This window comes from Scyliorhinus torazame, chromosome 10, assembly GCF_047496885.1.
Source record: "Scyliorhinus torazame isolate Kashiwa2021f chromosome 10, sScyTor2.1, whole genome shotgun sequence".
NCBI lineage: Eukaryota > Metazoa > Chordata > Chondrichthyes > Carcharhiniformes > Scyliorhinidae > Scyliorhinus > Scyliorhinus torazame.
In genome coordinates, this window is record NC_092716.1 from 143,111,912 (window position 1) to 143,400,269 (window position 288,358).

The window sequence follows — 288,358 nt, forward strand, 5'->3', positions numbered from 1 at the left end:
ACTGTTTCTCTCTCTGACCGTTTCTCTCTCTGACCGTTTCTCTCTGACCGTTTCTCTCTCTGACCATTGCTCTCTTTGACTATTTCTCTCTGACCGTTTCTCTGTCTGACCGTTTCTCTGTCTGACCGTTTCTCTGTCTGACCGTTCCTCTCTCTGACCGTTTCTCTCTCTGACCGTTTCTCTCTGACCGTTTCTCTCTCTGACCGTTTCTCTCTCTGACCGTTTCTCTGTCTGACTGTTTCTCTCTGACCATTACTCTCTCTGACCATTGCTCTCTTTGACTATTTCTCTCTGACCGTTTCTCTGTCTGACCGTTTCTCTCTGACCGTTTCTCTGTCTGACCGTTCCTCTCTCTGACCGTTTCTCTCTCTGACCGTTTCTCTCTGACCGTTTCTCTCTCTGACCGTTTCTCTCTCTGACCGTTTCTCTCTCTGACCGTTTCTCTGTCTGACCGTTTCTCTCTCTGACCGTTTCTCTCTCTGACCGTTTCTCTGTCTGACCGTTTCTCTCTCTGACCGTTTCTCTCTCTGACCGTTTCTCTCTGACCGTTTCTCTCTCTGACCGTTTCTTTCTCTGACCGTTTCTCTCTGACCGTTTCTCTCTCTGACCGTTTCTCTCTCTGACCGTTTCTCTCTGACCGTTTCTCTCTCTGACCGTTTCTCTCTCTGACCGCTTCTCTGTCTGACTGTTTCTCTATCTGACCGTTTCCCTCTCTGACCGTTTCTCTCTCTGACCGTTTCTCTCTCTGACCGTTTCTCTCTCTGACCGTTTCTCTCTGACCGTTTCTCTCTGACCGTTTCTCTCTCTGACCGTTTCTCTCTGACCGTTTCTCTCTGACCGTTTCTCTCTCTGACCGTTTCTCTCTCTGACCGTTTCTCTCTGACCGTTTCTCTCTGACCGTTTCTCTCTCTGACCGTTTCTCTCTCTGACCGTTTCTCTATCTGACCGTTTCTCTCTCTGACCGTTTCTTTCTCTGACCGTTTCTCTCTCTGACCGTTTCTCTCTCTGACCGTTTCTCTCTCTGACTGTTTCTCTCTGACCGTTTCTCTCTCTGACCGTTTCTCTCTGACCGTTTCTCTCTCTGACCGTTTCTCTCTCTGACCGTTTCTCTCTCTGACCGTTTCTCTCTCTGACCGTTTCTCTCTCTGACTGTTTCTCTCTGACCGTTTCTGTCTCTGACCGTTTCTCTCTGACCGTTTCTCTCTCTGACCGTTTCTCTCTCTGACCGTTTCTCTCTCTGACCGTTTCTCTCTCTGACCGTTTCTCTCTGACCGTTTCTCTCTCTCTGACCGTTTCTCTCTCTGACCGTTTCTCTCTCTGACCGTTTCTCTCTCTGACCGTTTCTCTCTGACCGTTTCTCTCTCTCTGACCGTTTCTCTCTCTGACCGTTTCTCTCTCTGACCGTTTCTCTCTCTGACCGTTTCTTTCTCTGACCGTTTCTCTCTCTGACCGTTTCTCTCTCTGACCGTTTCTCTCTCTGACCGTTTCTCTCTGACCGTTTCTCTCTGACCGTTTCTCTCTCTGACCGTTTCTCTCTCTGACCGTTTCTCTCTCTGACCGTTTCTCTCTCTGACCGTTTCTCTATCTGACCGTTTCTCTCTCTGACCGTTTCTCTCTCTGACCGTTTCTCTCTCTGACCGTTTCTCTCTCTGACCGTTTCTCTCTCTGACTGTTTCTCTCTGACCGTTTCTCTCTCTGACCGTTTCTCTCTCTGACCGTTTCTCTCTCTGACCGTTTCTCTCTCTGACCGTTTCTCTCTCTGACCGTTTCTCTCTCTGACCGTTTCTCTCTCTGACCGTTTCTCTCTCTGACCGTTTTAATCTGGTGAAAGACCTGGCCTGGGAGCCGGAACTCATCTGTTGCATTGGAAAGATGGCGGAGGCGGATGGGCCGATGGAGGTTGGAAAGCCCCAGATGGAGAAGTTGATGGCTTTCGTAGAGAAGAGTTTTGTCATCAAAGAAAGGAGATGCAGGAGGACCGATCGAAAACCAGCGAAGCGGCGGTTGCACCCCTGAGGGGCTCGATGGAAAGTGCTTGGAGGCTTTTGGGTCGCAGATCCGGGAGATGGAGAGGATGGTGTTGGACCACGGAGATCGGGTAGCTGTATTGAAAATGGTGGTGGGGCTCCTGGGGGACCTTTGGAAGATGTTTATTGTGAAGGTAGAGGAGCAGGAGAACAGATCTAGAAGGTAGAACCTGCTTATTTTTGACTTGCCTGTACGTGTTGAAGGCACGATTGCCACGAGGTACGTTTCGAGGATGCTGGCGGGGCTGGCAGCGAAGGGGCTGTTGGACAAGGCCCCAGAGGTGGATAGAGCGCACCGGTCTCTGAGGCAGAAGCCAAGATCTGGAGAGCCACTGCGGGCGGTGATCGCAAGACTCCACAAGTTTGTGGAAAAAGAGAAGATCCTGCAGTGGGCCAGGGAGAAGCGGAACTGTGAATGGGAGGGGAACAGGGTCCGAATATACCAGGATATTGGAGCTGAACTGGCAAAACGGCATGCTGGATTCAACCGGGCCAAGGCGGTACTGCATCAACAGAAAATCAGGTTTGGGGTGCTCTACCCGGCAAAACTGTGGGTGATTTTCAAATGCCGGGAGTATTATTTTGATTCCCCAGCGGTGACCAATGACTTTATTAAAGAGCACAAACTGGGGGAGAACTGAACTTTACTGGGAGACGGAGGAGCTGACACAATGGAGTTCGGTGGATGGGGAAGTGTGTGGGTTGGAGAGTGGGGGGGCGGGGGAGGGTTTTTGTTGAGTCGACTATTTGTTGCAGGGGTAATAAATTTGTAAGGGGGTAACTGTCCACCCCTCCTGCGGCTTGTGGAGGAGGTGACCTGTGATTTTGGATATGTCTTTGTTTGGGTGGGTGGGTGGGGGTGGGGGTGTTTGTTCGTGGGGAGCCTCTTACACAGGTCAAAGAGGAGAGAGTGGGGCAGGGGGAGTAATAAGAGGAGCCTTCGGGCAGGAGCTGCCACGCTGGCAGGTAATGCTGGTGAACGGAAGTGAGGTGGGGGAGATGGCCGCGAGGGATGGCCGAGGGCAGGGGGGAAATGGGGGAGGAGGAATGGAGATGTGATGTGGCAAGGTTTGAGAAGATGCATGGTCAGGAGTAGAGAAGGGGGCCATCTTGGATGGCCTGGTGCAGGGAGAAATTAGAGGGGATAGAGCCGATAGAGGAGGATGGTGGACGGTAGAGGGGATTGGAGGCATAGGCCTCCGATAACCTGAAACATGGAATGTGCGGGAGCTCAATGGGCCGGTGAAGAGATCTTGGATCTTTGCGCACCTAAGGAGTTTGAAGGCGAGAGTTGTCTTTCTGCAGGAGACGCACCTCCATGTGAGGGACCAGGTCAGGCTAAGAAAGGGATGGGTGGGTCAGGTAGCTTGACCACCACGATTGAGTTCACCACCCTTGATACCGTACCCTTCCGTTCCTGTCACATGCTTACGATATCACACTGGGCAGCACGGTGGCATTGTGGTTAGCACTGTTACCTCACAGCGCCAGGGACCCGGGTTCGATTCCCGGCTTGGGTCACTGTCTGTGTGGAGTCTGCACATTCTCCCCGTGTCCGCGTGGGTTTCCTCCGGGTGCTCTGATTTCCTCTCACAAGTCCCGAAAGACATGCTGTTAGGTAATTTGGACATTCTGAATTCTCCCTCAGTGTACCCAAACAGGCACCGGAGTGTGGCGACTGGGGGATTTTCACAGTAACTTCATTTGTTGCTAACTTTTCGGTTGGTTCAATTGCTATGTTTTATTACCTTTGCTCTCGAGTCGCCAGATATCTTTATAATACCGCCACGAGGTTCAAGTCCAAGTCATGATCAATAACTTAATACACCGATTAGTAAGATTCAAATCAAAGCACATTTATTATATCCAGTAATCGCTACTCATGCACAAATTCTACGTCTAAGCTACTTCTACAACTAACAGGCCTAGACTTAGCTTCGGACTGGCCCACCATGGCAGGGGAACAAATGGCCTTTCGTTCAGGGTTCTGAGCCTGCGGGATTCGAAGTTGGTATGGATTGGTAGCTAGGAGCGCCTATCTCGTAGCGAGCGTTGAATTAAGACTTACGGTCTTTCAGCGGTCACTGCATCGGTCACGGTCAAGGTTGGTTCACGTTGCTGGGTGACCCGGGCAGGAAGAAGAGAGCGAGTTGAACTTGGGGGCTTAACTTTATAGTCCCCAGGGGCTTCCCGCCTTTCGGGGCGGATCCTGTACCTGGTTCTAGGTGATTGGACTTCGTTCCAATCGCTTGGTTCGATTTCTCCAATACTGGAGCAGTTCCCTGATCAATGGGCGGTCTTGAGGTGTTCGTTAACCTCTTTTGTGTTGGCTCCTGCTGGCGCCGGGGAGTCTGGCTTTGCTTTGTGTGTCCCAAATGTTGCTATTGTTCCTGGGGATTGCTCATTAGTATGTAGATGGCTGATACATTATTATGCTGATAGTCGCTGGTATCGATGCTGTCTGGGCTTTGCAGAGTTAAATACACAGCAAACCTGCACCTGCTGGTTTCTGCCTGTGTTGGCTGAATTTCCCTGCAGCCTTTGCCGTTCACAATTTTAAATTGGGAGTTGGCCAATTTAGGTGCTACACATTGCAATGTTAATGTAAGCCTACTTGTGACACTAATAAAGATTATTAGATATTTCACTCGGGGGTTGACTCGAAGTTGGGGGGTGGCCATCCTGTTGAGTAAAACGATGGGTTTGTGAGTGTGTAGGAGGTGAGGGAACTGGTTGGGAGATATGTGATGGTGAGCGGGGTATTGAAGGAGACACAGGAGGTGTTGGTCAATGTGTATACACTGAATTGGGACGATGTGAGGTTTATGAGGGGGTTGTTGGAAGCAATTCTGGATTTGCCCACACATCAGTTGATTATGGGAGGGTACTTTAATTGTGTGTTGGAGCTGGGGGTAGACAGGTCGTACCTCAGGTCAATGGGACGGCTGCGGATGGCGAAGGAGCTGGGAGTTTATGGAAAGGATGGGTATGGTGGACCTTTGGCAATTTAAGAACCTGGCGGGGTGGGGAGTACTCTTTCTTCTCGCACGTGTACAAAGTGTACTCCAGAATTGATCATTTTGTGGTGAGCCGTGAGGTGTTGGTGGGGGTGGAGAGGGCACAGTACACGGGGATAGCAATCTCGGTCCATGCACCCCACTGGCTGGAGATTCGATTTAGGTTGGGATGAGAGCAGAGGCCGGGATGGACGTTGGTTTCGGGACTGTTAGCAGACAGAAGGTTTTGTGATAAGGTGCGATCAGGACTATGTGGAGTTGAACCGAAATGGAGAAGTATCAGCGGCGACATTCTGGGAGGCATTGAAGGTGGTGGGTTGGGGGAGATTATCTCGCTCAAGGCGCACGAAGATAGGAAAAGGAGAGAGGAGTATGGATGATTATTGGGCGAGATAGTCGAGGTGGACAGGGAGCATTTGAGGGCCCCCATCGCGGATGGATTGGCAAAAAGGTAAAGGTTACAGGGACAGTTCGACATGTTGACAACAGGAAGGGCAGTTGGGCAGCTACGGAGGGCAAGGGGGATGCAGTATGAGTATGGAGAGAAGGCAAGCCACATGTTGGCACATCAGTTATGGAGGCAGACCGCGTCCAGGCACATTTTGAGGGTATAGACAGGGATGGGGGAGGTGGTGTCAGAACCGGGGAAGATAAACAAGGCGTTTACGGGATATTATGAGGAACAGTATAGGGCGGACTCGGGGGGGTGAAGAGGGGGATATGGGACGGTTCTTAGACGGGCTGGAATTTCCGTGGCTGGATGAGGAGAGGAGGCAGGAGCTAGAGGAGCCGGGGCCGGATGGTTATCCCGCGGAATTTTACAAGGAGTTTGAGGCGGAGCTAGCACCACACGTACTGGGGGCATTTAGTGAGGCGTTGGAGAAGGGGGAATTGCCGGAGACAATAGCACAGGCAATGATTATGCTAATACCAAAGGAAGGGAAGGACCCGTTAGAATGTGGGTCATACAGGCCCATATCACTGTTAAACACAGACGCAGAAGTACTGGCTAAGTTGGTGGATGGAAGGATGTGTCTCGGGGGTGATTTCAGAGGATCAAACGGACTTCGCAAAGGGCAGGCAATTCTTGAGTAATATAAGGCGCATGTTGAATGTGATTATGACCCCGTCGAGAGGACAGGTACCGGAGGTGGTGGTGTCTATGGGAGCGGAGAAGGCATTTGATCGGGTGGGTGGAGGTACCTATTTGAGGTACTGGGAAGGTTTGGGTTTGGGCCAAAGTTTGTGACCTGGATGCGTCTGCTGTACGTGGCCCTGGTGGCGAGCATGCGGACAATGAGATGAATTCATGGAGTTTCGGGTTGCATAGGGTGTCATAGGAGTGTCCCTTTAAGAAATGTTTTGTATGATCAAATGGCTTCAGTGATGTCATTGTGTGGGTGGAACTGGGCTGTGGCTCTGAGTTTTACTTTTGTTTATACATTTTGGAAGCTGGATAAAGACAGAGAATTCTGGTGACTGGAGAATTGCTACCAGTGCCACGAGCTAGTCAGAGTAGGAATGTCAGGATAGAGAGGATGAATACGTGGCTCGAGAGATGGTGCAAGAGGGAGGGATTCAAATTCCTGGGATATTGGAACCGGTTCTGGGGGAGGTGGGACCAGTACAAACCGGACGGTCTGCACCTGGGCAGGACTGGAATCGATGTCTAAGGGGGGGGGTGTTTGTTAGAGCTGTTGGGGAGAGTTTAAACTAATGTGGCAGTGGGATGGGAACCGATGCAGGAAGTTGGAAGGTAGTAAAACAGGGACAGAAATAAAAGGCAGTAAGGGGGAAAGTGTAAGGCAGAGCAGCCATAGTCAAAAATCAAAAAGGGTGACAGTACAAGGTACAGTGACTGAGGGAAGTTCAGTGAATAGGACCAGGAATACTAAAAGAAATAAAACGGGAAGTAAAAACATTAATGGTAAGCGACGCGGCAGGTTGTTACATGAAGATATGGGTTCGACGACAAGGAAAATTAGGAGAAAGGTTAAGAGGAAATATAACTTAGGAGAGGTTACTGATCGAGGTGTTAAGATTCAGAACAGAGGTAAAAAAAGCCAACATAAGTGTACTTTACCTGAATGATCGTAGTATTCGGAATAAGGTAAATGAGTTGATGGCGCAAATCATCGTGAATGACTATGATTTAGTGGCCATTACTGAAACATGGTAAAAGGATAGTCACGACTGGGAGTTAAATATCCGAGGGTATCAAACTTTTCGGAAGGACAGAGTGGATGGTAAGGGAGGTGGTGTAGCTCTGTTATTTAAGGATGACATCCGGGCAACAGTAAGGGATGACATCGGTGCTATGGAGGATAAGGTTGAATCCATTTGGGTGGAAATCAGGAATAGTAAGGCGAAAAAAATCACTGATAGGAGTAATCTATAGGCCACCAAATAGTACATTATGGTGGGGCAGGCAATAAACAAAGAAATAACTGATGCATGTAGAAATGGTACAGCAGTTATCATGGGGGATTTTAATCTACATGTTGATTGGTTTAACCGGGTCGGTCAAGGAAGCCTTGAGGAGGAGTTTATAGAATGTATCCGCGATAGTTTCCTAGAACAGTATGTAATGGAACCTACGAGGGAACAAGCGGTCCTAGATCTGGTCCTGTGTAATGAGACAGGATTGATTCAGGATCTCATAGTTTGGGATCCTCTCGGAAGGAGCGATCACAATATGGTGGAATTTAAAATACAGATGGAGGGTGAGAAGGTAAAATCAAGCACTAGTGTTTGGTGCTTAAACAAAGGAGATTACAATGGGATGAGAGAAGAACTAGCTAAGGTAGACTGGGAGCAAAGACTTTATAGTGAAACAGTTGAGGAACAGTGGAGAACCTTCCAAGTGATTTTTCACAGTGCTCAGCAAAGGTTTATACCAACAAAAAGGAAGGACGGTAAAAAGAGGGAAAATCGACCGTGGATATCTAAGGAAATAAGGGAGCGTATCAAATTGAAGGAAAAAACATACAAAGTAGCAAAGATCAGTGGGAAACTAGAGGACTGGGAAATCTTTCGGGGGCAACAGAAAGCTACTAAAAAAGTTATAAAGAAGAGTAAGATAGATTATGAGAGTAAACTTGCTCAGAATATAAAAACAGATAGTAAAAGTTTCTACACAGACATAAAACAAAAAAAGAGTGGCTAAGGTAAATATTGGTCCTGTAGAGGATGAGAAGGGAGATTTAATAATGTGAGATGAGGAAATGGCTGAGGAACTGAACAGGTTTTTTGGGTCGGTCTTCACAGTGGAAGACACAAATAACATGCCAGTGACTGATGGAAATGAGGCTATGACAGGTGAGGACCTTGAGAGGATTGTTATCACCAAGGAGATAGTGATGGGCAAGGTAATGGGGCTAAAGGTAGACAAGTCTCCTGGCCCCGATGGAATGCATCCCAGAGTGCTAAAAGAGATGGCTAGGGAAATTTCAAATGCACTAGTGATAATTTACCAAAATTCACTAGACTTTGGGGTGGTCCCGGCGGATTGGAAATTAGCAAACGTGACACCACTGTTTAAAAAAGGAGGGAGGCAGAAAGCGGGTAATTATAGGCCAGTGAGCTTAACTTCGGTAGCAGGGAAGATGCTGGAATCTATCATCAAGGAAGAAATAGCGAGGCATCTGGATGGAAATTGTCCCATTGGGCAGACGCAGCATGGGTTCATAAAGGGCAGGTCGTGCCTAACTAATTTAGTGGAATTTTTTGAGGACATTAACAGTGCGGTAGATAACGGGGAGCCAATGGATGTGGTATATCTGGATTTCCAGAAAGCCTTTGACAAGGTGCCACACAAAAGGTTGTTGCATAAGATAAAGATGCATGGCATTAAGGGGAAAGTAGCAGCATGGATAGAGGATTGGTTAATTAATAGAAAGCAAAGAGTGGGGATTAATGGGTGTTTCTCTGGTTGGCAATCAGTAGCTAGTGGTGTCCCTCAGGGATCAGTGTTGGGCCCACAACTGTTCACAATTTACATAGATGATTTGGAGTTGGGGACCAAGGGCAATGTGTCCAGGTTTGCAGACGACACTAAGATAAGTGGTAAAGCAAAAAGTGCAGAGGGTACTGGAAGTCTGCAGAGGGATTTGGATAGGCTAAGTGAATGGGCTAGGGTCTGGCAGATGGAATACAATGTTGACAAATGTGAGGTTATCCATTTTGGTAGGAATAACAGCAAAAGGGATTATTATTTAAATGATAAAATATTAAAACATGCTGCTGTGCAGAGAGACCTGGGTGTGCTAGTGCATGAGTTGCACAAAATTGGTTTTCAGATGCAACAGGTGATTAAGAAGGCAAATGGAATTTTGTCCTTCATTGCTAGGGGGATGGAGTTTAAGACTAGGGAGGTTCTGCTGCAATTGTATAAGGTGTTAGTGAGGCCACACCTGGAGTATTGTGTTCAGTTTTGGTCTCCTTACTTGAGAAAGGACGTACTGGCACTGGAGGGTGTGCAGAGGAGATACACTAGGTTAATCCCAGAGCTGAAGGGGTTGGATTACGAGGAGAGGTTGAGTAGACTGGGACTGTACTCGTTGGAATTTAGAAGGATGAGGGGGGATCTTATAGAAACATATAAGATTATGAAGGGAATAGATGGGATAGATGCAGGGAGGTTGTTTCCACTGGTGGGTGAAAGCAGAACTAGGGGGCATTGCCTCAAAATAAGGGGAAGTAGATTTAGGACTGAGTTTAGGAGGAACTTCTTCACCCAAAGGGTTGTGAATCTATGGAATTCCTTGCCCAGTGAAGCAGTAGAGGCTCCTTCATTAAATGTTTTTAAGATAAAGATAGATAGTTTTTTGAAGAATAAAGGGATTAAGGGTTATGGTGTTCGGGCCGGAAAGTGGAGCTGAGTCCACAAAAGATCAGCCATGATCTCATTGAATGGTGGAGCAGGCTCGAGGGGCCAGATGGCCTACTCCTGCTCTTAGTTCTTATGTTCTTATGTTCTTATGTCTCTCTCTCTCTGCATGTTAAAAGGTGTCTCCAGATCACTTGATAATTTAACAGTGATAACTGTTTTCTGGAAGGACTTCAAACCTACTGTTTTGGTAAAAGGCTTTTCTGGTTTATGGATATTGTTTCTTAATTGAAAACAGTTAAGGGAAGTTATTAAGGGTTATATAGAGAGTACTGTAGCTGTGTGGTGTATTTATGTTTGTAGTTGATAAAAATGCTGTCTGTTGATAAAATGTTAACTGAATTCGCAGAATAAACTTTGTTTTTGATTAAAAGTGCTTAAGGCCTCTGTTGAATAACACCTGAAAGGTAGGCCCTTATGCTCCTCGTAACCAAAATTGATAAACAGTTGTAGGTCAGGTGAACTCCATGATATACTTTGGAGTTTTCTAAACCCTGGCCCATAACAAGGGGCACGAGGCAGGTGCCTGCTGTCACCGCTATTGTTTGCGCTAGCGATAGAGCCTTTGGCAATGGCCCTTAGGGGGTCAGTAGAGTAGCAGGGATTAGAAGGGGGAGCAGGAAGCACCGGGTGTCGCTGTACGCAGACAACCTGCTACTATATGTGTCAGAACCGCTGAAGAGTATGGGAAGGATTATGTGCCAATTAAAGAGGTTTCAGGCCTTCTCAGGTTATAAGTTGAATGTGGGGAAAAGTGAGGTGTTCCCAGTGAACGATTTGGGTTGGAGTAGGGGGGCTACCATTCAGGGTAGCCAGGGATAGTTTTAGGTTATTGGGGATCCAGGTCACCGGAGAGTGGGCGACGCTACATAAGTGGAACCAAGAAATGTTGGTGGAGGAGAAATGGGGGGACTTTTAGAGGTGGGATACGCTGCATCTGACGCTAGCAGGGAGGGTTCAAGTGGTGAAAACGAATGTCCAGCCAAGGTTCTTATTTAGATTTCAGACACTTCCGATTTTTATCCCGATGGCCTTTTGTCAGAAGTTGGATACAGTCATTTCAGAGTTTGTCTGGGCGGGGAAGGTGCCAAGGGTAAAGAGGGCCTTGCAGCAGAGTCAGAGTCAGAAAGAGAGGAATGGCGCTAACAATCTTACTGCATTACTATTGGACAGTGAATGTGGAGAAGGTGAGGCGGTGGTGGGAGGGAGAGGGGGTAGAATGGTTTAGGATGGAGGAAAAGTCCTGTCCGGAGTCCAGCCTGAGGGCCATGGTGATGGCGATGCTACCACTGGCACCAAGGAGACATATGGAGAGCCCGGTTGTACAGTCCACTATTAAGATGTGGAACCAGCTGAGGAGACATTTTGGGACAGAAGGGATGTTGGTGATTTTTTCGAAGGAATGTGCAGTGGGGGATTCTGAGAGGGGGAGAGGGGGTTCGTTGTTAATAATGGAAAGGGACAGGTCAGGCTCATGGGGCAGGGCCCGGTGGTATGGTGATGGTGGATAAGAAGGGGGGGGGGGTGAGAGACCCCCCCAGTTAGGATAGTCACGTGGAATATGAGGGGGTTGGGAGGTCCAGTCAAGAGGTCAAGGGTGCTTGCACATCTTAAAAGTTTGAAAGCCGATGTAGCAATGCTACAGGGACTCACTTGAGGGTGAAGGATCAGGTGAGACTTAAAAAGGGCTGGTTAGTCAGGTGTTTCACTCTGGATTTGATGTAAGGGCTCGAGGGGTAGTGGTAATGGTCAGCAAAAAGGCACAGTTCCAGTTGGAGAAGGTGGTTGCAGATCAGGGGGGTAGGTATATGATTGTGACAGGGGAGGGGAGGCTAGTGGCGCTGGTAAGTGTATACGGTCCCAATTGGGACGATGTGGGATTCGCGAAGAAGGTGTGTGGGGCCATCCCCGACTTGGACACACATGAACTGATAGTGGGGGGGGACTGGAACTTGGTGCAGGAGCCAAGGTTTGACAGGTCACGGCTGCCCTCGCTGGTCCCGTCAGGGCGGGCCGAAGGCACTGGCTGGGCTAATGGTAGAAATGGGAGGGCTGGACCCTTGGAGGTTTCTGCACCCGAGGGAGCGGGAGTACCCATTTTTCTTAGCGGTCCATAAGGTATATTCGCGGATCGACTTTTTTGTGGTGGGGAAGGCTTTGCTGTCTAGGGTTAAGGGGTCGGAGTACTTGGCAATTTCAATAGCAGATCATGCTAAGCTTAGGTGGATATGGTACTGGAGAAGGGGGTAGTACAGAGGCTGGGGTGGAAATTAGATGTGGGACTGTTGAGGGACCGAGGGTTCGGTGACAAAATTGAAAAAGTAACTGAGGAATGTGCAGGTTTCAACTGCACGGGTGAGGTGTTGAAGACGGTTGTCTGGGAGGCTTTAAAGGAGGTGGTAAGGGGTGAGATGATCTTGTTCAAGGCTAGGCTAGACAAAGAGAAGAGGTTGGAACATCAGAGGGTAATAGATGAGATGCTGGAGGTAGACAGGAGGTATGCAGGAAATAGGGACCCAGCGAAGTTGGAAAAGAGGAAGGAACTCCAGGCGAGCTTTGACCGACTATCTACCAGCAAGGCGGAATGCCAATTGAGGCGAGCAAGGGGGGCAGTTTGCGAGCATGGAGAGAAGGCGGGGCATATGTTGGCGGGTGAGCTCCGGAGGGAGGCGGCGGCATGGGAAATTGCCCAGGTCCGGGACAGGGCAGGGAAGTTGGTGACTCCAGATCAGATTAACAAGGTCTTTAAGCAATTCTATGAGAGGTTGTACAGGTCAGAGCCACCTGGGGAGATCGGGAGATGGAGGAATGGCTAGATGGGCTGGAGTGCCCAAGGTTAGGGGAGGGGGACAGGGCTACGTTAGAAGGGGCGATAGTGGAGCAGGAGATAAAAGATGCGATTGGGGGGATGCAGTCGGGGAAGGTGGCAGGGCCGGATGGGTTTCCAGTGGAATATTATAAAAAATTCAAAGATAAGCTGGAACCACTGATGGTGGGGATGTTTGAGGAGGCGATAGGGAAGGGGGTGTTACCACAAACTTTGGGACAGGCATCGATTTCCCTGTTGCTTAAAAGAGATAAGTGTGGGTCGTATAGGCCCATATGACATTTATACGTGGACGCAAAAGTATTGGCGAAGGCACTGGCAGGTAGGCTGGAGAAGTGCCTCCCGAAGGTGATCGGTGAAGATCAGACGGGGTTCGTGAGAGGGAGGTAGCTCTTTTCAAACATTAGAAGGGTATTGAACGTTGTTATGGCACCGGCAGAGGGGAAGGAAACAAGAGGCGGTTGTGGCATTGGACGCTGAGAAGGTGTTTGACCGGGTAGAATGGGGGTACTTGATGGCAGTTCTGGAGCAGTTTGGAATTGGACCCAGATTTGTGGACTGTGTAAAGTTACTATATAAGGAGCCGAGGGAGAGTGTCCGCACAAATAACATCAGCTCGGAATACCTTTCTCTCCACCGTGGGACTAGGCAGCGATGACCTATGTCCCCCCCTGCTGTTTGCACTCGCAATTGAGCCATTGGCCATCGCGTTAAGAAGTTCGGGGGTATGGAAAGGGGTAGTGTGGGGGGGGGGGGGGATAGAGCATGGGGTGTCCTTGTATGCCGGTGACTTGCTGTTATACGTGTCGGAACCGAGTGTGTAGATAGGGGGAATATTGGAGCTGCTTCAGGTGTTTGGGTCTTGCTCAGGGTACAAATTAAATCTAGACAAGAGTGAATATTTTGTGGTGTCTCGGCTGGGGGTGGGAGCAGGGGTGGGGGGGCTGCCATTCCGTAGGGCAGGGACTCACTTTAGATACCTGGGGGTGCAGGTTGCTCGAGATTGGGGAGGGCTCCGTAGGTATTTCTAGTTTGGTGGGGAGGGTGAAAGCTGATCTGGCAAGGTGGGACCGTCTCCCTCTGTCACTGGCGGGTCGGGTACAGGCGGTTAAAATGAACGTGTTGCAGAGATTTCTGTTTATTTTCCAATGCCTGTTGTTTTTTTCCTGCCAAAGGCATTTTTTAGAGAGATTGAAGGGATGATTACCTCGTTCATCTGGGGAGGGAAGGTGGCCAGAATTAGAAAGGTGCTACTACAGAGAGGAAGGCAGGCAGGGGGTTTGGGTTTTCCGAACCTGATGTATTACTACTGGGCGGCGAATGTGGAGAAGGTGTGGAGCTGGGTCAGAGGGGTTGATTCCCAGTGGGTCAGAATGGAGGAGAGTTTATGCAGAGGGTCGGGATTGAAAGCACTAGCGACAGCGCCGCTCCCGATGGCCTGGGGAAATACTCAGGGAGTCTGGTAGTAATAGCTTTGTTGAGAATTTGGAGGCAGTTTCGCCAACGCTTTGGGATGGGGGCAGGGTCAAGGGAAATGCCGATTCGGGGGAACCATAGATTTGAGCCAGGGAAGTGGAGTGGAAATTTTTGGAGATGGGTGGAGAAAGGAATTAGGACACTAAAAGATTTGTTTCTTGGGGGTCGGTTTGCAGGATTGAAGGAACTGGGAGTGAAGTGTGGGCTGGAACAGGGGGAAATATTTAGATACATGCAGGTTTGAGACTTTGCCAGAAAGGAGATGCAGAGTTTCCTGGCAGAGCCGGCCTCCACATTGCTGGAGGAGGTGCTGACAACAGGGGGACTGGAGAAGGGGGTAGTGTCAACGGTTTACGGGGCTATTTTGGAAGAGGAAACTACACTGTTGGAAGGGGTCGAGGCAAAGTAGGAGAAAGAGTTGGGAGAGGGTATGGAAGAGGGGTTTTGGTGTGAGGTGCTTCAGAGGGTGAACGCCTTCACCTCATGCGCGAGGTTGGGGCTGATACAGCTGAAGGTCGTATATAGAGCACACACCTCACAAGGGCGAGGATGAGCCGGCTCCTTGAGGGGGTAGAAGATGTGTGTGAAAGTTGCCGGGGGCCCCCGCAAACCACGTTCATATGTTTTGGTCCTGTCCAAAGCTGGGGGATTACTGAAAGGAGGTTTTTAGGGTAATCTCTAAAGTGGTGCACGTGAAACTGGACCTGGGCACTCGGAAGACCATATTCGGCGGGGCGGGCAGTGGACACGGTATGTATAGAAAGTGGAAAGAGGTGGGGGCTGGTGAGAGCGAGGGATTTGTATCTGAAAGATAGGTTAGCAAGGATAGAGTAGCTGAGGGAGAGGGTAGAGCTCCCGAGGGGAAGCAAATTGAGGTATTTACAGGTAAGAGACTTTGCACGGAAGGTGTGGAAAGGGTTTCAAGGCTACCGAAGTACGCCCTATTGGAATGGTTGTTTCTTCCGGAAGTGGAAACGGAGGGTAGGATCGGGGACATATATGGGTGGCTGGGAGAACAGGCGGGTACGCAAGTGGTGAGGATCAAGGAGAAATGGGAGGAGGAGTTGGTGGGGACAGGTTGGGGAGTGCGGAGTGAGGCACTGCGTAGGGTGAATTTGGCCTCCTCGTGTGCGAGGATGAACTTGATACAGTTCAAGGTCATTCACAGGGTGCATATTACTCAGGCGAGTATGAGTGGGTTCTTCCAGGGACTGGCAGACGCCTTTGAGAAGTGTGGTGTAGCCATCTGGGATGGCCACTTACGACAAGAAACATGGACGTTCGCAAGGCCTAAAGGGAAAAATGGACAATGTAAGATTCAGGCAGGCTCAGAGCCTGAATGTATATTTGTGAGCAAAGAATCCAGACAGCACCGAAACCCCCAACCGATTAGCATTTTGATGGCCCATCTCCGTAAGACAAAAGACTGATACTTGAGTAACCGATACAATCCCAAACACTTCGGCGCCACTCCCTGTACTCAGGAAGCGTAAACAAGAGGGTCAATGACCGCTTAGGACACACCCAGCCATCAAGGCACCCGCCCCTTTATTGGCTCAGATCGAATACAGTGACCGGGAACTACCCAATTAATGAGGGCCAAACCGAAGGATCGCCCAAAAGAGCGCAAAACTCCCCAAGGATAAAGAGAGACACTGCCATGCGTTCGATCTCTCTTGGACCTGGCGTTCCGGCAACGTCCATCTCCAATTGCAGCACCACCAGAAGCAAGTCCAAGTTCAACGCCCGCTACCAGACGGATGAGCCCAGCTGAGCAGCAGTTACTTCTCCAGACCCAGTAGATCCAGATTCGAACAAAGGCGACTGTTCCTCTGACCTAAGCCGGGTGCCTGAAGTTAAGTATAGGTTGTCATGGTTGTTAGGTGTAGATTAATTAGTAGTGTTTATGTTGCATGATTAATCTTGTGTGTTAATAAGGTACCCTTGATCTTGAACTAACTAACTGGTGTTTGGCTCTTTGATCGATATCTGGTTGAACCTTGTGTGGGATCATTTGATACCTGGCGACTCTGAGCAATATAATATCGATATATCATAGAATTTACCATAGAATTTACAGTGCAGAAAGAGGCCATTCGGCCCATCGAGTCTGCACCAGCTCTTGGAAAGAGCACCCTACCCAAGGTCAACACCTCCACCCTATCCCCATAACCCAACCCAACACTCAGGGCAAATTTGGACACTAAGGGCAATTTAGCATGGCCAATCCACCTAACCTGCACATCTTTGGACTGTGGGAGGAAACCGGAGCACCCGGAGGAAACCCATGCAGACACGGGGAGGATGTGCAGACTCCGCACAGACAGTGACCCAGCCGGGAATCGAACCTAGGACCCTGGTGCTGTGAAGCAATTGTGCTAACCACTCCATCTCCAAGGTATCTAAAGAAAGAAGGGCAGCCTTATTGATTGCCATATTTATAGCAGGTAAAAAAAGGCAACAGTTATTGGCGACTCTGGTGGGATAACCTGACCGAGATCCACAAGAAGAATCTAAGTAGAGTTCATAAGCCGATGGCAATCGTGTCCTGCTTGGCACAATTGCGAGGCACAGAGGAGGTCGTGAGGACGCTCCGTAGACAGCTTGACGAGAAGAGAGGAGTTGAGAGGGAAATGTTAGCGAGTGTGAGAGAGTAAATGAGCAACTCCGAGAGCAGCTAGCGGCAAAGGACAAGGAGATGGCTGATGTCAAACAGGCACACCAATCTTGTCTTGCTCACCTAAGTAGCTTTCAGATCCAATATGATAAGGCCTATCAGGACACGCAACGTGCGGTTTTGGTAAGAGAGGAAACAGAACACCAAGTAGAACAATTGAAAAAACAATGAGAGGACTTAAAGGCAGCCCTACGAGCACTCCACAGTTCCACCATGGAACAGAGGCAGAGTTCGGTGGATCATGCCAAGTGCAGGCAGCAAATTGCAAGATTGCAATCACTGCTATCAGTTCAGAACCGGTTCAGAGATACCTTTGGCCCACAGTTAGATCAGGAAGATGGCTCCGATTGGCAGGAACTTAATGAAACAGCCCATCGATATGTGAAGGAGACAGAAAATCAGAATAGAGCCCCCAGGCCCCGAAAAGGAAAGCACCCACACCACCGACTGCACAGGCGGCACCCAACCCAATGAATCCCATCACCACGCAGAGTAGAGTAACAACAGAAGACCAACCCGATTTTGTGCACACCACCCCATTAACCATCACCCAGTTAAGAGATTCCCGCGACAAAATAGAAAGTTTTCACCCCACGTCAGACCCACACCACTTTTTTGACCGAGTTAGGCAAGAGGCCGTCATGTACGGTCTGGACGAGCAGGAAGAAGTAAAACTCATTGTAATGAGCCTTGACCCGTCTGTTAGTTCAGCCTTTCCCGACACACAAAATGTAGGAGGAGGTAGACTCCAAGGTATGAAAACAGCCTTTCTAGATGCAATTCGCTACAATAGAGGAGATCCAGTAGAAGGACTCAACCGGTGTAGACAGAAAAAAGGAGAGCATCCAACAGCATTTGCTGGACACCTCGGGATCCACTTCGCCACAGTATTCGCTGATTTAACACACGCCCATTTATCTGCAGACAATACGGCCAAATGGACCTGTATTTTAGTCTCCCACGCCACGGAGGCAGGACAAAAGGCATGTACGAATTATGACCCCTCAGACCCGGCACACAATGACATGTGGGTACTGAAGCGACTATCTAGAGTTTAGGAACAATCCCTACAGAAAAAGACAGAGCAGGAGAAAGTAGACACGAACATGAACCCCGTAAGGGCATACCAAGACACCGCATTTGTAAATGAAGGAAGAAGTAACACTCAGCACCCTAAAGTGCAAGAATGCTACAATTGTGGACAGAAGGGACATTACGCCTGAGAATGCCAAGCCCCACCCGAAACAGCAACGGAATCAGCCCACAAATGCCCCACCTAGGAACAATGCCAGAGCTATTCACAGCGTTGGCGCCTGTGCAGATAATTTGGCCATAAATGGCACCAATTAACGGTGTTCGGACTCCCCAACTTGGGTCTGCGACACACTTTGGGACAAGTCTGGAAGACCGGTAGTTGCAGACACAGTCCGGGGACACCCAGTAGAGTTCCTTTGGGACACAGGAGGGTCCTGAACCACGTTAAACTCCTCCACAATGTACTAGCGATATATATGGCCCACTACAGACACCATCACTCTTAGTGGCTTTACAGGGCATGTCCAGCAGGGACACATTACAGCCCCTTGGATATCCAGATCGGTAACATTAAAACTAAGCACTCAGTCATTTTGGTAGATTTTCCCCAGACAGCAGAACTCATCTTGGGGATAGATTTTATGAGCTCACACAACCTTTCTTTCGACCCCGTAAATAAATGTGTGTGGAAAATGGCTAGAACAGCACGAGTCCCCGCCACGCTCACAGTAGGAGACTACGCACACAAGATTAGCTCAGTGGGAGAGTACTGGTTTGATCCACAAACCATTACCATGGACAAAACAGTTAGAGAAGTCTTGAAGAGACATAAAGCATCGTTTGCCCAGTACAAGCACGATTGCGGTAAAATTCCAGGAATGGTCAACATTACAGGTCCCGATCCGAAGCCCCAGAAACAATATGGTTTTCCACAGCAAGCTGAGGGAGAGACAGCTAAAGTAATCCAGAGTTTATTGGATCAAGGAGTAATTCGGCCCGTAGCCTCAACGAACCATGCCCCGATTTGGCCCGTAAGAAAACCAGATGGTTCATGGCGACTGACCATTGATTATAGAGAATTAGTAGGAAGTCTTACAACACCAGGTTAAAGTCCAACAGGTTTGTTTCGATGTCACTAGCTTTTGGAGCGCTGCTCCTTCCTCCTTCCTGAGAATTAAACAAAGTAACTCCGTTAGCCCCGAGATCATGTCAAACCTGGGAGTTCAGTCAAAATATTTCACGGTTTTGGACATTAGCAATGGCTTTTGGTCAAAACATTGGACAAAACGTGCCAGTACAAATTTGAGTTCACTTCCCAGGGACAGCAATACACGTGGACATGCCTTCCACAAGGCTTCCACAACTCCCCCTCCATTTTTCACAGACAATTGGCGAACGGATTAACAAAATTTTCCTGACCTGAATGCCTCATTCAGTATGTGGACGACTTGCTCCTACAGACTGACACCAAGGAAGAGTACATTTCGCTTCTTTCGGAACTATTAGGACTCCTAAAAGAAATTGGATACAAAATCAACCCCCAAAAAGCCCAAATTCTCCAAGAGAAGGTCCACATACGGTGATGATTCTAAACGGGAAATTGACGATAAGGAGAAACAGACAGACAAACGAGATATTAAGCAACAAGATAATAACAGATATTATGCTTGTACCCCCAGGAAGGTACGAATATACCAGGAGACAGAGGAAGACACACACAAGATGAAGACGGACCTGATGACCTGCATCATGATCGTCGTTGGATCAATAAAGTTGTGCGCGTTATCCGCCCCTACACCCCTCCCCACACAGGCCCTAAACATGACCACCCAACACGATACCCCTAGCCCGGACACTACACCACACATAGACACAGCCACTGATACCCCCACATGGTGTGATAATATCATAAAGTGGTATTCCCTTCGTACACAGTAGAAGCCCTATTGATTATAGTTATAATTTGCAGTGTCATCCAGATGATCAGACTTCGGAAATGGCGAAGGAGAGTCTCCCGCCCTCCAGTATACACACTCAGAGCCCCTTTTCTTGGACTTCAGCAGACCCCACACTCCTTTTGAACCTTTTTTTCCCAAATAAATTCCGCCGTTTTTAAAAATAAAATTACTTTCTCTGTAAATTGACATAAGTGTTAAGTAGGAATGTGATGCTGCTATTGTTTATTTTGTACTGTAATATAAGTTCTTTGGTTATTAGAAAGCAGCATGAGTGTAGTTTAGTTAAGGACAGTTAGAGGTGCCCCTTTTTGTGTAAAGAAATTTAAATGTCTGATTGAATGTCATTGTGCCCCCTTAGAGTTTTTAAAGATGTGTGTTATATTAGGGAAAACATAGGTAAATATATCGACCCATGGGACAGAGTAGGATAGAACCTGTCCTTGATTGAGAGTACCTGGCATTCCAGAGAACAGGAGAAGATTCAGTGGTGTGATCCTTCACGCTTCGCGTTGAGGATCAAGAGAACGGACTGTAGCCATCTTAGATGGCCACTTACGACAAGAAACATGGACGTTCGCAAAGCCTTAAGGGAAAAGTGGACAATGTAAGATTCAGGCAGGCTCAGAGCCTGAATGTATATTTGTGAGCAAAGAATCCAGACAGCATCGAAACCCCCAACCGATTAGCATTTTCATGGCCCATCTCCGTAAGACAAAGGACTGATACTTGAGCAACCAATACAATCCCAGACATTTCGGCGCCACTCCCTGTACCCAGGAAGCATCAACAACAGGGTCAATGACCGCTTAGGACACGCCCAGCCATCAAGGCACCCGCCCTTTATTGGCTCAGATCGAATACAGTGACCGGGAACTACCCAATTAATGAGGGCCAAACCGAAGGACCGCCCAAAAGAGCGCAAAACTCCCCAAGGATGTAGAGAGACACGGCCATGTGTTCGGCCTCTCTTGGACCTGGCGCTCCAGCAACGTCTACCTCCAATTGCAGCATCACCAGAAGCAAGTTCAAGTTCAACGCCCACTACCAGACGGATGAGCCCAGCTGAGCAGCAATTACTTCTCCAGACCCAGTAGATCCAGATTCGAACAAAGGCGACTGTTCCTCTGACCTAAGCCGGGTACCTGAAGTTAAGTACAGGTTGTCCTGGTTGTTAGGTGTAGTTTAACTAGTAGTGTTTATGTTGGATGATTAATCTTGTGTGTAAATAAAGTACCCTTGATGTTGAACTAACTAACTGGTGTTTGGCTTTTTGATCGATATCCGGTTGAACCTTGTGTCGTATCATTTGATACCTGGCGACTCTGAGCAATATAATATTGATATCTAAAGAAAGAAGGGCAACCTTATTGATTGCCATATTTATAGCAGGTAAAAAAAGGCAACAGTGGGCGACTCTGGTGGGAAAACCAAATACATATGTTCTGGGGCTGTGAGAAGATAGAGAGACTCTGGGCCGGAGTGTTTGGGTCATTAGCAAAGATTGTGTGGGTGGAGGTCGGGCCGGACCCCATGGTGGCGATATTTGAGATATCGGAGAAGCCGGAGCTGATGGAGGGGAGGAAGGCCGATGTCATGGCCTTCGCCTCTCTGATTGCCCGGCGGAGAATGTTACTGGAATGGCGGTTGGCAACACTGCCAGGGATGGCAGCCTGGCTTGGGGATCTATACGATTTCCTCCGATTGGAGAAAATCAAGTATGAACTGAGGGGTTCAGCGGAGGGCTTTGGGGCACAATGGGGACTGTTGATGGACATGTTTGAGGAGTTGTTACATTTTAGTAAAACCGACGATTAATAGATCCCATATTCTCCCTTTAAACAAAACAGTTGTTTTGCCTTTACCATATATAAATAATTACAAAGCATCAATTTTCCATATCTTCATTATAACACAAGGCGTCCCTCTTCCAGTGTATTTAAGAATTCCTTGGAGCAATAATCAAACAGTTTGACAGTTGGTGACTTACATCCACCCATTTTATTTTGGTGACTCTCTCTTCTTTCCAGCATTTCCTTTATGCCAACAAGGTCAATCCTCAACCTTTTTCAGTGGCACCTTTTGTTGAATGAATATTGTCCCAAAGGGAGCAGATTTCCACATAGCCTTATATGGGCAAACCTTTCTTATATTTCCCCTTGTATAGGAAATATTCCTTCAGCATATTTGAAAAACACACCTCCATATCTATTGCTTCTGCTATTGTTTCTGCGCAAAGGTGCATTCAGCTACCACTTTTTATTTTCTTTGCTTCCCAGGCCAATGGACAACATGTTTTCGGCTTTCCCAGCAGGAATAAAAAAACAGGTTGGCTGTTTCTTGTCTGGTATTAAAACGTATATATAAATTCTTTCCAAAATTCCAACTCTTTTTGCATTGTCAGCTTACCTTCTAATTTGTTATAGCCACTAATATCTCTCAACCATAAGTGCTTCTACGCCTATTGGCATCCCTAACTTATTAAATGGTCCTTGCTCTTGACAAACTATGACCTCGACTCAACCCCCTGTGCCTTTCTGTACTACTGCGACACAATCTCGTCCTCCTACAACCAGAGTCCTTTTCCCAAGTCCGTGATCTTTTCCTAGGGCCATGAGCTCTTCCTGGTCCACTTTCAGAACTCACACTGCATTTTCTGGTCTTCCATACCTCTAACTATTTGCCAATCCACGAGTCTTCATTGTGGGGGAGGGTGGGAGGGGCGAGAGGGGCGGGGGTGAGAAAGGGGAAAAATTTGTATAGACTGTAAAACTGAGAATTGGGGAATGTTTTCCCCGGATTATTTATGTTTTGCAACTGTTTGTAAGGTAAGGTAAGGCAGCTCCTTTTAAATTTCAGGAGTTTAAATTAATTTAAATTAATCTAGAATTGTGCAGTGTAGGTTAACAAGGGCTGCCCTACCCACTCACATAACTGGTTGGTAGTTAAGTGTCAGTCACTTTAATCTACTTTGATCTAAAAGCAGGTGGGGGAGGGGAGTCAACTCAGGCCAATTTAAAAAGAGCAACTTGTTACTCACTCCCAGTGAGTCCTCCCAGTGAGCCAGAGAAGACACAGCCAGAGTGAGACAGCAAAGAGTGAGTTTGGGAAGTTGAATCTAGGTGGGAATTCAAAGCTGGGTGAGGAGGAGGTGCTTTTTATCCCTGGTAAGTGACTGGTAAGTAGATTTTCTTTTCATTGTCTAATTTATTTATTTTTTCTTTCGTTTTTTAGAATTGTAGTTGTATAAGTTCACCTAAGGTTTAAGACATGGCAGGAGATCTCAGACCCGTGTCATGCTTCTCATGTGTGATGTGGGAGCTCAGGGACATGTCCACTGTCCCTGGCTCCTTCACGTGCAAGACGTGTGTCCAGTCGCAGCTCCTGTTAGACCGCTTGACAGCTCTGGAGCTGCGGATAGACTCACTTTGGAGCATCCGCGATGCTGAGGACGTCATGGATAGCATGTTTAGCGAGTTGGTCACACCGCAGGTGAAAGGTAATGAGGGAGATAGAAAATGTGTGACCAAAAGACAGAGCAAGAGTAGGAAGGCAGGGCAGGTGTCCCCTGCGGTCATCTCCCTCCAAAACAGATTTACCATTTTGGATACTGTTTAGGGAGATGGCTCACCAGGGGAAGGCAGCAGCAGCCAGGTTCATGACACCGTGGCTGGCTCTGTTGCGCAGCTGGGCAGGAAGAAGAATGGCAGGGCGAGAGTGATAGGGGACTCAATCATAAGGGGAATAGACAGGTGGTTCTGCGGACGCAATCGAGACTCCAGGATAGTATGTTGCCTCCCTGGTGCAAGGGTCAAGGATGTCTCGGAGTGGCTGCAGGACATTCTGGGGGGGGGGGGGGGGGGAGGGTGAACAGCCAGCTGTCATGGTGCACATAGGCACCAACGATATAGGTAAAAAACGGGACGAGGTCCTACAAGCTGAATTCAGGGAGTTAGGAGTTTAACTAAAAAGTAGGACCTCGAAGGTAGTAATCTCAGGATTGCAACCAGTGCCACAAGCTAGTCAGAGTAGGAATGTCAGGATAGATAGGATGAATGTGTGGCTTGCGAGATGGTGCAAGAGTGAGGGATTCAAATTCCTGGTGCATTGGAGCCGGTTCTGGGGGAGGTGGGACCAGTACAAACTGGACGGTCTGCGCCTGGGCAGGGCTGGAACTGATGTCCTAGAGGGGATTGTTTGCTAGAGCTGTTGGGGAGGGTTTAAACTAATGTGGCAGGAGGATGGGAACCGATGCAGGAAGTTGGAAGGTAGTAAAACAGGGACAGAAACAAAAGGCAGTAAGGGGGAAAGTGTAAGGCAGAGAAGCCATAGTCAAAAATCAAAAAGGGCGACAGTACAAGGTACAGTGACCGAGGGGAGCTCAGTGAATAGGACCAGTAATACTAAAAGGAATAAAACGGTAAGTAAAAACATTAATGGTAAGCGACGCGGCAGGTAAGGAAAATTAGGAGAAAAGTTAAGAGGAAATATAACTTAGGAGAGGTTACTGATCGAGGTGTTAAGATTCAAAACAGAGGTAAAAAAGCGAACAAGTGTACTTTACCTGAATGCCCGTAGTATTCGGAATAAGCTAAATGAGTTGATGGCCATTACTGAAACATGGTTAAAGGATGGTCACGACTGGGAGTTAAATATCCGAGGGTATCAAACTATTCGGAAGGACAGAGTGGATGGTAAGGGAGGTGGTGTAGCTCTGTTATTTAATGATGACTTCTGGGCAATAGTAAGGGATGACATTGGTGCTATGGAGGATAAGGTTGAATCCATTTGGGTGGAAATTAGGAATAGTAAGGCGAAAAAGTCACTGATAGGAGTAGTCTATAGGCCACCAAATAGTAACATTATGGTGGGGCAGGCAATAAACAAAGAAAAAATGGATGCATGTAGAAATGGTACAGCAGTTATCATGGGGGATTTTAATCTACATGTCAATTGGTTTAACCATGTCGGTCAAGGCAGCCTTGAGGAGGAGTTTATAGAATGTATCCGCGATAGTTTCCAAGAACAGTATGTAATGGAACCTACGAGGGAACAAGCGGTCCTAGATCTGGTCCTGTGTAATGAGACAGGATTGATTCATGATCTCATAGTTAGGGATCCTCTCGGAAGGAGCGATCACAATATGGTGGAATTTAAAATACAGACGGAGGGTGAGAAGGGAAAATCAAACACTAGTGTTTTGTGCTTAAACAAAGGAGATTACAATGGGATGAGAGAAGAACTAGCTAAGGTAGACTGGGAGCAAAGACTTTATGGTGAAACAGTTGAGGAACAGTGGAGAACCTTCCAAGTGATTTTTCACAGTGCTCAGCAAAGGTTTATATCAACAAAAAGGAAGGAAGGGAAAATCGACCGTAGATATCTAAGGAAATAAGGGAGAGTATCAAATTGAAGGAAAACGCATAAAAAGTGGCAAAGATTAGTGGGAGACTAGAGGATTGGGAAATCTTTAGGGGGTAACAGAAAGCTACTAAAAAATCTATAAAGACGTGTAAGGTAGATTATGAGAGTAAACTTGCTCAGAATATAAAAACAGATAGTGAAAGTTTCTACAAATATGTAAAACAAAAAAGAATGGCTGAGGTAAATATTGGTCCTTTAGAGGATGAGAAGTGAGATTTAATAATGAGAGATGAGGAAATGGCTGAGGAACTGAACAGGTTTTTTGGGTCGGTCTTCACAGTGGAAGACACAAATAACATGCCAGTGACTGATAGAAATGAGGCTATGACAGGTGAGGACCTTGAGAGGATTGTTATCACTAAGGAGGTAGTGATGGGCAAGCTAATGGGGCTAAAGGTAGACAAGTCTCCTGGCCCTGATGGAATGCATCCCAGAGCGCTAAAAGAGATGGCTAGGGAAATTGCAAATGCACAAGTGATAATTTATCAAAATTCACTAGACTCTGGGATGGTCCCGGCGGATTGGAAATTAGCAAATGTGACACCACTGTTTAAAAAAGGAGGTAGGCAGAAAGCGGATAATTATAGGCCAGTGAGCTTAACTTTGGTAGTAGGGAAGATGCTGGAATCTATCATCAAGGAAGAAATAGGGAGGCATCTGGATGGAAATTGTCCCATTGGGCAGCCGCAGCATGGGTTCATTCATAGAATGCATAAAATTAATACTGCAGAAGGAGGCCATTCGGCCCATCGAGTCTGCACCGGCTCTTTGAAAGAGCACCCTACCCAAGCCCACACCTCCACCCTATCCCCATAACCCAGTAACCTCACCCAACACTAAAGGGCAATTTCGCATGGCCAATCCACCTAACCTGCACATCTTTGGACTGTGGGAGGAAACCGGAGCACCCGGAGGAAACACACGCACACACGGGGAGAACGTGCAGACTCCGCACAGACAGTGACCCAAGCCAGGAATCGAACCTGGGACCCTGGAGCTGTGAAGCAATTGTGCAAACCACCATGCTACCGCGCTGCCCTAACATACGGTAACGGACAGGTTGTGCCTAACTAGTTCAGTGGAATTATTTGAGGACATTACCAGTGATGTAGATAACGGCGAGCCAATGGATGTGGTATATCTGAATTTCCAGAAAGCCTTTGACAAGGTGCCACACAAAAGGCTGCTGTATAAGATAAAGATGCATGGCATTAAGGGGAAAGTAGTATCATGGACAGAGGATTGGTTAATTAATAGAAAGCAAAGAGTGGGGATTAATGGGTGTTTCTCTGGTTGGCAATCAGTGTTGGGCCCACAATTGTTCACAATTTACATCGATGATCTGGAGTTGGGGACCAAGGGCAATGTGTCCAAGTTTGCAGACGACACTAAGATGAGTGGTAAAGCAAAATGTGCAGAGGATACTGGAAGTCTGCAGAGGGATTTGGATAGGCTGAGTGAATGGGCTAGGGTCTGGCAGATGGAATACAATGTTGACAAATGTGAGGTTATCCATTTTGGTAGGAATAACAGCAAAAGGGATTATTATTTAAATGATAAAATATTAAAACATGCCTCTGTGCAGAGAGACCTGGGTGTGCTAATGCATGAGTCGCAAAAAGTTGGTTTCCAGGTGCAACAGGTGATTAAGAAGGTAAATGGAGTTTTGTCCTTCATTGCTAGGGGGATGGAGTTTAAGACTAGGGAGGTTATGCTGCAATTGTATAAGGTGTTAGTGAGGCCACACCTGGAGTATTGTGTTCAGTTTTGGTCTCCTAACATGAGAAAGGACGTACTGGCACTGGAGGGTGTGTAGAGGAGATTCACTAGGTTAATCCAGACCTGAAGGGGTTGGATTATGAGGAGAGGTTGAGTAGACTGGGACTGTACTCGTTGGAATTTAGAAGAATGAGGGGGGATCTTATAGAAACATATGAAATTATGAAGGGAATAGATAGGATAGATGCGGGCAGGTTGTTTCCACTGGCGGGTGAAAGCAGAACTAGGGGGCATAGCCTCAAAATAAGGGGAAGTAGATTTAGGACTGAGTTTAGGAGGAACTTCTTCACCCAAAGGGTTGTGAATCTATGGAATTCCTTGCCCAGTGAAGCAGTAGAGGCTCCTTCATTAAATGTTTTAAGATAAAGATAGACAGTTTTTTGAAGAATAAAGGCATTAAGGGTTATGGTGTTCGGGCCGGAAAGTGGAGCTGAGTCCACAAAAGATCAGCCATGATCTCATTGAATGGTGGATCAGGCTCGAGGGGCCAGATGTTAGTTCTTATGTTCTTGTTCTTATGAATAATAATATGTTTGGAATAAAATACATTAAAAAAAAATAATTAAAGCTGAATGAGAAATAGGTTATGACAATCTCTCAGTTCCTTCTTCATCACAGGATTGTTTCAGTAATGAAATTGACTTCATAATCCAAAAATAGAGATCCTTGAGATGGTCTTTGGAGAGTCTATGCTTCTTTTATTCATACACAGCCAAATTAGCAGGAACACTAATCCTACACAGCAGCAATAAAGGGATCATATTACTGACACCGAGTTTATCAGTCCAGCCTGGCAGAGCTAAGCTTTTCAATACAATGTTAAATTGTGCTTGAAAATAATAAGGCGCAGAGCGACTGAGAATAATCTTACTAATACGTTGCACTCTGAATGAAAGATGTCAAAACCTCTTTTAGTCCAAGACATTATTAAATATACTGGAACAGGGACGCCTTGTGTTATAATGAAGATATGGAAACTGATGCTTTGTAATTATTTAAAGTATGGTAAGGGCAAAACAACTGTTTTGCTTAAAGAAGGGGGAATATGGGATCTATTAATCTTGGTTTTACTAAAATGTGAGACATAGAATATAAAAAATATATAATTTTGTTTCTTTTTAATTTGTTTGAAAGATTGTCCTTTGTTGTTTTTAAAGTTTTAATTTAAAAGAGTGAGGAATTTGTCAATATCACATCAATTACATTGTTGCCATTTTTTAATGTCAATTACATTTTTAAGGGGAACAGGTGATGGGTATGTGAACACATATAAATAGAGGATGGCTGGGACACTGGGTGTAGGTGATGTGTGTTGATACTGAAAAAATCAATAAACTCCCTCAGCAAAGACAGACTCTGTGGGTGCGATCTACCGGCTGCGTTCCACCGGAATTGGAGCGGGACATGGCCGGTAGATCCCGGGAGAAATCTCCCCCAAGATTCCTGACAGCCATTATGCCCCCCAAGATCTAACCAGATCTACCGGCCTCATTGAGGAGACTCGAGCCAGGCGCCGTTCAGTACTACAAATGGGGGCCAGGCGGAACGGTACCAGGGTTGTCTCCCAGGAGATCGGAGGGCCCCTGGTGGTCGGCCTCCAGGCAGGGTGGTACCTTGGCACTGCCAGCCTGGCACCCTGGCAGTGCCACCTGGGTGTCAGCCTGGCACTGCCAGGGTGCCAGATGGCATTTTTCCCACACCAGGATCGGGTCCGGGAGTACCCTGCATATGTGAGGTCGGTGCGGGGCTCAATAAGTCCATTATAGGTGAGTTGGGGGATCTGGGGTTGAATTGGGGACTCGAGAGATCGGGGTGCCATTTAAAAATAGTATCCCCATCTCGTTCTGCACTGAGAAACTCTGCTTGCCTGATCTCCTCAGTGCATTAAATGACGCTGAGTGTGAGCAGGGGGGCATTCCCTGCCAGGGCAATAACAAAAAACAAGAGTGCTGTTAGATAGCGGGGTCATTCCTGGCACTTCCCGTTAGTTGCACTAATGCTGTGGCTAGGTGCCCAGCCTTTGGAGCTTCTCAATAGTTTGCAGGCAAATGTTTTATCCTCACCACCAACTTTATCCCATCTCCCTGGCTACAGTCTGAGCTGGTTGCGATTTTGTTGTCATATTTGACCATGGGATGAGTTTCCAATGGCATATTGGAGCCATTACTAGCACAATCTTTTTCCTGATATTAGACTGTCTCATCTCATCAGCTGCTGAAACCCTCATTCATGTCAATTAGGGGCTGGTTTAGCACAGTGGGCTGAACAGCTGGCTTGTAATGCAGAACAAGGCAGCAGCATGGGTTCAATTCCCGTACCAGCCTCCCCAAACAGGCGCTGGAATGTGGCGATTAGGGGCTTTTCACAGTAACTTCATTGAAGCCTACTTGTGACAATAAACTATTATTATTATTCCAGACTTGACTAGTCCAACATCCTCCTGTCTGATTTCCCACTTTCCACTGTCCCTAAACTTGTAGTCATCCAAAACTCTGTGGCCTGTGTCCTTACTCGTACCAGACCGTGTTCCCCGATCACCCTGTGTTCGCTGGCCTACGCTAGCTCCAAGGTAATTAATACCTCAATTTTAAAATTCTCTCCTTGTTTTCAAATCCTTCTGTGCCCTCATCTAAACTATCTCTCTATTCTTCTCCAGGCCCACAGCGATCCAGGATATGTGTGCTCCTCTAATTCCAGCTTCATGAACATCCGGTTGGCTAGTTGGTCTTGGGGTGTGATTCTCAGTTCAGGGTTCTCATTGCATGTGGGCGGCACAGTGGCACAGTGGTTAGCACTGCTGCCTCACAGCGCCAGGGTCCCAGGTTCGATTCCCGGCTTGCATCACTGTCTGTGTAGAGTTTGCACTTTCTCCCCGTGTCTGCGTGGGTTTCCTCCGGGTGCTCCGGTTTCCTCCCACAATCCAAAGATGTGGAGGTTAGGTGGTTTGGCCATGATAAATTGCCCCTTGGGTGTTCAAAGATATGCAGGTTAGGTGGGGTTATGGCGATAAGGTGGTGGATTGGACCTAGGTGGGGTGCTCTTTCAGAAAGTTGGTGCAGAATGGTCTCCTATTGCACTGTAGGGATTCAAAGGATCCTGAATGTATTGTTCCACAATTAGCAGCTATGCTTGCAGCCTCCAAGCTCTGGAATCCTCTCCATCCCTTTTCCTCCATTAAAACACTCCTTAAAAGCTACTTCTTTGACCAAGTGTTTTGTATCTGTTATTGATATTACTGCTGCAATACAGCCACTACACTAAAGACAGCATCGAAATACCGTTATGCTGTTGTTTTAATCAGAGACACGTTGTCTGTAAAATCAGATCGGTTCAGCTCAGTCGGCTGGACAGCTGGTTCGTGATGTAGAGTGAGGCCAACAGCGTGGGTTCAATTCCCCTACCGGCTGAGGTTATTCATGACCCTATTCAACCTTGTCCCTGGCCTGAGGTGCGGTGATCCTCAGGTTAATTCACCACGTCAGCTCTCCCCTCAAAGGGGAAAGCAGCTGATGGCCATCTGGGACTATGGCAGCTTTCCTTTATTTTAAAACCATCAGTCTCTCTGACACATTATAAAGTCTGCATTCCAGATTAATGCAGATTAAATTGAAGTCGATCGCACCTTCTCACTGTCCGCTGCATTATGTGAAAGGGGAACGAGCAGCCTGATTAAGAGGCAATGGAGATGGTGTGCAGCGTTGTCACTGATTGTGACTCGACTGTTGTCCTTCACAGTTCCCCTTCTTTGATGCCAGCGCCCCCTCTGCCTCTGTACTACCTCCACACACAGAGCAGTCACAGTACAACTCTGCATGGTGTACAGGAGCATCCCTCTTCTCACACAACAGGGATCTTAGGAGAGATTTAACACCAACCTCAAGGTGATTCCGAAACGCCATTGACGCACACTCTCTGAGGTAAGAGAGCAGAAACAACTACTGGTTGAGTAAAGCACTTAGAGCATCTTCTGGGGATCTTGATAGTCTTCAGGTAATAATTCCTGCCCACAGCAGTTAGATCTCTCTTTATATTTATATTTCTATCAAAGTGAATCCAAGGTTTGGCTTTCAGGTGAGGACACAATAGTAGCGAGTTTAGAGAGTAGCCAGCTGTCTTTTCATCAATTTAATTAAATAAGATTTCTCCGCATCCCCCCTCAGAGTGTGTGTAAGGAAGGGCAGTGCAGCGATACAGTCATCAGAGAGGCTGATACTGACTGTGATCATCTCGAGTGTGGAGAGGGGATCAGTGGAGTCTGATCTGGCATTCCCTAATCCCTGTAGCTAGGGATGAGAAGGCGCCAGTGTTGCTTATCAAGGACTCCAGTGTGCTACACAGAGCGCGAAATGATTGTGAGTTCATATTACTGTCAATTTATAAAATGGTTCTATTAATACATACAAAAGTGAAAGGAGCGTTTCCTCTCTCTGGCCCTTTCTCATCTCCATCATTTGCTTCAGCCTCTCACATTGTCTCATTCTTTCTCTCCGCACATCTGCCTATTCATGTTCTTTGTTTCTCTGAACCTCAATCCATCTCTTCAAACAACAGCATGGATTTATCGACTGCTTTTAATGCAGGGAAACATCCAAAGGTACTTCACAGGGAGAGCTGGGGACTGCTAAATGGAGAAGAGGCACATCTCTTTCTTTTCATCTCTGTCCCCTTCAGTCTCTCTTTCCCTCTTGTCCTCGTCTCACTGCATCTTTCACTCCTTTAACTCTTTCTCTTCCTATAGCTCCTTCCTTTCTCCCTCTGCTTCCTAAGCACTCTCTTCCTCCATTCCCCATCCCATCCTTTCTCTCTACTCCAACTCTTTCCCTCTGATGTTTCCCTCTCATTCACTTCTACCTTGCATCTCTTTTGACTTTCTATCGGACAGCCCTTCCTCTTTTTAACTGTTGAAATTACTGATGACCTTTGATCAATGCTGAGTTTTTGCGAGTCACAGCGTCTATTTCTCTGGGCTTTGGATCAGAGTCAGCTATTTCTGTGGAAAATGCTGAACAATCAGATGAAAGCGAACGTGATGAAGATGCCCTTTAATCTCAGCAGCCCCCAGCTCTGCAGATATGCAGGATGTTATTCAGATGAAGATTTATGTGTGTGGGTGGAATAATTCTCTATTGATTGATACAGATTGCGACTGTGTAAATGGAAATGAAAATCTGGAGCCTGTCATCTGTGCAGACAACATGTACCTGTAGTGAGATATCTGGTTCTGTGTCTCTCATTCACCTCTACCCCATTCTCTGACAATTGATTTCTCTCCATCTCTGTCTGATTTATTTTTCTCCGTGTTAAAGTTTTCTCATTTTTCTATGCGAACGGCACTCATCCATCAACCTGTCAACATCATTGTGATTCACCCGATTGCTAATCCTGTTTGCGAAATCTGCCAATCTCACCTAACTGAAAGCCACCAATCATTTTATTTTTTAATATAAATTTAGAGTACCCAATTATTTTTTTCCAATTAAGGGGCAATTTTAGCGTGGCCAATCCACCGAACCTGCACATCTTTGGGTTGTGGGGATGTGACCCACACAGACATGGGGAGAATGTGCAAACTCCACACAGACAGTGACCCAGGATCGAACCCGGATCCTCAGCGCCGTAGGCGACAGCGCTAACCACTGCGCCACCGTGCCGCCCTAAAGCAGCCAATCATGTAACTGTGCCGACACTCATTCTCACCTTACTCAGACAGTTTATGGGCTCTCAGTCACAAATATTTTATAACACATCCTAAATATAGCCGCACAGTGAGTGCGAAGCAGAAAGCAGAGAGAGTGGCTGCTCAGTGCTCCCAAAGGCCTTCAGTAATCACCCTTCTGACACACGCAGTTTCAGAACCAGGCGAGTGCCCACTCTCCAGCTTCGGGTGCAGTCTGTCTACACAGACAGCATTGAGCTGTCAATCCCATCTCAGCAATCCAAACAATAGGAGGAGGGAACAGGATTGACGGTGAGAATGGAAATGCAGCCTGGCTCCATCACAACAGCATCGACCTGGAAGTGGGAGGTGGGAGATGGACAAACACCAGCACCTCCAAATTCACATTATCATCTGTTTTGAGGGGCAGCTAATGAAAGAAGATCAACACTGCCAACAGGGAGGAAAGGTTTGTTCATAAATAAAACATGATGGATGATAAATTGGCGAAGTGATGGACAGATCTTGAATATGAACATATCGTAGCATTCAGACAAGGTGGGAGAGGCAGAGCAGCTCAGTACACCAGTCCAGCATATCCCAGCTCAGCCCAGCTCCACCGGCCCAGTCCAGCATAGTTCCATCAGCTGCACACTTCCACCAGCCCATCCCAGTTCAGCTCCACCAGGCCAATCCCACCATCCAAGTTCCACCAATTCAGCCCAGCCCCACCAGCCAAGTTCTGCCAGCCCAGCTTCAGCAGCCATGTTCCACCAGCCCAGCCCATTTCCACCAGCCCAGCTCCACTAACCCAGCTTCAGCAGCCGAGTTCCACCAGCCCAGCCCAGCTCCACCAGCCCGCCCAGTTCCACCAGCCCAGCTCCACCAGCCCAGCTCCACCAGCCCGCCCAATTCCACCAGCCCAGCTCCACCAGCCCAGCTCCACCAGCCCGCCCAGCACCAGCTCCATCAGCCCAGCCAACCCAGCTCCACGAGCCCACCTCAGATCCACCCGCACAGCTCCAGCAGCTCAGATCTAGCCGCCCAGTCCAGCTCCAGCAGCCCAGCCCAGATCCACCAGTCCAGCTCAGATCAGTTCCAGCAGCCAAGCCCAGATCCACCCGCCCATCTCCAGCAGCTCAGATCCAGCCGCCCAGTCCAGCTCCACCAGCCCAGCCCAGATCCACCCGCCCAGCTCCAGCAGCTCAGATCCAGCCGCCCAGTCCAGCTGCAGCAACCCAGCCCAGATCCACCCGCCCAGCTCCAGCAGCTCAGATCCAGCCGCCCAGTACAGCTCCACCAGCCCAGCTCAGATCCACCCGCCCATCTCCAGCAGCTCAGATCCAGCCGCCCAGTCCAGCTCCACCAGCCCAGCCCAGATCCACCCGCCCAGCTCCAGCAGCTCAGATCCAGCCGCCCAGTCCAGCTGCAGCAGCCCAGCCCAGATCCACCCGCCCAGCTCCAGCAGCTCAGATCCAGCCGCCCAGTACAGCTCCACCAGCCCAGCTCAGATCCACCCGCCCATCTCCAGCAGCTCAGATCCAGCCGCCCAGTCCAGCTCCACCAGCCCAGCCCAGATCCACCCGCACCGCTCCAGCAGCTCAGATCCAGCAGCCCAGCCCAGCTCCACCAGCCCAGCCCAACTCCAGCATCCCAGCCCAGCTCCACCAGCATAGCCCAGCTCACTAAGGCCCCTATGCTGAATATAAATTGTAGATATTGTGTTTTTTATGATGATATCAATGCACCAATTAGGGTTAGGGTTAGGCTTATAAGATTGTGTGAACACATCTGGCCTGATTTTTGAACCCGCATTTGCCGTGAGCGCAAATGGTAACACGAGTCATCATTCTCCAGCCAATGGAAGGGACCTGCTGATACTGCAAACCTGGGGCCTGCACCCTGTAGTTCGTCAGGTAGGAAGCATGTACTCAGGGAGGTGGGTGCAGGGAGGTGCACAGGGGAGGCAGTGATTGGACGGGAGTGCAGAAAATGAAATGAAATGAAATGAAAATCGCTTATTGTCACAAGTAGGCTTCAAATGAAGTTACTGTGAAAAGCCCCTAGTCGCCACATTCCAGCGCCTGTTCGGGGAGGCTGTTACGGGAATTGAACTGTGCTGCTGGCCTGCCTTGGTCTGCTTTCAAAGCCAGCGATTTAGCCCTGTGCAGATGGGTGTGTGGGGGTGGGATGGAACGGTTGAGTCGCTGGTGACCAGGCCCCCTAGTCGGTGAACCTGGAGGTGACGAGAGCGTCCTGTGCACTTGGCCCAGGTGCATGCGTTGTGCTGCCTCCAGTGGGTGCCAGGGCCCCATGTCTTGCCCTTCCGAGTCCTCCTCCTCATCCTTCCCATCGGACGAGGCCTGGCGTTCATAAAAACATAAGAACTAGGAGCAGGAGTAGGTCACCTGGCCCCTCGAGCCTGCTCCACCATTCAATAAAATCATGGCGTATCTTTTTGTGGACTCAGCTCCATTTACCCGCCTGCTCATCATAAACCTTAATTCCTTTACTGCTCAAAAATGTATCTTTCTTTGCTTTCACAACATTCAACAAGGTAGCCTGACAAGGAGTCATCGGACTTGAAACGTTAGCTCTTTCCTCTCCCTACAGATGCTGCCAGACTTGCTGAAATTTTCCAGCATTTTCTCTTTTGTTTCAGATTCCAGCATCCACAGTAATTTGCTTTTATATAAGGTAGCCTCAACTGCTTCACTGGGCTGGGAATTCCACACATTCACAACGCTGTGGGTGAAGAAGTTCCTCCTCAACTCAATCCAAAATCATCTCCCCCTTATTTTGAGGCTATGCACCCTAGTTCTTGTTTCACCCGCCAGTGGAAACTACCTCCCTACTTCTTTCTTATCTATTCCCTTCATAATTTTATATGTTTCCATAAGATCCCCCCTCAGTCTTCTAAATTCCAATGAGTACAGTCCCAGTCTACTCAGTCTCTCCTCATAAGCCAATCCTCTCAACTCAGGAATCAACCTTGTGAATCTCCTCCGCACCCGCTCCAGGGCCAATACATCCTTTCTCAAGTAAGGAGACCACAACTGTATACAGTACTCCAGATGTGGCCTCACCAGAACCCTATACAGGTGCAACATAACTGCCCTGCTTTGAAACTCCATCCCTCTAGCAATGGAGGACAAAATTCCATTTGCCTTCTTAATTACCTGCTGCACCTGCAAACCAACTTTTTGCGATTCATGCACAAGGACGCCCAGGTCCCTCTGCACAGCAGATGTTGCAATTTTTTACCATTTAAATAATCGTCCATTTTGCTGATAATAATAGGCCTCCTCCAGCATGTCGCCACACTGTGGGAGACCCGCCTAGTGCTATACTGGAGGGCCCCTCCAGGGCAGTGCAGGCACCTGAACTGCATCTTCATGATGCCAAAGCGCCGCTCAATCATGCCCCTGGTCAGTGCATGGCACGGTAGCACAATGGTTAGCACTTTCGCTTCACAGCTTCAGGGTCCCAGGTTTGATTCCCGGCTTGGGTCACTGTCTATTCGGAGTCTGCACGTTCTCCCTGTGTCTGCGTGGGATTCCTCCGAGTGCTCCAGTTTCCTCCCACAAGTCCCGAAAGATGTCCTGTTAGGTAATTTGGACATTCTGATTTCCCCCTGTGTTTGCCCGAACTGGCGCCGAAATGTGGCGGTCCTGCAGGTCCTCGAATGACAGGCACCGGTGGTATACATTAGGCCTGATGCAGCGCCACCTTCCTATCTCCTCACTGAGTGATCCCTGCTCCTCTGAGGCAGACTCATGTTCTGCAGGGTCCTCCCTGAGCAGCTCCAGCACGTGCAGCCTCATGACGTCTGCCAGGGCTGCGGCGGCTAGGCAGATTCCAACCATTCTTGGTTGGATTCCAAAATCCATTGTCTACGGTCGGTTAAAGGCCGACATGTTAGCATGGCGGTTACCCTCAGCCAGGTCAAAGGGGCTACGCAGTGGCTCTGTCCTGCACTACAGCCCCTGACCCGCATGCCCCCCCCCCCCCCGCCCACCCACCCACTGGACAGGCCGTCCTCCGCACTGCACCTCTGGTCCCGTTGTTGCCTGGCACCAGGGGTCCTCTGACCCCGGCACCCATTCCTGCCAGCAGGAGTGCCAGTGGCTGGCGCTACCTATGCCAACAGTAGGCTCTCCAACCCCTGTCCTGTGCCCTCCCTTGGGATCTACTGTGGACGTCTCCCTTAGGTGGGCTGCATGGTGCCCCGCCAGGAGGGTGGCACCTGGGTGTAGGGGGCGGGGTGTGGGTCCTGTGGACTCCTCTGGGGGAAATCTTGGAATGGGCACCCAAACAGCCGGTGGCGCTCAGTGCAACTACGGGCCACAGTGGGTAGTCAGTGGAGTGCGCTGCAAGATGGCTGCCTTGCAGGCCTCAGAAATGGTGGTACATGCCTAGCCATCCCGGTAACAGGGGTCACCTTGGCCCACGAACCATCCCCTGGTCGCTCCACATCACTCTCCATGGCAGTCAACCCCCCCTCCCCCCCTGCCAGCAGCAGGACTGGTGGCCCACAGCTGCACATTTGGGAACATGTCTTACCTCCTCTCCCTCCCTCAGCAGCCATGGTGCCTGTTTCCCTATTCTAAATCCACAAGTATTATATAAGATTGCAACAGGATCTTGACCAATTGGGCAGATGGAGTTTAATTTGGAAAATGTGAGGTGATACATTTTGGTAGATCAAATCAGGGCAGGACTTCCTCAGTTAATGGTAGGGAGTTGGGGAGAGCTACAGAAGAAAGAGATCTAGGGGTACAGGTTCATAGCTCCTTGAAGGTGGAGTCATAGGTGGACAGGGTGGTGAAGAAGGCATTCAGCCTGTTCGGTTTTATTGGGCAGAATATTGAATACAGGAGTTGGGACGTCTTGCTGAAGTTGAACAAGACATTGGTAAGACCACACATGGAATACTGTGTTCAGTTCTGGTCACCCTATTATAGGAAGGATATTGGTAAACTAGAAAGAGTGCAGAAAATATTTACGAGAATGCTACCAGGACTTGATGGTCTCAGCTATAAGGAGAGGCTGGGGGTTATTCCCTAGATAGTAGGAGGCTTGGGGGTGATCTTATAGAGGTTTATAAAATAATGAGGGGCATAGATAAGGTAGATAGTCAACATCTTTTCCCAAAGGTAGAGGAGTCTAGAACTAGACCGCATAGGTTTAAGGTGAGAGGGTAGAGATACAAAAGAGACCAGAGAGGAAATGTTTTCACACAGAGGGTGGTGAGCATCTGGAATGAGCTGCCAGAGACAGTGGTAGAGGAGGGTACAATTTTTTCCTTTAAAAAACAGTTAGACAGTTACACGGGCAGGGTGGGTATAGAGGGATATGGGCAAAATGCAGGCAAGTGGGACTAGCTTGGTGATAGAAACTGGGCGGCATGGACAAGCTGGGCCAAAGTGCCTGTTTCCATGCTGCTAAAATCTATGACTCTATGACTCTTAAGTGGACCTTGCCATCGGTAGTTCCTCCTGGCAGGGGTGGAGCATTGCTGGAGGCCCTGAGAATGCCAGGGCCCATTAACGATATGCCAACAATACTTGCTGTATGATTTGCATACCCATTGTGGTGTGCGGCGTAGAACGCATTCTGTGTGCCGCCTGGCGCCGGCTGACGCGCTATTCTCCATCCGATTGTGTTTTGTGATTCCGGTGTCGCTGGAGGGAGAATCCCGCCCAAAGTCTTACTCTGGCATTTCATAAGTTCCAATCGAATTGCATCCACCTCTGTTTCTAATGGGCCCATGTGTACTTTCACTAATTCTGTATACATCTTTTTTGGAAATATTGTACATTGGTTTTTGTCTGTCTTGCATTCACATTTATCTTTCCTGGTCAATTTTTGGCCCTCTATTGCTGAATTCCAAAGGCCTCCCCATCCTCTTGCTTATCAATCAATTGGCAACATTATAAACCACTTCCAATGTCTTCCTCTTGCTTAAATTGCTCTCGTTAGCCATTGAGGGCAGCGGGGGCACGTGTGGGGTTGTTGCGACTTAAAGGAATATACATTTGCGCAGGATTATTTCTATTTTGTGTTTTTACATAATAATAATAAGCCTTTATTGTCACAAGTATGAAATTACTGTGAAAAGCCCCTAGTCGCCACATTCCGGCACCTGTTCAGGTACACAGAGGGAGAATTCAGAATTCTCAGCTGGTACGGGAATTGAACCCACGCTGCTGGCCTTGTTCTGCATCACAAACCAGCTGTCTAGCCTACTGAGCTAAACCAGCCCTTATTATTTCTTTTTAGATTTATGTTGTCTCTGACCTGTTTAGATGTCCCTCAATGTCTTTATTGATAAGTACAGCTTTTGTCCCTTAGGAATATAAACTTATTTCACATTAAATTGTTATACCTTGAACATGTCTTTAAATGCTGGCCATGACTTCTTCAGTCCTGACTGGGAATGAATTAGACATTTAAGCCATTAACAGAGGTTCTCTGTCACAACACATTAATGCTAATAAAGCTAGCTCTTTCTCTGTCTGAAATTCTGTCAGCTGATTTGCGGGTCTCACGTTCAAACATGATACTGAACTCAACTGTAACATAATCACCATGAGATCAAAGTCTATTCAGCAGTCTGAACATAAACCTCCAAAATTACCTCCCCAAACCTCTGCATTATTTCATCATTTAAAACACTTGTCAAAACTGACATCTTTGAAAATATTTTGGTCATCTGAATAATATTTTCATATGAAGATTAGCACCATATTGTGCTCCATGGCATCACAGCGGAATAGCTTAGGATCATCTAGGAGGGCACAAAACAGTATGAATGTGTTTATTGGCTGGGTCAAATATAATTATCACTTGATGATCACTGACTGAGTCACAATTATCACTTGGTGATTACTGACTGAGACACAACTTTCACTTGATGATCACTGACTGACACACAATTATCACCTGATCACTGACTGAGACACAATTATCACTTGATGATCACAGACTGAGACACAATTATCACCTGATCACTGACTGAGACACAATTATCACTTGATGATCACAGACTGAGACACAATTATCACCTGATCACTGACTGAGACACAATTATCACTTGATGATCACTGACTGAGACACAATTATCACTTGATGATCACTGACTGAGACACAATTATCACTTGATGATCACTGATTGAGACAAAATTATCACTTGATGATCATTTACTGAGTCACAATTATCACTTGATGATCCCTGACTGAGACACAATTATCACTTGATGAGCATTGACTGAGGCACAATTATCACCTGATCACTGACTGAGATACAACTATCACTTGATGATTACTGACTGAGACACAAATATCACTTGATGATTAATATAACCTAAAGTCTATTTGCCACTTCCTAGCAGTTTGACCAGTAGCTTTCACTTACCGAGCCGTCTACTAGTGTTATAACAATTCATGCTGAACTAGCTGACATTTACGATCTCATTACCCTGTAATCTACTCACATACATTATTGGTTTATGTTTTGCACTGCTGTCGAATAACCATGCAATGATGATTTTGTTCTTATGTTGTTAATGTGTTTTATCACCTGAATTCTCGCTGTGTGCTGTCTAGTTTATGCTCTATGGTCAGTGCCTGTTCACAGTCCAATTGGCTGTTTATTATTCCCTCAGTGAATGTTTCCTGTTTCTTCACTTGTTTCTCTGAGTTATCTTTCCGTCACTGCTGATCACTCTATAACTCATGTCCTTATTGTCCACTGTTTGGAACATCACCACTATCCAGTTGCTAATTTTCCCCAAATATTCAATTGATTACTCAGTGGAGTACAGCTACTGTAATTATTTCAGGTGATCATTATTTGACTGAAATGATGATTCCCAATCCCTGTCTAATTCTCTTTTGAACATAGAACATAACAGCACTGACTGCTTTCTGTCCAATTGTGACCAAATTTCACTTGAGTAGCAATAGTTATCCTTTAATGAGGTGTTAAAAATATTTGAATGTGATCCCAGACTAGTTTATATGCTAGAGGGGCAAGAGTTCTACTTGCCAAAGAAGTCCGCCATGGATGAATAGTGGGCTAAGAGTTTTCATTAAATATGCTTAGAATGTCCTATCTCTGCACCCAGCCTGCTAAATCTCCTCTTTACCTTCTCAAAGGAACTGCAGTACGTGGTGATCTGAATTGCTGTTGTCCAAGCTGATCTTCCTCCAGGTTTAGGGTAACCTCCCTGCTTTTGTACTCACCATTTCTATTTATGAAGCCCAAGACCCCTTCTATGTTAACTTCTATGGAAACTGATGACTGGATATCAAATGTATACAATTCATATTGTGGGGATGTGAGTTAACAGGTATTATCATAGAATCCATACAGTGCAGAAGTAGGCCATTCAGCCCATCATATCTTTACCAACCCTTCAAATGAGCAATCTATCCATGTCCACTCCCCCGTCCACCCCACCCTATCCCTGTAAACCCTTAACCTAACCTGCACATCCCTGGATAAATTTTATCATGGCCAATCCACCTAACCTGCACATCTTCGAAATGTAGGAGGAAACCGAAGCACCCAGAGGAAACCCACACAGACACGGGGAGATCATGCAAACTCCACACAGACAGTCACCCAAGGTCGGAATTGAACCTGGATCCCTGATGCTGTGAGGCAGCAGTGCTAACCCCTGTGCCACTGTGCTGCCCTTGGTGAGAGATACTCACATATCTCAGTTTATTTTTATGTCTGTCTTAAATATCATCTTTCGCTCTTCCATCCATTCACTGAAATTACACACTGTTTCTTTCTTTCTTAACACATTTCAAATGTGATAGGAACTGCTAACACCAACCCTGAGAATGGCCCCCCTCCCCACCACCCCATGCTGTACACACATCCTCTCCCCACAGCTCCCCTAACATCTACCCGCTGTCAATGTGCAGTTGCCTGTTCCAACAAGCTACAATTGCTGCTTTTGACAATGGAATCTTTCAAAGTAGGCCACTGTCAACCCAGAGTGTCCCTTTACCATGAGACTAGGATGACATTCATTCTCAGTCCTTGTGAAGGCTCTTCAGCCCAACAGTAACACGTTATAGACGCTAATCAGCTTGCTGTGTGTTTCTATTCTTATTGCTTTATCGACATTGTTTCTGTTTACCAGATTTTTATCGAACTGTGTAAGGATGCACTTTCACAGACTTGATTAGTGAACACAAAAGGTATTTATTCATAACAATGCTACAGCAACCTCATGGTTGTAGCTCCCTCCCAAAATGTCTCTGCCCTGAACCCTCTCTCACCATTCCACGCTCTTGAGTCCAAATGGTCACACAGGCCATGTGACCCTTACCTTTAAAGGGACAAACACCACAAATCCTTACTCCTGCCCCAGATTTCAGTCGTTGCTCCCTTTTTGAGCATGGACATGACGTTATTTTGTCAACCTAGCAACCTGGAATTGTGGTTGATTATAGTGGCAATGTCATTCAATTAGTAATCCAGAGGCCCAAGGCTACTTACTGCTTTGGGGACCTGGGTTCAAATCCCACCATGTCAGCTGGTGGAATTTAATTTTATTTTATAAATCAGCAATCATCTCAGTGCTGAAAACTATTGATTGTTGCAAAAATCCACCATTTACACAAATGTCTTTAGGGAAGGAAATCTGCCATCCTTACCTGATCTGGCCTACATGTGATTCCAGGCCCACATCAATGTGGTTGACTCCGAACTGGCTGAGCAAGCCACTCAGTTCAATTAAGGACAGGAAACAAATGCTGGTCTAGCCAGTGACTCGATAAAATAATAAAGTACAGAACTTGTTGCCCAATTTGGGGTTTGATTGCAGTGATGAGGTTGCAATGTGCTCCTAAACACCTAGTCTCGAATCCTGATGTGTGGGAATGAGGCTTGGGCTGCCAGCAGAGCACATGGAGGTCAGGGGGTCCATCGGGGCTGACAGTTGTAGTTAGGATCTTTATTTATTCTTTCATGGGAAGCTGGTGTTGGTTACAAGGTATTTTTGCCCATCCCCAATTGCTGTTTAGAAGGTGGTGGTGAGCTGCCTTCTCGAACCGCTGCAGTCCGGACAATGCAGCCTGCTTGATTGCTCCTCTTTCCACAAACATTCACTCCCTCCATCACCGACGAACAATGACAGCCATGTGTACCATTTACAAGATGCACTGCAGTAACTTACCAAGGTTCCTTCGACAATATCTTCCAAACCCAGGAGCACTACCATCTAGAAGGACAAGAGCAACAGATACCTGGGAACAGCACCACTTGGAAATTCCTCTCCAAGTCACTCGCTATACTGACTAGGAAATATATCGCTGTTCCTTCACCGTCGCTGGGTGTAAATCCTGGAATTTCCTCCCTGTCAGTACTGTGGATATCTTCAGTGTTGTTGGAGCTGCACTCATCCAGGCAAGTGGAGAGTATTCCATTCCACACCTGACTTGTGTCTTCAAGATGGTGGACAGGCTTTGGGGAGTCAGGAGGTGAATTACTCTCTGCAGAATTCTCAGCTTCTGACCTGCTCTTGTAAACAAAGTATTGATATGGCAAGCCCAGTTTAGTTTCTGCTATTTGATTAGGGGAAATTTAGCAGTGGTAATACCAATGAATGTTAAGGATGATGCTAATGGGCAGCATGGTGGTGCAGTGGTTAGCATTGCTGCCTCACGATGCCGAGGACCAGGGTTCAATCCCAGCCCCGGGTCACTGTCCGTTTGGAGTTTGCACACTCTCCCCGTGTCTGCGTGGGTCTCATTGCCCCAACCGAAAGATGCGCAGGGTAGATGGTTTGGCCATGTTAAATTGCCCCTTAATTGGAAAAAAAGAATTGGTACTCTAAATTTTTTTTTTTTTTAAATGACGATGGTTGTGGGCAGCACGGTAGCATAGTGGTTAGCACTGTGGCTTCACAGCACCAGGGTCCCTGTTTGTGTGGAGTCTGCACGTTCTCCCCGTGTCTGTGTGGGTTGCCTCCGGGTGCTCCGGTTTCCTCCCACAGTCCAAAGACGTGTACGTTAGGTGGATTGGCCACGCTAAATTGCCCTCAGTGTCCAAAAAGGTTAGGAGGGTTTATTGGGTTCGGAGGATAGGGTGGAAGTGAGGACTTAAGTGGATCGGTGCAGATTCGATGGGCCGAATGGCCTCCTTCTGCACTGTATGTTGTATGTTCTATGTTAGATTCTCTCTTGGCACTTGTGTGGCACGAATGTAACTTCCCACTTGTCAGCCCAAGCTGGATATTGTCCAGGTCTTGCTGCATTTGGACATGGACTGCTTTAGTATCTCAGGACCCTGTGCAGATCGCTCAGAATCCAGAACAAATTCTTCAGAACCCCGTACCGATCAACAGAACCCAGTACAGATCCCCCAGAACCCCATACAGATCCCTCAGAACCCAGTACAGATCGCTCAGAACCCCGTAAAGATCCCTCAGAACCCAGTACAGATCCCTCAGAACCCAGTACAGATCCATCAGAACCCCATATAGATCCCTCAGAATCCAGTACAGATCCCTCAGAACCCTGAACAGATCCCTCATAACCCAGTACAGATCCCTCAGAACCCAGTACAGATCCCTCTGAACGCCGTACAGATCCCTCAGAACCCCGTACAGATCCCTCAGAACCCAGTACAGAACCCCCAGAATCCCGTACAGATCCCTCAGAACCCCGTACTGATCCCTCAGATGCCCGTACAGATCCCTCAGAACCCAGTACCGATCCCTCAGAACCCCGTACTGATACCTCAGAACCCCGTACAGATCCCTCAGAACCCCGTAAAGAGCCCTCAGAACCCAGCACAGATCCCTCAGAACCCAAGACCGCTCACTCAGAATCCCGTACAGATCCCTCATAACCCAGTACAGATCCCTCAGAATCCCGTACAGATCCCTCAGAAAACAGTACAGATCCCTCAGAACCCTGTACAGGGCAGCACGGTAGCATTGTGGATAGCACAATTGCTTCACAGCTCCAGGGTCCCAGGTTCGATTCCTGCTTGGGTCACTGTCTGTGCGGAGTCTGCACATCCTCCCCGTGTGTGCGTGGGTTTCCTCCGGGTGCTCCGGTTTCCTCCCACAGTCCAAAGATGTGCAGGTTAGGTGGATTGACCATGCTAAATTGCCCTTAGTGTCCAAAATTGCCCATAGTGTTGGGTGGGGTTGCTGGGTTATGAGGATAGGGTGGAGGAGCGGACCTTGGGTAGGGTGCTCTTTCCAAGAGCCGGTGCAGACTCGATGGGCCGAATGGCCTTCTTCTGTACTGTAAATTCTATGAATCTATGAATCCCTCAGGGCACCATACAGATCCCTCAGAACCCAGTACAGATCCCTCAGAACCCTGTACAGATCCCTTAGAACCCCGTACAGATCCCTCAGACTCCAGTACAGATCCCTCAGGATGCAGTACAGATCCCTCAGAACCCAGTACAGAACCCTCAGAACCCAGTACAGATCCCTCAGAACCCAGTACAGGTCCCTCAGAACCCTGTACAAATCCCTCAGAACCCCACACAGATCCCCCAAACCCCATACAGATCCCTCAGAACTCCGTACAGATCCCTCAGAACCCCAGACAGATTCGTCAGAACCCCGTACAGATCCCTCAGAACTCACTGTGGTGGTATGTATTAGGGGTAATACGGTACACCACGTGTCGACAGGCTATTGGTGGAGGGATGCCAGGTCCTGATAGGATCTGCCACCTACTGGACTCCACCCAGAAATGCCGGTGTAAGAACCCAGCTTTTCCCTCCATTTTCCTCAGCAGCTGCATTCTGTAACCACGCTGCTGGGGATAAAGTTCTGCTTAATAGAGCCTTCAATTGACATTACCTCAACCTGCCTCGCATCATATTGACGGTGCTACAATTTATTAAGCAGAATTTAAATTGAAGAAAACGACGTGGGAACATGGAGCTCCGAATCACCCCGGAGTGCCTGCGCATCGCACCCCAAGCAGCTAACTCGACATCTATTTTCAAGCACTGGCTGGCATGCTTTGAGGGCTACCTCCGAACGGCCCCCGGCACACCGACAGACGAACAAAAGATGCAGGTCCTCTATTCCAGGGTGAGTCCTGACGTCTACTCCCTGCTCGAGGACGAGGACGGTTTCACCGGTGCCATCGCCGCGCTGAAGGATATCTACATCCGGCCCGCCAACCAGGTTTTTGCTCGCTACCAGCTCGCCACACTACGGCAATTTCCGGGGGAATCGCTGGACGAGTTTTATAACGCCCTGCAGATCCTGGGTCGAAACTGCAACTGCCAGGCGGTAACAGCGAGTGAACACACAGAGCTCCTGGTCCGCGATGCATATGTGGCAGGTTTGGCCTCTTCCCAGATCCGCCAGAGGCCTCTGGAGAAAGAATCTCTGGGACTTACAGAAGCTCGGGCACTGGCGGCATCCCTCGATGTGGCCTCGCGTAACGCCCGCGCCTACGCCCCCGACCGCACTACAGCCATGGACCCCCGCTGCGGTCGACTCTCCGACACCCCCGCCACCCCCACAAACCTGCACGGCCAAAACACCCGACCAAACGGGGGGACCCCGCTGCTATTTTTGCGGCGAGCCGAAACACCCTCGGCAGCGCTGCCCGGCCCGCGCGGCTACCTGCAAAGGTTGCGGGAAGAAGGGCCACTACGCGATGGTGTGCAAGTCCCGCGGGGTCGCTGCTATCTCCGGGGAAGAAACTGGACCACAGACCCAGCCCCCCCAGCGATCCATGTGTGACCAATGGACGCCGCCATTTTGGACCCCGGACACCACGAGGGAGAGATGGGCGTCGCCATTTTGTCCACCCCCGACCGCGCTCGATCCGTGGACGCCGCCATCTTGGCTGAAGGACCCCGACATAGCCGGCCACATACTGCCTGATTACGATGCTCAACTTCAACAACCACATCTGGCTTCGACGACCCTCGACCAGTCGCGACCCCGGACGCTCCAGACTGCAACCACTACAGTCCTAGTGAATGGCTACGAGACGCCGTGTCTTATCGACTCTGGGAGCACAGAGAGCTTCATTCATCCGGACACGGTAAGGCGCTGTTCCCTCGTAATTCGTCCAAGCACCCAGATAATTTTCCTGGCGGCGGGATCCCACTCCGTTCAGATCACGGGGTTCTGCATCGCTAACCTAACGGTGCAGGGGAGGGAGTTCCGAAATTACCGGCTGTATGTCCTCCCCCATCTCTGTGCGCCCACACTCCTCGGGTTGGACGTCCAACGCAACCTCCAGAGTTTAACATTTAAATTTGGCGGCCCTATATCCCCACTGACTGTCTGCGGCCTCGCGACCCTCAAGGTTGAACCACCTTCCTTGTTTGCGAACCTCACCCCGGATTGCAAACCCGTCGCCACAAGGAGCAGACGGTACAGCGCCCAGGACCGAGCATTTATCCGGCCCGAAGTCCAGAGGCTGCTGAAGGAAGGCATCATCCAGGCTAGCAACAGTCCCTGGAGAGCCCAGGTGGTAGTCGTTAAGGCCGGGGAGAAACAGAGGATGGTCATCGACTATAGTCAGACCATCAACAGGTACACTCAGCTAGATGCGTACCCTCTCCCCCGCATATCCGACATGGTCAATCGGATTGCACAGTACAAGGTCTTTTCCACCGTGGACCTCAAGTCCGCCTACCACCAGCTCCCCATCCGTCCCGGTGACCGCAACTCTACTGCCTTCGAAGCAGACGGGCGGTTATACCACTTTTTAAGGGTTCCATTCGGCGTCACGAACGGAGCCTCGGTCTTCCAACAAGGGATGGACCGAATGGTTGACCAGCACGGTTTAAGGGCCACGTTCCCGTATCTCGACAACGTCACCATCTGCGGCCACGACCAGCAGGACCACGACGCCAACCTCCAAAAATTCTTCCAGACCGCTCACGCCCTGAACCTCACTTACAACAAAGAAAAATGCGTGTTCTGCACCGATCGTCTAGTCATCCTGGGCTACGTAGTGCGTAATGGAGTGATAGGCCCCGACCCTGAACGCATGCGCCCCCTCATGGAGTTCCCTCTCCCCCACTGTGCCAAAGCCCTGAAACCTTGCCTGGGCTTCTTTTCTTATTACGCCCAGTGGGTTCCACAATACACCGACAAGGCCCGTGTGCTAATCCAGTCCACTACTTTTCCCCTGTCGACAGAGGCATGCCAGGCCTTTAGCCGCATCAAAGCGGATATCGCAAAGGCCACGATGCGCGCCATCGACGAGTCCCTCCCCTTCCAGGTCGAGAGCGACGCATCGGATGTAGCTCTGGCGGCCACCCTCAACCAAGCAGGCAGACCCGTGGCCTTCTTCTCCCGAACCCTCCACGCTTCAGAAATCCGCCACTCCTCAGTGGAAAAGGAGGCACAAGCAATAGTGGAAGCTGTGCGACACTGGAGGCATTACCTGGCCGGTAGGAGATTCACTCTCCTCACTGGCCAACGGTCGGTTGCCTTCATGTTCGATAATGCACAGCGAGGCAAGATCAAGAACGACAAGATCTTGCGGTGGAGGATCGAACTCTCCACCTTCAGTTATGAGATCTTGTACCATCCCGGAAAGCTGAACGAGCCATCCGCTGCCCTATCTCGCGGCACATATGCCAACGTACAAGTGGACCGTCTACAAGCCCTCCACGAGACCCTCTGCCACCCGGGGGTCACTCGTTTCTACCACTTCCTTAAGGCCCGCAACCTCCCTTACTCCGTCGAGGACGTCCGAACAGTCACCAGAAACTGCCAGATCTGCGCTGAGTGGAAACCGCACTTTTTCAGGCCAGATAGAGCGTACCTGGTTAAGGCCTCTCGACCCTTTGAACGCCTCAGTTTGGATTTCAAAGGCCGCCTCCCCTCCACCGATCGCAACGCGTACTTCCTGAAGGTCGTTGACGAATACTCCCGTTTCCCTTTCGCCATCCCCTGCCCCGACATGACAGCGTCCACGGTCATTAAAGCCCTCGGTACCATTTTTACACTGTTCGGTTTCCCTGACTATATCCATAGCGACAGGGGGTCCACCTTTATGAGTGACGAACTGCGTCAATTCCTGCTCAGCAGGGGCATAGCCTTGAGCAGGACGACCAGTTACAACCCCCGGGGGAACGGGCAGGTAGAAAGGGAGAATGGAACGGTCTGGAAGGCCGTCCTGCTGGCCCTCCGGTCTAGGTGTCTCCCAATTTCCCGCTGGCAGGAAGTCCTCCCGGATGCCCTTCACTCTATCCGGTCCCTGCTGTGCACCACCACGAATCAAACGCCTCACGAGCGCCTCCTCCTCTTTCCTAGGAAGTCCTCCTCTGGAACGCCACTTCCGACCTGGCTAGCAGCTCCGGGACCCATTCTGCTCCGGAAACATGTGCGGGCGCACAAGTCAGATCCGTTGGTGGAACGGGTGCATCTCCTTCACGCCAACCCGCAATACGCCTATGTGGAGTACCCCGATGGCCGACAGGACACGGTCTTCCTGCGAGATCTGGCGCCAGCCGGAGCTACCCACACCCCCCCAACGCCAATCACCACCTCCTCACTCCCGCCGGTTCATCCAGCAGCCACCCCCTTCCCGGGGGGTTCGGTTCTCCTCCCAGACCCGCCCAGGAGTAAGGACACAGGGGACAGCGCTACGCTCCCAGTGTCGACGGGACTCGAGCCAGCGCCATCACCACCACGCCCGAGACGATCGGAAAGGACGACCAGGGCGCCCATCCGGCTCATCGAATCACTCTAACTCTCAACGTTTTCAGTTGGTCTTGTTATATTTATGGCATCATGCCGACCCAGTTTGGCCCGTTGGCCCAGTTTTCAGTTATTGTGTCTTGTTATAGTTATGGCATCATGCCGACCCTGTTTGGCCCGTTGGCCCAGTTTTCAGTTATTGTGTCTTGTTATAGTTATGGCATCATGCCGGCCCTGTTTGGCCCGTTGGCCCAGTTGAAGCGATAATTTTGTGTTTTGTTCAAAGTTACGGCACAGTACCGACTCTGTAAACCCCTACCACCATGCGAACCACCATCCCGCCGGGTTCTTTTTCAACAAGGGGTGAATGTGGCGGTATGTATTAGGGGTAATACGGTACACCACGTGTCGACAGGCTATTGGTGGAGGGATGCCAGGTCCTGATAGGATCTGCCACCTTCTGGACTCCACCCAGAAATGCCGGTATAAGAACCCAGCTTTTCCCTCCATTTCCCTCAGCAGCTGCATTCTGTAACCACGCTGCTGGGGATACAGTTCTGCTTAATAAAGCCTTCAATTGACATTACCTCAGCCTGCCTCGTATCATATTGACGGTGCTACACTCAGTACAGATCCCTCAGAACCCCGTACAGATCCCTCAGAACCCAGTACAGATCCCTCAGAACCCCATATAGATCCCTCAGAATCCAGTACAGATCCCTCAGAACCCCGTACAGATCCCTCAGAACCCAGTACAGAACCCTCAGAACCCAGTACAGATTCCTCAGAATCCCGTACCGATACCTCAGAACCCCGTGCCGATCCCTCAGAACCCCGTACAGATCCCTCAGAACCCTGTACAGATCCCTCAGAACCCAGTACAGATCCCTCAGATGCCAGTACAGATCCCTCAGAACCCAGTACAGATCCCTCAGAATCCCGTACCGATCCCTCAGAACTCCGTACAGATACCTCAGAACCCAGTCCAGATCCCTCAGAGCCCCGTACAGATCCCTCATGTGAGATGTGGATGTGCTCACAATCACTGACACCAAGGACAAAGTCGTAGAAGCAAGTTCCTTTATTAGTTTCGAGTCTGCAGAGTCGGGTGCCTCCACTAGAGAAGCACACTCTACGGCAATTGTTCTATCCCTTTTATCCTAATCCCATCGCCCCAGTTCCCTCCCCTCTTGCCTGATTGGTTCAGGTTGTCGAGGTTCACATTCTTTCCGGTACGCCTACCATATGTTACATTGCATGTTCACGTTAACGTCAGTTGCTCGCCTTAGGGGCGTATTTTACAATGTGCATTAGGTTATTACGCAGTCGCAGTAGCGCAATTGTCCATGGTAGTTGACCCACTTCCTTACTCACTTACCACATCCTGTTCTCCCCACATCCTGTGGCCCATTCTAATGATTTATTCAAACCGTATCTCTCACAATGTTATCTCCACCTCCTGTGGCCCATTCTAATGATTTAATCAAACCTTATCCCTCACAATGGCCCATTCTAATGATTTAATCAAACCGTATCCCTCACAATCCACCCTTTTTCTTTCTATAAGTATTTGAATAAATCACTTGGTGTACTTAGTCTCCAGTTTACTCAGCATCAACTTAATTTCCTCCCGTTGCGCCTGCTGGACCTCACCTGGTTTGAGTATCATAATTTTCTGTAAGCCGGGTGTGCCTTCCGTTTGGCCAGTTCGTCCAACAGGGACCGTCACCACCTGCATCCGTCCCACCACACTCATAATGAGTCTCTGGAAGCATGGTATGAGACAGGGCAGGAATAGTAAGCCAGCTAAGGCACATCGGAGTATGAACCCCATTGTCTTCCACCAGGTTCCATCAAAGACACTAGGCCACCACCCTCCAACCCCAAATGACTTCCATTTTTGGACAGGGACATGTGCAATCTTTCGGAGCCCCTCTGATATCTCCATAACGGCTTCCCCATTGTTATCGATATTGAGGCAGCAATTTGATAAATTAAACTTCCCACATACTCCCCCCTCCTCAGCTAAAAGGTAGTCCAATGCCAATCCGTTTTGGTAAATTGCTGCCCTCATCTGAGTCTGCTGCTTAGCCAATAGCCCCAAGGCCTCGGCTGTCCTGTTCGTTATGATCTTCAGGACAGCCTGCAACCTGATAACGCGGTTCAGCATATAAATTGGTGTGCGGTAACCCCATGAGCCATCCTCCGCCCAAGTCGCCGGCCCATAATAGGAGATTACTCTCTCAGGGGGCCATTCCTCGTCCTTCCATGTACCGATTTCCACACTCCTCTTGGGACGTCTTAGGTCGTCAAAGACCCTCACTCCCAGGGCGTTACCTCTGCGTTTGGGAAGCAGGAAGAAACCGGGTTGTATCAACCCTAGGGAACAAGTCCCTTTCCAATTCGGGGATAAAATCGAGTACCCTCTTTTTCCGCAAATCCTTCCATAATCCTTCCAGGGCCGGGCCCCCTTTGTTTGTATCATGACCCCATGTTTTCATGCCGGGAATCCCTAAATAGGGAGTATCAGTTTCGGCTTTGCATTTCCACAGACCTTCAGTGTTGTTGTCACATGTCCCTTGGATGGGAGCATCGGTAGCCCGCCAGTACCATGTAGGCCTTTCGGGCCACCAGGAGGTGCTACCATTTTTGTGGAATGTCTTGATCCGTTTACACGGACTCACTCCCACGTGTTTCGCAGGCGACCCTGATGGGTCATTAGCAACACACTTGGTTGCCAGGGGAGTATTGGTTCGTACCCACTCCTGGGGTCTACGGTGGGTGCTGGTAGTTATGTTCCACTTAAATAGGTCTGTTGCTTCCACGGTAGAACCTCTCCAGGGCCATCTTTCACTTATAAGGGGCCCCCCACAGACCCAACAGTTAGTAACCTTCAGTGTCTGAGTAATCCTCAGGGCCAGGTCGACAAATAAATTTCCCCCAGCCTTGGGTAGCTGGATCTCATGTTGGATCTCCTCATAAAGGGAGGGGTATACCTGGGGAGCAGTTGGTTTAGGGGTAGCCTTGGCCTTCTTCTTTTCCTTCACCATTATTTCCCTTTCTCTATCCTGTAATACTCGTTCACCCGTCCCCCATTGCCCCCTTGGCCATAAACATAGCCATTGTCCTCGGGGCCCTTGGGGGCATTGGTAACCAACTGAATTCTGTAGCATATAATATCGCTTCCCCCCTTCCTCGCATTCTATAAGCGTCTTATAACAGGATGAGGAGATGGAGGTGTGATATGTAAATGCCGTATGTGTCCCAGTTCTGGTCCTTACCTTAGTATAACATTTATCACATTTCTGTAAGCCTTCAATTAAAACGACTAGACATGTCACTATGACAATTTTAAACAGCATTCTTATCTGAGTCCTTTGAGAATATTAAAGTCAATGGTTGTTCGCCCTCTTTCACCGTCCACTGATCAGTGTTGTCTTCCAGAGGCGCAATTGGCCCTTTTGTTCTAGCGGCGTGTGTCCACCCTTTTTCTTTTGTTCGGACTGAAGTTTCAGTGGTGAGGAGGATCTGGAAAGGTCCTTCCCAAACGGGCCGTAGTTTTTCTTCTCTCCACGATTTTATCAACACCCACTCGCCTGGGTGTAACTTATGTATATAAAAGTCCAATGGGGGTGTTTGAGACAGGCGTCCCTTTGCTTTCAGTTCTGTAAGCGAACGAGATACTGCCAGTAAATAGTTCCTCATAAACACATCGTTACTTTCTACCATTGGGACTCCCTCACTCCTTCCCAAGTAAGGTAGTCCGAACAACATTTCATAGGGTGATACCCCTATATCTTTTTGGGGCGCGGTTCGAATTCTTAATAGTGCCAGAGGTAGGCATTTGATCCATGGGAGGTGTGTTTCCAACATTAACTTGGTTAGCTGCGTCTTTAGGGTGCTATTCATTCTTTCCACCATCCCTGAGCTCTGGGGGTGCCACGGTGTATGGAGATCCAATTGTATTCCCAAGGTTTCACAAATTAATTGATGCACCTTGGATGTAAAATGAGTCCCTCTGTCGGAGTCAATGGACTCAATAACCCCATATTGTGGGATAATTTGTTCTAGCAGTATCTTTCCCACTGCCTGGGCCGTGGCCGTGGCGGTGGGGAAGGCCTCCACCCATCGGGTGTAGTAGTCCACTATTACCAAGTCGTATCTCCATTTCTGGACCAAAGGAAGTTCTCTAAAATCTATCTGTATTCTTTGGAAGGGGCGGATGGCCAATTTCCGACCCCCTTTTACGGTCTTTCGCATATTCTTTTTGTTTATCTTCTGGCATATTATGCATCGATCGCCTACCTGCTCAGCTAGTGTGTGGATTCCAGTACAAGCATATACCCGCAGAAAGGCATCACAGAGAGCCTGGGTGCCCCAATGTGACTGGGAGTGTATCTGTCCCAAGAGTTCCCTGGATATTTCCTTGTTTAATACTTGTCGCCCGTCTGTTAGTCTCCACTCCCCTTTTTCATTTGTAGTTGCTCCTAACTCCTTCATTTGTTGTTGCTCCACAAGTGTGAAAACAGATTCTTTGGTAATCTCTAATGACGTGGGGATGAGACTCATTATTTTAATGGTGTCTCCCATGGCAGCCTGCCTGGCCTCTTCATTAGCCAGTCTATTTCCTCGGGCCTCCAGGGAGTTCCCTCCCTGGTGTCCGGGAACATGGACCACTGCTATTTCCTCCGGTAACTGGAGTGCACTTAACGTTTGCTCTATCAATTTTTCGTGGGCCAATCCTTTTCCTCTGGTGGTTATTATTCCCCTTTCCTTCCATATTTTACAAACGTATGTACTATCCCAAAGGCATATTTGGAGTCGGTATATACCGTTCCATGCTCTCCCTTCAGTAACTCCAAAGCCCTTAATAATGCATATAACTCACAAGTCTGTGCTGACCAATCGTTAGGCAATCTCCCTGTCTCAACTCTGTTCAGTGCTTTCCCATCCACTATTGCATAGCCACTGTGTCTCTTCCCGTTTATGCATCGGGATGATCCGTCAATAAACCATCTATTCCCCTCGGGCAGTGGTTCCTCTCCCAAGTCCTCCCTACTTTTTGTTTGGTATTCAATTAAATCTAGGCAGTTATGTTCTGGGTCTCCTTCCTCCTGCGGCCCACTAAATAGGAATTGTGAGGGGTTTACACTCCTATCTGTTATCTTTTTAAATCATCCCTTTCCATTAAGATTGCCTTGTATTTTAGAATTCGGGAGTCGGTGAGCCATCTGTGGGATCTCTGTGTCAGGATTGTATGTACCGTATGCGGGGTTGCTATGATTAATTCGCCGCCGAAAGTGAGTTTACGGCTTTCTTCCACAAGAGCCGCTGTAGCGGTCACTGCTTGGACGCACAGTGGCCATCCGCGGGACACAGGATCCAATACTTTTGACAAGAATGCTACTGGCCTTTTGTCCCCTCCCCACTTTTGGGTCAGAACCCCCATTGCCGTTCCACCTTCCACATTAACGTAGAGGTAAAAGGGCTTCTCCAAACATGGGAGAGAGAGCACTGGTGCCCTTATCAGGCTTTGTTTTAGTTCATCATATCTCTCTTTTTCTTCCTGTTTCCATTTCAATTCCTTTACTTTCTCTGCCATTTTGTCATATAGGAACTTAGTTTTTGATGCAAAATTCTCGATCCAAATTCTGCAGTATCCTATTAATCCTAAAAATTTCCTAATTTCCTTGATAGTGCGTGGTAAAGGGAGGGAGGTTATTCCTTCTATGCGTTCAGGGTTTATCCTTCTTTTTCCTTCACTTACTAAATGGCCCAAATACTTGACTTCTTTTGCAACAAACTGGAGCTTGTTTTTGGGCACCCTTAAACCTTTTTCTCCTAGGAAATTTAGCAACTCTATAGTCCCCTTTGTGACCGCTGTTTTGTCCAAGCCGGACAGTAGCAGGTCATCCACATATTGCAATAATTGGGTCCCCTGCTTGTTACTATATTCCTCTAGTACATCTTCTAGCGCTTGCCCGAACAAGTTAGGTGACTCGGTGAATCCCTGGGGTAGAACTTTCCACCTATATTGTTGCTTTCATCGGGTGTATGGATTCTCCCGTTCAAAGGCAAAAATATCTCAGCTTTTCTCATCAAGTGGGCAGCTCCAGAATGCATCTTTTAGATCCACCACACTGAACCATTTATGGGCATGGGGAATTTGTCCCATAATGGTATATGGGTTTGGCACCACAGGATGGCGCTTTTCCACTATTTTGTTCAGCTCTCTCAGATCTTGCACCATCCGATACATTCCGTCAGACTTCTTGACTGGTAATATGGGGGTATTATATGGGGACATGCAGGGCTCCACCACTCCTTCTACCTCCATATTTCTATCACTGGTTGGAGTCCCTTCCGCCCTTCCATTGAGATGGGGTACTGTCTTACACGGACTGGTTCACATCCGGCTTTCAGGCTGATCTTTAGTGGGGGTATATGTAATCCTCCCCGATTGCCCTCCCCGGCCCAGACCATGGGGTTTATTTCCTCTTTGTCTTGGTCCGTCAGAACGTACATTTTCACTACTACGTTTCCATTTTCCGGGGCCGTCCCTAGTTTTAATTGCACTTGCAGATCTCGTCCCATTAAATTCATCCCTGCTTGTGGAATTAATATTAAGGTTTCAATTGCTTCTCTCGTTTGGTATTTAACGAGTACGTCCTCTATTTCTGGGGCTATTAATGCTTTTCCCCCTACTCCCGCAATTTTAATTTTTGCCTTTCCTGTGTTCATTCCTTTTGGTATATGCATAATACTTGATCTTTCTGCCCCTGAATCTACCATAAATACCACTTCCTTTCCCCGGGGTCCCACTTTCAAATTAACCAAGTGCTCCCTTCTGTATCCTTCAAACCCCAGGGAGTGGAGCCCCTGACCCCCCTATTCATCCTCTTCCATCATGGCGTATACTTTCGCCTCCTTCTTTCTCTTTGGGCAATCTCTTTTAAAGTGTCCTTCCTCATCACAATAATAACATTTCATGGGTCCTGTCTCCCAATTTCCTGGCCCTTGTCCTCCTCTTCCTCTACCTCTGCCTCTTCCCCTCCCCCGTTGTCCTTGTTGACCCCCCCCTGCCTCTACCTGGGGTCTCCCTCGTCCACTTCTTTTCCACAACCTGCTCTACCGCCTGCATCATCATCTTCGCCTTACCCTTCGCCTTCTCGTCTTCCCTTCTCACATATACTTTTTGTGCTTCCTTTAGTAACTCGTTCATTGATTTGTCATTCCAGTCTTCCAACTTTTCTAATTTCTTTTTAACATCTGGCCACGATTTAGTGACAAAGTTAGCTCGCAAGACCTGCTGCCCAGCGTCTGATTTTGGGTCAATGCCTGAGTATTGTTGTATATTCCGCCTTAATCTTTGGAGGAATATTGCCGGGGCCTCATCTTTTTCCTGTCTATTCTCAAATGCTTTCTCGAAATTCTGTCCCTTTGGGACCGATTCTCTTATCCCTTTTACAATTAACTTTCTGTAATCTATCAGATCTTGTCTCCCCGCTTGTGTTTGTTGGTCCCATGCGGGTCGGGCAATTGGAAATTTTGTGTCCCCTGGTATTGCCGGGACGTTCCCTACAGCGGGGTTTTCTCTTTCCCAAATCCTCATTTGCCTCTCGTCTGGGGTTAAGAGATTCCCCAGAATGGCCTGCATTTCGTCCCAGGAATATATATTGGGTCCAAGGAATTGATCTAATTGTTCAGCCACTGTCAGACGGTCCTCCAGCAGGTTTTTCATTTCTTTCTTGAAACTTCTTACTTCAGTACTTGTTAGGGGCACGTTCACAAATCCCAAGTTACCGTCACCCATGAGTCCCTCCCTCAAGGGGAACAGCGCCGTTGGACGGGTGCTTGGTAGAGGGAAATTTTTGACATCGTCCTTTAACTGCTGGACTTCTGTTTTTCTTGACCTCGGGATCGTCCCCATTCCCCCTGGTTGATCATTATGGGCCCCTGTTTCTGTTTAAGGAGTGTGGGGCCCCTGTATTATGTCCGGAGGAGGATTTACAGGCTGAGGATGGTTTATGGGCACCGGTTGGTCTTCCCGTTGCGGTGGGGGAAGCGGAGGAGGATTTATGGGCTGAGGATGGTTTATGGGCCCCGGTTAGTCTTCCCGTTGCGGTGGGGGAAGCGGAGGAGGATTTATGGGCACCTGTTGGTCTGCCAGTTGTGGCTGATTATTCTGAAGGGGTGCATTGGGCTGCAGATAGGGCAGTGGCAGCCTGTCTAAACAGACCCACTGAGGGGGAGGGGGAGGGAGAGGTTCTTGGTCTTTCTTCCCTTTAACTTTCAAGTTAAACATATTGGTGACCACCATCCAACAAGCGGCATAACTACTTTCTTCGGGTTTAACGGGTGACTTACTGTTAACGTAAATGTTTAACTGTTGGCACGCCCAATCCTCGTCTGCTCCATATTTTGGCCATAAAATTGAGGGTGGTGCTATTGGTTCTTCTGGCCATCTGTAGTAACAATACTGGATCATCTTTTCCTTTGGCTTTCCCTTAGTACAAGAGGTGTCACCCCAGGTTTGTAACATTCGCCCCAACGGACTATCGGGCGGGATTTCTGGATTAGTTTTTCCATCCTTTTCCTTTTTACTGGGTTTACTACCCATGTCTAATCCTTAATCCTACGTTACTTAATTAACCTGGACCTTGTTTCCTTAAGACAACAAATTCTGTCGTCCTCCCACCGTCGCCAGAGTAATACTTAATAGTCAATTTTCTTACCCGGGTCTTGTGCACAAGAATTGCTCGACAGTCTACTTTTTCCTGGTTCGTCTCCCTCTTGCTTCTAGAGTCCTCTGGTCCGGGCCGCGTCACTTCGTCAGCCCGAGAGCGGTGATTTCAGAGACTACCGAAATCGGTAGGACGCGTCGTCTCGTCACTCCTTGCTCCCGGCTACTGGCAGAGCGCCGTTGGGATCCCGGACGAGCCCCCAAGTTTGTGAGATGTGGATGTGCTCACAATCACTGACACCGAGGACAAAGGCTTAGAAGCAAGTTCCTTTATTAGTTTCGAGTCTGCAGAGTCGGGTGCCTCCACTAGAGAAGCACACTCTACGGCAATTGTTCTATCCCTTTAATCCTAATCCCGTCGCCCCAGTTCCCTCCCCTCTTGCCTGATTGGTTCAGGTTGTCAAGGTTCACATTCTTTCCGGTACGCCTACCATATGTTACATTGCATGTTCACGTTAACGTCAGTTGCTCGCCTTAGCGGCGTATTTTACAATATGCATTAGTTTATTACGCAGTCGCAGTAGCGCAATTGTTCGTGGTAGTTGACCCACTTCCTTACTCACTTACCACATCCTGTTCTCCCCACATCCTGTGGCCCATTCTAATGATTTAATCAAACCGTATCTCTCACAATGTTATCTCGACCTCCTGTGGCCCATTCTAATGATTTAACCAAACCGTATCACTCACACTCATAACCCAGTACCGATCCCTCAGAACTCAGTACAGATCCCTCAGAACTCCGTACAGATCCCTCAGAACCCTGTACAGATCCCTCAGAACCCAGTACAGATCCCACAGACCCCAGTACAAATCCCTCAGAACCCCGTACAGATCCCTCAGAACCCAGTACAGAACCCTCAGAACCCAGTACAGAATCCTCAAAATCCCGTACCGATCCCACAGAACCCCATACAGATCCCTCAGAACCCCGTACAGATCCCTCAGATCCCAGTACAAAACCCTCAGAACCCAGTACAGATCCCTCAGAACCCAGTACAGATCCCTCAGAACCCCGTACAGATCCCTCAGAACCCCGTACAGATCCCTCAGAACCCAGCACAGATCCCTCAGAACCCCGTACAGATCCCTCAGAACCCCAGACAGATTCGTCAGAACCCCGTACAGATTCCTCAGAACCCAGTACAGATCCCCCAGAACTCCATACAGATACTTAGAACCCAGTAGAGATCCCTCAGAACCCCGTACAGATCCCTCAGAACCCCGTACAGATCCCTCAGAACCCAGTACAGATTCCTCAGAATCCCGTATAGGTCCCTCAGAACCCCGTACGAACCCCACAGAATCCAGTACAGATCACTCAGAACCCAGTACAGATCCCTCAGAACCCTGTACAGATCCCTCAGAACCCCACATAGATCCCTCAGAATCCGGTACAGATCCCTCAGCACTCTGAACAGATCCTTCATGATGTGGAGATGCCGGCGTTGGACTGGGGTGAGAACAGTAATAAGTTTTACAACACCAGGTTAAAGTCCAACAGGTTTGTTTCGATGTCACTAGCTTTCGGAGCGCTGATCCTTCCTCAGGTGAATGAAGAGGTATGTTCCAGAAACACAGATAGACAGATTCAAAGATGCCAGACAATGCTTGGAATGCGAGCATTAGCAGGTGATTAAATCTTTACAGGTCCAGAGATGGGGTAACCCCAGGTTAAAGAGGTGTGAATTGTGTCAAGCCTGGACAGTTGGTAGGATTTTGCAGGCCAGATGGTGGGGGATGAATGTAATGCGACATGAATCCCAGGTCCCGGTTGAGGCCCCACTCATGTGTGAGGAACTTGGCTACAAGCTTCTGCTCGGCGATTCTGCGTTGTCGCGCGTCCTGAAGGCCGCCTTGGAGAACGCTTACTCGGAGATCAGAGGCTGAATGCCCTTGACTGCTGAAGTGTTCCCCGACTGGAAGGGAACATTCCTGCCTGGTGATTGTCGCACGATGTCCGTTCATTTGTTGTCGCAGCGTCTGCATGGTCTCGCCAATGTACCACGCTTCGGGACATCTTTTCCTGCAGCGTATCCTTCAAAACCCAGTACAGATCCCTCCGAACCCCGTACAGATCCCTCAGAAACCCGTACAGATCCCTCAGAACTCTGTACAGATCCCTCAGAACCCCATACAGATCCCTCAGAACCCCAAACAGATCCCTTAGAACCCAGTAAGATCCTTCAGAACCCAGTACAGATCCCTCAGAACCAGTACAGATCCCTCAGAACCCAGTACAGATCGTTCAGGAACCAGTACAGATCCCTCAGAACCCTGTACAGATCCCTCAGAACCAGGTACAAAACCCTCAGAACCCAATACAGATCCCTCAGACCCCAGTACAGATCCCTCAGAACACCGGACAGATCCCTCAGAACCATGTACAGATCCCTCAGAACGCCGTACAGATCCCTCAGAACCCAGGACAGATCCCTCAGCACCAAGTGCAGATCCCTCAGAAACCAGTACAGATCCCTCAGAACCCTGTACTGATCCCTCAGAACCCAGTACAGATCCCTCAGAACCCAGTACAGATCCTTCAGAACCCAGTACATATCCCTCAAAACCCAGTACAGATCCCTCAGAACCCCATACAGATCCCTCAGAACCCCATACAGATCCCCCAAAACCCCACACAGATCTCTCAGAACCCAGTACAGATCCGACGGGACCCGTACAGATCTTTCAGAACCCCATACAGATCCCTGAGAACACAGTACAGATCCCTCAGAGCCCCATACAGATCCCTCAGAACCCAGTACAGATCCCTCAGAGCCCCATACAGATCCCTCAGAACCCAGCACAGATCCCTCAGAACCCCGTACAGATCCCTCAGAACCCCGAACCGATCCCTCAGAACCCTGTACAGATCCCTCAGAACCCCGTACAGATACCTCAGAAACACAGTAGAGATCCCTCAGAACCCCATACAGATCACTCAGAACCCTGTACAGATCCCTCAGAACCCCGTACAGATCCCTCAGAACCCAGTACAGATCCCTCAGAACCCAGTACAGATCCCTCAGAACCCAGTACAGATCCCTCAGAGCCCCGTACAGATCCCTCAGAACCCAGCACAGATCCCTCAGAACCCCGTACAGATCCCTCAGAACCCCGAACCGATCCCTCAGAACCCTGTACAGATCCCTCAGAACCCAGTCCAGAGCCCTCAGAACCCCGTACAGATCCATCAGAACCCAGTACGATCCCTCAGAACCCAGGACAGATCCCTCAGAACCCAGTACAGATCCCTCAGAACCCCGTACAGATCCCTCAGAACCCAGTACAGATCCCACAGAACACCGTACAGATCCCTCAGAACCCAGTACAGATCCCACAGAACACAGTACAGATCCCTCAGAGCCCAGTACAGATGCCTCAGAACCCAGTACGGAACCCTCAGAACCCAGTACAGATCCCTCAGAACCCAGTACAGATCCCTCAGAACCCAGTACAGATCCCTCAGAACCCAGGACAGATCGCTGAGAACCCGTACTCACCCGAGAGTGAGTTACAGACTGGAGTCTATTCAAGGGGTTTGGGTGGTTTATATATAGAATAACAGATCCCTTAGAACCCAGTAAGATCCTTCAGAACCCAGTACAGATCCCTCAGAACCTGTACAGATCTATCAGAACCGAGTACAGATCCTTCAGAAACCAGTACAGATCCCTCAGAACCCTGTACAGATCCCTCAGAACCCCGTACAGATCCCTCAGAACCAGGTATAAATCCCTCAGAACCCAGTACAGATCCTTCATGATGTGGAGATGCCGCCGTTGGACTGGGGTGAGCACAGTAAGAAGTCTCACAACACCAGGTTAAAGTCCAACAGGTTTGTTTCGATGTCACTAGCTATCGGAGCGCTGCTCCTTCCTCAGGTGAATGAAGAGGTATGTTCCAGAAACACATATAGACAGATTCAAAGATGCCAAACAATGCTTGGAATGCGATCATTAGCAGGTGATTAAATCTTTACAGATCCAGAGATGGGGTTACCCCAGGTTAAAGAGGTGTGAATTGTATCAAGCCAGGACAGTTGGTAGGATTTTGCAGGCCATTTGGTGGGGGATGAATGTAATGCGACATGAATCCCAGGTCCCGGTTGAGGCCCCACTCATGTGTGAGGAACTTGGCTATAAGCTTCTCTCGGCGATTCTGCGTTGTCGCGCTTCCTGAAGGCTGCCTTGGAGAACGCTTACCCGGAGATCAGAGGCTGAATGCCCTTGACTGCTGAAGTGTTCCCCGACTGGAAGGGAACATTCCTGCCTGGTGATTGTCGCACGATGTCCGTTCATTTGTTGTCGCAGCGTCTGCATGGTCTCGCCAATGTACCACGCTTCGGGACATCTTTTCCTGCAGCGTATCCTTCATAACCCAGTACAGATCCCTCAGAACCCAGTACAGATCCCTCAGAAACCCGTACAGATCCCTCAGAAACCCATAAAGATCCCTCAGAACCCAGTACAGATCCCTCAGAACACCGTACAGATCCCTCAGAACCCAGTACAGAAGCCCCAGAACATCGTACAGATTCCTCAGAACCCCGTACAGATTCCTCAGAACCCCATACAGATCCCTCAGAACCCCATACAGATCCCTCAGAACCCCGTAAAGATCCCTCAGAACCCAGTACAGTTCCCTCAGAACCAAAATCGATCACTCAGAACCCTGTACAGATCCCTCAGAACCCAGTACAGATCCCTCAGAATCCAGTACAGATCCCTCCGAACCCCGTACAGATCCCTCAGAACCCCGTACAGATCCCTCAGAACCCCAAACAGATCCCTTAGAACACAGTAAGATCCTTCAGAACCCAGTACAGATTCCTCAGAACCAGTACAGATCCCTCAGAACCCAGTACAGATCCCTCAGAACCCCGTACAGATCCCTCAGAACCCCAAACAGATCCCTTAGAACACAGTAAGATCCTTCAGAACCCAGTACAGATTCCTCAGAACCAGTACAGATCCCTCAGAACCCAGTACAGATCCTTCAGAAACCAGTACAGATCCCTCGGAACCCTGTACAGATCCCTTAGAACCCAGTACAGATCCCTCAGAACCCAGTACAGATCCCCCAGAACTTCATACAGATCCCTCAGAACACTGTACAGATCCCTCAGAACCAGGTACAAATCCCTCAGAACCCAGTACAGATCCCTCAGAACCCAGTACAGATCCCACAGACCCCAGTACAAATCCCTCAGAACCCCGTACAGATCCCTCAGAACCCAGTACAGAACCCTCAGAACCCAGTACAGAATCCTCAAAATCCCGTACCGATCCCACAGAACCCCATACAGATCCCTCAGAACCCCGTACAGATCCCTCAGATCCCAGTACAGAACCCTCAGAACCCAGTACAGATCCCTCAGAACCCAGTACAGATCCCTCAGAACCCCGTACAGATCCCTCAGAACCCCGTACAGATCCCTCAGAACCCAGCACAGATCCCTCAGAACCCCGTACAGATCCCTCAGAACCCCAGACAGATTCGTCAGAACCCCGTACAGATTCCTCAGAACCCAGTACAGATCCCCCAGAACTCCATACAGATACTTAGAACCCAGTAGAGATCCCTCAGAACCCCGTACAGATCCCTCAGAACCCCGTACAGATCCCTCAGAACCAAGTACAGATTCCTCAGAATCCCGTATAGGTCCCTCAGAACCCCGTACGAACCCCACAGAATCCAGTACAGATCACTCAGAACCCAGTACAGATCCCTCAGAACCCTGTACAGATCCCTCAGAACCCCACATAGATCCCTCAGAATCCGGTACAGATCCCTCAGCACTCTGAACAGATCCTTCATGATGTGGAGATGCCGGCGTTGGACTGGGGTGAGAACAGTAATAAGTTTTACAACACCAGGTTAAAGTCCAACAGGTTTGTTTCGATGTCACTAGCTTTCGGAGCGCTGATCCTTCCTCAGGTGAATGAAGAGGTATGTTCCAGAAACACAGATAGACAGATTCAAAGATGCCAGACAATGCTTGGAATGCGAGCATTAGCAGGTGATTAAATCTTTACAGGTCCAGAGATGGAGTAACCCCAGGTTAAAGAGGTGTGAATTGTATCAAGCCAGGACAGTTGGTAGGATTTTGCAGGCCAGATGGTGGGGGATGAATGTAATGCGACATGAATCCCAGGTCCCGGTTGAGGCCCCACTCATGTGTGAGGAACTTGGCTACAAGCTTCTGCTCGGCGATTCTGCGTTGTCGCGCGTCCTGAAGGCCGCCTTGGAGAACGCTTACTCGGAGATCAGAGGCTGAATGCCCTTGACTGCTGAAGTGTTCCCCGACTGGAAGGGAACATTCCTGCCTGGTGATTGTCGCACGATGTCCGTTCATTTGTTGTCGCAGCGTCTGCATGGTCTCGCCAATGTACCACGCTTCGGGACATCTTTTCCTGCAGCGTATCCTTCAAAACCCAGTACAGATCCCTCCGAACCCCGTACAGATCCCTCAGAAACCCGTACAGATCCCTCAGAACTCTGTACAGATCCCTCAGAACCCCATACAGATCCCTCAGAACCCCAAACAGATCCCTTAGAACCCAGTAAGATCCTTCAGAACCCAGTACAGATCCCTCAGAACCAGTACAGATCCCTCAGAACCCAGTACAGATCGTTCAGGAACCAGTACAGATCCCTCAGAACCCTGTACAGATCCCTCAGAACCAGGTACAAAACCCTCAGAACCCAATACAGATCCCTCAGACCCCAGTACAGATCCCTCAGAACACCGGACAGATCCCTCAGAACCATGTACAGATCCCTCAGAACGCCGTACAGATCCCTCAGAACCCAGGACAGATCCCTCAGCACCAAGTGCAGATCCCTCAGAAACCAGTACAGATCCCTCAGAACCCTGTACTGATCCCTCAGAACCCAGTACAGATCCCTCAGAACCCAGTACAGATCCTTCAGAACCCAGTACATATCCCTCAAAACCCAGTACAGATCCCTCAGAACCCCATACAGATCCCTCAGAACCCCATACAGATCCCCCAAAACCCCACACAGATCTCTCAGAACCCAGTACAGATCCGACGGGACCCCGTACAGATCCCTCAGAACCCAGTACAGATCCCTCAGAACCAAGTACAGATCCCTCAGAATCCCATACAGATCCCTCAGAATCCCGTACAGATCTTTCAGAACCCCATACAGATCCCTGAGAACACAGTACAGATCCCTCAGAGCCCCATACAGATCCCTCAGAACCCAGTACAGATCCCTCAGAGCCCCATACAGATCCCTCAGAACCCAGCACAGATCCCTCAGAACCCCGTACAGATCCCTCAGAACCCCGAACCGATCCCTCAGAACCCTGTACAGATCCCTCAGAACCCCGTACAGATACCTCAGAAACACAGTAGAGATCCCTCAGAACCCCATACAGATCACTCAGAACCCTGTACAGATCCCTCAGAACCCCGTACAGATCCCTCAGAACCCAGTACAGATCCCTCAGAACCCAGTACAGATCCCTCAGAACCCAGTACAGATCCCTCAGAGCCCCGTACAGATCCCTCAGAACCCAGCACAGATCCCTCAGAACCCCGTACAGATCCCTCAGAACCCCGAACCGATCCCTCAGAACCCTGTACAGATCCCTCAGAACCCAGTACAGAGCCCTCAGAACCCCGTACAGATCCATCAGAACCCAGTACGATCCCTCAGAACCCAGGACAGATCCTTCAGAACCCAGTACAGATCCCTCAGAACCCCGTACAGATCCCTCAGAACCCAGTACAGATCCCACAGTACACCGTACAGATCCCTCAGAACCCAGTACAGATCCCACAGAACGCAGTACAGATCCCTCAGAGCCCAGTACAGATGCCTCAGAACCCAGTACGGAACCCTCAGAACCCAGTACAGATGCCTCAGAACCCAATACAGATCCCTCAGAACCCAGTACAGAACCCTCACAACCCAGTACAGATCCCTCAGAATCCCGTACAGATCCCTCAGAACCCAGGACAGATCGCTGAGAACCCGTACTCACCCGAGAGTGAGTTACAGACTGGAGTCTATTCAAGGGGTTTGGGTGGTTTATATATAGAATAACAGATCCCTTAGAACCCAGTAAGATCCTTCAGAACCCAGTACAGATCCCTCAGAACCTGTACAGATCTATCAGAACCGAGTACAGATCCTTCAGAAACCAGTACAGATCCCTCAGAACCCTGTACAGATCCCTCAGAACCCCGTACAGATCCCTCAGAACCAGGTATAAATCCCTCAGAACCCAGTACAGATCCTTCATGATGTGGAGATGCCGCCGTTGGACTGGGGTGAGCACAGTAAGAAGTCTCACAACACCAGGTTAAAGTCCAACAGGTTTGTTTCGATGTCACTAGCTATCGGAGCGCTGCTCCTTCCTCAGGTGAATGAAGAGGTATGTTCCAGAAACACATATAGACAGATTCAAAGATGCCAAACAATGCTTGGAATGCGATCATTAGCAGGTGATTAAATCTTTACAGATCCAGAGATGGGGTTACCCCAGGTTAAAGAGGTGTGAATTGTATCAAGCCAGGACAGTTGGTAGGATTTTGCAGGCCATTTGGTGGGGGATGAATGTAATGCGACATGAATCCCAGGTCCCGGTTGAGGCCCCACTCATGTGTGAGGAACTTGGCTATAAGCTTCTCTCGGCGATTCTGCGTTGTCGCGCTTCCTGAAGGCTGCCTTGGAGAACGCTTACCCGGAGATCAGAGGCTGAATGCCCTTGACTGCTGAAGTGTTCCCCGACTGGAAGGGAACATTCCTGCCTGGTGATTGTCGCACGATGTCCGTTCATTTGTTGTCGCAGCGTCTGCATGGTCTCGCCAATGTACCACGCTTCGGGACATCTTTTCCTGCAGCGTATCCTTCATAACCCAGTACAGATCCCTCAGAACCCAGTACAGATCCCTCAGAAACCCGTACAGATCCCTCAGAAACCCATAAAGATCCCTCAGAACCCAGTACAGATCCCTCAGAACACCGTACAGATCCCTCAGAACCCAGTACAGAAGCCCCAGAACATCGTACAGATTCCTCAGAACCCCGTACAGATTCCTCAGAACCCCATACAGATCCCTCAGCACCCCATACAGATCCCTCAGAACCCCGTAAAGATCCCTCAGAACCCAGTACAGTTCCCTCAGAACCAAAATCGATCACTCAGAACCCTGTACAGATCCCTCAGAACCCAGTACAGATCCCTCAGAATCCAGTACAGATCCCTCCGAACCCCGTACAGATCCCTCAGAACCCCGTACAGATCCCTCAGAACCCCAAACAGATCCCTTAGAACACAGTAAGATCCTTCAGAACCCAGTACAGATTCCTCAGAACCAGTACAGATCCCTCAGAACCCAGTACAGATCCTTCAGAAACCAGTACAGATCCCTCGGAACCCTGTACAGATCCCTTAGAACCCAGTACAGATCCCTCAGAACCCAGTACAGATCCCCAGAACTTCATACAGATCCCTCAGAACACTGTACAGATCCCTCAGAACCAGGTACAAATCCCTCAGAACCCAGTACAGATCCCTCAGAACCCAGTACAGATCCCACAGACCCCAGTACAAATCCCTCAGAACCCCGTACAGATCCCTCAGAACCCAGTACAGAACCCTCAGAACCCAGTACAGAATCCTCAAAATCCCGTACCGATCCCACAGAACCCCATACAGATCCCTCAGAACCCCGTACAGATCCCTCAGATCCCAGTACAAAACCCTCAGAACCCAGTACAGATCCCTCAGAACCCAGTACAGATCCCTCAGAACCCCGTACAGATCCCTCAGAACCCCGTACAGATCCCTCAGAACCCAGCACAGATCCCTCAGAACCCCGTACAGATCCCTCAGAACCCCAGACAGATTCGTCAGAACCCCGTACAGATTCCTCAGAACCCAGTACAGATCCCCCAGAACTCCATACAGATACTTAGAACCCAGTAGAGATCCCTCAGAACCCCGTACAGATCCCTCAGAACCCCGTACAGATCCCTCAGAACCCAGTACAGATTCCTCAGAATCCCGTATAGGTCCCTCAGAACCCCGTACGAACCCCACAGAATCCAGTACAGATCACTCAGAACCCAGTACAGATCCCTCAGAACCCTGTACAGATCCCTCAGAACCCCGTACAGATCCCTCAGAACCAGGTATAAATCCCTCAGAACCCAGTACAGATCCTTCATGATGTGGAGATGCCGCCGTTGGACTGGGGTGAGCACAGTAAGAAGTCTCACAACACCAGGTTAAAGTCCAACAGGTTTGTTTCGATGTCACTAGCTATCGGAGCGCTGCTCCTTCCTCAGGTGAATGAAGAGGTATGTTCCAGAAACACATATAGACAGATTCAAAGATGCCAAACAATGCTTGGAATGCGATCATTAGCAGGTGATTAAATCTTTACAGATCCAGAGATGGGGTTACCCCAGGTTAAAGAGGTGTGAATTGTATCAAGCCAGGACAGTTGGTAGGATTTTGCAGGCCATTTGGTGGGGGATGAATGTAATGCGACATGAATCCCAGGTCCCGGTTGAGGCCCCACTCATGTGTGAGGAACTTGGCTATAAGCTTCTCTCGGCGATTCTGCGTTGTCGCGCTTCCTGAAGGCTGCCTTGGAGAACGCTTACCCGGAGATCAGAGGCTGAATGCCCTTGACTGCTGAAGTGTTCCCCGACTGGAAGGGAACATTCCTGCCTGGTGATTGTCGCACGATGTCCGTTCATTTGTTGTCGCAGCGTCTGCATGGTCTCGCCAATGTACCACGCTTCGGGACATCTTTTCCTGCAGCGTATCCTTCATAACCCAGTACAGATCCCTCAGAACCCAGTACAGATCCCTCAGAAACCCGTACAGATCCCTCAGAAACCCATAAAGATCCCTCAGAACCCAGTACAGATCCCTCAGAACACCGTACAGATCCCTCAGAACCCAGTACAGAAGCCCCAGAACATCGTACAGATTCCTCAGAACCCCGTACAGATTCCTCAGAACCCCATACAGATCCCTCAGCACCCCATACAGATCCCTCAGAACCCCGTAAAGATCCCTCAGAACCCAGTACAGTTCCCTCAGAACCAAAATCGATCACTCAGAACCCTGTACAGATCCCTCAGAACCCAGTACAGATCCCTCAGAATCCAGTACAGATCCCTCCGAACCCCGTACAGATCCCTCAGAACCCCGTACAGATCCCTCAGAACCCCAAACAGATCCCTTAGAACACAGTAAGATCCTTCAGAACCCAGTACAGATTCCTCAGAACCAGTACAGATCCCTCAGAACCCAGTACAGATCCTTCAGAAACCAGTACAGATCCCTCGGAACCCTGTACAGATCCCTTAGAACCCAGTACAGATCCCTCAGAACCCAGTACAGATCCCCAGAACTTCATACAGATCCCTCAGAACACTGTACAGATCCCTCAGAACCAGGTACAAATCCCTCAGAACCCAGTACAGATCCCTCAGAACCCAGTACAGATCCCACAGACCCCAGTACAAATCCCTCAGAACCCCGTACAGATCCCTCAGAACCCAGTACAGAACCCTCAGAACCCAGTACAGAATCCTCAAAATCCCGTACCGATCCCACAGAACCCCATACAGATCCCTCAGAACCCCGTACAGATCCCTCAGATCCCAGTACAAAACCCTCAGAACCCAGTACAGATCCCTCAGAACCCAGTACAGATCCCTCAGAACCCCGTACAGATCCCTCAGAACCCCGTACAGATCCCTCAGAACCCAGCACAGATCCCTCAGAACCCCGTACAGATCCCTCAGAACCCCAGACAGATTCGTCAGAACCCCGTACAGATTCCTCAGAACCCAGTACAGATCCCCCAGAACTCCATACAGATACTTAGAACCCAGTAGAGATCCCTCAGAACCCCGTACAGATCCCTCAGAACCCCGTACAGATCCCTCAGAACCCAGTACAGATTCCTCAGAATCCCGTATAGGTCCCTCAGAACCCCGTACGAACCCCACAGAATCCAGTACAGATCACTCAGAACCCAGTACAGATCCCTCAGAACCCTGTACAGATCCCTCAGAACCCCACATAGATCCCTCAGAATCCGGTACAGATCCCTCAGCACTCTGAACAGATCCTTCATGATGTGGAGATGCCGGCGTTGGACTGGGGTGAGAACAGTAATAAGTTTTACAACACCAGGTTAAAGTCCAACAGGTTTGTTTCGATGTCACTAGCTTTCGGAGCGCTGATCCTTCCTCAGGTGAATGAAGAGGTATGTTCCAGAAACACAGATAGACAGATTCAAAGATGCCAGACAATGCTTGGAATGCGAGCATTAGCAGGTGATTAAATCTTTACAGGTCCAGAGATGGAGTAACCCCAGGTTAAAGAGGTGTGAATTGTATCAAGCCAGGACAGTTGGTAGGATTTTGCAGGCCAGATGGTGGGGGATGAATGTAATGCGACATGAATCCCAGGTCCCGGTTGAGGCCCCACTCATGTGTGAGGAACTTGGCTACAAGCTTCTGCTCGGCGATTCTGCGTTGTCGCGCGTCCTGAAGGCCGCCTTGGAGAACGCTTACTCGGAGATCAGAGGCTGAATGCCCTTGACTGCTGAAGTGTTCCCCGACTGGAAGGGAACATTCCTGCCTGGTGATTGTCGCACGATGTCCGTTCATTTGTTGTCGCAGCGTCTGCATGGTCTCGCCAATGTACCACGCTTCGGGACATCTTTTCCTGCAGCGTATCCTTCAAAACCCAGTACAGATCCCTCCGAACCCCGTACAGATCCCTCAGAAACCCGTACAGATCCCTCAGAACTCTGTACAGATCCCTCAGAACCCCATACAGATCCCTCAGAACCCCAAACAGATCCCTTAGAACCCAGTAAGATCCTTCAGAACCCAGTACAGATCCCTCAGAACCAGTACAGATCCCTCAGAACCCAGTACAGATCGTTCAGGAATCAGTACAGATCCCTCAGAATCCTGTACAGATCCCTCAGAACCAGGTACAAAACCCTCAGAACCCAATACAGATCCCTCAGACCCCAGTACAGATCCCTCAGAACACCGGACAGATCCCTCAGAACCATGTACAGATCCCTCAGAACGCCGTACAGATCCCTCAGAACCCAGGACAGATCCCTCAGCACCAAGTGCAGATCCCTCAGAAACCAGTACAGATCCCTCAGAACCCTGTACTGATCCCTCAGAACCCAGTACAGATCCCTCAGAACCCCATACAGATCCCTCAGAACCCCATACAGATCCCCCAAAACCCCACACAGATCTCTCAGAACCCAGTACAGATCCGACGGGACCCCGTACAGATCCCTCAGAACCCAGTACAGATCCCTCAGAACCAAGTACAGATCCCTCAGAATCCCATACAGATCCCTCAGAATCCCGTACAGATCTTTCAGAACCCCATACAGATCCCTGAGAACACAGTACAGATCCCTCAGAGCCCCATACAGATCCCTCAGAACCCAGTACAGATCCCTCAGAGCCCCATACAGATCCCTCAGAACCCAGCACAGATCCCTCAGAACCCCGTACAGATCCCTCAGAACCCCGAACCGATCCCTCAGAACCCTGTACAGATCCCTCAGAACCCCGTACAGATACCTCAGAAACACAGTAGAGATCCCTCAGAACCCCATACAGATCACTCAGAACCCTGTACAGATCCCTCAGAACCCCGTACAGATCCCTCAGAACCCAGTACAGATCCCTCAGAACCCAGTACAGATCCCTCAGAACCCAGTACAGATCCCTCAGAACCCAGTACAGATCCCTCAGAACCCAGCACAGATCCCTCAGAACCCCGTACAGATCCCTCAGAACCCCGAACCGATCCCTCAGAACCCTGTACAGATCCCTCAGAACCCAGTACAGAGCCCTCAGAACCCCGTACAGATCCATCAGAACCCAGTACGATCCCTCAGAACCCAGGACAGATCCCTCAGAACCCAGTACAGATCCCTCAGAACCCCGTACAGATCCCTCAGAACCCAGTACAGATCCCACAGAACACCGTACAGATCCCTCAGAACCCAGTACAGATCCCACAGAACACAGTACAGATCCCTCAGAGCCCAGTACAGATGCCTCAGAACCCAGTACGGAACCCTCAGAACCCAGTACAGATCCCTCAGAACCCAAGACAGATCCCTCAGAACCCAGTACAGAACCCTCACAACCCAGTACAGATCCCTCAGAATCCCGTACAGATCCCTCAGAACCCAGGACAGATCGCTGAGAACCCGTACTCACCCGAGAGTGAGTTACAGACTGGAGTCTATTCAAGGGGTTTGGGTGGTTTATATATAGAATAACAGATCCCTTAGAACCCAGTAAGATCCTTCAGAACCCAGTACAGATCCCTCAGAACCTGTACAGATCTATCAGAACCGAGTACAGATCCTTCAGAAACCAGTACAGATCCCTCAGAACCCTGTACAGATCCCTCAGAACCCCGTACAGATCCCTCAGAACCAGGTATAAATCCCTCAGAACCCAGTACAGATCCTTCATGATGTGGAGATGCCGCCGTTGGACTGGGGTGAGCACAGTAAGAAGTCTCACAACACCAGGTTAAAGTCCAACAGGTTTGTTTCGATGTCACTAGCTATCGGAGCGCTGCTCCTTCCTCAGGTGAATGAAGAGGTATGTTCCAGAAACACATATAGACAGATTCAAAGATGCCAAACAATGCTTGGAATGCGATCATTAGCAGGTGATTAAATCTTTACAGATCCAGAGATGGGGTTACCCCAGGTTAAAGAGGTGTGAATTGTATCAAGCCAGGACAGTTGGTAGGATTTTGCAGGCCATTTGGTGGGGGATGAATGTAATGCGACATGAATCCCAGGTCCCGGTTGAGGCCCCACTCATGTGTGAGGAACTTGGCTATAAGCTTCTCTCGGCGATTCTGCGTTGTCGCGCTTCCTGAAGGCTGCCTTGGAGAACGCTTACCCGGAGATCAGAGGCTGAATGCCCTTGACTGCTGAAGTGTTCCCCGACTGGAAGGGAACATTCCTGCCTGGTGATTGTCGCACGATGTCCGTTCATTTGTTGTCGCAGCGTCTGCATGGTCTCGCCAATGTACCACGCTTCGGGACATCTTTTCCTGCAGCGTATCCTTCATAACCCAGTACAGATCCCTCAGAACCCAGTACAGATCCCTCAGAAACCCGTACAGATCCCTCAGAAACCCATAAAGATCCCTCAGAACCCAGTACAGATCCCTCAGAACACCGTATAGATCCCTCAGAACCCAGTACAGAAGCCCCAGAACATCGTACAGATTCCTCAGAACCCCGTACAGATTCCTCAGAACCCCATACAGATCCCTCAGAACCCCATACAGATCCCTCAGAACCCCGTAAAGATCCCTCAGAACCCAGTACAGTTCCCTCAGAACCAAAATCGATCACTCAGAACCCTGTACAGATCCCTCAGAACCCAGTACAGATCCCTCAGAATCCAGTACAGATCCCTCCGAACCCCGTACAGATCCCTCAGAACCCCGTACAGATCCCTCAGAACCCCAAACAGATCCCTTAGAACACAGTAAGATCCTTCAGAACCCAGTACAGATTCCTCAGAACCAGTACAGATCCCTCAGAACCCAGTACAGATCCTTCAGAAACCAGTACAGATCCCTCGGAACCCTGTACAGATCCCTTAGAACCCAGTACAGATCCCTCAGAACCCAGTACAGATCCCCCAGAACTTCATACAGATCCCTCAGAACACTGTACAGATCCCTCAGAACCAGGTACAAATCCCTCAGAACCCAGTACAGATCCCTCAGAACCCAGTACAGATCCCTCAGAACCCCGGACAGATCCCTCAGAACCCTGTACAGATCCCTCAGAACCCCGTACAGATCCCTCAGAACCCAGGACAGATCCCTCAGAACCTGTACTGATTTCTCAGCACCAAGTGCAGATCCATCAGAAACCAGTACAGATCCTTCAGAACCCTGTACTGATCCCTCAGAACCCAGTACAGATCCCTCAGAACCCAGTACAGATCCTTCAGAACCCAGTACAGATCCCTCAGAACCCAGTACAGATCCCTCAGAACCCCATACAGATCCCTCAGAACCCAATACAGATCCCTCAGAACCCCATACAGATCCCCCAAAACCCCACACAGATCCCTCAGAACCCAGTACAGATCCGACGGAACCCCGTACAGATCCCTCAGAACCCAGTACAGATCCGTCAGAACCCAGTACAGATCCCTCAGAACCCATCAGATCCCCCAGAATCCCATACAGATCCCTCAGAACCCAGTACAGATCCCTCAGAATCCCGTACAGATCCTTCAGAACCCCATACAGATCCCTGAGAACACAGTACAGATCCCTCAGAGCCCCATACAGATCCCTCAGAACCCAGTGCAGATCCCTCAGAGCCCCGTACAGATCCCTCAGAACACAGCACAGATCCCTCAGAACCCCGTACAGATCCCTCAGAACCCCGAACCGATCCCTCAGAACCCTGTACAGATCCCTCAGAACCCCGTACAGATCCCTCAGAAACCCAGCAGAGATCCCTCAGAACCCCTACAGATCCCTCAGTACCCTGTACAGATCCCTCAGAACACAGCACAGATCCCTCAGAACCCCGTACAGATCCCTCAGAACCCCGAACCGATCCCTCAGAACCCTGTACAGATCCCTCAGAACCCCGTACAGATCCCTCAGAAACCCAGCAGAGATCCCTCAGAACCCCTACAGATCCCTCAGAACCCTGTACAGATCCCTCAGAACCCTGTACAGATCCCTCAGAACCCAGTACAGATCCCTCAGAACCCAGTACATATCCCTCAGAACCCCGTACAGATCCCTCAGAACCCAGTACTGATCCCTCAGAACCCAATACAGATCCCTCAGAACCCCGTACAGATCCCTCAGAACCCAGTACAGATCCCTCAGAGCCCCGTACAGATCCCTCAGAACCCAGCACAGATCCCTCAGAACCCAGTACTGGTCCCTCAGAACCCAATACAGATCCCTCAGAACCCCGTACAGATCCCTCAGAACCCAGTACAGATCCCTCAGAGCCCCGTACAGATCCCTCAGAACCCAGCACAGATCCCTCAGAACCCCGTACAGATCCCTCAGAACCCTGAACCGATCCCTCAGAACCCTGTACAGATCCCTCAAAACCCCGTACAGATCCCTCAGAACCCAGTACAGATCCCTCAGAACCCAGTACAGATCCCTCAGAACCCCGTACAGATCCATCAGAACCCAGTACAGATCCCTCAGAACTCAGTACAGATCCCTCAGAACCTTGTACAGGTCCCTCAGAACCCAGTACAGACCTCTCAGAATCCCGTACAGATCCCACAGAACACAGTACAGATCCCTTAGAACCCAGTACAGATGCCTCAGAACCCAGTACGGAACCCTCAGAACCCAGTACAGATCCCTCAGAACCCAGTACAGATCCCTCAGAACCCAGTACAGAACCCTCAGAACCCAGTACAGATCCCTCAGAATCCCGTACAGATCCCTCAGAACCAGGTACAAATCCCTCAGAACCCAGTACAGATCCCTCAGAACCCCGTACAGATCCCTCAGAACCAGGTACAAATCCCTCAGAACCCAGTACAGATCCCTCAGAACCCCGTACAGATCCCTCAGAACCAGGTACAAATCCCTCAGAACCCTGAACAGATCCCTCAGAACCCCGGACAGATCCCTCAGAACTCTGTACAGATCCCTCAGAGCCCCGTACAGATCCCTCAGAACCCAGGACAGACCCCTCAGAACCTGTACAGATCCCTCAGCACCAAGTGCAGGTCCCTCAGAAACCAGTACAGATCCCTCAGAACCCAGGACAGATCGCTGAGAACCCCGTACAGATCCCTCAGAACCCCATACAGATCCCTCAGAACCCAGTACAGATCCCTCAGAACCCAGGACAGATCGCTGAGAACCCCGTACTCACCCGGGAGTGAGTTACAGACTGGAGTCTATTCAAGGGGTTTGGGTGGTTTATATATAGAATAACAGATACCCGGGAGTGAGTTTCAGACTGGAATCTAATCGAGGGGTTCAGGTGGTTTATATATAGAATAACAGATTCCCGGGAGTGAGTTACAGACTGGAATCTAATCGAGGGGTTCGGGTGGTTTATATATAGAACAACAGATACCCGGGAGTGAGTTACAGACTGGAATCTAATCGAGGGGTTCGGGTGGTTTATATATAGAATAACAGATTCCCGGAAGTGAGTTACAGACTGGAATCTAATCGAGGGGTTTCGGTGGTTTATATATAGAATAACAGATACCCGGGAGTGAGTTTCAGACTGGAATCTAATCGAGGGGTTCAGGTGGTTTATATATAGAATAACAGATTCCCGGGAGTGAGTTACAGACTGGAATCTAATCGAGGGGTTCGGGTGGTTTATATATAGAATAACAGATACCCGGGAGTGAGTTACAGACTGGGATCTAATCGAGGGGTTCGGGTAGTTTATATATAGAATAACAGATACCCGGGAGTGAGTTACAGACTGGAATCTAATCGAGGGGTTCAGGGTGGTTTATATATAGAATAACAGATACCCGGGAGTGAGTTACAGACTGGAATCTAATTGAGGGGTTTGGGTAGTTTATATATAGAATAACAGATACCCAGGAGTGAGTTACAGACTGGAATCTAATTGAGGGGTTCAGGGTGGTTTATATATAGAATAACAGATACCCAGGAGTGAGTTACAGACTGGGATCTAATTGAGGGGTTCGGGTGGTTTATATATAGAATAACAGATACCCGGGAGTGATTTACAGACTGGAATCTAATCGAGGGGTCCGGGTGGTTTATATATAGAATAACAGATACCCGGGAGTGAGTTACAGACTGGGATCTAATCGAGGGGTTCGGGTAGTTTATATATAGAATAACAGATACCCGGGAGTGAGTTACAGACTGGGATCTAATCGAGGGGTCCGGGTAGTTTATATATAGAATAACAGATACCCGGGAGTGAGTTACAGACTGGAATCTAATCGAGGAGTTCGGGTGGTTTATATATAGAATAACAGATACCCGGGAGTGAGTTACAGACTGGGATCTAATCGAGGGGTTCGGGTAGTTTATATATAGAATAACAGATACCCGGGAGTGAGTTACAGACTGGAACCTAATCGAGGGGTTTGGGTGGTTTATATATAGAATAACAGATACCCGGGAGTGAGTTACAGACTGGAATCTAATCGAGGGGTTCGGGTGGTTTATATACAGAATAACAGATGCCCGTGAGTGAGTTACAGACTGGAATCTAATCGAGGGGATTAGGTGGCTTATATATAGAATAACAGATACCCGGGAGTGAGTTACAGACTGGAATCTAATCGATGGGTTTGGGTGGTTTCTATATCGAATAACAGATACCCGGGAGTGATTTACAGACTGGAATCTAATAGAGGGGTTCGGGTGGTTTATATATAGAATAACAGATACCCGGGAGTGAGTTACAGACTGGAATCTAATCGAGGCATTTGGGTGGTTTATATATAGAATAACAGATACCCGGGATTGAGTTACAGGTTGGAATCTAATCGAGGGGTTTCGGTGGTTTATATATAGAATAACAGATACCCGGGAGTGAGTTACAGACTGGAACCTAATCGAGGGGTTTGGGTGGTTTATATATAGAATAACAGATTCCCGGGAGTGAGTTACAGACTGGAATCTAATTGAGGGGTTTCGGTGGTTTATATATAGAATAACAGATACCCGGGAGTGAGTTACAGACTGGAACCTAATCGAGGGGTTTGGGTGGTTTATATATAGAATAACAGATTCCCGGGAGTGAGGTACATACTGGAATCTAATTGAGGTGTTTGGGTGGTTTATATATAGAATAACAGATACCTGTGTTGCTCTTCTTAGCCTTAGTTTTATTAGCTCTAATTCTGTCACCTTTGCTCACGAGTCGCCAGGTATCTTTCTGATACCGTCACGTGGTTGAAGCTCAAGTAATGATTAATAATGCAGCATACCGCTTAGTAAAAGTTAAATCAACGATCATTTATTATATACAGCAATAAATACTTATACAATAATCCTACTTCTAGACTACTACCTACCACTAAAGGCCAATACGTAACTTTGGAAATGACCCACCAGGTCAGCGAAACAAATGGTCTTTCGAATTGTGTCTGAGCCTGCGGGATTCAAAGCTGGTACAAGTCGATAGTCAGGAGCACCTATCTGGTAGCGATCGCTGGAGTAAGACTTACTGTTTTCTTTGTCGAAGGGTCTCGAAGGTTGCGAGCAGGAAGAGAAGGGTCGAGTTGAGCTTGGCCCCTATTCTTATAGTCCCCAGGGGCTTCCCGCCTCTCGGGGCGGACCCTGACCCTGGTTCCAAGTGATTGGTCTTGGTCCCAATCACTTGGTTCGATATGCTCCAATAATGGGGCGATTCCTTGATCGGGGGGTGGTCGTTTACCTTTCTTTGTCTCAGCCCCTGCAGGCGCCGAAAGGTCTGGATCGGCTTTGTGTTGCTAATGTGTAGCAATTGTTCCCGGGGATGGCTGCTTAATATGCAGATGGCTGGGTTGTTGTGATGTTGATGGCTGCAGGTATCGGTCTGGGCCGACTTCCCCAGAGGCGAATACACTGTTTTACCTGCAGCTGTCCGTTTGAGTCCTGTTGGCTGATTTTCCCATCAGCCTCTTCCGTTCGCCATTTTAGATCGGGGTTTGACCATTCTAATTGGGAATCAGCCATTTTAGGTGGCTACACCTGGGAGTGAGTTACAGACTGGAATCTAATCGAGGGGATTGGGTAGTTTTTATATTGAACAACAGATACCGGGAGTGATTTACATACTGGAATCTAATCGAGGGGTTTGGGTGGTTTATATATAGAATAACAGATACTGGGGAGTGAGTTACAGACTGGAATCCAATCGAGGGGTTTTGTGGTTTATATATAGAATAACAGATACCCGGGAGTGAGTTACAGACTGGAATCTAATCAAGGGTTTCGGGTAGTTTATATATAGATATAGAATAACATACCTGAGAGTGAGTTACAGACTGGAATCTAATCGAGGGGTTTGGATAGTTTATATATAGAATCACAGATACCCGGGGGTGAGTTACAGACTGGAATCTAATCGAGGGGTTTGGGTAGTTTATATATAGAATCACAGATACCCGGGAGTGAGTTACAGACTGGAATCTAATCGAGGGGTTTGAGTAGTTTATATATAGAATAACAGATACCCGGGAGTGAGTTACAGACTGGGATCTAATCGAGGGGTTCGCGTAGTTTATATATAGATATAGAATAACAGATACCCGGGAGTGAGTTACAGACTGGAATCTAATCGAGAGTTTCGGGATGGTTTATATATAGAATAACAGATACCCGTGAGTGAGTTACAGACTGGAATCTAATCGAGGGGTTTAGGTGGTTTATATATAGAATAACAGATACCTGGGAGTGATATTTACACTGCATTACATTCTGAGGCTGCTACATGTGACTATCAGTCAGTTGAAATTTCTCACTATCTAACAGGGATAATGCCCTGACCACTCCTGTCCTTGGTGTTTGATTCACTTCACGGCTTTGGCTAATAACAGAGCTCAGCGGATAGAGGACCTATCAGATTAGTGCTGGTGTCGGTTATGTGCCCACAGGGAGAATCTTGATAAGGTGGTTTGGAAAGTTATTTTCTGCAGTAAACGCTGCTGCAATTTTTTCCTCCTCCTGATGTCCCCTTTTATTCACTGTCATCAGGAGCGATCAGCCAGATTCTGAGTTGTTGCCACCTCATGGACATTAAAAGCAGTGCAATAATTTTGGACAAGATATTCATGTGGTTGTGAGTATGTGGGTGTGTTTACGTGGATGTGGATATGTTTTTGTCTGTGTTTGTGTGTGGGCATATATTTGTATGTGTGTGTGTCTGTGTATCTATGTGTATGTGTGTGTGTTTGAGTAGAAATTTTCTTTGTCTTTATGTGTCTGTCTGAATCTGTATGTATGTGGGTATGTGTATATCTGTGTGTGGGTTGTGTGTCAGTGTGGGTGAGTGTCTCTATCTGTGTATGTGGGTTTAAGAATAAAGACTGTAAAGGCCCTTCCTGTTGATGTGTGTGTGTTGGTGTGTGTCTGTATCTGTGTGTGTGGGTTTGTGTGTAGATGCGTGTGTCTGTATCTGTATGGGGGGGGTGTGGCGCACAAAGACTCCGAGAGACGAATAGAGTGAAGTCGATGAGGCTTTATTAAGCGTGTCTGTTCCCCCGCAGCTCGATAGTAGACTGGCCTGCGGGGGAGGACTCCGGCTTCTTATACTCCGCCTTCAGGGCGGAGCTAGAGGTCAACGGCCAACCAGGACCCGGGATCTGTCAGCCAATGACATTAGGGCTTCCAGTCCCACATGACCCCTAATACATACTACCACATTCACCCCTTGTCAAAAATGAACCCGGCGGGGTGATGCTTCGCATGGTGGTAAGGGTTTACAGGGCTGGTCCTGGGAGGAAAACATTCATATGGCAATACAGTATGTACAATTTTGTCCTGTTTCAACTATTTACAGAAGGTGTCGGGAGAAAAAGCAAAATGTTCTTGTGAAAAGTCCATATATTGATTTAGATCGACGCCACGAGTCGGTCGGGCGGTCTGGTCGTCCGTGTCGATCGCCTCGGCCCCGGTGGTGGTGGTGGTGCTTGTTCCGGTGTTGTCGTCTCCGGGAGCCTTACGGTTTCAGCTTGGGCTTTATTCTTGGTCGGGCCTGAGGGGAGGGGAACCGATCCTCCTGGGAAGGGGGCGGTCGCGGGGTGCGGCGGTGGCAGGAAGGGGGGGGGGGGGGGTTGGGTGAATGGTGTCGGGGGGGGTGTGTGTGTTGCCGGCGGGCGCCAGATCTCGCAGGGAGACCGTGTCCTGTCGGCCGTCGGGGTACTCCACGTAAGCGTACTGCGGGTTCGCGTGGAGGAGGTGAACCCTTTCGACCAACGGGTCCGCCTTTTGTGCCTGCACATGCTTTCGGAGCAAGATGGGTCCTGGGGCCGCCAGCCAGGTCGGCAACGACGTTCCAGAGGAGGACTTCTTGGGAAGACAAGGAGACGCTCATGAGGCGTTTGATTAGTGCTCGTACACAATAGCGACCGGATGGAGTGGAGAGCGTCCGGGAGGACCTCCTGCCACCGTGAAACTGGGAGGTCCCTGGACCGTAGGGCCAGTAGGACGGTCTTCCAGACCGTGCCGTTCTCCCTCTCTACTTGCCCGTTCCTCCGGGGGTTGTAGCTGGTCGTCCTGCTTGAGGCTATGCCCTTGCTGAGCAGGAACTGGTGCATCTCGTCACTTATGAAAGAGGACCCCCTGTCGTGTGGACGTATGCGGGGCAACCGAACAGTGTGAAGATGGTGTTCAGGGCTTTAATGACTGTGGCCGCGGTCATGTCAGAGCAGGGGATGGCGAATGGGAAGCGAGAGTACTCGTCCACCACATTAAGGAAGTATGTGTTGCGGTCGGTGGAGGGGAGGGGCCCTTTGAAATCCAGACTAAGGCGTTCAAAGGGCGGGAAGCCTTAATCAGGTGCGCACTACCTGGCCTGAAAAAATGCGGTTTGCATTCTGCGCAGATGTGGCAGTTCCTTGTGACTGTACGGACCTCCTCTAAAGAGTATGGGAGGTTGCGGGACTTGATAAAGTGGAAAAACCGAGTGACCCCCGGGTGGCAGAGGTGCTCGTGGAGGGATTGGAGGCGGTTAATTTGTGCGTTGGCACATGTGCCGCGGGATAGGGCATCGGACGGCTTGTTCAGCTTTCCGGGACGATACAAGATCTCGTAGTTGAAGGTGGAGAGCTCGATCCTCCACCTTAAGATCTTGTCGTTTTTGATTTTGCCCCGCAGTGCATTATCGAACATGAAGGCTACCGACCGTTGGTCGGTGAGGAGAGTGAATCTCCTGCCGGCCAGGTAATGCCTCCAATGTCGCACAGCTTCCACTATGGCTTGGGCTTCCTTTTCCACTGAGGAGTGGCGGATTTCTGAAGCGTGGAGAGTCCGGGAGAAAAAAGCCACGGGTCTGCCCGCTTGGTTAAGGGTGGCCGCTAGAGCTACGTCGGAGGCGTCACTCTCGACCTGGAAGGGGAGGGACTCGTAGATGGCGCGCATCGTGGCCTTTGCGATATCCGCTTTGATGCAGCTGAAGGCCTGGCAAGCCTCTGTCGACAGAGGGAAGGTCGTGGTCTGTATTAGGGGGCAGGCCTTGTCTGCGTACTGGGGGACCCACTGGGCGTAGTATGAAAAAAACCCCAGGCAGCGTTTCAGGGCTTTTGAGCAGTGCGGGAGGGGAAATTCCATGAGGGCGCGCATACGTTCGGGGTCGGGGCCTATTATCCCATTGCGCACTACGTAGCCCAGGATGGCTAGCCGGTTGGTGCTAAAAACGCATTTGTCCTCGTTGTACGTGAGGTTCAAGGCTTTGGCGGTCTGGAGGAATTTTTGGAGGTTGGCGTCGTGGTCCTGCTGGTCGTGGCCGCAGATGGTTACATTGTCGAGATACAGGAACGTGGCCCACAACCCATGTTGATCAACCATTCGGTCCACCTCCCGTTGGAAGACCGAGACCCCGTTTGTGACGCCAAATGGGACCCTTAGGAAATGGTATAATCGCCCGTCTGCCTCGAAGGCTGTGTACTTGCGGTCACTTGGGCGGATAGGGAGCTGATGGTAGGCGGACTTGAGGTCCACGGTGGAGAAGACTTTATATTGGGCAATCCGATTGACCATGTCGGATATGCGGGGAGGGTACGCGTCTAGTTGTGTGTACCTGTTGATGGTCTGGCTATAGTCTATGACCATCCTTTGTTTCTCCCCTGTCTTCACTACTACCACCTGTGCTCTCCAGGGACTATTGCTGGCCTGGATTATGCCTTCCTTTAGTAGCCGCTGGACTTCGGACCGAATGAAGGTCCGGTCCTGGGCGCTGTACCGTCTGCTCCTAGTGGCGACGGGTTTGCAATCCGGGGTGAGGTTCGCAAACAAGGACGGGGGTTGCACCTTGAGGGTTGCGAGGCCGCAGATAGTGAGTGGGGGTATTGGGCCGCCGAATTTGAAGGTAAGGCTCTGTAGATTGCACTGGAAATCTAATCCCAGTAATGTGGGGGCGCAGAGTTGGGGAAGGACGTGTAGTTTGTAGTTTTTGAACTCCCTCCCCTGCACCGTTAGGGTAACTATGCAGAAACCTTTGATCTGTACGGAGTGGGATCCTGCAGCTAGGGAAATCTTTTGTGCGCTGGGATAGGTGGTCAAGGAACAGCGTCTTACCGTGTCGGGGTGGATAAAGCTCTCCGTGCTCCCGGAGTCGACTAGGCATGGTGTCTCGTGGCCGTTTATTAGCACCGTTGTCGTCGTCGTCTGGAGTGTCCGGGGCCGAGCTTGATCGAGCGTTATTGAGGCGAGACGTGGTTGTAGTAGTGGAGCGTCTTCCTCGAACCCCGTGGAGCCGTCGACACTGGGGTCCGTTGTTGCCGTCCAAGATGGCGTCGGGGATGAACAAAATGGCTGCCCCCATACATCGCACATGGCTGGGGGGTCACAAGATGGCGGCGGGGGTGGACAAAATGGCCGCCCCCATGCGTCGTACAGGTCTGGGGTGGTCCAAGATGGCGGCGCCCTTCCTCCCCTCGTGGTGGCCGGGACCCAAAATGGTGGCGTCTGCGGGTCGCACATGGGGCGCTGGGGGGGTTGGGGAGCGTTAGGAACGCGCGGGGCTCCCTCATCTCTGGGGACAGCGGTGGTCGGGACCCAAATTGGTAGTGCCGGCGGGTCATACGTGGGGCGCAGGGGGGGGGTTTGGGGGGCGTTAGAGCCGCGCAGAACACCCTCTTCTCCGGGGAGAGCGGTGGTCGGGACCCAAAGTGGTAGTGCCGGCGGGTCATACATGGGGGGGGGGGGTTGGGGAGCGTAAGCGGCGTGCAGGGCTCCCTGTTCTCCCGGGACCGCAGTGGTCGGGACGCAAAGTGGCTGCGCCTGCGGGTCGTACATGGGGCGCTGGGGGGGTTGGGGAGCGTAAGCTGCGTGCAGGGCTCCCTGTTCTCCCGGGACAGCGGCGACCTCGCGGGACCGGCACACAACCGCGAAATGGCCCTTTTTCCCGCAGCTCTTGCAGATTGCTGCGCGGGCCGGGCAGCGCTGCCGGAGGTGTTTCGCCTGGCCGCAGAAATAGCAGCGGGCGCCCCCGGTGCGACTTGGCGTTTGGACCGTGCAAGCCTGTGGGGTGTCCAGGGGGGGGGGGTTTGTCGCGACGGGTACGTACGGAGCCCAATGGGCTGCCGCGCGGTCGGGGCCGTAGGCGCGGGTATTACGCGCGGCCACGTCTAGGGAGGCTGCTAGGGCCCGTGCCTCTGAGAGTCCTAGCGACTCTTTTTCTAGAAGTCTTTGGCGGATTTGGGAGGAGTTCATACCTGCCACAAAAGCATCGCGCATTAACATGTCCGTGTGTTCATTTGCGTTCACCGAAGGGCAGCTGCAGGATCGTCCCAAAATCAGCAGCGCGGCGTAGAATTCGTCAATCGATTCTCCGGGACTTTGCCGTCTCGTCGCGAGCTGGTAGCGAGCGTAGATTTGGTTAACTGGGCGGACATAGAGACTTTTCAGTGCTGCGAACGCCGTCTGGAAATCCTCCGCGTCTTCGATGAGGGAGAAAATCTCCGTGCTTAACCTCGAGTGCAGGACCTGTAGTTTTTGGTCTTCTGTGACCCGGCCGGTGGCCGTTCTGAGGTAAGCCTCGAAACAAGTCTGCCAGTGCTTGAAGGCAGCTGCCGCGTTCACTGCGTGGGGGCTGATCCTCAGGCATTCCGGGATGATCCTGAGCTCCATAGTCCTTTTTAGGCACGCTTAATAAATTGTGGCGCACAAAGACTCCGAGAGACGAATAGAGTGAAGTCGATGAGGCTTTATTAAGCGTGTCTGTTCCCCCGCAGCTCGATAGTAGACTGGCCTGCGGGGGAGGACTCCGGCTTCTTATACTCTGCCTTCAGGGCGGAGCTAGAGGTCAACGGCCAACCAGGACCCGGGATCTGTCAGCCAATGACATTAGGGCTTCCAGTCCCACATGACCCCTAATACATACTACCACAGGGGGTTTGTGTGTAGGTGTGTGTGTTTCTGTATCTGTGTGTGTGGGTTTGTGTGTAAATGTGTTTGCGTGTGTTGTGTACCTATATCTGTGTTTGTGGGTTTGTGTGTAAATGTGTTTGCGTGTGTTGTGTACCTGTATCTGTGTTTGTGGGTTTGTGTGTAAATGTGTTTGCGTGTGTTGTGTGCCTGTATCTGTGTTTGTGGGTCGGTGTGTGTGTGTGGACATGTGTCTGTATCTGTATCTGTGTGTGTGGGTTTGTGTGTAGGTGTGTGTGTGTCTGTATCTGTGTGTGTGGGTTTGCATGTAAATGTGTTTGCGTGTGTTGTGTACCTGTATCTGTGTTTGTGTGTTGGTGGGTTTATGTGGACGTGTGTCAGTATCTGTGTGTGTGGGTTTGTGTGTAGGTGTGTGGGAAATAAAGAAATGGGAAATAAAGGAATCAACAGGAAGGGCCTTTACAGTCTGTATTCTTAAACCCGTAACAAAGCACCTGCGGCCACATTATTCTTTCCGGGATGTGGACAATTTTAACATTGAACTGTCATAATTATAAACATAATTATAAGTAATCTTGCATTCTGAGTTTTAAATGTTTCTGTAAGGTCAGCACGGTGGCGCAGTGGTTAGCACTGCTGCCTCACAGCGCTGAGGACCCGGGTCCGATCCCGGACTGGGTCACTCTGTGTGGAGTTTGCACATTCTCCCCGTGTCTGCATGGGTCTCACCCCCACAACCCAAAGATGTGCAGGTTAGATGGATTGGCCATGCTAAATTGTCCCTTAATTGGAAAAGGAAATTGGGTACGATAAATTTATTTTTTTAAAAACGTTCTGTAAAGCATATTATGGTCCATATAAACTAAGCTTTGCTTGCTAACATGCCGGACATATACTTCAAAGTGTTGAAAGGCTAAGGCTTCCTTTTCAATGGCGGAATACTTTCTTTGGCATGGACTTAGATTTTTGGAAAAATATCCCACTCGCCATCTATTTCTGCATCATCATCTTGTGGTAGCACTGCCCTATCCCCAGGTCATTGACATCCTTGGCCATTTTAAATAGTCTGGAAACGTCCTAGGTGACTAGCACCGGGTCGCTTATTAATATGGTCCTCAACTTCTCAAAAGCCGCTCAGCAGTCTGCGAACTACTTCATTTTCACTCCTTCCCCAGCACATTTATTAAAAGGACCGCTGTGGTACAGAAGTTCAGTACGAATTCCTTAGAGAAGCCGCACTCAGCAACCTCATAATTTCCCATTTCATTTTCGGAATGGGAATGTCCATCAATGCCCTTACTTTGGCCGTTCTGGGTGGCACTTGCCCCTATCCCACTACATGGCCTAAATAGGTGCCTTTTGTTTTGGCAAGCTCACTTTTGGCTAAATTGAATAATAATAATAATTTTTATTAGTGTCACAAGTAGGCTTATATTAAATGCAATGGAGTTACTGTGAAAATCCCCCAGTGGCATCTGTACGGGTACACAGAGGGAGAATTCAGAACGCCGAATTCACCTAAAAGCATGTCTTTTGGGACTTATCCTGGCCAACTCCAGTTGTTTGAATAATTCCTCCAATTGCTCCATATGTTCTTTCCATGTGTCACTATCCACAACCACATCGTCCAAGTTGATCACACAGTTGGGCACTCCTGCCACCACTTGGGAATGTTGCTGGTGTACTTTTGAGTCAGAACGGCATTACCTTGCATTGAAACAATCCTCGGTACATTACAAAGTCAGATATCTCCTTAGTCCAAGGTGTTAACGGAACCTGCCAATATCTTTCTAACAGATCAATCTTTGAGAAGAAGAAGTCACTATCTATTCTATCAATACAGTCCTCCACCCTTGGAATTGGATATGAATCGGTTTTGGTGATGGCATTTATTTTCTGGTAATCTATGCAGAAGCACATTGTTCCATTCGGCTTAGGCACTAACACCATCAGTGAACTCCAATTACTCCCACTGGGCTCAATTAAGTCATTTTCCAACATATTTTGGATCTCTATCTCTAACTGAGCCAGATTTCATGGATTCAGCTGATACAGGTGTTGCTTTATTGGTTCAGAATTTCCTATATAGACATCATATTAGGTCTTTCCGCTCTTATTCTTCTGAATCGGCAAACCGGGCCCCTAATTGCCCTAAGATGTCTGTATTGGTTAGTCGTACTACCCGAGGATCATTCTGTGTATTGTCTACACCTTCCCCGACCTCACTCTTCCCATCACTGTCTTCTTCCGCTACTTGTACCACCTGATAGACTTGTCCCTTTCCATTGATACAAAATGGAAGATGAATGTCCTTGCTTCGGATGTTGAAGCCTTTGCAGCAGCAGGCTCTCCTCCCAGGACGCACGGTGATTGAAACCGCTGGTTGGATTGCTAACAATGATTTACTGGCGGAAAATTCAGTCAGAACTCCACAGGCTGCAGGATTCACTCTGGGAGTCACTTTAACTTGTATTAATCAGGGTCTTCATTCGGAAGATCCGCCTCAGGCCTATTTAATTCTTACTTGTTTCCAATTCCACCAGAATGATCAACAGCCTTTCTGGGATAAGAACCGAGATCCCTAAATTAGATTTTTAAAAGGCTTTTTAAACAACTGACCCTGCCTTCAGCTGCTGCTGGACTGGATTTTCCTGCAGTTCAATCTGATTGTGCAGAGAGAAAGGTCTTTACTTTGGATCTTTAGACAGAGTCCATCAGGTGAGAGACAGGATTCTGAGCTGTGATCCTCCAGTTTCTGATCAAAATGAAACTAAAATCAAGATGAAACCCTCCTTGCCCTGCAGAACATTCCAGAACAGTCAGCACTAATCACTGCCTGTCCTCGAGAAGGACAGCTCATTGGCCACCAGCCAGATCCATCAAGATGTGTCAACACTGATCTCAGACAAAACAGCACATCCTGTTGGAGTTTTTCCTGTTTTATAATTCAAGGTGCAGTTCCTCTTAAAGGCATACATCCCATTAATTAGCAGAATAACATAAATTAAAAGGTAAAAAAAAGCAAGGGACAGACAGGGATTGACAGGAGGATCCTTACAATCCACAGTTGCTTTCTTGCTCCAGAAACGTTTAAATGCTCTTGGGCTGCCTGACAGTCTCCTGTGAGTCTTTCCAGAAATATGGACATGTAATCCAATGTCCTCTTGTGCTTTTATTTGAGAAATGTCTCCTTCATCGATTTTAACAGACCCCATATTTCATGGCCACAAACCAACTTAAAAGGAATCTCTGATGGCAAATAATAATAAATCTAATTCCTTGTCCCAATCTTTTGGATATTCAGGGCAATTGGTCCTATTCATGGTTTTGAGAGTCTAATGATATCTCTCCAAAGCTCCCTGAGTTTGTGGATGATAAACGGTTGATTTTAACCGTTTGATACCCAAACTACAAATTTTGTCCTGGAAAATTGTAGACATGAAGTTAGAACCTGGTCAGATTTTACTTCTCAGGATAAGCCATTGTGTGTGAAAAACTGCCAACCTTTTCACTACTATCTTATCTGTAATTCTTCTCAAAGGGATAGTTTCTGGAAATTAAATAGTCATATCCATGACTATAAGAATGTATTCATGCCTTAGTCTTCATTTTTGGCAATCGTCCTATGCAATCTTCCAATACCCAACTAAATGGTTCTTTAAACATTAGTATGGGTATTAAAGTTGCAGGTTTAATACATATTGTGCTTTACCTATTACCTGATAGGTATGACAGGTTCTACAGAATCGCACTACATCCTTATTCAGTCCTGGGCTGAGGAAATGCCTATTGACTGTTGCCTGAGGTTTCCGAATTTCCACATGTCCTGCCATTAATATCTTATGCGCTATTCGCAGTATTTCCTACGATATTTGGGCAGTACCACTATCTGATGAACAATCGTTCATATATCTATGAGGATGTCTCCACTTCCTCATCAGAACTCTGTTCTTAATGTAATCACACTCTGGGACCCCCTCAGCCATAACGTCTGTGAGAGCTGACTGTGCTAATCTATGTAACTCTGGGTCTGCCTCCTAGGCCTCAATTAATGAAGTCCTACCAAACACTTCTCTAGTTATGGGTTTGGCAACATCAGTTGATAAAAATGGGGAGATCTTCCCCTTCGACAAAACCCTGTATACCCCTCATCCACCTCATCCATCAGACCTGCTCCCGCAACAGTTAGAGCTATAGTCTGCCCTGTAGTATTCTCCACTTTTGTTCCCTTTTCAAAATCCTCCTTATAAACTCTCATAAGTCCCATGGGTTTTCCTTGCAACTGTCATGTGAGAGTATCTTTAAGAAATGGGTGTTTATCAATGATGTCAGAGTGTGGGTGGAGCTGGGCTGTCTGTCAGCGTTTTACTTTTGTTTTAGGCTGTTTGCTGCAGGGTGTGTTTTAGTTTCGTTTTCAGAGCTGGATAGCTGCAGTCACAGCCAGAAGGGGCATTAGTCTCTCTCCCTCTGTAATCTAAAGACTGTAAATCGATCCTTTGTTGATTTAAAACTAATAAATGTTCTCAGTGGTGACTTTAACGTGATGTACTTCTGTTTAAAGGTTTTTTTAAGTCTTATGGATGTTAAACAGACAGCTTAAGGATTACTTAGTGTTGTATTCTTTGGGGGTTGTATTTGAATTAATGGTTGCTAAGATGGTCACTGTATGTTTTAAAAAGGTTAACTTGAGTTCATAGAATAAACATTGTTTTGCTTTAAAAAGTACTTTTTCATTTCTGCTGTACCACACCTGTAGAGTGGGCTGTGTGCTCCGCATACCACAATCTATTAAACGTTGTGGATCAGGTGAACTCCATGATACACTTTGGGGTTCTCTAAACCCTGGCCCATAACACAACTACCAACATGCTGAACGAACGTGACCCACTTTGTTACAATGCTAACACCTAGGCCCTCAAGTCCCACCTTCACCCTCTGTACCTTCCTTCCTGGTCTGAGGAGGGAATCTCAGAGCATTCCCAGCTATCCACTCCTTACCTAGGCTACCTGCCTTTCTTTCACTCTCCACTTCCTACCCTTTTCAAAATTATGGGGGTGACGGAACAAAGGTTTAAATTTGTTGATCAGCTCATAATCATCAGCCATTATTGCTGCTTGTCTAGCCTTCTTCGCCCAAGATCTTCAACATGGGTTCTAATCACAGAAGGTAGGAAATTCTTAAATTATTCTCAGAGAATGAACTCTCCCAGAGACTCAAAGATAGTTTCAACTCCAAATGGGTGTACCCATCTATTAAAATTGTTCTGCTTAACTCCTTCAAATTCGGCAAATGTCTGCCCCAGCTGTCTCCTTAAATTCCAAAATTTGTGCCTAAATGCCTCGGGAACTAATTCATATGCACCCAGAATAGCCTTTTTTACCTCATTATAATCCTTATACACCCACTCTGACAGGGAAGCATTAACCTCCTGAACCCACCCCAATGTACTCTGCATGGGTAAGTTTGCATTTCTTTCGGCCACTCCATTTGGGTTGCTATTTTCTCAAATGCCCGAAAAAATGTTTCTAATTCCTTTTCTTCAAATTTTGGGAAGGCCTGTATAAACTTAAACACATCGCCACTGGGTTCCATTCTTGGATTAGGCTCCCCTCTAGCTCCTGGCAGCTCCCTTTTAATTTCCAGCCTTAAGCTGGAACTCTCTCTCTAACTGCAACCTCCTCATTTCAATTTCCATTTGAAAAGGTCTGGGCTGGATTCTCTGTTTCTGCGGCTAAGTGCTGGCGCCAACGGAGATTCCATGGTGCTCCACGACAGGAAAATTGGTGCGAGCCCCTCACCGATTCCAGTACTGGTGAGGGGCTAGCACCGGCGCCGCGTGGAACACCCACAGATCGCATGGAGAACGGTTGGAGAATCGCCGGGTCCCGGGTCGCGCATGCGCAGGGCTGACAAGCTGCAGCCGCGGACGCCTACTTGTCGCGCCCACTGGTCGCGCCGGGAAACATGGCGCAGGCCGTTCTGGAACACCCCAACCCCACAGCCCACCCCCTAGCCACCCCCCACCACTTTCCCCATCCCTAGTAGAAGCCCCTTTGCCAGCGGCACAGATTCCGGTCAAGTATAGTGGCACTATCCGCAGCCCGCATGCAAGGTTCCCGACTGCTGGGACCACACGTGGCCCGCGCCATCGAGAATTCGGCACATCGGGGGCAGAGCATCGCGAGTGGGCCAGCTGATGACGCACCAACAGCGATGCGACTGTGTGCAGCACGCGTCCCGATGACGCTGATTTGGAGGGGGAAGAGCATCGCCAATCGGCATCAAACCGGCGCCTGCCCTGATTCCGGCGTCGGAAGTCATTCTCTGCCCAGTCGCCGGTCCCGATTTCGGCGTCGGGCTACGGAGAATCCCACCATCTATCTTTTTCTTGTTGCCCCATTTCCAATTGTTTCATTTGTAGCTCTGGATTGTAGCTAATTCTACTGATTGTTGTCATGACCGAGGCTGTTTCTGGTATTTCTTTCAAATTTAAATTCTGAACTATCGCTTCAGTTATTTCTACCTTCTAAACACAAGTTAATTTTATTAATAACAATAACTATAATTAAATATGCAGCAAATATAACTGGTTAACTGTTACCTAATTCCTAACCCCCCTCCCGCTCTACGCACACACAAGACAGAAAAACACAGAGGAGAAAAGAGAGGTGTAAAAATAATGATGAAAGTGAAAAGGATAAGAGTATTTTTGGGCTGTCTTCGAGCACAGCTTCCTTTAGTTACAGCTTTCAGCTCGAGGTTTCTGCTTTCAGTCTGTAATGGTTTCATTGTAGATTCATCCAGGTTCTCTGTAGGTTCAGGAATACAACAGCTGTGCAGCTTTTCTGGAGAAAGAGAGAGACTCGCAGCTTCTTATCTCTGAGCATCCAGAACCCGACTGTCCTTTCCTTAGTTCTCTGAAGATCATCCCACTCGGATAGGAATCAATCACTGCCTATAGCCAGGCAAAAACTTCCTTTTTCCAATTTATTGGCCACCAGCCAACCAATCGAACCGCATCCCTCCGATCTCTCGGGCGCCAAAAGTCTGGGTTTTGTTGTTTGAAAGACAGCACAGTGTACTATGTTGTAACTTTTGAGTTCCTCATTTCCTCAGCTTGAAAGATACATGTCCGTTAAACAGCCATGGATCAAAGATGATAATGGCAGAATAAGAGGAATGGGAAATAAGGGAATCAACAAGAAGGGCCTGTAACATTCTGGTGCTTAGCTGGACCGAATTAGTGCACTGGAGGATGTCTAGTTTGTGACGAGTTGAATGTTTATTGATCAACAATAACGTGAGTCAGATAACAATATGAAACCACTAACTATTAAATCACTATTATAAAATATGTGAAAGCTATTACAAAAGTGACTATCCACTGTGACGACTATCTCCAGACTCCTTGAGGTTAGAGTGTTACGTGGTTGTTCTTTACTTCCACCTGCTGGTTGGAGGCCGTATCAGTTAATATTTACATAACTGCTTATGCATATCATCACATCCCCTTTCCTTTGGAAATGAACAATATTTACATGCATTATTTAAATTCAGTACACAATACATATGATATGCATATTTCAATTATTTACATATTCAATGTCCATCACAAATTCAATCTGTCTGGCTTTCCTCTATGTCTTGTCGACCTTCTAAGCACTGGTTGAACTTATGAGTTTGACTGGCATTCAGATGTTTCTGAAGATGGTTCTTGCTGTGTTTCTGTGCTTTGCACATCTTCAGCTTGTTCTGTCTCTGTGTGCTGAGTTAGCGTTTGTTCCATTGTCCTGAGATTGCTTTCTACATCATCCTGGGGTTCTGAAACAGAGGGTTGATGAACCTTCAGCAAGGCTCTCCTGTTTCTTCATAGAACCTGCCCTTCATCCATAACATTAATGTATGACTGCGGACCTGATGGTTGTATTACCTTTGCACACCTCAACCATCCACATCCATCAGGATCTTCTATCCTGGCTGTGTCAATCTTTGCTAACAGTTGCAGACATCTTGTGGTTTTATCATAATATTTCTTCTGCCTCCTTTTTTGAAATTTGAGCTTCTTCACGAGTTTCAGATTGGTTGGCTCCTGTGAAATATATGGTAAGGTAGTTCTGAGTTATCGATTCATTAACAACTGTGAAGGTGATAACCCATGAATCAATGTTGCTGCTCAATAGCTAAGTAACGCGAGATATGGATCTTCCCGACTGTCCATTGCTTTTTTGAGTAGCTGCTTTACAATGTGAACACCTTTTTCAGCCTTCCCATTGGATTGCGGATCAAAAGGACTAGATGTGATGTGGCGAAAATCATAGCTCTGTGTGAACTTTGTCCATTCATGGCTGCTAAAACATGGACCATTGTCGCTCATGACAACTTGTATGCCATGATGAGAAAAAATGTCCTTGGTATGTTTGATGACTAGCATTGGCTAGTTGTGCCACTTTAAATTAGAGAAATAGTCGATCACTAACAGGTATTCTTTTCCTGCTCGATAGAAAAGACCCATTTCCTTCTGTCATGGAATCATTATTATTTCTCCCAGTTGCATTGCTTCTTTTTGTTGTTTGTACTGGAATTTCTGACAACTTGCAGTTTTATATCATGATCTGAATGTCTTGATTGATGCCTGGCCAGTACACCGTGTCTCTAGCTCTTCGTTTGGATTTTTCTATGCCTAAGTGCCCCTCATGAATCTTCTGTAAAATCATTGATCTTAGAGATTGTGGTATGACAATCCTGTTTTGCCTGAGCAAAAAAACATTGGCTGCACTTCAATCTGCTCGAACGTTGTAATATTTGGAACAGGATCCTTTTGGCCATCCCTCACTGAGATATTTTATGATTCTTTAGAGCATTTCATCTTTCCTGGTTTCTTCTTTGATCAATTTTGATTTTGCATTTGACACTGAAAGTGTTTCTGTCACAAGATTTACGTGTACTTGCACATCCTCATCCATGAGTTGTTCTTCCACCATATCCATAGCTCAAGAGAGTGCATCAGCCACTACGATATGTTTTCCTGGAGAATGAATAAGATTGAAGTCGTACCTCTGGAGTTTCATCATCATTCTCTGAATTCAAGATGACATCTCATTCAAGTTTTTCCTTGTAATTGCTACTAGCGGTCTATGATCAGTTTCAACCAAGAATGTTGGTAGGCCATATGCATAATTGCAAAATTTTTCGAAGCCATTGATCAGATCTAAACATTCTGTCTCTATCTGAGCATATCTGTGCTCTGTGTCAGTAACTGACCTAGAAGCATAGGCAATTGGAAGCCAATTTTCATCATTGTCTTGCTGCAACAACACTACCCCCAACCCATCTTTCGATGCATCTGTCAATATTTTTGTAGGGTCAAAAAATGTCAGCACTGGAATTGTTAATGCATCCTGTAGCATTCACCACTCTTGCTCATGTCTTTCAGACCATTGGAAAATAGTATCCTTTTTGATTATTTCCCTCAAGCATTTCTTTTTGCTGATAAATTAGGAATGAATTTCCCTACGAAATTTATCATACCTAGCATCCTGAGGACGCCTTTTCCGTCTGTTGGACGTGGCATGTTTAATATTGCCTTTATCTTCTCCTGGTCTGGTTGTGTACCTCGAGCAGACAGCTTGTCTCCCAAAACTGTAATTTCTTCAACACCAAATTGGCATTTGGTTTTATTTAACCTGAAAACATACTTTTTTATGCTTCTTAACACTTGAGCCTATCATTTTGCTCTTCTTTTATTGAACCCCAAATGATGATATCTGGAATTCCTTCTATAACATGTTCCATTGCCCTATGGAAACTTTCAGATGCTGAAATAACCAAATGGCCTCTGAGAAAACAGTATCGCCCGAATGGAGTGTTAAAAGTGCACAGCTTTGTGCTTTCCTCATCCAACTTGAGTTGCCAAAACCCTGCGATGCATCTAGTTTGCTAAAGCATGTCGCTCCTGATGTCTCACACGTAATCTTTTCTCGTTTTGGGATTGGACAATATTCTCTGTTTATATTTAAATTGAGGTCTTTAGGATCCATGCAGATTCTCAAGTCATTGTTTCCTTTCTTCACGCAAACCATGGAGTTCACCCAATCTGTTGGCTCTTCAATTTTTTTTATCACCCCCAGATTTGTCATCCTCTCCAGTTCATCTTTCAGCCGATCCTTTAATGGTGCTGGAACTTGCCTTGGAGCACGTATGACGGGTTGCGCAACCTCTTTCAATTGGATCCGATAAATGAATGATAAAACTCTGAATCCTTGAAATATTTCTGGAAACGCTTTAAGGATTGAATCCACTGATGTACCGTGCGTGGTTACAGCACAGTCAGCACTGTACACCCTTTTTACGAATTTCAGTGCTTCACAGCTTCCACACCCAGTCGTGATTCACGATCTGTTTCCACAATCGAAAATTTTACTTTGTGAATCCTATCCTTTACTTTAACATTTAGTTCACGTGCATCTAGAGTGTTCATTCGTTTACCATTATAATCTTTCAAAAATACCGATTTGTTCAAGATGTTCGGTTTAACTTTCATTTCTTGAATGCCTGAGACATATAAAATTAGCTCTCGCTCACGTGTCGAGTTTAACATTCACTCATGCTTGATTAATCATTAGAAAAACCGCCGGTTTATCTACATGAACAATCGCAATTTCATTACTATTACTGCAGATTTGGCTGAAGTCTTTTCAGTTTGCTTCGGTTTATGAAACTTGTTGTCGCTAGATACAACACTGATCGGAAATGTGTCTTCCAGATTTATCTCATCAACAACATTTATCGACTTCTGCACTTCTACTTTTTTATTCGAAAATCACTGTTTTGCAAAGTGATTCTTGCCTTTACATTTAGCACACATTTAGCATTACATTTTACATTTCAGAAAGCTGGACATTGCCTTTGTAAATGCCTGCTGCCGCATAGTTTACTCAAAATGGTGGCATTGGGAAATCATTTAAAATGGCCGTTGCTGTTGAGACCATGTTTTGCTTTTGGGTGTGTCACACCATTGATGGTGATGACTGCATCTCCGATTCTCGCGCCCAAATCTCTTAAATTTAAGGTACTAATCTGCTGTGAAATTAGCTCGATGGCATGGCAAATCTTAATAGCATCATCGAACTGGAGTTCATTCGCCCTCAACAATTTTTCACGAGCTTTGTCATTGCTTATACTGAACACAATCTGATCTCGGATCATGGACGCTTGCACAGTTGCAAAGTTATATGTTTGATCCTTTAACCTTAAATCTGTTAGGAAGCTGTTGAACGATTCGCCTGCCTGTTGTGTGCGCATTCGAAAAATGTACTGTTCCAACATTTCCTTCTTTTTAGGTGCACAGTGTCGACCAAATTTTTATGACTTTGTCAAAATTATTCTTATCAGCTTCGATATCAAAGGTGAAGGCATTAAAGATTTCTAACACCTGTGGGCCTGCTACGGTGAGCAGCAACGCTATTCTCCATTCATAAGGCTGTGCCTGAAGACCTAGAGCTGCTACTTAAAATGTGAATTGCTGTTTAAAAGTGTGCCAATTTGCATCTACATTACCAGTAACTTGAAGCTGGTCTGGTGTCTTCAAACCTTCCATCGTTGACTTTGATGACTAGTAGTGCATTGAGCTATATTATGTCAATGCTCTTCGTGGTTAGTAGAATTTTTTTTTTTCTCTTCTTTGTTACCTTGGTCTTTTAGGTCTTCAGATCGCCAATATTGGTACCATGTTACGTTCTGGTGCTTGGCCAAACGGAATTAGTGCACTAGAGAACGTCTAGTTTGTGACTAGTTGAATGTTTATTGATTAATAATAATGTGGGTCGGGCAGCGCGATGGTGCAGTGGTTAGCACTGCTGCCTCACGGCGCTGAGGTCCCAGGTTCGATCCCGGCCCTGGTTCACTGTCCATGTGGAGTTTGCATATTCTTCCTGTGTTTGCATGAGTTTCACCCCCACAACCCAAAGATGTGCATGGTAGATGGATTGGCCATGCTAAATTGCCCCTTAATTGGAAAAAATGAATCGGGTACTCAAAATTTATTTAAAAAAAACAAAAAACAAAACAATAATATGGGTCAGATAACACAATGAAAACTACAAAAACCACTAAATATTAAATCACTATTATAAAATTATCTTAAGAGCTATTACTATCCACTATGATGACTATCTCCAGGCTCCCCAAGGTAACAGTATCAAGTGGTTCTTCTTTACTGCCACCTGCTGGTTGGAGATCGTATCTGTTAATATTTACATAACTGCTTTGCATATCATCTCAGAGCCCTTACTGTCTGTATCTGTGTGTGTGTGGGAATGTGTCTGTATCTGTGTATATGGGTATGTGTATCTGTTGTATGGGTGTGTGTGTGGGTGTGCATGTAATCCAGATCGACACATGAAGGGGGGGGGAGCTATTTGTTTATTTGAGTTGCAGTTATTTTAATTGAAATTTGTTGAAATGCAAAGGCCTGGTGGTTTACAGGATATCACCTGATGGAGAGCTTTAAGTTTTGAACCTCCTGTTTGAACTCCATTTTGGGGAATGGTCCGAGATGGAAGGCTGCTCTCTCTCTGCCTTGCCTGAGATTTTTTGTGTGTGGTTATCAACCTGCAGCCAGAGATTCCTCATCTGAGTGTAACTTTCTTCATTTGAACACCTGCAAAGCTGGGCCTGTAGCAGGGGCGGGGCCAGTAGTGGGCAAGGCATAGAGGGGCAGAGCCGTCAGGGGCGGGACTGGAAGGGGTGGAGTCAGGATGGGGTCAGGGCGGGGTCAGGTGCCATGTGGAAGGGGGAGCGGGGAGCAGTGAGGAGCTCATCGCTTCTTGGCCTTTTGGCTAAGGTGAGCGTGTGGTCAGGTGTAATGCCTGGATCTGGTATGTCTCTTTTGTGGGAGCCATGCATTCACTTTGAATTGGTTTTTGGAGCAGGCAAGAAGGTGGATTAGGGGTTTGCCCCTGTCCACACTCTGAGCTCTGGCTTTGTAACTCTGATAAAGTAATTTAAAAAAGCAGTGAGCTGGCTCTGGGATCCCAGGTGGTGAGTCACTGCGCTGAGCAGTGAAGGTTGCACATTGGGTAGACCCCCGGTGGGTGGAGAGATGATAAATGGCAGTGGAGTCCATTATCTCTGCATTAAGGTAATCTGTGAATGTTTAAAAAGTTAAGATAGCAGTGGAATAAAGAATGCCTGTTGAATAATCCTCTTACAGTTTGTGCTTGAATCTGAGGTTACAGTTCACTAACAGCATTGTGATTTCCCACACATAGTATAGGAGCTTCTGATGGATTCTGTCATGATATGCAGACATGCAGATAATGATATACAGACAGGCACAGACAGGCAGCTAATGAACACAGAGAACAGGACATGACCAATGAGCAGGCAGGACACTCAGGGGTGGTATCTCACTATAAAAGGCATGAAGCGCTCACATTCCGCCTCTTTCCACTGATGAACATCTACAGAGTGAGTCAGGGTCTATTTACAGTATCACACCTCCAGCACGTGGCTAAGAGCTGGTCTGGTTCAGTCAGACAGAGTAACCACACTTAGGTTAGCAGAGAGTCGAACTCATAGAGAACTGTGCTAACTGTGCTACTGGTTCAATAAATCAGATTGAACTAACTTCAAGGTCTGGAGTATCTTTTGGTTAAAGCTGCATCCAGTTGCAGCCTGTGTTATCCCAGAGTACATAACACGACAGATTCCAGCCTGCAGTTTATTCCAGCATTGATGTGCTCTCATCCTGTGACAGGTTCCAGTCAATCCCATTCTTGGTGCATGTTGAGGGATGTCAGGCTGGTGTTTGTCCAGTTAAAAGAGCATTGCAGCAATTACAGTCAATGGGGCCTGTGTTCACTCCAGTGCTGAGAGTCCCTCCACAAGCCTTTGTGCCCAGTATCTGTGCTCTCTGCAAATCCCTTACAGCTAATGTCAGCAGGATTTCAAATCAAACATTCAGAGCCCCAACCGTGAGGAATAATGGATGACAACTTCAAACAGAGCCAGACAGGAGAGAACAGAACTGGGAACAGCAGCATCCCGACAGAATACATTTTTGAAAAGTTCAACTAGGGAGAGAAATAAAAACCTCATTCTGGATCTCTCGCTTTGGGTTGTAATTTGTGTCGAGGAGACAATAAAGATAGGTTCTTAAAAATAAGATGAACATACCTGGAGACTACTATTAAAAGATACAATTGAGAAATCATTACCCAATATTATTGTTAAATGCTATGATCTCTGAGTGGAAGCAGTTGGGGGTGAATATTGGATGTCTCCCGGGCGAGATTGTGTTACATTTATTGTGTTCATTGTTTGAATGTCAGGGTTCAGTGTTAATGTTCCCCAGGGAATGGGAACTGTGACTAACTAATTTCAAAACCGGGTTAGGACAGATATTATGTTATCTCCATGGTCACAAAAACTGCCTCTTTTTCAGCACCAAGTTTGATACCGGGGTGAGTTTAGAAAATCTACTCCCTTGTGTTTGAAAGACTAAAAAGCAGAAAATGTTTCAGATAGAATGTAAGTGAGTTTGGGGATGAGAGGGTTTGGGGATGGGCGTTTGTCAAGTTGGGGGGCTTAAGGTTGAGGGATTTTGAGATTGAGTGGTTTTCAGGTTGAGGGGCTTGAGTTGAGGGATTTGGGGTCAAGGGATTTTGAGGATGGGGGTTTGAAGTTGAGGGTGTTTGAGGTTAAAGGTGTTTAAAGTTGAGGGGGTTTAGAGACAAGAGTGTTTGATGATGAGGGGATTTGAAGCTGAGGGGTTTTGGGATGAGGGCTTTGAGGTTGAAGGGGTTTGAAGTTAAGAGTGTGGGAATGAGGGGTTTGGGATTGAGTGGGTTTGAGGTTGGAGGGATTTTAGGTTAAGAGGATTTGAGGATGGGGGTTTGAGGTTGAGGGGATTTGAAGTTGAGGAGTTGAAGACGAGTGGGTTTGAATTGAGGGGGTTTGAAGTTGAGGGGGTTTGAAGTTGAGGGGCTTTGAAGTTGAGGGGGTTTGAGGATGTGGGGGTTTGAGGTTGTGGGGGTTTGAAGTTGAGGAGTTGAAGTCAAGAGGGTTTGAATTGAGGGGGTTTGAACTTGAGAGGGTTTGAAGTTGAGGGGGTTCGAAGTTGAGGGGGTTTGATGATGAGGGGGTTTGAAGTTGTGGGGGTATGAAGTTGTGGGGATTTGAAGTTGAGGAGTTGAAGTCGAGAGGGTTCGAAGTTGAGGGGGTTCGAAGTTGAGAGGGTTTGAGGATGAGGGGGTTTGAGTTTAAAAAAAATAAAAAATAATGTTTGTTTTCCAATTAAGTTGCAATTTAGCATGGCGGAAAAACCTACCGTGCACATCTTTGGGGTGTGGGGGTGTGACCCACGCAGACAGGGGAGAATGTGAGGGGGTTTGAGTTTGAGTGGGTAGAGGTTGAGGGTGTTTTAGGATGAGGGGTGTTTGAGGGTGGGGGTGTTTCAGGATGAGAGGCTTTGAGGCATGCTGGCACAGTGGTCAGCGCTGCTGCTTCACAACGCCAGGGAACTGGGATCAGTTCCGGCCAGCGTGACTGCCTATGTGGAGTTTGCACGTCCCCTTGTCTGCATGGGTTTCCTCCGGGTGCTCCGGTGTCTGGACACAGTCCAAAGATGTGCAGGTTAGGTGGCGTTCTGGGGATAGGGAGGGGAGTGGGCCAAGCTGGCGTGCTCCTTCAGAGGATCGGTGCAGACCCGATGGGCCGAATGGCCTCATTTGCACTAGGGATTTGGTGGAGGTTGAAGGGTTTTGAGGTGAAGGGGATTTGGAGATGAGAGGGTTTGAGGTTGAGGGGGTTTGACGATGAGGGAGTTTGAGGTTGAGGGAGTTTGGGAATGAGGGGATTTGAGCATGAGGGAATTTTGGGATGATAAGCTTTGGTGATGAGGGGGTTTGAGGGTAATGGAGTTTAATGTTGAGGGGGTTTAAGGATGAGGGAACTTTCAGGTGATGGGTTTTGGGGATGGGTGGTTTGAGGTCAAAGGGGTTTGAGGTTAAGAGGGTTTGAGAGTGAAGCAATTTGAGGTTAAGGGGGTTTGAGGGTGAAGGGATTTGAGGTTAAGGGGGTTTGAGGGTGAAGGGATTTGAGGTTAAGGGGTTTGAGGGTGAAGGGATTTGAGGTTAAGGGGATTTGGGGATGAGGCAGTTTGAGGTTGAAGGGATTTGAGGTTCGGAAGTTTGAGGGTGAAGTGGTTTGAAGCTGAAGGGGTTTGAGGTTGAAGGAATTTGAGGTTAAGGGAGTTTGAGGGTGAAGGGGTTTGAGGTTAAAGTGGTTTGAGGAGGTTTGAGGATGAATGGGTTTTAGGTTAAGGGCATTGAGGTTAAGGGGGTTTGGAATAAGGAGGTTTGAGGGTGAAGAGGTTGAGGTTAAAAGAGTTTGAGGTTGAAGAGGTTTGAGGGTGAAGGGGTTTGAGGTTAAGGAGGTTTGAGGTTAAGGGGGTTTGAGGGTGAAGGGGTTTGAAGTTAAGGGGGTTTGAGGTTAAGGGGGTTTAAGGGTGAAGGGGTTTGAGGTTAAAGAGGTTTAAGGTTGAGGAGGTTTGAGGATGAAGGGGGTCTGAGGTTAAGGGGCATTGAGGTTAAGGGGGTTTGAGGTTAAGTGGGTTTGAGGGTGAAGGGGTTTGAGATTAAGAGGGTTTGAGGTTAAGGGGGTTTAAGGGTGAAGGGATTTGAGGTTAAAGAGGTTTGAGATTGAGGAGGTTTGAGGATGAAGGGGTTTGAGGTTAAGGGACATTGAGATTAAGGGGGGTTCTGGTTAAGTGAATTTGAGGGTGAAGGGGTTTGAGGTTAAGGGGATTTAGGGATGAGGGGGTTTGAGGGTGAAGGGGTTTGAGGTTAAGGGACATTGAGGTTAAGGCTATTTGGGGATGAGGGTGTCTGGGAATGAGGGGGTTTGAGGTTAAGGGGCATTGGGGTCAAGGAGGTTTGGGGATGTGGGAATTTGAGGTTGAGGGGATTTCAGGCTAAGGAGATCTTTCAAAAAATGTATTCATGGGATGTGGGAGTCACTGGATAGACCGGCATTTGTTGACTATCTTTAACTGCCCTTGAGAAGGTGGTGGTGAGGAGCCTTCTTGAACTTCCAGTAGTCCATGTGATGTAGATACACCCATACACCCACTGTGCTGTTAGGGAGGGAATTCCAGGATTTGACCCAGTGACTGTGAGGGAACAACAATATATTTCCAAGTGAGGATGGTGAGTGACTTGGAGGGGAACTTCCAGGTGTGGTGTTCCCAGTTTTCTGCTGCTCTTGTCCTTCTAGATGGTAGTGGGTTTGGAAGGTGCTGCCTAAGGAACTTTGGTGAGTTACTGCAGAGCATCTTGTAAATGGTGCACACGGCTGCTACTGGGCACTGGTGGTGGAAGGTTTGGATGTTTGTGGAAGGAGGAGCAATCAAGCGGATGCTTTGTCCTGGATGGTGCTGAGCTTCTTGAGTGTTAGAGCTGCACTCAACCAGGCAAGTGGAGTGTTCCATCACACTCCTGTCTTAACATGGAAACATAGAAAATAGGAGCAGGAATAGATCATTTGCCCCTTTGAGCCAGCTCCGTCATTCAATATGATCATGTCTGAACCAACATCATCTCAACACCATACTCCCCTGCTCTCCTCATACACTTTGACACCTTCAGTCTAGACTTATGTCTTGTAGATGGTAGACAGGCTTTGGGGAGCCAGGAATTAATTTACTCACCGCAGGATTCCTAGCCTCTCACCTGCTCCTGCAACCACAGATTTACATGGACAGTCCAGTTCAGTTTCTGGTCAGTGGTATCCCCAGGATGATAGATCCTCTCTTGTAGGAGATGGTCACTGCCTGGCACCTGTGTGGCATGGATGTAACTTGCCACTTGTCAGCCCAAGCCTGGATATAGTTCAGGTCTTGTTGAATTTGGACACAAACTGCTTCAGTGTCTGAGGAGTCGCTGAACATTGTGCAGTCATCAGTGAACATCCCCACTTCTGACCTTATGATGGAAGGGAGGTCATTGATGAAGCAGGATGGTTGGGCCTAGGACACCTGAGAAACTCATACACTGATATTCTGGAGCTGAGGTCATTGACCACCAACCACCACAAACCTTTGTGCTAGGTTTGACTCTGAGCAGCAGAGAGTTCCCCCCCTGATTCCCATTGACTCCAGTTTAGCTAGGGCTTCTTGATGTCATACTCGATCAAATGGCGCCTTAATATCAAGGGCAGTCACTCTCACTTCACCTCTGGCATTCAGCTCTTTTCTCCATGTTTGTACCAAGGCTGTAATGAGGTCAGGAGCTGAGTGACCCTGGCGAGGCCCAAACTGAGCACCAGTCAGCAGGTTATTGCTGAGTAAGTGCCACCTAATAGCACTGTTCTGGAGCACAAGTCTTCAGTACTATTGCTGGAATACTGTCAGGGCCCATCGCCTTTGCATATCCAGTGCCTTCAGTCATTTCTTGATATCACGTGGAGTGAATCGTCTTGGCTGAACACTGACATCTGTGATGCTGTGGAACTCCGGAGGAGACTGAGATGGATCATCCACTCAGCACTTCTGGCTGAAGATTGTTACGAATGTCTCAGCCTTGTCTTTTGCACTGATGTGCTGGGACCTCCATCATTGAGGATGGGGATATTTGTGGAGCTCCTCCTCCAGTGAGTTGTTTAATTGTCCACCACCATTCACGGCTGGATGTGGCAGATTACAGAGCCCAGATCTGATGCGTTTGTTGTGGAGTCGCTTAGCTCTGTCTATTACTTGCTGTTTATGCTGTTTGGTACACACGTAGTCCTGTGTTGTAGCTTCACCAGGTTGACACCTCATTTTTCGATATGCCTGATGTTGCTCCTGGCATGCTCTCCTGCACTCTTCAGGGTTGATCCCCTGGTTCGGTTGTAATGTTAGAGTGGGGGATATGCTGGGCCATGCGGTTGCAGATTGTGGTTGAATACAATTCTGCTGACTGCCTCATGGATGCCCAGCCTTGAGTTGCTAGATCTTTTCTGAATGTATCCCATTTAGAACAGTCATGGTGCCAGACAACACAATGGCGGGTATCCTCAATGTGAAGACAGGAATGTTCACCACAAGAACTATGCGATGGTCAATCCTGCTGATACTGTCATGGGCAGTTGCATCTGCAGCAGGCAGTTTGTGAGGATGAGGTCAAGTATCATTTTACCCTCTTGTTGGTTCCCTCACCACCTGCTGCAGTCCCAGTCTAGCAGCTATGTCCTTTAGGACCAGGCCAGCTCAGCCTGTGGTGGTACTACTGAGTCACTCTTCGTGATGGACACTAAAGTTAGGCCACATTTGGAATATTGCGTGCAATTCTGGTTGCCAAACTACAGGAAGGATGTGGATGCTTTGGAGACAGCGCAAAGAAGGTTCGCCAGGATGTTGCCTGGTCTGGAGGGTGTTAGCTATGAGAAGAGGTTGAATAAACTCTGATTGTTTTCATTGGAAAGATGGAGGCTGAGGGGAGACTTGATTGAGGTCTACACAATTACAAGAAGTATAGGCAGGGTGAATAGTCAGAAGCTTTTTCCCAGGGTGGAAGACTCAATGACAAGGAGCACAGGTTCAAGGTGAGAGGGGGAATGATTAGGGGAGAAAGTTGAGGGGAAAGTTTTTCATGCACAGAGTGCTGGGTGCCCGGAACACGTTGCCAGTGGAGGTGGTGGAGGCAGGCACGATAGCAACGTTTAAGATGTGTCTTGATAGACACATGAACGGGGAAGGGGAATGGAGGGATACAGATCATTTGGGCAATAAGTAGTAGGCCCACATAAGAAATCTGGATCGGTGCATGCTTGGTGGGCCGAAGGGCCTGTTCCTGTGCTGTAATGTTCATTGTTCTTTGTTCCCCCACCCAGGTTATATTCTGTGCCCTTGTCACTCTTAGTGCTTCCTCCAAGTGCCGTTCAACATGGAGGGGCACTGATTCATCAGCTGATGGTGTATAGTACGTGGTAATCAGCAGGAGGTTTCCTTGCCCATGTTTAACCTGAAGCCATGATAATTCATGGGGTCCGGAATCGATGTTAAGGATTCCCAGGGTAACTCCCATCCGACTGTCTACCACTGTGCCACCACCTCTGCTGGATCTGTCCTGCCGGTGAGACAGGACATACGCAGGAATGGTGACAGTGGTGTCTGGGACATTATCTGTAAGGTATGATACTGTGAGTGTGACTAAGTCAGGCTGTTGCTTGACTCGTTTGTAAGATAGCTCTCCCAACTTTGGAACAAGCCCCCAGATGTTAGTAAGGGGGACTTTGCAGGGTCAATAGGGCTGGGTTTGTTGTCATTTCCGGTGCCCGGGTTGATGCCGGGTGGCTAGTCCAGTTTCATTCCTTTTTATTGACTTTGCAGTGGGTTGATACAGCTGAGTGGCTTGCTGGGCCACTTCAGAGGGTTTTCAAGAGTCAACCACATTGGTGTGGGTCTGGAGTCACAGATCGGTCAGACCAGGTGAGGATGGCAGATTTCCTTCATTAAGTAAGTGAACCAGGTGGTTATTTATGACATTTGAGACTCATTTCATGGTAATAATGGTGGTGTCTCTAGAGCTCGAAAAGCAGTTTGTGAAGCATATGGAGGTGATGAGAAAGGAGATGGCAGTGGCACTGAAGGCGTTGGTACAGGAGGCAATCGCCCCGGTGAAGGTAGCTGTTGCAAATACGTCGCCCGATGTGAGGGAACAGAGTGAGAAGATGAAGGGAGTGGAGGAGGCCATGTTGCGGCACAGTGATCAGCTCACCTCGATGGGAGATGAGCTGCAGAGGGTGGTTGTGGCCAATAAGGGGGTGCTAGCAAAGCTGGAGGATATGGAGAACCGCTTGAGACAACAAATTTTATGGATTATGGGCCTGCCCGAGGGGGTGGAGGGCCCGAGGCCGACAGAGAACTTTGCCAAGATGAACTGATGGGGGAGCGAGAAGAACCCTCTCGGTATGAATTGGATCGAGCTCATCAGTCGCTGAGGCCTAAGCCCAAGTTAAACGAGCCGCCAAGGGCAGCGATTATCTGTTTTCATGGCTATCACATGAAGGAGAAGGTATTGAACTGGGCAACGAAGGAGCGGGTGGTGCAATGGGCTGGTGCCAAAGTTCATATCTATCAGGACTTGACGGTGGAACTGGCAAAGCGGCTTTTGGCCGAGTGAAGGTGACATTGTACGACAGTGGAGTGCAATTTGGAGTGGTGTTTCCAGCAAAGCTAAGGGTCACCCACAACTCCAGAGACTTATTTTGAGGCGGTGGAGGCGGCAGAGGCATTTATGAAGGCAGAAGGTTTGGGCCAGAAGTAAAGAGTGGGAGAATGTATATATGTAGCTTTGAATAATGTTCCTACTTCATACTTTATGGAGCTGGTTTAGCACAGTGGGCTAAACAGCTGGCTTGTAATGCAGAACAAGGTAGCAGCGTGGGTTCAATTCCCGTACCGGCCTCCCCGAACAGGCACCGAAATGTGGCGACTAGGGGCTTTTCACAGTAACTTCATGGAAGCCTACTTGTGACAATAAGCGATTATTATTATTAGGTTAAAAGTTTTTTGTTGTTGTTCTTTGTAGCTTTGAATAATGTTCTTACTTCATGCTGTTATGGAGGTTAAAGATTTTTGTTGCTGTTCTTTGTAGCGACGTATTTTTATGAAAAGTAGAGATCTGTTTTTTTTTCCTGGGACTGGGCGGGAGGGGAGGAAAGGCCCCTGCACTACTTAAATCGGCTAGTGAACGGAGGTGTTGTGGGGGGAGGGGCATCAGACATTGGAGCCTGGTGAGCAGGTTTCAATGGGCCTAAGAGGTGAGAAAAGGGAGGGAGAACATCGACACGGGGTGGAGTTTCTTCGAGAGGGACTTTAGGGGGGAATTCTGGGAGGGGGGATGGGGTTCGATGTCAACAATGGATAGGGGTGGGTCAGGCTCAGTGGGTAGCGCCAAAAATTATGATGACGGTGGATAAGCAGGGAGGGGGGTGGGGGGGGGGGAGAGAGACCCCGGTTAGGATAGTTACGTGGAACGTGAGGGGATTGGGAGGCCCAGTGAAGAAGTCGTGGGTACTTCGCATTTGAAAGATTTGAAAGCAGATGAGGCGATTCTGCAGGAGACTCACTTGAGGGTGAATGATCAGAGGGGGCTTAGAATGGGCTGAGTTAGCCAGGTGTTTCATCGGGTTTTGATAGTAGGATGCGGGGGGGGGTTGCGGTTCTGGTGAACAAAAGAGTGAGGTTCCAAGTGGAGAAAATTGTGGCAGATCATGGAGGAAGGCACGTAATAGTGACAGGGGCATTGGAAGGCAAGCCGGTGGCGTTGGTAAGCATGTATGGTCCCAACTGGGATGATGCAGGGTTTGTAAAGAAGGTGTGTGGGGCCATCCCCGACGTGGATTCACATGACTTGATAGTGGGTGGAGACTGGAATATGGTGCAGGTTCCAAAATTGGACAGGTCACGACCGCGATCGCTTACCCAGTCAGGGGGAGCGAAGGCATTGGCTGGGCTAATGGTCGAAATGGGAGGAGTGGACCCTTGGAGGGAATGAGAGTATTCTTTCTTCTCTTCAGCTCATAAGGCCTATTCGCGGATAGATTTCTTTGTGGTGGGGAAGTCGCTGTTGGCGGGGGTCGGAATATTTGGTAATTGTGATATCGGAGCATGCGCCACACTGGGTTTATATGGTGTTGGAGAAGGGAATTGTGCAGAGGCCGGGGTGGAGATTGGATGTGGGGTGTTGGGAAACCAAGGGTTTTGTGATAAGATTGGAAAAATGATTGAGGAATATGTGGGGTTTAATTGTACGGGTGAGGTCTCGCAGGTGGTGCATGGGAAGCTTTGAAAGCAGTGGTGAGGGGGGAGGTGATATTGTTTAAGGCAAAGGTGGATAAGGAGGAGAGGGTGGAGCAGCAAAAGTTAATAGATGAGATGTTGGAGGTAGACAGGAGATATGCAGATGATGTGGACCCAGCACTGTTGGAAAAGAGGAAGGAGTTGCAGGCGGGTTGACCAGCTGTCCATAAGGAAGGTGGTGCGCCAATTGAGGCTGGCAAGGGGAGCGGTCTACGAGTATGGAGAGAAGGCTTCGGAGGGAGGCAGCGGTGAGGGAAATTGTTCAGGTGCGGGATAGGGCAGGGAATTTGATGGTGGCTCCGGTTCAGATTAATAGGGAGTTTGAGGAGTTCTACGAGAAATTGTATAGGTTGGAGCCACCTGGGGAGGATCAGGAGATGCCCGAATTCCTGGATGGTTTGGAATACCCGAGGTTGGGGGAGGGGGACAGGGCCATATTGGAGGGGGCGATAGCGGAGCAGGAGATAAAAGATGCGATTGGGAGGATGCAGTTGGGGAAGGTAGCAGGGCCAGATGGGTTCTCGTTGGAGTATTACAAGAAATTTAAAGATATGTTGGCGCTGTTAATGGGGATGTTTGAGGAGGCGATGGGGAAGGGGGTGTTACCACAGACTTTGGAGCAGGCATCGATCTATCTTTTGCTCAAGAAGGATAAGGGGCGCGATTCTCCGACCCCCACCGGGTCAGAGAATCGCCGGGGGCTGGCGTGAATCCCGCCCCTGCCGTGTCCCGAATTCTCCGCCACCAGAGATTCGGCGGGGGCAGGAATCGCGCCGCACCAGTCGGCGGGAATCGCGCCGGTCGACGGGCCCACCCCCGGCGATTCTCCGGCCCACGATGCGCCGAAGTCCCGCCGCTGTCAATCCTCTCCAGCCGGCGTGGATTAAACCACCTTGTGAATGGTGGGAGAAGGCGGCGCGGGCGGGCACCGGGGTCTTGGGGGGATGCGGGGCGATCTGGCCCCTGGGGGGTGCCCCTACGGTGGCCTGGCCCACGATCAGGGCCCACCGATCGGCGGGCGGGCCTGTGCCGTGGGGGCACTCTTTTTCTTCCGCCTTCGCCATGGTCTTCACTATGGTGGAGATGGAAGAGACCCCCTCCCCTGGGCATGCGTGGGGATGACGTCAGCAGCCGCTGACGCTCCCGCGCATGCGTCGCCCGGCAAAGTCCTTTCGCCGCCGGCTGGCGTGGCGCCAAAGGCCTTTCCCGCCAGCCGGCGGAGCGGAAACCACTCCAGCGCCGGCCTAGCCCCTCAAGGTGCGGAGACGTTCGCACCTTTGGGGCGGCCTGACACCGGAGTGATCCACGTCGCTTTTGGCACCGGGTAGCGGACGTCGCGCCAGTTTGCGGAGAATCCCACCCAAGGATCCGACAGAATACAGCCCATATCACTTTTGAATGTGGACGCAAAGATGTTGGCGAAGGTATTGGCGGGTAGGTTGGAGGAATGCCTCCCGAAGATGATAGGGGAAGATCAGACAGGGTTTGTGAAGGGGAGGCAGCACTTTTCAAACACCGACGGAGGTGAGGGAGACAGAGGTGGTTGTGGCATTGGACGCCGAGAAGGCATTTGACCAAGTAGAATGGGAGTATTTGATGGTGGTTCTGGAGCAGTTTGGGATTGGGTCCTGATTTGTCAATTGGGTAAGGCTGCTGTATAGGGAGCCGATGGCGAGTGTCTGCATGAATAACATAAATTTGGGATATTGTGCTCTGCATCGTGGGACCAGGCGGGGATGCCCTATGTCCACCCTGTTTTCCACCCCCCCCCCCCCACCCCCCCCCCCCCCCCCCCCCCCCCGTGTTAAATAGTCACCCACACAGTCATCAGACGAGTAAATTCAAGTTCGTGTTAGTATCGGGTGAATTCTTTCAGTCAAAACGAGTAGGCAGATTCTTACACTTCCTTCCATTCAGCGGCACTAAATTGAAAGAAATAATTAATGAGAAGATATACAAGGTGGGAACATAGAGAAAGAATTTTATACATGAATATCACTCAGCTCAATCAGTGGTGGAGCATAGTGTATCTTGTATGCAGATGTCTTGCTGTTATATGTATCGGAACCGAGTGTGTCGATCGGGGGCATATTGGAGCTGCTTCGAGTCTTTTTCGAGATACAAACTAAATTGAGATAAAAGTGAATATTTTGTGGTGTCTCGGCCAAGGGTTGGGGCAGGGGTGGGGGGGTGCAGGTGGCATGGGATTGGGGGAGGCTCTGTAGGTACAACATTACTAGTTTGGTGGGGAGGGTGATAGCAGATCTGACAAGGTGGGATGGTCTCCCTCTGTCGCTGGCAGGTCGGGTGCAGGCGATTAAAATGAACGTGTTGCCTCGATTCGTATTTATTTTTCAGTGCCTGCCGATCTTCCTCCCAAAGGCATTTTTCAAGGTGGTTGAAAAGATGATTACCTCGTTTATATGGTGGGGGGGTGAGGTGGTTGTGATTAGGAAGGTGCTGTTGCAGAGAGGACAGCAGTCGGGGGTGTTGGGTCTTCCGAATTTACTATATTATTACTGGCGGCGAATGCTGAGAAGCTGAGGAGCTGGGCTGGAGGGGGGGACTCCCAGTGGGTTAGAATGGAGGAGAGTCTGTGTAGGGGATCGGGGCTGAGGGTGTTGGTAACAGCGCCGCTCACGATGGCCTCAGGGAAACTCAAGGAGTCTGGTAGTAGTAGCGAAGTTGAAAATCTGGAGGCAGTTGCGCCATAACTTTAGGTTGGGGAACGGGGTCAAGGGAAATGCCGATTTGGGGGAATCACAGATTATGAGCCAGGGAACTGGGATGGGAGTTTTTGGAGATGGGAGGAGAAGGGAGTCAGGGCATTAAAGGATTAGTTTCTACGGGGTTGGTTTGCGGGATTGAAAGAGCTGGGGGCGAAATATGGGTTGGGGAAGGGGGAGATATTTAGGTATATGCAGGTCAGAGATTTTGCTAGGAAGTAGATACAGAGCTTTCCGGTGGCGTCGGCCTCCACACTGTTGAAGGAGGTGCTGACGACAGGGAGAATGGAGAAGGGGGTGGTGCCGGCGATTTATGGGGCGATTCTGGGTGAAGAGAAGGCGCCGCTGGAGGGGATTAAGACAAAGTGGGAGGAAGAGTTGGGAGAGGACATGGAGGAGGGGTTGTGATGTGCGGTGCTCCGGAGGGTGAATGCCTCAACTTCGTGCACGAGGTTGGGGCTGATATAGGGTACACCTCACAAAGGCGAGGATGAGCCGACTCTTTGAGGGGGTAGAGGGTGCTTGTGAGCGTTGCGGGGGAGGGGCGCAAATCACGTTCATATGTTTTGGTCCTGTCCAAAGTTGGAGGGGTATTGAAGGGAGGTGTTCAGGATGTTTGTATTTAAAATGATGAGGGTTGTTTGGGGGTTGGTGGGAGGAAGGAATTGTTGGCCAGGGGATTGACATTGGATTTGTTATTTTTGATTGTTTGTTGGTGGGTGTAGATTTGGATGCAAATCCGAAAAAGGGGAATAAAAATATATTTTTTAAAGTCTCTATACACCAACCTCCCCCCACCCCCATGTTAAATAGTCACCCACACAGTCATCAGATGAGTAAATTCAAGTTCGTGTTAGTATCGGGTGAATTCTTTCAGTCAAAACGAGTAGGCAGATTCTTACACTTCCTTCCATTCAGCGGCACTAAATTGAAAGAAATAATTAATGAGGAGATATACAAGGTGGGAACATAGAGAAAGAATTTTATACATGAATATCACTCAGCTCAATCAGAGACACCTCTGTAACAAGCATGTCCCCTGCTTTACACACAGCGAGTTACAGTGAACCAGATTCCAGTGCGAAGTGGACAATTCCAAAACACCCTGATTCCGAGTGCACAGTTCCACGTTTCAGCATTCACAGACTTCCCCGAAAATCAAACACAATTAGAATATAATGGAAGAGCTATCTTTTACAACACGCTTTCCACATCCTCGACGTATCCTAAAATACTGCAGAGTCAACAAATTATATTGCAGTGAATTGACTGCTGTTCGCTGAGCAGTCAGAATGCACAAAGCAGGACATCGTGAACAGATGGACAAGCAGTTCATGCATTTATTGTGGGCAGGGTAATGTCACGTTTCTTTAAAATGTATGCAGCCTCAGAGAGATTAACCACTCATTTTAAATATGCAACTTCTGACAGTGCAGCACTCCCGCATTACTGAACCTCTGTCAGTGAAGCACTCTCTCAGTGCTGACCCTCTGACAGTGCAGCACTCCCTCAGTACTGACCCTCTGACAGTGCAGCACTCCCTCAGTACTGACCCTCTGACAGTGTAGCACTCCCTCAGTACTGACCCTCTAACAGAGCAGTACTCACTCAGTACTGACCCCCTGACAGTGCAGCACTCCATTAGTGCTGACCCTCTGACAAAGCAGCACTCCCTCAGTACTGACCCTCTGAAGAGCAGCACTCACTCAGTACTGACCCTCTGATAGTGCAGCACTCCATCAGTACTGACCCTCTGACAGAAATGCACTCCCTCAGTATTAACCCTCGACAGTGCAGCAATCCCTGTATATTGACCCTCTGACAATGCAGCACTCCCTCTCTCTTGACCCTATGACAGTGCAGCACTCCCTCAGTACTGATCCTCCGACAGTGCAGCAATCCCTCAGTACTGATGCTCTGACACTGCAGCGTTCCCTCAGTGCCGACCTCCGACAGTGCAGCACTCCCTCAGTACTGACCCTCTGACAGTGCAGCACTCCCTATTACTGATCCTCTGACAGTGCAGCACTCCCTCAGCACTGACCCTCTGACAGTGCAGCACTCCCTCAGTACTGACGCCCTGACAGTGCAGCACTCCCTCAGTACTGACGCCCTGACAGTGCAGCACTCCCCTCATTACTGATCCTCTGACAGTGCAACACTCCCTCATTACTGATACTCTGACAGTGCAGCACACCTTCAGTACTGATCCTCTGACAGTGCAGCGCTCCTTGAGTACTGATGCTCTGACAATGCAGCGTTCCCTCAGTACTGATCCTCCGACAGTGCAGCACGCTCTCAGTATTGATTCTCTGACAGTGCAGCACTCCCTCAGTACTTACCCTTCGACAGTGCAGCACTCCCTCAGTACTGACCCTCTGACAGTGCCGTGCTCCCTCAGTACCGACCCCTGACAGTGCAGCACTCCCTCAGTACTGACGCCCTGACAGTGCAGCACTCCCCTCATTACTGATCCTCTGACAGTGCAACACTCCCTCATTACTGATACTCTGACAGTGCAGCACACCTTCAGTACTGATCCTCTGACAGTGCAGTGCTCCTTGAGTACTGATGCTCTGACAATGCAGCGTTCCCTCAGTACTGATCCTCCGACAGTGCAGCACGCCCTCAGTATTGATTCTCTGACAGTGCAGCACTCCCTCAGTACTGACCCTCTGACAGTGCAGCACTCCCTCAGTACTGACCCTCTGACAGTGCAGCATTCCCTCAGTATTGACGCTCTGATGGTGCAGCACTCCCTCAGTATTGACGCTCGAACAGTGCAGCGCTCCCTCAGTACTGACCCTCTGACAGTGCAGCACTCCCTCAGTATTGACCCTCTGACAGTGCAGCATTCACTCATTACTGGCCCTCTGACGGTGCCGCGCTCCCTCAGTGCTGACCCTCTGACAGTGCAGCACTCCCTCAGTACTGACCCTCTGACAGTGCAGCACTCCCTCAGTACTGGCCCTCTGACAATGCAGCACTACCTCAATATTGACCCTCTGACAGTGCAGCATTCACTCATTACTGGCCCTCTGACGGTGCCGCGCTCCCTCAGTACTGACCCTCTGACAGTGCAGCACTCCCTCAGTACTGACCCTCTGACAGTGCAGCACTCCCTCAGTACTGACCCTCTGACAGTGCAGCACTCCCTCAGTACTGACCCTCTGACAGTGCAGCACTCCCTCAGTACTGACCCTCTGACAGTGCAGCATTCCCTCAGTATTGACGCTCTGATGGTGCAGCACTCCCTCAGTATTGACGCTCGAACAGTGCAGCGCTCCCTCAGTACTGACCCTCTGGCAGTGCAGCACTCCCTCAGTATTGACCCTCTGACAGTGCAGCATTCACTCATTACTGGCCCTCTGACGGTGCCGCGCTCCCTCAGTACTGACCCTCTGACAGTGCAGCACTCCCTCAGTACTGACCCTCTGACAGTGCAGCACTCCCTCAGTACTGACCCTCTGACAGAGCAGCGCTCCCTCAGTACTGACCCTCTGACAATGCAGCACTCCCTCAGTACTGACCCTCTGACAATGCAGCACTCCCTCAGTACTGACCCTCTGACAGTGCAGCACTCCCTCAGTACTGACCCTCTGACAGTGCAGCACTCCCTCAGTACTGACCCTCTGACAGTGCAGCACTCCCTCAGTACTGACCCTCTGACAGTGCAGCATTCCCTCAGTATTGACGCTCTGATGGTGCAGCACTCCCTCAGTATTGACGCTCGAACAGTGCAGCGCTCCCTCAGTACTGACCCTCTGGCAGTGCAGCACTCCCTCAGTATTGACCCTCTGACAGTGCAGCATTCACTCATTACTGGCCCTCTGACGGTGCCGCGCTCCCTCAGTACTGACCCTCTGACAGTGCAGCACTCCCTCAGTACTGACCCTCTGACAGTGCAGCACTCCCTCAGTACTGGCCCTCTGACAATGCAGCACTACCTCAATATTGACCCTCTGACAGTGCAGCATTCACTCATTACTGGCCCTCTGACGGTGCCGCGCTCCCTCAGTACTGACCCTCTGACAGTGCAGCACTCCCTCAGTACTGACCCTCTGACAGTGCAGCACTCCCTCAGTACTGACCCTCTGACAGTGCAGCACTCCCTCAGTACTGACCCTCTGACAGTGCAGCGCTCCCTCAGTACTGACCCTCTGACAATGCAGCACTCCCTCAGTACTGACCCTCTGACAATGCAGCACTCCCTCAGTACTGACCCTCTGACAGTGCAGCGCTCCCTCAGTACTGACCCTCTGACAATGCAGCGTTCCCTCAGTGCCGACCTCCGACAGTGCAGCACTCCCTCAGTACAGACCCTCTGACAGTGCAGCACTCCATATTACTGACCCTCTGACAGTGCAGCACTCCCTCAGTACTGACCGTCTGACAGAGCAGCACTCCCTCAGTATTGACCCTCTGAAAGTGCAGCACTCCCTCAGTACTGACCCTCTGACAGTGCAGCACTCCCTCAGTACTGACCGTCTGACAGAGCAGCACTCCCTCAGTACTGATACTCTGACAGTGCAGCACTCCCCTCATTACTGATCCTCTGACAGTGCAACACTCCCTCATTACTGATACTCTGACAGTGCAGCACACCTTCAGTACTGATCCTCTGACAGTGCAGCGTTCCTTGAGTATTGATGCTCTGACAATGCAGCATTCCCTCAGTACTGATCCTCCGACAGTGCAGCACTCCCTCAGTATTGATTCTCTGACAGTGCAGCACTCCCTCAGTACTTAACCTTCGACAGTGCAGCACTCCCTCAGTACTGACCCTCTGACAGTGCAGCACTCCCTCAGTACTGACCCTCTGACAGTGCAGCGCTCCCTCAGTACTGACCCTTCGACAGTGCAGCATCCCTCAGTACTGACCCTCTGACAGTGCCGTGCTCCATCAGTACCGACCTCTGACAGTGCAGCACTCCCTCAGTACTGACCCTCTGACAGTGCAGCACTCCCCTCATTACTGATCCTCTGACAGTGCAACACTCCCTCATTATTGATACTCTGAAAGTGCAGCACACCTTCAGTACTGATCCTCTGACAGTGCAGCGCTCCTTGAGTATTGATGCTCTGACAATGCAGTGTTCCCTCAGTACTGATCCTCCGACAGTGCAGCACTCCCTCAGTATTGATTCTCTGACAGTGCAGCACTCCCTCAGTACTTACCCTTCGACAGTGCAGCACTCCCTCAGTACTGACCCTCTGACAGTGCAGCACTCCCACAGTACTGACCCTCTGACAGTGCAGCGCTCCCTCAGTACTGACCCTTCGACAGTGCAGCACTCCCACAGTACTGACCCTCTGACAGTGCCGTGCTCCCTCAGTACCGACCTCTGACAGTGCAGCACTCCCTCAGTACTGACCCTCTGACAGTGCAGCACTCCCCTCATTACTGATCCGCTGACAGTGCAGCACTCCCTCATTACTGACGCTCTGACAGTGCAGCACTCCCTCATTACTGATCCGCTGACAGTGCAGCACTCCCTCATTACTGACGCTCTGACAGTGCAGCACTCCCTCATTACTGATCCGCTGACAGTGCGGCACTCACTCAGTACTGACCCTCTGACAGTGCAGCACTCCCTTGATACTGACCCTCTGACAGTGCAGCAGTCCACTCATTACTGATCCTCTGACAGTGCAGCAGTCCCTCAGTACTTACCCTTCGACAGTGCAGCAGTCCCTCAGTACTGACGCCCTAACAGTGCAGCACTCCCCTCATTACTGATCCTCTGACAGTGCAACACTCCCTCATTACTGATACTCTGAAAGTGCAGCACACCTTCAGTACTGATCCTCTGACAGTGCAGCGCTCCTTGAGTATTGATGCTCTGACAATGCAGCGTTCCGTCAGTACTGATCCTCCGACAGTGCAGCACTCCCTCAGTATTGATTCTCTGACAGTGCAGCACTCCCACAGTACTGACCCTCTGACAGTGCAGCGCTCCCTCAGTACTGACCCATCGACAGTGCAGCACTCCCTCAGTACTGACCCTCTGACAGTGCCGTGCTCTCTCAGTACCGACCTCTGACAGTGCAGCACTCCCTCAGCACTGACCCTCTGACAGTGCAGCACTCCCCTTATTACTGATCCGCTGACAGTGCAGCACTCCATCATTACTGACGCTCTGACAGTGCAGCACTCCCTCATTACTGATCCGCTGACAGTGCAGCACTCCCTCAGTACTGACCCTGTGACAGTGCAGCACTCCCTATTACTGATCCTCTGACAGTGCAGCACTCCCTCAGTACTGACTCTCTGACAGTGCAGCACTCCCTCAGTACTGACCCTCTGACAGTGCAGCACTCCATATTACTGACCCTCTGACAGTGAAGCACTCCCTCATTTCTGATCCTCTGACAGTGCAGCAGTCCCTCAGTATTGACCCTCTGACAGTGCAGCACTCCCTCAGTACTGACCCTCTGACAGTGCAGCACTCCCTCAGTACTGACCGTCTGACAGAGCAGCACTCCCTCAGTACTGATACTCTGACAGTGCAGCACGCCCCTCATTACTGATCCTCTGACAGTGCAATACTCCCTCATTACTGATACTCTGACAGTGCAGCACACCTTCAGTACTGATCCTCTGACAGTGCAGCGCTCCTTGAGTATTGATGTTCTGAAAATGCAGCGTTCCCTCAGTACTGATCCTCCGACAGTGCAGCACTCCCTCAGTATTGATTCTCTGACAGTGCAGCACTCCCTCAGTACTTACCTTTCGACAGTGCAGCACTCCCTCAGTACTGACCCTCTGACAGTGCAGCACTCCCACAGTACTGACCCTCTGACAGTGCAGCGCTCCCTCAGTACTGACCCTTCGACAGTGCAGCACTCCCTCAGTAGTGACCTCTGACAGTGCCGTGCTCCCTCAGTACCGACCTCTGACAGTTCAGCACTCCCTCAGTACTGACCCTCTGACAGTGCAGCACTCCCCTCATTACTGATCCGCTGACAGTGCAGCACTCCCTCCTTACTGACGCTCTGACAGTGCAGCACTCCCTCATTACTGATCCGCTGACAGTGCAGCACTCCCTCAGCACTGACCCTCTGACAGTGCAGCACTCCCTCATTACTGTCCGCTGACAGTGCGGCACTCCCTCAGTACTTACCCTCTGACGGCGCCGTGCTTCCTCAGTACTGACCCTGTGACAGTGCAGCACTCCCTATTACTGATCCTCTGACAGTGAAGCACTCGCTCATTACTGATCCTCTGACAGTGCAGCACTCCCTCAGCGCTGACCCTCTGACAGTGCAGCACTCCCTCAGTACTGACGCTCTGAGAGTGCAGCACTCCCTATTACTGATCCTCTGACAGTGAAGCACTCGCTCATTACTGATCCTCTGACAGTGCAGCACTCCCTCAGCACTGATCCTCCGACAGTGCAGCACTCCCTCAGTATTGATTCTCTGACAGTGCAGCACTCCCTCAGTACTTACCCTTCGACAGTGCAGCACTCCCTCAGTACTGACCCTCTGACAGTGCCGTGCTCCCTCAGCACTGATCCTCTGACAGTGCAGCACTCCCTCGGTACTGACCCTCTGACAGTGCAGCACGCCCTTGATACTGACCCTCTGACAGTGCAGCAGTCCACTCATTACTGATCCTCTGACAGTGCAGCAGTCCCTCAGTACTTACCTGCGACAGTGCAGCACTCTCTCGGTACTGACCCTCTGACAGTGATGTGCTCCCTCAGTACTGACCCTCTGATAGTGAAGCACTCCCTCAGATTGGATCCTCTGATAGTGCAGTGCTCCCTCATTACTGACCCTCTGACAGTGCAGTGCTCCCACATTACTGATGCCCTGACAGTGCAGGACTCCCACATTACTGATGCGCTGACAATGCAGCGTTCCCTCAGTGCCGACCTCCGACAGTGCAGAACTCCCTCAGTACTGACCCTCTGACAGTGCAGCACTCCCTCGGTACTGACCCTCTGACAGTGCAGCACGCCCTTGATACTGACCCTCTGACAGTGCAGCAGTCCACTCATTACTGATCCTCTGACAGTGCAGCAGTCCCTCAGTACTTACCCTGCGACAGTGCAGCACTCTCTCGGTACTGACCCTCTGACAGTGATGTGCTCCCTCAGTACTGACCCTCTGATAGTGAAGCACTCCCTCAGATTGGATCCTCTGACAGTGCAGTGCTCCCTCATTACTGACCCTCTGACAGTGCAGTGCTCCCTCATTACTGACCCTCTGACAGTGCAGTACTCCCACATTACTGATGCCCTGACAGTGCAGGACTCCCTCATTACTGATCCTCTGACAGTACAGCAGTCCCTCAGTATTGACCCTCTGACAGTGCAGCACTCCCTCAGTACTGACCCTCTGACAGTGCAGCACTCCATATTACTGACCCTCTGACAGTGAAGCACTCCCTCATTACTGATCCTCTGACAGTACAGCAGTCCCTCAGTATTGACCCTCTGACAGTGCAGCACTCCCTCAGTACTGACCCTCTGACAGTGCAGCACTCCCTCAGTACTGACCGTCTGACAGAGCAGCACTCCCTCAGTACTGATACTCTGACAGTGCAGCACTCCCCTCATTACTGATCCTCTGACAGTGCAACACTCCCTCATTACTGATACTCTGACAGTGCAGCACACCTTCAGTACTGATCCTCTGACAGTGCAGCGCTCCTTGAGTATTGATGCTCTGACAATGCAGCATTCCCTCAGTACTGATCCTCCGACAGTGCAGCACTCCCTCAGTATTGATTCTCTGACAGTGCAGCACTCCCTCAGTACTTAACATTCGACAGTGCAGCACTCCCTCAGTACTGACCCTCTGACAGTGCAGCACTCCCTCAGTACTGACCCTCTGACAGTGCAGCGCTCCCTCAGTACTGACCCTTCGACAGTGCAGCACCCCCTCAGTACTGACCCTCTGACAGTGCCGTGCTCCCTCAGTACCGACCTCTGACAGTTCAGCACTCCCTCAGTACTGACCCTCTGACAGTGCAGCACTCCCCTCATTACTGATCCTCTGACAGTGCAACACTCCCTCATTATTGATACTCTGAAAGTGCAGCACACCTTCAGTACTGATCCTCTGACAGTGCAGCGCTCCTTGAGTATTGATGCTCTGACAATGCAGTGTTCCCTCAGTACTGATCCTCCGACAGTGCAGCACTCCCTCAGTATTGATTCTCTGACAGTGCAGCACTCCCTCAGTACTTACCCTTCGACAGTGCAGCACTCCCTCAGTACTGACCCTCTGACAGTGCAGCACTCCCACAGTACTGACCCTCTGACAGTGCAGCGCTCCCTCAGTACTGACCCTTCGACAGTGCAGCACTCCCTCAGTACTGACCCTCTGACAGTGCCGTGCTCCCTCAGTACCGACCTCTGACAGTGCAGCACTCCCTCAGTACTGAACCTCTGACAGTGCAGCACTCCCCTCATTACTGATCCGCTGACAGTGCAGCACTCCCTCATTACTGACGCTCTGACAGTGCAGCACTCCCTCATTACTGATCCGCTGACAGTGCGGCACTCACTCAGTACTTACCCTCTGACGGCGCCGTGCTTCCTCAGTACTGACCCTGTGACAGTGCAGCACTCCCTATTACTGATCCTCTGACAGTGAAGCACTCGATCATTACTGATCCTCTGACAGTGCAGCACTTCCTCAGCACTGACCCTCTGACAGTGAAGCACTCCCTCAGTACTGACGCTCTGACAGTACAGCACTCCCTATTACTGATCCTCTGACAGTGAAGCACCTGCTCATTACTGATCCTCTGACAGTGCAGCACTCCCTCAGTACTGATCCTTCAACAGTGCAGCACTCCCTCAGTATTGATTCTCTGACAGTGCAGCACTCCCTCAGTACTTACCCTTCGACAGAGCAGCACTCCCTCAGTACTGACCCTCTGACAGTGCCGTGCTCCCTCAGCACTGATCCTCTGACAGTGCAGCACTCCCTCGGTACTGACCCTCTGACAGTGCAGCACTCCCTTGATACTGACCCTCTGACAGTGCAGCAGTCCACTCATTACTGATCCTCTGACAGTGCAGCAGTCCCTCAGTACTTACCCTTCGACAGTGCAGCAGTCCCTCAGTACTGACGCCCTGACAGTGCAGCACTCCCCTCATTACTGATCCTCTGACAGTGCAACACTCCCTCATTACTGATACTCTGAAAGTGCAGCACACCTTCAGTACTGATCCTCTGACAGTGCAGCGCTCCTTGAGTATTGATTATCTGACAATGCAGCGTTCCGTCAGTACTGATCCTCCGACAGTGCAGCACTCCCTCAGTATTGATTCTCTGACAGTGCAGCACTCCCTCAGTACTGACCCTCTGACAGTGCAGCACTCCCTATTACTGATCCTCTGACAGTGAAGCACTCCCTCAGTACTGACCCTCTGACAGTGCAGCACTCCCTATTACTGATCCTCTGACAGTGCAGCACTCCCTCAGCACTGACCCTCTGACAGTGCAGCACTCCCTCAGTACTGACGCCCTGACAGTGCAGCACTCCCTCAGTACTGACGCCCTGACAGTGCAGCACTCCCCTCATTACTGATCCTCTGACAGTGCAACACTCCCTCATTACTGATACTCTGACAGTGCAGCACACCTTCAGTACTGATCCTCTGACAGTGCAGCGCTCCTTGAGTACTGATGCTCTGACAATGCAGCGTTCCCACAGTACTGATCCTCCGACAGTGCAGCACGCTCTCAGTATTGATTCTCTGACAGTGCAGCACTCCCTCAGTACTTACCCTTCGACAGTGCAGCACTCCCTCAGTACTGACCCTCTGACAGTGCCGTGCTCCCTCAGTACCGACCCCTGACAGTGCAGCACTCCCTCAGTACTGACGCCCTGACAGTGCAGCACTCCCCTCATTACTGATCCTCTGACAGTGCAACACTCCCTCATTACTGATACTCTGACAGTGCAGCACACCTTCAGTACTGATCCTCTGACAGTGCAGCGCTCCTTGAGTACTGATGCTCTGACAATGCAGCGTTCCCTCAGTACTGATCCTCCGACAGTGCAGCACGCCCTCAGGATTGATTCTCTGACAGTGCAGCACTCCCTCAGTACTGACCCTCTGACAGTGCAGCACTCCCTCAGTACTGACCCTCTGACAGTGCAGCATTCCCTCAGTATTGACGCTCTGATGGTGCAGCACTCCCTCAGTATTGACGCTCGAACAGTGCAGCGCTCCCTCAGTACTGACCCTCTGACAGTGCAGCACTCCCTCAGTATTGACCCTCTGACAGTGCAGCATTCACTCATTACTGGCCCTCTGACGGTGCCGCGCTCCCTCAGTGCTGACCCTCTGACAGTGCAGCACTCCCTCAGTACTGAACCTCTGACAGTGCAGCACTCCCTCAGTACTGGCCCTCTGACAATGCAGCACTACCTCAATATTGACCCTCTGACAGTGCAGCATTCACTCATTACTGGCCCTCTGACGGTGCCGCGCTCCCTCAGTACTGACCCTCTGACAGTGCAGCACTCCCTCAGTACTGACCCTCTGACAGTGCAGCACTCCCTCAGTACTGACCCTCTGACAGTGCAGCACTCCCTCAGTACTGACCCTCTGACAGTGCAGCACTCCCTCAGTACTGACCCTCTGACAGTGCAGCATTCCCTCAGTATTGACGCTCTGATGGTGCAGCACTCCCTCAGTATTGACGCTCGAACAGTGCAGCGCTCCCTCAGTACTGACCCTCTGGCAGTGCAGCACTCCCTCAGTATTGACCCTCTGACAGTGCAGCATTCACTCATTACTGGCCCTCTGACGGTGCCGCGCTCCCTCAGTACTGACCCTCTGACAGTGCAGCACTCCCTCAGTACTGACCCTCTGACAGTGCAGCACTCCCTCAGTACTGACCCTCTGACAGAGCAGCGCTCCCTCAGTACTGACCCTCTGACAATGCAGCACTCCCTCAGTACTGACCCTCTGACAATGCAGCACTCCCTCAGTACTGACCCTCTGACAGTGCAGCACTCCCTCAGTACTGACCCTCTGACAGTGCAGCACTCCCTCAGTACTGACCCTCTGACAGTGCAGCACTCCCTCAGTACTGACCCTCTGACAGTGCAGCATTCCCTCAGTATTGACGCTCTGATGGTGCAGCACTCCCTCAGTATTGACGCTCGAACAGTGCAGCGCTCCCTCAGTACTGACCCTCTGGCAGTGCAGCACTCCCTCAGTATTGACCCTCTGACAGTGCAGCATTCACTCAATACTGGCCCTCTGACGGTGCCGCGCTCCCTCAGTACTGACCCTCTGACAGTGCAGCACTCCCTCAGTACTGACCCTCTGACAGTGCAGCACTCCCTCAGTACTGGCCCTCTGACAATGCAGCACTACCTCAATATTGACCCTCTGACAGTGCAGCATTCACTCATTACTGGCCCTCTGACGGTGCCGCGCTCCCTCAGTACTGACCCTCTGACAGTGCAGCACTCCCTCAGTACTGACCCTCTGACAGTGCAGCACTCCCTCAGTACTGACCCTCTGACAGTGCAGCACTCCCTCAGTACTGACCCTCTGACAGTGCAGCGCTCCCTCAGTACTGACCCTCTGACAATGCAGCACTCCCTCAGTACTGACCCTCTGACAATGCAGCACTCCCTCAGTACTGACCCTCTGACAGTGCAGCGCTCCCTCAGTACTGACCCTCTGACAATGCAGCGTTCCCTCAGTGCCGACCTCCGACAGTGCAGCACTCCCTCAGTACAGACCCTCTGACAGTGCAGCACTCCATATTACTGACCCTCTGACAGTGCAGCACTCCCTCAGTACTGACCGTCTGACAGAGCAGCACTCCCTCAGTATTGACCCTCTGAAAGTGCAGCACTCCCTCAGTACTGACCCTCTGACAGTGCAGCACTCCCTCAGTACTGACCGTCTGACAGAGCAGCACTCCCTCAGTACTGATACTCTGACAGTGCAGCACTCCCCTCATTACTGATCCTCTGACAGTGCAACACTCCCTCATTACTGATACTCTGACAGTGCAGCACACCTTCAGTACTGATCCTCTGACAGTGCAGCGTTCCTTGAGTATTGATGCTCTGACAATGCAGCATTCCCTCAGTACTGATCCTCCGACAGTGCAGCACTCCCTCAGTATTGATTCTCTGACAGTGCAGCACTCCCTCAGTACTTAACCTTCGACAGTGCAGCACTCCCTCAGTACTGACCCTCTGACAGTGCAGCACTCCCTCAGTACTGACCCTCTGACAGTGCAGCGCTCCCTCAGTACTGACCCTTCGACAGTGCAGCATCCCTCAGTACTGACCCTCTGACAGTGCCGTGCTCCATCAGTACCGACCTCTGACAGTGCAGCACTCCCTCAGTACTGACCCTCTGACAGTGCAGCACTCCCCTCATTACTGATCCTCTGACAGTGCAACACTCCCTCATTATTGATACTCTGAAAGTGCAGCACACCTTCAGTACTGATCCTCTGACAGTGCAGCGCTCCTTGAGTATTGATGCTCTGACAATGCAGTGTTCCCTCAGTACTGATCCTCCGACAGTGCAGCACTCCCTCAGTATTGATTCTCTGACAGTGCAGCACTCCCTCAGTACTTACCCTTCGACAGTGCAGCACTCCCTCAGTACTGACCCTCTGACAGTGCAGCACTCCCACAGTACTGACCCTCTGACAGTGCAGCGCTCCCTCAGTACTGACCCTTCGACAGTGCAGCACTCCCTCAGTACTGACCCTCTGACAGTGCCGTGCTCCCTCAGTACCGACCTCTGACAGTGCAGCACTCCCTCAGTACTGACCCTCTGACAGTGCAGCACTCCCCTCATTACTGATCCGCTGACAGTGCAGCACTCCCTCATTACTGACGCTCTGACAGTGCAGCACTCCCTCATTACTGATCCGCTGACAGTGCAGCACTCCCTCATTACTGACGCTCTGACAGTGCAGCACTCCCTCATTACTGATCCGCTGACAGTGCGGCACTCACTCAGTACTGACCCTCTGACAGTGCAGCATTCCCTTGATACTGACCCTCTGACAGTGCAGCAGTCCACTCATTACTGATCCTCTGACAGTGCAGCAGTCCCTCAGTACTTACCCTTCGACAGTGCAGCAGTCCCTCAGTACTGACGCCCTGACAGTGCAGCACTCCCCTCATTACTGATCCTCTGACAGTGCAACACTCCCTCATTACTGATACTCTGAAAGTGCAGCACACCTTCAGTACTGATCCTCTGACAGTGCAGCGCTCCTTGAGTATTGATGCTCTGACAATGCAGCGTTCCGTCAGTACTGATCCTCCGACAGTGCAGCACTCCCTCAGTATTGATTCTCTGACAGTGCAGCACTCCCACAGTACTGACCCTCTGACAGTGCAGCGCTCCCTCAGTACTGACCCATCGACAGTGCAGCACTCCCTCAGTACTGACCCTCTGACAGTGCCGTGCTCTCTCAGTACCGACCTCTGACAGTGCAGCACTCCCTCAGCACTGACCCTCTGACAGTGCAGCACTCCCCTTATTACTGATCCGCTGACAGTGCAGCACTCCATCATTACTGACGCTCTGACAGTGCAGCACTCCCTCAGTACTGACCCTCTGACAATGCAGCACTCCCTCAGTACTGACCCTCTGACAATGCAGCACTCCCTCAGTACTGACCCTCTGACAGTGCAGCGCTCCCTCAGTACTGACCCTCTGACAATGCAGCGTTCCCTCAGTGCCGACCTCCGACAGTGCAGCACTCCCTCAGTACAGACCCTCTGACAGTGCAGCACTCCATATTACTGACCCTCTGACAGTGCAGCACTCCCTCAGTACTGACCGTCTGACAGAGCAGCACTCCCTCAGTATTGACCCTCTGAAAGTGCAGCACTCCCTCAGTACTGACCCTCTTACAGTGCAGCACTCCCTCAGTACTGACCGTCTGACAGAGCAGCACTCCCTCAGTACTGATACTCTGACAGTGCAGCACTCCCCTCATTACTGATCCTCTGACAGTGCAACACTCCCTCATTACTGATACTCTGACAGTGCAGCACACCTTCAGTACTGATCCTCTGACAGTGCAGCGTTCCTTGAGTATTGATGCTCTGACAATGCAGCATTCCCTCAGTACTGATCCTCCGACAGTGCAGCACTCCCTCAGTATTGATTCTCTGACAGTGCAGCACTCCCTCAGTACTTAACCTTCGACAGTGCAGCACTCCCTCAGTACTGACCCTCTGACAGTGCAGCACTCCCTCAGTACTGACCCTCTGACAGTGCAGCGCTCCCTCAGTACTGACCCTTCGACAGTGCAGCATCCCTCAGTACTGACCCTCTGACAGTGCCGTGCTCCATCAGTACCGACCTCTGACAGTGCAGCACTCCCTCAGTACTGACCCTCTGACAGTGCAGCACTCCCCTCATTACTGATCCTCTGACAGTGCAACACTCCCTCATTATTGATACTCTGAAAGTGCAGCACACCTTCAGTACTGATCCTCTGACAGTGCAGCGCTCCTTGAGTATTGATGCTCTGACAATGCAGTGTTCCCTCAGTACTGATCCTCCGACAGTGCAGCACTCCCTCAGTATTGATTCTCTGACAGTGCAGCACTCCCTCAGTACTTACCCTTCGACAGTGCAGCACTCCCTCAGTACTGACCCTCTGACAGTGCAGCACTCCCACAGTACTGACCCTCTGACAGTGCAGCGCTCCCTCAGTACTGACCCTTCGACAGTGCAGCACTCCCTCAGTACTGACCCTCTGACAGTGCCGTGCTCCCTCAGTACCGACCTCTGACAGTGCAGCACTCCCTCAGTACTGACCCTCTGACAGTGCAGCACTCCCCTCATTACTGATCCGCTGACAGTGCAGCACTCCCTCATTACTGACGCTCTGACAGTGCAGCACTCCCTCATTACTGATCCGCTGACAGTGCAGCACTCCCTCATTACTGACGCTCTGACAGTGCAGCACTCCCTCATTACTGATCCGCTGACAGTGCGGCACTCACTCAGTACTGACCCTCTGACAGTGCAGCATTCCCTTGATACTGACCCTCTGACAGTGCAGCAGTCCACTCATTACTGATCCTCTGACAGTGCAGCAGTCCCTCAGTACTTACCCTTCGACAGTGCAGCAGTCCCTCAGTACTGACGCCCTGACAGTGCAGCACTCCCCTCATTACTGATCCTCTGACAGTGCAACACTCCCTCATTACTGATACTCTGAAAGTGCAGCACACCTTCAGTACTGATTCTCTGACAGTGCAGCGCTCCTTGAGTATTGATGCTCTGACAATGCAGCGTTCCGTCAGTACTGATCCTCCGACAGTGCAGCACTCCCTCAGTATTGATTCTCTGACAGTGCAGCACTCCCACAGTACTGACCCTCTGACAGTGCAGCGCTCCCTCAGTACTGACCCATCGACAGTGCAGCACTCCCTCAGTACTGACCCTCTGACAGTGCCGTGCTCTCTCAGTACCGACCTCTGACAGTGCAGCACTCCCTCAGCACTGACCCTCTGACAGTGCAGCACTCCCCTTATTACTGATCCGCTGACAGTGCAGCACTCCATCATTACTGACGCTCTGACAGTGCAGCACTCCCTCATTACTGATCCGCTGACAGTGCAGCACTCCCTCAGTACTGACCCTGTGACAGTGCAGCACTCCCTATTACTGATCCTCTGACAGTGCAGCACTCCCTCAGTACTGACTCTCTGACAGTGCAGCACTCCCTCAGTACTGACCCTCTGACAGTGCAGCACTCCATATTACTGACCCTCTGACAGTGAAGCACTCCCTCATTTCTGATCCTCTGACAGTGCAGCAGTCCCTCAGTATTGACCCTCTGACAGTGCAGCACTCCCTCAGTACTGACCCTCTGACAGTGCAGCACTCCCTCAGTACTGACCGTCTGACAGAGCAGCACTCCCTCAGTACTGATACTCTGACAGTGCAGCACGCCCCTCATTACTGATCCTCTGACAGTGCAATACTCCCTCATTACTGATACTCTGACAGTGCAGCACACCTTCAGTACTGATCCTCTGACAGTGCAGCGCTCCTTGAGTATTGATGTTCTGAAAATGCAGGGTTCCCTCAGTACTGATCCTCCGACAGTGCAGCACTCCCTCAGTATTGATTCTCTGACAGTGCAGCACTCCCTCAGTACTTACCTTTCGACAGTGCAGCACTCCCTCAGTACTGACCCTCTGACAGTGCAGCACTCCCACAGTACTGACCCTCTGACAGTGCAGCGCTCCCTCAGTACTGACCCTTCGACAGTGCAGCACTCCCTCAGTAGTGACCTCTGACAGTGCCGTGCTCCCTCAGTACCGACCTCTGACAGTTCAGCACTCCCTCAGTACTGACCCTCTGACAGTGCAGCACTCCCCTCATTACTGATCCGCTGACAGTGCAGCACTCCCTCATTACTGACGCTCTGACAGTGCAGCACTCCCTCATTACTGATCCGCTGACAGTGCAGCACTCCCTCAGCACTGACCCTCTGACAGTGCAGCACTCCCTCATTACTGTCCGCTGACAGTGCGGCACTCCCTCAGTACTTACCCTCTGACGGCGCCGTGCTTCCTCAGTACTGACCCTGTGACAGTGCAGCACTCCCTATTACTGATCCTCTGACAGTGAAGCACTCGCTCATTACTGATCCTCTGACAGTGCAGCACTCCCTCAGCACTGACCCTCTGACAGTGCAGCACTCCCTCAGTACTGACGCTCTGAGAGTGCAGCACTCCCTATTACTGATCCTCTGACAGTGAAGCACTCGCTCATTACTGATCCTCTGACAGTACAGCAGTCCCTCAGTATTGACCCTCTGACAGTGCAGCACTCCCTCAGTACTGACCCTCTGACAGTGCAGCACTCCCTCAGTACTGACCGTCTGACAGAGCAGCACTCCCTCAGTACTGATACTCTGACAGTGCAGCACTCCCCTCATTACTGATCCTCTGACAGTGCAACACTCCCTCATTACTGATACTCTGACAGTGCAGCACACCTTCAGTACTGATCCTCTGACAGTGCAGCGTTCCTTGAGTATTGATGCTCTGACAATGCAGCATTCCCTCAGTACTGATCCTCCGACAGTGCAGCACTCCCTCAGTATTGATTCTCTGACAGTGCAGCACTCCCTCAGTACTTAACCTTCGACAGTGCAGCACTCCCTCAGTACTGACCCTCTGACAGTGCAGCACTCCCTCAGTACTGACCCTCTGACAGTGCAGCGCTCCCTCAGTACTGACCCTTCGACAGTGCAGCATCCCTCAGTACTGACCCTCTGACAGTGCCGTGCTCCATCAGTACCGACCTCTGACAGTGCAGCACTCCCTCAGTACTGACCCTCTGACAGTGCAGCACTCCCCTCATTACTGATCCTCTGACAGTGCAACACTCCCTCATTATTGATACTCTGAAAGTGCAGCACACCTTCAGTACTGATCCTCTGACAGTGCAGCGCTCCTTGAGTATTGATGCTCTGACAATGCAGTGTTCCCTCAGTACTGATCCTCCGACAGTGCAGCACTCCCTCAGTATTGATTCTCTGACAGTGCAGCACTCCCTCAGTACTTACCCTTCGACAGTGCAGCACTCCCTCAGTACTGACCCTCTGACAGTGCAGCACTCCCACAGTACTGACCCTCTGACAGTGCAGCGCTCCCTCAGTACTGACCCTTCGACAGTGCAGCACTCCCTCAGTACTGACCCTCTGACAGTGCCGTGCTCCCTCAGTACCGACCTCTGACAGTGCAGCACTCCCTCAGTACTGACCCTCTGACAGTGCAGCACTCCCCTCATTACTGATCCGCTGACAGTGCAGCACTCCCTCATTACTGACGCTCTGACAGTGCAGCACTCCCTCATTACTGATCCGCTGACAGTGCAGCACTCCCTCATTACTGACGCTCTGACAGTGCAGCACTCCCTCATTACTGATCCGCTGACAGTGCGGCACTCACTCAGTACTGACCCTCTGACAGTGCAGCATTCCCTTGATACTGACCCTCTGACAGTGCAGCAGTCCACTCATTACTGATCCTCTGACAGTGCAGCAGTCCCTCAGTACTTACCCTTCGACAGTGCAGCAGTCCCTCAGTACTGACGCCCTGACAGTGCAGCACTCCCCTCATTACTGATCCTCTGACAGTGCAACACTCCCTCATTACTGATACTCTGAAAGTGCAGCACACCTTCAGTACTGATCCTCTGACAGTGCAGCGCTCCTTGAGTATTGATGCTCTGACAATGCAGCGTTCCGTCAGTACTGATCCTCCGACAGTGCAGCACTCCCTCAGTATTGATTCTCTGACAGTGCAGCACTCCCACAGTACTGACCCTCTGACAGTGCAGCGCTCCCTCAGTACTGACCCATCGACAGTGCAGCACTCCCTCAGTACTGACCCTCTGACAGTGCCGTGCTCTCTCAGTACCGACCTCTGACAGTGCAGCACTCCCTCAGCACTGACCCTCTGACAGTGCAGCACTCCCCTTATTACTGATCCGCTGACAGTGCAGCACTCCATCATTACTGACGCTCTGACAGTGCAGCACTCCCTCAGTACTGACCCTCTGACAATGCAGCACTCCCTCAGTACTGACCCTCTGACAATGCAGCACTCCCTCAGTACTGACCCTCTGACAGTGCAGCGCTCCCTCAGTACTGACCCTCTGACAATGCAGCGTTCCCTCAGTGCCGACCTCCGACAGTGCAGCACTCCCTCAGTACAGACCCTCTGACAGTGCAGCACTCCATATTACTGACCCTCTGACAGTGCAGCACTCCCTCAGTCCTGACCGTCTGACAGAGCAGCACTCCCTCAGTATTGACCCTCTGAAAGTGCAGCACTCCCTCAGTACTGACCCTCTGACAGTGCAGCACTCCCTCAGTACTGACCGTCTGACAGAGCAGCACTCCCTCAGTACTGATACTCTGACAGTGCAGCACTCCCCTCATTACTGATCCTCTGACAGTGCAACACTCCCTCATTACTGATACTCTGACAGTGCAGCACACCTTCAGTACTGATCCTCTGACAGTGCAGCGTTCCTTGAGTATTGATGCTCTGACAATGCAGCATTCCCTCAGTACTGATCCTCCGACAGTGCAGCACTCCCTCAGTATTGATTCTCTGACAGTGCAGCACTCCCTCAGTACTTAACCTTCGACAGTGCAGCACTCCCTCAGTACTGACCCTCTGACAGTTCAGCACTCCCTCAGTACTGACCCTTCGACAGTGCAGCATCCCTCAGTACTGACCCTCTGACAGTGCCGTGCTCCATCAGTACCGACCTCTGACAGTGCAGCACTCCCTCAGTACTGACCCTCTGACAGTGCAGCACTCCCCTCATTACTGATCCTCTGACAGTGCAACACTCCCTCATTATTGATACTCTGAAAGTGCAGCACACCTTCAGTACTGATCCTCTGACAGTGCAGCGCTCCTTGAGTATTGATGCTCTGACAATGCAGTGTTCCCTCAGTACTGATCCTCCGACAGTGCAGCACTCCCTCAGTATTGATTCTCTGACAGTGCAGCACTCCCTCAGTACTTACCCTTCGACAGTGCAGCACTCCCTCAGTACTGACCCTCTGACAGTGCAGCACTCCCACAGTACTGACCCTCTGACAGTGCAGCGCTCCCTCAGTACTGACCCTTCGACAGTGCAGCACTCCCTCAGTACTGACCCTCTGACAGTGCCGTGCTCCCTCAGTACCGACCTCTGACAGTGCAGCACTCCCTCAGTACTGACCCTCTGACAGTGCAGCACTCCCCTCATTACTGATCCGCTGACAGTGCAGCACTCCCTCATTACTGACGCTCTGACAGTGCAGCACTCCCTCATTACTGATCCGCTGACAGTGCAGCACTCCCTCATTACTGACGCTCTGACAGTGCAGCACTCCCTCATTACTGATCCGCTGACAGTGCGGCACTCACTCAGTACTGACCCTCTGACAGTGCAGCATTCCCTTGATACTGACCCTCTGACAGTGCAGCAGTCCACTCATTACTGATCCTCTGACAGTGCAGCAGTCCCTCAGTACTTACCCTTCGACAGTGCAGCAGTCCCTCAGTACTGACGCCCTGACAGTGCAGCACTCCCCTCATTACTGATCCTCTGACAGTGCAACACTCCCTCATTACTGATACTCTGAAAGTGCAGCACACCTTCAGTACTGATCCTCTGACAGTGCAGCGCTCCTTGAGTATTGATGCTCTGACAATGCAGCGTTCCGTCAGTACTGATCCTCCGACAGTGCAGCACTCCCTCAGTATTGATTCTCTGACAGTGCAGCACTCCCACAGTACTGACCCTCTGACAGTGCAGCGCTCCCTCAGTACTGACCCATCGACAGTGCAGCACTCCCTCAGTACTGACCCTCTGACAGTGCCGTGCTCTCTCAGTACCGACCTCTGACAGTGCAGCACTCCCTCAGCACTGACCCTCTGACAGTGCAGCACTCCCCTTATTACTGATCCGCTGACAGTGCAGCACTCCATCATTACTGACGCTCTGACAGTGCAGCACTCCCTCATTACTGATCCGCTGACAGTGCAGCACTCCCTCAGTACTGACCCTGTGACAGTGCAGCACTCCCTATTACTGATCCTCTGACAGTGCAGCACTCCCTAAGTACTGACTCTCTAACAGTGCAGCACTCCCTCAGTACTGACCCTCTGACAGTGCAGCACTCCATATTACTGACCCTTTGACAGTGAAGCACTCCCTCATTTCTGATCCTCTGACAGTGCAGCAGTCCCTCAGTATTGACCCTCTGACAGTGCAGCACTCCCTCAGTACTGACCCTCTGACAGTGCAGCACTCCCTCAGTACTGACCGTCTGACAGAGCAGCACTCCCTCAGTACTGATACTCTGACAGTGCAGCACGCCCCTCATTACTGATCCTCTGACAGTGCAATACTCCCTCATTACTGATACTCTGACAGTGCAGCACACCTTCAGTACTGATCCTCTGACAGTGCAGCGCTCCTTGAGTATTGATGTTCTGAAAATGCAGCGTTCCCTCAGTACTGATCCTCCGACAGTGCAGCACTCCCTCAGTATTGATTCTCTGACAGTGCAGCACTCCCTCAGTACTTACCTTTCGACAGTGCAGCACTCCCTCAGTACTGACCCTCTGACAGTGCAGCACTCCCACAGTACTGACCCTCTGACAGTGCAGCGCTCCCTCAGTACTGACCCTTCGACAGTGCAGCACTCCCTCAGTAGTGACCTCTGACAGTGCCGTGCTCCCTCAGTACCGACCTCTGACAGTTCAGCACTCCCTCAGTACTGACCCTCTGACAGTGCAGCACTCCCCTCATTACTGATCCGCTGACAGTGCAGCACTCCCTCATTACTGACGCTCTGACAGTGCAGCACTCCCTCATTACTGATCCGCTGACAGTGCAGCACTCCCTCAGCACTGACCCTCTGACAGTGCAGCACTCCCTCATTACTGTCCGCTGACAGTGCGGCACTCCCTCAGTACTTACCCTCTGACGGCGCCGTGCTTCCTCAGTACTGACCCTGTGACAGTGCAGCACTCCCTATTACTGATCCTCTGACAGTGAAGCACTCGCTCATTACTGATCCTCTGACAGTGCAGCACTCCCTCAGCACTGACCCTCTGACAGTGCAGCACTCCCTCAGTACTGACGCTCTGAGAGTGCAGCACTCCCTATTACTGATCCTCTGACAGTGAAGCACTCGCTCATTACTGATCCTCTGACAGTGCAGCACTCCCTCAGCACTGATCCTCCGACAGTGCAGCACTCCCTCAGTATTGATTCTCTGACAGTGCAGCACTCCCTCAGTACTTACCCTTCGACAGTGCAGCACTCCCTCAGTACTGACCCTCTGACAGTGCCGTGCTCCCTCAGCACTGATCCTCTGACAGTGCAGCACTCCCTCGGTACTGACCCTCTGACAGTGCAGCACGCCCTTGATACTGACCCTCTGACAGTGCAGCAGTCCACTCATTACTGATCCTCTGACAGTGCAGCAGTCCCTCAGTACTTACCTGCGACAGTGCAGCACTCTCTCGGTACTGACCCTCTGACAGTGATGTGCTCCCTCAGTACTGACCCTCTGATAGTGAAGCACTCCCTCAGATTGGATCCTCTGACAGTGCAGTGCTCCCTCATTACTGACCCTCTGACAGTGCAGCACTCCCACATTACTGATGCCCTGACAGTGCAGCACTCCCACATTACTGATGCCCTGACAGTGCAGGACTCCCTCATTACTGATGCGCTGACAATGCAGCGTTCCCTCAGTGCCGACCTCCGACAGTGCAGAACTCCCTCAGTACTGACCCTCTGACAGTGCAGCACTCCCTCGGTACTGACCCTCTGACAGTGCAGCACGCCCTTGATACTGACCCTCTGACAGTGCAGCAGTCCACTCATTACTGATCCTCTGACAGTGCAGCAGTCCCTCAGTACTTACCCTGCGACAGTGCAGCACTCTCTCGGTACTGACCCTCTGACAGTGATGTGCTCCCTCAGTACTGACCCTCTGATAGTGAAGCACTCCCTCAGATTGGATCCTCTGACAGTGCAGTGCTCCCTCATTACTGACCCTCTGACAGTGCAGTGCTCCCACATTACTGATGCCCTGACAGTGCAGGACTCCCTCATTACTGATCCTCTGACAGTACAGCAGTCCCTCAGTATTGACCCTCTGACAGTGCAGCACTCCCTCAGTACTGACCCTCTGACAGTGCAGCACTCCCTCAGTACTGACCGTCTGACAGAGCAGCACTCCCTCAGTACTGATACTCTGACAGTGCAGCACTCCCTCAGTACTTACCCTTCGACAGTGCAGCACTCCCTCAGTACTGACCCTCTGACAGTGCAGCACTCCCACAGTACTGACCCTCTGACAGTGCAGCACTCCCTCAGTACTGACCCTCTGACAGTGCAGCACTCCCCTCATTACTGATCCGCTGACAGTGCAGCACTCCCTCATTACTGACGCTCTGACAGTGCAGCACTCCCTCATTACTGATCCGCTGACAGTGCAGCACTCCCTCATTACTGACGCTCTGACAGTGCAGCACTCCCTCATTACTGATCCGCTGACAGTGCGGCACTCACTCAGTACTGACCCTCTGACAGTGCAGCACTCCCTTGATACTGACCCTCTGACAGTGCAGCAGTCCACTCATTACTGATCCTCTGACAGTGCAGCAGTCCCTCAGTACTTACCGTTCGACAGTGCAGCAGTCCCTCAGTACTGACGCCCTGACAGTGCAGCACTCCCCTCATTACTGATCCTCTGACAGTGCAACACTCCCTCATTACTGATACTCTGAAAGTGCAGCACACCTTCAGTACTGATCCTCTGACAGTTCAGCGCTCCTTGAGTATTGATGCTCTGACAATGCAGCGTTCTGTCAGTACTGATCCTCCGACAGTGCAGCACTCCCTCAGTATTGATTCTCTGACAGTGCAGCACTCCCACAGTACTGACCCTCTGACAGTGCAGCGCTCCCTCAGTACTGACCCATCGACAGTGCAGCACTCCCCCAGTACTGACCCTCTGACAGTGCCGTGCTCTCTCAGTACCGACCTCTGACAGTGCAGCACTCCCTCAGCACTGACCCTCTGACAGTGCAGCACTCCCCTTATTACTGATCCGCTGACAGTGCAGCACTCCATCATGACTGACGCTCTGACAGTGCAGCACTCCCTCATTACTGATCCGCTGACAGTGCAGCACTCCCTCAGTACTGACCCTGTGACAGTGCAGCACTCCCTATTACTGATCCTCTGACAGTGCAGCACTCCCTCAGTACTGACTCTCTGACAGTGCAGCACTCCCTCAGTACTGACCCTCTGACAGTGCAGCACTCCATATTACTGACCCTCTGACAGTGAAGCACACCCTCATTTCTGATCCTCTGACAGTGCAGCAGTCCCTCAGTATTGACCCTCTGACAGTGCAGCACTCCCTCAGTACTGACCCTCTGACAGTGCAGCAGTCCCTCAGTATTGACCCTCTGACAGTGCAGCACTCCCTCAGTACTGACCCTCTGACAGTGCAGCACTCCCTCAGTACTGACTCTCTGACAGTGCAGCACTCCCTCAGTACTGACCCTCTGACAGTGCAGCACTCCATATTACTGACCCTCTGACAGTGAAGCACTCCCTCATTTCTGATCCTCTGACAGTGCAGCAGTCCCTCAGTATTGACCCTCTGACAGTGCAGCACTCCCTCAGTACTGACCCTCTGACAGTGCAGCACTCCCTCAGTACTGACCGTCTGACAGAGCAGCACTCCCTCAGTACTGATACTCTGACAGTGCAGCACTCCCTCAGTACTGACCCTCTGACAGTGCAGCACTCCCACAATACTGACCCTCTGACAGTGCAGCGCTCCCTCAGTACTGACCCTTCGACAGTGCAGCACTCCCTCAGTAGTGACCCTCTGACAGTGCCGTGCTCCCTCAGTACCGACCTCTGACAGTTCAGCACTCCCTCAGTACTGACCCTCTGACAGTGCAGCACTCCCCTCATTACTGATCCGCTGACAGTGCAGCACTCCCTCATTACTGACGCTCTGACAGTGCAGCACTCCCTCATTACTGATCCGCTGACAGTGCAGCACTCCCTCAGCACTGACCCTCTGACAGTGCAGCACTCCCTCATTACTGTTCGCTGACAGTGCGGCACTCCCTCAGTACTTACCCTCTGACGGCGCCGTGCTTCCTCAATACTGACCCTGTGACAGTGCAGCACTCCCTATTACTGATCCTCTGACAGTGAAGCACTCGCTCATTACTGATCCTCTGTCAGTGCAGCACTCCCTCAGCACTGACCCTCTGACAGTGCAGCACTCCCTCAGTACTGACGCTCTGAGAGTGCAGCACTCCCTATTACTGATCCTCTGACAGTGAAGCACTCGCTCATTACTGATCCTCTGACAGTGCAGCACTCCCTCAGCACTGATCCTCCGACAGTGCAGCACTCCCTCAGTATTGATTCTCTGACAGTGCAGCACTCCCTCAGTACTTACCCTTCGACAGTGCAGCACTCCCTCAGTACTGACCCACTGACAGTGCCGTGCTCCCTCAGCACTGATCCTCTGACAGTGCAGCACTCCCTCGGTACTGACCCTCTGACAGTGCAGCACGCCCTTGATACTGACCCTCTGACAGTGCAGCAGTCCACTCATTACTGATCCTCTGACAGTGCAGCAGTCCCTCAGTACTTACCCTGCGACAGTGCAGCACTCTCTCGGTACTGACCCTCTGACAGTGATGTGCTCCCTCAGTACTGACCCTCTGATAGTGAAGCACTCCCTCAGATTGGATCCTCTGACAGTGCAGTGCTCCCTCATTACTGACCCTCTGACAGTGCAGTACTCCCACATTACTGATGCCCTGACAGTGCAGGACTCCCTCATTACTGATCCTCTGACAGTACAGCAGTCCCTCAGTATTGACCCTCTGACAGTGCAGCACTCCCTCAGTACTGACCCTCTGACAGTGCAGCACTCCATATTACTGACCCTCTGACAGTGAAGCACTCCCTCATTACTGATCCTCTGACAGTACAGCAGTCCCTCAGTATTGACCCTCTGACAGTGCAGCACTCCCTCAGTACTGACCCTCTGACAGTGCAGCACTCCCTCAGTACTGACCGTCTGACAGAGCAGCACTCCCTCAGTACTGATACTCTGACAGTGCAGCACTCCCCTCATTACTGATCCTCTGACAGTGCAACACTCCCTCATTACTGATACTCTGACAGTGCAGCACACCTTCAGTACTGATCCTCTGACAGTGCAGCGCTCCTTGAGTATTGATGCTCTGACAATGCAGCATTCCCTCAGTACTGATCCTCCGACAGTGCAGCACTCCCTCAGTATTGATTCTCTGACAGTGCAGCACTCCCTCAGTAATTAATCTTCGACAGTGCAGCACTCCCTCAGTACTGACCCTCTGACAGTGCAGCACTCCCTCAGTACTGACCCTCTGACAGTGCAGCGCTCCCTCAGTACTGACCCTTCGACAGTGCAGCACCCCCTCAGTACTGACCCTCTGACAGTGCCGTGCTCCCTCAGTACCGACCTCTGACAGTTCAGCACTCCCTCAGTACTGACCCTCTGACAGTGCAGCACTCCCCTCATTACTGATCCTCTGACAGTGCAACACTCCCTCATTATTGATACTCTGAAAGTGCAGCACACCTTCAGTACTGATCCTCTGACAGTGCAGCGCTCCTTGAGTATTGATGCTCTGACAATGCAGTGTTCCCTCAGTACTGATCCTCCGACAGTGCAGCACTCCCTCAGTATTGATTCTCTGACAGTGCAGCACTCCCTCAGTACTTACCCTTCGACAGTGCAGCACTCCCTCAGTACTGACCCTCTGACAGTGCAGCACTCCCACAGTACTGACCCTCTGACAGTGCAGCGCTCCCTCAGTACTGACCCTTCGACAGTGCAGCACTCCCTCAGTACTGACCCTCTGACAGTGCCGTGCTCCCTCAGTACCGACCTCTGACAGTGCAGCACTCCCTCAGTACTGAACCTCTGACAGTGCAGCACTCCCCTCATTACTGATCCGCTGACAGTGCAGCACTCCCTCATTACTGACGCTCTGACAGTGCAGCACTCCCTCATTACTGATCCGCTGACAGTGCGGCACTCACTCAGTACTTACCCTCTGACGGCGCCGTGCTTCCTCAGTACTGACCCTGTGACAGTGCAGCACTCCCTATTACTGATCCTCTGACAGTGAAGCACTCGATCATTACTGATCCTCTGACAGTGCAGCAGTCCCTCATTACTGACCCTCTGACAGTGCAGCACTCCCACATTACTGATGCCCTGACAGTGCAGGACTCCCTCAGTGCCGACCTCCGACAGTGCAGAACTCCCTCAGTACTGACCCTCTGACAGTGCAGCACTCCCACATTACTGATGCGCTGACAATGCAGCGTTCCCTCAGTGCCGACCTCCGACAGTGCAGAACTCCCTCAGTACTGACCCTCTGACAGTGCAGCACGCCCTTGATACTGACCCTCTGACAGTGCAGCAGTCCACTCATTACTGATCCTCTGACAGTGCAGCAGTCCCTCAGTACTTACCCTGCGACAGTGCAGCACTCTCTCGGTACTGACCCTCTGACAGTGATGTGCTCCCTCAGTACTGACCCTCTGATAGTGAAGCACTCCCTCAGATTGGATCCTCTGACAGTGCAGTGCTCCCTCATTACTGACCCTCTGACAGTGCAGTGCTCCCTCATTACTGACCCTCTGACAGTGCAGTACTCCCACATTACTGATGCCCTGACAGTGCAGGACTCCCTCATTACTGATCCTCTGACAGTACAGCAGTCCCTCAGTATTGACCCTCTGACAGTGCAGCACTCCCTCAGTACTGACCCTCTGACAGTGCAGCACTCCATATTACTGACCCTCTGACAGTGAAGCACTCCCTCATTACTGATCCTCTGACAGTACAGCAGTCCCTCAGTATTGACCCTCTGACAGTGCAGCACTCCCTCAGTACTGACCCTCTGACAGTGCAGCACTCCCTCAGTACTGACCGTCTGACAGAGCAGCACTCCCTCAGTACTGATACTCTGACAGTGCAGCACTCCCCTCATTACTGATCCTCTGACAGTGCAACACTCCCTCATTACTGATACTCTGACAGTGCAGCACACCTTCAGTACTGATCCTCTGACAGTGCAGCGCTCCTTGAGTATTGATGCTCTGACAATGCAGCATTCCCTCAGTACTGATCCTCCGACAGTGCAGCACTCCCTCAGTATTGATTCTCTGACAGTGCAGCACTCCCTCAGTACTTAACATTCGACAGTGCAGCACTCCCTCAGTACTGACCCTCTGACAGTGCAGCACTCCCTCAGTACTGACCCTCTGACAGTGCAGCGCTCCCTCAGTACTGACCCTTCGACAGTGCAGCACCCCCTCAGTACTGACCCTCTGACAGTGCCGTGCTCCCTCAGTACCGACCTCTGACAGTTCAGCACTCCCTCAGTACTGACCCTCTGACAGTGCAGCACTCCCCTCATTACTGATCCTCTGACAGTGCAACACTCCCTCATTATTGATACTCTGAAAGTGCAGCACACCTTCAGTACTGATCCTCTGACAGTGCAGCGCTCCTTGAGTATTGATGCTCTGACAATGCAGTGTTCCCTCAGTACTGATCCTCCGACAGTGCAGCACTCCCTCAGTATTGATTCTCTGACAGTGCAGCACTCCCTCAGTACTTACCCTTCGACAGTGCAGCACTCCCTCAGTACTGACCCTCTGACAGTGCAGCACTCCCACAGTACTGACCCTCTGACAGTGCAGCGCTCCCTCAGTACTGACCCTTCGACAGTGCAGCACTCCCTCAGTACTGACCCTCTGACAGTGCCGTGCTCCCTCAGTACCGACCTCTGACAGTGCAGCACTCCCTCAGTACTGAACCTCTGACAGTGCAGCACTCCCCTCATTACTGATCCGCTGACAGTGCAGCACTCCCTCATTACTGACGCTCTGACAGTGCAGCACTCCCTCATTACTGATCCGCTGACAGTGCGGCACTCACTCAGTACTTACCCTCTGACGGCGCCGTGCTTCCTCAGTACTGACCCTGTGACAGTGCAGCACTCCCTATTACTGATCCTCTGACAGTGAAGCACTCGATCATTACTGATCCTCTGACAGTGCAGCACTTCCTCAGCACTGACCCTCTGACAGTGAAGCACTCCCTCAGTACTGACGCTCTGACAGTACAGCACTCCCTATTACTGATCCTCTGACAGTGAAGCACCTGCTCATTACTGATCCTCTGACAGTGCAGCACTCCCTCAGTACTGATCCTTCAACAGTGCAGCACTCCCTCAGTATTGATTCTCTGACAGTGCAGCACTCCCTCAGTACTTACCCTTCGACAGAGCAGCACTCCCTCAGTACTGACCCTCTGACAGTGCCGTGCTCCCTCAGCACTGATCCTCTGACAGTGCAGCACTCCCTCGGTACTGACCCTCTGACAGTGCAGCACTCCCTTGATACTGACCCTCTGACAGTGCAGCAGTCCACTCATTACTGATCCTCTGACAGTGCAGCAGTCCCTCAGTACTTACCCTTCGACAGTGCAGCAGTCCCTCAGTACTGACGCCCTGACAGTGCAGCACTCCCCTCATTACTGATCCTCTGACAGTGCAACACTCCCTCATTACTGATACTCTGAAAGTGCAGCACACCTTCAGTACTGATCCTCTGACAGTGCAGCGCTCCTTGAGTATTGATTATCTGACAATGCAGCGTTCCGTCAGTACTGATCCTCCGACAGTGCAGCACTCCCTCAGTATTGATTCTCTGACAGTGCAGCACTCCCTCAGTACTGACCCTCTGACAGTGCAGCACTCCCTATTACTGATCCTCTGACAGTGAAGCACTCCCTCAGTACTGACCCTCTGACAGTGCAGCACTCCCTATTACTGATCCTCTGACAGTGCAGCACTCCCTCAGCACTGACCCTCTGACAGTGCAGCACTCCCTCAGTACTGACGCCCTGACAGTGCAGCACTCCCTCAGTACTGACGCCCTGACAGTGCAGCACTCCCCTCATTACTGATCCTCTGACAGTGCAACACTCCCTCATTACTGATACTCTGACAGTGCAGCACACCTTCAGTACTGATCCTCTGACAGTGCAGCGCTCCTTGAGTACTGATGCTCTGACAATGCAGCGTTCCCACAGTACTGATCCTCCGACAGTGCAGCACGCTCTCAGTATTGATTCTCTGACAGTGCAGCACTCCCTCAGTACTTACCCTTCGACAGTGCAGCACTCCCTCAGTACTGACCCTCTGACAGTGCCGTGCTCCCTCAGTACCGACCCCTGACAGTGCAGCACTCCCTCAGTACTGACGCCCTGACAGTGCAGCACTCCCCTCATTACTGATCCTCTGACAGTGCAACACTCCCTCATTACTGATACTCTGACAGTGCAGCACACCTTCAGTACTGATCCTCTGACAGTGCAGCGCTCCTTGAGTACTGATGCTCTGACAATGCAGCGTTCCCTCAGTACTGATCCTCCGACAGTGCAGCACGCCCTCAGTATTGATTCTCTGACAGTGCAGCACTCCCTCAGTACTGACCCTCTGACAGTGCAGCACTCCCTCAGTACTGACCCTCTGACAGTGCAGCATTCCCTCAGTATTGACGCTCTGATGGTGCAGCACTCCCTCAGTATTGACGCTCGAACAGTGCAGCGCTCCCTCAGTACTGACCCTCTGACAGTGCAGCACTCCCTCAGTATTGACCCTCTGACAGTGCAGCATTCACTCATTACTGGCCCTCTGACGGTGCCGCGCTCCCTCAGTGCTGACCCTCTGACAGTGCAGCACTCCCTCAGTACTGAACCTCTGACAGTGCAGCACTCCCTCAGTACTGGCCCTCTGACAATGCAGCACTACCTCAATATTGACCCTCTGACAGTGCAGCATTCACTCATTACTGGCCCTCTGACGGTGCCGCGCTCCCTCAGTACTGACCCTCTGACAGTGCAGCACTCCCTCAGTACTGACCCTCTGACAGTGCAGCACTCCCTCAGTACTGACCCTCTGACAGTGCAGCACTCCCTCAGTACTGACCCTCTGACAGTGCAGCACTCCCTCAGTACTGACCCTCTGACAGTGCAGCATTCCCTCAGTATTGACGCTCTGATGGTGCAGCACTCCCTCAGTATTGACGCTCGAACAGTGCAGCGCTCCCTCAGTACTGACCCTCTGGCAGTGCAGCACTCCCTCAGTATTGACCCTCTGACAGTGCAGCATTCACTCATTACTGGCCCTCTGACGGTGCCGCGCTCCCTCAGTACTGACCCTCTGACAGTGCAGCACTCCCTCAGTACTGACCCTCTGACAGTGCAGCACTCCCTCAGTACTGACCCTCTGACAGAGCAGCGCTCCCTCAGTACTGACCCTCTGACAATGCAGCACTCCCTCAGTACTGACCCTCTGACAATGCAGCACTCCCTCAGTACTGACCCTCTGACAGTGCAGCACTCCCTCAGTACTGACCCTCTGACAGTGCAGCACTCCCTCAGTACTGACCCTCTGACAGTGCAGCACTCCCTCAGTACTGACCCTCTGACAGTGCAGCATTCCCTCAGTATTGACGCTCTGATGGTGCAGCACTCCCTCAGTATTGACGCTCGAACAGTGCAGCGCTCCCTCAGTACTGACCCTCTGGCAGTGCAGCACTCCCTCAGTATTGACCCTCTGACAGTGCAGCATTCACTCAATACTGGCCCTCTGACGGTGCCGCGCTCCCTCAGTACTGACCCTCTGACAGTGCAGCACTCCCTCAGTACTGACCCTCTGACAGTGCAGCACTCCCTCAGTACTGGCCCTCTGACAATGCAGCACTACCTCAATATTGACCCTCTGACAGTGCAGCATTCACTCATTACTGGCCCTCTGACGGTGCCGCGCTCCCTCAGTGCTGACCCTCTGACAGTGCAGCACTCCCTCAGTACTGACCCTCTGACAGTGCAGCACTCCCTCAGTACTGACCCTCTGACAGTGCAGCACTCCCTCAGTACTGACCCTCTGACAGTGCAGCGCTCCCTCAGTACTGACCCTCTGACAATGCAGCACTCCCTCAGTACTGACCCTCTGACAATGCAGCACTCCCTCAGTACTGACCCTCTGACAGTGCAGCGCTCCCTCAGTACTGACCCTCTGACAATGCAGCGTTCCCTCAGTGCCGACCTCCGACAGTGCAGCACTCCCTCAGTACAGACCCTCTGACAGTGCAGCACTCCATATTACTGACCCTCTGACAGTGCAGCACTCCCTCAGTACTGACCGTCTGACAGAGCAGCACTCCCTCAGTATTGACCCTCTGAAAGTGCAGCACTCCCTCAGTACTGACCCTCTGACAGTGCAGCACTCCCTCAGTACTGACCGTCTGACAGAGCAGCACTCCCTCAGTACTGATACTCTGACAGTGCAGCACTCCCCTCATTACTGATCCTCTGACAGTGCAACACTCCCTCATTACTGATACTCTGACAGTGCAGCACACCTTCAGTACTGATCCTCTGACAGTGCAGCGTTCCTTGAGTATTGATGCTCTGACAATGCAGCATTCCCTCAGTACTGATCCTCCGACAGTGCAGCACTCCCTCAGTATTGATTCTCTGACAGTGCAGCACTCCCTCAGTACTTAACCTTCGACAGTGCAGCACTCCCTCAGTACTGACCCTCTGACAGTGCAGCACTCCCTCAGTACTGACCCTCTGACAGTGCAGCGCTCCCTCAGTACTGACCCTTCGACAGTGCAGCATCCCTCAGTACTGACCCTCTGACAGTGCCGTGCTCCATCAGTACCGACCTCTGACAGTGCAGCACTCCCTCAGTACTGACCCTCTGACAGTGCAGCACTCCCCTCATTACTGATCCTCTGACAGTGCAACACTCCCTCATTATTGATACTCTGAAAGTGCAGCACACCTTCAGTACTGATCCTCTGACAGTGCAGCGCTCCTTGAGTATTGATGCTCTGACAATGCAGTGTTCCCTCAGCACTGATCCTCCGACAGTGCAGCACTCCCTCAGTATTGATTCTCTGACAGTGCAGCACTCCCTCAGTACTTACCCTTCGACAGTGCAGCACTCCCTCAGTACTGACCCTCTGACAGTGCAGCACTCCCACAGTACTGACCCTCTGACAGTGCAGCGCTCCCTCAGTACTGACCCTTCGACAGTGCAGCACTCCCTCAGTACTGACCCTCTGACAGTGCCGTGCTCCCTCAGTACCGACCTCTGACAGTGCAGCACTCCCTCAGTACTGACCCTCTGACAGTGCAGCACTCCCCTCATTACTGATCCGCTGACAGTGCAGCACTCCCTCATTACTGACGCTCTGACAGTGCAGCACTCCCTCATTACTGATCCGCTGACAGTGCAGCACTCCCTCATTACTGACGCTCTGACAGTGCAGCACTCCCTCATTACTGATCCGCTGACAGTGCGGCACTCACTCAGTACTGACCCTCTGACAGTGCAGCATTCCCTTGATACTGACCCTCTGACAGTGCAGCAGTCCACTCATTACTGATCCTCTGACAGTGCAGCAGTCCCTCAGTACTTACCCTTCGACAGTGCAGCAGTCCCTCAGTACTGACGCCCTGACAGTGCAGCACTCCCCTCATTACTGATCCTCTGACAGTGCAACACTCCCTCATTACTGATACTCTGAAAGTGCAGCACACCTTCAGTACTGATCCTCTGACAGTGCAGCGCTCCTTGAGTATTGATGCTCTGACAATGCAGCGTTCCGTCAGTACTGATCCTCCGACAGTGCAGCACTCCCTCAGTATTGATTCTCTGACAGTGCAGCACTCCCACAGTACTGACCCTCTGACAGTGCAGCGCTCCCTCAGTACTGACCCATCGACAGTGCAGCACTCCCTCAGTACTGACCCTCTGACAGTGCCGTGCTCTCTCAGTACCGACCTCTGACAGTGCAGCACTCCCTCAGCACTGACCCTCTGACAGTGCAGCACTCCCCTTATTACTGATCCGCTGACAGTGCAGCACTCCATCATTACTGACGCTCTGACAGTGCAGCACTCCCTCAGTACTGACCCTCTGACAATGCAGCACTCCCTCAGTACTGACCCTCTGACAATGCAGCACTCCCTCAGTACTGACCCTCTGACAGTGCAGCGCTCCCTCAGTACTGACCCTCTGACAATGCAGCGTTCCCTCAGTGCCGACCTCCGACAGTGCAGCACTCCCTCAGTACAGACCCTCTGACAGTGCAGCACTCCATATTACTGACCCTCTGACAGTGCAGCACTCCCTCAGTACTGACCGTCTGACAGAGCAGCACTCCCTCAGTATTGACCCTCTGAAAGTGCAGCACTCCCTCAGTACTGACCCTCTTACAGTGCAGCACTCCCTCAGTACTGACCGTCTGACAGAGCAGCACTCCCTCAGTACTGATACTCTGACAGTGCAGCACTCCCCTCATTACTGATCCTCTGACAGTGCAACACTCCCTCATTACTGATACTCTGACAGTGCAGCACACCTTCAGTACTGATCCTCTGACAGTGCAGCGTTCCTTGAGTATTGATGCTCTGACAATGCAGCATTCCCTCAGTACTGATCCTCCGACAGTGCAGCACTCCCTCAGTATTGATTCTCTGACAGTGCAGCACTCCCTCAGTACTTAACCTTCGACAGTGCAGCACTCCCTCAGTACTGACCCTCTGACAGTGCAGCACTCCCTCAGTACTGACCCTCTGACAGTGCAGCGCTCCCTCAGTACTGACCCTTCGACAGTGCAGCATCCCTCAGTACTGACCCTCTGACAGTGCCGTGCTCCATCAGTACCGACCTCTGACAGTGCAGCACTCCCTCAGTACTGACCCTCTGACAGTGCAGCACTCCCCTCATTACTGATCCTCTGACAGTGCAACACTCCCTCATTATTGATACTCTGAAAGTGCAGCACACCTTCAGTACTGATCCTCTGACAGTGCAGCGCTCCTTGAGTATTGATGCTCTGACAATGCAGTGTTCCCTCAGTACTGATCCTCCGACAGTGCAGCACTCCCTCAGTATTGATTCTCTGACAGTGCAGCACTCCCTCAGTACTTACCCTTCGACAGTGCAGCACTCCCTCAGTACTGACCCTCTGACAGTGCAGCACTCCCACAGTACTGACCCTCTGACAGTGCAGCGCTCCCTCAGTACTGACCCTTCGACAGTGCAGCACTCCCTCAGTACTGACCCTCTGACAGTGCCGTGCTCCCTCAGTACCGACCTCTGACAGTGCAGCACTCCCTCAGTACTGACCCTCTGACAGTGCAGCACTCCCCTCATTACTGATCCGCTGACAGTGCAGCACTCCCTCATTACTGACGCTCTGACAGTGCAGCACTCCCTCATTACTGATCCGCTGACAGTGCAGCACTCCCTCATTACTGACGCTCTGACAGTGCAGCACTCCCTCATTACTGATCCGCTGACAGTGCGGCACTCACTCAGTACTGACCCTCTGACAGTGCAGCATTCCCTTGATACTGACCCTCTGACAGTGCAGCAGTCCACTCATTACTGATCCTCTGACAGTGCAGCAGTCCCTCAGTACTTACCCTTCGACAGTGCAGCAGTCCCTCAGTACTGACGCCCTGACAGTGCAGCACTCCCCTCATTACTGATCCTCTGACAGTGCAACACTCCCTCATTACTGATACTCTGAAAGTGCAGCACACCTTCAGTACTGATTCTCTGACAGTGCAGCGCTCCTTGAGTATTGATGCTCTGACAATGCAGCGTTCCGTCAGTACTGATCCTCCGACAGTGCAGCACTCCCTCAGTATTGATTCTCTGACAGTGCAGCACTCCCACAGTACTGACCCTCTGACAGTGCAGCGCTCCCTCAGTACTGACCCATCGACAGTGCAGCACTCCCTCAGTACTGACCCTCTGACAGTGCCGTGCTCTCTCAGTACCGACCTCTGACAGTGCAGCACTCCCTCAGCACTGACCCTCTGACAGTGCAGCACTCCCCTTATTACTGATCCGCTGACAGTGCAGCACTCCATCATTACTGACGCTCTGACAGTGCAGCACTCCCTCATTACTGATCCGCTGACAGTGCAGCACTCCCTCAGTACTGACCCTGTGACAGTGCAGCACTCCCTATTACTGATCCTCTGACAGTGCAGCACTCCCTCAGTACTGACTCTCTGACAGTGCAGCACTCCCTCAGTACTGACCCTCTGACAGTGCAGCACTCCATATTACTGACCCTCTGACAGTGAAGCACTCCCTCATTTCTGATCCTCTGACAGTGCAGCAGTCCCTCAGTATTGACCCTCTGACAGTGCAGCACTCCCTCAGTACTGACCCTCTGACAGTGCAGCACTCCCTCAGTACTGACCGTCTGACAGAGCAGCACTCCCTCAGTACTGATACTCTGACAGTGCAGCACGCCCCTCATTACTGATCCTCTGACAGTGCAATACTCCCTCATTACTGATACTCTGACAGTGCAGCACACCTTCAGTACTGATCCTCTGACAGTGCAGCGCTCCTTGAGTATTGATGTTCTGAAAATGCAGCGTTCCCTCAGTACTGATCCTCCGACAGTGCAGCACTCCCTCAGTATTGATTCTCTGACAGTGCAGCACTCCCTCAGTACTTACCTTTCGACAGTGCAGCACTCCCTCAGTACTGACCCTCTGACAGTGCAGCACTCCCACAGTACTGACCCTCTGACAGTGCAGCGCTCCCTCAGTACTGACCCTTCGACAGTGCAGCACTCCCTCAGTAGTGACCTCTGACAGTGCCGTGCTCCCTCAGTACCGACCTCTGACAGTTCAGCACTCCCTCAGTACTGACCCTCTGACAGTGCAGCACTCCCCTCATTACTGATCCGCTGACAGTGCAGCACTCCCTCATTACTGACGCTCTGACAGTGCAGCACTCCCTCATTACTGATCCGCTGACAGTGCAGCACTCCCTCAGCACTGACCCTCTGACAGTGCAGCACTCCCTCATTACTGTCCGCTGACAGTGCGGCACTCCCTCAGTACTTACCCTCTGACGGCGCCGTGCTTCCTCAGTACTGACCCTGTGACAGTGCAGCACTCCCTATTACTGATCCTCTGACAGTGAAGCACTCGCTCATTACTGATCCTCTGACAGTGCAGCACTCCCTCAGCACTGACCCTCTGACAGTGCAGCACTCCCTCAGTACTGACGCTCTGAGAGTGCAGCACTCCCTATTACTGATCCTCTGACAGTGAAGCACTCGCTCATTACTGATCCTCTGACAGTACAGCAGTCCCTCAGTATTGACCCTCTGACAGTGCAGCACTCCCTCAGTACTGACCCTCTGACAGTGCAGCACTCCCTCAGTACTGACCGTCTGACAGAGCAGCACTCCCTCAGTACTGATACTCTGACAGTGCAGCACTCCCCTCATTACTGATCCTCTGACAGTGCAACACTCCCTCATTACTGATACTCTGACAGTGCAGCACACCTTCAGTACTGATCCTCTGACAGTGCAGCGTTCCTTGAGTATTGATGCTCTGACAATGCAGCATTCCCTCAGTACTGATCCTCCGACAGTGCAGCACTCCCTCAGTATTGATTCTCTGACAGTGCAGCACTCCCTCAGTACTTAACCTTCGACAGTGCAGCACTCCCTCAGTACTGACCCTCTGACAGTGCAGCACTCCCTCAGTACTGACCCTCTGACAGTGCAGCGCTCCCTCAGTACTGACCCTTCGACAGTGCAGCATCCCTCAGTACTGACCCTCTGACAGTGCCGTGCTCCATCAGTACCGACCTCTGACAGTGCAGCACTCCCTCAGTACTGACCCTCTGACAGTGCAGCACTCCCCTCATTACTGATCCTCTGACAGTGCAACACTCCCTCATTATTGATACTCTGAAAGTGCAGCACACCTTCAGTACTGATCCTCTGACAGTGCAGCGCTCCTTGAGTATTGATGCTCTGACAATGCAGTGTTCCCTCAGTACTGATCCTCCGACAGTGCAGCACTCCCTCAGTATTGATTCTCTGACAGTGCAGCACTCCCTCAGTACTTACCCTTCGACAGTGCAGCACTCCCTCAGTACTGACCCTCTGACAGTGCAGCACTCCCACAGTACTGACCCTCTGACAGTGCAGCGCTCCCTCAGTACTGACCCTTCGACAGTGCAGCACTCCCTCAGTACTGACCCTCTGACAGTGCCGTGCTCCCTCAGTACCGACCTCTGACAGTGCAGCACTCCCTCAGTACTGACCCTCTGACAGTGCAGCACTCCCCTCATTACTGATCCGCTGACAGTGCAGCACTCCCTCATTACTGACGCTCTGACAGTGCAGCACTCCCTCATTACTGATCCGCTGACAGTGCAGCACTCCCTCATTACTGACGCTCTGACAGTGCAGCACTCCCTCATTACTGATCCGCTGACAGTGCGGCACTCACTCAGTACTGACCCTCTGACAGTGCAGCATTCCCTTGATACTGACCCTCTGACAGTGCAGCAGTCCACTCATTACTGATCCTCTGACAGTGCAGCAGTCCCTCAGTACTTACCCTTCGACAGTGCAGCAGTCCCTCAGTACTGACGCCCTGACAGTGCAGCACTCCCCTCATTACTGATCCTCTGACAGTGCAACACTCCCTCATTACTGATACTCTGAAAGTGCAGCACACCTTCAGTACTGATCCTCTGACAGTGCAGCGCTCCTTGAGTATTGATGCTCTGACAATGCAGCGTTCCGTCAGTACTGATCCTCCGACAGTGCAGCACTCCCTCAGTATTGATTCTCTGACAGTGCAGCACTCCCACAGTACTGACCCTCTGACAGTGCAGCGCTCCCTCAGTACTGACCCATCGACAGTGCAGCACTCCCTCAGTACTGACCCTCTGACAGTGCCGTGCTCTCTCAGTACCGACCTCTGACAGTGCAGCACTCCCTCAGCACTGACCCTCTGACAGTGCAGCACTCCCCTTATTACTGATCCGCTGACAGTGCAGCACTCCATCATTACTGACGCTCTGACAGTGCAGCACTCCCTCAGTACTGACCCTCTGACAATGCAGCACTCCCTCAGTACTGACCCTCTGACAATGCAGCACTCCCTCAGTACTGACCCTCTGACAGTGCAGCGCTCCCTCAGTACTGACCCTCTGACAATGCAGCGTTCCCTCAGTGCCGACCTCCGACAGTGCAGCACTCCCTCAGTACAGACCCTCTGACAGTGCAGCACTCCATATTACTGACCCTCTGACAGTGCAGCACTCCCTCAGTACTGACCGTCTGACAGAGCAGCACTCCCTCAGTATTGACCCTCTGAAAGTGCAGCACTCCCTCAGTACTGACCCTCTGACAGTGCAGCACTCCCTCAGTACTGACCGTCTGACAGAGCAGCACTCCCTCAGTACTGATACTCTGACAGTGCAGCACTCCCCTCATTACTGATCCTCTGACAGTGCAACACTCCCTCATTACTGATACTCTGACAGTGCAGCACACCTTCAGTACTGATCCTCTGACAGTGCAGCGTTCCTTGAGTATTGATGCTCTGACAATGCAGCATTCCCTCAGTACTGATCCTCCGACAGTGCAGCACTCCCTCAGTATTGATTCTCTGACAGTGCAGCACTCCCTCAGTACTTAACCTTCGACAGTGCAGCACTCCCTCAGTACTGACCCTCTGACAGTGCAGCACTCCCTCAGTACTGACCCTTCGACAGTGCAGCATCCCTCAGTACTGACCCTCTGACAGTGCCGTGCTCCATCAGTACCGACCTCTGACAGTGCAGCACTCCCTCAGTACTGACCCTCTGACAGTGCAGCACTCCCCTCATTACTGATCCTCTGACAGTGCAACACTCCCTCATTATTGATACTCTGAAAGTGCAGCACACCTTCAGTACTGATCCTCTGACAGTGCAGCGCTCCTTGAGTATTGATGCTCTGACAATGCAGTGTTCCCTCAGTACTGATCCTCCGACAGTGCAGCACTCCCTCAGTATTGATTCTCTGACAGTGCAGCACTCCCTCAGTACTTACCCTTCGACAGTGCAGCACTCCCTCAGTACTGACCCTCTGACAGTGCAGCACTCCCACAGTACTGACCCTCTGACAGTGCAGCGCTCCCTCAGTACTGACCCTTCGACAGTGCAGCACTCCCTCAGTACTGACCCTCTGACAGTGCCGTGCTCCCTCAGTACCGACCTCTGACAGTGCAGCACTCCCTCAGTACTGACCCTCTGACAGTGCAGCACTCCCCTCATTACTGATCCGCTGACAGTGCAGCACTCCCTCATTACTGACGCTCTGACAGTGCAGCACTCCCTCATTACTGATCCGCTGACAGTGCAGCACTCCCTCATTACTGACGCTCTGACAGTGCAGCACTCCCTCATTACTGATCCGCTGACAGTGCGGCACTCACTCAGTACTGACCCTCTGACAGTGCAGCATTCCCTTGATACTGACCCTCTGACAGTGCAGCAGTCCACTCATTACTGATCCTCTGACAGTGCAGCAGTCCCTCAGTACTTACCCTTCGACAGTGCAGCAGTCCCTCAGTACTGACGCCCTGACAGTGCAGCACTCCCCTCATTACTGATCCTCTGACAGTGCAACACTCCCTCATTACTGATACTCTGAAAGTGCAGCACACCTTCAGTACTGATCCTCTGACAGTGCAGCGCTCCTTGAGTATTGATGCTCTGACAATGCAGCGTTCCGTCAGTACTGATCCTCCGACAGTGCAGCACTCCCTCAGTATTGATTCTCTGACAGTGCAGCACTCCCACAGTACTGACCCTCTGACAGTGCAGCGCTCCCTCAGTACTGACCCATCGACAGTGCAGCACTCCCTCAGTACTGACCCTCTGACAGTGCCGTGCTCTCTCAGTACCGACCTCTGACAGTGCAGCACTCCCTCAGCACTGACCCTCTGACAGTGCAGCACTCCCCTTATTACTGATCCGCTGACAGTGCAGCACTCCATCATTACTGACGCTCTGACAGTGCAGCACTCCCTCATTACTGATCCGCTGACAGTGCAGCACTCCCTCAGTACTGACCCTGTGACAGTGCAGCACTCCCTATTACTGATCCTCTGACAGTGCAGCACTCCCTAAGTACTGACTCTCTGACAGTGCAGCACTCCCTCAGTACTGACCCTCTGACAGTGCAGCACTCCATATTACTGACCCTCTGACAGTGAAGCACTCCCTCATTTCTGATCCTCTGACAGTGCAGCAGTCCCTCAGTATTGACCCTCTGACAGTGCAGCACTCCCTCAGTACTGACCCTCTGACAGTGCAGCACTCCCTCAGTACTGACCGTCTGACAGAGCAGCACTCCCTCAGTACTGATACTCTGACAGTGCAGCACGCCCCTCATTACTGATCCTCTGACAGTGCAATACTCCCTCATTACTGATACTCTGACAGTGCAGCACACCTTCAGTACTGATCCTCTGACAGTGCAGCGCTCCTTGAGTATTGATGTTCTGAAAATGCAGCGTTCCCTCAGTACTGATCCTCCGACAGTGCAGCACTCCCTCAGTATTGATTCTCTGACAGTGCAGCACTCCCTCAGTACTTACCTTTCGACAGTGCAGCACTCCCTCAGTACTGACCCTCTGACAGTGCAGCACTCCCACAGTACTGACCCTCTGACAGTGCAGCGCTCCCTCAGTACTGACCCTTCGACAGTGCAGCACTCCCTCAGTAGTGACCTCTGACAGTGCCGTGCTCCCTCAGTACCGACCTCTGACAGTTCAGCACTCCCTCAGTACTGACCCTCTGACAGTGCAGCACTCCCCTCATTACTGATCCGCTGACAGTGCAGCACTCCCTCATTACTGACGCTCTGACAGTGCAGCACTCCCTCATTACTGATCCGCTGGCAGTGCAGCACTCCCTCAGCACTGACCCTCTGACAGTGCAGCACTCCCTCATTACTGTCCGCTGACAGTGCGGCACTCCCTCAGTACTTACCCTCTGACGGCGCCGTGCTTCCTCAGTACTGACCCTGTGACAGTGCAGCACTCCCTATTACTGATCCTCTGACAGTGAAGCACTCGCTCATTACTGATCCTCTGACAGTGCAGCACTCCCTCAGCACTGACCCTCTGACAGTGCAGCACTCCCTCAGTACTGACGCTCTGAGAGTGCAGCACTCCCTATTACTGATCCTCTGACAGTGAAGCACTCGCTCATTACTGATCCTCTGACAGTGCAGCACTCCCTCAGCACTGATCCTCCGACAGTGCAGCACTCCCTCAGTATTGATTCTCTGACAGTGCAGCACTCCCTCAGTACTTACCCTTCGACAGTGCAGCACTCCCTCAGTACTGACCCTCTGACAGTGCCGTGCTCCCTCAGTACTGACCCTCTGACAGTGCAGCACTCCCTCGGTACTGACCCTCTGACAGTGCAGCACGCCCTTGATACTGACCCTCTGACAGTGCAGCAGTCCACTCATTACTGATCCTCTGACAGTGCAGCAGTCCCTCAGTACTTACCCTGCGACAGTGCAGCACTCTCTCGGTACTGACCCTCTGACAGTGATGTGCTCCCTCAGTACTGACCCTCTGATAGTGAAGCACTCCCTCAGATTGGATCCTCTGACAGTGCAGTGCTCCCTCATTACTGACCCTCTGACAGTGCAGTGCTCCCTCATTACTGACCCTCTGACAGTGCAGTACTCCCACATTACTGATGCCCTGACAGTGCAGGACTCCCTCATTACTGATCCTCTGACAGTACAGCAGTCCCTCAGTATTGACCCTCTGACAGTGCAGCACTCCCTCAGTACTGACCCTCTGACAGTGCAGCGCTCCATATTACTGACCCTCTGACAGTGAAGCACTCCCTCATTACTGATCCTCTGACAGTACAGCAGTCCCTCAGTATTGACCCTCTGACAGTGCAGCACTCCCTCAGTACTGACCCTCTGACAGTGCAGCACTCCCTCAGTACTGACCGTCTGACAGAGCAGCACTCCCTCAGTACTGATACTCTGACAGTGCAGCACTCCCTCAGTACTTACCCTTCGACAGTGCAGCACTCCCTCAGTACTGACCCTCTGACAGTGCAGCACTCCCACAGTACTGACCCTCTGACAGTGCAGCACTCCCTCAGTACTGACCCTCTGACAGTGCAGCACTCCCCTCATTACTGATCCGCTGACAGTGCAGCACTCCCTCATTACTGACGCTCTGACAGTGCAGCACTCCCTCATTACTGATCCGCTGACAGTGCAGCACTCCCTCATTACTGACGCTCTGACAGTGCAGCACTCCCTCATTACTGATCCGCTGACAGTGCGGCACTCACTCAGTACTGACCCTCTGACAGTGCAGCACTCCCTTGATACTGACCCTCTGACAGTGCAGCAGTCCACTCATTACTGATCCTCTGACAGTGCAGCAGTCCCTCAGTACTTACCGTTCGACAGTGCAGCAGTCCCTCAGTACTGACGCCCTGACAGTGCAGCACTCCCCTCATTACTGATCCTCTGACAGTGCAACACTCCCTCATTACTGATACTCTGAAAGTGCAGCACACCTTCAGTACTGATCCTCTGACAGTTCAGCGCTCCTTGAGTATTGATGCTCTGACAATGCAGCGTTCTGTCAGTACTGATCCTCCGACAGTGCAGCACTCCCTCAGTATTGATTCTCTGACAGTGCAGCACTCCCACAGTACTGACCCTCTGACAGTGCAGCGCTCCCTCAGTACTGACCCATCGACAGTGCAGCACTCCCCCAGTACTGACCCTCTGACAGTGCCGTGCTCTCTCAGTACCGACCTCTGACAGTGCAGCACTCCCTCAGCACTGACCCTCTGACAGTGCAGCACTCCTCTTATTACTGATCCGCTGACAGTGCAGCACTCCATCATGACTGACGCTCTGACAGTGCAGCACTCCCTCATTACTGATCCGCTGACAGTGCAGCACTCCCTCAGTACTGACCCTGTGACAGTGCAGCACTCCCTATTACTGATCCTCTGACAGTGCAGCACTCCCTCAGTACTGACTCTCTGACAGTGCAGCACTCCCTCAGTACTGACCCTCTGACAGTGCAGCACTCCCTATTACTGATCCTCTGACAGTGAAGCACTCGCTCATTACTGATCCTCTGTCAGTGCAGCACTCCCTCAGCACTGACCCTCTGACAGTGCAGCACTCCCTCAGTACTGACGCTCTGAGAGTGCAGCACTCCCTATTACTGATCCTCTGACAGTGAACCACTCGCTCATTACTGATCCTCTGACAGTGCAGCACTCCCTCAGCACTGATCCTCCGACAGTGCAGCACTCCCTCAGTATTGATTCTCTGACAGTGCAGCACTCCCTCAGTACTTACCCTTCGACAGTGCAGCACTCCCTCAGTACTGACCCACTGACAGTGCCGTGCTCCCTCAGCACTGATCCTCTGACAGTGCAGCACTCCCTCGGTACTGACCCTCTGACAGTGCAGCACACCCTTGATACTGACCCTCTGACAGTGCAGCAGTCCACTCATTACTGATCCTCTGACAGTGCAGCAGTCCCTCAGTACTTACCCTGCGACAGTGCAGCACTCTCTCGGTACTGACCCTCTGACAGTGCAGCACTCCCACAGTACTGACCCTCTGACAGTGATGTGCTCCCTCAGTACTGACCCTCTGATAGTGAAGCACTCCCTCAGATTGGATCCTCTGACAGTGCAGTGCTCCCTCATTACTGACCCTCTGACAGTGCAGCACTCCCACATTACTGATGCCCTGACAGTGCAGGACTCCCTCATTACTGATGCGCTGACAATGCAGCACTCCCTCAGTGCCGACCTCCGACAGTGCAGAACTCCCTCAGTACTGACCCTCTGACAGTGCAGCACTCCCTCGGTACTGACCCTCTGACAGTGCAGCACGCCCTTGATACTGACCCTCTGACAGTGCAGCACGCCCTTGATACTGACCCTCTGACAGTGCAGCAGTCCACTCATTACTGATCCTCTGACAGTGCAGCAGTCCCTCAGTACTTACCCTGCGACAGTGCAGCACTCTCTCGGTACTGACCCTCTGACAGTGATGTGCTCCCTCAGTACTGACCCTCTGATAGTGAAGCACTCCCTCAGATTGGATCCTCTGACAGTGCAGTGCTCCCTCATTACTGACCCTCTGACAGTGCAGTGCTCCCTCATTACTGACCCTCTGACAGTGCAGTACTCCCACATTACTGATGCCCTGACAGTGCAGGACTCCCTCATTACTGATCCTCTGACAGTACAGCAGTCCCTCAGTATTGACCCTCTGACAGTGCAGCACTCCCTCAGTACTGACCCTCTGACAGTGCAGCACTCCATATTACTGACCCTCTGACAGTGAAGCACTCCCTCATTACTGATCCTCTGACAGTACAGCAGTCCCTCAGTATTGACCCTCTGACAGTGCAGCACTCCCTCAGTACTGACCCTCTGACAGTGCAGCACTCCCTCAGTACTGACCGTCTGACAGAGCAGCACTCCCTCAGTACTGATACTCTGACAGTGCAGCACTCCCCTCATTACTGATCCTCTGACAGTGCAACACTCCCTCATTACTGATACTCTGACAGTGCAGCACACCTTCAGTACTGATCCTCTGACAGTGCAGCGCTCCTTGAGTATTGATGCTCTGACAATGCAGCATTCCCTCAGTACTGATCCTCCGACAGTGCAGCACTCCCTCAGTATTGATTCTCTGACAGTGCAGCACTCCCTCAGTAATTAATCTTCGACAGTGCAGCACTCCCTCAGTACTGACCCTCTGACAGTGCAGCACTCCCTCAGTACTGACCCTCTGACAGTGCAGCGCTCCCTCAGTACTGACCCTTCGACAGTGCAGCACCCCCTCAGTACTGACCCTCTGACAGTGCCGTGCTCCCTCAGTACCGACCTCTGACAGTTCAGCACTCCCTCAGTACTGACCCTCTGACAGTGCAGCACTCCCCTCATTACTGATCCTCTGACAGTGCAACACTCCCTCATTATTGATACTCTGAAAGTGCAGCACACCTTCAGTACTGATCCTCTGACAGTGCAGCGCTCCTTGAGTATTGATGCTCTGACAATGCAGTGTTCCCTCAGTACTGATCCTCCGACAGTGCAGCACTCCCTCAGTATTGATTCTCTGACAGTGCAGCACTCCCTCAGTACTTACCCTTCGACAGTGCAGCACTCCCTCAGTACTGACCCTCTGACAGTGCAGCACTCCCACAGTACTGACCCTCTGACAGTGCAGCGCTCCCTCAGTACTGACCCTTCGACAGTGCAGCACTCCCTCAGTACTGACCCTCTGACAGTGCCGTGCTCCCTCAGTACCGACCTCTGACAGTGCAGCACTCCCTCAGTACTGAACCTCTGACAGTGCAGCACTCCCCTCATTACTGATCCGCTGACAGTGCAGCACTCCCTCATTACTGACGCTCTGACAGTGCAGCACTCCCTCATTACTGATCCGCTGACAGTGCGGCACTCACTCAGTACTTACCCTCTGACGGCGCCGTGCTTCCTCAGTACTGACCCTGTGACAGTGCAGCACTCCCTATTACTGATCCTCTGACAGTGAAGCACTCGATCATTACTGATCCTCTGACAGTGCAGCACTTCCTCAGCACTGACCCTCTGACAGTGAAGCACTCCCTCAGTACTGACGCTCTGACAGTACAGCACTCCCTATTACTGATCCTCTGACAGTGAAGCACCTGCTCATTACTGATCCTCTGACAGTGCAGCACTCCCTCAGTACTGATCCTTCAACAGTGCAGCACTCCCTCAGTATTGATTCTCTGACAGTGCAGCACTCCCTCAGTACTTACCCTTCGACAGAGCAGCACTCCCTCAGTACTGACCCTCTGACAGTGCCGTGCTCCCTCAGCACTGATCCTCTGACAGTGCAGCACTCCCTCGGTACTGACCCTCTGACAGTGCAGCACTCCCTTGATACTGACCCTCTGACAGTGCAGCAGTCCACTCATTACTGATCCTCTGACAGTGCAGCAGTCCCTCAGTACTTACCCTTCGACAGTGCAGCAGTCCCTCAGTACTGACGCCCTGACAGTGCAGCACTCCCCTCATTACTGATCCTCTGACAGTGCAACACTCCCTCATTATTGATACTCTGAAAGTGCAGCACACCTTCAGTACTGATCCTCTGACAGTGCAGCGCTCCTTGAGTATTGATGCTCTGACAATGCAGTGTTCCCTCAGTACTGATCCTCCGACAGTGCAGCACTCCCTCAGTATTGATTCTCTGACAGTGCAGCACTCCCTCAGTACTTACCCTTCGACAGTGCAGCACTCCCTCAGTACTGACCCTCTGACAGTGCAGCACTCCCACAGTACTGACCCTCTGACAGTGCAGCGCTCCCTCAGTACTGACCCTTCGACAGTGCAGCACTCCCTCAGTACTGACCCTCTGACAGTGCCGTGCTCCCTCAGTACCGACCTCTGACAGTGCAGCACTCCCTCAGTACTGAACCTCTGACAGTGCAGCACTCCCCTCATTACTGATCCGCTGACAGTGCAGCACTCCCTCATTACTGACGCTCTGACAGTGCAGCACTCCCTCATTACTGATCCGCTGACAGTGCGGCACTCACTCAGTACTTACCCTCTGACGGCGCCGTGCTTCCTCAGTACTGACCCTGTGACAGTGCAGCACTCCCTATTACTGATCCTCTGACAGTGAAGCACTCGATCATTACTGATCCTCTGACAGTGCAGCACTTCCTCAGCACTGACCCTCTGACAGTGAAGCACTCCCTCAGTACTGACGCTCTGACAGTACAGCACTCCCTATTACTGATCCTCTGACAGTGAAGCACCTGCTCATTACTGATCCTCTGACAGTGCAGCACTCCCTCAGTACTGATCCTTCAACAGTGCAGCACTCCCTCAGTATTGATTCTCTGACAGTGCAGCACTCCCTCAGTACTTACCCTTCGACAGAGCAGCACTCCCTCAGTACTGACCCTCTGACAGTGCCGTGCTCCCTCAGCACTGATCCTCTGACAGTGCAGCACTCCCTCGGTACTGACCCTCTGACAGTGCAGCACTCCCTTGATACTGACCCTCTGACAGTGCAGCAGTCCACTCATTACTGATCCTCTGACAGTGCAGCAGTCCCTCAGTACTTACCCTTCGACAGTGCAGCAGTCCCTCAGTACTGACGCCCTGACAGTGCAGCACTCCCCTCATTACTGATCCTCTGACAGTGCAACACTCCCTCATTATTGATACTCTGAAAGTGCAGCACACCTTCAGTACTGATCCTCTGACAGTGCAGCGCTCCTTGAGTATTGATGCTCTGACAATGCAGTGTTCCCTCAGTACTGATCCTCCGACAGTGCAGCACTCCCTCAGTATTGATTCTCTGACAGTGCAGCACTCCCTCAGTACTTACCCTTCGACAGTGCAGCACTCCCTCAGTACTGACCCTCTGACAGTGCAGCACTCCCACAGTACTGACCCTCTGACAGTGCAGCGCTCCCTCAGTACTGACCCTTCGACAGTGCAGCACTCCCTCAGTACTGACCCTCTGACAGTGCCGTGCTCCCTCAGTACCGACCTCTGACAGTGCAGCACTCCCTCAGTACTGAACCTCTGACAGTGCAGCACTCCCCTCATTACTGATCCGCTGACAGTGCAGCACTCCCTCATTACTGACGCTCTGACAGTGCAGCACTCCCTCATTACTGATCCGCTGACAGTGCGGCACTCACTCAGTACTTACCCTCTGACGGCGCCGTGCTTCCTCAGTACTGACCCTGTGACAGTGCAGCACTCCCTATTACTGATCCTCTGACAGTGAAGCACTCGATCATTACTGATCCTCTGACAGTGCAGCACTTCCTCAGCACTGACCCTCTGACAGTGAAGCACTCCCTCAGTACTGACGCTCTGACAGTACAGCACTCCCTATTACTGATCCTCTGACAGTGAAGCACCTGCTCATTACTGATCCTCTGACAGTGCAGCACTCCCTCAGTACTGATCCTTCAACAGTGCAGCACTCCCTCAGTATTGATTCTCTGACAGTGCAGCACTCCCTCAGTACTTACCCTTCGACAGAGCAGCACTCCCTCAGTACTGACCCTCTGACAGTGCCGTGCTCCCTCAGCACTGATCCTCTGACAGTGCAGCACTCCCTCGGTACTGACCCTCTGACAGTGCAGCACTCCCTTGATACTGACCCTCTGACAGTGCAGCAGTCCACTCATTACTGATCCTCTGACAGTGCAGCAGTCCCTCAGTACTTACCCTTCGACAGTGCAGCAGTCCCTCAGTACTGACGCCCTGACAGTGCAGCACTCCCCTCATTACTGATCCTCTGACAGTGCAACACTCCCTCATTACTGATACTCTGAAAGTGCAGCACACCTTCAGTACTGATCCTCTGACAGTGCAGCGCTCCTTGAGTATTGATGCTCTGACAATGCAGCGTTCCGTCAGTACTGATCCTCCGACAGTGCAGCACTCCCTCAGTATTGATTCTCTGACAGTGCAGCACTCCCACAGTACTGACCCTCTGACAGTGCAGCGCTCCCTCAGTACTGACCCATCGACAGTGCAGCACTCCCTCAGTACTGATCCTCTGACAGTGCCTTGCTCTCTCAGTACCAACCTCTGACAGTGCAGCTCTCCCTCAGCACTGACCCTCTGACAGTGCAGCACTCCCCTTATTACTGATCCGCTGACAGTGCAGCACTCCATCATTACTGACGCTCTGACAGTGCAGCACTCCCTCATTACTGATCCGCTGACAGTGCAGCACTCCCTCAGTACTGACCCTGTGACAGTGCAGCACTCCCTATTACTGATCCTCTGACAGTGCAGCACTCCCTCAGTACTGACTCTCTGACAGTGCAGCACTCCCTCAGTACTGACCCTCTGACAGTGCAGCACTCCATATAACTGACCCTCTGACAGTGAAGCACTCCCTCATTTCTGATCCTCTGACAGTGCAGCAGTCCCTCAGTATTGACCCTCTGACAGTGCAGCACTCCCTCAGTACTGACCCTCTGACAGTGCAGCACTCCCTCAGTACTGACCGTCTGACAGGGCAGCACTCCCTCAGTACTGATACTCTGACAGTGCAGCACGCCCCTCATTACTGATCCTCTGACAGTGCAACACTCCCTCATTACTGATACTCTGACAGTGCAGCACACCTTCAGTACTGATCCTCTGACAGTGCAGCGCTCCTTGAGTATTGATGCTCTGAAAATGCAGTGTTCCCTCAGTACTGATCCTCCGACAGTGCAGCACTCCCTCAGTATTGATTCTCTGACAGTGCAGCACTCCCTCAGTACTTACCTTTCGACAGTGCAGCACTCCCTCAGTACTGACCCTCTGACAGTGCAGCACTCCCACAGTACTGACCCTCTGACAGTGCAGCGCTCCCTCAGTACTGACCCTTCGACAGTGCAGCACTCCCTCAGTAGTGACCCTCTGACAGTGCCGTGCTCCCTCAGTACCGACCTCTGACAGTGCAGCACTCCCTCAGTACTGACCCTCTGACAGTGCAGCACTCCCCTCATTACTGATCCGCTGACAGTGCAGCACTCCCTCCTTACTGACGCTCTGACAGTGCAGCACTCCCTCATTACTGATCCGCTGACAGTGCAGCACTCCCTCAGCACTGACCCTCTGACATTGCAGCACTCCCTCATTACTGACGCTCTGACAGTGCAGCACTCCCTCATTACTGATCCGCTGACAGTGCGGCACTCGCTCAGTACTTACCCTCTGACGGCGCCGTGCTTCCTCAGTACTGACCCTGTGACAGTGCAGCACTCCCTATTACTGATCCTCTGACAGTGAAGCACTCGCTCATTACTGATCCTCTGACAGTGCAGCACTCCCTCAGCACTGAACCTCTGACAGTGCAGCACTCCCTCAGTACTGACGCTCTGAGAGTGCAGCACTCCCTATTACTGATCCTCTGACAGTGAAGCACTCGCTCATTACTGATCCTCTGACAGTGCAGCACTCCCTCAGCACTGATCCTCCGACAGTGCAGCACTCCCTCAGTATTGATTCTCTGACAGTGCAGCACTCCCTCAGTACTTACCCTTCGACACTGCAGCACTCCCTCAGTACTGACCCTCTGACAGTGCCGTGCTCCCTCAGCACTGATCCTCTGACAGTGCAGCACTCCCTCGGTACTGACCCTCTGACAGTGCAGCACGCCCTTGATACTGACCCTCTGACAGTGCAGCACTCCCCTCATTACTGATCCTCTGACAGTGCAACACTCCCTCATTATTGATACTCTGAAAGTGCAGCACACCTTCAGTACTGATCCTCTGACAGTGCAGCGCTCCTTGAGTATTGATGCTCTGACAATGCAGTGTTCCCTCAGTACTGATCCTCCGACAGTGCAGAACTCCCTCAGTACTGACCCTCTGACAGTGCAGCACTCCCTCAGTACTGACCCTCTGACAGTGCAGCACTCCCTCAGTACTGACCCTCTGACAGTGCAGCACTCCCTCTGTACTGACCCTCTGACAGTGCAGCACTCCCTCAGTACTGACCCTCTGACAGTGCAGCACTCCCTCAGTACTGACCCTCTGACAGTGCAGCGCTCCCTCAGTACCGACCCTCTGACAATGTAGCACTCCCTCATTACTGACCCTCTGACAATGCAGCACTCCCTCAGTACTGACCCTCTGACAGTGCAGCGCTCCCTCAGTACTGACCCTCTGACAATGCAGCACTCCCTCAGTACTGACCCTCTGACAGTGCAATAGTCCCTCAGTACTGACCCTCTGACAGTGCAGCGCTCCCTCAGTACTGACCCTCTGACAATACAGCACTACCTCAATATTGACCCTCTGACAGTGCAGCATTCACTCATTACTGGCGCCCTCTGACATGCAGCACTCCCTCAGTATGGGTCCTCTGACGGCGCCGCGCTCCCTCAGTACTGACCCTCTGACAGTGCAGCACTCCCTCAGTACTTACCCTTCGACAGAGCAGCACTCCCTCAGTACTGACCCTCTGACAGTGCCGTGCTCCCTCAGCACTGATCCTCTGACAGTGCAGCACTCCCTCGGTACTGACCCTCTGACAGTGCAGCACTCCCTTGATACTGACCCTCTGACAGTGCAGCAGTCCACTCATTACTGATCCTCTGACAGTGCAGCAGTCCCTCAGTACTTACCCTTCGACAGTGCAGCAGTCCCTCAGTACTGACGCCCTGACAGTGCAGCACTCCCCTCATTACTGATCCTCTGACAGTGCAACACTCCCTCATTACTGATACTCTGAAAGTGCAGCACACCTTCAGTACTGATCCTCTGACAGTGCAGCGCTCCTTGAGTATTGATGCTCTGACAATGCAGCGTTCCGTCAGTACTGATCCTCCGACAGTGCAGCACTCCCTCAGTATTGATTCTCTGACAGTGCAGCACTCCCACAGTACTGACCCTCTGACAGTGCAGCGCTCCCTCAGTACTGACCCATCGACAGTGCAGCACTCCCTCAGTACTGACCCTCTGACAGTGCCGTGCTCTCTCAGTACCAACCTCTGACAGTGCAGCTCTCCCTCAGCACTGACCCTCTGACAGTGCAGCACTCCCCTTATTACTGATCCGCTGACAGTGCAGCACTCCATCATTACTGACGCTCTGACAGTGCAGCACTCCCTCATTACTGATCCGCTGACAGTGCAGCACTCCCTCAGTACTGACCCTGTGACAGTGCAGCACTCCCTATTACTGATCCTCTGACAGTGCAGCACTCCCTCAGTACTGACTCTCTGACAGTGCAGCACTCCCTCAGTACTGACCCTCTGACAGTGCAGCACTCCATATAACTGACCCTCTGACAGTGAAGCACTCCCTCATTTCTGATCCTCTGACAGTGCAGCAGTCCCTCAGTATTGACCCTCTGACAGTGCAGCACTCCCTCAGTACTGACCCTCTGACAGTGCAGCACTCCCTCAGTACTGACCGTCTGACAGGGCAGCACTCCCTCAGTACTGATACTCTGACAGTGCAGCACGCCCCTCATTACTGATCCTCTGACAGTGCAACACTCCCTCATTACTGATACTCTGACAGTGCAGCACACCTTCAGTACTGATCCTCTGACAGTGCAGCGCTCCTTGAGTATTGATGCTCTGAAAATGCAGTGTTCCCTCAGTACTGATCCTCCGACAGTGCAGCACTCCCTCAGTATTGATTCTCTGACAGTGCAGCACTCCCTCAGTACTGACGCTCTGAGAGTGCAGCACTCCCTATTACTGATCCTCTGACAGTGAAGCACTCGCTCATTACTGATCCTCTGACAGTGCAGCACTCCCTCAGCACTGATCCTCCGACAGTGCAGCACTCCCTCAGTATTGATTCTCTGACAGTGCAGCACTCCCTCAGTACTTACCCTTCGACAGTGCAGCACTCCCTCAGTACTGACCCTCTGACAGTGCCGTGCTCCCTCAGCACTGATCCTCTGACAGTGCAGCACTCCCTCGGTACTGACCCTCTGACAGTGCAGCACGCCCTTGATACTGACCCTCTGACAGTGCAGCACTCCCGTCATTACTGATCCTCTGACAGTGCAACACTCCCTCATTATTGATACTCTGAAAGTGCAGCACACCTTCAGTACTGATCCTCTGACAGTGCAGCGCTCCTTGAGTATTGATGCTCTGACAATGCAGTGTTCCCTCAGTACTGATCCTCCGACAGTGCAGAACTCCCTCAGTACTGACCCTCTGACAGTGCAGCACTCCCTCAGTACTGACCCTCTGACAGTGCAGCACTCCCTCAGTACTGACCCTCTGACAGTGCAGCACTCCCTCTGTACTGACCCTCTGACAGTGCAGCACTCCCTCAGTACTGACCCTCTGACAGTGCAGCACTCCCTCAGTACTGACCCTCTGACAGTGCAGCGCTCCCTCAGTACCGACCCTCTGACAATGTAGCACTCCCTCATTACTGACCCTCTGACAATGCAGCACTCCCTCAGTACTGACCCTCTGACAGTGCAGCGCTCCCTCAGTACTGACCCTCTGACAATGCAGCACTCCCTCAGTACTGACCCTCTGACAGTGCAATAGTCCCTCAGTACTGACCCTCTGACAGTGCAGCGCTCCCTCAGTACTGACCCTCTGACAATACAGCACTACCTCAATATTGACCCTCTGACAGTGCAGCATTCACTCATTACTGGCGCCCTCTGACATGCAGCACTCCCTCAGTATGGGTCCTCTGACGGCGCCGCGCTCCCTCAGTACTGACCCTCTGACAGTGCAGCGCTCCCTCAGTACTGACCCTCTGACAGTGCAGCGCTCCCTCAGTACTGACCCTCTGACAATGCAGCACTACCTCAATATTGACCCTCTGACAGTGCAGCATTCACTCATTACTGGCCCTCTGACGGTGCCGCGCTCCCTCAGTACTGACCCTCTGACAGTGCAGCGCTCCCTTAGTACTGACCCTCTGACAATGCAGCACAACCTCAATATTGACCCTCTGACAGTGCAGCGCTCCCTTAGTACTGACCCTCTGACAATGCAGCACAACCTCAATACTGACCCTCTGACAGTGCAGCATTCACTCATTACTGGCCCTCTGACGGTGCCGCGCTCCCTCAGTACTGACCCTCTGACAGTGCAGCGCTCCCTCAGTACTGACCCTCTGACAATGCAGCACTACTATCAATATTGACCCTCTGACAGTGCAGCATTCACTCATTACTGGCCCTCTGACGGTGCCGCGCTCCCTCAGTGCTGACTCTCTGACAATGCAGCACTGCCTCAATATTGACCCTCTGACAGTGCAGCATTCACTCATTACTGACCCTCTGACAGTGCAGCGCTCCCTCAGTACTGACCCTCTGACAATGCAGCACTACTATCAATATTGACCCTCTGACAGTGCAGCATTCACTCATTACTGGCCCTCTGACAGTGCAGCACTCCCTCAGTACTGACCCTCTGACAGTGCAGCATTCACTCATTACTGACCCTCTGACAGTGCAGCGCTCCCTCAGTACTGACCCTCTGACAATGCAGCACTACTATCAATATTGACCCTCTGACAGTGCAGCATTCACTCATTACTGGCCCTCTGACAGTGCCGCGCTCCCTCAGTACTGACCCTCTGACAGTGCAGCGCTCCCTCAATATTGACACTCTGACAGTGCAGCACTCCCTCAGTACTGACCCTCTGACAATGCAGCACACCCTCAATATTGACCCTCTGACAGTGCAGCATTCACTCATTACTGGCCCTCTGACAGTGCAGCACTCCCTCAGTATTGACGCTCTGACGGTGCAGCACTCCCTCAGTACTGACCCTCTGACAGTGCAGCACTCCCTCAGTATTGACCCTCTGACAGTGCAGCATTCACTCATTACTGACCCTCTGACAGTGCAGCGCTCCCTCTGTATTGACCCTCTGACAGTGCAGCATTCACTCATTACTGACCCTCTGACAGTGCAGCACTCCCTCAGTACTGACCCTCTGACAGTGCAGCACTCCCTCAGTACTGACCCTCTGACAGTGCAGCATTCACTCATTACTGACCCTCTGACAGTGCAGCGCTCCCTCAGTACTGACCCTCTGACAGTGCAGCACTCCCTCAGTATTGACCCTCTGACAGTGCAGCATTCACTCATTACTGACCCTCTGACAGTGCAGCGCTCCCTCTGTATTGACCCTCTGACAGTGCAGCATTCACTCATTACTGACCCTCTGACAGTGCAGCACTCCCTCAGTACTGACCCTCTGACAGTGCAGCACTCCCTCAGTATTGACCCTCTGACAGTGCAGCATTCACTCATTACTGACCCTCTGACAGTGCAGCGCTCCCTCAGTACTGACCCTCTGACAGTGCAGCACTCCCTCAGTACTGACCCTCTGACAGTGCAGCACTCCCTCAGTATTGACCCTCTGACAGTGCAGCATTCACTCATTACTGACCCTCTGACAGTGCAGCGCTCCCTCAGTACTGACCCTCTGACAGTGCAGCACTCCCTCAGTACTGACCCTCTGACAGTGCAGCACTCCCTCAGTATTGACCCTCTGACAGTGCAGCATTCACTCATTACTGACCCTCTGACAGTGCAGCACTCCCTCAGTACTGACCCTCTGACAGTGCAGCACTCCCTCAGTACTGACCCTCTGACAGTGCAGCACTCCCTCAGTATTGACCCTCTGACAGTGCAGCATTCACTCATTACTGACCCTCTGACAGTGCAGCGCTCCCTCAGTACTGACCCTCTGACGGTGAAGCGCTCCTTCCATGGCATTGACCCTCTCGGCTTGGTTTACGAGTGGTTCTGTGATGTAAGTACTGACCCTGAGGTGCGCTGAATAAAGAGGGCCTGTATTGAGATACCTGGTGAAACTCTGCTGACATTCCGATTTCTTTAAATTGAATTGTTTATATTTTGCAGAAAATGATGCTGCCAGGAGCGTGGTTGCTGATTGGTTTCCTGTGTCCTGTGATGTACCTAGAGGTGCTGACTGTACCAATGGAGTCGGGCGCAGAAACGCGATCGGCATTCTCAGCCGCCAGGACCAGCAGCATGGTGGGCGGACCCCAGATGGTGGTGAGCTTCGACAAAATATATGTGAATATTGGACACGACTTTGACCCACGCACGGGTCTCTTCACGTGCCGTGTGCCCGGAGCCTATTACTTCTCCTTCACGGTGGGCAAGTTCCCCAGGAAGAGCCTCTCTGTGATGTTAATGAAGAACCGGAAGGAGGTCCAAGTCATTGTGTATGATGAACATCATAGGCAGGAGCGTAAAGTCCAGAGTCAGAGTGCCATGTTGCAGCTAGACCGTGGAGACACTGTGTGGTTGCGTTTACACGGTGACCCAAAGTATGCACTGTACAGCAACATGGGGCCTTATACCACCTTCAATGGCTACCTGATCTATCCTGACAGCGAGCCCTCCGACTCTGAGAACAGTAATGGCTCCAGGCACACCGAAATCCCTCATCAACCGGAGCCTTGGCACAAGAGCGAGGCGGGGAACGGCATCGAGCCAGCCGTGAGGCACCTGCAGGAGGATGTGCCAAGAGCCCTGGTCATTGAACCAGCTCCACTGGGAGAGGAACAGCGCACTGCCAAAAGGCCCATCCTGAGCCAGCAGCAGGCTCCACGTTCGGCCTTCTCTGCCGCCAGGACAGCGAGCCTCCTAGGAGACGATGGTGATAGGTACAAGCATGACCCCATGCCCTTTGACGCGGAGTTCGTCAACATTGGCGGTGATTTTAATAGCTCCCTGGGGGTGTTCACATGTCGTGTGCCCGGGGCCTATTTCTTCTCCTTTAATATCGGTAAGCTGCCTTACAAAACCATGTCAGTCAAACTAATGAAGAATGAAGATGAGGTGCAGGCCATGATCTATGATGACAGCCATTCCAAACGGAGAGAGGTGCAAAGTCAGAGCCTGATGCTGTCTCTGCAGAAATCAGACCGGATTTGGCTCTACAGTTACCAGCACGATGGTTACGGAGTTTACAGCAACCATGGCAAATACATTACCTTCACTGGCTTCCTGGTCTACCCAGAGCTCCAATCAATCAGCTGGAAAACAGAGCCCAAGACTGACAAACTGTGATAACACAAGCCCGACTGCATGTTCGTGCAGTTACATAGTGAGAATTTCAATTGTTGTGATGTATAACACTTATCCTTGTGCTGTTTGGTGTGTAATTATGTCATTGTATAAATATCTAGTGTCAATTCAAACTGTTGGAAATACAGTTGCAAAAATGTCATTAATATTTTACTGAAACAAACTGCTTGTTTGTCTGTGATTTCATCTGTGCGGAGAGCTGTACCATGATTGGACAGTGAGCGAGGAGAGGTGACACTCAGGGCAGGGATTGGACGGTGAGCTAGAGGGGGTAATAATAATCTTTATTTTATAATAATCTTTATTATTGTCACAAGTCGGTTCACATTAACACTGCAATGAAGTTACTGTGAAAAGCCCCTGGTCGCCACACTCCGGCGCCTGTTCGGGTACACTGAGGGAGAATTCAGAATGTCCAAATTACCTAACAGTGCGTCTTTCGGGACTTGTGGGAGGAAACCGGAGCACCCGGAGGAAACCCACGCAAGCAATGGGGTGAACGTGCAGACTCCACACAGACAGTTACCCAAGCCAGAAATCAAACCTGGGACCCTGGCGCTGTGAAGCAACAGTGCTAACCACTGTAATACCGTACCGGCCACGGTAACACTCAGGGCAGGGATTGGACAGTAAACCAGAGGAAGTAACACTCAGCGCAGGGATTGGACGGTGAGCTAAAGGAGATTATGTTAACATCTACATGTCAGCGCCTGGGAGATCCCTGCTCGGAAGAGACCTACTTGGGGGAAACTCCTGATTTAAGGGATAGAATTCTTCAAGAACAACTGACTCCAAGAGAAGATCTGGAAAAGCAGCCTGAGCAAGGAACACCAGCGGTCTTGAGTTCAAGGTTCGATCACACCTCCCGGAAAAACCTGCCAAGTGAAGAAGTGGCTCTAGGATCGGGTTCATCAGTCATGCAAGAACCCATGGAACCCATGATCAGTAACATGGAGTTTCTGAGGTGGACTATCACACTCGTTAGCGAATGATCACTAAAGAAGACTGTGATTGGACAGTGAGCCCAGGGAGGTAACACTCAGGGTAATGATTAGACGGTGAGTTAGGGGAGGTAACACCCAGGATAGGGATTGGACAGTGAGTTAGGGGAGGTAACACTCAGAACTGGGATTGGATGGTGAGTTAAGGGAGATAACACCCAGGACTGGGATTGGACGGTGGGTTAGGGGAGGTAACACTCAGGACTGGGATTGGACGGTGGGTTAGGGGAGGTAACACTCAGGACTGGGATTGGACGGTGGGTTAGGGGAGGTAACACTCAGGACTGGGATTGGACGGTGGGTTAGGGGAGGTAACACTCAGGACTGGGATTGGATGGTGGGTTAGGGGAGGTAACACTCAGGACTGGGATTGGACAGTGGGTTAGGGGAGGTAACACTCAGGACTGGGATTGGACGGTGGGTTAGGGGAGGTAACACTCAGGACTGGGATTGGACGGTGGGTTAGGGGAGGTAACACTCAGGACTGGGATTGGACGGTGGGTTAGGGGAGGTAACACTCAGGACTGGGATTGGACGGTGAGTTAGGAGATGTAAACCCAGGACTGGGATTGGACGGTGAGTTAGGAGAGGTAAACCCAGGACTGGGATTGGACGGTGAGTTAGGAGAGGTAAACCCAGGACTGGGATTGGACGGTGAGTTAGGGGAGGTAACACCCACAATATCGATTGGATGGTGAATTAGGGGAGGTAACACCCAGGAGAGGGATTGTACGGTGAGTTAGGGTGTCATGATCTGCAGACATTCAGATAATGATATACAGACAGGCACAGACAGGCAGCTAATGAACACAGAGAACAGGACATGACCAATGAGCAGGCAGGACACTCAGGGGTGGTATCACACTATAAAAGGCACGAGGCACTCACACTCCACCTCTTTCCACTGATGAACATCTACAGAGTGAGTCAGGGTGTATTTACAGTATCACACCTCCAGCACGTGGCTAAGAGCTAGTCGGGTTCAGTCAGACAGAGTAACCACACTTAGGTTAGCAGAGAGTCCGAACTCATAGAGAACTGTGCTAACTGTGCTACTGGTTCAATAAATCAGATTGAACTAACTTCAAGGTCTGGAGTATCTTTTGGTTAAAGCTGCATCCAGTTGCAGCCAGTGTTATCCCAGAGTACATAACACAACATGCTCCCAGGACACTGCTTAATCTAGGTGGTTTACCTCAGTCCGTTCCGTGACGACCAGCGAATGTATCCCGGCACCAAGAAGAAGATTCAGGCTCCTCACCAGCTCAGGACCTCCGGCAATCTCAGTGCCAACTGACGGACATTCAAGCAAAATTTTCTGCTGTACATCGAAGCTTCAGACCTTGTGGGTGCATCTGATGCAAGGAAGATCGCACTTCTCCTCCCAACAGTGGGTGATCAAGCCATCGAACTCTTCATCTCTTTTCACTTCACCGAAGGCCAGGACAAGACAAAGTTTCAGACCATCCTGGACAAGTTTGACAGTCAAAAAACAACAAAGAACAAAGAAAAGTACAGCACAGGAACAGGCCCTTCGGTCCTTCAAGCCCGTGCCGACCATGCTGCCGTCTAAACTAAAATCTTCTACACTTCTTGAGTCCGTATCCCTCTATTCCCATCCTATTCATGTATTTGTCAAGATGCCCCTTAAATGTCACTATCGTCCCTGCTTCCACCACCTCCTCCGGCAGCGAGTTCCAGGCACCCATTACCCTCTGTGTAAAAAAGTTGCCTCGTACATCTCCTCTAAACCTTGCCCTTCGCACCTTAAACCTATGTCCCCTAGTAATAGACCCCTATACCCTGGGGAAAAGCCTCTGACTATCCACTCTGTCTATGCCCCTCATAATGTTCTAGACCTCTATCAGGCCGCCCCTCAACCTCCATCGTTCCAGTGAGAACAAACCGAGTTTATTCAACTGCTCCTCATAGCTAATGCCTTCCATATAAGGGGAAGATGGTGGTATAGCAGTATTGTCTCTGGGCTAGTAACCAAGCAACTAGGGTTCAAGTCCTAGCACGGGAGTTGGTGAAATTTGTATTCAATAAAAATTCAATTTTGTACTCGTTGGAATTTAGCAGTATGAGTGGGGATCTTATAGAAACGTGTCAAATTATGAAGAGAATAGATAGGATAGATGCAGGCAGGTTGTTTCCACTGGCGGGTGAAAGCAGAACTCGGGGGCATAGCCTCAAAATAAGGGGAAGTAGATTTAGGACTGAGTTTAGGAGGAACTTCTTCACCCAAAGGGTTGTAAATCTATAGAATTCCTTGCCGAGTGAAGCAGTAGAGGCTCCTTCATTAAATGTTTTTAAGATAAAGATAGATCGTTTTTTGAAGAATAAAGGGATTAAGGGTTATGGTGTTCGGGCCGGAAAGTGGAGCTGAGTCCACAAAAGATCAGCCATGATCTAACTGAATGGCGGAGCAGGCTCGAGGGGCCAGATGGCCTACTCCTGCTCCTAGTTCTTATGTTCTTATGTTCTTATATCAGGCAACATCCTGGTAAATCTCTTCTGCACCCTGTCTAAAGCCTCCACATCCTTCTGGTAGTGTGGCGACCAGAATTGAACACTATACTCCAAGTGTGGCCTAACTAAGGTTCTATACAGCTGCAACATGACTTGCCAATTCTTATACTCAATGCCCCGGCCAATGAAGGCAAGCATGCCGTATGCCTTCTTGACTACCTTCTCCACCTGTGTTGCCCCTTTCAGTGACCTGACTTTCAATACACTTGAGGGTTCTACCATTCACTGTATATTCCCTACCTGCATGAGACCTTCCAAAATGCATTACCTCACATTTGTCCGGATTAAACTCCATCTGCCATCTCTCCGCCCAAGTCTCCAAACAATCTAAATCCTGCTGTATCCTCTGACAGTCCTCATCGCTATCCGCAATTCCACCAACCTTTGTGTCGTCTGCAAACTTACTAATCAGGTCAGTTACATTTTCCTCCAAATCATTTATATATACTACGAACAGCAAAGGTCCCAGAACTGATCCCTGCGGACACCACTAGTCACAGCCCTCCAATTAGAAAAGCACCCTTCCATTGCTACTCTCTGCCTTCTATGATCTAGCCAGTTCTGTATCCACCCCTGATCCCGTGTGACTTCACATTTTGTACCAGTCTACCATGAGGGACCTTGTCAAAGGCCTTACTGAAGTCCATATAGACAACATCCACTGCTCTACCTGCATCAATCATCTTTGTGACCTCTTCGAAAAACTCTATCAAGTTAGTGAGATACAACCTCCCCTTCACAAAACCATGCTGCCTCTCACTAATACGTCCATTTGCTTCCAAATGGAAGTAAATCCTGTCTCGAAGAATTCTCTCCAGTAATATCCCTACCACTGATGTAAGGCTCACCGGCCTGTAGTTCCCTGGATTATCCTTGTTACCCTTCTTAAACAAAGAAACAACATTGGCTATTCTCCAGTCTTCCGGGACATCACCTGAAGACAGTGAGGATCCAAAGATTTCTGTCAAGGCCTCAGCAATTTCCTCTCTAGCCTCCTTCAGTATTCTGGGGTAGATCCCATCAGGCCCTGGGGACTTATCTTCCTTCATATTTTTCAAGACGCCCAACACCTCGTCGTTTTGGATCTCAATGTGACCCAGGCTATCTGCACATCCTTCTCCAGACTCAACATCCACCAATTCCTTCTCTTTGGTGAATACTGATGCAAAGTATTCATTTAGTACCTCGCCCATTTCCTCTGGCTCCACACATAGATTCCCTTGCCTATCCTTCAGTGGGCCATCCCTTTCCCTGGCTACCCTCTTGCTTTTTATGTACATGTAAAAAGCCTTGGGAGTTTCCTTAACCCTATTTGCCAATGACTTTTTGTGACTTCTTCTAGCCCTCCTGACTCTTTGCTTCAGTTCTTTCCTACTTTCCTTATATTCCACACAGGCTTTGTCTGTTCCCAGCCTTCTAGCCCTGACAAATGCCTCCTCCTTCTTTTTGACGAGGCCTACAATATCTCTCGTTACCAAGGTTCCCGAAATTTTCTGTATTTATCCTTCTTCCGCACAGGAACATGCCTGTCCTGAGTTCCTTTCAACTGACATTTGAAAGCATCCCACATATCAGATGTTGATTTACCCTCAAACATCCTCCCCCAATCTAGGTTCTTCAGTTCCCGCCTAATATTGTTATAATTAGCCTTCCCCCAATTTAGCACATTCACCCTAGGACCACTCTTATCCTTGTCCACCAGCACTTTAAAACTTACTGAATTGTGATCACTGTACCCAAAATGCTCCCCTACTGAAACGTCTTCCACCTGGCCGGGCTCATTCCCCAATACCAGGTCCAGTGCAGCCCCTTCCCTAGTTGGACTGTCTACATATTGTTTTAAGAAGCCCTCCTGGATGCTCCTTACAAACTCTGCCCCGTCCAGACCCCTCGCACTAAGCGAGTCCCAGTCAATATTGGGGAAGTTGAAGTCTCCCATCACAACAACCCTGTTGTTTTTACTCGTTTCCAAACTCTGTCTACCTATCTGCTCCTCTATCTCCCGCTGGCTGTTGGGAGGCCTGTAGTAAACCCCCAACATTGTGACAGCACCCTTCTTATTCCTGATCTCTACGCATATAGCTTCACTGTCCTCTAAGGTGTCCTCCCGCAGTACAGCTGTGATATTCTCCCTAACCAGTAGTGCAACTCCGCCACCCCTTTTACATCCCCCTGTATCCTGCCTGAAACATCTAAATCCTGGAACGTTTAGCTGCCAATCCTGTCCTTCCCTCAACCAGGTCTCTGTCATGGCAAGAGCATCATAGTTCCAAGTACTAATCCAAGCTCTAAGTTCATCTGCCTTACCCGTAATAGTTCTTGCATTAATACATATGCACTTCAGGCCACCATACCGGCTATTTTCAGCAACATCTCACTGTCTGCTCTTCCTCAGAGCCATACTGGCCCTATTCCCTAGTTCTCCCTCAATGCTTTCACCTTCTGACCTATTGCTCCGGTACCCACCCCCCTGCCATACTAGTCACTGTGAAGTGGACACCAATGAAATCTTCGAGCACTACATATTCAAACTGCGTCTACAAGATGAATCTTTCATCTCCTTCTTAACTAACCTCCGCCTGCTAGTGCTGTCCTGCATCTTTGGTGATATTGCTGACTCCATGATCAGAGACCAAATTGTTTTTGGTCTCTCTGATCCTCTGAGAGAGCGACTACTGAAAATCAAGCATATGACCCTGCCAGTCACGATTGAAACAGCATGAGCACGCCAAACATCGTTCTGCCCAGTACAAATCGGCTGAAAATAAGAAACTTGCCTCCCACGAGGCAGAGAGTATGCAGGCCATCTCCTGGATGCAGCGCCTCAGCATTGATGAAAGCGGCCATTTCACGCGCTTTTCCCGGGGCCCCACGCTTGCGCAATGTGAATGAGATAACGAAGCGGCCGACACCCGCACTGCGCATGTGCGACGATGTGCGGAGCGTCAGGATGCTGACGTCATGCCTGCTCAAACTGCGGCAACGCCCACTTAAAGAAACACTGCCCTGCAAGAGGCAGGCGATGCTTAAACTGCGGGAAGCCTGGACACTATGCAGCCTTGTGCAGGTCTGCACCACCAGTCAGGGGTCAGCGCTCCCAATTCCGACGACGGCACGTTCAGAGTGTGCAACAACGATTACAGAATTCTGATCCTGGCAGCACAACGGATCCAGAGGAAGAATGCCTGGACTCCGCCTACTGTGTGGGCATCATTACCAAATGTAAATATGCCACATCCAACTCTTCACAAATTCAGTCCATCCTCGCTGTGGATTCTGCGGACGAATGGCGTGTGGTGATGCAGGTCAATCACTGCCCCATCCAGTTTAAGCTGGACACAGGTGCTTCTGCTAACCACCTCTCACAGGGAGATTTCAAACACATCAAGAAGCCCCCCAAGGTCCTTCCAGCAGCCTGCAGGCTCCTGGACTACAACGGAAAGGCCATCACAGCACTGGGATCCTGCATTCTACTCGTCTCCAACCGGAGCACCCATGCACGGTTACGTTTTGAAATTGTCAAGCCAGACAGGGCATCGCTACTGGGCGCGCATGCCTGCAAGCAGCTGAACCTCGTGCAGCGGGTTTGCACAATGACATCCTCCAATGTGGATCTTCAGGCCGGCATTGACGACATTCGCGCTCAGTATCCGGATGTGTTCGACGGGATGGGCACGCTGCCATATCGATACAAGATTCTGCTATGACCTGATGCCAAGCCAGTGGTCCACACACCACGCCGGGTACCAGCCCCGCTGAGGGCACGCCTGAAGGCACAGCTCATGGACCTTCAGCAATACGGCATCATTTCCAAGGTAACCGACTGACTGGGTCAGCTCGATGGTATGTGTTAGAAAGCCTTCGGGAGACCTGCGCATCTGCATTGAAATCAAGGATCTCAATAAGAAAATAATGCGGAACACTACCCCATCCCGAAGCAGGAGGAACTCACCAGTGAGATGGCACACGCACGTTATTTCACCAAGTTAGATGCGTCACATGGATTTTGGCAAATCCAGCTGGATGAATCCAGCAGAAGGCTCTGCACCTTCAACACACCGTTTGGCAGATACTGCTATAATCGCATGCCGTTTGGCATTGTCTCGGCATCGGAGATCTTCCATCACATCATTGAACAAATGATGGAGGGCATTGAAGGGGATCGTGTGTACGTGGACGACATCATCATATGGTCCACGACCCCTGAAGAGCATGTTTCCCATCTCCAGCAGGTATTCCTCCGTGTCCATGCCAATGGCCTGAAGCTGAACAGGTCCAAATGTTGCTTTGGCATGTCGACACTCAAGTTCCTAGGTGACCAGATCTCTCAGCAGGGCATGTGCCTGGACACAGACAAGGTCAAGGCCATCAAAGCCATGAAGGTCCCTGTAGACAAGAAGGCGGTGTTGCGCTTTCTGGGCATGGTCAATTTTCTGGGCAAGTTCATCCCAAACCTGGCCTCACACACCACGGCCCGACAAAACCTGGTGAAAAAGTCCACTGCCTTTGAGTGGAAGGCAGCACATCAGGCAGATTGGTTGGAGCTGAAAGCCAAGCTCACCACTGCACCCGTATTGGCATTTTTCGACCCAGACAGGGAGACAAAGATCTCGACAGATGCGAGCCAGGATGGCATCGGTGCGGTGCTGCTTCAACGCGATGACACTTCATCCTGGGCACCGGTAGCCTACGCATCGAGGGCCATGACGCCCACCAAAACTAGCTATGCGCAAATAGAGAAGAATGTCTGGGTCTTCTCACTGGCATTCTCAGGTTTCATGACTATGTCTATGGCCTGCCGACATTCACTGTCGAGACGGATCATAGGCCTCTGGTCCACATTATCCACAAGGACCTGAACGACATGACGCCTCGGTTGCAGCGCATCCTCCTCAAACTCAGAAGGTACGACTTTGACTTAGTGGACACGCCTGGCAAGGAGCTCATCATCGCTGATGCATTATCCTGCTCCATCACATTGCCTAATGAACCGCTGGAAATCATCCAGCAGATTGAATCACAGGTGCAGCTGTGTGCTAGCACCCTCCCGGCATCTGATGAGAAGGTGGTTCGTATCCGCGAGGAGACAGCCAAAGATCGCCTCTTACAGCGTGTCATGCACCACCTCGCCAATGGCTGGCTGAAAGGGCAGTGACCTCAATTTTACAATGTAAAGGGCGACCTGATGGTGATTGATGGTATCCTCCTCAAGCTGGACCGGATTGTCATTCCACTCAGTCTCCAGAGCTTGGTGCTCCGCCAAATCCATGAGGGACACCTGGGCGTCGAGAAGTGCAGATGCAGAGCCAGGCAGGCTGTCTACTAGCCCGATATTAGCCAGGACATCTCGAACAGGGTCCTCAACTGTGCGACCTGTCAACGCTTCCAGCCAGCGCAGAGCAAGGAGACGCTCCAGCAGCATGAAATCGAGACCTCCCCGTGGTCCAAGGTTGGCATCGACCTCTTTTGTGCAAATGGTCGTGACTATGTGTTGATTATTGACTATTTCTCCAATTACCCTGAAGTCGTGAAGCTCTCAGATCTCACATCTCGGACCGTCGTCAAGGCCTGTAAGGAGACGTTCTCCAGGCATGGTATTCCACTCACTGTCATGAGTGACAATGGCCCGTGTTTCAACAGCCACGAGTGGTCTATGTTTGCCAAGTCATACCATTTCAAACATGTCACTTCCAGCCCACACTATCCGCAGTCCAATGGGAAGGTTGAAAAAGGGGTGCACATTGTGAAACAGCTCATCTGCAAGGCCGCGGATCCTGCTTCTGACATCTACCTCATGCTGCTTGCGTACAGGGCGACCCCACTGTCCACTGGCATGTTGCCGGCTCAACTCCTGATGAACAGGGCCTTGCGAACGACACTTCCAGCCATACACTTGCCCAACCTGGATCACCACCTGGTGCTGCAGAAGGTGCAGTAGCTCCGAAACCAGCAAAAGCAGGGCTATGATGCTCATGCCACCAATTTGCCCGTGTTATCCCCGGCAGACACTGTCAGAATCAAGATACCAGATGGTGACTGGTCTGCTCCAGCTGTCGTTGTTCGACAGGTGCATCCCGCACGTATGTTGTACATATGGCTGATGGTTCTGTTGTGCGACGAAACAGACGGGCACTGCGCAAAATTGCCTGCCCGCAACCGCTTTTTTCTCTGTTTCCGTCCGTTGTTTTGCCACCTCCTGATACCTCGAACTATGAGGCCACCAGTCAGGCTTCCATCCCGCCTGTCAAGGCGCCGTCGCCCCCACCACCACCTCTCCGGCGGTCGATAAGGATCAGATGCAAGCCCCAGAGACTGGACTTATGAACATTTGTTTTGTTTGCTATGTTCTGTTTTCTCACATTAGACAGCTGTCTTCACATGTAAATACGTTCACATATGCCACCGCTTGTAAATATGTTAATATATGCCACCACATGTAAGTACGTTCCCATATGCCAACAAAACATTAAAAAAAGGGGAGATGTCACGATATGCGGACATGCAGATAATTATATACAGACAGGCACAGGCAGGCAGCTAATGAACACAGAGAACAGGACATGACCAATGAGCAGGCAGGACACTCAGCGATGGTATCTCACTATAAAAGGCACGAGGCGCTCACACTCTGCCTCTTTCCACTGATGAACATCTACTGAGTGATTCAGGATGCATGTACTGTATGACACCTCCAGCACGTGGCTAAGAGCAGTCGGTTCAGTCAGACAGAGTGACCACACTTAGGTTAGCAGAGAGTCGAACTCATAGAGAACTGTGCTAACTGTGCTACTGGTTCAATAAATCAGATTGAACTAACTTCAAGGTCTGGAGTATCTTTTGGTTAAAGCTGCATCCAGTTGCAGCCTGTGTTATCCCAGAGTACATAACACAACATAGGGGAGGTAACACTCAGGACTGGGATTGGACAGTGAGTTAGGGGAGGTAACACTCAGAACAATGATTGGACGGTGAGTTAGGGGTGGTAACACCTTGGCCAGGGATTGGAGTGTGGGGTCATACACTGGAGGCTTTCAGTAGTTAGCAAAGGGGTTTATTGATGAAAGGCAAAGGCAGTAATGTAAAAAGTACAGCACACAATAGAACAGATCTTAAAACTTCAGCTCCAGAGTGCACACTGCCTGGGGTCCTGCTCCCCGTGCAAACTCTCCATTGACTGGTGTTCACGTGCTCCCACATGATTGGCCCTGGGCTGGTCATGTGGTCTGTGGATACAGCCCCATTCCCTTTAAGGGCCACGCTTATGTCCCTTATTACAAGTACCTTAAATAAGATATATAGAAATTACAAGCATTATGAGAGACAATAGGGGAAAGAGAGTCCACCAAAAAGGCAATCAGCCCAATGAACTCCGGGTCCTCCTGGGCCTCCATAGTCCCTGCCACAGGCTCAGCACCCTTCTGGGCAATCGAATTGCCAACAGTTGATGTCACCTCAGGAGGCGCCACCTCAATGACAGGCGAACTGGCCTCACAGGCCTTGATGGATGCAACTGGTTCTGAAGATACAGGAGTCCCATGGCTCCCCATGGACAGTCAGAGTCCATCGGCGACCTGGTCATTCCCATTGGTGAAGAGTGGTGGAAGGTGGCAAGGATTGCTGCATTTGGCAAGGGTAGCACTAATTTCTCAATGGTTTCATCAATGCCTGCCTACTAGACATACCTGTGTGCCAGAATCTTCATGTTTATCTGCCCTGGGTGGCTATGTAGCTCTTGTAGGAGGGGCCCAGCTGGAAGCAGAACAACTACTCGTGATCCCCACAGAATCATGCCATCCTCGCAGGTAAACCCATCCTGATGGGTGAAGTACGGCCTTAGTTGCTCAGGTTTCTCATTGTGCCATCCAGTCTGTATCATTCATTTCACATTTAAGAATATGGGGTCTGTTTTGGGCCCAGTTTCGGATGTGCTCAGCAGACACTTGCAGAGTGAGTTGGAAGTTCAAAGCCGATATGATATCCTGGGATACTGGCAGTGGTGGGATGCTCTTTTGCAGGGGCAGGCAACTTAATCCTTAGGCATTTGCATGCTAGGCCTGTGATGGAAAGCATAATTATCAGCGCCAGCAGCAATGTCCAGCATTGCAGCCCACTGAGGCTAATGGGTGGTATGGGTTAAAAGTTCTCTTAAAAGTCCCAGTAATGGCTTATGGTCAGTGACCGTGTCAAATCGCCATCCATACACATATTGGTGAAATTTCTTCACACTGTATGTAACCGCTAAGCCCTCCTTCTCGATCTGGGCATAATTCCCTTCCACTTATGAAAAAGCTTTTAAGGCAAAGGCGATAGAGCTTTCTAAACCAGCTCCCATCATGTGGGGTAAAACTGCCCCTAATGAAATGAAATGAAAATGAAAATTGCTTATTGTCACAAGTAGGCTTCAAATGAAGTTACTGTGAAAAGCCCCTAGTCGCCACATTCCGGCACCTGTTCGGGGAGGCTGGTACGGGATTTATTGTGTAAAGGGACTCATCCTATGTCATCATGATTAGTTTCCCCGTGTCAAAATGCACCAAGAAGTTTGAAGGCTGTAAAGATAGCTACACAACTCAGAAGGCTTCCTTTTGGGGCTCCCTCCATTGCCACCACTGATGCTTCCTTAGTAGATGATGTAAAATGGTGCCAATGTTGTGGCTAATGTAATGAACTTGTTAAATCCTTGTCTGTTCCGTGTTTCTCATTTTTAAAAGATTCCTGACTTGCACCATTATACACTTTTGGTTTTGAGCTGAAACTTTGGTACTGAGCTGAACGCCCCTCCCACTGCAAGCTGCTATTTGGACTGACCAGGTTGTCCCCTTGATTCAGTATGTTCTGTGGCATAGCTCGCGATGTTATTTTGATGGACTTGGCTAGCAACCAATCCACTCCATTACAATCCCGGGGCTAAGCAGATCCTCAACGCAGATTGGTGCTTTTTTTTCTGAAATGCCCTGCTGGGTGGCTCTGTGTGTTTTTGGTTTCAGTTTTGTTTGGAGCTGTAGGACTAAGCAGAATCCTTTTGAATCTCTCTCCCAGAAGGGGTGAAATTCTCTCTCAAACCTTAGTTGGAATTCCCTTCAGGTAAACAGAGCAGTTAGTGAGTACTCAAAGCCTGAAGATAGAGCTGGGAAAGGGGAACTTCCCGGATTCCTCTCCCATTAAAGGCTCAAGATTGCTCGAAGGACTCGCAAAAACTGCTACTCTGGTATTCTGTTTAACTGAGACAAGCTGTTGGTGGTCTGCTGAAGCTGACTACATATCAGAAACTGAGGAGACCTGAAGTGCATCTTCCGATGGAAGCACTCAGCTCTACACAAGTTGAAGCGTTTTCCTACAGGGGGTCCCACAATCAGAATCCAGCCTGAGTGGCCCAGCGTGAAGATCCAAACCAACCGACAGTACAACATCTCGCATTCTGAAGCGATCACCACCTACAAAAACCTCAACCCCAGCAGCGAGGATCCTCAATTATCTCAAACCCAGTTTAAAACCCATTATTTTGATTCTTACCCTTTCTCCCTGTGTGTCTGTCCATGTATATGGGTGGAGGGTGGGACAGTGTTTGGGGAATAGTTAGATCAGTCGACCATTGTTCCATTATTTCTATTAGATGTTCATCTTTTACTCTTGTTATAAATAAACAGTTTTAATGTTTTACTTACACGTCTGGTGTCTGTGACTCATTGGAGCAGTCAGGGTCAAAGATCCCAGGAAAATACACAAATTATTGATTAATTCACTTATGTTTGGAATCTGGGGCTGTGGGGCTGGAATTGATCCCGCACTCACCCAGGGTAAATTTGAAATGAATCTTACATAATAATTTATCATCAAAGGATTTGAGCTCACTCACATTTCTGGGTGTAAGGATTTCATGTGTCGTCGTGATCTTTTCTTCCGGTGCAGCAGCCCTGTTGCATCAACATGAAATCATGAGGGGCGACATCTGGCGCAGTGGATAGCATTGGGACTGCGGCACTGAAGACCCGGGTTCGAATCCCGGCCCTGGGTCTCTGTCCGTGTGGAGTTTGCACGTTCTCCCCATGTCTGTGTGGGCTTCATCCCCATGTCTGTGTAGGTTTCACCCCCACCTTGTTAGGTGGATTGGCCACGCTAAATTGCCCCATAATTGGAGAAAAAAACATAATTGTGTACTCTAAATTTAAAAAAAAGACAATATGAAATCATAAATACATCACTTCTGAGGCATGAGTACACTTTTCGCATTTTCTCCAGGCGAGACATATGCTTTTCAGGGGTGGTGCCTGTGATTAAAACGTCATCAAGGTCATCAACTTGGGAATTCCTTGGAGGAGAATTTCCATTGTATGGTGGAAAATGGTACCGAATGATAGTCTTGTGTACTGAAAGAGACCTTTGTGGATATTTGTTGTGACAAAACTCTGAGACTCTTTGCAATTCTAGTTGCACGTAGGCATGACTAAGGACTAAATCTATCACTAAATCTTCTCCAGGTGGAGAAATTCCAACAGGTCTGCCTACAGCTGTGGGTGGTGCTGCCAATCGCCAGCCAAGCTGGATCCCGTGGCAGGCGATTAGGGAAGCAAAGGCGAGGATGCCGGCCCTCATCCTCGTAAGCAGTTCAGGCTGGTCCGATACCCCAAAGACTGCCACTCCTGGGCACGACTCCATCCTCACCCCCACAAGTTTGGACATTGCTCCAAAGAAGGCTGTCCAGGACTGACAGGTCTGGGGCATGCGCAGAATATGTGGGCGTGGTTGGCCGGGCCTCCATGGCAACATTCACATTTTTCCACCACCTCCAGAAAGAACCTGCTTATTCTGGTTTTGTTAGGTGTGCTCTGCGCACCACCTTTAGCTCCATGAGGCTTAGCATTGCACAGGAGGTGGTGGAGTTGGCCCTGTTCAGTGCTTCGCTCCGGAACCCCTACTCTATTTCCGTCCCTAGCTCTTCCTCCCATTTTTCCGTTGTTTCATACAGTGGGGAGCGTGTCCTTCCTAAAATTCGTCCATTCAGATCCCTGCAGTTCCCCTTCCCCGGGCTGTCTGCGTCCAGAAACACCTCTAACACTGTGTTTCTGGGGTCCTTGTGTACGTTGTCATCTCCTTGCGGAGAAGGTTTTTGACTTGCAGATGTCAGAGTTCTTTCCCAATCGGTAGTTTCAGTCTTGCTGTCAGCTCCTCTAAGGCTGCTAGTCTGTCCCCCATGTAAAAGTCCCGAACCGTCAGTGACCCCTTGTCCTGTCTCCACCTCTTAAAGATGGTGTCGAGCATGGCCAGTGGAAACCTGTGGTTGCCACAGATGGGGGTCATGGTGGATACTCGGTCAGACTGAAGTGCTGCCACATCTGGTTCCAGGTTCTCAGGGTTGCTACCATTGGGCTTGTTGAGCGTTTTGTTGGCGGGGATGGGAGCACTGCCATGGTGAGAGCCTGGAGAATCATTCATGTACAGCTCCTCCATCCTCACCCATTCTGCGGTTGGATCCTTCACCCATCTCCTCACTCTCTCGACTGTGGCTGCCCAGTGTTAGAATTGCAAGTTCGGGAGGGCCAGGCCTCCCATACTTTTTCTCCTTTGTAGTATTATTTTGGGGATTCTTGGATTCTCACCCCCTACACAAACGGCATAATCATCTTGTCTATTGCCTGGAAAAAGACCTTAGGGATGAAGATCAGTATGGATCTGAACAGGAAAAGGAACCTGGGCAGCATGTTCACCTTGATCATCCAGCTCTGCCCCTTCCCTGCTCGGGTTCACCGGGAATACTTTGCTCTTACCCAGGTTGAGTTTGCAGCCTGAGAAGGCGTCACAGTCTCCCAGGAGCCCTCATGATTCCCTCCAAGCCGCTTTGTGAGTCCAAGATGTAGAGGAGCAGGCCATCCGCATAGAGTGAGTCTCCTCTTCGGATTCCCTTACAGCCTCTTGCGCCTCGAAGGGGATTGCCAGTGGCTAATTGCCAGGGCGAACAGGAGCGGGGACAACGGGCATCCCTGCCTTGTGCCTCTGTGCAGCTGGAAGTATTCAGGGTGATGTTGGTACTTGGGGGTTTCGTACAGGAGTTTCACCCATGAGGTGAACCCTATCCCCAGCCCAAACCCCTCTCGTGCCTCAATGAGGTATTTTCACTCGACTCTGCCAAAAGCTTTTTCTGTGTCTTGGCAGACGATCACCCCTGGTGCTCTCTCCCCGGATGGGGTCATTATCACGTTTAGCAGTCACCTGATGTTTGCAGTTAGCTGTCTACCCTTAACAAAGCCTGTCTGTTTTCTGTCACCACCTCTGGTACTTAGTTCTCCAGTCTCATGGCCAGGGCTTTTGTGAGTATTTTCGCGTCCACATTGAGCAGTGAAATGGGTCTGTATGATGCGCACTCCGCTGGGTCTTTGTCTTTCTTGGATATCAACGATATGGTGGTCCGTGTTAGCATTTGAGGCAGTGTGCCCCTTGATAGTGAGCCTGTGAACATCTCCCGCAGGTGCATGGCGAGTGCCGGCGAGAATTTTTTGTAAAAGTCTGCCGGGGCGCCATCGGGTCCCGGTGCCTTCCCTGCCTGCATGGAGGTGATGCTCTCCTTGACCTCTCCCAGTCTTAGTGGTGGTTCTACCTCCCTCCATCAATCGTCCCCCCATGGCTGGCATTTACAGTCTGTAATATTCTTTGATTGGGCTGTGGAATCTCAAAATTGTAGTGTGAACAAAGAACATTAGACTTTGTTTTATAAACAAAGGTAATTATTACTAACACTACACTAACGAATAACTAAAATATCTAAGATGAATACAGTTGGAAATAAATGTCTAACACTAAGTTACACTAAGATACAACAGAGCTGCTCTAATATGAGGTTTGATTCCTGGCTTGGGTCACTGGCTGTGTGGAGTCTGCACGTTCTCCCCGGGTCTGCGTGGGTTTCCTCCGGGTGCTCCGGTTTCCTCCCACAAGTCCTGAAAGACGTGCTGTTAGGTAATTTGGTCATTCAGAATTCTCCCTCCGTGTATCTGAACAGGAGCTAGAATGTGGCGACTAGGAGCTTTTCATGGTAACTTCATTGCAGTGTTAATGTAAGCCTACTTGTGACAATAATAAAGATTCTTAATTAATATGCGACTGCTATCAACTCCTTACAAACACCTCCTGAAGGAACACATGGTGCCTCTGGATCCTGGGACTCCGTATTCACCCCACCTGTTGGTCGGGAATACAACAGCAAAACATGTAACTTATAATACAAATACAGATGATGATTCACTCATGTTATATACAGATGATAGTCTATCTATCATCACACAGTCCATCGAGGAACTGTTTCATCCCCGAGTCCCCAACGGGGTGCTTGGTGGTGTACAGTCCCCGGTAGAAGGACTTTGATGCTTCGTTGGCCTTTTTTGGTTGGGCTACCGTTGTCTCTGCTGTCCTTCACCTGGGCTATTTCCCTCATGGATGCCTGCTTTCTCAGCTGGTGAGCCAACAGGCGGCTGGCCTTCTCTCTGTGCTCATAAAAGGTCCCTCGTGTCTGGTGTGTCGTGTTGGGTGTTCCGATACACAAACGAACCAACACGGTTGTAGATGGTACAACTCTGTTTTATTGTTCTGTACAATAATAACTATTAACTTCTGGCTGTGGTTCGTACTTCACTAGCTAACCTGTGGACCCAGCCCTAGCACTATCTTAGTGAAGCACTCAGCACACGGTGTATGTCTGAGTGGCACGCTGTGAGCTCTGTGCTCTGAGATATCTCCTGGTAGAATGAGCGGGAACTGTGGTGTTCCCTGTTTTATAGTGCGTGTGCTCTCACTGGTGATTGGCTGCGATGTTGTGTGTGTGTTGGTTGGTCCAACTACCTGTCCATCAGTGTGTGTATGTGATTGAACCATGATATGTTAATGTGGATATCATGACATCCCCTCTTTTCACAAGAATATGTGCCTACATGGTAATAAATATTGGTGTGTACTGAGTGCAACTGAGTATGTGTGTGCAATATTTACAACATGTACATGAGGCTAAACTATATACATAGGAAGGTGTCAGGTGCAACAGAGCAACAAGGTTGTACCACGAACAAAACAAGTGCAAACAGCAGAGAACTTCTGGAACAACAAGAAAGAAACACGTTAACAGTATTGCAAAACAATTCAGTGAGTCCAATGTGCAAACAGGCTCATAAGTCCAGTCTATTAGGTGGGCGACAAATTCGGGTTGACCGTTAGGGTGGCACACCACTCGTCGCCCGGATTAATGCTTGCACTGGTATCGGCTGGTGGGTCCGACTCGGGGACATCAGGTTCTTGTTTATTACCGCAACACGGAAGGGTTCCCGGTCGTCGGTATCACCGGTCTGCACGTCGTCAGGGTATGACTCGGTGTATGGGGGCTGAATGGCCCGCACGTCCCTGTGAGGCTGGCGGAATTGCGGAGAGTTGGCAGGTTGAGCTGCTCGACAGCAGGCAGCGTAGTGGCCCATCCTGCCACAGCGGAGGCATTGTCGTGCATTGGCTGGACATTGCCGCTTTAAGTGTGCAGATCCACAATTTCCGCACATCGTGACGTCATGGCATTCGTTGCGCCACCGCGCATGGTGCGGCCTTGCGGAGAGTGCGCCTGCGCATCCCGTCCCTCTGCGTCGACGTCCCCTCTTTTGGCGCGTACAAACGCGGGAGGCCTCGGAAAGCGCGCGAAACGGCCGCCCTCGTCCAGGCCGCGAGCCGGGAGGAACTCGATCGACTGGACCCGCTCGGGCTCGTAGGACCCCTGCCGTGCCGATTCGGCCGCCTGGAATTGGGAGTACCGGCTGGTCGCGCTTTCGTGGAAGACGCAGGTCTCGATGGCGGTGGCTAGGGTGAGGCGCTTTATTTTGAGGAGCTGCTGGTGTAGGGTGTCCGAGGTGACCCCAAAAACTATCTGATCCCGAATCATGGAGTCGGAGGTGGCCTCATAGCCGCAGGACTGCGCGAGGATACGGAGCTGTGTCAAATAAGATTGAAAAGGCTCATCCTTACCCTGCATGCGCTGCTGGAAGAGGTACCTCTCGAAGCTCTCATTAACTTCCACATTGAAGTGTTCTTCAAATTTCAGAAGGACCGTCTTGTACTTCGTCTTGCCCTCACCTTCCGCGAATGCCAGGGAGTTGTAGATGTGGATGGCATGTTGCCCCGCCATGGAGAGGAGGAGGGCGATCTTCCTGGTGTCTGATGCATTCTCCCTGTCTGTGGCTTCTAGGAAGAGTTGGAAGCGCTGTTTAAACAGCTTCCAGTTGACGCCAAGATTTCCAGTGATCCGGAGCGGCTGCGGCAGGCTGATGGTTTCCATGGCGCAGGATGGCGGATTTCTGAAGAGGTGCAGGTAGGTCTCACAGTCGCTGGCGAGTTTCCAGTCCTGGTATCATGTCGTGTTGGGTGTTCCGATACACAAACGAACCAACACGGTTGTAGATGGTACAACTCTGTTTTATTATTCTGTACAATAATAACTATTAACTTCTGGCTGTGGTTCGTACTTCACCAGCTAACCTGTGGACCCAGCCCTAGCACTATCTTAGTGAGGCACTCAGCACATGGTATATGTCTGAGTGGCACGCTGTGAGCTCTGTGCTCTGAGATATCTCCTGGTAGAATGAGCGGGAACTGTGGTGTTCCCTGTTTTATAGTGCGTGTGCTCTCCCTGGTGATTGGCTGCGATGTTGTGTGTGTGTTGGTTGGTCCAACTACCTGTCCATCAGTGTGAGTGCGTGATTGCACCATGATATGTTAATGTGGATATCATGACATGGTGGAGTTGGTACACTGCCTTCCTGGTGGATAGAGGGTTAAAGTCCATTTGTAGCTTTTTCCTCTCCCCCAGAAGCTCTACGATTGAGGCCTCAGAGTACCGTCTGTCGACCTCTAGTCAATCAGTTGTTGGTTGGCCACCCTCTCTTTCCTATCTCTACGTGCCTTGTAGGCTATAATTTCTCCCCTAATCACCGTCTTCAGTGCCTCCCAGAATGTGGAAATGGGATTTGTCTGTTCCAGTTGTTCACAACGTACTCGCCTATGGCCTAGGATGTTTTCTGGTACAAGGTCTTGTCAGCCTCGAGGGTCGTGTCCAACCTCCATGTGTGGCATTGGGCATGACCCATCTCCAACCTCACATCCACGTAGTGTGGAGCGTGGTCGGAGATAACGATCGCAGAGTATTCCGCTCTGGCTATTTCTGGCAGCACTGCTGTCCCCACTACAAAGAAGTCGATGCGGGTGTCGACTTTGTGTACTGGTGAGAAGAACGAGAATTCCTTCTCACCTGGGTGCATGAACCGCCGTGGGTCCACTGCCTCCATAAACGTTCCCAGCTCCCGAGCCATGCGTGTCGTTTTCCCCATTCTGAGGTTTGATCTGTCTGTCACCATGTCCTGTACATAGTTAAAGTCCCCCACCATGATCAGTTGGTGCGTGTCTATGTTGGGGATTTCCGCCATTGCCTTTTTTACAAATTCCATGTCATCCTAGTTGGGCATGTACATGTTCACGGTGCCCCGTCCTGGACACCGCTGACCATGACTTACCATCCCCCTGGGTCCATTACCGTCTTTGTTGCCGAGAACACCGTCCTTTTGTTGATAGAATAGTTACCCCCCAACTCTTGTCCCGTAACAGGAATGGTAGGTCTATCCCACCCAGCCCTTCCTTGCCCACAGTCGGTCCTGCTCTCTCAGGTATGTCTCTTGGAGGAAGACTATGTCGGCTTTCATACTTTTCAGGTGGGCAAAGACTCTGGATCTTTTCACTGGGCTGTTAAGTCCCCTAACGTTCCAGGTGACTATCCTGGTGGGGAGTTTCTGTCCTCCCCTTCCTGCGGGATCAACATGCTTACCTTGTGGTTGCGCCCCTGCACTCCGTAGTTAGGGGACCATCCAAAGTGGTTGTGTGCAGTGCCACCTTCTTCCACCTTTCCGAAATTGGCCTACTGAAGCCAGTCTAGAGCCCTTCTCCCCCCCCCCCCCCCATACTGCTATATTTCCCCCCATGGTCTTGATTCCCCCTTCTATCCCCCTCTCTCCCATCCCATTCGAGGCAGGGATTGGACAGTGAGCTAGGGAAGGCAACATTCAGGACAGGGATTGGATAATGGGCTAGGGGGAGGTAACATTCAGGACAGGGATTGGATAATGGTCTAGGAGGAGGTAACATTCAGGGCAGGGATTGGATAATGGTCTAGGGGGAGATAACATTCAGGACACGGATTGGATAATGGTCTCGGGGGAGGTAACATTCAGGGCAGGGATTGGATAATGGTCTCGGGGGAGGTAACATTCAGGGCAGAGATTGGATAATGGTCTCGGGGGAGGTAACATTCAGGGCAGGGATTGGATAATGGTCTAGGGGGAGATAACATTCAGGGCAGGGATTGGATAATGGTCTAGGGGGAGGTAACATTCAGGGCAGGGATTGGATAATGGTCCAGGGGAAGATAACATTCAGGGCAGGGATTGGATAATGGTCTCGGGGAGGTAACATTCAGGGCAGGGGTTGGATAACATGCTGGGGGAGGTAACATTCAAGTCAGGGGTTGGACAGTGAGCTCGGGGAGGTAACATTCAGGGCAGAGACTGGATAACAAGCTAATCATAGAATTTACAGTGCAGAAGGAGGCCATTCGGCCCATCGAGTCTGCACCGGCTCTTGGAAAGAGCGCCCTACCCAAGGTCAACACTTCCACCCTATCCCCATAACCCAGTAACCCCACCCAACACTATGGGCAATTTTGGACACTAAGGGAGATTTATCACGGCCAATCCACCTAACCTGCACATCTTTGGACTGTGGGAGGAAACCGGAGCACCCGGAGGAAACCCACGCAGACACGGAGAGAACGTGCAGACTCCGCACAGACAGTGATCCAAGTCGGAATCGAACCTGGGACCCTGGAGCTGTGAAGCAATTGTGCTATCCACAATGCTACCGTGCTGCCCTACCGTGCTCCCCCTAAGCGAGGTAACATTCAGATTAACCAGTTAAAGGGTCCCACAGTCACTGACCACTCAGCACAGTGCATTATCTTCATCAGAGAAATATATTGTTCAAGGTAAATATACATTTAACAGAGGCACAATACAAGACTGGTTTTGACCAGAGATGAGCCAGAGGAAAGGTTTAGTTACAGAGGAAACAGCAAAGTTGGGCCCTGAGTGCAATGACCCCCAAACTGTCAGCACTGTTCTGGGCCAGGACTTAGAAACTCCAAAAGGTATTATGATGTTCACCTGACCTGCAACCTTTATGTTGAATTTGGCGAGGATGAGCACAAACGCACTGTAGGTGTGATTCATCAGACCCCCTAGCCACTTTAAACTAAGCAAAGTTTGTTCTAAGAATGTAGGGCGCGATTCTCCCAACCCCGCAGCGGGCCAGACAATCGCCGAAACCGCGCCACGCCGCCCCGACGCCAGCGCGCGTTTCTCCGAGGTGCGGAGAATCGGTGCCATTTGCGCCGGCGCGTTTGGCGCGGCGCTGGTCGCGGGCCGCTGTACGAGGCCAGGCCGCTGACTCTCCGGCCCGATGGGCCGAGCGGCCGTGCGGAAAAAGCAGAGTCCCGCCGCTGCCGTCCACATCTGGTCGCTGCCAGAACCCCCGCGCCATGTTGCGTCGTGAGTGGCGCGTTCCATAAAGCCACCACCTGGCGCCGCCCCCAGTGTGCGCCAGGAAGTGAGGCTGGAGTGGCGTGTACCGCTCCAGCGCCATGCTGGCCCCCTATGGGAGCCAGAATCGCTCGTGCCCACAACCGTTTCACGCCATCGTGAAACGCGACGGCGTTCACGACGGCGTGGACACTCTGTCCCGCGATCGGAGAATCGCGCCCGTAGTTAACATATCTATATCTGTACACTCAGCAAGATTTTTTATCAATTACAAACATAAAGACCCCACAGAGCTATAGTAATCTATGCATCCAATACTTAATGAATTCCTCCTTAACTGTTCCAATTTAATAGCAAAATCCAATAAACCAAACCCCTTTTCAAAGGCATGGCCCAGCACATTGTATTGTCACTTGAATGGGACTGATCCTTCCCTGAGATTCTGATTGGGATAAAACACTTCCTCCTTTTGTTGTTCAAAACAGTCAAAACAACACTGAAACTCAAACAAGTCACAGCTCAGCTCTACCCACAAAGTCACATGATAAGAGAACAAACCTTTCTTAAAGGGACACTCACATTGCAGCACGGATACTTACCCTTGACAGCAGTGACTGAGAACACTGTGGGTAAGTCACTGATCTTCGACACTTTTCAGTAACTGGTCTCGAATATCAACATCGTTCTTGAGGAGTAGGGACGGGGTATCAGAGTAATCAACCTTTCTTAAAGTGTTATCCCAGCAACAAGAAGCTGTGCCATATTAATGACTGGAAGAGGGAGAAAGCGGTCAGTAATGGTCTCTGACCCTGCACTGGAGGCCTGAGGCAGAGAGAGGAGAGGGACGGGCTCTCCACGACACCACCCGGAGCCAGTATGTTGCACTCACAGCAGATGTGGAGGCCATAAGAGAGATCACCAGCTATATAATGGCCAGGCGCATTACACCAAGAAAGTGAAGTGTTTTAAAAGTTTATTCTTGGGATGTGAGTGTTGTTGACAAGGAATTGCCCTTCAGAAGGTGGTGGTGAGCTGCCTTCATGAACCACTGCAATTTCTAAGGTGTAGGTACACTTACTGTGCTGTTAGGGAGTGAGTTCCTGGATGTTGTCCCAGCGACAGTGAAGGAATGGTGATATATTTCCAAGTCAGGGTGGTGAGTGACTTGGAGGGGAACCTCCAAGTAGTGGGGTTTCCAGGTATCTGCTGCTGTTGTCCTTCTAGATGGTTGAGGTCATGGGTTTGGAAGATGCTGTTGAGGGAAGCTTGGCCACCCACCCCCCTTCTGCTGAGCACGCTGCTGTCGCATCCTTTGCAGTACTGGAGCATGGTCGGGTGTAGGAACAAGAATGGATGGCACAGTGGTCCTGAGGGCGCGACCCATCAACAGCTGGGCTGGTGAGAGGCCAGTGGATAGTGGGGCCGAGCGATAGGCCAGCAGGGCTAAGCAGAAATCCGATCTGGCATCAGCAAGCAGCCTTGCAGAGGAGCCGCTTGACGATATGGATGCCCTTTTCCGCCTTGCCATTTGACTGGGGATGCAGAGGGCTGGACGTCACGTGTGTGAAGCCGTATGAAGCGGCAAAAGAAGACCATTCTTGGCTTGCAAAACAAGGCCCATTGTCCGACATGACAGTAAGCAGAATGCCATAGCGAGCGAAGGTTTCTTTGAATGCCCTGATGACAGCGGACGATGTCAAATCGTGCAGGCGTATGACCTCTGGATAATTCGAAAAGTAATCTATAATGATGATGTAGTCCCTGCCGAGCGCATGAAAAAGGTCCACACCCACCTTCGCCCAGGGGGACGTTACCAACTCATGGGGCTGAAGCGTCTCAGGGGGTTGCGCCGGCTGAAACCTTTGGCAGGTGGGGCAGCTGAGCACCATGTTGGCGATGTCGTCGCTGGTGCCCGGCCAGTACACAGCTTCTCGGGCCCTCCGCCTGCACTTCTCAACCCCGAGATGGCCTTCGTGTAATTGTTCGAGGACCAGCCTGTGCATGCAACGTGTGGAATCACAATCCGGTCCAATTTTAGGAGGACACCGTCAATAACGGCCAAGTCGTCCCGGACATTGTAGAATTGTGGGTACTGTCCTTTGAGCCACCCTCCCATCATGTGGCGCATCACACGTTGTAGAAGGGGGTCAGGCGCAGTCTCCCGGCGAATACGGGCCAGACTTGCATCATTGGCTGGCAGATTGGCCGATGTGAAGGCCACATGCACTTCGACCTGACATACGAACCCCTCCAAATCGGGCGGTGTGCTCACTGCTCTGGACAGGGATCCGCGATGATGAGGTCCTTTCCCGGGGTGTAGACCAGTTTGAAGTCGTACCATCGGAGTTTGAGCAGAATGCGCTGGAGGCGAGGGGTCATCTCATTCAGGTCCTTTTGTATGATGCCGACCAGGGAGCGATGGTCGGTTTCCACGGTGAACTGAGGGAGACCATACACGTAGTCGTGGTACTTATCTATGCCGGTTAACAAACCCAGGCACTCCTTCTCAATCTGCGCATAGCGCTGTTCTGTGGGGGTCATGACCCGCGAGGCATAGGCTACCGGGGCCCATGATACAGTGTCGTCCCGTTGCAGGAGTACCGCCCCAATGCCGGACTGGCTGGCATCAGTCGAGATCTTCGTATCTCGAGAGGTGTCGAAGAACGCCAATACCGGGGCTGCCGTGAGCTTAATCTTGAGCTCTGCCCATTCCTTCTGGTGTGCGGGCAGCCACTGGAACTCCGTGGTCTTCTTCACTAGGTGGCGAAGAGCCGTTGTGTGGGAGGCAAGGTTGGGAATGAACTTCCCCAGGAAGTTGACCATCCCGAGAAAGCGTAGCACTGCCTTCTTGTCTGCCGGCTGCGGCATGGCTGTAATAGCTGTCACTTTGTCTGCATCCGGACGCACTCCTGACCGGGATATGAGGTCCCCCAGAAATTTTAGCTCAGTTTGGCCAAAAGAACACTTGGCTCGGTTGAGGCGCAGGCCGTGTTCTCGTGTCCGAGTAAAGACGCGCTGGAGACGACTGATGTGCTCCTGTGGTGCGGTGGACCAGATGGTGACGTCGTCAACATAGATGCGCACCCCTTCGATGCCCTCCATCATCTGTTCCATGATTCTATGAAATATCTCGGATGCCGAGGTGATGCCAAACGGCATTCTGTTGTAGCAGTGTCTGCCAAAGGGAGTGTTGAAAGTACACAGCTTCCTGCTGGACTGATCGAGTTGGATCTGCCAAAAACCCTTTGAGGCATCAAGCTTTGTAAAAATTTTAGCCCGGGCCATTTCGCTCGTGATCTCTTCCCGTTTGAGTATGGGGTAGTGTTCCCTCGTGATGTTGTTCAGGTCTTTCGGGTCGATGCAGATCCGGAGTTCGCCAGAGGGCTTTTTTACGCACACCATGGAGCTGCCCATGGCGTGGGCTCCGTGACCCGGGAAAGCACTCCTTGGTCCTGGAGATCCTGCAGCTGCTGCTTGAGGTGGTCCCTGAGCGGTGCTGGGACTCTACGAGGTGCGTGAATGACCGGGGTGGCGTCCGGTTTGTGCCGTATTCTGTAAGTGTAGGGCAGTGTGCCCATGCCCTCGAAAGCCTCCTGGTTGTGGGCGAGGAGCGAGTGGAGCTGTGCCCTAAAGTCTTCATCCGGGAAATCGGACGTGCCTTCTGGAGACAGAGTGTGTACCCGCTGAACGAGATGGAGGATCTTGCACGCCTGTGCGCCTAGCAGGGAGGCCTTTGAGGATCCAACTATCTCAAAGGACACTGTGGCTGTGTATGCATTGTGTGTAACCTCGAGCTGGCAGGATCCCATGGCCGGGATAACATTCCCGTTGTACTCGACCATCTGACAGCGGGATGGCCGAATCGGTGGTCTGACCTTCAAGGCATAGAAGGCGGACCATGCTATAAGGTTGGCGGAGGCACCAGTGTCTAAACGGGATGTGATTGGTGATCGGTTGACCGTTAGGGGGGCACACCATTCATCACCCGGATTAACGCTGTTCACTGGCATCGGCTGGTGGGTCCTGCTTGGGGACATCCGGTTCCTGTCAATGATCGCGACGCGGAAGGCTTCCCGGTCGTCGGTATCATCGGTCTGTACGTCGTCAGGGTATGACTCGGTGTACGGAGGCTGAATGGCCCGCACGTCCCTGCGAGGCTGGCGGAATTGGGGAGCGTTGGCAGGTTGAGCTGCTCGACAGCAGGCAGCGTAGTGGCCCATCTTGCCACAGCGGAGGCATTGTCGATTCTTTGCTGGACATTGGCGCTTTAAATGTGCGGATCCACAGTTGCCGCACGTCGTGACATCATGGCGTTTCGTTGCTCCATCACGCATGCGCAGTTAGGTCCTGCGTAGATCGACTGGACCTGCTCGGCCTCGTAGGACCCCTGCCATGCCGATTCGGCCGCCTGGAATTGGGATTCCCGGCTGGTCGCGTTTTCATGGAGGACGCAGGCTTCGATGGCAGTGGCTATGGTGAGGCTCTTGATTTTGAGGAGCTGCTGGCGTAGGGTGCCGAGTTGATCCCAAAATCGATCTGGTCCCGAATCATGGAATCGGAGGTGGGCTCATAACCGCAGGACTGCGCGAGGATACGAAGGTGTGTCAGGAAAGATTAAAAAGGCTCATCCTTACCCTGCAGGCGCTGCTGGAAGAGGTACCTCTCGAAGCTCTCGTTCACCTTGATGCTGAAGTGCTGCTCGAGTTTAAGAAGGACCGTCTTGTACTTCGTCTTGTCCTCACCGTCCGCGAACACCAGGGAGTTGTAGATGTGGATGGCATGTTGTCCTGCCGTGGAGAGGAGGAGGGCGATCTTCCTGGTGTCCGATGCATTCTCCCTTTCTGTGGCCTCTAGGAAGAGCTGGAAGCGCTGTTTAAACAGCTTCCAGTTGACGCCGAGGTTTCCAGCGATTTGGAGCGGCTTCGGCGGGCTGATGGTGTCCATGGAGCAGGATGGCGGATTCCTGAAGATGTGTAGGTAGGTCTCACAGTTGCTGCGTTCCAATCCTGGTATTCTGTCGTGTTGGGTGTTCCGCTTTCCAGACGAACCAACACGGTTGCAGATGGTACAACTCTGTTTTATTACTATCAATAACAACATCTGTAAACTTATGACTGTGGTTCGTTCTTTACCCTTTAACCTGTGGACCCAGCCCTAACACTATCTTAGAGAGGCACTCAGCACATGGTGTATGTCTGAGTGGCTTGCTGTGAGCTCTGTGCCTTGAGCTGTCTCCTGCTGGAATGAGCGGGAACTGTGGTGTTCCCCGTTTTATAGTGCATGTGCTCTTGCTTGTGATTGGCTGTGATGTTGCGTGTGTGTTGATTGGTCCGTTGATCTGTCCATCAGTGTGTATGTGTGTTTGCACCATGATGTTTATCTGAATATCATGACAGAAGGCTGCATTTCAATCTCACAAGTTTAGCTTAAAGATTACTCAGCCGTATAAATCAAGTTGTGGTTCCTACGATAACCTGAATCTCTGACGTGCATATTGTAACTCCTGGGACCCGCTCCATGAGTACATGTTTTAGCACTCCGAGTACTCTGGTCACAGAGTATCATCCGAGCTGTATCATTATTGTATTGCCTGAAGTGACTTGGCATTCCCGTCATTGTCACATTCCTGATATATCCCAACAAATGTCCCAATGTCTTCCTCAGTTCAATATCCAGGCTGCAGGAATGTTCCTGCTGTGAAAAGTACCGACTGCCTCTGTGCAAGACTCATAGCTGCACCTTCACTCAGTCTGTTCCACCAATCTCACATACCATGGGTTTGAATCCGCATCTCTTAGCAAACACTGCAAATGCTACAGAGGCACATTGTGGACTGTTATCTATTACTAGAATCTTGTAAACATCTCTTGGCGTTTTCTCAGAACAGTATGTACAGTAACAGAACTGAGACACACAACCAGCAGGGTGCAGCCACGTAACTCCCAAAGAGAGTTTGACCAAGAACAATCCACAATCTAAAAATTGCTCCTTACTTGGAGAATTCCCATGAACCAAACAGATTTGACAATTTGTTAGACCTTGTTTAAGCTCAGTGGCACCCTGATGTGATAGGGATGATGAATACAAACCTCAATGCTCATGAGTGTTGAATGAGCTGTTGTTTCTTTATTCTGCGATAAAGCCCGTTTCTGCCCTTTGAATATCACATTTACTTAGACTGTAAGGTCTCGAAAGTCAAAGAAGAGTTGGAGATGTTCAGAGGCCTGTGGCTTGTATATTTTTAATTCAAAGTGAGATTTCATAATAATCTTTATTATTGTCACAAGTAGGCTTACATTACACTGCAATGAAGTTATTGTGAAAATCCCCTGGTCACCACATTCCGGCGCCTGTTCGGGTACACTGAGGGAGAATTCAGAATGTCCAAATTACCTAATGGCACATCTTTCGGGACTTGTGGGAGGAAACCGGAGTATCCTTCGATGATAGGTGGCATGGTAGCACAGTGATTAGCACAGTTGCTTCACAGCTCCAGGGCCCCAGGTTCGATCCCCTGCTTGGGTCACTGTCTGTGCGGAGTTCGCACGGTCTCCCCGTGTCTGCGTGGGTTTCCTCCGGGTGCTCGGGTTTGCTCCCACAGTCCAAAGATGTGCAGGTTAAGTGGATTGCCTATGCTAATCTGCCCTTCATGTCCAAAAACGGTTAGGTGGGGTTACGGGGATAGGGTGGAGGTGTGGGGATAGGGTGGAGGTGTGGGCTTAGATAGGGTTCTCTTTACAAAGGCCGGTGCAGACTCGATGGGCCGAATGGCCTCCTTCTGCACTGTAAATTCTGTGATTCTGTGATACCCGGAGGAAACCCACGCAAACACGAGGAGAACGTGCAGACTCCGCACAGACAGTGACCCAAGCCAGGAACTGAACCTGGCATCCTGGCGCTGTGAAGCCATAGTGTGATCACTATGCTGCCACCTATCGTGGGTTCAATTCCGGCCTTGGGTGACTGTCTGTGTGGTGTTGGAACTTTCTCCCATGTCTGTGCAGGTTTCCTCCGGATGCTCCAGTTTCCTCCCACAATTAAAAGATGTGCAGGTTAGGTGGATTGACCATGCTAAATTGCCCCTTAGCGTGCAAAGGATAGGTGGGGTTATGGGATTGCAGGGGGCTGGGCCTAGGTAGGGTGCTCTTTTAGAGGGTGGGTGCAGACTCAATGGGCCAAATGGCCTCATTCTGCACTGTAGGGATTCTATGGTTCAGAACATATCTTTTATTGAAAATCACATTGTTCTTAACAGCCCCACCTGGAATATACATTTAGACTGCAGTCAGGAGTCCGACTGCAGTCAGACACATGGACACACAGTCCAGACGGTGAGATGATGATCAGTGTTGATTGCACCTCTCTGGCATCCCACCCCCCCTCTCCGCCCTGGCCACCTCACATAGCGAATAGGATGAAGAAGGCCACCATCAGGCAGAAGAAACCCATCGCCTCGGACAGAGCAAAGTCCAAAATGGTGGATGAAAACCTCTGCTGCTTCAGCGAGGGGTTTCCGGCCTAACCAATGACGAGGCTGCCCAATACTGTGCCGATTCCAACCCACAATCCAGAGACACCAACCATGGCAGCCCCAGCTCAAATTCACTTGGCCGCAGCGTCGATATGCCGGTTCAGGGTGCTGTCTGCTTCTCCCTGCATGGCACTTGGACAACGGGATCTGCAGATCCTGTAGGAGCATTCCATAAACATGTGTGTTCTGGTCTTTCCAGCGATGTTACAGTGATGGGTAGGTGCAGTAACTGTGAAGTGAATCGCACCAAAGCAAGTATGGTGGCAAACTTGATGCAGGCAAACATGCTGGAGGTGGAAATGTTTGCAATGAAGCACCCAGGCTGCTTCCAAAAGGTTTCATTCACTGCAGCTGGGTTGAGAGTTGCCAATGTGAGGCTACAACTGGAACCAATTCGGCATGATCAATTTGTCCCGCTCGCATTCAATATCCCAGATGTGAACATCTGGCAGGAATGCTCAGCTCAGTGTATCAGCCAGGACAATCTCCTTTTCTCATTGGACACTTTCAGGCAAAATGTTTGGAGTCTTAACATAAATAAAAGCAGAAAATGCTGGATAAACTCTGCAGGTTTGGCAGCATCTGTGGAGAGACAAACAGTTAACGCTGTGAGTCTGTATGATCCTTCTACAGAAGTGATGAAGGGTAGACATGTGATTGGTTATATTATGTGCAATTCACCTGAAAAAACTTTTGGGCATGTTTGGTGGGCTGTTTCTCGGCAGCATCAGTGCCGAGATTGATCCTGCTACTCAATGGTTCTGAGACCTTTCTTTGGGCCTCTGGGAGTTTCTCCCCATCAAGGCCACACTTCAAAATTTTTCCAGCACTGGGGAGCTGAGCTCGTCAGCAGCATCGGCTCCTCACAGATCGGGCCGCCATTTTGAAAAGTTGCCTCGATCTCTACACCCCACCTTTCACGACATCCCCTCCCTCACTTCCAGGACCCTCTCCCTTCACCCCTCCAACTTTTCTGCGGCCACCTCAACCCCCACCCCCATAACCCCCCCTTACATGGGCATGGCCTTGTAGGCCCCGACCCTTGGCAGTATAAAACCTGGTACCGGGCATCTTGGCATTACCAGCCTGGCACTAGGACAGTGCCGCTGGCACCATGGCAGTGCCAACCGGCCATTAGGCTCATTTAAATTTCATTATCTGGATCATGCCCAGTGAGCGTGAGATCAAGATTGCTCTGGAAAATCGTGCCCATAGTTGAGGTGGGGCAGAATGGAAGTATGTTATTCTCTAAGTCTGAATAAAAATTGTAGACTTCCAGTTAACACAAATATTTTATTCAGTGGATTTGTTCTGTTTCCAGAGCTTAACTAGATATACTACAGTCAAGAGGTATGACCAGTGAAGCTAAGGTAAGCTGCCTATGCTGAGCTGTCTCTGTCTGCTGCTGCTCACTAGCCCTGTGCTTCTGAAAGAGGCGGATCCTCCCTTGGGCTGGACCCTTTATACCCGTCTCTGATGCTGCCTTCTAGTGATGCTGTGGCTGTTACATCTGTCTGTAGTCCCTGGTGTATGTGCAGATGTACAGATCACTACATCCCCCCCCACTTTATTGGACATGTTTTCTAGACTTGCCTCAAGAAAACTGTACATAACAAGTGGTGAGAATATGCAAATCTGCACACTGTGAAAATGATAAAAGTAATACAGAAACAATTAACTGTGTTGTGAGTCCATCGTGAGAAATGTCCATATTCGCCTTGTGCGTGTGTTGAAGTGTCGTCACAAATCTAGCCGGTCGGGTGCCTTACGGCTTTTGCTGGAGCGTCTTAACGGTGGTAGTAGGGATGATGGTTGGATGTCATCAAGAGTACTGTCTGGCGTTGTGTGGCGAGGAATGTCCTGTGGACAAATGGACTCAGTCTAGTCCAGTGTGGGAAATATTGGCCTTGTAGGTTGAACCTCTAATAGGTCCCGGCGGTTACGGCGAAAAAGTACTCCCGCAGACGATTTGACAATGTAGAACCGCGGTGCCGCCTGCCTGACCACCGTGGCTGACTCAGACCATCAGCCTCCTGGGTCCCTGGTTCTGATGGTGTCACCTATTGTCAGTGGCTTGAGTGGGATCGCATGTTGATCGTAGTATAGCTTTTGTTTGGAGCATAGTGCCCGCATGTCGTCGAGAACCGGTGCGTTGCCCGGGTCTCGGAATTGCTTTGCCGGTAGGGTTGTCCGGATGACTCTGCCGAAGAGCATTTGCGCTGGCGCCAGTCCTGAGCTCAATGGGGTTGCTCGGTACGATAACAGAGCTAGGTTGATGTCGGAACATGACTCGGCTGCTTTGCTGATGAGCCGTTTAATGATGGGGACACCTTTATCCCCTGTTCCATTTGATTGCGAGTAGCGATTCTGTGTCGCATCGTTGTCTGACCTCGACTTTCTCCTGTGTTTGTGGTATTGATTCTGTATGTCATTGTTCATGAAAGCTGTTTTGCTTGTTTGTTCTGGAGCAGATGTGAATTCGTGAGATTCTTTATCATGCCATAGCATGTTTGTAGTCTTGTCATTGTTTCGCAGTGTCCTGTGGCATTGTCCTTCACGTGCAGAGTTGTACCATGTTGTACGGGTCGTTGTTTCATTGTTGTTGTCGTTCTTGTTGTTCTTTTTGTCGCGCTTGTTGATTCTGTTTTCGTTGTTTTCGCTTTTATTCTTGTTCTTTTTCTTGCCGTGCTTGTTGTTTCTGGGATGCTTCTTGTTGCTTTTGTCGTTCTTGTTGCGATGCATGTTGTTTTTGTTGTTGCTGTTGTTGTTCTTGTTTCTGATGTGCTTCATGCGGTTTTTGTTGTTCTTGTTGCGCTCAATGAGTGTGCCATGTGGATGATTTGAGCCATTGTCACAGTTATTGGTGTCAGTGTCCTTTGTGATATCTGCTACATTGAGCGTTTCTTCTTGAGAATTGCGAGAATGATCTGATGTTGCATAAATGTTGGTGACATCAGTCATTTGTGGTGGATTCAATTCCTCTTCTTTGCTTCCTTGGTACTCCTCTTCTAGAGTCATTTCAGGTTCATTTGAATCATCTGTGATCTCTTTGTGCTCCTTTTCTGGAATCAAAATCTTCAAGATTTCTATTGACGTGGTCTCTCTAGACTCTTGGTGCTCCTCTTCTGGCGTCAAAATCTTCACAATTTCATTTGACATGGTCTCTCTGGACTCATGGGTGGCCGTCCTCTGATTATTGAGTGCTACTGTGCAGATGAGCTGAGATATGTCAGCCTCGCTGTGATCCTGCACATCCTGTATAGGAATTGTGATTTCTTCATCACTTGTCTCATATACAGTGGGTAGGCATTCAGTGTCTTCTTCTGGTGGCTCAAATAAGCTTGATAGATCTTCATGGTCTTGTACATGCATGGCGTTCGCTATGGAGTGTTTGCTTGCTTCCATTTTCTAGGCTGTCACCGAGCTGTCTGTGGAGGCTTGCGTCACTCTCTTTGTGGAGGCTTGTGTCGGTCTCTCTGTGGAGTTTGCCATCGTTCTCTCTGTGGAGTCTGTCATCACTCTCTTTGTGGAGTCGTGCAGTGTTCTCGCTGTGGAGTCGATCTTTGCTCTCTCAATGGAGTCGTTCTGTGCTCTCTGTGTGGCGTCGTCTTAGTCTTGAGTATTGCTGTCATCCCATGTATCGACGATCTGCCATGGCACCATGGTATTGGATTCATCTACCATAAGAAGAGTCGTATTGAGCTTTTCAACCGTGTTGCTGATGCTGTGATCAGGATCTCTGAATAACTCAGCCATGTCTGAGCAGTATTGTGTGTATTGTTCGATAGACAAATCATCGCTTTTTGTTTCGGAGTTGTGATCGTTCTCTTCATGTTCAATGGACAAATCATCTTCTTGTGTGGAGGCTGGGACCCTTCGTGGTGCGTGGACCACTCTCTGCTTCTTGGCATCAGGCCGCAGCATAATCCTGCACTCATGAGTCGGGATGTCATATATGCTGGGCTGAAGATTCCCCAATCCGAAGAACTCATCGTCGGGGTCTTCACGGTACAACACCTCTAGTTGCGGTTCGGTTTGGTTCTGAGGTAGCCATCTCCCAAAATGAAATCTTCGTCTGAGTCGTAGTCAACAAGGACCATATCATCTTCTAGGGCGGTGCTAACTGCTTGTTCCTGGGTGTTGTGACAGTTATTTTCAACTGCTGGTGTAAGTTCGGGCATTGTTCTATCTTTTGAGGCAAGAAAATTAGGTTTTGCAGCTTTAAATTTCTTTGTGTTCATTTTCGTGCATTTCCCTTTTAAGTGGATGTGGTCCTGGTCCTCTGACATCATGACGCTCGTGAAGTCATGCGTCGGACTCGATTGCCCTTGCGCACACCGAGTTTCCTGTACTGTGCGCTCTTTTCGCAACTGAGCATGTGCGGCTCCTTTCTCGAGATGGCTGCCGCTCAGAACCTCCGTCTTCCTCTGATTCAACCCTGCCTCGGCCTCATGGTGAGTGTTCGCGCCATTTTTACTGTTTTCTTTTCTAAATGATGATTCTGTGTTTGTAGACTCTCAAAGTACTGATTTTGTTTTTGTTCATAAGCAAGGCATTTTTGTATAACGATTTCTAGAGTTAGATACTTATTTTGTGAACATTCTTCCCTCAAATTTTTATCAGATAGTCCAGAAATTAATTGATGCATTATCACAGTGTCTCTAAAATCAGCATAATCACAGCCTTGTGGTATTAACTTGAGATTTATAATAAAATCAGGGATGGGCCCTCCGTTTCTCTGTCAAGAGTTAAATCTTTCCAGCATCTCACCAGCCTGACTATTACAGCGTTCAGCAAATTTTTTGTTTTGAGTATAACGTCTACTTTGGTGTTGTCCTCACCTTCTAAGTAATTAAAGCAATTATAGATTTCTCTAGCTTCATGCCCTCCTGTTGAGAGTAGTAGGGCTATTTTTGTTGCGTCGGTCTTCATGGTACACCTCTAGTTGCGGTTCGGTTTGGTTCTGAGGTAGCCATCTCCCAAAATGAAATCTTTGTCTGAGTCGTAGTCAACAAGGACCATATCATCTTCTAGGATGGTGCTAACTGCTTGTTCCAGGGTGTTGTGACAGTTATTTTCAACTGCTGGTGTAAGTTCGGGCATTGTTCTATCTTTTGAGGCAATAAAATTAGGTTTTGCAGCTTTAAATTTCTTTGTGTTCATTTTCGTGCATTAAATAATTAGCTGTGATAAATATTTGGAACAGCTGTTCAAACATTTTCCAGTTATAACTTAAATTACCGGTTGTTTCCAGCTGCCATGGAGTTCCAACAAGTTCCATCGAATCAGTTAGTCGTCGAGGATCCATTTGTTGCGAAGTCTTCCACAGTCGAATATCCGGTTTAGGTTTTTCTTCTCTTGCTGGTGTCTAGCTAGCTTTCTGAAATCACTCCTGGTATCATATGTTATTCTTTAAGTCTTAATAAATATTGTAGACTTCCAGTTAACACAAATACTTTATTCAGTGGGTTTGTTCTGTTTCCAGAGCATAACCAGATATAATACAGTCAAGAGGTATGACCAGTGAAGCTAAGGTAAACTGCCTATGCTGAGCTGTCTCTGTCTACTGCTCACTAGCCTTGTGCTTTTGAAAGAGGCGGATCCTCCCTTGGGCTGGACCCTTTATACCGTCTCTGATGCTGCCTCTAGTGATGCCATGGCTGTTACATCTGTCTGTAGTCCCTGGTGTATGTGCAGATGTACAGATCACTACAGGAAGGTCAGTGACAATCGGGGCTAAGGTGAGATCGACAAAGATATCACAGACACAAGGGTGTTAATGGAGCCATTGGGGACTGAAGAGTGTTAATAGTGGCATAAAGGTGAGATAGCAGAATGTGTTCATACCAGAACAAAGGTCAGTGTTCAATGGAAGCAAAACTGAAAAACAAGGGACAGGTGGCCTTGTGGGGAGGGAGTTCACTGGGGAAAACCAAGGGAACAAAACCAAAAAAGGCAGATGAGTTGGATACATTACAATTTTCATCATGTGTCAGCTATTGTTTTATTTCGATGTGTGCCGCAGATTGAAGAGGTTTGAAGGCGCCACACATGTGGATTCCTTAAAAACACAATGAGAGGTCTTATTTTGGGATGTTGATCATACGACCTAATGGAGAACTGAATCCCCCGCAAACGCTCACTACTGATGTCACCACAGATCACGTGACGTTCCACTAATAGGGATGTATTCTCTGATACATAACAGCTAGAAATATGGACTTAACTTTATCACTGTGAACAGGATCAGTACAAGTTGCTGTGAAAGGCTCATCTCTGTTGCTGTGAATGCCCTTAATTCAATGTTGCTTTAAATCCAGATTAACATTCTCTCAAGCTGGAGTGCCAGCGGCCAGCTTGCTCCTCCGGCCTTGCTGATATGGGGGTCTGCGATGAAGGTACGAGTACAGGTTCCAGATGCATGTGCTGTGGGCACGAGAACCATCCTCTCATTACAGAGTGAGCTGTCGCAGCCAGGGTGCCCACTGAAAAGTTCCAACGCAGATGGCATCATGCCGTATCTCTCCATTGTCTCACCAAACCTCCTAGCAGGCATAGTCAGGATGATAATTGAATTTGCTGATTGTGTGCCTTCCTTCCTCAAATGCACCACCCGCAGGAGCCCAGGAAACCTCCTGTTAAACAGGCAAGAAAGCATTTTTCCTGAACCTGCATCACACCGTCTCTCAGAGCTAGGCACCAGCACAGATACTCACACATGTGTAATGCACAGTGGTGAGTGCACATCACACCCCTGTGAGGAGGTGGTAGAGCCGGGAGTTCCCAGTGCACCGACAGTGGAAGCACTGTGGGCTCCTCCCAGGGCACTTTGGATGGGGTACCAGCTCCTCCAGCCATCTGCCGGTGCCCGCTGCACCTGATGATGCTATGATGGCTGAGGAGTGCCCAGCCATGGGACAACTCAGGATTCACCGCCAAAGAACTAAGCACAATATAGCCCAGGAACAGGCCCTTCAGCCCTTCAAGCCTGTACCGGTCATGATACCACCCTTGGCCAAAACCCTCAGCAATTCCTTGGGTCATATCTCTCTATACCCATCCTATCCATGTATTTGTCAAGAGGTCTTTTGAACGCCATTAATGTATCTGCTTCCACAACCTCCCCTGGCACTCTTGTGTAAAAAAATCTGCCTCGCACATCTCCTCTAAACTTTACCCCACAGACCTTAAACCTATGCCCCCAAGTGACTGGCCCCTACACCCTGTGAAATAGTGCCTGCCCATCCATTCTATCCATGCCCCTCATAATCTTGTAGACCTCTATTAGACCGTCCCTCAACCTCCGTCTTTCTAATAAAAGCAGTCCGAGTCTATTCAGCCTCTCCGCAGAGCTAACATCCTCCAGACCAGGCAACATCCTGGTAAACCTACTCTGTACCCTTTCCAAAGCCTCCACATCCTTCTGGTACTGTGCTTGACCAGAATTGTGCGCAATATTCCATGTGCTGCCTTACCAAGTATACAACTGGAGCATGACTTGCCAGTTTTTTTACTCAATGCCCCGTCCAATGAAGACAAGCATTCCGTATGCTTTCTTGACTTCCTTGTCCACTTGTGTTGCCACCTTCAAAGATCTGTGGGCCTGTATGCCCAGATCTCTCTGACTTTCTATATTCCTAAGAGTTTGCCATTTACTGTATGTTTCCCTTCTATGTGTATTACCTCACATTTGTCCGGATTAAACTCCATTTGCCATTTCTCTGCCCAAGTCTCCAACCTATCTATGTCTTGCCAGAGGACAACCGCCGAGGACACCATGGCCACCAGGACAGAAAGGTTAGCAGGCTGCCGCCAGTGCTGCTGACAGCGGGGGTTGGGAAGATGCTATGTACACAGAAAGAAGTTGAAGGCAGTTTGAGCACAACTGAGGATAAGACGAGAGGAGAACCTAGGGATAGTCAGCAACACCATGAAGAGAGTGGGAGAGGAGGATCTTGGGTCAGGCAGTCAGCAGCACCATGAAGAGAGTGGGAGAGGAGGACACTGGGACAGTCAGTCAGCAGCACATGAAGAGAATGCGAGAGGAGGACCCTGGGACAGACAGTCAGCAGCACTGAGAGGAGGGTGTGAGAGGAGGACCCTGGGACACGTAGGCAGCAGCACATGAAGAGAATGCGAGAGGAGTACTCTGGGACTGGCAGTCAGTAGCACCTAGAGAAGGTGGGTAGAGGACACCAGGACATACAGTCAGCAGCAGCCAGAAGGTGCAGGAGAAGGACGTTGGGACAGGCAGTCAGCTACACCTAGAGAAAAGTGCGGAGCAGGATCCTCCTACAGGCAGTCATCGTCACCTAGAGGATATTGTGAGAGGAGGATGCTGGGACTGGCAGACAGCATCCTCTAGATGAGAGTGCAAGCGCTTGAACCTGGGACAGGCAGTCATCAGCATTGGCAGAGAGTGCAACAAGAGGACACCGGGAAAGTCAGTCAGCAGCTCAGCCATTCATTATGATCATTGCTAATAATCATGTTCAATACCCTGATCCCACCTTCTCCCATATCCCTTGAGCCCTTTAGCCCCAAGAGCTATATCTAATTCCTTTTTGAAATTATGCAACGCTTTAGCTCATACTACTTTCTGTGGCAGCGAATTCCACAGATTCATCATTTTCTGGGTGAAGCAATTTCTCAGCACCTCAGTCCTAAGTCCTACAAGGTTTACCCCTTATCCTCAAACTATGACCCCCTAGTTCAGGACTCCCACACCATCAGGAACATTTTTTCTGAATCTGCTATGCATGTGCCTAGTGGAGAGTGTGAGAGGAGCACCCTGGGACAGGCAGTCAGCAGCAACTAGAGGAGAGTGTGAGAGGAGGACTCTGGGACAGGCAGTCAGCAGCATCTAGAGGAGAGTGTGAGAAGTGGACTCTGGGACAGGCAGTCAGCAGCAACTAGAGGAGAGTGTGAGAGGAGCACCCTGGGACAGGCAGTCAGCAGCACCTCGAGGAGAGTGTGAGAGGAGGACTCTGGGACAGGCAGTCAGCAGCAACTAGAGGAGAGTGTGAGAGGAGGACTTTGGGACAGGCAGTCAGCAGCACCTATAGGAGAGTGTGAGAGGAGCACCCTGGGACAGGCAGTCAGCAGCAACTAGAGGAGAGTGTGAGAGGAGCACCCTGGGACAGGCAGTCAGCAGCAACTAGAGGAGAGTGTGAGAGGAGCACCCTGGGACAGGCAGTCAGCAGCAACTAGAGGAGAGTGTGAGAGGAGCACCCTGGGACAGGCAGTCAGCAGCATCTAGAGGAGAGTGTGAGAAGTGGACTCTGGGACAGGCAGTCAGCAGCACTCAACACGTGTGAGAGGGGGACCCTGGGACAGGCAGTCAGCAGCACCTAGAGGAGAGTGTGAGAGGAGGACTCCGGGACAGGCAGTCAGCAGCACCTAGAGGAGAGCGTGAGAGGGGGACCCTGGGACAGGCAGTCAGCAGCAACTAGAGGAGAGTGTTAGAGGAGGACACTGGGACAGGCAGTCAGCTGCATCTAGAGGAGAGTGTGAAAGGAGCACCCTGGGACAGGCAGTCAGCAGCAACTAGAGGAGAGTGTGAGAGGAGCACCCTGGGACAGGCAGTCAGCAGCATCTAGAGGAGAGTGTGAGAGGAGCACCCTGGGACAGGCAGTCAGCAGCAACTAGAGGAGAGTGTGAGAGGAGCACCCTGGGACAGGCAGTCAGCAGCAACTAGAGGAGAGTGTGAGAGGAGCACCCTGGGACAGGCAGTCAGCAGCAACTAGAGGAGAGTGTGAGAGGAGCACCCTGGGACAGGCAGTCAGCAGCACCTCGAGGAGAGTGTGAGAGGAGGACTCTGGGACAGGCAGTCAGCAGCACTCAACACGTGTGAGAGGGGGACCCTGGGACAGGCAGTCAGCAGCACCTAGAGGAGAGTGTGAGAGGAGGACTCTGGGACAGGCAGTCAGCAGCACCTAGAGGAGAGTGTGAGAGGAGGACTCTGGGACAGGCAGTCAGCAGCATCTAGATGAGAGTGTGAGAGGGGGACCCTGGGACAGGCAGTCAGCAGCACCTAGAGGAGAGTGTGAGAGGAGGACTCTGGGACAGGTAGTCAGCAGCACCTCAACACAGTGTGAGAGGGGGACCCTGGGACAGGCAGTCAGCAGCACCTAGAGGAGAGTGTGAGAGGAGGACTCTGAACACAATGTGAGAGGAGGATCCTGGAACAGGCAGTCAGCAGCACCTAAAGGAGAGTGTGAGAGGAGAACTCTAGGACAGGCCATCAGCAGCACCTAGAGGAGAGTGTGAGGCATTGGAACAAGCAGTCAGCAGCACGGAGAAGAGAGTGTGAGAGGGGGACCCTGGGACAGGTAGTCAGCAGCACCTCAACACAGTGTGAGAGGAGGATCCTGGGACAGTCGGTCAGCAGCACCTCAAGGAGAGTGTGAGAGGAGGATCCGGGGACAGGCAGTCAGCAGCACCTAGAGGAGAGTGTGAGAGGGAAACTCTGGGACAGGCAGTCAGCAGCACCTAGAGGAGTGTGGGAGGCATTGGAACAAGCACAGGGCTAAATCGCTGGCTTTGATAGCAGACCAAGGCAGGCCAGCAGCACGGTTCAATTCCCGTTACAGCCTCCCCGAACAGGCGCCGGAATGTGGCAACTAGGGGCTTTTCGCAGTAACTTAATTGAAGCCTACTTGTGGCAATAAGCGATTTTCATTCATTTTCATTTCATTTCATTTTCAAGCTATCAGCAGCACATAGAAGAGAGTGCGAGAGAGGGACTTTGGGACAGTCAACAGCACCTAGAGGAGAATGTGAGAGGGGGACATTGGGAAATGCAATCAACACCACGTTATGACACCCTGGGCGAGTGCGGGTCGGTTCTACCCCCACAGACCCCAGAGTCCCAACATAAATTAATTAAACAATAATTCGTGTTTTCCTGAGATCTTTAACCCTCGACTGCTCCAATGAGTTACAGACACCAGATTTATAAGTAAAACATTCACAAACTGTTTATTAATAAAAAGAGGAAAACATGAATATATAAAGAAATAACAGGACAATGGTCTACCAGCCTACTTAATCCCAAAACCCTGGCCCTCCCTCCATCCAGACTGACACAAGGTAAGAGTTGCTGAGGATAAAATAAAAATGGGGATTGAAGGGAAAAAGTTGAGGTGAGTCTTTGCTGCTGTGGTTGCGACGCGTGGGAGTAAATGTGCTCAAGAAATTCCAGTCGGCGCAGTTCCGTCTTTCCACCATCGGATGGAGCCAGGTACAGGATGTTCAAGTCAGTGCAATTCCCAGTGCCAGCCACCAGATGGTGGCGTTCACAGGATGTTCAGATCAGTGCAATTCTGCTCCATGACCACGCGATGAAGCTTTTGTCTCCCTGTGAAATAATTACAGATGCCTTCTGAGTAAACATAGTTTTCATTCCCTTTGCCTGAACTCAGCACAGGAATTCTGTCCGTACTTTAAGGAATATTCTCAGTTTAAGCTTTAATCCGAACTCTTCCCAGCCCCCTGAGACGCAGCATTAGAATGTTACTGACTTGTGGAAAATGGCTGGTACTTTCTCTTTCCAGAGATCTCTTTCTCAGGTCTGTTTTCTCTCTGTGTCTTTGAAACAAGAAGATCTCCACAGATCTATCTAGAATCATAGAATACCTGCAGTGCAGAAGGATGCCATTTGGCCCATCGAGTCTGCACTGGCCCTTGGAAAGAGCACCCTACTTAAGCCCACACCTCCACACTATCCCTGTAACCCAGTAACTCCATCCAACCTTTTGGACACTAAGGGCCAATTTAGGATGGCCAATCCACCTCACCTGCACATTTTGGACTGTGGGAGGAAACAAGAGCACCCTGAGGAAACGCAGACAGACATGTGGAGAAAGTGCAAACAGACAGTCACCTGAGGCTGGAATTGAACCCGGGTCCCTACAGCAGTGAGGTAGCAGTGCTAACCACTGCGCCACCTTCTCTTAAAATTATATGGCAAAGCGAGAGAGAAGACCATAAGACATAGAAACAGAATTAGGCCACTCGTCCCATCGAGTCTGCTCCACCATTCAATCATGGTTTATATTTTTCTCATCCCCATTCTCTTGCCGAACCCCCGAACCCCTGATCCCTTATTAATCAAGAACCTATCTATTTCTGTCTTATAGACACTCAGTGATTTGGCCTCCACAGCCTTCTGCGGCAAAGAGTTCCACAGATTCACCACCCTATGGCTGAAGAAATTCCTCATCTCTGTTTTAAAGGATTGTCCCTTTAGTCTGAGATTGTGTCCTCTGGTTCCAGTTTTTCCTCCCAAGTGGAAACATCCTGCCCACATCCACTCTATCCAGGCCTCGCAGTATCTTGTAAGTTGAAGGAGAGAGAGAGAGAGCCCTCAAGCTCCATACTAGCTAAGCTTCCTCACAGAACTGAAACAAAAGATCAAACTCTGCAGAAGATCCATCTTCTTTCTAGAGGGTTTCTGACTGGCTTCACCAATCACAGGCAACGATACGAGCTGGCTAAGAATCCTACATAGACCGATTGGCTGCTTGCCAAGTCTATCAAATTAACTTCACAGGTTCTGCCACAGAGCCTAGAGGGGCGCCTTGGCCTGGTCCAACAGGACAGGGGTGTTCCAGTGTCCAAAGACTGTACTTAAAAAAGAAATCCCAAAGGGTGCAGTAATGTTGTAACACTTAACCAGAAGACTGTAGATCAAAGCAGGCAGCAGGACAGTGATAAAAAGGTGGGCACAGGCCAGACAGAAAGTTTTACAATATCCCAACAACCAGTGGAAGATAGGGTGAGAGTAAGTTGCCAGAAAAGGCAGTCAACAGCACCGAGAGGAGGGTGGGTGAGGTGGATGGTGAGTTGGCAGTCAGCAGCACCGAGAGGAGGTTGCGAGGGGAAGACCCTGGAACAGGCTGTCAGCAGCACTGGAAGAGAGTCTGAGTGGACTAGGCTGGACAGGCAGTCACCAGCACCAAGAGGAGAGGGCAGGAGTAGGACACTGGGACAGGCCTTCAGCAGCACCTAGAGGAGAGGGCAGGAGGAGGACACTGGGAGAGGCAGACAGAAGCACCTGGAGGAGAGTGTGAGAGGTGGATGCTGGGACAGGCAGTCAACAGCACATAGTGAAGTGTGTGAGAGTGGGACGCTGGGACAGGCAGTCAGCTGCTCCTAGAGGAGAGTGCGAGAGGAGAATGCTGGGACAGGGAGTCAGCTGCTCCTAGAGGAGAATGCGAGAGAAGGATGCTGGGACAGGCATTCAGCAGCTCCAAGAGGAGAGTGCGAGAGGAGGATGCTGGGACAGGCAGTGAGCTGCTCCTAGAGGAGAGTGCGAGAGGAGGATGCTGGGACAGGCATTCAGCAGCTCCAAGAGGAGAGTGCGAGAGGAGGATGCTGCGACAGGCAATCAGCAGCTCCTAGAGGAGAGTGCGAGAGGAGGATGCTGGGACAGGCATTCAGCAGCTCCAAGAGGAGAGTGCGAGAGGAGGATGCTGCGACAGGCAATCAGCAGCTCCTAGAGGAGAGTGCGAGAGGAGGATGCTGGCACAGGCAGTGAGCTGCTCCTAGAGGAGAGTGCGAGAGGAGGATGCTGGGGCAGGCATTCAGCAGCTCCAAGAGGAGAGTGCGAGACGAGGATGCTGGGACAGGCATTCAGCAGCTCCAAGAGGAGAGTGCGAGACGAGGATGCTGGCACAGGCAGTGAGCTGCTCCTAGAGGAGAGTGCGAGAGAAGGATGCTGGGAGAAGGAAGCTGAGGAGAAGGAGAGTGTGAGAGGAGGATGCTGGGACAGGCAGTCAGCTGCTCCTAGAGGAGAGTGCGAGAGGAGGATGCTGGGACAGGCAGTCAGCTGCTCCTAGAGGAGAGTGCGAGAGGAGGATGCTGGGACAGGCAATCAGCAGCTCCTAGAGGAGAGTGCGAGACGAGGATGCTGGCACAGGCAGTGAGCTGCTCCTAGAGGAGAGTGCGAGAGGAGGATGCTGGGACAGGCATTCAGCAGCTCCAAGAGGAGAGTGTGAGAGTAGGATGCTGGGACAGGCAGTGAGCTGCTCCTAGAGGAGAGTGCAAGAGAAGGATGCTGGGACAGGCATTCAGCAGCTCCAAGAGGAGAGTGTGAGAGGAGGATGCTGGGACAGGCATTCAGCAGCTCCAAGAGGAGAGTGCGAGAGGAGGATGTTGGGACAGGCAATCAGCAGCTCCTAGAGGAGAGTGTGAGAGGAGGATGCTGGCACAGGCAGTGAGCTGCTCCTAGAGGAGAGTGCGAGAGAAGGATGCTGGGACAGGCAGTCAGCAGCTCCTAGAGGAGAGTGTGAGAGGAGGATGCTGGGACAGGCAGTGAGCTGCTCCTAGAGGAGAGTGTGAGAGGAGGATGCTGGGACAGGCATTCAGCAGCTCCTAGAGGAGAGTGTGAGAGGAGGATGCTGGGACAGGCAGTGAGCTGCTCCTATATGAGAGTGTGAGAGGAGGATGCTGGGACAGGCATTCAGCATCTCCAAGAGGAGAGTGTGAGAGGAGGATGCTGGGACAGGCATTCAGCAGCTCCTAGAGGAGAGTGCGAGAGGAGGATGCTGGGACAGGCAGTGAGCTGCTCCTAGAGGAGAGTGTGAGAGGAGGATGCTGGGACAGGCAGTGAGCTGCTCCTAGAGGAGAGTGCGAGAGGAGGATGCTGGGTGCTGGGACAGGCAGTGAGCTGCTCCTAGAGGAGAGTGTGAGAGGAGGTGCTGGGACAGGCATTCAGCAGCTCCTAGAGGAGAGCGTGAGAGGAGGATGCTGGGACAGGCAGTGAGCTGCTCCTAGAGGAGAGCGCGAGAGAAGGATGCTGGGACAGGCAGTCAGCTGCTCCTAGAGGAGAGTGCGAGTGAAGGATGCTGGGAGAAGGAAGCTGAGGAGAAGGAGAGTGTGAGAGGAGGATGCTGGGACAGGCAGTCAGCTGCTCCTATAGGAGAGTGTGAGAGGAGGATGCTGGGACAGGCAGTGAGCTGCTCCTAGAGGAGAGTGCGAGAGGAGGATGCTGGGGCAGGCAGTGAGCTGCTCCTAGAGGAGAGTGCGAGAGGAGGATGCTGGGTGCTGGGACAGGCAGTCAGCTGCTCCGAGAGGAGAGTGTGAGAGGAGGATGCTGGGACAGGCATTCAGCAGCTCCAAGAGGAGAGTGCGAGAGGAGGATGCTGGCACAGGCAGTCAGCTGCTCCTAGAGGAGAGTGCGAGAGGAGGATGCTGGCACAGGCAGTCAGCTGCTCCTAGAGGAGAGTGCGAGAGGAGGATGCTGGCATAGGCAGTCAGCTGCTCCTAGAGGAGAGTGCGAGAGGAGGATGCTGGGTGCTGGGACAGGCAGTGAGCTGCTCCAAGAGGAGAGTGTGAGAGGAGGATGCTGGGACAGGCATCAGCAGCTCCAAGAGGAGAGTGCGAGAGGAGGATGCTGCGACAGGCAATCAGCAGCTCCAAGAAGAGAGTGTGAGAGGAGGATGCTGCGACAGGCAATCAGCAGCTCCTAGAGGAGAGCGCGAAAGGAGGATGCTGGGTGCTGGGACAGGCAGTGAGCTGCTCCTAGAGGAGAGTGTGAGAGGAGGATGCTGGGACAGGCAGTGAGCTGCTCCTAGAGGAGAGTGTGAGAGGAGGATGCTGGGACAGGCAGTCAGCTGCTCCTAGAGGAGAGTGTGAGAGGAGGATGCTGAGTGCTGGGACTGGCAGTGAGCTGCTCCTAGAGGAGAGTGTGAGAGGAGGATGCTGGGACAGGCAGTCAGCTGCTCCTAGAGGAGAGTGCGAGAGGAGGATGCTGGGGCAGGCATTCAGCAGCTCCTAGAGGAGAGTGCGAGACAAGGATGCTGGCACAGGCAGTGAGCTGCTCCTAGAGAAGAGTGCGAGAGGAGGACACTGGGACAGGCCTTCAGCAGCACCTAGAGGAGACGGCAGGAGGAGGACACTGGGAGAGGCAGACAGAAGCACCTGGAGGAGAGTGTGAGAGGTGGATGCTGGGACAGGCAGTCAACAGCACATAGTGAAGTGTGTGAGAGTGGGACGCTGGGACAGGCAGTCAGCTGCTCCTAGAGGAGAGTGCGAGAGGAGAATGCTGGGACAGGGAGTCAGCTGCTCCTAGAGGAGAGTGCGAGAGAAGGATGCTGGGACAGGCATTCAGCAGCTCCAAGAGGAGAGTGCGAGAGGAGGATGCTGGGACATGCAGTGAGCTGCTCCTAGAGGAGAGTGCGAGAGGAGGATGCTGGGACAGGCATTCAGCAGCTCCAAGAGGAGAGTGCGAGAGGAGGATGCTGCGACAGGCAATCAGCAGCTCCTAGAGGAGAGTGCGAGAGGAGGATGCTGGGACAGGCATTCAGCAGCTCCAAGAGGAGAGTGCGAGAGGAGGATGCTGCGACAGGCAATCAGCAGCTCCTAGAGGAGAGTGCGAGAGGAGGATGCTGGCACAGGCAGTGAGCTGCTCCTAGAGGAGAGTGCGAGAGGAGGATGCTGGGGCAGGCATTCAGCAGCTCCAAGAGGAGAGTGCGAGACGAGGATGCTGGGACAGGCATTCAGCAGCTCCAAGAGGAGAGTGCGAGACGAGGATGCTGGCACAGGCAGTGAGCTGCTCCTAGAGGAGCGTGCGAGAGAAGGATGCTGGGAGAAGGAAGCTGAGGAGAAGGAGAGTGTGGGAGGAGGATGCTGGGACAGGCAGTCAGCTGCTCCTAGAGGAGAGTGCGAGAGGAGGATGCTGGGACAGGCAGTCAGCTGCTCCTAGAGGAGAGTGCGAGAGGAGGATGCTGGGACAGGCAGTCAGCAGCTCCTAGAGGAGAGTGCGAGACGAGGATGCTGGCACAGGCAGTGAGCTGCTCCTAGAGGAGAGTGCGAGAGGAGGATGCTGGGACAGGCATTCAGCAGCTCCAAGAGGAGAGTGTGAGAGTAGGATGCTGGGACAGGCAGTGAGCTGCTCCTAGAGGAGAGTGCAAGAGAAGGATGCTGGGACAGGCATTCAGCAGCTCCAAGAGGAGAGTGTGAGAGGAGGATGCTGGGACAGGCATTCAGCAGCTCCAAGAGGAGAGTGCGAGAGGAGGATGTTGGGACAGGCAATCAGCAGCTCCTAGAGGAGAGTGTGAGAGGAGGATGCTGGCACAGGCAGTGAGCTGCTCCTAGAGGAGAGTGCGAGAGAAGGATGCTGGGACAGGCAGTCAGCAGCTCCTAGAGGAGAGTGTGAGAGGAGGATGCTGGGACAGGCAGTGAGCTGCTCCTATATGAGAGTGTGAGAGGAGGATGCTGGGACAGGCATTCAGCAGCTCCAAGAGGAGAGTGTGAGAGGAGGATGCTGGGACAGGCATTCAGCAGCTCCTAGAGGAGAGTGCGAGAGGAGGATGCTGGGACAGGCAGTGAGCTGCTCCTAGAGGAGAGTGTGAGAGGAGGATGCTGGGACAGGCAGTGAGCTGCTCCTAGAGGAGAGTGCGAGAGGAGGATGCTGGGTGCTGGGACAGGCAGTGAGCTGCTCCTAGAGGAGAGTGTGAGAGGAGGATGCTGGGACAGGCAGTGAGCTGCTCCTAGAGGAGAGTGCGAGAGAAGGATGCTGGGACAGGCAGTCAGCTGCTCCTAGAGGAGAGTGCGAGAGAAGGATGCTGGGACAGGCAGTCAGCTGCTCCTAGAGGAGAGTGCGAGAGAAGGATGCTGGGAGAAGGAAGCTGAGGAGAAGGAGAGTGTGAGAGGAGGATGCTGGGACAGGCAGTCAGCTGCTCCTAGAGGAGAGTGCGAGAGAAGGATGCTGGGACAGGCAGTCAGCTGCTCCTAGAGGAGAGTGCGAGAGAAGGATGCTGGGAGAAGGAAGCTGAGGAGAAGGAGAGTGTGAGAGGAGGATGCTGGGACAGGCAGTCAGCTGCTCCTAGAGGAGAGTGTGAGAGGAGGATGCTGGGACAGGCAGTCAGCTGCTCCTAGAGGAGAGTGTGAGAGGAGGATGCTGGGACAGGCAGTGAGCTGCTCCTAGAGGAGAGTGCGAGAGGAGGATGCTGGGGCAGGCAGTGAGCTGCTCCTAGAGGAGAGTGCGAGAAGAGGATGCTGGGTGCTGGGACAGGCAGTCAGCTGCTCATAGAGGAGAGTGTGAGAGGAGGATGCTGGGACAGGCATTCAGCAGCTCCAAGAGGAGAGTGCGAGAGGAGGATGCTGGCACAGGCAGTCAGCTGCTCCTAGAGGAGAGTGCGAGAGGAGGATGCTGGCACAGGCAGTCAGCTGCTCCTAGAGGAGAGTGCGAGAGGAGGATGCTGGCACAGGCAGTCAGCTGCGCCTAGAGGAGAGTGCGAGAGGAGGATGCTGGGTGCTGGGACAGGCAGTGAGCTGCTCCAAGAGGAGAGTGTGAGAGGAGGATGCTGCGACAGGCAATCAGCAGCTCCTAGAGGAGAGTGCGAGAGGAGGATGCTGGCACAGGCAGTCAGCTGCTCCTAGAGGAGAGTGCGAGAGGAGGATGCTGGGTGCTGGGACAGGCATCAGCAGCTCCAAGAGGAGAGTGCGAGTGGAGGATGCTGCGACAGGCAATCAGCAGCTCCTAGAGGAGAGTGTGAGAGGAGGATGCTGGGTGCTGGGACAGGCATCAGCAGCTCCAAGAGGAGAGTGCGAGTGGAGGATGCTGCGACAGGCAATCAGCAGCTCCTAGAGGAGAGTGCGAGAGGAGGATGCTGGCACAGGCAGTCAGCTGCTCCTAGAGGAGAGTGCGAGAGGAGGATGCTGGCACAGGCAGTCAGCTGCTCCAAGAGGAGAGTGTGAGAGGAGGATGCTGCGACAGGCAATCAGCAGCTCCAAGAGGAGAGTGCGAGAGGAGGATGCTGGGTGCTGGGACAGGCAGTGAGCTGCTCCAAGAGGAGAGTGTGAGAGGAGGATGCTGGGACAGGCATCAGCAGCTCCAAGAGGAGAGTGCGAGTGGAGGATGCTGCGACAGGCAATCAGCAGCTCCTAGAGGAGAGTGCGAGAGGAGGATGCTGGCACAGGCAGTCAGCTGCTCCTAGAGGAGAGTGCGAGAGGAGGATGCTGGCACAGGCAGTCAGCTGCTCCTAGAGGAGAGTGCGAGAGGGGGATGCTGGCACAGGCAGTCAGCTGCTCCTAGAGGAGAGTGCGAGAGGAGGGTGCTGGGTGCTGGGACAGGCAGTCAGCTGCTCCTAGAGGAGAGTGTGAGAGGAGGATGCTGCGACAGGCAATCAGCAGCTCCTAGAGGAGAGTGCGAGAGGAGGATGCTGGCACAGGCAGTCAGCTGCTCCTAGAGGAGAGTGCGAGAGGAGGATGCTGGCACAGGCAGTCAGCTGCTCCTAGAGGAGAGTGCGAGAGGAGGGTGCTGGGTGCTGGGACAGGCAGTCAGCTGCTCCTAGAGGAGAGTGCGAGAGGAGGATGCTGGGACAGGCAGTGAGCTGCTCCTAGAGGAGAGCGTGAGAGGAGGATGCTGGGACAGGCAGTGAGCTGCTCCTAGAGGAGAGCGCAAAGGAGGATGCTGGGTGTTGGGACTGGCAGTGAGCTGCTCCTAGAGGAGAGTGTGAGAGGAGGATGCTGGGACAGGCAGTGAGCTGCTCCTAGAGGAGAGTGTGAGAGGAGGATGCTGGGACAGGCATCAGCTGCTCCTAGAGGAGAGTGTGAAAGGAGGATGCTGGGTGCTGGGACTGGCAGTGAGCTGCTCCTAGAGGAGAGTGCGAGAGGAGGATGCTGGGGCAGGCATTCAGCAGCTCCAAGAGGAGAGTGCGAGACGAGGATGCTGGCACAGGCAGTGACCTGCTCCTAGAGGAGAGTGCGAGAGGAGGATGCTGGGGCAGGCATTCAGCAGCTCCTAGAGGAGAGTGCGAGACAAGGATGCTGGCACAGGCAGTGAGATGCTCCTAGAGAAGAGTGCGAGAGGAGGATGCTGGGGCAGGCATTCAGCAGCTCCAAGAGGAGAGTGCGAGAGGAGGATGCTGGGACAGGCAATCAGCAGCTCCTAGAGGAGAGTGCGAGAGGAGAGTGCTGGGTGCTGGGACAGGCAGTCAGCTGCTCCTAGAGGAGAGTGCGAGAGGAGGATGCTGGGTGCTGGGACAGGCAGTGAGCTGCTCCTAGAGGAGAGTGTGAGAGGAGGATGCTGGGACAGGCAGTCAGCAGCTCCTAGAGGAGAGTGCGAGAGAAGGATGCTGGGAGACGGAAGCTGAGGAGGAGAGTGTGAGAGGAGGATGCTGGGACAGGCAGTCAGCTGCTCCTAGAGGAGAGTGCGAGAGGAGGATGCTGGGACAGGCAGTGAGCTGCTCCTATAGGAGAGTGTGAGAGGAGGATGCTGGGGCAGGCGGTGAGCTGCTCCTATAGGAGAGTGTGAGAGGAGGATGCTGGGTCAGGCAGTGAGTTGCTCCTATAGGAGAGTGTGAGAGGAGGATGCTGGGGCAGGCAGTGAGCTGCTCCTATAGGAGAGTGTGAGAGGAGGATGCTGGGGCAGGCAGTGAGTTGCTCCTATAGGAGAGTGTGAGAGGAGGATGCTGGGGCAGGCATTCAGCAGCTCCTAGAGGAGAGTGCGAGAGGAGGATGCTGGGACAGGCAGTGAGCTGCTCCTAGAGGAGAGTGTGAGAGGAGGATGCTGGGACAGGCAGTGAGCTGCTCCTAGAGGAGAGTGCGAGAGGAGGATGCTGGGTGCTGGGACAGGCAGTGAGCTGCTCCTAGAGGAGAGTGTGAGAGGAGGATGCTGGGACAGGCAGTGAGCTGCTCCTAGAGGAGAGTGCGAGAGAAGGATGCTGGGACAGGCAGTCAGCTGCTCCTAGAGGAGAGTGCGAGAGAAGGATGCTGGGACAGGCAGTCAGCTGCTCCTAGAGGAGAGTGCGAGAGAAGGATGCTGGGAGAAGGAAGCTGAGGAGAAGGAGAGTGTGAGAGGAGGATGCTGGGACAGGCAGTCAGCTGCTCCTAGAGGAGAGTGCGAGAGAAGGATGCTGGGACAGGCAGTCAGCTGCTCCTAGAGGAGAGTGCGAGAGAAGGATGCTGGGAGAAGGAAGCTGAGGAGAAGGAGAGTGTGAGAGGAGGATGCTGGGACAGGCAGTCAGCTGCTCCTAGAGGAGAGTGTGAGAGGAGGATGCTGGGACAGGCAGTCAGCTGCTCCTAGAGGAGAGTGTGAGAGGAGGATGCTGGGACAGGCAGTGAGCTGCTCCTAGAGGAGAGTGCGAGAGGAGGATGCTGGGGCAGGCAGTGAGCTGCTCCTAGAGGAGAGTGCGAGAAGAGGATGCTGGGTGCTGGGACAGGCAGTCAGCTGCTCATAGAGGAGAGTGTGAGAGGAGGATGCTGGGACAGGCATTCAGCAGCTCCAAGAGGAGAGTGCGAGAGGAGGATGCTGGCACAGGCAGTCAGCTGCTCCTAGAGGAGAGTGCGAGAGGAGGATGCTGGCACAGGCAGTCAGCTGCTCCTAGAGGAGAGTGCGAGAGGAGGATGCTGGCACAGGCAGTCAGCTGCGCCTAGAGGAGAGTGCGAGAGGAGGATGCTGGGTGCTGGGACAGGCAGTGAGCTGCTCCAAGAGGAGAGTGTGAGAGGAGGATGCTGGGACAGGCATCAGCAGCTCCAAGAGGAGAGTGCGAGTGGAGGATGCTGCGACAGGCAATCAGCAGCTCCTAGAGGAGAGTGCGAGAGGAGGATGCTGGCACAGGCAGTCAGCTGCTCCGAGAGGAGAGTGCGAGAGGAGGATGCTGGCACAGGCAGTCAGCTGCTCCAAGAGGAGAGTGTGAGAGGAGGATGCTGCGACAGGCAATCAGCAGCTCCTAGAGGAGAGTGCGAGAGGAGGATGCTGGCACAGGCAGTCAGCTGCTCCTAGAGGAGAGTGCGAGAGGGGGATGCTGGCACAGGCAGTCAGCTGCTCCTAGAGGAGAGTGCGAGAGGAGGGTGCTGGGTGCTGGGACAGGCAGTCAGCTGCTCCTAGAGGAGAGTGTGAGAGGAGGATGCTGCGACAGGCAATCAGCAGCTCCTAGAGGAGAGTGCGAGAGGAGGATGCTGGCACAGGCAGTCAGCTGCTCCTAGAGGAGAGTGCGAGAGGAGGATGCTGGCACAGGCAGTCAGCTGCTCCTAGAGGAGAGTGCGAGAGGAGGGTGCTGGGTGCTGGGACAGGCAGTCAGCTGCTCCTAGAGGAGAGTGCGAGAGGAGGATGCTGGGACAGGCAGTGAGCTGCTCCTAGAGGAGAGCGTGAGAGGAGGATGCTGGGACAGGCAGTGAGCTGCTCCTAGAGGAGAGCGCAAAGGAGGATGCTGGGTGTTGGGACTGGCAGTGAGCTGCTCCTAGAGGAGAGTGTGAGAGGAGGATGCTGGGACAGGCAGTGAGCTGCTCCTAGAGGAGAGTGTGAGAGGAGGATGCTGGGACAGGCATCAGCTGCTCCTAGAGGAGAGTGTGAAAGGAGGATGCTGGGTGCTGGGACTGGCAGTGAGCTGCTCCTAGAGGAGAGTGCGAGAGGAGGATGCTGGGGCAGGCATTCAGCAGCTCCAAGAGGAGAGTGCGAGACGAGGATGCTGGCACAGGCAGTGACCTGCTCCTAGAGGAGAGTGCGAGAGGAGGATGCTGGGGCAGGCATTCAGCAGCTCCTAGAGGAGAGTGCGAGACAAGGATGCTGGCACAGGCAGTGAGATGCTCCTAGAGAAGAGTGCGAGAGGAGGATGCTGGGGCAGGCATTCAGCAGCTCCAAGAGGAGAGTGCGAGAGGAGGATGCTGGGACAGGCAATCAGCAGCTCCTAGAGGAGAGTGCGAGAGGAGAGTGCTGGGTGCTGGGACAGGCAGTCAGCTGCTCCTAGAGGAGAGTGCGAGAGGAGGATGCTGGGTGCTGGGACAGGCAGTGAGCTGCTCCTAGAGGAGAGTGTGAGAGGAGGATGCTGGGACAGGCAGTCAGCAGCTCCTAGAGGAGAGTGCGAGAGAAGGATGCTGGGAGACGGAAGCTGAGGAGGAGAGTGTGAGAGGAGGATGCTGGGACAGGCAGTCAGCTGCTCCTAGAGGAGAGTGCGAGAGGAGGATGCTGGGACAGGCAGTGAGCTGCTCCTATAGGAGAGTGTGAGAGGAGGATGCTGGGGCAGGCGGTGAGCTGCTCCTATAGGAGAGTGTGAGAGGAGGATGCTGGGTCAGGCAGTGAGTTGCTCCTATAGGAGAGTGTGAGAGGAGGATGCTGGGGCAGGCAGTGAGCTGCTCCTATAGGAGAGTGTGAGAGGAGGATGCTGGGGCAGGCAGTGAGTTGCTCCTATAGGAGAGTGTGAGAGGAGGATGCTGGGGCAGGCAGTCAGCAGCAGCTAGAAGAGAGTGTGAGAGGAGGATGCTGGGACACGCAGTGAGCTGCTCCTTTAGGAGAGGGCGAGAGGAGGGTGCTGCGACAGGCATTCAGGAGCAGTTAGAGGAGGGTGTGTGAGGTGGGCCTTGGGAGAAGAAGCTGGCACCACCCAAAGAGTGTGAGAGAATGTGGCTGGGACAGGCAGTCAGCAGGTCCTAGATGTGGGTGCGAGAAGACAGTTCAAGAGGAGGACACCGGGGCAGGCAGTATCAGCACCTAAAGGAGAGTGTGGGAGATGCATGCCAGGATGGCAGTCAGCATCTCCGAGAAGACAGTTCAAGTGGAGGACATGGGACAGATCGTGAACAGCACCTGGAGAAGGGGGTTGGGGCGGTACCAGGCCATGCAGTCAGCAGCACTCAGAGGAGAGGGCGTGTGGTGGATGTTGGTTGGCACTCAGAAGCTTCTAGAGGAGAGTGTGAGTGGAGGACCATAGGACAGGCAGTCAGAGGCTCCTAGAGGAGAGTGCAAGTGGAGGACTGTGGGGCAGGCAGTTAGAGGCTAATAGAGCAGAGTGTGAGTGGAGCACTGTGGGACAGGCAGTCAGAAGCTAATAGAGCAGAGTGTGAGTGGAGCACTGTGGGACAGGCAGTCAGAAGCTAATAGAGCAGAGTGTGAGTGGAGGACTGTGGGACAGGCAGTCAGAAGCTAATAGAGCAGAGTGTGAGTGAGGGACTGTGGGACAGGCAGTCAGAAGCTAATAGAGCAGAGTGTGAGTGGAGGACCATGGAATAGGCAGTCAGAAGCTAATAGAGCAGAGTGTGAGTCGAGTACACCAGGGTAGGCAGTGGCAGCACCTGGAGGAGAGTGCGAGGGGAGGATCCTGCGACAGGCCCTCAGCAGCACCTAGTGGAGAGTGTAACAGTAGGACCCTGATGGGGCAGTCAGCAGCACCTAAAGGAGAGGGTAGGATGAGGACTCTGCGACAGGCAGTCAGCAGCTCCTAGAGGAGAGTATGAGTGGAGGACTCTGGAACAGGCAGTCAGCAGCACTTAGAGGAGAGGGTAAGAGAAGGGCCCTGGGACAGAAAGACATTAGCACCAGAGGAGAGGGTGAGAGGAGGACCCTGGGACAGACAGACATTAGCACCAGAGGAGAGGGTGAGAGGAGGGCCCTGGGACAGCCAGACATTAGTACCCAGAGGAGAGGGTGAGAGGAGGACCCTGGGCAAGCCAGACATTAGCACCAGAGGAGAGGGTGAGAGTAGGACCCTGGGACAGCCACACATTAGCACCAGAGGAGAGGGTAAGAGGAGGATGCTGGGACAGACAGACATTAGCACCGGAGGAGAGGGTGAGAGGAGGATGCTGGGAAAGGCAGACATTAGCACCAGAGGAGAGGGTGAGAGGAGGACCCTGGGACAGCCAGACATTAGCACCAGAAGAGAGGGTGAGAGGAGGATGCTGGGACAGACAGACATTAGCACCAGAGTAGAGGGTAAGAGGAGGACCCTGGGACAGACAGACATTAGCACCAGAGGAGAGGGTGAGAGGAGGATACTGGGACAGGCAGACATTAGCACCAGAGGAGAGGGTGAGAGGAGGACCCTGGGACAGCCAGACAGAAGTACCCAGAGGAGAGGATAAGAGGAGGATGCTGGGACAGACAGACATTAGCACCAGAGTAGAGGGTAAGAGGAGGACCCTGGGACAGACAGACATTAGCACCAGAGGAGAGGGTGAGAGGAGGATGCTGGGACAGGCAGACATTAGCACCAGAGGAGAGGGTGAGAGGAGGATGCTGGGACAGGCAGACATTAGCACCAGAGGAGAGGGTGAGAGGAGGATGCTGGGAAAGGCAGACATTAGCACCAGAGGAGAGGGTGAGAGGAGGACCCTGGGACAGCCAGACAGAAGTACCTAGAGGAGAGGTTAAGAGGAGGACCCTGGGACAGACAGACATTAGCACCAGAGGAGTGGTTGAGAGGAGGAGCCTGGGACAGACAGACATTAGCACCAGAGGAGAGGGTGAGAGGAGGACCCTGGGACTGACAGACATTAGCACCAGAGGAGAGGGTGAGAGGAGGATGCTGGGAAAGGCAGACATTAGCACCAGAGGAGAGGGTGAGAGGAGGACCCTGGGACAGCCAGGCAGAAGTACCCAGAGGAGAGGATAAGAGGAGGACCCTGGGACAGACAGACATTAGCACCAGAGGAGTGGTTGAGAGGAGGAGCCTGGGACAGACAGACATTAGCACCAGAGGAGAGGGTGAGAGGAGGACCCTGGGACAGACAGACATAAGTACCAGAGGAGAGGGTGAGAGGAGGATGCTGGGACAGGCAGTGAGCTGCTCCTAGAGGAGAGTGTGAGAGGAGGATGCTGGGACAGGCAGTGAGCTGCTCCTAGAGGAGAGTGCGAAAGGAGGATGCTGGGTGCTGGGACAGGCAGTGAGCTGCTCCTAGAGGAGAGTGTGAGAGGAGGATGCTGGGACAGGCAGTCAGCTGCTCCTAGAGGAGAGTGCGAGAGGAGGGTGCTGGGACAGGCAGTCAGCTGCTCCTAGAGGAGAGCGTGAGAGGAGGATGCTGGGACAGGCAGTGAGCTGCTCCTAGAGGAGAGTGTGAGAGGAGGATGCTGCGACAGGCAGTCAGCTGCTCCTAGAGGAGAGTGCGAGAGGAGGATGCTGGGTGCTGGGACAGGCAGTCAGCTGCTCCTAGAGGAGAGTGCGAGAGGAGGATGCTGGGACAGGCAGTCAGCTGCTCCTCGAGGAGAGTGCGAGAGGAGGATGCTGGGTGCTGGGACAGGCAGTGAGCTGCTCCTAGAGGAGAGTGTGAGAGGAGGATGCTGGGACAGGCAGTCAGCAGCTCCTAGAGGAGAGCGTGAGAGGAGGATGCTGGGACAGGCAGTGAGCTGCTCCTAGAGGAGAGTGCGAGAGAAGGATGCTGGGAGACGGAAGCTGAGGAGAAGGAGAGTGTGAGAGGAGGATGCTGGGACAGACAGTCAGCTGCTCCTAGAGGAGAGTGCGAGAGGAGGATGCTGGGACAGGCAGTGAGCTGCTCCTATAGGAGAGTGCGAGAGGAGGATGCTGGGGCAGGCAGTGAGTTGCTCCTATAGGAGAGTGTGAGAGGAGGATGCTGGGACAGGCAGTCAGCTGCTCCTCGAGGAGAGTGCGAGAGGAGGATGCTGGGTGCTGGGACAGGCAGTGAGCTGCTCCTAGAGGAGAGTGTGAGAGGAGGATGCTGGGACAGGCAGTCAGCAGCTCCTAGAGGAGAGCGTGAGAGGAGGATGCTGGGACAGGCAGTGAGCTGCTCCTAGAGGAGAGTGCGAGAGAAGGATGCTGGGAGACGGAAGCTGAGGAGAAGGAGAGTGTGAGAGGAGGATGCTGGGACAGACAGTCAGCTGCTCCTAGAGGAGAGTGCGAGAGGAGGATGCTGGGACAGGCAGTGAGCTGCTCCTATAGGAGAGTGCGAGAGGAGGATGCTGGGGCAGGCAGTGAGTTGCTCCTATAGGAGAGTGTGAGAGGAGGATGCTGGGGCAGGCAGTGAGCTGCTCCTATAGGAGAGTGTGAGAGGAGGATGCTGGGGCAGGCAGTGAGCTGCTCCTATAGGAGAGTGTGAGAGGAGGATGCTGGGGCAGGCAGTGAGCTGCTCCTATAGGAGAGTGTGAGAGGAGGATGCTGGGACAGGCAGTCAGCAGCAGCTAGAAGAGAGTGTGAGAGGGGGATGCTGGGACACGCAGTGAGCTGCTCCTTTAGGAGAGGGCGAGAGGAGGGTGCTGCGACAGGCATTCAGGAGCAGTTAGAGGAGGGTGTGTGAGGTGGGCCTTGGGAGAAGAAGCTGGCACCACCCATAGAGTGTGAGAGAATGTGGCTGGGACAGGCAGTCAGCAGGTCCTAGATGTGGGTGCGAGAAGACAGTTCAAGAGGAGGACACCGGGGCAGGCAGTATCAGCACCTAAAGGAGAGTGTGGGAGATGCATGCCAGGATGGCAGTCAGCATCTCCGAGAAGACAGTTCAAGTGGAGGACATGGGACAGATCGTGAACAGCACCTGGAGAAGGGGGTGGGGGCGGACAACAGGCCATGCAGTCAGCAGCACCCAGAGGAGAGGGCGTGTGGTGGATGTTGGTTGGCACTCAGAAGCTTCTAGGGGAGAGTGTGAGTGGAGGACCATAGGACAGGCAGTCAGAGGCTCCTAGAGGAGAGTGCAAGTGGAGGACTGTGGGGCAGGCAGTTAGAGGCTAATAGAGCAGAGTGTGAGTGGAGCACTGTGGGACAGGCAGTCAGAAGCTAATAGAGCAGAGTGTGAGTGGAGGACTGTGGGACAGGCAGTCAGAAGCTAATAGAGCAGAGTGTGAGTGGAGCACTGTGGGACAGGCAGTCAGAAGCTAATAGAGCAGAGTGTGAGTGGAGGACTGTGGGACAGGCAGTCAGAAGCTAATAGAGCAGAGTGTGAGTGGAGGACTGTGGGACAGGCAGTCAGAGGCTCCTGGAGGAGAGTGCAAGTGGAGGACTGTGGGACAGGCAGTCAGAAGCTAATAGAGCAGAGTGTGAGTGGAGGACTGTGGGACAGGCAGTCAGAAGCTAATAGAGCAGAGTGTGAGTGGAGGACTGTGGGACAGGCAGTCAGAAGCTAATAGAGCAGAGTGTGAGTGGAGGACTGTGGGACAGGCAGTCAGAGGCTCCTGGAGGAGAGTGCAAGTGGAGGACTGTGGGACAGGCAGTCAGAAGCTAATAGAGCAGAGTGTGAGTGGAGGACTGTGGGACAGGCAGTCAGAAGCTAATAGAGCAGAGTGTGAGTGAGTGAAGGACCATGGAATAGGCAGTCAGAAGCTAATAGAGCAGAGTGTGAGTGGAGTACACCAGAGTAGGCAGTGGCAGCACCTGGAGGAGAGTGCGAGGGGAGGATCCTGCGACAGGCCCTCAGCAGCACCTAGTGGAGAGTGTAACAGTAGGACCCTGATGGGGCAGTCAGCAGCACCTAAAGGAGAGGGTAGGATGAGGACTCTGCGACAGGCAGTCAGCAGCTCCTAGAGGAGAGTATGAGTGGAGGACTCTGGAACAGGCAGTCAGCAGCACTTAGAGGAGAGGGTAAGAGAAGGGCCCTGGGACAGAAAGACATTAGCACCAGAGGAGTGGATGAGAGGAGGACCCTGGGACAGCCAGGCATTAGCACCAGAGGAGAGGGTGAGAGGAGGACCCTGGGACAGACTGACATTAGCACCAGAGGAGAGGGTGAGAGGAGGGCCCTGGGACAGCCAGACATTAGTACCCAGAGGAGAGGGTGAGAGGAGGACCCTGGGCAAGCCAGACATTAGCACCAGAGGAGAGGGTGAGTGGAGGACCCTGGGACAGCCAGACATTAGCACCAGAGGAGAGGGTGAGAGGAGGATGCTGGGACAGACAGACATTAGCACCAGAGTAGAGGGTAAGAGGAGGACCCTGGGACAGACAGACATTAGCACCAGAGGAGAGGGTGAGAGGAGGATGCTGGGACAGGCAGACATTAGCACCAGAGGAGAGGGTGAGAGGAGGACCCTGGGACAGCCAGACATTAGCACCAGAGGAGAGGGTGAGAGGAGGACCCTGGGACAGACAGACATTAGCACCAGAGGAGTGAATGAGAGGAGGACCCTGGGACAGACAGACATTAGCACCAGAGGAGAGGGTGAGAGGAGGATGCTGGGAAAGGCAGACATTAGCACCAGAGGAGAGGGTGAGAGGAGGACCCTGGGACAGCCAGACAGAAGTACCCAGAGGAGAGGATAAGAGGAGGACCCTGGGACAGACAGACATTAGCACCAGAGGAGTGGTTGAGAGGAGGAGCCTGGGACAGACAGACATTAGCACCAGAGGAGAGGGTGAGAGGAGGACCCTGGGACTGACAGACATTAGCACCAGAGGAGAGGGTGAGAGGAGGATGCTGGGAAAGGCAGACATTAGCAGCAGAGGAGAAGGTGAGAGGAGGACCCTGGGACAGCCAGGCAGAAGTACCCAGAGGAGAGAATAAGAGGAGGACCCTGGGACAGACAGACATTAGCACCAGAGGAGTGGTTGTGAGGAGGAGCCTGGGACAGACAGACATTAGCACCAGAGGAGAGGGTGAGAGGAGGACCCTGGGACAGACAGACATTAGTACCAGAGGAGAGGGTGAGAGGAGGATGCTGGGACAGGCAGACATTAGCACCAGAGGAGAGGGCGAGAGGAGGACCCTGGGACAGCCAGACAGAAGTACCCAGAGGAGAGTGCAAAAGGAGGACCCCCTGGGATAATCAATCAAACAGAGTCCCGGCCCATCTCTCACTGCTGCCATCAAGTCGGTGGTCTCCTGTTCAAACCAGCACAGGCTCGCAAAGTGATCTCTCCTGTAACTTCTAGATTCTTCTGCTTGAATTGAAGATACAGGCTGCTTGCCTTAAAAAGACTTGTCCATTAATTATCCATGGATCAAAATAAGAACCGCAAAATAAACAAAAGGGAAATAAGATGTAAGAGTTCTTCCTGTTTATTCCCTTTTTCCCTTTCTTTTATTTTTGCCGTTAATTTTTGATAATAATTGATAGACATGTGTCTTTAAGGCAGCCTTTATCTTTACTTCAAGTAGAAGGGAGCTGTGGCCTTACCCTTAATTCAAATATAAGAATCCAGAGGGCTGTGCTGTTTAGATTGGTGATTGCAGACTGGCCAGTATCAGTAATGACTCAGTTTGATTGATTTGGCTGGTGGCCAATGAGTTGGCATAAAAGGCTGTGCTCTGTAAGAGGTGGTGATTGGACCTGATCCCACTGGAATGTTCCAGTTTGGTTTCAATTTTGATTCTGCAACCTGGATGGAGGGATCTAACTAGCTCTCTTGATTAAAGAGCTAACTAATCCTCTTCAGAAGGCTACCGTGGGGCTGACGCTCTCTCCAGCAAGTCTGAGTGTCATTCTCTTGAGATGCAGAGGCCTGAAATCAAACCTCAAGCTGAAAGCAATGTTTGATGTGAAATGAAGTGTATCTCCAGAAATCCTGCTGACTGTCAGTACCGAGGACCCTGAATGAATGACCATTACCAGCTGTAAACCAGCGCCGTTGATAAACCAGTGCGCTGTGAGGAAAGCATGCTAAAGAACCACCATTTGAATCAAAGACCAAAAGAGAAAAGGCTGGAAAATCTCAGCAGGTCTGGTAGCATCCGTAAGGAGAGAAAAGAGCTAATGTTTTGAGTCCAGATGACCCTTTGTCAAAGCTTTGACACCTGGATTTGAAATGTTAGGTCTTTTCTCTCCTTACAGATGCTGCCAGACCTGCTGAGGATTTTCCAGCATTTTCTCATTTGGTTTCAGATTCCAGCATCCCCAGTAATTTGTTTTGTTTGAAACAAAGACCCTTCTTTTGACCTTCAGCCTTATTACTTTACCCCTTTGCACCCCTCTGTGTTTGCCTGTCTCGTATCTATGAATAGAGGGTGGGACCGTTAAAAGGGGTAGTAGGTATTAGTTTTTTGTTATCCAGTTGCCTTTACTGCATATTTCATGAATAAACAGTAATTGTGTTTAAACTTACAAACCTGGTGACTGTAATTATTGGGCAGCCAAAGGCGTCGGGAATTTTTATCAGCATTATTGGTTAATTCACTTGTGCCTCTGGGGCACGTGGGACTGGAATTGACTGTGCGCTTGCCCAGGATGTCGTATCAAAGGGGAATAAACAGGAAGGACCCTTACAGTATTACATTGAAAGCAGAAACATATAAACTGTCAAAATTAGAGGTAGGCCAGAAGAGTGGGATAGATTCAGAACGCAGCAAAGATGGGCTAAAAAAATAATCAGGAAGGAGAAAATAAACGATGAGAGCAAGCTAGCGAGAAACATTAAAACAAACAATAAGAACTTGTTTTCGAGTACATTAAAAGGAAGAGAGAAGTAAAAGAAAGCATTGGCCCCTTGGAGAATGAATCTGGGGATGTAATTATGGGGAACAAGGAAATGGGTTAAGTTGATATTTTGCATCTGTCTTTACTGCAGAGGATACTACAAGCATCCCAGAAATAGTAAGAATATGGGTGTGGAATTAATCACCATCACCAGAGAATTAGTTATTGGCAGACTAATGGAGTTAACACTGACAAGTCCCCTGGACCTGATGGCTAGCACCCCAGGATCTTAAAGAAAGTAGCTACAGAGATTGCGGATCATGGTAGTTATTTTCCCAAAATACTTGGATTCTGGAACTGTGCCAAAGGATTGGAAAACTGTCAATATGTTCAAAAAGGGAAGGAGACACAATGCAGGAAACTACAGGCCAGTTAGTCCAACTTCAATTATTGGAAAAATACTAGAATTGATCATGAAGGTGGGAATAACAGTGCATTTGGAAAGTCATAATCCGATCAAGCACAATCAGCATGGTTTCATGAAGGAAAAATCATGGGCTGGATTCTCCATCGACCGACGCCGGAATCGGTTCCGACGCTGAAATCGTGGCAGGCGCCGAATTGATGGCAACTTGCATTTCTCTACCTCTCGACAGCTGTATCTATGCGTTCCAGAATGCACGTACAGTAAAGGGCGTTGGCATATCATTAGCGGGCCACACCTGGTATTCTCGGCCTCAAATGGGCCGAATTCCTGACGGCGCGGTTCTCTTGTGTTTAAAAACCATAAACAGGCGCCGTGGCTGCTGAGGGGGAGAGATGGGATATGGAAAGTGTCCAACATCACCATAGTTTGCCCGACAGTTGTGCCGCTGGCCGGGCGGCTTCTGCCAGGGCCGGGGGGAGTAGCGGGAGGGTGGCCAGGAGGTGGGCTGTGGGGTCGGGGTGGACGGGCACGGGACACCATTGCCGCAGTCTGCAAGGCAGCCATACAGCTGTGCACGCCGCTGACTGCCCACTGTGGACTTAGGGCCATGGGTCGTATGGGTGTCTCCCCAGCCATTCCCCTAGGTGCCCTCTGACCCCAGCCGACCCATCAGCCATATGGGCGTGCTCCAGCACCACCAGTGCCATCTTGTCGGCTGGGATGGTGTGCGTAGGGAGTGAAGTGTGTATATGCGGCCTCCTGAGTGTCAATCACGAATCTGGCAAATCCAACACCGTTTCTCATTGGAATCGATTGTGTTTTACATGGCGCCGATGCCAGCCCCTTAACAATCGCTGAATCGGCCCAGTTGCGACGCCAGTTTTGCTGTCATGGAAATCCACGTCAACACTTAGACTCAGGAACGGAGAATCCAGCTGCATATCTGACACATTTACTTGAGTTCTTTGAGGAGGTATCAGCCAGAGTAGATAGAGAAGAGCCAGTTGATGTTGTATATTTGGATTTTTAAAGGGTATTTAATGAGGTGCCATACAAAAGGCTACTACGCAAGATAGGAGATCATGGTGTTGGAAGTAATGTTCTGACAAGCATAGAGGATTGGCTAACTAACAGGAAGCAGTGAGTAGCGATAAGGGGGCCTTTCTCAGGTTGGAGGGCAGTAACCAGTGGAGTGCCACAGGGATCAGTGCTGGGGACGCAATTCTTCACAATACATATTAATGATTTGGAGAAGGTTGACATTATTTGTGTTCATTATTTTGAAATTGTATTTGGGGTGGCAATTTTGCATGTTCATGTACAGCAACAGAAATATTTATTTTGTTTTAGTGGGTTGAGTTGGCTGGATGGTTTCAATAGGTGCCAGATGTAACTGAATGGCAATGTGTGGTGCTGGTGTTTTGGGTTTGTTATGGGCGGGGCGTTTTCAGAACCCCAAAATGTATCATGGAGTTCAACCAACCTCTCCCTTTAATGTATTTGTTGCTTTTCCTAGCACACGGCTTGTTCCCGAGGCATCGGATGACAATTATGGACACGTGGGTTTTTTAAACACAAAACACTGTTTATTCCATGAACTCAACTTAACATCTTAAATAAACATTGGATCCCTTAACACCCCTTACTTCAAAGATAACTCCAAAAATATTGCAACAGTAAATAATTCCTCAAAATGTTCCTTCAAATTTCTAAGAGACTAAACACCTTTAAACAGAATCACATCAGGTTAAAGGCTTTACTATTATGAGTTCAAATCACCCAAATAATCCAGAGATGGTCTTTCATGTCAGAGATCCAGCTCACTGCAAACACAGACACTCCCAAGCTCTTTTTAAACTGCAAAACTAAACTGCAAAATGGCTGACCTGACCTCAGCTCCACCCACTCTCTGACATCACTGTTTTCTTACGGGTACATTGCTTAAACATCCATGTCTTAAAGGTACTCTCACATGACAGGTTGAGTTATCACATAATGATTGTTTATAGAGGAGACACTGCCATTGGCATGAGGAAACATCAATGCCTTTGATGCCTGCCTGAGGTTTTCCAAGCATCCCTGGTGTCCAACCTCACTGAAGATTCCTGTTGTCTACATCCACATTCTCACCCTACATCCCTCAGGTTCTTCCTCAAATCCCTCACTGGAGTGATCCTCCCTGGTCTGTGCAGCTGACTCATTTTCCTCATCCTCCACTGGGTTCTCCCCTTGGCTGACCCAGGTTGTGCATGCCATAACTATGAGGGAGACAGACGATGCAGGATACTGCATTGCCTCCCTGGCTTCTGAAGTGCATCTTGAGCAGCTGATGGTCCTCTTCACTACTGCCCTTATGGAGGCATGACTCCTGCTGTATCTCTCCTCAGCCTCAGTTCTTGGGTGACTGAGTGGAGTCATGAACCACTTTTTGAAGGGACAATCCTTGTCACACAAGAGCCATTTATCCAATCGTGTGGGAGCTATGAACAGCCTTGTTACCTGTGTGTGTCACAAAATGCCAGCTTCATGTGAGCTGCCAGGGTAACGGGCATAAAGTTGGACAATCTGTGTCGGTGGTCACAGCCAAACTGAACATTCATTGAGTGGAAGCCCTTTTGGTTACCAAATGCTCCAGGCCCACCCACTGGTGCTTGATAACCATTTGAGTGCAATCTCTTACACCCTGTGTCTTTCCTGTTTATTCCCTTATTTCCCCTTTCTTTAATTTTGCCGTTACTATTTTTGATTCATGGATGATGAATGGACATGTATCTTTAAGTCAAGCAGCAGAATTCAGAATTTCCAGGGAGAATACTAGTTCCTGCTGGTTTGAACAGGGGGCTTCAGACTTGTTGGTACCAAAGGGAGAGAGTGATGGGCTGGGCTCGGTTTGATTAATTGGCTGGTGGCCAATGAACGGGCCCAAAAGGCCATACTCTGGTGGTGATTGGATCCTATCTCAGTAGAATGTTTTTTAGAGACCTAAGGAGTTTCAGTTTGGCTCCTGGCAGCTTCGAGAGAAGATCCTATTCTGTTTCCTCTGTGTTTCTCTCCAGAAAACCTGTGAGTGCTGTATATTTGAACCTGCAGAGCTCCTGAATGAATCTGTCCAGAGGAAAACCAGTACAGACTGCAAACAAAGACCAGACCTTGCGACTCTCTCTCCGGAAAGACTGTGAATGTTGTATTTCTGAAGTTACAGAGAACCTGGATGAATGAATCCACAGAGAAGACCATTACAGGCTGTGGACAGAGAATTTAATCTGCAAGCTTGCTGTGAAGAAAGGTGTGCTAAAAACCATCACCTGAAACAAAGACTTTTTTTGCTTTTGCTTATTATTTTTATCCCTTTTCACCCCCATGTGTTTGTCTGTTTTGTATGTGTGTGTAGAGGGTGGGGGCAAGTTAAAGTGGGGAGTGAAGAATTAATTAGTTAATAGTTAACCAGTTATATTTGCTGCACAGTTCATTATAGTTCTTGTTATAAATAAACAGTATAAACAGTATTAAATGTATAAACCTGGTGACTGTAATTATTGGGCAGCCAAGGGCCAAAGACTTTGGGTATTTTTATAAGAATTATTGGTCACTCACTTGTGTTGTGACTCCGGGACACGTGGAGCTGGCATTGACCGCGCATTAGCCCAGGGAGTCATATCACAGGATGCTGGGGAACCCAGCCATTGCCGCAAACCCTCGTGCTCTCTCCACCTGGCTGCCTTAGTCTGTCCAGTAGTGGATAAATGTGCAGACTTGTCTAAACATGGCATCAATCACCAGCTTGACACAACTGTGTGAGGTTGATTGAGAGATGTTGCACAGCCCTGAAAAGAGCTGAGAAAAAGCCCTGATAAGGCATAGAAGCTGAGCACCATTGTGGCCATCAAAGCCACTGGAATGGGGAGACCACCCACACAATGAGTGGTGATTTACGGACCAATCATGTCACATATCACTCTCACTGTATCCCTGAAGAGGCATAGCCTCCTGTGGCACTGGACTTTAGACATTTGGAGGTAGTTGGAGGACTGTCTGTATGCTCTAGCTGCTGGGTAGTTGCGTATTCAGTGTTCTTCCCCCTTGGCCTTCCTGCTGGCCCTCTGTTGGAGGGAATAAACAAACTGAGTCCTTTGGGGCCGTATCGAACTTCAACAAAAAAACATTGTTTTATTCAACATGCATGAGGGAGAGCAGGACTCAGAGCTGTAATTCCAGCTTGCTTCCAAGTTACTCTGTTCCTCAAAGGTTCTTACACATTCTTATACCCTTTTTTGTGTTACAAAGCGTTACATTTACATTAGGTCATCATATTATTACTTTGAATTTGTTACAGTTCTATTTTGATCACATTATGCGGAGGTTGTCCTGTGTGCTTTAGCTTTAATCCTTTTCTGGACATATCCTTTCTACCTGTTTACAATATCAAAGCATTGTGTTTGTCAAGCTGATTTCACTGGTGTGTTAATTGGCCCTATTTCCCTGATACTTGATTAGTTACCAGAGACACAATGGCTCCTCTTGGCATTGTGGAGATTGTTAAGCATTATCGATTCTCTTACTGTTGCTGAAGCCTTGGAAAGTTCTCACTTGGGGTGCAACTGTGTTAGTGCTGTCTGGGATGTGGTAATTTGTCATATGTGTCCACAGTGAGTGTGAATACTACAGCCAGGATGTCTGTTTAGCCCTTTCCTCTCCTGCTGCAGCCCACACCCCCTGGGTTTGCCCTACTACACCCTCTATCAACTGAGCCCATGTTTCACATCTTAAAGGTCTCTCCTTGGGATGCTCCATGTGCTCACCTGGTCTCCTCTCCCTCCTGACCCTCTCTTCCACTTCAGAGGAGGTCCCAGCAGCAGATTACACTATTCCCATTGGGCCTTGCAAATGAAGGAGCATTGTGCGGCAATCTTTAGGGAAACCTTCCAGGGAAGATAAGGTCCTGAAATGCAGTGAGACAGGTTTGAAATGCCATCAAAATCAAAAGAACTCTGGGACATCTCTTCAGTCATACAGCGATGAACTGACAATGGCAGAGAAAGTGCCTGTTGTCCAGGGACCTTTAATCCCACCCTTGGTTGAGGAAATGACAAAAACGTGATTTCAACCCACCCATTCTGCCCATGCGATGAGCTAAAAGTCACATGGACAGCATGAAATTGCTGTTTGTTGGATTGTTAATGGCCTTAATTGGCCCTTTAATTATCGACGGGTGTATGCGCGAATTGGATGTGCGCTCGCTGACTTCAAGATTGCGCTCGTGCGACACTGGCAAACCCGCCCAATGTGTTTTGAGGAGGTTTTACATCAGCCATCGCCATTGAAATCTTCGCTAGTGTCCAGACTGTTGTCCGAGTTACAAATTCTGAATCAACTAAACCAAAAGGACAAACTTGATGATTAAATCTTCTTTGTCCTTGCTTCTCCAGCTGTCTGTCTGACAGCTGGCGAATCTTTTCCGCAGCTTTTTGTCAACAAATAGTTGTTCTTTCTTCCACATTCTTCTTCTCAAAGCTTGGCTAAAACTTTCTCTTTTGGAACGAGTGTTCTTTTCCATCGTCCAGCACTCACGGGAATATTTTAGCATTGGCCTCAAATGCACCTCTCCCTCTCTCTCCCTCTCTCGCGCCTTGGGGCTTGAAGTAACGTACTCACATTCTGTTGCTTCAGCTCCACAATGACTGTTGTTCCACCATATTCCAAAACATGTGACAAATCCCATCTGTCTCCAACAAGGTTAAATTAACCTCTTGAAGCAACCTCTCTCTCTATCTCGACCATAAAATCTGAAATTCCAAACATGATTCTGTCTCTGGATACCTCTTCAAGTATAATGTCAAGATCACAGCCCAGTACACACAGTGCTAAACAATGCTGCTCACATCTTTCATAAGCTTCTTACATTTTCATCAATTCCTAGCAAGAGGGACATTCTTATATGAGAGATAAGGGAGTGAGAGAGAGGGGAGGGAGAGAGGGAGAGCGAGGGAGAGCGAGGGAGAGAGGGGAAGGAGAGAGAGGGGGAGTGGATGGGAGGGAGAATGGGAGGGAGGGAGGGGGGAGGGAGAGGCAGAGAAGAAGGGCGGAGGGAGAGAAGGGGGGTAAAGAGAGGAGGGAGGTAAAGAGAGGAGGGAGGGGAAAGGGGAGGGACAGAGAGTGGGGGAGAGCGGAGGGGAAGAGGGGAGGGAGATAGGGGAGGGAGAGAAGAAGGGGAGGAGGGAGAGAGGGAGGGAGAGGGGAAGGAGAAAGGGGAGAGAGATGGAGAGGAGGAGGGAGAGGATGGAGAGGAGGAGGGAGAGGGTGGAGGGGGGCGAGGGGAGGTCGAGAGGGTGGAGAGGGGAGAGGGGATTGGTGCACGATCAATTGCACAAAGACTAAAGTTGGGTACAACTGTGGCTTTATTACAGTCAGATGCGTGGCCTGCTGCAGCTGGCGAAATGGCAGGGCACTGGAGATCATGCATATTTACACAGTACTCCCTGGGCGGAGCCAGCCGGCAGGAGCTACCGGCGAACCTGTAGTGCAGGTCCGACCTTACATCTCCTATTACAGTGGATCACCATAATCACCCCCTGTTAAAAATGAGTCCGGCGGGGGTGACGTGAAACTATATACAATTAGTGCAATTATGTACAGTGGTAGGGAAAGAAAAGTCCATGTTGACGGTCCGGAGTCCGTCAAAGGTTCAGCCAGTCCAGTGCTTTGGTGCTTCGTTGGGAGCGGCGTAACGGTGGCAGCGAAGTCGGTGCTGGCGGTGGTGGAGGTGGCAGCGATGGCGGTGCTGATGCTGGCCAGTCATCGGGGAACTCCGGGAGCGTGCAGTAGTCATCTTCGTCCTCTTGTGCGGAAAAGGGGAGGGGGGGGGGGTGGTCTGGTGGGGTCAATATTGGTGGGGGGGGTGTGTTGGGGTGGAATCTGATGGTGCCAGGTGCCTGAGTGAGACAGTATCTTGGCAGCCATCGGGGAATTCAACGTAGGCATATTGAGGGTTGGCATGGAGCAGGTGAGCCCTGTCCACCAAGGGGCCTGCCTTGTGGAGTCGGACGTGCCTACGGAGAAGGGCCGGTCAGCGAGCCAAGTCGGGAGCGACACCCCGGATGTGGACTTCCTGGGGAAGGTTCATGGGGTGTATTATTAGTGGCGGTACACAATAGTGACCGGATGGAGTGTAGAGCGTCAGGGAGGACCTCCTGCCAGCGAGAGGCTGGGAGGTTCCTGGACCATAGGGCCAGCTGGACGGCCCTCCATACCATCCCATTCTCCCGTTCTACTTGCCCGTTTCCCTGGATGTTGTAGCTGGTCGTCCTGCTGGAGGCTATACCCCTGCTGAGCAGGAACTGACGCAGGTCATCGCTCATGAATGAAGATCCCCTGTCACTGTGGATGTAGGCGGGGAAACCGAACAGGGCGAAGATGGTGCTGAGGGCCTTGATGACGGTGGCAAACGTCATATCGGGGCATGGTATGGCGAAGGGGAATCTGGAATACTCGTCGACCACACTGAGAATGTACGTGTTACGGTCGGTGGAGGGGAGGGGCCCTTTGAAATCCACGTTGAGGAGTTCAAAGGGATGGAAGCCTTCACCAGGTGCACACAGTCCGGCCGGTAGAAGTGCGGCTTGCACTCCGCACAGACCTGGCAGTCCCTGGTGGCTGTCCTTACTTCCTCGATGGAGTAGGGGTTGATTGTGAGCTTTGACCAGATGGTACAATCGAGTGACCCCCGGGTGACGAAGGCTGTCGTGTAGGGCCCGGAGTTGGTCCACTTGTGCGCTGGCACATGTACCTCAGGAGAAGGCGTCTGGGGGCTTGTTGGGTTTACCGGGGCGATACAAGATCTCGTAATTATAGGTGGAGAGCTTGATTCTCCACCGCAAGATTTTATCATTTTTGATCTTGCCCCGCTGTGTGTTATTGAACATGAAGGCTACCGACCGTTGGTCAGTGAGGAGAGTGAATCTCTTACCGGCCAGGTAATGCCTCCAATGCCGCACAGCTTCAACGATAGCTTGGGCCTCCTTTTCGACGGATGAGTGTCGAATTTCAGAGGCATGAAGGGTGCGGGAAAAGAATGCCACAGGTCTGCCTGCCTGGTTTAGAGTGGCAGCAAGGGCGACGTCTGAAGCGTCGCTTTCTACTTGGAAAGGCAGTGACTCGTCCACTGTGTGCATCCCGGCCTTGGCGATGTCTGCTCTGATACGGGCGAAAGCGTGTTGTGCCTCGGCCACGAGGGGGAGTTGGGTGGACTGGATGAGTGGGCGGGCCTTGTCCGCATAGTTTGGGACCCCCTGTGCGTAGTAGGAAAAGAACCCCAGGCAGCGTTTGAGGGCCTTGGGGCAGTGGGGGAGGGGTAGTTCCATGAGGGGGCGCATGCGGTCGGGGTCAGGCCCGCGAAGTCCGTTTTGGACTATATAGCTGAGAATGGCTAATCGGGTCGTGCTGAACACACACTTCTCTTTGTTGTAGGTCAGGTTGAGAAGAGTGGCAGTGCGGAGGAATTTATCGAGGTTGGCATCATGGTCCTGCTGGTCATGGCCGCAGATGGTGACATTATCCAAGTATGGAAAGGTGGCCCACAAACTGTGCTAGTCGACCATTCGGTCCATCTCTCTTTGGAAGACCGAGACCCCATTTGTGACACCGAAAGGGACCCTAAGGAAGTGGTAGAGGCGACCGTCCGCCTCGAAGGCCGTGTATGGCTGGTCCGACTTCTGGATGGGGAGCTGGTGGTAGGCGGATTTCAGGTCAATTGTTGAGAAGACCCGGTACTGCGCAATCTGATTGACCATATCCAATATGCGTGGGAGGATGTACGCGTCGAGCTGCGTGTACCGATTGACGGTCTGGCTGTAGTCCACGACCATCCTGTGTTTCTCCCCAGTTTTAACCACTACCACTTGGGCTCTCCAGGGGCTGTTGCTGGCCTCGATAATACCCTCCTTATGCAGCCACTGGACTTCGGACCTGATGAAGGTCTTGTCCTGGGTGCTGTACCGTCTGCTCCTTGTGTCAACGGGCTTGCAATCCCCAGTTAGATTGGCAAAAAAGGAGGGGAGATCGACCTTGAGGGTTGCGAGGCCGCAAACGGTAAGGGGGGGTAAGGGCCCACCAAATTTGAGAGTGAGGCTCTGGAGGTTGCACTGGAAGTCAAGGCCCAACAGGAGTGCAGCGCAGAGATTAGGAAGGACATAGAGGCGGAAGTTAGTAAATTATACGCCCTGGACCGTGAGGGTGACTGAACAAAAGCCTTGGATCGGGACGGAGTGGGATCCGGAGGCTAGGGAGTTCCTTTGATTGGCAGGGTGGACCGCGAGGGAGCAGCGCCTTACCGTATCTGGGTGAACGAAGCTTTCGGTCCTCCCGGAGTCCAGCAGGCACGAGATCGCGTGGCCGTTGATTTTAACCGTCATCGACGCAGTGGCCAGGTTGTGCGGGCGAGATTGGTCCAGCGTCATGGAAGTGAGCTGCGGGTAGCCATCGGATGCTTCAGGTGGCGAGCATGTGCGGTTCCGATGTCGGGATGTCCGGGGACCCTGTGGGGAACAAGATGGCGGCGCCCATGGTGTGCACATTGCGGGGTCAGGACAAGATGGCGGCGCCCATGGGGCGCACGCCAAAGGGAGACAAGATGGCGGCGCCTATTGGTCGCACATGGACCCGGGAGGAGACGGTGACGGCTCCCATTGTGCGCCTGGCGTGGGGGAGGGCACGATAGCGGGCACGATCGCAGCAATTGCGCGGGCCTGGCACACAGTCGTCAACTGGCCCTTTTTACTGCAGGCTTTACAAACTGCAGTGCGGGCCGGGCAGTGTTGGCGGGGATGCTTCTGCTGACCGCAGAAGTAGCAGCGGGGACCCCCGGGGTGCGCGGATCGGCATGCGGCGCAGGAGTATTGCAAAGGCAGGGCCCCGGCTGAGGAGGTCGGCGGCGGGGTCCAGGAGGGGTAGGAAGGGGTAGAAGGGTGGGCAGCGCGGCGGGAGAGGTACGATTGTACGTTACGGGATGCGACCGTCATGGAGAGCGCCAAGGTTTTTGTCTCCGCCAATTCGAGCATGGCCCCTTCCGGTAATCGTTCTCAGATGTGGTCCGACGCAATCCCTGTCACGAAGGCATCGCGCATGAGGAGATTTGCGTGTTTGGCGGCCGTGATGGCCTGACAGTCCCAGTCCCAGACGAGTGGAATTAGGGCCCGCCAGAAGTCTCCGATTGACTCACCAGGTAGATGCGAGCGTGTGGCAAGTACATGCCTGGCGAAGAGCGTGTCGCCTTCTGCGCGTAGTGTTCTTTGAGGAGTTCCATTGCTTTTGTGTAAGTCGTGGCGTCTTGGATCAACGGGAACACGCTGGAGCTCAGTCTGGAGGACAGGAAGTTTAACATCTGAGCCTCCGTTGGTGCGGGGTCCGCCGCGTTGATGTAAGACTCGAAACATGCTAGCCAGTGAGTAAAGTCTTTCCTGGCGTCGGGCGAGTGCGGGTCCAGCTGCAGGCGATCGGGCTTAATTCTGATCTCCATTCTGTGGAAAATCTGACTGTAATAAATTGATGCACGGTCAATTGCACAAAGACTAAAGTTGGGTACAGCTGTGGCTTTATTCCAGTCAGATGCGTGGCCTCCTGCTGCAGCTGGCGAAATGGCCGGGCACTGGAGGTCATGCATATTTATACAGTTCTCCGTGGGCGGAGCCAGCCGGCAGAGGCAACCGGCTAACCTGTAGTGCAGGTCCTACCTTACATCTCCTATTACAGTGGATCACCACAGGGAGGTCGAAAGGGGAGGGAGAGGGGGATAGGAACGGGGGAGTGGGTGGGAGGAAGAGAGGGGAGGGAGGGCGAGGGGAAGGAGAGAAGAAGGGGAGGAGGGAGGTGTGTTGTTATGTTACTTTGAGTAACATAAGCCGCTACTTGGTGTAGGCATTGCTGAAAGATACTCCAGACCTTGAGGTAAGTTGAACGTATTTATTGAGCGATTAACAAAGCTCCTAAATGAGTTCTACACTCTACTAATCTGACTCTAGTAACACAGTACACTCTACTAACTATATGAGCTTGTTCTAAACCACGTGCTATGGTGTGACGGTGCTGTTAACCACACACGTCTTGCTCTCTCGGTTTCTGCCGGTGAAAGAGGCAGGGCCTGTGTGCCTTGTCCTTTTTATAGTGGTCGTGTGGTGCCCTTTTGTGGTGATGCCACCTCTGAGTGTCCTGATTATCCATTGGTTGTGTCCTGTTCTGCTGACCCATTGGTTAGGTGTCTGCATAGCATTACAGCTCCCCCCCTGTTTTTTAAATATATGCCTGTCTAATGTGGTAATGGTAGCTATGGTTGACAGTATTAAAGAAAACAACCTGATATGCGCGACTTGTATATACAGTGGACACAAGAAGGCAAATGTTCATCAGTCCAGTCTCTGGTGTCGCCGTCTTATCCCTGATGACCTCCGGAGAGTTGGCGGAGGCGATGCCGGTGTCTTGATAGGTGTGTGGGGGTCACGACTGGTGGAATTGTGGTTTGTGGTGTCTTGAGGTGGCGCATCAACAGACGGAAGTGGAGGGGGAATTGGTTGTGGCCGTATGATTTTCTGAAGTGCCCTTCGATTTCGTCGAACGATGGTGCCGTCAGCCGTTTTTATCACATAGGATCTGGGCGCGGCCTGCCGAATGATGACAGCTGGGGCAGACCATCCACCATCACGTGTTTTGATCCTGACAGTGTCTGCTGGGGATAGCGCGTCCAGATCGGTGGCATGTGCGTCATAGTTCTGTTTCTGACTGTCACGAAGCTGTTGCATCTTTTGTAGTACCGGTAGGTGATCTGGGTTGGGCAGGTGTAGGGCTGGAAGTGTTGTCCTCGGGTCCCTGTTCATAGATTATCATAGAATTTACAGTGCAGAAAGAGCACCCTACCCAAGATCAACACCTCCACCCCATCCCCATAACCCAGTAACCCCACCTAACACTATGGGCAATTTTGGACACTAAGGGCAATTTATCATGGCCAATCCACCTAAACTGCACATCTTTGGACTGTGGGAGGAAACGGGAGCACCCGGAGAAAACCCACGCACACACGGGGAGGATGTGCAGACTCCGCACAGACAGTGACCCAAGCCGGAATCGAACCTGGGACCCTGGAGCTGTGAAGCAATTGTGCTATCCACAATGCTACCGTGCAGTTCATCAGCAGTTGAGCTGGTGACATGCCAGTTGATACGGGAGTCGCCCGGTTAGCTAGTAGTGCAAGGTGTATGTCGGAGGCGGAGTCCGAGGCTTTGTGGATAAGTTGCTTGACGATGTGCACCCACTTTTCGACTTTGCCATTGGACTGCGGGTAGTGCGGACTGAAGGTAACGTGTTTGAAGTTGTAGCTTTTAGCAAACGTGGTCCATTTTCGACTGTGGAAACACAGGCCATTGTCGCTCATGACAGTATTCGGGATGCCATGCCACAAGAACGTCTCTTTGCACGCTTTGATGAGGGTCTTTGAGGTGAGGTTGGACAGCTTCAGCACCTCAGGATAGTTTGAGAAGTAATCAATGAGTAGGATGTAGTCGCGATCGTTCGTGTGGAATAGGTCAATGCCGACCTTGGACCATGGAGCGGTTTCCAGGTCGTGTTGTTGGAGCGTCTCCTTGCCCTGTGCTGGTTGGAATCTCTGACAGGTCTCACAGTACAGGACCATGTCCGTGATGTCCTGGTTGATGCCGAGCCTTTAGACAGCTTGTCAGGCCCTGCGTCTACATTTTTCTATGCCCAGGTGTCCCTCGTGGATCTGCTGCAGTACCATGTGCTGGAGACGCAGCGGAATCACTATTCTGTGCATCTTTAGCAGGATTCCGTTGATCAACGTTAGGTCGTCTTTGACATTGTAGAATTGACGGCATTGCCCTTTTGGCCACCCATTGTTGAGGTTGTGGATGGCTCGCTGCAACAGGGGGTCTTTGGCCATCTCTTCTCTGATGAGAACAAATTTTTGTCTGTTACAGGGAGGTTGCTTGCGGACATTTGTACCTGCGATTCAATGTGCTGGATGATCTCCAGTGGCTCACTCGGTGAGGTGACGGAATGGGACAATGCACCTGCAATAATGAGCTCTTTGCCAGGCGTGTACATCAGATTGAAATCGTACCTCCGGAGTTTGAGCAGAATTCTCTGCAGTTGGGGCGTCATGTCGTTCAGGTTCTTTTGGATGATGTGGACCAGAGGTCTGTGATCTGTTTCAATGGTAAATGTTGGCAGGCCGTAGACGTAGTCATGGAACTTGAGGATGCCGGTGAGAAGACCTAAACGCTCCTTTCCAATCTGCGCGTACCTGGTCTCCTTCGGTGTCATTGCCCGTGACACGTATGCTACTGGGGCCCATGATGATGTGTCGTTTTTCTGTAGCAGTACCGCTCCAATGTCATTCTGCATCGGTCGAGATCTTAGTTTCTCAATCTGGGTCAAAGAATGCGAGGACGGGTGCAGTGGTGAGTTTGGCCTTCAGCTCCAACCACTCTGTCTGGTGTTCCACCTTCCACTCGAAGGCGGTTGATTTCTTGATCAGTTTTCTTAGGGACGTTGTGTGTGTGGCCAAATTCGGGATGAACTTGCCCAGGAAATTTACCACTCCAAGGAAGCACAGCACTGCTTTCTTGTCCTCGGGGACTTTCATTGCCTCAATGGCATTTATTTTGTCCGTGTCCGGGCGTACACCATGTTTCATTATCTGATCGCCCAGGAACTTCAGCGTGAATGTCCCAAAGCAGCACGTGGATTTGATTAGCTTGAGGCCATGCTCATGTATGCGTCAGAATACTCTCTTCAGTCGCGACACATGTTCCTCCGGAGTTGAAGACCAGATTATGACATTGTCAACATAGACACGAACCCCGTCTATTCCTTCCATCATTTGTTCCATGATGCGGTGGAATATTTCTGATGCCAAGTGGCATTCGATTGTAGCAGAATCTGCCAAAAGGCGTGTTGAAGATGCAGAGCTTTCTGCTGGATTCTTCGAGTTGAATTTGCCAGAATCCTTGGGATGCGTCCAGTTTTGTGAAGAAGCGCATGTGTGCCATTTCGCTCGTGATTTCTTCCCTTTTTGGGATTGGGTAATGTTCCCGCATAATGATTTTGTTTAGATCCTTGGGATCAATGCAGATTCGTAGTCCCCCGAAGGCTTCTTGACATACACCATCTTGCTGACCCAGTCGGTTGGTTCAGTGATCTTTGAGATGATGCCTTTCTTTCGTAGGCATGTGAGTTCTGCATTCAGTCCATCCCTCAGTGGAGCAGGGACTCTCCTTGGTGGGTGGACCACTGGTTTTGCGTCAGGCCGCAGTAGAATCTTGTACTCATATGGAAGTGTGCCCATTCCGCTGAAGATATCTGGGTATTGGGTCAGTATGTCGTCGATGCTGGCCTGAAGATCCTGATGAGACGGCGACATGGTGTAGACCTTTTGGATGAGGTTCAGTTGCTTGCAGGCTTGCGCACCTAGCAGGGACGCCTTGTCTAGTTGGACAATCTCGAATTTCAGGCTTGTCTCTATGTGTCGGTTGGACACTGTCAGATGGCATGACCCCAGTGCCGTAATTGCGTTGCCATTGTAGTCCTGGAGTTGGCAAGCAGTTGGAAGGATTTTGGGAGCCTTCTTGATTTTCGTGAAGTCCAACTTCGAGATCAGGTTGGCGGAGGCACCTGTGTCCAGTTTGAACTGGATGGGGCATCGGTTGACATCCATCACTGCATTCCATTCATCCTCGCAATCAATGGCAAGGATTGATTGGACTCGCGATGTGTCCGGTGTGGCGTATTCGCACTTCATGATGATGCCTATTCGGTATGTTTTATCCAAGTAGTCATCATCTGTATCTGTTGCACTACCTTGATCAGAGTCATGCGTTTTGTGTTGCACACTTCTGATGCGGTTCTGTTTGAACTGTGGTCGCTGACTCCTGGATTGTTGTGCAGATCTGCGCAGGGCTGCAAAGTGGTTGAGTTTCCCACATTGGAGACATTGTTTGCCTTTTGCACGGCATTTTTTTCAAAAGTGGGTGGTTCCACAGTTTGCACACGTCACGATGTCGGACGTTCCGTGCGTCGTCGCGCATGCGCGGTGCGGTTCTCGGCCGTTTGCACATGCACAGTGCGGTTCTCAGTCGATTCATATTCCCGGTCGTACTGCGCATGCGCCGGGCCCCAGGAGGAGCACGTGAAATGGCTGCCATCGGAGATGTGCAGACGCTGCATCCGGGAGATGGCCTGAACACTCTCCACCTCATGGGAGGTTTGTTTTTCAATCAGCATTTTTGTATTGTGAGTAGCGATTTTTTTGAATGTTCATTTACAGTGCACGTTTTAATAGTGATCTTTAACGTCACGTGTTTGATTTTAGCAATTGCTCTCGCAGAGGATCAGAGTGGATTCCAAAAACGATTTGGTCTCTGATCATGGAGTCAGTTATGTCACCAAAGTTGCAGGATTGCGCTAGCAGTCTAAGGTTAGTGGGATAACTATTAAAGGATTCATCTTTACCTTGCATCCTTTGTTTAAAGATGTCGCGCTCAAATATTTTGTTCGTGTCAACCTCGCAGTGGCTGTCAAATTTTTCCAGGATAGTTTGGTATTTTGTTTTGTCCTGCCCTTCTGTGTATTGAAACGAGTTGAAGATCTCTGTCGCATGGTCACCCGCAGTGGTCAGTAGGAGAGCTACCTCCGAGCATCAGTCGCGCCGTTCAAGTCGGATGCTTCTACATATAGTTTAATTTTTGTTTAAACAAACGCCAGTTGGCACTAAGATTACCGATGGTCCTGAGTTGATGAGGAGCCTGTATCTTGTCCATCGTGCCTGGATTCGGTAGCTGTTTGTCTGAGTTTGTCTCTGACCTTACTGAATTGAACTAGGTAGATTGAGTCGCCACTCCTGTACCATGTGTTGTTGAGTAACATAAGCCGCTATTTGGTGTAGGCGTTGCTGAAGGATACTCCAGACCTTGAGGTATGTTGAACGTATTTATTAAGCGATTAATCTGACTCTCGTAACACAATCTACTCTACTAACTATGTAATTGCTCTAGACCACGTGCTATGGTGTGTCGGTGCTGTTAACCACACACGTCTTGCTCTCTAGGTTTCTGCCGGTGGAAGAGGCAGGGCCTGTGTGCCTTGTCCTTTTTATAGTGGTCGTGTGGTGCCCTCTTGTGGTGATGCCACCTTTGGCTGTCCTAATTACCTATTGGTTGTGTCCTGTTCTGTTGACCCATTGGTTACGTGTCTGCATATCATTACAGGAGGGAGAGGGAAGGAGAGGGGGGGGAGGGGGAGAGGAGGAGGGAGAGAGGGGAGGAGGAGGGGGAGGGAGAGAAGGAGGGAGAGAGAAGCGGTAGAGAGGGGAGGAAGAGGGAGTGAGAAGCGGTAGAGAGGGAAGGGAGAATGGGGCGGGAGACATGAAGACAGGCAGAGAGGGGGTGGAGGGGGAGAGAGGGGGAGGGGAGAGAAGTGAGGGAGTATGGGAGGGAAGGAGAGAGGGGAAGGGAGGGAGAGAGGGAGAGGGAGGGAGAGAGAGGAGGGAGAGAGGGGAGAGAGGAAGAGAGGGGAGGGAGAGTGAGGCAGAGTGGGGCAGGAGAGGGGGAGGCAAGCAGAGAGGGGAGGGAGAGGAAGAGGAAGGGTGAGTGGGAGGGAGAGAGGGGAGAGAGAGAAGGGAGGGTGAGTTGGAGGGAGAGAGGGGAGGGAGAGGAGGAGGGAGGGTGAGTGGGAGGGAGAGAGGGGAGGGAGAGGAGGAAGGTGGGGGAGGGGGAGGGAGAGGAGGAGGGAGGGTGAGTGGGAGGGAGAGAGGGGAAGGAGAGGTGGATGGAGGGGAGGGGGTGGGAGAGAGGGGTGGGAGAGGGGGAAGTTGACAGAGATGGGAGGGAGAGCGAGAGGAAGGGAGAGAGAGGTCTTGGGAAATGGAGAGGAAGAGTATGTCATCAATGAGGAGCCCCAAAAGGGTAAGTCAAAAGTAATTTATTTCCTAAAATACAGCAACTAAGTAACATTGCAAGCCCCAGCCGGGACCATCCTGAGATGCCGGCTCCTTCCTGTACCAGCTTTTCTCTCGGGAATTAATAAGCCCTGTTGTTGTGCCTCCGCCCCTCAGCGGGGGAACCCGTATTCCACGAGCCCCATGGGGAGATCGATTGGGTCCTCCCCCCGGGTATTGTGGTGGTTATAGCATCCCTCTCCCCCCAAAGTCCGTAAGTCCCTCTGTCATAGCGGGCGGGGGAGGCTGTCTTCTCCATTTTGCCCGCGGTTGTGCCTCTGGCTGTTGCTGGGTTGGGGGCCTTGTAGCGTCTCGGGGAATGTCATTTTCGCGTCAATCAACTGGGGGGGGGGGCACTGTTCCCTGGTGAGGATGCCATCTCTAAACCCAGATGCCTGGGTCTCCATGTTGGATCCGGTATCCTAAATCCTCCACCTCATGCATCTCAGTGTGATGTCCCCAAACGCCCTTTTGCCGGCAGGCTGGGCTGGAAAGCGATTCCTCCGGTGCGGTTGGTCCTGAGGCTGGATCTCTGCTGCAGAGGTGGTCCAGATGTTTCCGCACCATCTGTTGTCGTGTTTTTATCGTGTAAGATACCGGTCCAGTCTGTTTCACCACGGTCCCTGGAATCCACAGCGCATCATCACCAAAGTTTTGGATGTATACCGTGTCCCCTGGTCAGAACTTCTTTCCTGTGTCCATCTGCTTCGGTACTGCCTCTGGAGGCTTTGTCTCCATCCCACATTCCCACTGATATCGGAGAATGTTAGACTAAGGAGTGTTCTGAGACTCCGGCCCATCAGCAGTTCCGTCGGTGCCACTCTGGTCATAGCGTGTGGTATGGTATAGGAGCAGAAGAAAAAAGGCACGAGTCACGTCTCCACGGATCCCGTGGTCTGTATCCACATGCCCTTCTTGAAAGTCTGTACTTTCTGTTCAGCCAGACCATTTGAGGAATAGTGGTATGGGGCTGTCCAGATGTGCTTCACCCATGGGCTTCACCCATTTGTCTTCATGAAGCTTGCAAACTCTTCACGAGTGAACGGGGTACCATTGCCCGAGACTAATACCTCTGAGATGCCATAAGTACTGAATGAGAGTTGTAACTTCTTAATGAAGTGGTTTGATGGATGACTAACGATTTGGAATGGGTGTCAACTATCAGCAAGAACATTCAGCCTTGAAAAGGTCCAGCACCCAAGGCCGGCCCGGCTAATGCCATGGGTGGAAGGGTGTAACTGGCAGGTGTTTCTGATGTTCCTGCCATGTGGTGCATTGCTGGGCCAGTCACCCGACGTCGCCATCCCTGTTTGGCCTCCACACATAGCTCCTGGCTTGCATTTTAATCTTTGACACCCCTGGCTGTCCATTGGGTAGATCTTGAAGTATGGTCTGTCTGCCCTGACTTGGAATCGTAACATGTGCTCCGCACAGGAGGATGCCCTCCTCAATGCTGAGCTCTTGCTGCTTGGTCTCAAACATCCACAGCTCCTTAGGCAGTTTCCCTTGCTGATTAGATCTCCTACTGCTCCCCGGACCTGGAATACCTGAGCGTGAAATTCCGCCCATACTATCTTCCACGTGAGTTCACTTCAGCCATTATCACAGCGGTCTACATCCCATCCCAGGCAGAAGTGAGGATGGCGCTGGACGAACTGTACACAGTTATAAACAATTACAAAACAGAACACCCGAAGGCCTTGTTCATCGTGGCTGGAGACTTCAACAAGGCCAACCTCAAGAGTGTACTGCCAAAATTCCACCAAAACATCTCCTGTCCCACCAGGGGCGACAACACTCTTGACCTCTGCTCGTCAAAAATCAAGGGCGCCTACCGTTCCATCCCCCGACCGCACTTTGGGAAATCAGACCATAAGACGGTGCTCCTTCTCCCGGCATACCAGCAGAAACTCAAGCGGGAGAATCCAGCTCAGAAGGTCATGCAGTGCTGGTCCGAGGAAACAGAAGAGCTTTTACGTGACTGCTTAGAGACAGTGGACTGGTCTATATTTAAGAACTCAGCGACCAACTTAAATGAGTATGCCGCCACCGTCACAGACTTCATCAGCAAATGTATGGACGACTGCGTGCCAAAGAAAGCAATACGTACGTTCCCCAACCGGAAACCATGGCTCAATCGTGAGATTGACTCCCTACTGAAGGACAGATCTGAGGCGTTCAAGTCAGACGACCCTGACCTATACAAGGAATCCTGGAACGACCTCCGCAAAGCCATCCGGGATGCCAAGAGAGAATATCAAACCAAGCTAGAGTCACAGACACTCGGCGGTTGTGGCAAGGACTAAACAACATAACGGACTACAAAACGAAACCGAGGAGTATCTCCGGCAGCAACGCACCCCTCCCCAATGAACTCAATGCATTCTATGCTCGATTCGAGCAGGTAACCAACAATCCGTTGTCGAGTGCCCCAGCAGCCCATAACTCACCCATACCCACCATCACAGCTTCCGAAGTCAGATCGACCTTCCTGAAAGTGAACCCTCGGAAGGAGACGGGCCCGGACGGGATCCCTGGTCGTGCACTCAGAGCCTGCGCGGGCCAGCTGGCAGAGGTGTTCGTGGACATCTTTAACCTGTCCCTACTCCATTCCGAGGTCCCCACCTGCTTCAAAAAGACCACCATCATACAGGTGCCAAAGAAGATCCAGGCAACGTGCCTCAATGACTATGGTCCGGTGGCCCTGACTTCAGTCGTAATGAAGTGCTTCGAGAGGTTGATCATGAAGCGCATCACCTCCATACTCCCAGAACGCCTTGATCCACTGCAATTCGCATACCGTCGCAACCGGTCCACAGCAGACGCCATTTCCCTGGCCCTACACTAATCCCGAGAGCATCTCGACAACAAGGACTCCTATTTATTGACTACAGCTTTCAACACCATAATCTCAGCCAACCTCATATCAAAGATGCAAAACCTAAGACTTGGCTCCCCACTCTGCAACTGGATCCTCGATTTTCTGACCAACAGACCACAATCAGTAAGAATGAACAACAACACCTCCTCCACAATAGTCCTCAATATTGGGGCCCCACATGGCTGCGTACTTATCCCCCTACTCTACTCCCTGTACACACATGACTGCGTGGCAAAATTTGGTTCCAACTCCATCTACAAGTTTGCTGACGATACGACCATAGTGGGCGGATCTCGAATAACGACGAGTCAGAATACAGGAGGGATATAAAGAACCTAGTGGAGTGGTGTAACGACAACAGTCTCTCCCTCAGTGCCAGCAAAACTAAAGAGCTGGTCATTGACTTCAGGAAGCAAAGTACTGTAAACACCCCTGTCAGCATCAACGGGGCCGAGGTGGAGATGGTTAGTAGTTTTAAATTCCTAGGGGTGCACATCTCCAAAAATCTGTCCTGGTCCACCCACGTCGACGCTACCACCAAGAAAGCACAACAGCGCCTATACTTCCTCAGGAAACTAAGGAAATTTGGCATGTCCATATTATCCCTTACCAACTTTTACAGATGCACCATAGAAAGCATCCTATCTGGCTGCATCACAGCCTGGTATGGCAACTGCTCGGCCCAGGACCGCAAGAAACTTCAGAGAGTCGTGAACACAGCCCAGTCCATCACACAAACCCATTGACTCCATCTACACCCCCCGCTACCTGGGGAAAGCGGGCAGCATAATCAAAGACCCCTCCCACCCGGCTTACTCACTCTTCCAACTTCTTCCATCGGGCAGGAGATACAGAAGTCTGAGAACACGCACGAACAGACTCAAAAACAGACTCCTAAATGACCCTCTTATGGACTGACTTCATTAACACTACACCCTGTATGCTTCATCCGATGCCAGTGCTTATGTAGTTACATTGTATATGTTGTGTTGCCCTATTATGTATTTTCTTTTATTCCCTTTTCTTCCCATGTACTTAATGATCTGTTGAGCTGCTCGCAGAAAAATACTTTTCACTGTACCTCAGTACACGTGACAATAAACAAATCCATCCACTCTGAATCCCCTGTAAGATGACATGGCGTAACTTCACCAAGAATGGGTCCTTCTGTGTCCATTCGTGAACTTGTGAGCGGTAACGAGCAAGTATCCATAAAATTTAAGGTCAATATGACCTTGTCAGTCCGTGGTGGAAATGGGGGTGGGGGAGCATGGCGGCAACAGGAGCCGGCTCAGAGCATTTGCGATCTGTGTACCCGGGCGATACTCAAACATATACTCATTCTCCACTAACGATAGGGCCCAACCCTGTATCTGAGCAGATGCCATTGGCAGAATCGCCTTGTCCTCTTAAACAGTCCGAGCAAAGACTTGTGGTCCGTTATGATGGTGGAACAACGTCCATACACATACTGGTGGAATTTCTTCACCCAAAAATGAAGCCAGCCCTTCTATCTCAACCTGTTCAGAGTTGCACTCCACAATGGCCAAAGTCCATGGTGCGTAAGCTATTGGTCTCCCCATTCCATTGTCCATGCGGTGGGACAGCACCACCCCGATTCAATATGGGGAGGCATAACAAGTGACCAAAAGGGGCTTTGAGCGGTTGTAGTGAGTCAACAATCCTGAGGACCACAGTTGCTGCTTCATCTTGGAGAAGGCTTCTTCTTACAGCGTTCTCCATGCCCACTCCTCGTGTTATTTCAATAGCACATGCAGCGATATGAGGATGGTCACCAAGTTTAGGTTAACTTTCCCATAATAATTTGCGAGTCCGAAGAACAACGGTAATTCTGTCGTGTTCTCCAGGATAGGGGATTGTTTGACTTCTCACACCTTCTCTTCTACTGGGTGCAAGCATCTTAGTCGACATGGTGCCCTAAATGCATGACTTCTTTTGCATAAAAAATGCATTTTGTTCTCTTCAGGTGAACGTCTGCCTCAGAAAACTGGCGGAGGGCTTCCTCCAAGTGGCTCCGGTGACTAGGGTGCCGTTCAAGTAAACCGCCACTCGCAGTCGGCCCTGGACGACGTTCTCCATGACTCTCGAAAATAGCGCAAGCCAATAATAACCCGAATGGCAACCTTGTATATTCGTAGAGGTCTCTGTGGGTTTCAATGGTCATGAATTTCCTGGATGATGCACAATCAATGACCACTAAAGTGAGGTTGTAGTCCAGCTGAAGGCTTTAATAAGCTAGATGTTTCCCCCAGCAGCTCAGGTACAGAATGAAAGCTGCTGGGGCGGCACGGGCTCTTATACCCCGCCTAGCAGGGCGGAGCTACCATACAGCTTGACCAATAGAAAGCATACAATATCTACCAATGGTGTTCCAGCATTACCAGGTACCGTAATACCTCTACACAGACTACCACATTCACACCCTGTTAAAAAAGAGTCCGGCGGGGGTGGTGGCCTGACACTACAACATGGTAACGTGGTAGAAATCATAGTTATGGAGATACCGTAATACCTCCGTACAGCGTCTTGTAACTAATTACAATTCTATTAACTATTTACAATTTATGATTCATAATTAGCTATACACTTTAAAATGAAGCAATCAGTCGATCGGGGGCCCTGGTCGTCCTCTGTGATCGTCGAAGCTTCGGTGGTGACTCCGGTGGAGGCTCGGGTGTCTGTGACTCCGGGAGTGTGGTCTCGATCCCTGTGGCAGCTTCGACACCCCTAGACGGCGCTGGTAGGGAAAACGGTTGACCTGGGAAGGGAGCGTCTGCGGGGTGCATCAGTGGGTGGGGGGGGCCTAGACGTGGCTGGCGGAAGGACCGATCCTCCTGTAAGGTACACTGGTGGAAGGGAGGGTGGGACTGGTGGCTGGGATGTGCGTGGGGCTCCGGCGGGTGCCAGGTCTCGTGGGGAGACCATATCTTGTCGGCCGTCGGGGTACGCCACGTAGGCGTACTGGGGGTTAGCGTGGAGAAGATGGACCCTCTCGACCAACGGGTCCGACTTGTGTGCCCGCACGTGTTTTTGGAGCAGGATGGGTCTGGGAGCTGCCAGTCAGGTTGGGAGCGAGGTCCCAGAGGAGGACTTCCTGGGGAAGACAAGGAGACGTTCGTGAGGTGTCTGGTTGGTTGTGGTACAAAGCAGTGACCGGATGGAGTGGAGGGCATCTGGGAGGACATCCTGCCAGTGGGAGACTGGGAGGTTCCTGGACCGTAGGGCCAGTAGGACGGTCTTCCAAACCGTTCCGTTCTCCCTCTCTCCCTGTCCGTTACCCCGGGAGTTGTAACTGGTTGTCCTGCTCGAGGCGATGCCCTTGCTGAGCAGGAATTGACGCAGTTCGTCGCTCATAAAGGAGGACCCCCTATTACTATGTATGTAAGCGGGGAACCTGAACAGTGCAAAGATGCTATGGAGGGCCTTGATGACGGTGGTTGCGGTCATGTCGGGGCATGTAGAGGGTGCCATCTCCGCTACTCCACTACTGGGCCGATATCTGGGGTTTGAATATCTGTGTGTGTCTCTCTCCAGCTGGCACTGAAACTTGAGAGGCCAGGGGATGTCGCACTGGGACACTTCCACTGAAGAGAGCACTGATTCAAGCCTGCCGTTTATTCCTAACCGACAGCCTGAGACTTATATCACACAGATCTCCAGACCCCTACCAATACCCAGGTGATTCTCTCTCTTGCCGGTGGTACAACACCCACCCGGTTCCTACTCCACTAGAGTAGCTTTCCCAAGAGAGAGAATAGGACACTGCTGTTTATTTCCTAACCAGCAGTCTGTCCTGAGTGAATCGCTCAAGATGACCCTCGATTCTTGAACCCGGAATTAAGGTGAGGAGTATTTTAACAATGACTTGGTCAGAGATCGCTGGTGAAAGATTGAAGAATTTAAACGACTCCAATTATCATCAAATCAAGGTTTATTGCAAAACCCAGGTCAAAATCATCAACAGAAGAAACACAATAAAATCTTATGCTCTAATACACACTAAGTCTATTCAAAGGTAATATAGCGGACACAACGAAAATTCTTATGATTACACAGTTTTTAACAATATCACAAGGCACAAAACAAGTTCCCTTCCCCAAAGCCTCAACCACTATTAAAGTCAAGGGAGTTTCGCAAGCTGCTGCAGGATACTTACGGTCACAGGCTGCAGAGGTCAAGTCAGGGGTGCAGAGGTCGAGCCAAGAACGAAGAGCCCCCCAATCGAAAACACAGCCCCTTTTATATTGTTTTACCTGGCTTTGTCCTGTGATCGGCCAGCCCCTTTTGCATTGAAAAAGGTAAGATTTAAAGTTCCCGCTGGTCCCGCCCCCTTTGAGCCGGTCAGACCTGTCGAGATGGGAGTACCTCCCCTAGGTCCGCCTCCAGTCTGTTTTTTTTGAGATAACGAGGTTGAGCTCCCTTGAAGATTTTCAAAGACTTCCATCTGCTCCGGAGATAGCTGCTATGTTGATGGGGTGTTGATTGGATTCTGCTCTGGTGGAGGCCAGGTCATTTACATTTGCATGGGGCTATGACCATCCCATTGTCCTGCTTGCATGCAAGCCTCCTGTGTATTCCCGTGCCCCTTTGTCTGTGTCTTGATGTTATCTTGTTGTCTGGCTCCTTCTTCCTTGTAGCTCCTAGGGGGGTGTTTGTAAATATTTATGTACTTATGTCCCTACTCAGCTCAGCGGGCCAAGCCTGCTGGGAAAACTGGTTCTGTTATCTTGGCTGAAAAGTCAGTTTACAGTCTCTGAGTTTTTCCAAAAGGGCCGAATTGCCCGAAACCTTACAGATGCCCCTTCGATACGTCCCTACATGCTTGGACCGTATCGACACAGGTGAAGGGCAATTATTTCCTTTTGTGTGGACCGTAGGCCCCCCCTCAACAACATGCGAAACTACAAGTCCCAAGACAGTTCCCTTAATCTAGGCTACCCCTGATTTCAATAAAAGGGAAAGACAAGACCATACTTAATTCAAGCAGACAGTAACATATACACATTTCACCGGAACCCCAAACGTAAGGGTCCCTGTACATATATCACACTCAAGTACACATTTCACCGGAACCCCAAACGTAAGGGTCCCTGTACATATATCACAGTCAAGTAACTGGGACCTGCGAATCCATACAACTATTTACAATTGCATCTGTTTTATTTCACCAAGGATCCTCCTTTCTTGGCTGCACTTCGCTTCTTCCCGTTGAGGGCTCTTCATTTACTCTCCATCGTCGATACCTGCAGCTGAGAGGTTTAGTCCAACTGAGGCGACAGCACAATGTACCCCCTGTACAACATTTCCTTTGTGGGGCAAACACTAAACCATTCTCAGGCCCCCCCCTGGTGGTGATCGGACAGTTGTGAGGGTCGATCGGTTGGGCTGTGGGCAGGGGTCGCTTTACCTGAACCAGCAGTTCGGTAGCTTCTACAGTCATCCCTTCCCTGGGCGTTACACATCCCTCCCCACTGCGGTCAATTTATCCCGTTCCCTGGGTTCTGCCACCACCTTACAAAAGTGATTAATGCCCCTTGTGGACATGCCTTGGTAGATCCCCATGAACACAAATAAATGCCCTGGTCAGAAGCCCACCCCTTATCCCCGCAAACGGTGATCCTACCCGGTGACCCCGTGATGGTCCGGTAGGTGTTGTCCAGTCCGTTCCCAGTCCGAGGACCGATCCCTCATGTCCAGCCTCAGCTTCCTGGGCCACCACCGTCTCCCCAAAGGAAGGTCCCCCTCACAGGTTAAACACACCCGCCTGCCCTCAGTCACCCTAACCCGGTCAGTCGAAGGACTCTTCTGTCTCGCCTCTGCGGAGTTCTCCCGGTCCCACCATCGCCAGGATCAGCAAACTCCACATCGTCGGGTGCCCCATCTGTAAGACAAACAAAACACATCCTTGCCTCCACAGCCCTACCTACCTTAAGGTGCATGGGTGCTATCCGGTGGCGGCAGCAGCTCCTGCTTTGAAGTTGCCGCAGCCTGTCTGTGATTCTGTGTTTACAGCCCGGCTCCCCAGGGTCCTAGTGCCTGCCGCTATCCGGCGGCAGCAGCAGCTCCTGCTTTGAAGTTGCCGCAGCCTGTCTGGGATTCTGTGTTTACAGCCCGGCTGCACCAGGGTCCTAGTGCCTGGTGCTTCATCATTTTACCATTGCACCAGGCGCTTCTGTGTTCCCACGATCCTAAATACTTCACACACAACTACACACTAATTAGAACTAACAGGGGGGGAATGCTATATACAATGCCACCCGTCTCCGGGTGGCCAAATTAAAACTGTGCCCCGCTAAACTGGGGCAGTTCACCTGTTTGGTCCAATGGCTCGGGCCAGACCGTCCCCTCCCGGGGGTTCGGGCTGCCCCTTGCCTCTCCTTTCCCAACAGGGTTCGGTGATCCCTCATCGCTCCCTTCCACTCGGGCCCCCTTACTGCGGGACCGGGTGACAGGGAGGTGTGATGGGGACCATCTTACCGGGGGCTTGGAGACCCGATTGCTCCCTCGTTCCCCGACTGGTTCCCAAGCCCAAGGTGATACCTCCACTTCCTCCGCCTCCTTAGCCTCTATACTAAGGCAGGCTACCTGACCCACAGGTAGAGGCTTGGGAATCGTTACTGTCCCTGGGCTGGGTGCTTGCAGCACTGTCGGTCTCTTTGGGACTGCCCCTACGGGACAGCACCTTGTCACCGGTTGTGTGATCGTGGAGTCAGGGACCTCCCCCACCGTCGTTAATTCTACGGGGGGTTTCTCCACTACCACCCCCCGTCTTCCCCCCACCTTGCTCTTTCTTGTCCTTATGGGGTGGAACAATTTAAATTGGCTGATGTGGCGTTCGCATGGGTCCCACCTTAAGGGATTTAAACTGCAAATAGCCCCTGAGGCAGCCTCCAGAATGGGACCCTGCACCTGGACCGGACCAGGGTCTGGGGCTAGAACTACCCCTGCGCTCCCTTTTTCCTGAGGCTGCTCCCTGGGTAGTCATACGGGTTCTTGTGGTGTGGGTGCGGGCAGGCCCTGGCCCGTTGCCATTGCCACCTGTCCTGACCCAGCTGCTAGGCTCTGCAAAAAGGCTAAAAGTTTCTTTACCTCGAAGGTTTCCGGGGCAGCTGCTCCTGCCGCCGGGGTCTGACTCTCTACTGCGGGAGCCCTCTCCTCCTTGCTAGGGTTCTCACACTCCCTCTTGAAATGCCCGGTCTTTCCACACCCGTAGCATACCGGTCTCTTGTCCGAGGTCCGGGTGCCCTCATGCTTCCACTCTCTCTTAGGGGCTGCTGGCACGATTTCGTGCACTTTACCCTTAAGGGGCTTGTCCTCACCCCTCTCCCCATTACGATATGCGAGGGTAAGTTTCCTGAGGACCTCTTCCTCGTTAAGGGCCGGGGTCTGCGGGTCGAACCAGTGTTCGGCTTTTGCCCTAACGTTAGGGAGACAATTGGCAACTAGGGTCTTCAGCCAGTGGGCGGTTCTTTCCCCTAAATTCCGTCTATCCGCTTGAATCCCGCATGCCTCCATATAGACAGTCCACAGTCTGTCTGCGAACATGGTGGGAGATTCCCCTGGTTGCTGCTTGGTTTCCCCCACCCTCATGAAAGGGCTCCCCAGATTCAAGCCCATTGCCTCCAGAACAGCAGTCTGTGCTGCCGCCCAGGTGTCAGGTCTTCCCCCATTCCCAGAGGTCACTGTCCTGCATAGCTGGGCATCTAGGGTTATCAGGAGCATCTTTATTTGCTCCCCTTCGTCGCAGTCATTGATGTTGGCAGCCTGTTCCACCTCCATAAAATGCAGCGACGGATCCCCCTTTGGAGTTAGTCTGGGAACGTGGGCCACCATCCCCCTGAGCGCGGATGCCCCATGAGGAACGATAATGTCGCCCTCAACCGGTCCCCTATTTGCCATCCCCGCCGGGGGACCATACCTCCTTTGCCTGACAGGGCACATCTGCCCTACCTGGGGTTCCTGCTCCTCCTCCCCACTGTCCAGCTCTCCTGCCTCGTTGGGTAGCCCCCCTGTCCCCGGGCTAGCTACCCATATAGGAGACGCCGCTATCTGGGGATACACCACTGACCCCCCTTGGACCTGCCCCTGACCGGGCGGTCCAAACCCTACCTGCTGACCCGGCCCCATCACCGGCATCCCAGGCAGCGGTCTGTCCCCATCCCATGGGGACCCACATACGAAACCAGGCGGACACGCCGCCAGCTGGGGGTACCCTGCCGACCCCCCTTGGACTTGCCCCTGAACGTGCAGTCCGTTCCCCGCCTGCCGACCCGGGCACGATCCCGGTGCCTCAGGAGGCGGTCTCTTCCCCTTGGCCTGTGGGGAATCATCCGCTGCGAGGAGCACCTTGCCCCTTGGGGACCCCCCTGGACCTACCAGGTGTATCTGTCCCCTGACCTTGGACAAGGCCTCCTCCAACTCCGTTATTCGTGCCTGGCACGGCCCATGGGCACAGTCCCCTACTTCCTCGCGAGCCACTCGGTACGCTGCCTGGATGTCCCGGAACTTCCCCTCCAGCTTCCTACACTGCTCTGTACTCCGAGCATAGAGTTCCTGGAGCCTCCGTTCCTTTTCTTTACCCTCCACTATCTGGCAGTGGAGATAGTCCTTCTCACACCGGTTAGACTCGCTTTCCTGTTTCATTTCTGCCATTTCTTCCCGCAGTCGTTCCGCTGCGCTAGCGCTGTCCCCTGCGCTGGCCCTCACTTCTCTCAACTCCTGCTCTAACTCTTCGACCCTATCCTCTGTCTTGACTACCTGCTCGGACAGGCAAACCAGCCAAACTGCCTTCTCCAAGTGCCTTTTGTGCGCCTTGCTTTCTGTCCATGCAGCCGCTGCCATTACCGGTTGCTCCGCATTGATCAATTCTGAGACCCAAGGTTTGGTGAGGTTGACCTTTTGCCACAAATATGAGGATATTCTCTCCTCCATTTTGCTTCGTTCCCTCACCCCCTCTGCCAAGTCACATACTCCAAACCACCGGGCTCCTGCCGCGGTCGCCATTGTAGAGGGTGCCATCTCCGCTACTCCACTACTGGGCCGATATCTGGGGTTTGAATATCTGTGTGTGTCTCTCTCCAGCTGGCACTGAAACTTCAGAGGCCAGGGGATGTCGCACTGGGACACTTCCACTGAAGAGAGCACTGATTCAAGCCTGCCGTTTATTCCTAACCGACAGCCTGAGACTTATATCACACAGATCTCCAGACCCCTACCAATACCCAGGTGATTCTCTCTCTTGCCGGTGGTACAACACCCACCCGGTTCCTACTCCACTAGAGTAGCTTTCCCAAGAGAGAGAATAGGACACTGCTGTTTATTTCCTAACCAGCAGTCTGTCCTGAGTGAATCGCTCAAGATGACCCTCGATTCTTGAACCCGGAATTAAGGTGAGGAGTATTTTAACAATGACTTGGTCAGAGATCGCTGGTGAAAGATTGAAGAATTTAAACGACTCCAATTATCATCAAATCAAGGTTTATTGCAAAACCCAGGTCAAAATCATCAACAGAAGAAACACAATAAAATCTTATGCTCTAATACACACTAAGTCTATTCAAAGGTAATATAGCGGACACAACGAAAATTCTTATGATTACACAGGTTTTAGCAATATCACAAGGCACAAAACAAGTTCCCTTCCCCAAAGCCTCAACCACTATTAAAGTCAAGGGAGTTTCGCAAGCTGCTGCAGAGTACTTACGGTCACAGGCTGCAGAGGTCAAGTCAGGGGTGCAGAGGTCGAGCCAAGAACGAAGAGCCCCCCAATCGAAAACACAGCCCCTTTTATATTGTTTTACCTGGCTTTGTCCTGTGATCGGCCAGCCCCTTTTGCATTGAAAAAGGTAAGATTTAAAGTTCCCGCTGGTCCCGCCCCCTTTGAGCCGGTCAGACCTGTCGAGATGGGAGTACCTCCCCTAGGTCCGCCTCCAGTCTGTTTTTTTTGAGATAACGAGGTTGAGCTCCCTTGAAGATTTTCAAAGACTTCCATCTGCTCCGGAGATAGCTGCTATGTTGATGGGGTGTTGATTGGATTCTGCTCTGGTGGAGGCCAGGTCATTTACATTTGCATGGGGCTATGACCATCCCATTGTCCTGCTTGCATGCAAGCCTCCTGTGTATTCCCGTGCCCCTTTGTCTGTGTCTTGATGTTATCTTGTTGTCTGGCTCCTTCTTCCTTGTAGCTCCTAGGGGGGTGTTTGTAAATATTTATGTACTTATGTCCCTACTCAGCTCAGCGGGCCAAGCCTGCTGGGAAAACTGGTTCTGTTATCTTGGCTGAAAAGTCAGTTTACAGTCTCTGAGTTTTTCCAAAAGGGCCGAATTGCCCGAAACCTTACAGGCAGGGGATGGCGAATGGGAACCTGGAGTACTCGTCAATCACGTTCAGGAAGTACGTGTTGCGGTCGGTGGAGGGGAGGGGGCCTTTGAAGTCCATGCTGAGGCGTTCAAAGGGACTTGAAGCCTTTATCAGGTGCACTTTCTCTGGCCGGTAGAAGTGCGTTTGCACTCCGCGCAGGTTTGGCAGTCCCTGGTGGCTGTCCTGACCTCCTCGATGGAGTAGGGCTGGTTGCGGGTCTTGATAAAGTGGAAAAAGCGAGTGATCCCCGGGTGGCAGAGGTCCTCGTGGAGGGCTCGGAGGCGGTCCACTTGTGCGGTGGCACATGTGCCGCGGGACAGGGAATCAGGAGGCTCGTTTAGATTCCCAGGACGATACAAGATCTCTTAGTTGTAGGTGGAGAGTTCGATCCTCCACCACAAGATCTTATCGTTTTTTATCTTGCCCTGCTGTGCATTATCGAACATGAAAGCAACCGACCGTTGGTCAGTGAGGAGAATGAATCTCCTGCAGGCCAGGTAATGCCTCCAATGTCGCACAGCTTCTACTATCGCCTAGGCCTCCTTTTCGACAGAGGAGTGCCGGATTTCAGAAGCATGGAGGGTACGTGAGAATCAGGCCACGGGTCTGCCCGCTTGGTTGAGGGTGGCCGCCAGAGCTACGTCAGATGCGTCGCTCTCGTCCTGGAAGGGGAGGGGATGGCGTGCATTGTGGCCTTTGCAATGTCTGCTTTGATGCGGCTGAAGGCATGATGGGCCCCTAGCGATAGGGGAACATCTGTGGATTGGATCAGGGGACGGGCCTTGTCTGTATAGTTGGAGACCCACTGGGCATAGTAACTGAAAAAACTCTAGGCAGCGCTTCAGGGCCTTGGAGCAGTGAGGGAGGGGGAACTCCATAAGGGGACGCATGCGCTCAGGGTCGGGGCCTATAACTCAATTTCGCACTACGTAGCCGAGGATGGCTAGGCAGTCGGTGCTAAACATGCATTTATCCTTGTTGTATGTAAGGTTAAGGATCTTTGCGGTCTGGAGGAATTTTCGGAGGTTGGTGTCGTGGTCCTGCTGGTTGTGGCCGCAGATGGTGACATTATCGAGATACGGGAATGTTGCCCGTAAACCGTACCGGTCAACCATTCGGTCCATCTCGCGCTGGAAGACTGAGACCCCGTTGGTGACACCGAAGGGAACCCTTAAGAAGTGATAGAGCCGCCCATCTGCCTCGAAGGCAGTGTATTTGCGGTCACTAGTGCGGATGGGGAGCTGATGGTAGGCGGACTTAAGATCCACCGTGGAGAAGACCTTGTAATGCGCGATCCTGTTTACCAGGTCGGATATGCGGGGGAGAGGGTACGCGTCCAGCTGCGTAAACCTGTTGATGGTCTGACTGTAGTTGATGACCATCCTCTGCTTCTCCCCGATTTTTACCACCACTACTTGAGCTCTCCAGGGACTGTTGCTAGCTTCAATGACTCCTTGTCTCAGTAGCCTTTGGACCTCTGACCTGATAAAGATCCGATCCTGGGCACTGTACCGTCTGCTCCTGGTGGCGACGAGTTTGCAATCCGGGGTGAGGTTCGCCAACAGGGAAGGCAGATCGATCTTGAGGGTCACAAGGCTGCAGACAGTGAGGGGGGGTATAGGGCTGCCGAATTTGAAAGTTAGACTTTGGAGATTACACTGGAAGTCTAAACCTAGGAGTGTGGCTGCACAGAGGTGGGGAAGGACGTAGAGCCGGTAATTTTCAAACTCCCTTCCCTGGACTGTGAGGTTTGCTGCACAAAACACCTTTATCTCTACTGAGTGGGAACCGGAGGCCAGGGAGATTTTTTTATTAACGGGGTGGACGAGGAGAGAACAGCGCCTTACCGTGTCGGGGTGTGTGAAGCTGTTCCGTGCTCCCAGAGTCCATTGAGCAGGACGTCTTGGGCCCGTTGATTAGTACTGTCGTTGTAGCAGTTGAGAGTGTTTGAGGCCAGGACTGATCCAGAGTCACCGAGGCTAATCTGAGCAGTTGAGTGTTCTCTTCAGGTGGTGTGTGGTCAGCCGAGCTAGGGTCCTGGGAGTCCATCCAAGATGGCGGCTCCCATTGGTCGCACATGGCTAGGGGTGCACAAAATGGTGGCGCCCATCCATTGAACGTGGCGTCCGCGGGACAAGATGGTGGTGCCCGGGAGCCGCACGTGACCCTGAAGTAGGAAGATGGCGGCACCCGCTGGCCGCACGGGGACCATGGAGAGGTTTGTGGTGGTGGTCCGCATTCGCCGCCGGAGACCGCGGCGACTGCACGTGCCTGGCATACCACCACGAAATGGCCCTTTTTACCGCATCCCTTGTAGGTGGATGCGTGGGCTGGGCAGCACTGGCGGGGGTGCTTGGCCTGCCCGCAAAGGTAGCAGCGGGGCACCCCGGGGTTGTCAGGCCGTCTTGCAGCACAAGCTTTTGGGGGGCTGGGGGATGTCTCGGGGTCGGCTGTGGAGGGGTTCCACGCTGCCCAGGGGGCTGCCGCGCGGTCGGGAACGTAAGCGCGGGCGTTTCTGGAGGCCACAAACAGGGAGCCGGCAAGGGCCCATGCCTCCTTGAGGCCTAGGGTGTCTTTTTCCAGCAATCACTGGCAGATCTGGGAGGACAGCATACCTGCCACGAAAGCGTCCAGGATTAAGAGTTCCATGTGGTCGCTCGCCGAAACTTGTGGGCAGCCGCAGTTTCTCCCCAACACCAGGAGTGCATGGTAAAATTCTTCCAGCGATTCCCCAGGGATTTGTCGCCTCGTTGCTGGCAGATGTCGGGCGTAGACCTGTTTTACTGGGCGGATATAATGTCCTTTCAGCAGCCCTATTGCCGCATCGAAGTCTTCCGCGTCCTCGATGAGGGTGTAAATTTCCGGGCTCACCCTCGAGTGCAGGACTTGCATTTTCTGTTCTCCTGTGGGTGTGTTTTCGGCTGTTCCGGGATATCGTTTAAAACACGCCAGCCAGTGCTTGAAGATTGCCGCTGAGTTCGCCGTGTGGGAGCTGAGTTGCAGACACTCCGGCTTGATTCGGAGCTCCATCCTTTTAAATCTAGCTTATTAAATTGATGCACGATCAATGACCACGAAAGCGAGGTTGTAGTCCAACTGAAGGCTTTAATAAGCTAGATGTTTCCCCCAGTTGCTCAGGTACAGAATGAAGGCTGCTGGGGCAGCACGGGCTCATATACCCCGCCTAGCAGGGCGGAGCTATCATACAGCTTGAGCAATAGGAAGCATACAATATCTACCAATGGTGTTCCAGCATTACCAGGTACCATAATACCTCTGCACAGACTACCACACTGGAAGCCACGTCTAGTTTCAATTGGAGGTATGCGTGACTCATGTCGAGTTTAGAAAAAGAGTATCCTCCAGCCAGCTTGTCGCAGAGGTGCGCTTTTCGCAGCATCGGGCAGCTTTCCAAACAACAAGCCTTGTTGACTTGTTAGCTTGTAACCTCAAACATGGGTGGGCGGTTTTATCTGGTTTTAGTAACGCGACTACAGGCGCTGCCCATTCTGCAAATTGCACTGGTCGGATGATTCATCGGCTTTCCAAGCGGTTGAGCTCATCCTCTACTATTGTGAGCAATGTGTAGGCAACTAGGTGGGCAGATGTATTCAGTTGGGCCTCAGGATCTACGTGAATCTTGGCCATGGCACATTTAATCTCACTCAGGCCCTCCTGGAAAACCTCCGGTACTTCCCTGGGACTTTGTATCATCCCCCAGTGCCTATCCTGAAAATCTGATGACAGTTCAAACGGAGCCTCTGCAACCAACCATGGCTCAGAAGACTCGGGCCAGTGCCCTGTACTATTATCAAGGGCAACCTGATGGACTGCTGTCCAGAGGCAATTGGGGTCATTGTTGTACCCGCGATGGCTAGTGGTTCCCTCGTGTACATTGCCAATCTTGCCTCAGAGTCCCTCAAGTTCAAACGCAGGATTCCCGGCCTGACATTTGCAAACATCTGCTGTCCTATCACTGAGACCGCAGCCCCCGTGTCCAGTTCTATTTCAAGTGGGTGATCGTTCAACTGGATGGTGACTTTGATGGGGCAACCCGTGGCATGGCGATGCAATTCAACTGCATGCACTCGTCTTTGCCGGGTTGCTCCACGTGGTGGGGCCTGGCTCTAGGCAGGTACCTCCCTTGACCACGCCAACGTGTTTGTTTGTTTACCTGGTATTGGTGGTTTCTGCAGTTTCTCCAGCCACAGGTGCCATATCTCTGTGAGTCCTCCTCCAGTGGTTCTGCCGAGATGTTTAATCTGGCTGCAATGGCCCTCAGCCAATGGGCCTGGCATGATGGTGTTCGGGCAATGGCTGGGTCCCAGAGCTTTTGTACCTGGGTGGTGCCACTCGGCTGAATAGGGTAACATCCTACACAATTCACCTCGACATCTGACGGACCCGAGAGCTCCTGGAATTCCTTCTCCGCGCTCTCCCATGATGGGAAGGTCTCAATGCCCATTTTTAGCCCCAAAGACGGTTCAAGCAGCAATTTTTGCTGAGTCGCAATGTTGTTAACTTAGCAACCAAGGCAGTCTCAGAGCATTCGCCAGAAGGTGTGGCCTGTAACCGCAGTGTTCTGCCAGTTTGTGTAAGTGTGCCAGAACCTCAGTAACAGACAACCCCGGGGTCTTCTCGAACATACTGAATCGTTAACTTTGGATAATGACCAACGGACTGGGGTCATAGTGGTCCGTTAGGTGTGCGTCCCTCACTGAGATGTTAATGTTTCCTCACTCAGTGACTGCGTCCCTCACTGAGATGTTAATATTTGCTCACTCAGTGACTGCGTCCCTCACTGAGATGTTAATATTTCCTCACTCAGTGACTGTGACCCTCACTGAGGTGATAATGTTTCCTCACTCAGTGACTCTATCCCTCACTGAGGCGTTAATGTTTCCTCACTCAGTGACTGTGACCCTCACTGAGGTGATAATGTTTCCTCACTCAGTGACTTTGTCTCTCACTGAGGTGTTAATGTTTCCTCACTCAGTGACTGCGTCCCTCACTGAGATGTTAATATTTCCTCACTCAGTGACTGTGTCCCTCACTGAGGTGTTAATGTTTCCTCACTCAGTGACTGTGACCCTCACTGAGGTGATAATGTTTCCTCACTCAGTGACTCTGTCCCTCACTGAGGCGTTAATGTTTCCTCTCTCAGTGACTCTGTCTCTCACTGAGGTGTTAATGTTTCCTCTCTCAGTGTCTCTGTCCCTCACTGAGGTGTTAATATTTCCTCACTCAGTGACTGTGACCCACACTGAGGGGTTAATGTTCCTTTCTCAGTGACACTGTCCCTCACTGAGGTGTTAATGTTTACTCTCTCAGTGACTCTGTCCCTCACTGAGGTGTTAATGTTTCCTGACTCAGTGATTCAGTCCCTCACTGGGGTGATTGTGTTTCCTCACTCAGTGACTCTGTCCCTCACTGAGGTGTTAATATTTCCTCTCTCAGTGACTATGTCTCTCACTGAGTTGTTAATGTTTCCTCACTCAGTGATTGTGTCCCTCACTGAGGTGGTAATGTTTCCTCACTCAGTGTCTCTGTCACTCACTGAGGATATAATGTTTCCTCACTCAGTGTCTCTGTCATTCACTGAGGTGATAATGTTTCCTCACTCAGTGACCGTGTCCCTCACTGAGGTGTTAATGTTTCCTCAATCAGTGAATCTGTCCCTCACTGAGGTGTTAATGTTTCCTCACTCAGTGACCCTGTTCCTCACTAAGGTAATTATGTTTCCTCCCTCAGTGACTCTGTCCCTCACTGAGGTGTTAATGTTTCCTCACTCAGTGACTCTGTCCCTCACTGAGGTGTTAATGTTTCCTCTCTCAGTGACTCTGTCCCTCACTGAGGTGTTAATGTTTCCTCACTCAGTGACTCTGTCCCTTCCAGAGGTGTGAATGTTTCCACACTCAGTGATTCAGTCCCTCACTGAGGTGATTGTGTTTCCTCACTCAGTGACTCTGTCCCTCACTGAGGTGTTAATATTTCCTCTCTCAGTGACTATGTCTCTCACTGAGGTGTTAATGTTTCCTCTCTCAGTGACTCTGTCCCTCACTGAGGTGTTAATGTTTCCTCACTCAGTGATTCAGTCCCTCACTGAGGTGATTGTGTTTCCTCACTCAGTGACTCTGTCCCTCACTGAGGTGTTAATATTTCCTCTCTCAGTGACTATGTCTCTCACTGAGGTGTTAATGTTTCCTCACTCAGTGATTGTGTCCCTCACTGAGGTGGTAATGTTTCCTCACTCAGTGTCTCTGTCACTCACTGAGGAGTTAATGTTTCCTCACTCAGTGACTCTGTCTCTGACTGAGGTGTTAATATTTCCTCTCTCAGTGACTATGTCTCTCACTGAGGTGTTAATGTTTCCTCTCTCAGTGTCTCTGTCTCTCACTGAGGTGTTAATGTTTCCTCACTCAGTGACTTTGTCCCTCACTGAGATGTTAATGTTTCCTCAGTCAGTGTCTCTGTCCCTCACTGAGGTGTTAATGTTTCCTCACTCAGTGTCTCTGTCCCTCACTGAGGTGTTAATGTTTCCTCACTCAGTGACTCTGTCCATCACTGAGGTGTTAATGTTTCCTCTCTCAGTGATTCTGTCCCTCACTGAGGTGTTAATGTTACCTCACTTAGTGTCCCTGTCCCTCACTGAGGTGTTAATCTTTACTCACTCAGTGACTGTGTCCCTCACTGAGGGGTCAATGTTTCCTCACTCAGTGACTCTGTCCCTCACTGAGGTGTTAATGTTTCCTCTCTCAGTGACTCTGTCCCTCACTGAGGTGTTAATGTTTCCTCTCTAAGTGACCGTGTCCCTCACTGAGGTGTTAATGTTTCCTCTCTCAGTGACTATGTCCCTCACTGAGGTGTTAATGTTTCCTCACTCAGTGACTCAGTCCCTTACTGGGGTGTTAATGTTTCCTCACTCAGTGACTCTATCCCTCACTGAGGTGTTAATCTTTACTCACTCAGAGACTCTGTCCCTCACTGAGGTGTTAATGTTTCCTCACTCAGTGACTGTGTCCCTCACTGAGGTGTTAATCATAGAATTTACAGGTAATCATAGAATTTACAGTGCAGAAGGAGGCCATTCGGCCCATCGAGTCTGCACCGGCTCTTGGAAAGAGCACCCCACCCAAGCCCACACCACCCTATCCCCATAACCCAGTAACCCCACTCAACCAACGCTAAGGGCAATTTTGGACACTAAGGGCAATTTATCATGGCCAATCCAACTAACCTGCACATCTTTGGACTGTGGGAGGAAACTGGAGCACCCGGAGGAAACCCACGCACACACGGGGAGAACGTGCAGACTCCGCACAGACAGTGACCCAGCTGGGAATCGAACCTGGGACCCTGGAGCTGTGAAGCAATTGCGCTATCCACAATGCTACCGTGCTGCCCACAAAAGGAGGCCATTTGGCCCATCGAGTCTGCACCGGCCCTTGGAAAGATCACCCTACCCAAGCCCACACCTGCACCCTATTCCCGTAACCCAGTAACCCCACCTAACGTTTTGAACACTAAGGGCAATTTATCATGGCCAATCCACCTAACCTGCACATCTTTGGATTGTAGGAGGAAACCGGAGCACCCGGAGGAAACCCACACAGACACAGGGAGAACGTGCAGACTCCACAGACAGTGACCCAGCCGGGAATCGAACCTGGGACCCTGGAGCTGTGAAGCAACTGTGCTAACCACTGTGCCACCGTGCTGCCCTGTTTCCTCACTCAGTGACTCTGTCCCTCACTGAGGTGTTAATGTTTCCTCTCTCAGTGACTCTGTCCCTCACTGAGGTGATAATGTTTCCTCTCTCAGTGACTCTGTCCCTCATTGAGGTGTTAATGTTTCCTCTCTCAGTGACGCTGTCCCTCACTGAGGTGTTATTGTTACCTCACTTAGTGACCCTGTCCCTCACTGAGGTGTTAATCTTTACTCACTCAGTGGCTGTGTCCCTCACTGAGGGGTTAATGTTTCCTCACTCAGTGACTGTGTCCCTCACTGAGGTGTTAATGTTTCCTCAGTCAGTGACTGTCTCTCACTGAGGTGTTCATGTTTCCTCACTCAGTGACCCTCTCCCTCACTGAGGTGTTAATGTTTCCTCACTCAGTGACTGTGTCCCTCACTGAGTTGTTAATGTTTCCTCACCCAATGACTCTGTCTCTCACTGAGGTGTTAATGTTTCCTCAATCAGTGACTGTGACCCTCACTGAGGGGTTCATGTTCCTCTCTCAGTGACACTGTCCCTCACTGAGGTGTTAATGTTTCCTCTCTCAGTGACTCTCTCCCTCACTGAGGTGTTAATGTTTCCTCAATCAGTGTCTCTGTCACTCACTGAGCATATAATGTTTCCCCACTCAGTGTCTCTCTCACTCACTGAGGTGATAATGTTTCCTCACTCTGACCGTGTCCCTCACTGAGGTGTTAATTTTTCCTCTATCAGTGACTCTGTCCCTCACTGAGGTGTTAATGTTTCCTCTCTCAGTGACTCTGTCCCTCACTGAGGTCTTAATGTTTCCTCACTCAGTGACTGTGTCCCTCACTGAGGGGTTAATGCTTCATCACTCAGTGACTGTGTCCCTCACTGAGGTGTTAATGTTTCCTCACTCAGTGACTGTGTCCCTCACTGAGGTGTTAATGTTTCCTCTCTCGGTGACTCTGTCCCTCACTGAGGTGTTAATGTTTCCTCACTCAGTGACTGTGTCCCTCACTGAGGTGTTAATGTTTCCTCTCTCAGTGACTCTGTCTCTCACTGAGGTGTTAATGTTTCCTCACTCAGTGACTGTGTCCCTCACTGAGGTGTTAATGTTTCCTCTCTCAGTGACTCTGTCCCTCACTGAGGTGTTAATGTTTCCTCACTCAGTGACTCTGTCCCTCATTGAGGTGTTAATCTTTACTCACTCAGTGACTCTGTCCCTCAGTGAGGTGCTAATGTTTCATCACTCAGTGACTCTGTCCCTCACTGAAGTGTTAATATTTCCTCTCTCAGTGACTCTGTCCCTCACTGAGGTGTTAATGTTTCCTCACTCAGTGACTCTGTCCCTCACTGAGGTGTTAATGTATCCTCACACAGTGACTCTGTCCCTCACTGCGGTGTTAATGTTTCCTCATTCAGTGACTCTGTCCCTCACTGAGGTGTTAATGTTTCCTCTCTCAGTGACTCTGTCCCTCACTGAGGTGTTAATGTTTCCTCTCTCAGTGACTCTGTCTCTCACTGAGGTGTTAATGTTTCCTCACTCAGTGATTGTGTCCCTCACTGAGGTGGTAATGTTTCCTCACTCAGTGTCTCTGTCACTCACTGAGGATATAATGTTTCCTCACTCAGTGTCTCTGTCACTCACTGAGGTGATAATGTTTCCTCACTCAGTGACCGTGTCCCTCACTGAGGTGTTAATGTTTCCTCAATCAGTGAATCTGTCCCTCACTGAGGTGTTAATGTTTCCTCACTCAGTGACCCTGTCCCTCACTGAGGTAATTATGTTTCCTCCCTCAGTGACTCTGTCCCTCACTGAGGTGTTAATGTTTCCTCACTCAGTGACTCTGTCGCTCACTGAGGTGTAAATGTTTCCTCTCTCAGTGACTCTGTCCCTCACTGAGGTGTTAATGTTTCCTCACTCAGTGACCCTGTCCCTCACTGAGGTGTTAATGTTTCCTCACTCAGTGACTGTATCCCTCACTGAGGGGTTAATGTTTCCTCACTCAGTGACTGTGTCCCTCATTGAGGTGTTAATGTTTCCTCAGTCAGTGACTCTGTCTCTCACTGAGGTGTTAATGTTTCCTCACTCAGTGACCCTGTCCCTCACTGAGGTGTTAATGTTTCCTCACTCAGTGACTGTGTCCCTCACTGAGGTGTTAATGTTTCCTCACTCAGTGACTCTGTCTCTCACTGAGGTGTTAATGTTTCCTCACTCAGTGACTGTGACCCTCACTGAGGGGTTCATGTTCCTCTCTCAGTGACACTGTCCCTCACTGACGTGTTAATGTTTCCTCTCTCAGTGACTCTCTCCGTCACTGAGGTGTTAATGTTTTCTCAATCACTGTCTCTGTCACTCACTGAGCATATAATGTTTCCCCACTCAGTGTCTCTATCACTCACTGAGGTGATAATGTTTCCTCACTCAGTGACCGTGTCCCTCACTGAGGTGTTAATGTTTCCTCTATCAGTGACTTTGTCCCTCACTGAGGTGTTAATGTTTACTCACTCAGTGACTCTGTCCCTCACTGAGGTGTTAATGTTTCCTCTCTCAGTGAATCTGTCCCTCACTGAGGTGTTCATGTTTCCTCACTCAGTGACTCTGTCCCTCACTGAGGAGTTAATGTTTCCTCACTCAGTGACTCAGTCCTTTACTGAGGTGATTATGTTTCCTCACTCAGTGACTCTGTCCCTCACTGAGGTGTTACTGTTTCCTCACTCAGTGACTGTGTCCCTCACTGAGGTGTTAATGTTCCTCACTCAGTGACTGTGTCTCTCACTGAGGTGTTAATGTTTCGCCTCTCAGTGACTATGTCTCTCACTGAGGTGTTAATGTTTCCTCACTCAGTGACTGTATCCCTCACTGAGGTGTTAGTGTTTCGTCACTCAGTGACTCTGTCCCTCACTGAGGTGTTAATGTTTCGTCACTCAGTGACTCTGTCCCTCACTGGGGTGTTAATGTTTCCTCACTCAGTGACTGTGTCCCTCACTGAGGGGTTAATGTTTCCTCACTCAGTGTCTCTGTCACTCACTGAGGTGTTAATGTTTCCTCACTCAGTGGCAGTGACCCTCACTGAGGGGTTAATGTTCCTCTCTCAGTGACTCTGTCCCTCACTGAGGTGTTAATGTTTCCTCTCTCAGTGACTCTGTCCCTCACTGAGGTGGTAATGTTTCCTCACTCAGTGTCTCTGTCACTCACTGAGGATATAATGTTTACTCATTCAGTGTCTCTGTTACTCACTGAGGTGATAATGTTTCCTCACTCAGTGACCGTGTCCCTCACTGAGGTATTAATGTTTCCTCTATCAATGACTCTGTCCCTCACTGAGGTGTTAATGTTTCCTCACTCAGTGACTCTGCCCCTTACAGAGGTGTTAATGTTTCCTCACTCAGTGATTCAGTCCCTCACTGAGCTGATTATGTTTCCTCACTCAGTGACTCTGTCCCTCACTGAGGTGTTAATATTTCCTCTCTCAGCGACTATGTCTCTCACTGAGGTGTTAATGTTTCCTCACTCAGTGATTGTGTCCCTCACTGAGGTGTTAATGTTTCCTCTCTCAATGACTCTTTCCCTCACTGAGGTGTTAATGTTTCCTCTCTCAGTGACTCTGTCCCTCACTGAGGTGTTAATGTTTCCTCTCTCAGTGATGCTGTCCCTCACTGAGGTGTTAATGTTACCTCACTTAGTGTCCCTGTCCCTCACTGAGGTGTTAATCTTTACTCACTCAGTGACTGTGTCCCTCACTGAGGGGGTCAATGTTTCCTCACTCAGTGACTCTGTTCCTCACTGAGGTGTTAATGTTTCCTCTCTCAGTGACTCTGTCCCTCACTGAGGTGTTAATGTTTCCTCACTCAGTGATTGTGTCCCTCACTGAGGTGTTAATGTTTCCTCTCTCAGTGACTCTGTCCCTCACTGAGGTGTTAATGTTTCCTCTCTAAGTGACTCTGTTTCTCACTGAGGTGTTAATGTTTCCTCATTCAGTGACTCTGTCCCTCACTGAGGTGTTAATGTTTCCTCACTCAGTGATTGTGTCCCTCACTGAGGTGTTAATGTTTCCTCACTCAGTGACCCTGTCCCTCACTGAGGTGTTACTGGTTCCTCAGTCAGTGACTCTGTTTCTCACTGAAGTGTTAATGTTTCCTCACTCAGTGACAGTGACCCTCACTGAGGGGTTAATGTTCCTCACTCAGTGACTCTGTCTCTCACTGAGGTGTTGATGTTTCCTCACTCAGTGATTGTGTCCCTCACTTAGGTGTAATGTTTCCTCACTCAGTGACTCTGTCCCTCACTGAGGTGTTAATGTTTCTTCACTCAGTGACTCAGTTCCTTACTGAGGTGTTAATGTTTCCTCACTCAGTGACTCTATCCCTCACTGAGGTGTTAATATTTACTCACTCAGTGACTCTGTCCCTCACTGAGGTGTTAATGTTTCCTCACTCAGTGACTCAGTCCCTTACTGGGGTGTTAATGTTTCCTCACTCAGTGACTCTATCCCTCACTGAGGTGTTAATCTTTACTCACTCAGTGACTCTGTCCCTCACTGAGGTGTTAATGTTTCCTCACTCAGTGACTGTGTCCCTCACTGAGGTGTTAATGTTTCCTCACTCAGTGACTCTGTCCCTCACTGAGGTGTTAATGTTTCCTCTCTCAGTGACTCTGTCCCTCACTGAGGTGTTAATGTTTCCTCTCTCAGTGACGCTGTCCCTCACTGAGGTGTTATTGTTACCTCACTTCGTGACCCTGTCCCTCACTGAGGTGTTAATGTTTCCTCACTCAGTGACGCTGTCCCTCACTGAGGTGTTATTGTTACCTCACTTAGTGACCCTGTCCCTCACTGAGGTGTTAATCTTTACTCACTCAGTGACTGTGTCCCTCACTGAGGTGTTAATGTTTCCTCTCTCAGTGACGCTGTCCCTCACTGAGGTGTTATTGTTACCTCACTTAGTGACCCTGTCCCTCACTGAGGTGTTAATCTTTACTCACTCAGTGACTGTGTCCCTCACTGAGGGGTTAATGTTTCCTCACTCAGTGACCGTGTCCCTCACTGAGGTGTTAATGTTTCCTCAGTCAGTGACTCTGTCTCTCACTGAGGTGTTAATGTTTCCTCACTCAGTGACCCTGTCCCTCACTGAGGTGTTAATGTTTCCTCACTCAGTGACTGTGTCCCTCACTGAGATGTTAATGTTTCCTCACTCAGTTACTCTGTCTCTCACTGAGGTGTTAATGTTTCCTCACTCAGTGATTGTGACCCTCACTGAGGGGTTCATGTTCCTCTCTCAGTGACACTGTCCCTCACTGAGGTGTTAATGTTTCATCTCTCAGTGACTCTCTCCCTCACTGAGGTGTTAATGTTTCCTCAATCAGTGTCTCTGTCACTCACTGAGCATATAATGTTTCCCCACTCAGTGTCTCTATCACTCACTGAGGTGATAATGTTTCCTCACTCAGTGACCGTGTCCCTCACTGAGGTGTTAATGTTTCCTCTATCAGTGACTCTGTCCCTCACTGAGGTGTTAATGTTTACTTACTCAGTGACTCTGTCCCTCACTGAGGTGTTAATGTTTCCTCTCTCAGTGAATCTGTCCCTCACTGAGGTGTTCATGTTTCCTCACTCAGTGACTGTATCCCTCACTGAGGAGATAATGTTTCCTCACTCAGTGACTGTGTCCCTCACTGAGGTGTTAATGTTTCCTCACTCAGTGACTGTGTCCCTCACTGAGGTGTTAATGTTCCTCACTCAGTGACTGTGTCTCTCACTGAGGTGTTAATGTTTCGCCTCTCAGTGACTATGTCTCTCACTGAGGTGTTAATGTTTCCTCACTCAGTGACTGTGTCCCTCACTGAGGTGTTAGTGTTTCGTCACTCAGTGACTCTGTCCCTCACTGAGGTGTTAATGTTTCCTCTCTCAGTGACTCTGTCCCTCACTGGGGTGTTAATGTTTCCTCTCTCAGTGACTCTGTCCCTCAGAGAGGTGTTATTGTTTCCTCACTCAGTGACTCTGTCCCTCACTGAGGTGTTAATCTTTACTCACTCAGTGACTGTGTCCCTCACTGAGGTGTTAATGTTTCATCACTCACTGACTCTGTCCCTCACTGAGGTGTTAATGTTTCCTCACTCAGTGACTCTGTCCCTCACTGAGGTGTTAATGTATCCTCACTCAGTGACTCTGTCCCTCACTGAGGTGTTAATGTTTCCTCACTCAGTGACAGTGTCCCTCACTGAGGTATTAATGTTTCCTCACTCAGTAATTGTGTCCCTCACTGCGGTGTTAATGTTTCCTCTCTCAGTGACTCTGTCTCTCACTGAGGTGATTATATTTCCTCACTCAGTGACCCTGTCCCTCACTGCGGTGTTAATGTTTCCTCTCTCAGTGACTCTGTCTCTCACTGAGGTGATTATGTTTCCTCACTCAGTGACTCTGTCCCTCACTGAGGTGTTAATGTTTCCTCACTCAGTGACTCTGTCCCTTACAGAGGTGTTAATGTTTCCTCACTCAGTGATTCAGTCCCTCACTGAGGTGATTGTGTTTCCTCACTCAGTGACTCTGTCCCTCACTGAGGTGTTAATATTTCCTCTCTCAGTGACTATGTCTCTCACTGAGGTGTTAATGTTTCCTCTCTCAGTGACTCTGTCCCTCACTGAGGTGTTAATGTTTCCTCTCTCAGTGACTCTGTCCCTCACTGATGTGTTAATGTTTCCTCACTCAGTGATTCAGTCCCTCACTGGGGTGATTGTGTTTCCTCACTCAGTGACTCTGTCCCTCACTGAGGTGTTAATATTTCCTCTCTCAGTGACTATGTCTCTCACTGAGGTGTTAATGTTTCCTCACTCAGTGATTGTGTCCCTCACTGAGGTGGTAATGTTTCCGCACTCAGTGTCTCTGTCACTCACTGAGGATATAATGTTTCCTCACTCAGTGTCTCTGTCACTCACTGAGGTGATAATGTTTCCTCACTCAGTGACCGTGTCCCTCACTGAGGTGTTAATGTTTCGCCTCTCAGTGACTATGTCTCTCACTGAGGTGTTAATGTTTCCTCACTCAGTGACTGTGTCCCTCACTGAGGTGTTAGTGTTTCGTCACTCAGTGACTCTGTCCCTCACTGAGGTGTTAATGTTTCCTCACTCAGTGACTCTGTCCCTCACTGGGGTGTTAATGTTTCCTCACTCAGTGACTCTGTCCCTCACTGAGGTGTTTATGTTTCGTCACTCAGTGACTCTGTCCCTCACTGGGGTGTTAATGTTTCCTCACTCAGTGACTGTGTCCCTCACTGAGGGGTTAATGTTTCCTCACTCAGTGTCTGTCACTCACTGAGGTGTTAATGTTTCCTCACTCAGTGGCAGTGACCCTCACTGAGGGGTTAATGTTCCTCTCTCAGTGACTCTGTCCCTCACTGAGGTGTTAATGTTTCCTCTCTCAGTGACTCTGTCCCTCACTGAGGTGGTAATGTTTCCTCACTCAGTGACTGTGTCCCTCACTGAGGTGTTAGTGTTTCGTCACTCAGTGACTCTGTCCCTCACTGAGGTGTTAATGTTTCCTCACTCAGTGACTCTGTCCCTCACTGGGGTGTTAATGTTTCCTCACTCAGTGACTCTGTCCCTCACTGAGGTGTTAATGTTTCGTCACTCAGTGACTCTGTCCCTCACTGGGGTGTTAATGTTTCCTCACTCAGTGACTGTGTCCCTCACTGAGGGGTTAATGTTTCCTCACTCAGTGTCTCTGTCACTCACTGAGGTGATAATGTTTCCTCACTCAGTGACCGTGTCCCTCACTGAGGTATTAATGTTTCCTATATCAATGACTCTGTCCCTCACTGAGGTGTAAATGTTTCCTCACTCAGTGACTCTGCCCCTTACAGAGGTGTTAATGTTTCCTCACTCAGTGATTCAGTCCCTCACTGAGGTGATTATGTTTCCTCACTCAGTGACTCTGTCCCTCACTGAGGTGTTAATATTTCCTCTCTCAGCGACTATGTCTCTCACTGAGGTGTTAATGTTTCCTGACTCAGTGATTGTGTCCCTCACTGAGGTGTTAATGTTTCCTCTCTCAGTGACTCTTTCCCTCACTGAGGTGTTAATGTTTCCTCTCTCAGTGACTCTGTCCCTCACTGAGGTGTTAATGTTTCCTCTCTCAGTGATGCTGTCCCTCACTGAGGTGTTAATGTTACCTCACTTAGTGTCCCTGTCCCTCACTGAGGTGTTAATCTTTACTCACTCAGTGACTGTGTCCCTCACTGAGGGGTCAATGTTTCCTCACTCAGTGACTCTGTCACTCACTGAGGTGTTAATGTTTCCTCTCTCAGTGACTCTGTCACTCACTGAGGTGTTAATGTTTCCTCTCTAAGTGACTCTGTCCCTCACTGAGGTGTTAATGTTTCCTCACTCAGTGACCCTGTCCCTCACTGAGGTGTTACTGGTTCCTCAGTCAGTGACTCTGTTTCTCACTGAGGTGTTAATGTTTCCTCACTCAGTGACAGTGACCCTCACTGAGGGGTTAATGTTCCTCACTCAGTGACTCTGTCTCTCACTGAGGTGTTCATGTTTCCTCTCTCAGTGACTATGTCTCTCACTGAGGTGTTGATGTTTCCTCACTCAGTGATTGTGTCCCTCACTTAGGTGTAATGTTTCCTCACTCAGTGTCTCTGTCCCTCACTGAGGTGTTAATGTTTCCTCACTCAGTGACTCAGTCCCTTACTGGGGTGTTAATGTTTCCTCACTCAGTGACTCTATCCCTCACTGAGGTGTTAATCTTTACTCACTCAGTGACTCTGTCCCTCACTGAGGTGTTAATGTTTCCTCACTCAGTGACTGTGTCCCTCACTGAGGTGTTAATGTTTCCTCACTCAGTGATTCTGTCCCTCACTGAGGTGTTAATGTTTCCTCTCTCAGTGACTCTGTCCCTCACTGAGGTGTTAATGTTTCCTCTCTCAGTGACTCTGTCCCTCACTGAGGTGTTAATGTTTCCTCTCTCAGTGACGCTGTCCCTCACTGAGGTGTTATTGTTACCTCACTTCGTGACCCTGTCCCTCACTGAGGAGTTAATGATTCCTCTCTCAGTGACTCTGTCCCTCACTGAGGTGTTAATGTTTCCTCTCTCAGTGACGCTGTCCCTCACTGAGGTGTTATTGTTACCTCACTTAGTGACTGTGTCCCTCACTGAGGTGTTAATGTTCCTCACTCAGTGACTGTGTCTCTCACTGAGGTGTTAATGTTTCGCCTCTCAGTGACTATGTCTCTCACTGAGGTGTTAATGTTTCCTCACTCAGTGACTGTGTCCCTCACTGAGGTGTTAGTGTTTCGTCACTCAGTGACTCTGTCCCTCACTGAGGTGTTAATGTTTCCTCTCTCAGTGACTCTGTCCCTCACTGGGGTGTTAATGTTTCCTCTCTCAGTGACTCTGTCCCTCAGAGAGGTGTTATTGTTTCCTCACTCAGTGACTCTGTCCCTCACTGAGGTGTTAATCTTTACTCACTCAGTGACTGTGTCCCTCACTGAGGTGTTAATGTTTCATCACTCACTGACTCTGTCCCTCACTGAGGTGTTAATGTTTCCTCACTCAGTGACTCTGTCCCTCACTGAGGTGTTAATGTATCCTCACTCAGTGACTCTGTCCCTCACTGAGGTGTTAATGTTTCCTCACTCAGTGACAGTGTCCCTCACTGAGGTATTAATGTTTCCTCACTCAGTAATTGTGTCCCTCACTGCGGTGTTAATGTTTCCTCTCTCAGTGACTCTGTCTCTCACTGAGGTGATTATATTTCCTCACTCAGTGACCCTGTCCCTCACTGCGGTGTTAATGTTTCCTCTCTCAGTGACTCTGTCTCTCACTGAGGTGATTATGTTTCCTCACTCAGTGACTCTGTCCCTCACTGAGGTGTTAATGTTTCCTCACTCAGTGACTCTGTCCCTTACAGAGGTGTTAATGTTTCCTCACTCAGTGATTCAGTCCCTCACTGAGGTGATTGTGTTTCCTCACTCAGTGACTCTGTCCCTCACTGAGGTGTTAATATTTCCTCTCTCAGTGACTATGTCTCTCACTGAGGTGTTAATGTTTCCTCTCTCAGTGACTCTGTCCCTCACTGAGGTGTTAATGTTTCCTCTCTCAGTGACTCTGTCCCTCACTGATGTGTTAATGTTTCCTCACTCAGTGATTCAGTCCCTCACTGGGGTGATTGTGTTTCCTCACTCAGTGACTCTGTCCCTCACTGAGGTGTTAATATTTCCTCTCTCAGTGACTATGTCTCTCACTGAGGTGTTAATGTTTCCTCACTCAGTGATTGTGTCCCTCACTGAGGTGGTAATGTTTCCGCACTCAGTGTCTCTGTCACTCACTGAGGATATAATGTTTCCTCACTCAGTGTCTCTGTCACTCACTGAGGTGATATGTTTCCTCACTCAGTGACCGTGTCCCTCACTGAGGTGTTAATGTTTCGCCTCTCAGTGACTATGTCTCTCACTGAGGTGTTAATGTTTCCTCACTCAGTGACTGTGTCCCTCACTGAGGTGTTAGTGTTTCGTCACTCAGTGACTCTGTCCCTCACTGAGGTGTTAATGTTTCCTCACTCAGTGACTCTGTCCCTCACTGGGGTGTTAATGTTTCCTCACTCAGTGACTCTGTCCCTCACTGAGGTGTTTATGTTTCGTCACTCAGTGACTCTGTCCCTCACTGGGGTGTTAATGTTTCCTCACTCAGTGACTGTGTCCCTCACTGAGGGGTTAATGTTTCCTCACTCAGTGTCTGTCACTCACTGAGGTGTTAATGTTTCCTCACTCAGTGGCAGTGACCCTCACTGAGGGGTTAATGTTCCTCTCTCAGTGACTCTGTCCCTCACTGAGGTGTTAATGTTTCCTCTCTCAGTGACTCTGTCCCTCACTGAGGTGGTAATGTTTCCTCACTCAGTGACTGTGTCCCTCACTGAGGTGTTAGTGTTTCGTCACTCAGTGACTCTGTCCCTCACTGAGGTGTTAATGTTTCCTCACTCAGTGACTCTGTCCCTCACTGGGGTGTTAATGTTTCCTCACTCAGTGACTCTGTCCCTCACTGAGGTGTTAATGTTTCGTCACTCAGTGACTCTGTCCCTCACTGGGGTGTTAATGTTTCCTCACTCAGTGACTGTGTCCCTCACTGAGGGGTTAATGTTTCCTCACTCAGTGTCTCTGTCACTCACTGAGGTGATAATGTTTCCTCACTCAGTGACCGTGTCCCTCACTGAGGTATTAATGTTTCCTATATCAATGACTCTGTCCCTCACTGAGGTGTTAATGTTTCCTCACTCAGTGACTCTGCCCCTTACAGAGGTGTTAATGTTTCCTCACTCAGTGATTCAGTCCCTCACTGAGGTGATTATGTTTCCTCACTCAGTGACTCTGTCCCTCACTGAGGTGTTAATATTTCCTCTCTCAGCGACTATGTCTCTCACTGAGGTGTTAATGTTTCCTGACTCAGTGATTGTGTCCCTCACTGAGGTGTTAATGTTTCCTCTCTCAGTGACTCTTTCCCTCACTGAGGTGTTAATGTTTCCTCTCTCAGTGACTCTGTCCCTCACTGAGGTGTTAATGTTTCCTCTCTCAGTGATGCTGTCCCTCACTGAGGTGTTAATGTTACCTCACTTAGTGTCCCTGTCCCTCACTGAGGTGTTAATCTTTACTCACTCAGTGACTGTGTCCCTCACTGAGGGGTCAATGTTTCCTCACTCAGTGACTCTGTCACTCACTGAGGTGTTAATGTTTCCTCTCTCAGTGACTCTGTCACTCACTGAGGTGTTAATGTTTCCTCTCTAAGTGACTCTGTCCCTCACTGAGGTGTTAATGTTTCCTCACTCAGTGACCCTGTCCCTCACTGAGGTGTTACTGGTTCCTCAGTCAGTGACTCTGTTTCTCACTGAGGTGTTAATGTTTCCTCACTCAGTGACAGTGACCCTCACTGAGGGGTTAATGTTCCTCACTCAGTGACTCTGTCTCTCACTGAGGTGTTCATGTTTCCTCTCTCAGTGACTATGTCTCTCACTGAGGTGTTGATGTTTCCTCACTCAGTGATTGTGTCCCTCACTTAGGTGTAATGTTTCCTCACTCAGTGTCTCTGTCCCTCACTGAGGTGTTAATGTTTCCTCACTCAGTGACTCAGTCCCTTACTGGGGTGTTAATGTTTCCTCACTCAGTGACTCTATCCCTCACTGAGGTGTTAATCTTTACTCACTCAGTGACTCTGTCCCTCACTGAGGTGTTAATGTTTCCTCACTCAGTGACTGTGTCCCTCACTGAGGTGTTAATGTTTCCTCACTCAGTGATTCTGTCCCTCACTGAGGTGTTAATGTTTCCTCTCTCAGTGACTCTGTCCCTCACTGAGGTGTTAATGTTTCCTCTCTCAGTGACTCTGTCCCTCACTGAGGTGTTAATGTTTCCTCTCTCAGTGACGCTGTCCCTCACTGAGGTGTTATTGTTACCTCACTTCGTGACCCTGTCCCTCACTGAGGAGTTAATGATTCCTCTCTCAGTGACTCTGTCCCTCACTGAGGTGTTAATGTTTCCTCTCTCAGTGACGCTGTCCCTCACTGAGGTGTTATTGTTACCTCACTTAGTGACCCTGTCCCTCACTGAGGTGTTAATCTTTACTCACTCAGTGACTGTGTCCCTCACTGAGGGGTTAATGTTTCCTCACTCAGTGACCGTGTACCTCACTGAGGTGTTAATGTTTCCTCAGTCAGTGACTCTGTCTCTCACTGAGGTGTTAATGTTTCCTCACTCAGTGACCCTGTCCCTCACTGAGGTGTTAATGTTTCCTCACTCAGTGACTGTGTCCCTCACTGAGGTGTTAATGTTTCCTCACTCAGTGATTCTGTCCCTCACTGAGGTGTTAATGTTTCCTCTCTCAGTGACTCTGTCCCTCACTGAGGTGTTAATGTTTCCTCTCTCAGTGACTCTGTCCCTCACTGAGGTGTTAATGTTTCCTCTCTCAGTGACGCTGTCCCTCACTGAGGTGTTATTGTTACCTCACTTCGTGACCCTGTCCCTCACTGAGGTGTTAATGATTCCTCTCTCAGTGACTCTGTCCCTCACTGAGGTGTTAATGTTTCCTCTCTCAGTGACGCTGTCCCTCACTGAGGTGTTATTGTTACCTCACTTAGTGACCCTGTCCCTCACTGAGGTGTTAATCTTTACTCACTCAGTGACTGTGTCCCTCACTGAGGGGTTAATGTTTCCTCACTCAGTGACCGTGTACCTCACTGAGGTGTTAATGTTTCCTCAGTCAGTGACTCTGTCTCTCACTGAGGTGTTAATGTTTCCTCACTCAGTGACCCTGTCCCTCACTGAGGTGTTAATGTTTCCTCACTCAGTGACCCTGTCCCTCACTGAAGTGTTAATGTTTCCTCACTCAGTGACTGTGTCCCTCACTGAGGTGTTAATGTTTCCTCACTCAGTGACTCTGTCTCTCACTGAGGTGTTAATGTTTCCTCACTCAGTGATTGTGACCCTCACTGAGGGGTTCATGTTCCTCTCTCAGTGACACTGTCCCTCACTGAGGTGTTAATGTTTCATCTCTCAGTGACTCTCTCCCTCACTGAGGTGTTAATGTTTCCTCAATCAGTGTCTCTGTCACTCACTGAGGTGATAATGTTTCCTCACTCAGTGACCGTGTCCCTCACTGAGGTGTTAATGTTTCCTTTATCAGTGACTCTGTCCCTCACTGAGGTGTTAATGTTTACTTACTCAGTGACTCTGTCCCTCACTGAGGTGTTAATGTTTCCTCTCTCAGTGAATCTGTCCCTCACTGAGGTGTTCATGTTTCCTCACTCAGTGACTCTGTCCCTCACTGAGGAGTTAATGTTTCCTCACTCAGTGACTGTGTCCCTCACTGAGGTGTTAATGTTTCCTCACTCAGTGACTGTGTCCCTCACTGAGGTGTTAATGTTCCTCACTCAGTGACTGTGTCTCTCACTGAGGTGTTAATGTTTCGCCTCTCAGTGACTATGTCTCTCACTGAGGTGTTAATGTTTCCTCACTCAGTGACTGTGTCCCTCACTGAGGTGTTAGTGTTTCGTCACTCAGTGACTCTGTCCCTCACTGAGGTGTTAATGTTTCCTCTCTCAGTGACTCTGTCCCTCACTGGGGTGTTAATGTTTCCTCTCTCAGTGACTCTGTCCCTCACTGAGGTGTCATTGTTTCCTCACTCAGTGACTCTGTCCCTCACTGAGGTGTTAATCTTTACTCACTCAGTGACTGTGTCCCTCACTCAGGTGTTAATGTTTCATCACTCACTGACTCTGTCTCTCACTGAGGTGATTATATTTCCTCACTCAGTGACCCTGTCCCTCACTGCGGTGTTAATGTTTCCTCACTCAGTGACTGTGTCCCTCACTGAGGTGTTAATGTTTCGCCTCTCAGTGACTATGTCTCTCACTGAGGTGTTAATGTTTCCTCACTCAGTGGCTGTGTCTCTCACTGAGGTGTTAATGTTTCGCCTCTCAGTGACTATGTCTCTCACTGAGGTGTTAATGTTTCCTCACTCAGTGACTGTGTCCCTCACTGAGGTGTTAGTGTTTCGTCACTCAGTGACTCTGTCCCTCACTGAGGTGTTAATGTTTCCTCTCTCAGTGACTCTGTCCCTCACTGGGGTGTTAATGTTTCCTCTCTCAGTGACTCTGTCCCTCAGTGAGGTGTTATTGTTTCCTCACTCAGTGACTCTGTCCCTCACTGAGGTGTTAATCTTTACTCACTCAGTGACTGTGTCCCTCACTGAAGTGTTAATATTTCCTCTCTCAGTGACTCTGTCCCTCACTGAGGTGTTAATGTTTCCTCACTCAGTGACTCTGTCCCTCACTGAGGTGTTAATGTATCCTCACTCAGTGACTCTGTCCCTCACTGAGGTGTTAATGTTTCCTCACTCAGTGACAGTGTCCCTCACTGAGGAGTTAATGTTTCCTCACTCAGTAATTGTGTCCCTCACTGCGGTGTTAATGTTTCCTCTCTCAGTGACTCTGTCTCTCACTGAGGTGATTATATTTCCTCACTCAGTGACCCTGTCGCTCACTGCGGTGTTAATGTTTCCTCTCTCAGTGACTCTGTCTCTCACTGAGGTGATTATGTTTCCTCACTCAGTGACTCTGTCCCTCACTGAGGTGTTAATGTTTCCTCACTCAGTGACTCTGTCCCTTACAGAGGTGTTAGTGTTTCCTCACTCAGTGATTCAGTCCCTCACTGAGGTGATTGTGTTTCCTCACTCAGTGACTCTGTCCCTCACTGAGGTGTTAATATTTCCTCTCTCAGTGACTATGTCTCTCACTGAGGTGTTAATGTTTCCTGTCTCAGTGACTCTGTCCCTCACTGAGGTGTTAATGTTTCCTCTCTCAGTGACTCTGTCCCTCACTGAGGTGTTAATGTTTCCTCACTCAGTGATTCAGTCCCTCACTGGGGTGATTGTGTTTCCTCACTCAGTGACTCTGTCCCTCACTGAGGTGTTAATATTTCCTCTCTCAGTGACTATGTCTCTCACTGAGGTGTTAATGTTTCCTCACTCAGTGATTGTGTCCCTCACTGAAGTTGTAATGTTTCCTCACTCAGTGTCTCTGTCACTCACTGAGGATATAATGTTTCCTCACTCAGTGTCTCTGTCACTCACTGAGGTGATAATGTTTCCTCACTCAGTGACCGTGTCCCTCACTGAGGTGTTAATGTTTCCTCACTCAGTGACTCTGTCTCTCACTGAGGTGTTAATGTTTCCTCACTCAGTGATTGTGGCCCTCACTGAGGGGTTCATGTTCCTCTCTCAGTGACTGTGTCTCTCACTGAGGTGTTAATGTTTCGCCTCTCAGTGGCTATGTCTCTCACTGAGGTGTTAATGTTTCCTCACTCAGTGACTGTGTCCCTCACTGAGGTGTTAGTGATTCGTCACTCAGTGACTCTGTCCCTCACTGAGGTGTTAATGTTTCCTCACTCAGTGACTCTGTCCCTCACTGGGGTGTTAATGTTTCCTCACTCAGTGACTCTGTCCCTCACTGAGGTGTTAATGTTTTGTCACTCAGTGACTCTGTCCCTCACTGGGGTGTTAATGTTTCCTCACTCAGTGACTGTGTCCCTCACTGAGGGGTTAATGTTTCCTCACTCAGTGTCTCTGTCACTCACTGAGGTGTTAATGTTTCCTCACTCAGTGGCAGTGACCCTCACTGAGGGGTTAATGTTCCTCTCTCAGTGACTCTGTCCCTCACTGAGGTGTTAATGTTTCCTCTCTCAGTGACTCTGTCCCTCACTGAGGTGGTAATGTTTCCTCACTCAGTGTCTCTGTCACTCACTGAGGATATAATGTTTCCTCATTCAGTGTCTCTGTTACTCACTGAGGTGATAATGTTTCCTCACTCAGTGACCGTGTCCCTCACTGAGGTATTAATGTTTCCTCTATCAATGACTCTGTCCCTCACTGAGGTGTTAATGTTTCCTCACTCAGTGACTCTGCCCCTTACAGAGGTGTTAATGTTTCCTCACTCAGTGATTCAGTCCCTCACTGAGGTGATTATATTTCCTCACTCAGTGACTCTGTCCCTCACTGAGGTGTTACTGGTTCCTCAGTCAGTGACTCTGTTTCTCACTGAGGTGTTAATGTTTCCTCACTCAGTGACAGTGACCCTCACTGAGGGGTTAATGTTCCTCACTCAGTGACTCTGTCTCTCACTGAGGTGTTCATGCTTCCTCTCTCAGTGACTATGTCTCTCACTGAGGTGTTGATGTTTCCTCACTCAGTGATTGTGTCCCTCACTTAGGTGTAATGTTTCCTCACTCAGTGACTCTGTCCCTCACTGAGGTGTTAATGTTTCCTCACTCAGTGACTCAGTCCCTTACTGGGGTGTTAATGTTTCCTCACTCAGTGACTCTATCCCTCACTGAGGTGTTAATCTTTACTCACTCAGTGAATCTGTCCCTCACTGAGGTGTTAATGTTTCCTCACTCAGTGACTGTGTCCCTCACTGAGGTGTTAATGTTTCCTCACTCAGTGACTCTGTCCCTCACTGAGGTGTTAATGTTTCCTCTCTCAGTGACTCTGTCCCTCACTGAGGTGTTAATGTTTCCTCTCTCAGTGACTCTCTCCCTCACTGAGGTGTTAATGTTTCCTCTCTCAGTGCCGCCGTCCCTCACTGAGGTGTTATTGTTACCTCACTTCGTGACCCTGTCCCTCACTGAGGTGTTAATGTTTCCTCTCTCAGTGACTCTGTCCCTCACTGAGGTGTTAATGTTTCCTCTCTCAGTGACGCTGTCCCTCACTGAGGTGTTATTGTTACCTCACTTAGTGACCCTGTCCCTCACTGAGGTGTTAATCTTTACTCACTCAGTGACTGTGTCCCTCACTGAGGGGTTAATATTTCCTCACTCAGTGACCGTGTCCCTCACTGAGGTGTTAATGTTTCCTCAGTCAGTGACTCTGTCTCTCACTGAGGTGTTAATGTTTCCTCACTCAGTGACTCTGTCCCTCACTGAGGTGTTAATATTTCCTCTCTCAGTGACTATGTCTCTCACTGAGGTGTTAATGTTTCCTGTCTCAGTGACTCTGTCCCTCACTGAGGTGTTAATGTTTCCTCTCTCAGTGACTCTGTCCCTCACTGAGGTGTTAATGTTTCCTCACTCAGTGATTCAGTCCCTCACTGGGGTGATTGTGTTTCCTCACTCAGTGACTCTGTCCCTCACTGAGGTGTTAATATTTCCTCTCTCAGTGACTATGTCTCTCACTGAGGTGTTAATGTTTCCTCACTCAGTGATTGTGTCCCTCACTGAGGTGGTAATGTTTCCTCACTCAGTGTCTCTGTCACTCACTGAGGATATATTGTTTCCTCACTCAGTGTCTCTGTCACTCACTGAGGTGATAATGTTTCCTCACTCAGTGACCGTGTCCCTCACTGAGGTGTTAATGTTTCCTCACTCAGTGACTCTGTCTCTCACTGAGGTGTTAATGTTTCCTCACTCAGTGATTGTGGCCCTCACTGAGGGGTTCATGTTCCTCTCTCAGTGACTGTGTCTCTCACTGAGGTGTTAATGTTTCGCCTCTCAGTGACTATGTCTCTCACTGAGGTGTTAATGTTTCCTCACTCAGTGACTGTGTCCCTCACTGAGGTGTTAGTGTTTCGTCACTCAGTGACTCTGTCCCTCACTGAGGTGTTAATGTTTCCTCACTCAGTGACTCTGTCCCTCACTGGGGTGTTAATGTTTCCTCACTCAGTGACTCTGTCCCTCACTGAGGTGTTAATGTTTCGTCACTCAGTGACTCTGTCCCTCACTGGGGTGTTAATGTTTCCTCACTCAGTGACTGTGTCCCTCACTGAGGGGTTAATGTTTCCTCACTCAGTGTCTCTGTCACTCACTGAGGTGTTAATGTTTCCTCACTCAGTGGCAGTGACCCTCACTGAGGGGTTAATGTTCCTCTCTCAGTGACTCTGTCCCTCACTGAGGTGTTAATGTTTCCTCTCTCAGTGACTCTGTCCCTCACTGAGGTGGTAATGTTTCCTCACTCAGTGTCTCTGTCACTCACTGAGGTTATAATGTTTCCTCATTCAGTGTCTCTGTTACTCACTGAGGTGATAATGTTTCCTCACTCAGTGACCGTGTCCCTCACTGAGGTATTAATGTTTCCTCTATCAATGACTCTGTCTCTCACTGAGGTGTTAATGTTTCCTCACTCAGTGACTCAGCCCCTTACAGAGGTGTTAATGTTTCCTCACTCAGTGATTCAGTCCCTCACTGAGGTGATTACGTTTCCTCACTCAGTGACTCTGTCCCTCACTGAGGTGTTAATATTTCCTCTCTCAGCGACTATGTCTCTCACTGAGGTGTTAATGTTTCCTCACTCAGTGATTGTGTCCCTCACTGAGGTGTTAATGTTTCCTCTCTCAGTGACTCTTTCCCTCACTGAGGTGTTAATGATTCCTCTCTCAGTGACTCTGTCCCTCACTGAGGTGTTAATGTTTCCTCTCTCAGTGATGCTGTCCCTCACTGAGGTGTTAATGTTACCTCACTTAGTGTCCCTGTCCCTCACTGAGGTGTTAATCTTTACTCACTCAGTGACTGTGTCCCTCACTGAGGGGTCAATGTTTCCTCACTCAGTGACTCTGTCACTCACTGAGGTGTTAATGTTTCCTCTCTCAGTGACTCTGTCCCTCACTGAGGTGTTAATGTTTCCTCTCTAAGTGACTCTGTCCCTCACTGAGGTGTTAATGTTTCCTCACTCAGTGACTCTGTCCCTCACTGAGGTGTTACTGGTTCCTCAGTCAGTGACTCTGTTTCTCACTGAGGTGTTAATGTTTCCTCACTCAGTGACAGTGACCCTCACTGAGGGGTTAATGTTCCTCACTCAGTGACTCTGTCTCTCACTGAGGTGTTCATGCTTCCTCTCTCAGTGATTGTGTCCCTCACTTAGGTGTAATGTTTCCTCACTCAGTGACTCTGTCCCTCACTGAGGTGTTAATGTTTCCTCACTCAGTGACTCAGTCCCTTACTGGGGTGTTAATGTTTCCTCACTCAGTGACTCTATCCCTCACTGAGGTGTTAATCTTTACTCACTCAGTGACTCTGTCCCTCACTGAGGTGTTAATGTTTCCTCACTCAGTGACTGTGTCCCTCACTGAGGTGTTAATGTTTCCTCACTCAGTGACTCTGTCCCTCACTGAGGTGTTAATGTTTCCTCTCTCAGTGACTCTGTCCCTCACTGAGGTGTTAATGTTTCCTGTCTCAGTGACTCTGTCCCTCACTGAGGTGTTAATGTTTCCTCTCTCAGTGACTCTGTCCCTCACTGAGGTGTTAATGTTTCCTCACTCAGTGATTCAGTCCCTCACTGGGGTGATTGTGTTTCCTCACTCAGTGACTCTGTCCCTCACTGAGGTGTTAATATTTCCTCTCTCAGTGACTATGTCTCTCACTGAGGTGTTAATGTTTCCTCACTCAGTGATTGTGTCCCTCACTGAGGTAGTAATGTTTCCTCACTCAGTGTCTCTGTCACTCACTGAGGATATATTGTTTCCTCACTCAGTGTCTCTGTCACTCACTGAGGTGATAATGTTTCCTCACTCAGTGACCGTGTCCCTCACTGAGGTGTTAATGTTTCCTCACTCAGTGACTCTGTCTCTCACTGAGGTGTTAATGTTTCCTCACTCAGTGATTGTGGCCCTCACTGAGGGGTTCATGTTCCTCTCTCAGTGACTGTGTCTCTCACTGAGGTGTTAATGTTTCGCCTCTCAGTGACTATGTCTCTCACTGA

At 50.8% G+C, this 288,358-nt stretch overlaps 1 protein-coding gene and 1 pseudogene across 3 annotated transcripts; one reads left to right on the top strand and one right to left on the bottom strand.

Annotated features, from left to right (window-relative positions):
* Nucleotides 1–30,859: 30,859 nt before the first annotated feature.
* On the top strand, nt 30,860–171,151 carry LOC140430955 (complement C1q tumor necrosis factor-related protein 4-like). 3 transcript variants are annotated; one of them, XM_072518794.1, is made up of 2 exons: nt 30,860–31,022; nt 167,872–171,151. In XM_072518794.1, the coding sequence occupies exon 2, from the start codon at nt 167,875–167,877 to the stop codon at nt 169,048–169,050; it is 1,176 nt and encodes a 391-aa protein (XP_072374895.1). In that variant the 5' UTR covers nt 30,860–31,022; nt 167,872–167,874; the 3' UTR covers nt 169,051–171,151. The 3 variants fall into 3 exon arrangements, with proteins under 3 accessions (XP_072374895.1, XP_072374896.1, XP_072374894.1); XM_072518795.1 differs by having other exon boundaries at nt 30,880–31,095; XM_072518793.1 differs by lacking the exon at nt 30,860–31,022 and adding an exon at nt 31,287–31,457.
* Nucleotides 171,152–198,601: 27,450 nt separating this feature from the next.
* Nucleotides 198,602–199,020, bottom strand: LOC140384879 (ATP synthase F(0) complex subunit C2, mitochondrial pseudogene; annotated as a pseudogene).
* Nucleotides 199,021–288,358: the final 89,338 nt, after the last annotated feature.

Coding starts and splice junctions, on each gene's coding strand:
- LOC140430955 (XM_072518793.1), top strand. CDS start 31,395: ATGAGAAGGCGCCAGTGTTGCTTATCAAGGACTCCAGTGTGCTACACA. Junction 31,458..167,871: donor ACACAGAGCGCGAAATGATT/GTGAGTTCATAT, acceptor TATATTTTGCAG/AAAATGATGCTGCCAGGAGC.